Source organism: Melanaphis sacchari, unplaced genomic scaffold (assembly GCF_002803265.2).
Source record: "Melanaphis sacchari strain LSU unplaced genomic scaffold, SCAv2.0 Contig49_pilon_pilon, whole genome shotgun sequence".
Taxonomy (NCBI): domain Eukaryota; kingdom Metazoa; phylum Arthropoda; class Insecta; order Hemiptera; family Aphididae; genus Melanaphis; species Melanaphis sacchari.
Window position 1 is genome coordinate 458,407 of NW_020271334.1, and position 288,358 is coordinate 746,764.

At 24.0% G+C, this 288,358-nt stretch overlaps 5 protein-coding genes across 11 annotated transcripts; 4 read left to right on the forward strand and 1 right to left on the reverse strand.

Annotated features, from left to right (window-relative positions):
• The first annotated feature begins 15,858 nt into the window (after positions 1 to 15,858).
• Positions 15,859 to 19,059, forward strand: LOC112598658 (UPF0602 protein C4orf47 homolog). Its single transcript, XM_025345187.1, has 6 exons — positions 15,859 to 15,979; positions 16,059 to 16,209; positions 16,696 to 16,802; positions 16,903 to 17,029; positions 17,765 to 17,963; positions 18,808 to 19,059. Exons 1-6 carry the CDS (start codon positions 15,859 to 15,861, stop codon positions 19,057 to 19,059), a joined length of 957 nt encoding a protein of 318 aa, XP_025200972.1.
• A 1,994-nt stretch (positions 19,060 to 21,053) lies between these two features.
• LOC112598672 (furin-1-like) lies at positions 21,054 to 141,457 on the reverse strand. 3 transcript variants are annotated; one of them, XM_025345204.1, is made up of 28 exons: positions 141,241 to 141,457; positions 120,691 to 120,795; positions 92,333 to 92,470; positions 72,593 to 72,727; positions 49,311 to 49,470; positions 48,746 to 48,918; positions 44,352 to 44,482; positions 44,077 to 44,222; positions 43,819 to 43,983; positions 43,350 to 43,467; positions 42,945 to 43,273; positions 41,984 to 42,108; positions 41,724 to 41,902; positions 41,181 to 41,215; positions 40,651 to 40,820; positions 34,473 to 34,543; positions 33,751 to 33,811; positions 33,017 to 33,154; positions 32,798 to 32,902; positions 32,641 to 32,691; positions 24,952 to 25,066; positions 24,718 to 24,891; positions 24,557 to 24,630; positions 24,334 to 24,493; positions 24,089 to 24,273; positions 23,666 to 23,966; positions 22,281 to 23,606; positions 21,054 to 21,508 (listed from the first exon to the last, which is right to left on the reverse strand). In XM_025345204.1, the coding sequence occupies exons 1-28, from the start codon at positions 141,451 to 141,453 to the stop codon at positions 21,321 to 21,323; spliced, it is 5,271 nt and encodes a 1,756-aa protein (XP_025200989.1). In that variant the 5' UTR covers positions 141,454 to 141,457; the 3' UTR covers positions 21,054 to 21,320. The 3 variants fall into 3 exon arrangements, with proteins under 3 accessions (XP_025200989.1, XP_025200988.1, XP_025200990.1); XM_025345203.1 differs by having other exon boundaries at positions 34,437 to 34,543; XM_025345205.1 differs by lacking the exon at positions 22,281 to 23,606 and having other exon boundaries at positions 21,055 to 21,508; positions 34,437 to 34,543.
• A 37,617-nt stretch (positions 141,458 to 179,074) lies between these two features.
• LOC112598656 (aquaporin AQPAe.a-like) lies at positions 179,075 to 211,834 on the forward strand. Of its 5 annotated transcripts, none has more exons than XM_025345186.1 (8): positions 179,075 to 179,170; positions 195,459 to 195,655; positions 197,142 to 197,285; positions 199,318 to 199,527; positions 211,137 to 211,217; positions 211,286 to 211,366; positions 211,560 to 211,662; positions 211,728 to 211,833. In XM_025345186.1, exons 2-7 carry the CDS (start codon positions 195,470 to 195,472, stop codon positions 211,593 to 211,595), a joined length of 738 nt encoding a protein of 245 aa, XP_025200971.1. In that variant the 5' UTR covers positions 179,075 to 179,170; positions 195,459 to 195,469; the 3' UTR covers positions 211,596 to 211,662; positions 211,728 to 211,833. The 5 variants fall into 5 exon arrangements, with proteins under 5 accessions (XP_025200971.1, XP_025200967.1, XP_025200968.1 ...); XM_025345182.1 differs by lacking the exon at positions 179,075 to 179,170 and adding an exon at positions 180,014 to 180,149 and having other exon boundaries at positions 211,728 to 211,834; XM_025345184.1 differs by lacking the exon at positions 179,075 to 179,170 and adding an exon at positions 188,284 to 188,434 and having other exon boundaries at positions 211,728 to 211,832.
• Positions 211,835 to 250,594: 38,760 nt separating this feature from the next.
• Positions 250,595 to 253,066, forward strand: LOC112598648 (homeobox protein Hox-D4-like). The gene is made up of 2 exons (XM_025345172.1): positions 250,595 to 251,326; positions 252,300 to 253,066. The coding sequence occupies exons 1-2, from the start codon at positions 250,825 to 250,827 to the stop codon at positions 252,692 to 252,694; spliced, it is 897 nt and encodes a 298-aa protein (XP_025200957.1). The 5' UTR covers positions 250,595 to 250,824; the 3' UTR covers positions 252,695 to 253,066.
• A 33,477-nt stretch (positions 253,067 to 286,543) lies between these two features.
• LOC112598671 lies at positions 286,544 to 287,579 on the forward strand (the record flags this gene model as incomplete). The annotated part of the gene is made up of 3 exons (XM_025345202.1): positions 286,544 to 286,837; positions 286,910 to 287,074; positions 287,148 to 287,579. Coding segments are annotated over 3 exons (891 nt in total), but the record flags the coding sequence as incomplete, so codon positions are not given.
• Between the last annotated feature and the right edge of the window lie 779 nt (positions 287,580 to 288,358).

The following is a 288,358-nucleotide window of genomic DNA, read 5'->3' on the forward strand; positions in this document are numbered from 1 at the left end:
CTATTTGATAAATGTAGTGCTTTGTTACTTTTCCCTTTTATATTTATTTCTTTAATACATTACCATAATTTAAAATGAAAAATATATCTTTTATTTTGAGATAATAACGTTAACTTTTTATCAATAGAAGTTAATACCAATTGTTGTAGTCTATACTTGTAATTTTTATCAACAATTCATCAATAACAATTTTTTCATCCTTCATACTATAGTATTATTTTTAGTTTTTAGCAAAGCGCCATCATCTATATTTCTCATAAATAATATTTCGAATCCACCTTTGTAAACAGGATTTAATAATTCTTTAAAAAATCCTAAACCAAAGTTTGATAAATTACATACAGCATTAAAATATCCTCTACCTTCAAACTTGGTTACAAATCCTGAATTTATTGTTGGATCGTTTTCATCTATAGAAAAACTTATTGTACCTTTAATTTTTCTTGCTCTTCCTAAATTTTCAATTTAATCTATAACTTTACCACTTTTTTTTTCCACAATACTCCAATATAAATGTGATAAAAAATTGATAAATCATCAATTAGTAAAATAAAATTCTAAATGTCTACCAAAAATATTAAACTTTGTTGTTTTTATTTTTAGAAAACCATCTATGTCATATCTAATATAAAAGTTGTTGTTATATAATATACTAAGATTTGTATAATACTCAGATGCAAAACTTGTATTTTTAAAAATATTATCTACTATTTATCATGTAAAATACTTAATTTTTTTTTTAAATTAATGTAAAAAAATAAATTTTTTTTAAATTCAATTTAAACATATTAGATAAATTATAAAAAATTAAAGTTGCATATACAGTCATATGAAACCCAATAAAATTTTAAAACAGGATATGAATTTGGAAAAAAACAAATATATTTTAAACAAGATTGACAGAATATCTTTAGAATTACAGTTTTGAAAAAAATATACAGAAAAAGAAAATAATAAAACATTTTGGAACAGTTATAAATGTTTTATCAAATTTTACACCAATGAAGTTAAGAAGGTTCAGATTAAAAGTGACAGCGATACTCAAAAGTTGATAATTTCTCTTAATAAGCATAAAATCTAAAATAATAAAATTACGAATATTAGGTATAGATGATAATATTTAAACTCTTAGAAATTTTATAAAAAAAAAAAAAAAACTAAATCTCCAATACCTGGATTCTATATAATACTAGGTATTGATACTAAAAAAAAATTTATCAAAAGTAGATTAAGATAATTTTTTTGAAACAAATGGTTATGTACATGTTATAGTAATAACAAGGTTGGAAAAAAACACAATACAATTTGAAAATTATGATATTATAATATAAAAAATAATATATAGACACTAAGTTTGTGGAGATTGATGTGCTGTTTAGAGAATTTTGAAAATTATGAAAAAATATTTATTAAATCTGAATAAATATATAAAAATAATAATAAAACTACAGACAAACCTAAATCAGGTAAGATATTTATTAATGATTAGTAGTATGTTGAATAAAACTAACGAAATTCAAATACAAACAACAACAAAAAGAAGTAGTATAACATAATATACACATGATCGTATTGAATTTTAAGATATTATTAATGTAAAACAATTATTTAATATAAATAGAAATTATTTCATTAAAACATGGAAAATAATGAAACTCATAAATAAAATTGAAACAAATAAGTTCAAAGAACCGTTTATAATAGTAATATAATGTGTAAAAATAAATACAAATACATTTTATGTCAAATGTAATTTAACAATAACTTACGAAAAATTATTCTTGATATTTGAAATCTATCGCCATGTAAAAACTAAACGATTTAAACTAGATTTGATAAACTACACACAAAAAAAACTATAAAAAAAAAAAAGATGTAATATCAAAATCATAAAAAGTTTTCAACTTAAGTCTAAAATTATTTGACAAGAAAAAAACAAATACAAAAAATAAAATAAAAATACAAACATTAAAAGATATATAACCGAAACCACATAGTTTTCAATTTTAATAAAAAATGGTTTGATTTTCATATTAAAAGTATTATTCGACTTATGTGTAAAATTGAAAAATCAGTATTTAAATTTAGGTTAATAGGTAACTTATAATATTGAAAATAATAAAGGATTTAAAAATTTACAATTGTTATATAATTCAATAATTAGAAAAATTAAACAAGAATTACCAAATTAAAATTTAAAATTAATTATTATACTATATAATGAAAAAAAAATAACTAATTTTAAAAAAGAAAATTAAATTTTAACAAAAAATTCTAACTTCAATGATTATTATACAAATTTAAATAATATTGTTTTAAATGAAACGAACAATTTAAAAATTTAAGATTCTGGACGGAAAATTTCAATTTAATATATACCTTTAAAATATGGAGTCTATATTATATTTCATTATAAAATTATATTGTAAATAAAAAGCTATTATAAATAAATTATAATATAACTATATTTTTGTGGCTTTTTATCACAATCTATTTTTTTGACTTTTTTCACATCATTTATCTTAATTTTATTTTCGTAGTCTTTTGTGATACTAATCTATGCAAAATTAATCAGAAACAATATTTTTAAACAAATAAACCGAAATGTAAGTGTACCAGGAATAGTACCTACGTCTAATCTACTTATATGCATATAAATATTTAAATTTGAATTAATAATTATTATTATATATTTTTAACACCATCATAGTTATTAAATGACAGGTAATGTTGGGACGTAATATATTTATATAGTATAAAACATTTATATTAAATCTTTAAATTTTAGATATTGGATGTATAAAGGTCATAGAGTTTAAGGTAATTAAGGTATTTTTGCTATTTAGTCAAAATAGTTTTTTATTGTAATTTGTCGCTATATATTTTTATTTTTAACTTTGGTTATAGTCATATGAATTATATTTTTTCAAATTTCTAGATATTGCATTATATTATTTAAAATAGCTAAGGTCTAGATAAGATAATGATATTTATATATATGTCAATTTCTATCATTATTAAAATAAAATTTTAATTTATTTTATTATACAATATTAAAATAAGTATCTTTTTAATGGGGTTCTTATTATACTTGGAATTTTATATTTTAAATTCTTATTAAAGTGACAAATATTATATTATTTTTTTAAGAATCTATTATTTATTATTACTTTTTTTTTTGTGTGTGTTTTTATCAACTTTTGGAGCAGTAAAAATACATTAAAATTGTATCTACTTGATATTTAAAGAAAAACATGAATTAAAATGCATTATACTTTTCAAAAGATTTAATCAATAGTCAGTTAAAAAGATTTATTTTTATTTTTTTGTAATTTAAAACTAAAAATTATTTATGATTTTACAAATAATAAGATATGTTTTTTCAGTTATAGAAATATTTATATGATAATGTTTAAAAAAGCTTTTTTTTTAATTTTCATATTCTATGAAACACGTGTCCTAAAGTTATTAAAATTATTTATTAATCGCTGATACAATACAAAATAATTGCTTGGGAATATTTTTAATAAAACATTAGTATACAAATTATTGGTAGCATAAAAGCGCATAATAATAATTTTTTCTAGTAAAACAACATTTTGTCCATCAAAGGAATTATTCAAATAACTACGAATACTAAAAATTGAAAATTTATACATAATACAAGTATTATGTTTTATTAATAAAACTAAATTCATTAAAATTAAAAAAATTCTCATAATCTAAAAAAAAAGAATATTGAAATTCCATTCACCAACACCAAGAAAGCTTCTAATACTTTGACTCAAGTTAGTCTAGGGTTGATGGAAATCATCTCAAATTAAATAAAAAGGTGTTTAAACTATTTGAATTTTAAAAAGAAAAAAAAGAAAAAAATAGTTATTCGATAATCTGTAAAATATTTTTATAATTTATTCTAAACCATCATTAATAACAAAAGAAACTTAAAAACATTTATTAAATAGCTAACTGTGTTCAATTTTTTGTGAATTAATAACTGAAAGCTAATGACGATGCTATACATGCTTAACATTTTTTTTCATCTATTTTTCATTTATTATTTTATTCTAATATTATAATTAATATTTATTTGTAATTTTTATTCTTTTACTTAAAAGTTACTTTCTTATATATTTAATATGACGTATTTATATAAATTTTAATTTTCTTTTTTGTACGTAAAATTACATCTTGATAAATATTCTTGTTCTACGATAAGAGGTATAACCTCAGTGTCGAGAAATGTTATTAATTATCATGTATCTATTTACATATTTATGCACATTTCTACTTATATAAATAAAATTATTATTATATATATAATATATAAAAAAATTACAATTTATAAGCATTATTATGATTATTTTTTCTGAATAAATATTAAATAATCAAAATTAATTTACATTGAAAACAAGTTGTGTTAAATTTTTCTATAATTTAAAAATTCTATGGTTTTTATTTATTTTTTGATTTTTGTTTTTTGTATTACATGGAGAGAATTGAAATTGACCTATAAAATTACTTTCTAAATAAAATCGATAATCTAATGAAAAAAAATATATTATTTGTTCTATTTCAAAACAAAGTTATATATTCATTCACAGAAAAAAAAAATACACATAATCATAAAATCAGTAAATTAGTTTCCAGTTAGAATCTATACAGGACTATACGGAATTCTAAATCACCACGTTTAATATAAACCTAAAAGCTTTAAAATACTATACAATCTTTGAGTGTGAATTGTTTTGGTATAAACAAGGTTTAATTTAGATATAATTGTTTATTTATTACTAATTATATATTATCAGAAGATTAATTATTAACCTATCTAAATTTATATATATATGTATATATATATTTATTAAAATTAAATTTATTATCTATGGTATACCACGTATTGTGAGTATTTCAGATATAATCAAATAATAACATAATAGTCTTGGGAATTAGTACAGATAATTAAAATTTTCAATAAAAGTTAATGTACTGAAATACAACGATGAATAGAAAATGCGATTATCCAACGCTGCATTACTTACACTTATATAATATTAAAACTTAAATAATACAAACAATGAAATTGAAACGTCAAGTATAAAAAACAATATAAAAATTAACGAATTGGATATCACATAAAAATGCAATGACTTTTTAAGTATACTAGCACATCATCATATTAAATATTATACTTGAAAAAGTAATGAACTTCTACAGTCCGTTACTTTTTTAAGTATAAAATTTAATTTCTACAGTTATAGTTATTGCTTATAATCACATTTTAATAATGTATTCTATTCACTTTTAAATTATGAAAGTAAATAAATAATTGTTAAGCTCAGACAAATAAAAAAAAAAAAAAAAAGGAAATAAACCCTTATCCAACATTCAATTAGTTGTATTACCACGAAACATTTAATGTATAGAAACTGTAATATTATAAAGGTAAAAAATGTTTATATTTACTAATCTCAGAAAAAAGTAATATACTTATAGAGTAGCTCGAATATATGAATTATCTATTAACTTGTTAAAATTGAATATAATTTCCTTATATAATATAAAGTTTACATCAGTTATAGAAATATAATTATCCGTTATGTGCTGCGCTGCTAAAGGATTTTTTTAATAGAAAATAATATTTTATTTATAATTTGTTATTCTGATAGCAGAAGTTTGTATCCTATATACTCAAAATCTGATTGACTTATCTTAATAAAAGTTTTGAAGATCGTTCTTAGAGATATCAGTAAAGACCAAAGAGTAGTTTGGACTATACTTGAAAATACATCAAATTACCAAATTATATATTCAATTCATTACAGATAAAAAGTGTATTTTGGCGGAATTAGTTCACTAAGCCAAGTACACCAGTCCTGAATTCCACGTGAACTGATGTATACTAATTACTAAAACGTCAAAAACCAAAAAAAAAAAAAAATGTATATGTCATGCTTTAATTTTTTTTTTTTAATAATTTCCAATCGAAATAGAATCATACAAAAGTTATATATGAAAAAAATTAAGTTGTAATAAACATTTATTTAAGATTTTTAGTAAAAAATAATATGTATAAGCACCATCGAGAATACAATTTATTATAATATTAGTACGGTTTTATCCACATTGGTTTCTGCAAACATAATCATTCATCAGAGTTTTATTTTTTATTTTTTATTGGTGTTAGGGATTACGTTACTCTGGTACTGTTTTAAATTTTTAAAATTTTAATAAATTCTGAAAATAGTCCTAAAATGACACACACAAAAAAAAAAGAAAAAATTATAATTTTAAATTTTAAATTTAAAGAAAGTTTAATTCTAAAGAACGTGTTATTGTAAGAAGTACATTTAAAATTCATGCGATACCGAAGAGTCATTAATTTTGGTTATTTTAATGTTGCTTGTATATACTATATACAATAATTTACAATTTAACTAGAATATTTTAATTAAATTGTCCACATTTTTCAATTATTTTTATGATGTCTATTGGGTATAGAATATTTTTATGCCAATGAATACAGTGAATTAAAATACATTTAACAGAACATTTAGTTCTAACCGAATTTAAACTGGCTAGTTACACAATACAACTCATTTTCTAACAATATTGTATATTAATATAAAACTGTTAGAGATGTTAAAAATTATTTTATTTTTTTAGCGCTAACAATTGATTCTCTTTAAAAACAAAACTTTGATTTTCTTTTTATTATATCATAAAAAGGTTTAGCAATAAAAAAAATCCTTAATGATTCGATTAAAATAACTAACCTATCCTAAAAATAACTAAACGAATACTAAAAAAAGTACTTTTTTATATTTTTTAGTATGTATAATTTATATGTGGCACTTATATTGTTTGGTTTAGTTGTAATATGCATAACCTAAAGATGATTTTAAGACATAATATTAAATTCTTCAATCAATAAACTAATATTTTCATCAATCGTTTCAGTATTTATAAGAATACCATGAATAAATAACTGCTACAAAACCTAAAAGCCATAAAAGTATACCTACTCAAAGTTCTTTACGTTAAAACTGAAAATCAATTTTCATAGCCATAATTTAACAAAATTAAAACAATGTCTGATAAAATGGCTGATGAAATTCTTTCAAAATACTTAAATGTTAATTTTTCCAACTTTATAATAGTTTATACCGATGATTCAATCCCTCTTATTTTGGTCGTTACATATTCTAAACTTTTGAACTACATACATCTTTTAAGAGCAATCTTTCCCTTCACTTTCTTCCTTTATTTTAAAATGCTTCACTATTATCGAAGCCATCATGTTTATTTCAAATTTAGCCTCAAATAAATACCTAATTCCAATTCTATATCATATCCAAAATTTCTAGAATCTACGTAATACCATTTTCCATAATCCTTCTTCTGGTCAATATCAAATCTATGCTCTACCAACTATTAGCCAATCTGCACAATATTATAATTCTTCACCCGATTTTGATATTAATTTGTTAATGTCAAGCATTGTAAGCGAGCTTTAGACTCTCATCAATCTACTAATATCGTAACTTATTCAAGAAACGTCCAGTTTGTTATGTAAAACAAATTAATAACTCTGCTACAAATAATTAAATTCTATTTTTTCAATTTTATGCTAACAGTCTTAAAAAAAAAAAAAAAATGCAAATAACCTATAAAATGTACCATAAGATAAACTTAAAGAAATCTTATTCATGAAAACATACTTCACTAAATAAACATAAATCTTCATGCCTGATAGAAGTTAATTAAAGTTAATCACTCGAATAATAGGGTACATGGAAGAGTTGCAATACTTATTAAAAAAACTATCTACTTCCAAGAAATTAGTGACAAATTTAATGCTAGCAAAATACTTAGGACTGTTGTTCAAATAACCTTCGTAACTTGCTTACATAGTTTTGTCAACATAAATAATATCAATGTACTCTCATTACTAGATTCTACCTATTGGCCACCTTCCCTCTAAAAACACTGATATTTTAGATATTTATAAATAAAGTATAAAGAACTTTACACCACCTCACTTATAATATTTTAGGTTTAAATTCTGGTCACTTATTTGTTTTTCTCAATATATTCACCATCGTATTTTTATAATTTGAACCATCTAGAATTTTTTTCCACTTTAATTGATCATATTGAATTTCAAAATATTCTCAGCTAAAAAGTTAATCAAAAAGTTAAACTTAAGTCTAAGAATATTGTTAATGAAGCTGTAAATAATTTAACTATGCAAATACAATTAGCTGCTTGGAGGGCCACTAAGCTTGGTAAGATCCATTATTATTAAATTAATTATCCAATGACGTCTGATCAAATTTAATGCATTGCTTAATAATAGAAAAAGTAGAGCTAGAGTTCTACTAGAGCTTAGTCAAGTGACTAAGCCACTAGACTTCCATCTCAAAAATTAGCTTATAATAAACACTTCATCTTACTAAAAAAGTCTCTTTAAATATACAACAAATCATACGCATTCGAACAAAAATTATAATTTCTGTCAGTTTACGACAGAATTCTGTGAAGAAAACCTAAAAATTTTATATAATATATTGTTTTACTTTCAGTATTAAATACCGACAATTAATTTGCTGTTTCAGATACTGAAAATATTTTATGCCCGTCTTTTCAAAACTTTTCATTTCCATGTGAATATTTATATCTCACAAATCACAATATACTAATCATATCAAACATTTCATAGATTCCACCTTACCAAATTTTTATGCAAAGAAATATTTTTTACTCTTAACGAAGTAAAAAATATGATTTTGAAATAATATTCTCCTAAAAATCCACAGGGTTTGATAAAATAACTGATAATATCGCCTACTGTTTACCAAAAAAAACTATCTTAGTTAAGTTTTTAGTGTTATTTTAAGAGCCATATACGTTCCTACTCGTTGGAAGTTTTTAAAAATAATACATTTTGTCAATCTGGATAAACCTTCTGGCATCCAAATATCTTATATACCTACAATTATTTTGCTATGCTTTCCAAAAATTAGTGAACGACTCAATTTCAAAGATATTTCTTCATACTCAATACAAAACAATATAGTACTATCTTTATCCTAATTTGTTTTAAGAGTCAAACACAACACGATACATCATATAGCTCACTTGAAAACAAATGTTACTGTATTTATGCTTTTTTAGACATATCTCAGGCTTTCGACATAGTCTGACATGAACATATCATGCTTAAGCTCCGTGAATTTCTTCTTCTTACACTATTCCTACTAATGCAATGTTATCTTATTGACTGACATTTCCAAATACATCACGGTTTCTCTAATACAAATATAGCATTATGTAATGTTGAAGTATTCAAGATGGTGATCTTTTACCGATATTGTTTAATATTTATGTTTCTAATCAACCCTCTATACAAAATAATCTTGTCACTGATTATGTCGATGACAAACTCATATTACAAATAAACAATAATCCAGTAGTTGCCTCAGTAAAACTACAATAACATCTTAACTTATTTTCTGAATGGTATGAAAAATTGCAAATTTAATTATACAATAACTAGTCCATTTATACGACATTCACCAAAAGACATGGACTTTGTTTGAATATTACAGTAAATAATCTACCTATACCTTCTCTTGACACTATTAAATATTTAAATAATTAACTTAACAAAACCTAATATGGCTATATTATATAGAAAAAAGACTGATACTCAATATTTTTTCCCGATATTTAAAAATGTTACTCTCAAAAAATAAATTTCCAACCTTAAAAATTAAACTGGTTAAATACAAATCTCTTCTGAAACTTTTATGAACGTATATAATCTAACTAGGGGATTGGAAAAAAAAAATATTTGAATAAAATACTAAAATTATATTATTGTGATGAAATACTTCAAAAATTACAAATGCTTCAACTTTAGTTTTCAATCTGACCTTTCACAAAGCCCAAGGCATCGAAACAATAATAAAGAAGCTGGTGTTTTTTATAAACGTTTTTACATAAGATTAATAAAAAACTACAAAAATCCTCAAATAAAAGGCTTGCATATCCCGTCACTTTCTGAAAATCCCCATCGAAGACTAAAGAAAATGGTGTAAAGGTAATCCTGTAATAACGTGAATTCCAAGTTAAGTGCTACTGACGGGTATCTCCTTATTCACCCAACCCCAATAACTATTTTTTATTCCTTTTCTCATAAATAGTTTTTGTGCTTGGTTGTGTAGATTGTATATTTCTTACAAAAAAAAAAAAAAAAAATGATAATTCAAAGTTAATATTTTGACGAAAGTGTATAAACATCTGCAAATTATTTTATAGTTAGAAATGTATAAAATTTAAATTTCAACACGAAGGTATATAATACAAGATTTCTAATAAATTTTCCCTACCAAAATTTTCAAAAAAAAACCCTATTATTATAATAATTTGTTATGATCTTTTTTTTTTTTTATATATATATATATAAGCTAAGAATAAAATATTATTTGAAATATTACAGAGTGATAGATTGTAACCAATTTATTTTTCATATTATACACTATCGATTTATCATTTAATTCGAGATATATACCCGACTAAAACTCAACTATATACTATATAAAACCTAACTGATATTATAAAAAAAAAAAAATACCATTGACATTTTACACTATTACATTACTTTCAAGAAACATATAATATTCATAATATAAATCAATCTCTTTAAAGAGTTTTACCAAAAATAAAAATAATTAAAGAAAAATGGTTAATTATTAATCCATAAAAAAGTCAAAAATAAATATTGGTCATCTTGCATATTATTTAAGAAGTATACTTATATTAAAATAACTGTATACAAATTATTTAGGCAAATTGATAAAGTCTAGCAGTTGATGAACTTTTTATTTTGGTAATTAAATATTTGTTAACTGTAAAATTAGTGAATAAATTATTTTAATATCTTTGTATAATATATTTATTTTATTTTCATATTTATTATTGTACTCGTATCAAATTTTAATAGGTTTTGTTTATTTTTTTAGTTCAATATTTTTAAATAATGTATTATAGCAATAAAATATAGTGAAAAAAAAAATTACAAAAAATGTAAAATTATAAATAGATTTTTATCACAAAATTGATTAATTAGATATTTAACTATCCCCTTGGCAGTTAAAGAATTCAATAAGAAACCAGATTTAAAAGTTTCTTAAACCCTAGCCATGTCAAATTAAAAGTTAACAATTTAATGATCAAACACATTTTAAGGTTTTTTTTTAATAATTATATATCTTTTGAAAACATTTTAGTGTAAAAAAAAGTATAATTCTGTGTAATTTATAATACCACGACATAAAAAAATTTATCTTCAATCATTTTTAAAAATTCTTATAAAATTATTAGTGAATTATTCAGATTTTTGAAATTATTTTTTAGCTACTATTCCTATATCAGTATAAAATGATTGGACATATGTTATACCAAAAATAATTGTAAGATATAAAATATATAAACTATAAATTATATTAATTGGATATTAAATAATCAATAATTAACTAATTTTAAATGTAGTTAGAATCAGATAAAAAATATATTAAAGTAATAAAATATAATTTCCATTCTTTATCGCCAATAAGAAAAATATCATCGGTTGGAACTGATAACTTCTAAGGATTTTATGTTTAGTTATAGAATAGCCCTGGGTAGGTTTATGGTACCCTAGGTTAAAATTGAGTTAGGTTAGAGTTTTATGAGAGAAGCTGCTCCTACTTAAAATCTAATCAAAATCAGATTCCCAGTGGTTTTTTTCTCTGTTCAAAAATCCTATTACCAGTAATCTAATTTTTGTATCTTTTTTTCATTATTCTACTTAACCTTAAAACAAATCAAAAATAAGTACCTGATTTTAAATCTATGCCCATATTATTATTATTTTTTTTTTTTTTTTTTATCGTAATAATTTATTAAGTTCGTTATCAACATTTGGAAAAAAATCTCAGGTTTATAAACATGTTAGATAATATTTAAATACTTAAAATAATAATATTGCTGACCATAAGTATATTACTAAGCAAACTAAAAGTACTAAAAGATAAGATCAATAAACTTAAACTTTAACCTTTGTTGATAAATTAAAATGTTCAATTTAAGTCAAATCATTTAAATTTTAGCTAATTTGCTCTATAAGTATTATTGTGATAAATACATGTTATAGAATAATTTTTCTTACACGTGTATAACAATAATTTGATTTAATTGTAGCCAAATGTAGTATAAATAATTGTGTTATATAGAACTGTTATATATTTTTATATTACATACAAATATTTTGACTTTATAATAGTGGTATTAATAGTTCAAGAATTTAACAATTATAAAAATAACATTTAAAAATAAATATTTGTTATCTTGATCGACTATTAAACTATTATTGTATATTATATGAATAAAAAATAAACATTTTTAAATAGGTTTAACACAACTTTTTAAAATAAACATATTAAAATATAGAAACTAATGAGAAGTATAAATGAAGATTGTTTTTGTGATCAATAAAAATAAAATTTATTTTTAAGTTTATTTTTGAGCTATTTCGACAATATTTATGATTTTTAACTCTGTAGTTGGTGACTACTTTGATTTGAAATAATAAAATATGTATATTATATACTTACATAATGACATAAATTACAATTATAAACTCAACAGTTGAACTATAAATTGGTTTTAGATAACTTATTTTTTTTCTTTCAGACTTCATAGATACTTATTTAAAATTTGACATATTATTATTATTTAAAGAGATACGTACATAGTTCTAAATTTTACAGCTTTTAATTTTTCTTCTTCGTTTTTTTTTTTATGCGTTCATTTTTTTAACAGTTATTTTATATAAGTATTTAAATTCAAAATATAAGTTAATGCAAACTAATTCAAGAAGACCCAAAAATTAGTTCAGTAAAACATTGATTATTTGTCTGTAACGGGACCGTGGATAATCGAATTAAACAGATAAAAGAAAAAATATATATTTATACTTATTATTTAAATTAAATTAAATAAAATAATTTGAAATAAATGAGTAATTTTTGTTTATAGATAAGATTTTATATTTTTAAGTAACATTGGACTTGAAAAATCAGCTTAATTTATTGTTTCTCGTAAAAAATTACACATTTTATGAAAATATCGTGTGCAGTTTGATGATTTTTGCATTGTAATGGCTCATCTTCTTCAGAAGTATTTTTATCTACTTCTTATTCTTCTTCTGTAATATTAGTGATAATTTCATCACCACTTAATATTATACAAATTTAACCATTCTTTAGAATTATAAATTTCTTCGTTTTTCAATCTTCTTTTTTTTTAAAGTTTAACTTTTTACATATTAATAAATACAGTGATGACTACATTAATAGCACTAAGTTTTTATCTTTTAATTGAAATTTTTCTAATACCATGACGTGATTTGAATTTGTGCAACCAAACTGTACTAGCTTTGAAATCAGGATTAACATTTAATTTCCTATTCATACTAAGTTTTTTTTCCATTATTATCAAACCTGTTAACTGTAAACATTGACTCCGTTGTTGCACAAACCACTGAAATAAAGTCTAATCTAAATGGTAATTGACAAAAAGGTTCTTACTTTTTTTTCTACTTGCATTCCCATCAGCTGTTTCAATTTGTTTTATGATGTCTTCAATTTTATTTGCATCCCGTATAGTGCCATACATAGTTCTGTCGTCCTTGAAATATTATAAATATTTACCAAATATGTTGCACTTACGGCTTTCCGTAATTTTTGAACTATTTTATACTTTATTTCTAAGTTAATGAGCACACGTTTTTATTTTTCGAACATTTTATTTCATGAAAAAAACACACCAGAGTATGACGAATGCAAAAAACAACTAAATACCGGTTGTATAGTGTATTAAGTATACGTACACGAAGGTATTTAATACATATAATATATTTATATACATTATACTTATTAAAATAAACTTATAATATCCTATTTATGATTATTATTATTATTTTATTGTCACGATGCCATTATGACGATGGCTGACAACGTAAAACAAAAGTTTATGGATGTAAGAGAGACGAATAATCGAGGTTTTACTGTATACAAACTTATATTCATTTAGCTCCTGGAAAATAGCATCCAACTTTTAATAATTATTTTGGAGCATTTGGTTTTCAAAATTCCAAATTGTTTTAAAACGTATAATATATGTGTGAATATTTTAAAATCTTTAAAATAGTTGTAATGTTACTTAAACTAAAGTTCACTTTTAGTTTTTTTCATTTAGCGATATTTTTCAAAATTTTTTCATTAAAGAAAAAACAAACTGCCATTAAACACAACAGCTAAATCAACTAACATCAGAAGATTTAGGTATACTAATATAATATTGGATTCGATCAATTTCCTGGATACAAGTAACATAGTATAAATTGAAAATATTTAACTTTCATTAATTAATGGTTGAATATTTATTATTTAAACTAGTTAAATTATGTATCAAAGTATTATCTTAATTTATTTTAAAATGTTTGTTTTATGTAATTATTCAAATAAAAAATACTTAAAAAGAAATATGATTGACATACGCCTGTTTTTAACTAAATTATTAATTAAGTATATTAAAAATGTTATAAATAATATCCAAAATTCCTTGCTAAAATAATTACCAAAAATAGCATATGCACATCTATTATTGTTATTAATAAGAAACCTTAAATCCATATTTGGTATTATATCCGGACAATCTATTTTTAGTGTAGTGCACTATAGTGCTTAAACCATATACGGACATAATCAAACTGTAATCCTAATTTATAAACAATCAGTTCTCCGTAATTGAGAAAAGATTAAAACCACTGATCTAGAATAATATTATATAGAACTAAAAATTTTTTTCTTCTATTCTAATTTTTATTTTTGTGAGAACCTCTTTTCCTCACAATATTTAAAATATTAAATTTTCCTGGATTGGAGAGACTACTATCTTATATACACTTAAAATACCATATATCCGATAACACCGGTAATATACAAGTACCGGATACTCTTATTGCAATTTAAAGTAACATTATCTCTATTTTAATATTAATAATATGTAATTTATCTTTTATTAGCGTCAAGTTTTGTATAAATTGAAATAAATCTAAGAATTATAATAAAAAAACAATTTAAAGGGGAAATTCATAAATGAAAGGAGAAAAATTAAAACATATTTTCCAGTATTACGTCAAAACGTATAAAAATAATACAAGTTGTATGTTTTGTATTGTTGTATATTTTTAATTACTAAAAAATAGAGTTCATATTTAAGAAAATTGATAATTCTTTCTATAAAAATTGATGTAATTCATAATACATAATATTTATCAAACTTCATAACTAACTAGCATTGGTTATAAAATAGGAGATATAGAAATTCCGTTTTCCTGAAAAATAACTTTTTCACGCTCTAAATTTACAGCCTTCAAATATAAAATTATTGAACTCCTTTAGTTTTATCAAAACATTTAAAATATTTTATATTCACTAAAATTTTCTATGTAGGTTATTGTCATATAAATATAAACTTAAAGAAGTTATATTTAGGTATTGGCCACTTACATTTTAATGAATAATATCAATTATTATAGCTGACATAAATAACAATGTGATTTGTTTAATATATAATATAATAATTAAAACAATTTGTTATTTTATTGGAGTTCTATTTATAAATATTAAAAATTACATTTTTAGTAATAATTCGAACAGTATTAAATTCTGTATATGTCTACAGAATTTGTCATTCTAATCGAAATACTATAAATAACTTTATTTAAATAATTTAAAATATTTTATAATGACAGCACGCACCTTTGAAAATATTGGTAAAAACCATGGAAAATACGACATGGACCGTATTGGTTTGTTTTCAGAGATGCCATATATGATTGGTGATAAATATCAGCCACTTATTATAAGTTTGTGCAGACATCATTTTTTAAAATCAATTTAACTTTAATATTTTTACCGTATAAAATTATGATTTATGATTTTCAGAAGACAATATACGAGATTTAAAAAAGTCACAAATGTATCCAAGTATTTTAAAAACTAAAACAGGTCTTCAAGACGCCTATTTTGATCCAAAATTTAAGAGATTGTTTGAAAATGAAAAATGGCAACCAAAATCTAAACTGTCTAATAATGAGTGATTAGTAATTTAGTGATTAGTTATTTAACAAATTTGTAATTTATTTTTTTCTTTCTAAAATAAAAGTTAAAATTTGAATTTGATAAGAAATCTCAAAAATTTTTAAGTTATTGATGATATAGACAATGGACATATTATTATGCACTAAGTTTAAAATATTTACTTTAGATTTTTTTTTCTAATACAATTTATTGAAAGTAAAAAAATCAAATACATTTGTTCTTTGTTATTATAAGTTAATTTATATAACATTAAAAAATACTATTTTTTAACATATAATAATTTCGCATTCATAATAAATAATAAAACTCACTAGTAAAATCGTATACCAATTTTGGCTTAAGAAGTATTATTCAATTGTAATTAATCATAAATATATACATAATTCAATTGCTTAATATTTTCAAGTTGTATTTATTTTTATCTATATTACTTATTATTTTGATTGGTGTTTAATTTGATTTTTTTTTTTAACTTAACAAGTGAAAAAAAGAAAAAAATTAGTACACAACCCTTTATACCTTCAGGTCCTACAAAACACCATTCAACTGCTGGTGATTATTTTGGAACATTTGGTCCTAAACTTCCAGGTTGTTTTAAAATATATAGCTTGCAAATAAAAATATAATTTTTTTCAAATGATTGTAATGTGTATCAAGACCAATGTTCGTTTTTAATTTTCTAATTTAGCAATGTCTAATCAAAAAAATCCTTCAATGAAAAAAGAAAAACTGCTACCAAACATCATAACTAAACCAACTAATACAAGAGGACCTGGATATACTGATATTGGACTTAGTCCATTCCCCGAATACAAGTAGTTTGTTTTAATTTTAGATTGATATGTTTATATATGTTTCAATATTTATGAATAATTTATTAATAAATTATTACTAAATTTATAAATAAACAATATGTGCATAAAAAAAAAAAAAATTATAATAATTATTAAATGCCAATAAATATTAATTTTCAGTTGTAAAAATATGTTAAGTGTCAATTTTTAAACAGTAAAGTAAAAACAACTTTCAAAAAACTATAAAAAAAAAAAAAAATTATGACTTGTTAATTTTCATTAACATAAACTTGTTTTATCAAAACACAATTTAATATCTTTCATAAATAAACTTAACATTCAAGCACCAATAAAACAAAAATGTAGTATGCGCAATAAATATTATCTTCTTTAGAAAAATATACGAAGATTCTAATATCATAAGAGGTATTTCTTCCTCATAAAGACAAAAATATTTGTCAACCTATTCAGAAATACATTATTCATTTTGATTTAATAATTATTATCATTATTTATAGTTACAGCATGTTTATACATAGATATATGAACATGTATTACATAAATTATGTTTAATAATTTATACAATAGAAATATAATAAATTAATAATTATGTAGTTTATGAATCACTAATAATTTTACTCAGACTATTTTAACTATTTTATATGCTTTTATATAGTTTAGAATTTAGATGGTATTAATTTGCTTAAAATTTTAAGAAATTAACTATAAAAAATATAACTTCATATTAACTTGTAGATCAAGTCCATATAATGACGTGAAAAAGTATAATAAAAATGATAAATTGAACAAAATACCACCATTTTTAATGGGTGGTCCAGGTAACTTCTTTGAAAAAAATCCTTATTTCATTAATGATCAAAAGTCAACGTATATTATGATTTCAAAATCTAAATTTAAGGGTTTACCATTTGTACCATCTTCAGCAATAAAAAATGTAAGTATGATTTTACGCTTATTAAATTATGTTATTTTAAACTTTTTTTTTTTTATATTAATTCATTATTAATTATATTATTAATTTGTAGGATTATATTTTTTAAACTTCGATTTTAATAATTGTTATACATTTTAAAGCGTATTTAATTATTTATATGTTATGAGTATTTGTATAGAATATTACTAACAGTACAAAAATCAAGTTTCGTATGTGACTTTCTTATTTAACAAGGTTTATTAAGTAACCTATGTTGACGATTATCTATATTATCTAGGTATCTATGCTTGTTTATCTTTATAATCGTATCATATATTCTTTGGTTTTGAGGCATTTTACAGATTACCAATCTATTAATTGGCAAGTTACATTTTTTTTAAAAACTTTTTAAGTGTTAGAGTGATATAAAAAAAAGCGTATAGATTAACATAATTAATAGAAAAATAATTTTATAACATAATTTATTTTTTTTCGCTGATATTTTATTGAATGACTTAGAAAACAATTTTTTATCTGTAATAGTAAAATAATGTAATTTTATAATTTATAATTAAAAAAAAAATTATGATTAATTATTGTTTCGGTAGTTCACATACTAAAAAAATACCATGTTAAATTATATTTTAGATACCTATAATTTGATTTAGATACATAAAAAATACATTAACCATTCAGATTTCTATAACGTAGATAGTAAATACAACTTAGAACCATTTCATTCATACTTTTTCAGATATTTATTGCTTGCACATTTTATATTCTAAAAAAAATTGTTTGATTTTAATTTTGATTAACTTTTAAAAAACTATTTCAAATATAATTAAGTATTAACTTTTTTTTTCAGTTTGGAAATGGTTTTGATAAGTGGCCCAATCATTCCGACGATCGATATATCGATCCGTATAGAATAGGATATAAAGACAAAAAAGACAAAAAAGATGATCGTTCAATTATCACATTTTATCCACAAACTAGAAACAAATCATTGTATACTACATCAACAATTCAGCGAAAATTAAAAATTTCTATGAACAATCATAACTGGCGTACATATGATACCGTTACATACCCTATAGAAACAAGTATTAGAAAATAATAAGCAATTTAATAATGACAAATTTATTATTATTTTTTTTTATTTTTTATCTTTTAATAAACATTTTTATCGACCAATATAGCTACTATATTTAATTATTAAATTTAAAAAAACGTATAAAAAAAAATAAAAAAAATATTATTATCAACATAATAGTAAATATGCTGCGCTATCTAGTAGTGGAGTGAAAGTTACAATGCTTTTAAAATTCCACTATATTTCCACCTTAGTTAAATCTTGTACAATTTAACTTAAATATTAAAAATATGACTGAAAAATAAAGAAATATTGTAAACAACTTTTTCTAGACATTTTGGGGCTTAAATTATATTGCAGAATATTTCAAGGATTAAACACAAATTTAACACGAAATCCTGTAATAATATTTATTAAGATTTGTATATTTTGTATACGTATTCCTGTTGAGTTTTACCAAACTCCTTGTATATATTGCAGACAACTATTGATGTCTACTAAAAATATGTAATCTGATTTAAATATGATATAGAATTCTTTTTTCATGACTAGTATAGTATAACATAATCAATATTTAATTTTAAGTAGGCAGGTATAGGTACTTATAAATTAAATCAATACAAGGATACCTACTCTTAATTTAATTTAATTTATTTATTTATTATTATTTTTTTTTTTTTTTTGTAGATGTAATTAGTATTGAAAATATGTCATAATGTTTCTTTTTATAACAATATATTACTTTTTTATAGTATTTTTTTTTTGTAAATAAACTAATTTATATTGAATTATAACTTAATAACAACATTTAACTTTTAAAAAAATATTCCATTGTTTCCATACTTCTAGCATAATAATAAATTACTAACAATTTCATAATTTATCCTTAGAAATTAGATTCTACAATAAAGTTATAAATTTAAATTTATTTTTAGAAAGCATCTACATTATTGAGCCTGAGTCTGTCTTCACAAAGAAAACTTCATTATTTTGTAGCATTCATTAAATTATTTTACAGTGTTAGTGATGAGAAATACTGTAAAACTACTTTCATAAGATTTACACAGCAGACAATTTTCTCAGAATTCAGATATTACAGAGGTGTTTTTTTCTCGTGTCTGAAGGTACTTTTATTAGAGGAAAAAATTATGCTGGATATCAAAGTGGCTTCTGTTAAAAAAATAGATTTATTTTGAAACTTGGAAAGAGTAATAAGTTAAAATAAAATAAATTTGCTAAAATTATGCGGAAAAACTGGAAAAATATGCAATACAAAATGTTGACAAAATATATTATCAAAAGAAAATGATATTTGAAATTTTCAATAGGTATATATTAAAATAATAGTGAATCAAGTATGGTATAATTTTTAAAATACTTGCCATTTTAAACTTTAAGATTCTGAGTAAATGATTGAAATAATATTTGTTTTACATTGATGTGTATTTTATTTATGTGTCTTACGATATCTGTCTTAATTAAAATAATATTTTGATCTTCAACATCGAGAGTGGTTTCTGGTTGAAAAAAAACTGTTTTTGGAAAAAATTAGTGTTAACTTACCAGATTATTATTTTATTAATAGAAAACTAAACTACTACTATAAAATAAAATATAATTTAATAGACTGTTTTTAATAAATAAAAATCGTCTTGCATATGCATAATTAATCATTTAATTTAATGCAATACATCAATTATAATTTGTCATTTATTATTGAGAATGTTTTTAATACTTGTAATTTCTTCATATTTGAATATGAATTACTAGATACTAAATATACATTTGTTTTATTTGTATTAAGGGTAGTATCAATGTAATTACTTAAGTGTTAACTTTTGATTAACTTTAATAATTACACATTAGATAGTTATTTACACGTGTACAACACGAATGAAATATAAAAATACACATAATACATAATAATATGTTGTTGATTTCTCTTATTTTTTTATTTTTGATAAAATTACGGTTATTTCGATTTGAAATAAACAAATAATGAATACTGTCAAACAGTAAAAAATAAATAAACAATTATTACCTATAGTATTAAAAAACACAAGTGAATGTGTACAACTTGAAAGCATTTTAAAATCATGGTAGTTAATTTATGTAAAAAAATCGAACATTTCACGATTCACAAACCATATTTGAAACCCATTAAATCATAAAATCTTTATACAAGTAAAACAATTTCAATTGTGCATATATGATATTACATATTCATCATCATCCCACGTTAATCGGTCCCTTTCATTTAATATAGGCATATATTTTGACAGGAATCAGAAATCGGTAAAGCTTTTTCTGCGATTATCTTCATGATTTGGTTGGTTATTGAATGTCACTGGTCTATAAAATATTGTATTGCCTTGTTTCCAACCTCTGGGTGCAGTGTTATAGTTACTCAATGACAAATAGTCTTTGTATGATGGTAACTGAACGTTTTTTGGCGGATCCAAAAACGCAGGATCTATAGTGAAAAAAAATACAATAATTATAATATTATTTAAAAAATGCACATTAAAATTGTATGATTAAACAAATTTAATTTAAATAAAAAATGCCAAATTCCATATATATATATTATATGGGTAATCAAATGAATTCAATTCTTTAAATTTCAATAAAATTACTATAAGGCATAAAACAAAAATCAATTATTTAATATTTAAATTCATATTTGAATGTTGTTAAATTTCTCATTGACAAGCCATGAATTTAGTATTATGTTTTATTTGTTCTATAATTTTATGGATTCCAAATTCAAAACTGACTTATTTCACATTTTTTAAATAATAATTAATAATATAATTGTTTTTTTATTCTACTAATTATATATTTATTACTCAGATGATACTATTTTAATTTAAAAATAAGTATACGAGTGGGAATTGAATACAAAAAATTATAATCAAAAATACGTGCATATTTTTAAGAATTAAATTAATCAAATGTCTTTTTTAGTTTTGTTATTATATTTTTGAATTACCCTATGATGATAAATATTTAATATTTATGCCTATTGCTATTTAATCCACGTACACTTGATTAAATTATTGGAAAAAATATACTTAAAATATTTGTTTTATTTTAATTCAATAACTTTAAGATTATATCAAACGGTGGTTTCTGTAATAGGTGAACATGCGTATAACGTAAAGGGCATTTAATTGCGTAGGTAGGTGATTAATTGACGATTTCCAAGAACGTGCAAAAATCAAACATTCGAATATTTATCTTGCCTGTCGTTTTACGTGGTGCATTATAAACAGTATTATTGTACTCTTGATGGCGTTCATCCCGTGAGCTCTGTTTTTGAGCAAACAACATACTAGACTCTAGACTATCCGGAGTAGCTAATTGCCTAATGGTCTGAAATTTCATATCACCCCTCACTTCAAATGATAACGAAACATCATCAGTATACTCAGATCTATCACCATATTCAGACCTATCAGTGATTCCCGATTTATCTGCATATTCTGATCTATCGCCATACTCTGACTTATAGTTGATTTCAGACTGATCGGCGTATTCGGATCTATTGTCATATTCAGACTTATCATTTTTTCCTGTTTGATCTAGAAATTCAGGCATATTACTATATTGAAACGTACTATTTACGTCAGATTTATCGACATAAGATTCAGACTTCTCAAAGTGTTCTTTAGATTTAACTTCATCGGCGCAGCCATGTCGTTCATCATTACTTCCATACACGAAACTTCTCGTTTCAACTGCTGTATTGGCTGTATAAAATCCATTTTTTTCACCAACATTAGGTGACTCATGTTCGTTTGATAAATTACTATCAATAGATTCTGGTTTCGGATCATCGTGCAAATGTTTTATCTCTTCGCTTAACGGTATTCTTTCTTCTAGCTGTAAATACCGCATAACAGGCCTATTATTATGCTCGAATGTGTCTATAAGCGTTTTAACAGGTAATGACCTTTCTTGTATTATAGTGTTTGGTGTTTTTTCCCGTTTAGTTCCAACGAAGCTACTCGGTGACTTGAGTGAACATCTACTTTCAGCGCGGTGTGGTTCAGTGTAAGCATTTATATTAGGCATATATTCTTCATACGTCTTATGTGATTTAGGAACAAAAACTTGGTAATTATTATACTTTGGCTTTTCGTTTTCTTTTATTTGTAATTCAATTTTTTGTTTTTCATTTTCATTTTGCGAAAGGGGCTGTATTTCATTTGTTTGTGAAAGAAGCTGTATATCATTTGTTTGCGAAAGCGGCTGTATTTCATTTATTTTTTCTTCTGTAACACTTTCTGATTTATGGGTTCCATTCATTTGATCTAAACCCGGAGTTGATCTTGGTGTAAATTCAACTTTATGAAATTTTGGTTCATCATAGTAACCATGATAAGTTGCTGAAGGTTTCGGTACTGGAGTCAAAGTAAGTGAATTGTCTTTGTCGATTGTAAAAGTTGTGTAAGATAAATTTTCAGACACTTTAGGAGTAAGACCTGTTGAGCAGATTGAAGCCTTATTTAATAAACTAACTGGAGAATTTGGGGTACCACGAAAAATCTGATCCAGTTTAACTGAGCCTATATAAGCAGCAAAACATTAACTTAAAAATTATCAATTATTTACATGATTTACATACCATAAGTTGGAGGCTGTTGTCTGTTACATTGTGTATTCCAACCTCTAGGTATCTTAGGCATATATATATCTTGATAATTTTTTGGTGTTGCAGTTCTTGTTGGTGTTGAACAAACAGTTGCTCTTGATGTTCTTCCGCCATCTTTTAGTGCTTCTAAAGCACTTGAAGTTGGAGCAACAATATATCCTCGTGGTGGAAAATTTGGAGTCATTTCTTGAAAAGCTGACTCAACAGATCCTGTTTCCAAAGCTGCCTCCCATGGAGATTTAATCAATCTTAAACGAGGTTGAGTAAATCTTTGCTAAAAATATATAGACTCAAATATTTTTATAACTATATAAATAATTTTTTATAATATTTTACTAGAATACAATATAAGAACATCTTAATATGAAAGACAAAAATGTAAATCAATAAACTTACTTGAATTTCATTCATTTTTTGAATATTTTCCGCTCTAATGGTACCTTGTTGATTGTTTGTAATGTTATTGTTACCGTGTTTTGTAATTGCTGGTTCGGAAAGACTAGGTGAAATAGATTTAACATTATGCTCATCTACTACCCAATTTTCAGACTTTTTACGTCTTTTTGCGAATAATGCAGCGCCTTTAAAATTAATTTACCAATAACTTTAATGCATCAAATACAATTTAAAATAAATGTAACCTTTTCCTTTTGTGGCATTCAAATCTCTAACTAAATCAAAGCATACTTCTGGACTAAGACAAGGCTCAATGTTTTCTCCGAGTTTGCGTAATGTTTGTAAATCTTGTATTTGACCTCGTGGATCCATAACTAACTTCAATATTTGTTTTGATTCCGTATTCTAAAACAAAAATGTATGAATATTGTTGGTTGTTTAAATTAATGCAATAAAAATGTAGATTACTTGTTGAGTTGATTCGTAATTTTGTTGATGCATTCCAAGTGGAAAATTTGATGGTATAGGACCTTTACCTTCTCCTTTTAATTATTAAACGGTGCAAATAAACAATTATTTTATCATAAAATACTATAAGGATGCTTTAAATATAATGCAAATGTTATCACCTTCATGAACCCATTTAACAGATCTCTTTTTGCGGTTGACGTACATGGATTGTCCTTTACTTTGTTGATTACTTATATCACTTAATGAGCTTGATATACGGCGAGCTAACTCAAATTGTTGTTCTACTGTTGGGTGATCTGGACCATAAAAACTACTACTAGCATACATTTTTCCTAAAATTAAATATTTTATTAAAGACATAGTCAAATTAATATTTATTAGAAAAAAATTACTGTTCTTAGATGGAGACACTTCTCCAGAATCTGTTGCTGGCTTAAAAATTTTATCTAAATCAACTTGTTTGTGGCTCAATCCATCATCAGCATTAATTGTGATGCCATTAGACTCCTAGAAAATAATTAGTTTTGATGTTTAAATAACTTTTTAGTTAATAAATTTAAATATTAATTAGACCAATTTATAAATAATATATTATATGAAATCGTATACAATTAAATTATTACCTATTTTTTTGATATTTTATCGTAATATTGTTTTAATGTGTTATATTTTTCCAAAACATTTATTTCAAAAATATATTTTATTTATATAGATACTATGGTACCATGATATGCATAATAATAATTGTATAATTGAAAACAATTTAATACAACTATATGCTTGATTAAAAATTATATTGAAATTATATTTTGTTATTACTGTCGAGACTTAGTTATATTAATTCAACAGATTACTAACGATAAAATTTGATGAAAAATAAATCAACTGTGTGACGACAATGGCAAAGTTCCAAAAACATGATTATATATAGCACTCAAAAATGCATTATTGGGGCATCATAGTCGGCCAAATTGGACAAGGAGCAACAACTAACAAATGACAGTTGTCGGATCAAACTATTATAAAAGTATGAACCATTTAGTGAAATGAGAAGATTAAAAACAAATAAGAAAAGGATAATTTATATAACGAGAATTTTTGAACATTTCTTGAACTGTAAATACTAATGTTAATATCCTTGTTGTTTCAAATATATTTGAAACCAATTCATGAGACTAAACATAATACGAGTAAATAACCTTTCTTGGCAATAGCCCATGACCCATTAGCCCAAACCTAAGGGCCAGTACAGTTAAAAGAATAAAAAAAAAACATATGTTACATTCCTTATTACCAATGATAATTAATTAATCGTAAGTTTCAAAGTACCGATGTAATTTACTGTAATGCTATTCTAGATTTAAGATATGTTAATATTGTATCAATAGCATACTATGTTTTTATAATATAACACAATATAATAAATAAAAAAATATATATATTGTTTATTCTCCTTTTAAATTGTCTTTTCAACTTATTATCAAGTTATTAAATTCATAGCCTTAATTTATACTTTTCATTCATTTTTTTTTCATATAGTGTTATTATAACACTTCTGACTTTAATAGATTTTATAGATTTTTATTAATATTTCATCCTAAAATGCAATATTAAATCAATTTAACTAGTTACTATTCGTCCTAAATTTAGTCAAAATAGTATTAAATAATGGCTTATTATTTTTATTAAATTTCTGTTTTAAAAATATAATAATAATAATACCTATTATATTTGAATAATAGGTAATTTATATGAATTATAATACGAGTACTATTTGGAAAAATATTCACATTGTAACACAATAATTGAACATTTATTTAAATGTAAAATTAATTACTGTTTTAGAATTTGTATAATACTATTTATTAATATAGACTATAAAGTTGTTAATTGATATAACAATAAGATACATATTAACTTATGGATAACTAAAATAGTTAATAAAAACTAAATTGTTACAATGAAATTATGTTTAAATAAATATTAAACATTAATAATATATATGTACATATATCCTTAATATAAAACTATTGAATTTGAAGCTATTATTTAGACGAAAAAGTTGTATTATTATTATTATTTTTTTTTTTTATATATATATTTTAGACACATGTTTGAGAACTACAAACTTAAGTTGTAATGAAATGAGTAATTTAAAACATCTTTTATTTGAATTCAAACTTGCAGTTAATTTAAAATGCATTTTACAATGTGTATAAAATTTGTAATACATTAATATTTTTTTAGACTGAATTTATTATAGTATAGAACAATACTCATCATAAAGTAAATACTTGCAAATACACAACTTTTAATTATATTGTGACAATCCATATAACATATTGACTTGATAAAGTAATATAAAGATTAATCTACACTCAACTATACTCTATCTAGCGGTAGAATATTCCGTAAACTGATGAAAATCAGTTATTCTGCGTATGAGTACGCGGCAACCTAACATAAGACAGTACATTTCAATGACAAAGTTTTGCTTAAACATATGTGGAATAAGCATACTGTATTCTTTCATTAAATAAAGTATAGAATCATAATATTTAAGTGTTCAAGCAAAAAAAAAAAAAATAAAATAAAAAATCGAATTAAGCAGTTAGTTTTAGTTATAATATATATTTACTTGACTATTATTTTAATAATAAATATTTAATACTTAGTAAATTGGTTTTATATCTCATGTTTATCAAAATATTTATAAAATAGTTTATTTGGCCAAGTTACGTAATTAATTTAGTATAATATATTATGTTTTAATCTTCACAATAAATTGCATTTCATGTCTATGGTTCTTAAAATTGTAAATTACAAATTATTAAGAATTCATTATAATTGTTTTTTTTTTTTTAATTTTTTTATTCGGTATCCTTTTTTTACAAGATTTATACTTTATTGATTTATTTTCTTGGTATCATATTTATTTATAATTGTATGTAGGTATTTAATTAAATATATTGATAATTGTGTTTGATTTTTTTTTTATCAGGAAAATAATGTAATTTGTTTATAAGATATATATTTTAAATTAAAATTTTTATTAATAAAGCAAGCCGCTTTTAAAATGTATAAGGTATTAAAAATAAATACATTACATAAAAACAATAACATAAATAAAAAAATAAATATTTTAAATTCGTTCTGCATCTGGTAAACTATTTAAAATTTAGTCGTAAATGTATTTTAAAATGTAAATATTGTTAGTTTTGACACTACATGAAAAAACTTTACTTTGATATAACATAGAAAGCAGACACAATTACTCGAGAAGGTCTTTACAATATATTGTTTTCAATATAAATTTATAATACTAAAATTATTAATAAAATTATAATAGTATCTTTAGCCAAGGAAAAAAAAAACTACTAAATTGAATCATACTTAAAGTATAATTCATACTAAAAAATGATACTAAACCAAGGGCCTGATCATCCGATTTGTGTATTGAATGTGTTTTTAGGACAGATTTTTATTTATTTTAAGTTTTTTCTTGATAATTATTATAATTTAAATTATTAAAACAGTACTTTTATACATTCAAAATTAATTAAATTAAATTGTATTTTAATTTAGCATAGTGAATACCATAAAATAATTTTAAGATATTTTGCCTAACATTATATTCTCAAAAACCAAAATAAGTAATCCAAGTTAAAAATGTTTATTTACAAATACTTAATAGTCAATAAAGAATATTTGACATGTGTTATCTGTGTAATTCAACTTACAGTTAAACATGATATATTAACCGAGTATCACTAATGTGATAGAAAATATGACAGTATACTTGATCTACTAAGTAAAATTCTGGGACAATACATTTAAGTGACAACAAATATATACATCTGTATAGATTAATTTAGAAATTAATACATTTAACTGTAAAAAAATAAATAAATAAGAAATGCAAATAATATGTTTATTTTTCGTATATCTAGCTTGTAATCATTGATCTCACAGTGTATTAATCAATAGAAAAAGGTCAAATTAATATTTTATACGTGTCATAATTAAATTATAAAAAAAAATTTTAAAATTTATTAGAACATTTTTATTTATATTTTAGTTGTTTGATTAAATTTATTTATTTTTTTTTTTTTTTTTTTTTTTTTTTTAAACAGAATTTCGTATAACTTTTAAGGTATCTACATAAACATTTGTAAAAAAAGTAATTTAGTGCACTTATAAATATAAATAATATTTTAGATTAGTATACTCACTGAATTTAATTTACAATATTTTAATATTTTTAAAATGTAATCATATTGTACATACAATAAATATCAAAATAGGTTAGCAGTTACTTATTATATTTTAATGTTAAATATTAATTGTATCCAATTTTTAATGATATTTCCATTCTTAATCAACAGCAATATTTTAACGTTTCGAATCCCCAAATGAATATTAAATATCACATAATGTCAATATAATTCACTTTCCCCACTCCCCAAGGAAAAAATGACTTAAACAAATACTTATTTATTGTAGCTTGTAAACGATGTTGAAAATGATAAACATTCTCAGACCACCGGCTTGTTTTCATTCCCTAGAGAAACCTTTTTGACTGTCAGCTCAATATTGTGGTTTTATAATTAAGTATTCAGATATTGTACTCTGCTTAAATTAAATTAATCACTTATAAATCAAATTAATTTATTAAAATGCGATTTTTTAGACTAATTCTAAAATAAATTTCTAATTTATTTCATATTTGTATATAAAGAAACTTATACATTTTATTATATTGTATAGAAATACACACACGTTAATAGACAGTAACCAAATTGTAGCGGTAATTAATTTTTTTTATTTGACAAATTAGATATAAATTCACAACTATTCAGTTAACACAAAATACTTTTTTCGTAATATTATAATTAGGTCAGAGTATAAAAATGACTATAAGACCCCGCAACTATGTTTATACACGTATAATACAAATTATAAAATAATAAATTAATGAAATATATTAAACTGTATTTACCATAGTTAATAGTTGCTTAATAATTTTATATTTTTATAGAAGGAATATAATTTTCAATAATTTAGTTTTCTGGAATTGTTAATAAAAAATTAAAATTTAAATAAAATGTATTCAAACTATATAAAAATAATCAAATTAGATACTGTATAAAAATTAAAAGCTCTTTTCGATTTTTATTGGGGTTAATGTCAAGATGTCAAGTGTCAACACATCTGAATCTCTTGGCTGCTAACGGATAATATTATTATCTCGTTTGTACCTGCGTGTGTTTGACATCATGTCCATCGCCTGTGACAACAATCTTCGGTAATTTTTTTCTATCTAAACTTCCGTACCAACCGGCGTTAACCGATTTCCAGGACTTCATATTGTGAATAATATTCGCACACGACTCGCCGAAACTAACTGGATTGCCTAAAAGAGCGTACAATAGTTTCGAATTGCCATTGCCCCCTCCAGTGTTGTTATCGTTTTGAATTTAGAATGGCACAATTTTTTTTCACATTAACACATTAAAAACTGCAGTGATACAGTGTTATTAAACAAGTTAGTCTGTCGGACACAATCGATAGCAGTATGAAAACAGCTATCGGGCATTGGTCCAGTTTGTGTGGGTGGTGAGCTGGCTAGCTATCTGGCTTGAACACAACTTCAAAAAGAAAACAAGGGTCATTTAAACTGCTAATTTCGCGATAACTTACATGCGACTCAACTATAATGATGGTATAGTAGAATAAACGCTATTGTACGAACTTTATACTTATTTATTTATACTGAATACGATATGATTGTTAAGCATCGGCTGCATTTGTTAAATTAAAATATTCATTTTTAATATAAGATAAAATGATTTGAAAAAGGTTATAAAATTCAAGATGGTACACTTCAGGCATGAATAATAATTTATAAAATAAGTTATATATTTGACACATCCCAAAAACTACAAAAAACTTATGTTCAGAATATATTTCCATTTAAATTATTGCATGATTTCAATTTATTCATATAAATATGTAATACTTTTTTAAATATTTAAATAACGATATATATATATGACAGAATATAGTATACTAAAAATAGAATTTTTATTAAATGACTACAAAAAGACAATTGCCAAGCGTAATATTATAAATAAATAATAATGAGGTGGTTCATAATATAAGGGGTGCGCAGCTTCTTAATAATAGACAACCTCTTTTAAGGTTTTGAATAAATAAGAATTTAAGAGTAATTAAACGTCAAAATTCTATGGCTAAATTGTGTCCATAGTTACTTAACAAGTAAATTATTTTTAATTACTTAGTAATATTTTTAAACACAAGAAATGCCTATGGAAAATCGCAAAATATTATTTAAAAATTAAAACTCAAACGTGGTAGTTTATATTTTATTTAACATTTTTATTAATAATAAGTTTTCTAACCCATGCCTGTGAAAGTAAAATCTTTGTAATATGTTACATTGGTATGTACAATATATTTTAACAATATGCTCATTAGTCATAAATATAACATAAAGTTAAATCGGGAGATCTTTGATGAAATTGTAAATGTACAATTAGATTGAAAAATATGAGTTATCTTTGAAAAATCTTATTTTTCATAACATACAACTTCATTATTGCAATTCATCGATTAGTATGATCATATAAATATTAAAACTATTACCAATATTTTCAATATTAAAAATATATGTAATTGGAAGTTTCAAATTAAATGTAACAGTGATTTTAAAATATACTTATGTAATATCATAGTTACTATATTAAATGAAAACGAAATAAAATAAAATATTACACTATGTTTATGGATTTTTAAAAATGAAATTCAACATGATTGCTATTGAAACATTTTTACAATTTCTTTTGTATTATGAGATTTTAATGTTTTTGAACTTAAATGTCGGTAAAATTTCATCGAATATTTAATTAATTTTTAATTTAAGATTTGATATCTTAAGGTTAATTTGGGTCATATACTTATTGTTCTTAAATTTTAGACACACAATTTCATCAGTTTATATTATTGTTGATTATTTTTGGCTATTTTTGGCTAGTCATTAATATACTCATTTTTTTTTTTTTACAATTAAAACTTATGTACATAATAAAAACTACTAAGCTCGATTACAAAACACGAGATTTGTAAATTAGACACGCGCCAATTTTAACAAACCACTTACCAAAGACGCTCGCCAGATTTTTTGAGATAGACTAGTTAAAAATTCTTTTTTCGTCGAGTCATAACGATCAGAAGGCCTGAAGCCTCTTTCAGACACGATATTGCTACGCTTCTTCTGCAAATTGACCCTTTGGCTTGGGTCCATCGAGCGCGAAACAATATTAACCGGTGGGAATCTATAAGCTACAGAGGAGGTAGGAGTTCAAACTCGATTTCAATAAACGGTGAAAGGACAATAACAAATAATTCATAAATCTTCTACATGAAAAAAAACCAACGTTCCGGGTAAAAAAATCAACAAAAAGGCGCTTACGTTTTATTGACGACAGCACCACGACCGGACGCCTGATACGACCAAACTAGCGAGCAGGTTTGATAGGATTGTCGTTACCTTAGACTGTATTCAAATATTGTCTTGCGTGCAAATATGTTGGAAATGAACCAGGAAAACGGTGTGATCTTAAAATACCGTGGTACTTCGGGCCAAATACAATAGGTTATGTACTACTACTCGGATTTCGGTTCTGATCGAGTTTGAATAATAATATATTTTATTTAGAATTATAATTTAAAAATAATAAATTATGAAACACTATAAACAGACTAATTTTTTGAAAATTATGCAGTGTATAACATTATATAGTTTATTTTTAAATTACATAAAATGTAATACATTTATTGATGTATTGGCTTTAAATATTTAAATTTTTTATATTTTTTAACGTAATTATTTCATATTTTTATATTTAATAGTCAATATCATTAATAGTTAATTTAAATATCAAATTATTTGTAATTATTATAAATTAACGTTCAAATTTATGCGACCAAAATATAATTTTATAATATTATTAATAAAGTTATTAATATAATAGTTAAATGATTCGATAAAAATAACTTACTTCTTTTTTTTTATTGTAATCTCTACCATATGAATCGGATTGGTCTCCAATCTATAAATCATAATATATAATGTTTTGATTTAGTAATGAAATATGTTAGATTTCTATTCAATATTGTTATAAGAATATTAAATCAATATTATAAGTAGGTAATTACTTTTAAATCATTCCAAAGACATATAAATTTTCTATTATCCCATGTTAAGTCCTCTGGTACAGATCTTTGATCTTTGGTTTCAACAAAAGATCGATATTCATCACCCTACCACCAATGATGGATATAAAAAATGCATTTGTAGTTGAAAGTAACAATTGTTTTGATCATAAACGATATTATTATGTTGTTATTGGTACATAAATAAACAATTATACTCACATTTGTATTAGATGGGGGAATATAACATAAGTCTCCTTTTTCTTCGATTTCAGTGATAATGTCTTTCAATGTTTTTTTAATGCCTTCTTGGTGAATTTCATAACTTTTTACTTGTTTACTTTTATAGCTCGTATTAAACTAAAAATAATATTACGCACTATTAATCAAAAATATATGCTAATAACAACATTTAAATACTATAAAACAGAGTTATCTTTATGGATAATATTATATAGGTATGCATTTCAAAAACTAAAGGAAAAGATTAATATTAATTTATTAAATTTCAACAAAATTTTATTTACAATTAATAAATTATATTGATACATATTACATAATATGCATTTAAATTATAAATCTAAAATTTATTATGATTCATGGTACTTAATATCCTTATTCAGTAAATTACAAAGTTTTTATAAAAATAGCTAATATCGATTCCCTTTGTATATTTTCTTTCTAGATCACAACAATGAAAACCTCCCATGCTCAAAGAAATAAGTCTATTTTTGCTATTATTAATTATGTTTTTTTTGTAGTTGTACTTACAGTTATATTATATATATCAGAAAATAACAAAAGAAATTCTAAAAAGTTATCCGAACAATTCATAAAAACTATATTTTTCTGAACTGGTATTTAAAATAAAAAAAGTAAAAAAATAAAAACTATACATATTAATCAAAGCAACACTTAATTAAAATGCATAGCAAAAACTTAAAAAATAATAATACCTTCATTGTCGATGGTTCTTCGAATGCGCATTGCATTATTCCAACTTTTTCTTTGTTCTGTCTACAATATAAACATTAAAAACAATTTTTTAAATGTAATAATTATTATTGGAATTTTCCTTTTTATAAATAGGTTAGGTTTATTAATATTTGTGTTCTGTACAAGAGATTAAAATAAAAATAAGTGATATGATATTATAATTAAAAATATAAAATTTTCAAATAAATATTAAAAGTATAAGTTTAATTATTGTAAAATACATTACAATTAAACCATAATGTTTTTAATTAATGAATTATAAAATTGTATTTACTTCTATTTTGACATTTGCTTATTATCCAAAAATAAAACTAATGGAATCGAACCAAGTAAGAAAGTGTTATAAAAGAACTCATTAAGTTCGAATAAATTAAAATATATACCTGTAGTTGAGTATAAAAGATATTTGGACATGTGCTATGAAATTATTGACATCTAGCCAAAATGCTATTACACATTGCTCTTAATGAAAACTTGAATGGAATTCGATTATAGATACTGTTTATTTTTTGTATAAAAGCACTAACATATGTGTACATGTATATTCTATATTTCCCAGAAAATATATAACCTTATACAATTTTATAGGTTGTTATATAATATTATGATTTTTATTTTTTGTAAATATTCAATATTTTCTACTCACCCAACGCGTTGTAGAGCAAGTGAATGTTTTACGTACTCGTTTGTTTTAGTGGCTACCGTCGTTTCTCTGCCATGTGTTCTTCCACAATCGATCGCCAATCTTGTTTTCTGAAAAACACATACTACTGTAACTTATACGTAGTAATAAAACAAAAAAATAAATAAATATGCACCAGATGTGTTCCTTTATTTTTATTTTTATGTTCTTTTACTGTACAATATATATGTAAAAAAAAAAAAAAAACTATATCATATGCATATATTAAGCAGCATATCCATACGTGTTCACTAATATACGACACAACAACTTGATGATTTGTGAACAACAATACAGTGCTATAGTGTTATTGACACAGAATACTGAATTTCCTATCGGTATCAGCCTGGCAGCCGTCCACCGGACAAGACACAAGAGAACTTAAATGTGAATAATAAAAAACAAAACTATTCATTACGAACTGCAGGACAATTGAATTTGGAGTTTATTTATATGTGACTAACAGGACGTGCGTGCCTATATATAAATACAGACAATACAGTTTTTGGGCACTAGTCTCTTTAGTTTACACCGTTAGACGGAGGCTATGGTGTACAACGGCCTTTAAACCACTTCCATAAAAAAATATACGCATGATACAACGTTTTTTTTTTCTTTTTTTTTTTTATCTACCTCGGTTTAAAAAAAAAAGTTTTATCTACTGAATTCTTGAACGATAGTATAGGAAAATACGTGTATGCTAGGATTGTTGTTTTTTTTTTTTTTTACATAATTCTCTGTGACTGCTTATGACGTGACGTAGGTCATAAAAAATAATTTAAGTACCTATAGTATGTTTGTTAAAACATTATTTATATTATTTGTAATAATCTTAATTGTTTTTGTAGTGCCAATATATTTTACGGTATTTTGACTGCTTGAATGTATTCTCATAAAGAAATACGTATAATAAATACATCTTACATAAAAAGTTTTTTCACTTAAATCAACACAACCCGTTTACTTAAAATTTGTTATAAATATTTGTTCAATATCTAAATGGAACAAATTTCTTGTGTGCTGAGTGTTAACTATGTTGTTAAGTTATTGAACCAAATAATTAATACAATCGATAATATGCGGCGTTCGTTTATTATAATTTAAATTTCTTGTTATATTTTATGTTAAAGATTGTTGTTTTAAGTGCAGTACGATTTTGACTTGGAAATATTATTTTCTTCAATGATGGATAATAAACATTTTATAAATTTCTCAAGCTCTAACAGTTTTTCGACTAGATGGCGCATCACTATATGTTATAAAATAATATTATGTTGCAACAAATATAAAAGAATGGAGCATCATAATTTAAATATAAAATATAAATAATATTATTTTAAATGTTTAGACTAATTTCTTTATATCCAAACTCAAATAAATATTGAATTATGATCATACTTCGATAAAATTTCAATTGCTTAATAAACTTAGATAGATACACAAAAATACACTTTCTATCTAACATAATATTATTAAATATATAATTATAATTTTCATGTAAAAAAAGACCTTGATTTATTAAACTCTTAATTATATACACATTTTAAAGTATATGATAAAATAATTAAACACTAAATGATTATTCTGCAGTAAAATTATAATATTAAGTACATTAAGTATGACCTAAAATGTATGCATGTGGTCATACGACTAAGAATATGCAGTAATAATTTCGTTTATTTAATAATAATTTTGAAAAAAAAAAAAAAAAAACATTATAAAATAAAATTGAAAATACTTGAGAATATAAAAAAAAATGTTTAAGTTAATTCATAACAATAAATTCAATACTTAGTTTAGAGATTAATTGCACAAACTTTTTTTTTTTTTTTGAAATATGCATACGAACTAAATCTCTGAATTTTATAAAGAAATATATTTACTTATTCTATAATACAACTTAATTTAAATTGACTTTTTTGTTTGAAAATGTAGAATTTTGTGAAAATATTTTTATAAATTTTCCTTTTATACACATGAGTATATTTATTGGTATTTTATACAATGGAACTATTGTTGTAGGCAATATTTTACAGTTATTTATTGTTATTATCTAAACTAATTATATAGATTTACTAGAAATTGATTACTTTATAATCTTTACACGTTAACTATATTTTTAAAAATTAATTTGCTGTTGATTACTTAAAAATGACCGAAGTAATTTTTTTTCCTTTCAAACCCTGCTGTTTAGAAAATTCTAAATTATTACAGTTTGCACTATTTTAACTGAAAACACACCGCAATAAATACTTTTAATGTTATATAGATTAATATTTTATAAAATTATTACCTTGTTTTTTTAAATAATAAAATATATATTTATATATGTGTGTGTGTGTGTGTGTGTGTGAAACAAACAATACAGTAATATTACGAAAATAATGAAAGCTCAAAATCGTATGACATAATATATCTAGCTTATAAAGTCATGACTATTATTATTATATATCATATTATTCAACTAATATATGATAACAGTAAATAATTTATTATTATGATTGAAAAATAAAATATATGACTACAAATAAAACTAATATCAGGCTATTTACTAAGGATGAGAAAATGTCATAGTTTATGAATTATTTTTTTAAATAATATAAAACTTATAGAATATTATACAAAGAAATACAATTTGGTTATAATCATTATTTTTATTTTTTGAGAATAGCGATTCCGAAATAATATTTTTATTTATATTATATAGAGACATGAAATATTGAACAGAACGTTTGCTGGAAACATTTCAAAAAATATGAATTAAATTGTACACTTGAGTTCAAGACCGGAAAAGTGTGACGATACGTGCCGTTTGTAAGATTTAGTTCTTATTATTCAATTTCTGTTGAATTTAATGCACACCGTTTTATGTACTAACCTAACTATTTGCATTCTAAGAAAATACTAAAAAATATTACTTTAAAATGTGTGAGGAAAAGTGTAGTGTGTGACCGGAAGATAAGGAAACAAATTATGGACTTGATGTTTATTCTAAAAACGGTGACAAACGACTGTCATTCAAAATGTTTTCCTCGATAGATCTAGAAATTTTGGAAAACTCATCATACCAAAAATATTTAAATTATATTGTATATCGTATTCTTTATACCGTAGGTTTTTAAGTTGTTTTAATACCTAATTATTTTATATAGTTATCAATTGTTTATATGATTGGATTATATGTGGCATAAAATTTATATTCATGATATTTTAAATTTATCGTAGAACAAAAAAATAAGATTAGGTGATAACTGTTAAAATTAAATTTTGTATACAAGAATTAAGAGAATTGTAATGTCTTGTTAATTGTATTTAATATAGAGCATATTCTATATTGTATACACTTAATTAAATTTATTCAATAACAATAACTATTATTATTAGAAAATGTGATAAAAATAACATTGTTTTATGTATTGTATTATTTCATTTTTTTTTTTTTTTTTTTCATAGATATTAAATAAAATATACTCAAAAAAGTATTTCTACTAAACTTATATAACATACAATAATGCAATGTTAAATGTAGGTATACATATTAAATGATATAAAGCAATTTCCCTTTATGTGTCTTTTTTCTGTTCTTTTTAGTATGTTTTATAGGCTATATAGTATATATTTATTAGATTTCACTAAATTCAAATCATCACAATATATATTTTGTATTTCTACAAAAAAAAAAAAACTTAAATCTTCTTTTATCATTTTTTCTTAACATTATCGTATAATGATTTAAAATCATTCTAAATGCTATAGATTAAATTTGTTTTACCTAGTATAGTTTAGGCATACAGTATGGGTATATTATATACATATAATATATTCTATGTTGGTCAAATAATAATGTTTGTGTGCAGCTACCTATAATATATACGATTATTATATTATAAGTACCCACATTTTATAAAAAAAAAATAATCTAAATCAATGATTACGTCACAAATTGATTGAAGTATATCAATTTAATGAATAATAATGTATGTAATTATATAATTTGAATATAAACACTACTGTTTGTTGTTAATTATAAACCAGACGAGAATATACACATGCGATTAAATTTATATAATGACTTCATCATACGATTTATCATAAATTGTTTCATAAAGATGAAGTTTTAAAAATAAGTTATCAATCCTTATTCAATAACGATTAGAAAAAATATAAAGAATTTAAGAAGTATAATTTTTAGTTGATCTGTATAAGTTATTAACACATTATTAAACATTGTACACAATAACTTAAGACATATATAATAAATTCAATTAAAGTCAAAACTCAATAAAAAAATAAAATAATTTTTATGTTGTTTTTAGCCAAACTATTCTTTTATCTCAATATAACATGTAACTAATATTACAAATACTAATTTTTTTTTTTTTTTTCAAAAATTATAATTTAAATAATGTAAATTTAACCATTTTAAAAATTTTCAGTGAATATTAAGTTTGAAAAATAATGTTATTGTTGTAATTTTATAATAACCTAAGAATTGTTAAAATTGCATGATCCTAAAATTATTGTACGAGTAATATTGATAAAATTAAATTGTTGTTAGAGTACCTATTACATTTGCTACACTATTTTGTTTTTATTTAAACTTTGTATTCAAAAAATCAATCGAATTTAATTATTTAATTATTATATTTATTTCTGTTTATTTAGTTTATTAAACAATAAATAAAATCAACTGTTATGTGCATAAATGTATCTATATATTAACATCTGATATATATGGTATTATTCTGCATAAAAATTACCATACATTTTCATACATTTTATCGAAATATTTTTTTTTATTTGAACAAAAAACTTAAATTTACACAGTCAACATAATACAAAGAGACAATAATATTAAAATTTATTTTATAAGGGGGTCAGAATGCCTCATAAATAATATTTTACCACCAACAATATTCTTGCAACTTTTTAGCAACTATTCGTTGGATTCGTAAAAATAATAATTTCATATATTAAAATGATTTTTATACTGCGTAAAGCATATAGTATTTTTTTTTTCAAATTATGACACAGTTATTGTTGAAAAATTTAAAACTTGTATTACATTTTTAACAAGGTAATGACTATGTGACTATGGGTCACGTCTGTTGCCGAAAAGGTAAACAAAATTATTTTCAATTTGTATTTATTTAAAATCAAACGTGATGTAAGTCTGCACATATTTATATTTAGGTTTAATAACTATACGTAGATATTTAATCATTAATAGACTAATATTTATAACGTATTAAATACTATATTTATTAAATATAGCTTATAAAATTAATCTAACTAAAAACCATCAACTAAGCTACAATAATAATCATAAGTAAAAACGTTCCAATTGTTAAAATTAAATCAAAACCCAGTTTAAAAACTTCTCTTCTAAGCGGTAAACTTCCAAAAAAGCTTATTACTATAACCTAAGTATCAAAACAAAAATTATATGGATGTCTACTACTTCAACTACCACAGGGCTATACCTCAAGGGTAACAGCGAAACCCTTGTAAATTAAGATGAATAAAAAAATAACATAATTCAATACAACTAAATTATTATATAAAAGCTTTGTATTATAATCATTACAGAATTATATTTTTATTCTTTTTTTATATACCTTCCAAAAATATATTTATTAACTTAATGTTTATTATTGAACTAAATTATTATTATTCAACGCACACTAATGCATAGTATACCTATTATATTAAAATTCGTTAAAAATATGAATATTGGGATCGGCCAGTCAAAAAATGGTTTATGTGTCGTTTATTTAAAACACACTGTTCTATGAATAATGTAGTTAGTTTAAATAAATTTACTTACGTTTTAAGTTTCACATGTTGTCGGTAAGTTATATTCGCTCAATGTTTTGTTGATAAAACGTATTTATCACACGTTATTATTAATCAAATACAATAACTAATGTTTTTATTCGTATCATACGGACACAGATTTCCCACAGACCCAGTGGTGTTCGGTAAAACGCATTAAAGAAATAACTCGTTTACACCATTAGAGTGAAGCTGCGTTTTCAACTCCGGGCTATTTAGAGAACATGGGCGGGGCTTATCGCGAGGGGAACACAAAATTGTGCCGGCTTTAATATTTGATGTAAATATGGATTGTTTGAAACAATATAGTGACAATATATGCATTTTAAGAGTTTCCACTTACTTGATAGAAATTATGCCATATCAATAATAGCATCACGAGAATAATGATCTCCATTTGTATTCCTGGTTTAGTCACATGGTTTCGTTCAGATATCAAAGAACTGTAAAATATGGTATCGACATTGTCATCATTGGCTCTTCTTTTTTCGTTATTCGAATTCGTGCAGTTACCTAATGTTTCATATAAAAGTCATAAAATTAATGATAGGTACTTTCTTCTTTTTCAAAATTAATCCGCTAAAAGTTAATAATACAGTGATACAAATCTTTGTGAATTGTTTATGTATTATTAAGTACCAATAAGTTATTCATATAGTTTTATACAAATAATATTAAAAGGAAATATTGGTTTCTTTAAAAATTATAATTTTTTCGAAGTAAATATTTATGTTGTTATTTATTAATAGTCATTAAAATACACACTTAACTAAAAAAAAAAAAGGCAAAATAATATTATTTTAATAATTAATAAATCATAAAAATATATTCATCACGTATTTTTTTTATATATGATATAATATTATTACTTACAATAAAGGATATCCGTTTTATTAAATTGATTACATCTGTAATAGTATACAATTAATAGTCATTAATATAAATTACACTTATAAAATTAATGTTCATTGATAGGTATACCTATTACAATTTGTTATTGTTTTAATAGATTAAATATATTTTTTTATAATATGGCCATTCTGCATTAAATAAAATTAAAATTTAAGTACATATACTTATATATATGTATGTATACTGTTTTTATTAAAACCCAATTTAATTTTAAACTAAAACATAATGATTGCAGATAAGTAACCACAAAAATATACATTTATATTATGCATACCTAATTTTAAATCCAGTTTGCAGTTCATATAAGCACCGAATGCGTTAAATTATTTTTTAATAATATTGAATGTAAATATTTCAATAATTTTTAACTTCGAATAACAGTAAAGTTATAGAAATGAAATAAATATTTTAATCAAAAAATACAATTTCTTTTAGCATGATCAACAATACAACATTAAAAATTTTAAAGAAATTATTCAACAGACATAGTAATAGTGTACTTACAGTGAATCGTTGTAAGTATGTATACAGTGTTGACAATATTTTGTACTATTTATACACGGATGTCTAATGAATGGTATTATCGTGCTTATTGATTCATTGTTATACAAACTACTATTGATTGTAGTGATTTCATTTTTAATATTCACAGAGTTGCCTTGATACTTGATTTTTTTTAATACCTTCGAGGAAAATTAAATTAAAAACAAAAATGTTATTAAACGGTTGCATACCCCAATAACAAAAACTCTGCATCTCTATACCTCTTTTTCGTTTTGTTTTAATTTCGTTTTTGTCTGGATCTGATTCAAGAATTTCTTTTTGGGAATTAATCTTACCGGCGGCTCAGATGTACCATAAAATATCAACTGCCACTTTTTCAATAACCCTACACAAATTATTAACAGTATGACAGATGTATATATTATTTTTATATTTATTATTATTATTTTTTTAATACATTTATATATCAATAGTAATCAATCATAAAAATAATTAATCTTAAACTCAAAAATATACATTTATAGTAAATCCAATTTAAATAAATTTGAAAAACTTTCATTTAATCATTTTTTGTAGAAAAATTACTATATCATCTGTAAAATAAGGTTTTATGATAGGTGTATCCGCTATTTACTCAAATGTATTGAATAACATAAATACGGATAAAATAATATGGAAACTTTAAATTTAGTTTGGTAATTACTTTTATTTTATACGAGCAACGGAAGTTATAAATACAAAATAAAAATAGAAAATAGAAAATGAAAAAAAAGTCTGTGAAAATATAATACCAACAATTAACAAATAATAATACAATAATGAAAAAAAAGTTATATTATATGATGTATTAGGTATGTAATAAATTGTCATTTTAATTTAAAAAAACGCCAAAAAAGTAAGAAGTTACGGAGAGTCTAACACCTCATTTATTTTAGTAATTTTCATAAATATGATATGTAAAAAGTTTAACACAACTTATTTTATAACAATAATTATAGGAATAATTTAAACATGTTAATAACACTCATTTTTTTTTTTTTTTTTTGTAAAAATACTTTAAAAGAAGCAAACTAAACAATATTATTTAAAATAAAAATTGTTTTAAAAATTTAAAAATATTTTTAAATGAAAAACGAATATTAGTTACATTAAAAAAAAAAAAACCTATATTTTCATTTGATAATTTTTTTTTTTTTTTATATTTAAAATGTATTATATTACCTGGACTTTTAGCAGTTGAATTAGCCATTCGTCTAATTATTTTTATTTCCCAGCGACCAGCTATTTTCTCACCCCAATAATGTACACTCAGAAATGGCCAATCGTCAAATGTACTGCTTGTTATGTCCAATGGTCTTTCAAATAATAACACCGATTCTGTGCCCATTGGTGAAATCAATAAGATTCTCAAATCACCTCTAGGAAAAAACTTAAGTGATATTCGACATTGAACGTGTTCAACGTAGTTAACAGTATTAGCAGAATTATTTTGACATCCATCCACTTCCATAAACATAGACAACACACTACCTGGGGCGGGATCAATCCATCTAAATTTAGAAAGTTAAAATGATTAAATGCTAACACGAAAGAAAAATAATGATGTATAGTATTTGTGTATAGTACCTTTGTTTATTATCTTCTCTTGCTCTACAAATTTTCTGTGGTGGAACATTAGTCCATTGTTCTGCCATTGTAACTAAGGCACCCCCATCCATGAGTCCATAACCAAATTTATGACTCACTAAATAAAATATTTTTATTTAAGTTAATATACCAGGTAGGTAGATAATCATATTACAAATTAACATTGTTTCTATAGTTGATGTAAACTAAACTTAATTATGTAGAACTTCAAGTGTTATTATGAATAATGAAATGTTAAACTGTTGTGGCTGAACAACTCATTGTACTTTTCCTAGGTAGTTCATAATACTAATTAACCTACTAAATGTAGTGGGTTAATTAAAATAATTATTATGAGTACATATTTTTTTTCATTTTTTTATTTTTTATTTTTTTTTTTAAATAAAAAATTAAAAAAAAAAGTATTATTGTTTACTTGTAAAAGTCAAATAATATATATATTTTATACCTTTACGATTAACTCCATTCGTTGTCCAACCAGATTCATTTTGTAATGGTTTTGTATTTGAAGTCATAACGACTAAATACTGCATATCTCTCCAGGTAAGATTACTATTCGCTTCTAAGGCTAAAGCACAAAGGCCAGCTGCAATAGGAGCCGAAGCAGAAGTTCCTAACATTTGAAAGTTTATTTAATTATTGTAATCAACAGTAGGCATTCGTATACTGTAAATATTTATTTATTATTTAGTTTTTAATTAAATACCACTATGTTCGGATGTGCATATGGTTTCTGGTTTCATTTTTGTGTCCATGTCAACTGTTGTCACTCCGTGATCACTTCCTGGCGTTCCAGAGCTGTAAGTAGCGGCTAATGTTGATGAACATTCTTCCAAATACCACGGTTTGTTCCTGTAAATTTATAAATTGATAATTTTAAGTATTGGTTCATAGAATGTCAACGATTCTAAACGTAATACAGTTTTTGAAACATTATATCAAACAAATAAGCTAAATTAATTTATACGTATTAAAGCATACCCGGTTTGAGTAACACTCGAAATGGATAGTGTATATATACTGTTTGTATATCCATCACAGTTACAAGAATCAGTATGATGGCCACCATTGCCTGATGCCCACACATATATTGAACCTTTGCCTTTTCTTCCCTGTTGACATACAAATGATCATATAAATTAATACGAATTTATACAATTATGTTTGATTTAGAATATTTATAATATAAATAACTTAAAATATAGATACTTATAAATTATAAGCTGTTGGTATAATTATTTTATTTTATTTATTCATGTCCCTAATAATACATTCTGAAATGTATAGCTATCCTTATGTTTCTTGAAATACAAGTATAATTATAGAGTTAACATTTAAATTTAATAGTAGTATAAAATATGCGTGTAATTTACCAAACATGTTTATCTCTTTGTTTTTAAATACAATAATTAAAAAAAAAAAAAATTATTTTCGAAATTCTTAATGTTTTAAATATTTTTTTTAGCTCAAATTAAAACGATTCTAAAAATTGTTGGTATTATTTTAAAAATATCTTATGGAGATATAAAGTGTTGTTATTCGAGTGAGAACTCCAATTTTCTACTATATACTTATTGGATATTTATTATACATCGCCCATATAAATTAAAGTTAAATATTGTTATAGAGCTTTTTTTGAAATTATGATCTATTCATAACCAAAAAATAAGTTTTCATCATCAGCTAAGTACATAATAATTATAAATAATAGTTTTTTATTTTTATGATTTTGTTAATTTCAATGAAACATTATTGGAATACAAGTATCTGCTATACCTTATACTAATATTTTAAATTATTTGACAACATGATATTTTTATCAAGCTTGATTCATTACTAGTTATAAAATAATGTTTAGTATGTGTTTGTATTTTAATCTGAGAAAGAAATGTATTAATTTAGTTTTCAATTTAAATAAATAATATGTGTAAACTAATGTGATAACTGATAATCAACCAATTACTAAATTAAACATAAATTAAATTATTATTTACACTTAATTTTTTTTTCTGAACTTTGGATTTAAATATTACGATTCACTATACTAACATAAATTAATTTTACAAAATATATAGTATATTTAACTTTTCATATAAATAGTTAACATATTTTTATATTTATATTTAAAAAAAAAAAAATTATTTCAGGAATTTAAAGAAACAACCTCTTCGATGTCAAGATTTATAACCTAACTTCAGAAAAATGAAAATAAAATATTATTATTTTTATTATTATTATTATTATTATTATTATAATTTATACAATTTTGGAATATATCCAAGTTTTGGCAAATGTATTTTATATTTGAAATACCTTATTGTATCTATCCCGATTCTAAAAAATACACTTCCCAATAATTTTTTACTATGTAAAATATCAATAATCTACAGAAAAAAAACATCATTTAATTCAAATATAAAAATTAATGTGTATTCATACTGATTTAAACTCACTCAAAATAATAAAAAGCTCTACCTTGATTCATTTTTTAAATATATATAGGTTCAATAATCAATGCTTTACAACTTGAATTCACAAATAACCATTTAAGTCCATTATTTAAAGAATTATCTTATCGAGATCTAAAAGGTTCTAAATCAACACAATATCAAAATTCGCTATTTTACTTATATAATTAGAAATATTTTATTCGTAATTATAGTGTTAAATTAGTTGCTTCTGTCTTCTATATGCATAATAAAATAAATAAGTTACAGAAAAAAAAAAAAAAAAACTATATTATATTTATTGTGTTAACCGTACAATTACACAACTAAGTAACTATAATAAAAAATTATATATACTATTTGTATCTAATCGTATTTGGATATTAATTATAATTACTATTATGTTTTCACTATCCTTTTATACTTAATTATTTAAAATGTTTAGATAAAACATTGGACATTTCTACTACGAAAACATATATAGTTCACAATTCATGTACACATTCATACGTCTAGACTAATGGACTTTATTCATTAACAGCACACAAGCACGCATATTAAAAATAAAAAACATTATAAAGTAAAATTAAAAACGCGAAACAAAAAGCAACAAAAATTAAAGTACAAAATTAAACAATCAGGTCACAGACTTGACATTCATTCATGTATATAAAACAAAAAACTCCTGTGAATAGGCAGTTATGAAATGAACGGATGCTTGTATAAATTTTGACAAATGCACACATTTTACCTGACAGGCGAAATGGCCAATAAAAACTCATAAAACAGGGCAAATAAATGTTTGTTGCAGGCTATTTAAAAACCCTTAATGGCAACTTTTGCTGAGGTTCTTTCTACCGTTTTTTTTTTCGTATTCCATCTCATTTTTCCCCTCTCTCTTATATCTCGGTGTAGTTCGTTCACCTTATTGCCTCATACTATCTTTCTATTTGGCTAGATAATATCCAAACTAACCCCATTCAACCGTAATGCTAAATAATATCCGTTTATGTTTTTAAATGGTAAAAAAACCGTCCATAATAGTTCAAATCACCTTGGGTTAGAGTACGAGTATACGACCAAACTTGTCATTCGCTATTCACCATAATGAAATAATGTTACCTCCCAAAAAAAAAAAAAAAATACAAATTTTTGAATTGTATATATATATATATAACCAATGTTATTTTTCAAAATAAATAACTAAATTATCAAATAACTATCGCAATACTATAACAATATATCAGTATAAAAATATAATCTAATTTCAAATTGTTCAATGTTTTAAATGTTTTTCAATAAGTAATAAACAATAAACATAATACAATTCTCTATAGTTAAATTGAATTAATAATTATTTTATTTATTTTTTTGCCAGTTATAAATAAATTAATGATAAATTAATATTATAATAATAGGTTTTGATAGAAAATAAGTACCATAAGAAATATATTTCATAAATTAATATACATTATGCAAGTATCATAATATTAAGGTATAATACTAAATTGTATTTACAATAAATTTAAAACTCATATAATTTCATTCTAACAACGTATTTAATATTTGTATGAATAATTTTCTTATACATTTCAAATTAAATGTATAAACACAGCTAAATTATCTAATATTTATATTCCGAGTGGAGCGATGAATGTATTGATTTCAAAATTATAAGAATATTTTTTTCTCTGTATGTATATCATCGCTTTTTATAGTAGTAAATCACTTCATTATTTAACATTATAGGTAAGTTTATCTTTGTAGAAAAGAGATTTATTTATTTATTTTATTTTATTTTATTTTTTTATTTTTTTTTTTTGATAACATAGTCAAAAGCAAAAAGTACTAAGTTATATTTAAGATAACTATAAAAAAAATAAAAAAAAATGAAGAACTAGGGAACTTTTACACACAATCAGTACTCAAGAAAATTGATTTTTTTTTTTTTTTTTTTTTTTTAACTAAAAAATAAATAGTTGAATTTTTAAAAGTAAAATGATCACAAAATATTTTTTTTCTTCATTTGTTTTTTGTGGGTATTTAAAAATGATCTATGCAATTCATCACACACTAATAAAATAATTTCCAATTAGAATCCCTTTATGCATCATTGAATTCAAATTTATGACATTAATTCCATATTTTTAATGCATTGACTTGAAAAAATAATTTAAAAAAATATGTTTGAGTTTTGCAATAAGTTATACATTTTGAATATTTTACCCAGTTCTAATTTAGAATGTATAGGCATATTATATTGCATATACACAACGCCGTATAACATAATATGTTAAAAATCAATTAAACCATGTGTTGATTATCTTACTTAATTTGTTTCAATAAATTAAAATTAAACATAGAGACTAGAAAATTTTCAGGATTATGTTTATTATTTTTTGTTATGCACGACAATGCTTCAAAAATATTTTGTTAAATTTATTTTGAACTAACCTATTTACATAATTTAGATTACACGACACCTATGATGTGGTATTTACTAGGTGGTACTAGATGAATAACTATAATAATAAGTAATGATTTATTATATTATATTAATAATAAATGATAAATTATATGCCATATTTTTGACTTTCATAGTTCCGTATTTATAATGAAAAATTAAATTTCTAATAGCAATATAAATAAATTATAACATTTCGTTTTACATAGATTATACTATAGCTCTACTTAGAATCGATTTTTGTGAGTATTTATTGTGTGTTAAATTAAAATTTATAACGATATCCATTACAGTGAAGATTTACATTTAAAATATTCTATATAGTAGAGCTACTTACTAACTTTTTTATTATTTTAAATTTTAAGTTACTTGTAAAAAATAATCAACATTTTTGTGAATATTTCTGTAATTGAAACCAATCAAAATTAATTTGATTACATTAGCAATGTAACGATGACACTTACCGATGTAACGCCATTAACGAACGCTCTTTTAGCCAATGGTCCAGGTCCATCAACTGTTTCCCCGTCGTCCTCTGGTCCCCAGGAAGCACTGTATATATCTATATAGTTTGTGTTCAGGCTTAATGCTTTTGCTTCAACCACGTCGTTAACAACTCCGTCTAACATCCGGACACCTTTTGATAAACATACCAAAAGCATAATCAATTACTTATGGAAAATTATTTTTTTTAAAGAATATTTTACAATTTATTCCAAACAATGAATAGTGTAGTATATAATTTATTATAAATTATCTCCAATAACTTCCTCTATGGCATTGATTACATTTTGGGTTATATATAAAAACAAATATCATATATAACACTTAGAATCATATCGAAATTTAAATAATACAATATTAAATTTAAAGGAATGTGTTCAATGTATAGTTTATACTAACCAACTATTGTACATAGTATTTATATAACATATCATACTATATGTTTCTCATAAATTATTTAATATCCAATGTCATTTCAATGAATTATTTTGTATGCTACTAACGTTTACATAGTTTATTACAAACCTCCAATTTTTGCATTATATGCAATTCCAACGCCACAGAATTGGTTAAACGCTACGGCTGCAATTTCTCCAGCACACCTAGTACCATGTTTGTTGTCACCGTCATCTCTTGGACTTGGGTCGTCGTCATCGTCGTTTATATCCCAACTGGCTGCTTTGTCCTAAGAAATTACATAAATTATCTAAGTCATTGTCGGTAAAACATTACATTATTTATTTGAGGTATTAAGAGTGGTTAAGGAATGTTACATCAATAATTCATGCAATATTTTTAACTCGAGGCGTATGAGTGTACTCGAATTTCAAATAAATGAAGGAGAGAAGACGAGCACTGGAAACAAAGACCAAGATTTGATAATATACAGTTTGGAGTAATGAAACGCAGAGAAGTTAAATAGCAGGGTAATACAAACAAGGGCGCAAAAGGTCAATCTAAATGGACCCGAAGGCGACAAAGAGTGTAAACAAAATGATATACACAATACAGTGAACACTTGACAGTGGCAGAGGCAATGGCATTATTAAATGGCTAGCGGCTGTGTAACGCCTTAAAAAAAAAAACCTATGAGACTGTCGCCTGGGAGAAGTTAAAAAATACATGTGAAATGTTAAGGAATGAAAATTGATTTCAACAATGATGTATATAGGTGCCTGGAGACTTCCACCAATCAATATTAAATTGAAAAATATTTCATATTAAACATTGATTAATAAACAAGGAGTACGTTTGTATGTATATGTAATAATAAATCAATTAATAATAAATTAAAAATAAAACTATTGTTTTACAACCACGATACGCATTGATTTTACATTTTTTTTTTTTTTTTATTGTTATTTATAATGTTTATAAAAACATGGCGAATTTAGTGCAGACGATTAGTATTGGTATTATTTATATAAGTATTGATTAGTATATTTATATATATATATATATCAAACTATTTCTATTTTATTGAAATATCATTGCATATAAAGGCGAATTTATCATTTTTAGATTATTAATTTTTAATTATATTAAATAATAATGGATGATAAGTAAACATTATATAATTAGAAGAATATAAACAGACGTAATTCAATCAGGGTTTTATTAACATAAATATAAATTTAAAATGTAACGCTGTGAATTGTTTTGCTTATTTATTTATTTTTAATTATTCATTTCTTTATTTATTATTTTTTTTTTTTTTTTTTGTTAAAATATCAATTATAATGTATCACATAATTTATACTGAAAAAATTACAATAAATTGTTATCAATCAAATTTAAGAACTATAATTGTGTAAAAGTACGATCTCACAACATATAATTAATATTTACATCTATATTATTGTTAGAAGTTTAAACATTGTAATAAATATTTTTAAAATTATATTATGTAATAATTTAAAATAAAAAAATATATATCAATATACCTATAAGATGCATAAATTGTATAGTTTCAACGAAGCTTAATGCAAGTGATTTAATGTGAAGGTTTATTAGCATGTGTATATTGTGTATACTGTGTATAATATGTAAAGCTGCATTATTAATTAGTCATATATATATTATTGCTTTATACTGGAGTTCTATCTGTGACCCGGTGTGTTTAAGTCAATGGTATTATACGTATGTATTGTATGTCAATGTTCTACAAAAAACAAATTCAATGTATTTCACTTGGTTTAGAAATTCAAATAACAAAAAAATGAAAATGTTTATCCTTTTAAAAATATATTTTATACAATTGAGTGTTGAGTAACTGAAGTAAAAAATGTTCTTAAGAACGTGGAGTTGTTTAAAATTAAATTATCAAATTAAAAATTAAGCGTACAAAATAAATTTAATATTGTTGTTATAAATTATCAGTAAAAACAGCAATATTTAACTTATGAATTACTTATGCCTAAAAATTAATTGTTGGTATAATAAATATCAATTACAATTATTAGTTTCTTTAAGTTTATAACATTTAACTAAAGATAATATGATTCTCGATTTAAGGTTAGATTTTGTTAGTTCACAGTTAATTATTAATAATTGTACAATATTAACCATTATAATAGCGTATTAGTATGCTATAAACTATTAAACTCTACCGTCTCTACCTTATAACCCACGTCTCGTTAAATTTATATATTAGCAATGCATACTTATTTGTTGATCTAACGTAATATTAATATACATAACACTATATTTATAACAGCTTGTGGTTTTAATGAGTGCATATTTTCAAACAGAAAACATTTTAAATGTGAAGTTCATCAAACAAATATTTCATTGTTGCTTAAGTATTACAATATAATGATGATAAATAACATAATATTATGATATACGATAATATGATAAAATTAAAAAAATATATATTAGCTAATAAGTAATAAAATACTACTTAGAAACTTGGGTATTTCATGTTATTGTGTTAGTAAATATAGGAAAATTTCTAAAATAATAATTTTATCATTAATTCTTTAAAATTAAAGCACATTTTTAATTTATCAAAATATTAATATATTCATAAACGCACCTTTTATTAAACGTTTGTACTACAAATAATACGATAATACACTGAAATTTAAAAATCAACTTAGACGCCTACACTTTTAAAATCAATTTGTACCTATCTACTGTTTTTTTTCTTAAATTTCTATTCAAATTCAATAAACTCACATCATATATATATATATATAAGAAAATAATGAGCCACTTAAAATGAGTTATAGTACAAAATATATAGATCTTTCGGGGCCATCGAAAGTGATGTTAAAAGGGAAGGGCATGTTGAAAAGCGATAGACTATGGGTGCGACTTGTGAGATCTGAAGTATTATTCAACGTTAGCAATTATCTCACTTCAACAACTTGTTTTGTTTGGGTGTATGTATATCAAGCGTTGTTTCTATCTCTACTCAGTTTTAGTCCTTTTACCAAGATAAATACTTACCACAAGTTGTTTTAATAACAACATTCCAAGTAAATGCTATATTATAATCATATTAATGATAATGTTTTTTTTGTGTAAAACCTTAAACAAATGTTTAATTTTATCTTAAAACTGCTAACTTATAAACCATTTTAAAATTGACTATTTAATGTAAAAAATATTGTTATAAATATCTAAATATACATGAAATACTTAACAATTCATAGATTATAATATTTATGTATATTAATTAAAATATCTAGTCTTTTTAGAACTATGGTAAATAGAAGTTATCATTCAAACATACATTAACACAATTTTAGTATGATAAAATAAGGAACTATATTATTATAATATCAAATCACTTAAAATTCTATAAGCATAAAAATGTATTATTAATTATACAAAATTAATCTTAAGCATTGATTTTAAAATTATCATTAGTTGATAAATTAACATTTTGCTTAGTTAATGTACTTTTTAGGATTTAAAATAAGCATATGACTTATACCAGTGGATAATATATACGGATTATGTACCTACTCTATACAATATATTTATATACATTATAATTGTATTTAATTGTATTTTATGTAATATATAAATAATGATATTATAATATTACATACAGTCATTTACACAATTTATACAATTATCCGTTATTGCATATAATACTTCAATAATAGAGCGTTCTTTAAGAACAGCATTAGAAAAATAAGCTCAATATATTTTTTTAATATTTTCTATAAACTTTAAGATTACTATAAACATTTTTTTTTCAGTTTATATATATCTTTTTAAAAATTTCATAAAGCAAATTAAATATTAACATAATATAATTTAAAATTTAAAAATATTAATAAACTCTATATTTAATTGTTTATTAAGCTGTTTAAAATACATACATCGATTTAAGACTCTAAGCAGAGCGATGACTTTTTTTCATTATTTACCTTTTTGAGCAGTAAATGTAGTTACTTTGGGAGTGATTTAAGGAAAAAATTGGATTTAATATATACTTAAGGAAGTCAAATATTAAAAAAAAAATTCAGTTATCAATTTGATAATTAAGAAAAGAAAAACGAAAAAAAAAAAACAAAAAACGAGAATATTTTCAATTCATAATAAATATTGCTTGATAAAAATGATTTTTTTTATTTCATTATAATATATATATAAATAACCCGAAGAAATATGAGATTTTATTTTCATCGAGTATTTTTGAAATAATTTTCTAAATATGATATTATTGACCGTAAATACACAAAAAAAATGTTATAAGAGTGTGAAGTTAGAATTTCGTCAAAATCGTAGAAATTATCAAATTACCTTGTAGTTAAAAATGCATAACGTTTGTAAAGATTTTAAATGTAATACAGAATTCTATATTAGTTTCGAAATCTATATTAAAAAAATGTTTATCTATTCTTCCTAAAAACAATTCTCATTAATGACATTAATTTTTGAAGTTAAAATGTATACGACATTTCATAATTACATTTAAAATAATTGAAGATGCATTAAATATTAATTTAAAATATACAATTTAACTAATAATATTTATATGCATATTATTTTCACAATTTCTATATTTCAATGTATTATTTTTGTACACAAGCAATGGCTGAGAATAAAATATATTAAATCGATATTGCTAATCCGATCATATTTACAGTAAATAAAACTCAAATTAAATCCAAATATTTTACTATGGTACATATATATATGAAGTAAGATAAATAAGGTTTCTGTTATATTTGGTAATATTGACTTCAAATATGACTCTGAATTGAATTTATATCAATATACCATAGGTATTTAATATTTTTGATACATAATATCAATAAATGAATGAACATAATTAAATCATCTGTGAAACATAATGGAATAATAGTTTAAAATTTGAAATACGATGAACAAAGTTTATTTATTTAGTTCCTTGTTTGTTGATTGACCCCAAAGAAATAGTATGGTCGTGTAATTTGGAGAAAGGGATAAATAGTAACAAATAAACTCAATTTTCCCTAGAGACCTAGTAAGGAAGTTATATTATGTTCCTTTGGTAATGAAGGGAAATGTTAGGTTGATTATAAGTTAGTATTAAGGGGTTATCATTGATTAAGAGTAGAAAAACGAGCCATAGGGCTCAGCAAATCGGATTAAACATTATTCATCCAGTTATCCCTGAATTTATTTACTTAAATAAAAATTATTTTCATCATGTACTCAATAGTATTCAATGTTTTTAAACATAATAGACAATTGTGTTTACCAAATAGCCAAATAATTATTGACACAAAATGATTTAAACACAATCTAAGACGGTATTTTTTTAATTTTTTTATCAAGACATAGTGTCGAAAAATCTTAAATAAAATATCTTACCAATATTTGAAAAATTAATAGAAATCATTAAGTTAGAAATTATGTTTTGTACATCAATATAATATATATTAGGGTGGTCCTAAAATTTCAACTGTAAAAATTTGATGCTAGGACCCCCCTATTTTGTTTGATATCACATAAAAATAATTTAGGTTAAATTTGGTGATGATGACTCAACCCCTTCCCGTGCCTCAAGAGGGTTGAAAATTGCTAAATAGGGTAGTTTTACGGTTTTCTGTATTTTACTCTAAAACAGTTACAGCTATGATAAAATTACAAAAGAGCTTTATTAAAGAAAATACAATTTTCTATAAATAACTACATTACAACATTTTACCAAAATCTATTGTTTTCTCTGAAAATATAAAAAAACAAAATAATTTAATTAATAGGCAAAAATATCTGATTTACGGTTTTTTAAATTTATTTTATGAACGGTTGAAGATATGAAAAAAATGTTTTATATACTAATTAAATAAAATCGAATTTTCTACAAATAATGTTATGAGTAAGAATATTATATAAATTATAATTAATAAAATTAATATTCAAAATTTTTTTTTAAAACTTCACGACTGCAGCCGGAAAATGTTTTGCGATATTCTTGAACAACCTGAAAAATATATTCAATTATTAGGCATTTTTGATTGAAGATTCGATTGATTTTTTATATTTACTTGTAAAGTAAATTGTAAGTTCTTCATTTTTTGAAAATTTTTGATTATATTCCTCCATCAACTTAACACCTCTCTCTGCTGCATCGTTAACAATTTTTAATGACGATATAACTTCTTTAGCTTGTTTATATTCTTCTATGTCTTTCCATGTACTTGGGTCTGCTTGTAAAAATATATCAGAAATTTGAAAGCGTTCAAATATTTTCCATGATTTATTAGTTAATAAATCAAATGGATGATCTTTATTTAAAAAATGAGTTAAGTCATCAAACTTTAAATTTAATTTTTTTTTCGATTCTTCATTTTCTTCCTCACTGTCATTACTATATCGTTCTTTCTTTTCTAAAATGTAGTTTGCCATTCGTTGTTTTGTTTCATTGTCAACACGATCGTCAAATATAGAAAACACGGCACATTCCTCGTTCAAATACCATAAATGGTTAATACATTTTCTTATAGCGACTTCTCCTAATTTACCATTGTAGTTCTTTAGTTTTTTTAAAAACAGCAAATCATTCATGGGTGCTGTAACTGGATTTGGTGCGGTGTCCTCACTCAGGCTGCTTATGTTGACGATATTGTTATCGGTTCCGACACCGAAGAGCAATTATTGCGTCGTAAGTGCGATATTGTCGGCCTGCTTCGAGAGGGAGCGTGTGAGCTGAGCAAATGGACAAGCAATAGTGCCCTCGTGCTCGAATCTCTCCATCCTGACGACCGAATAGATTCCGTATCATTTGACCCGCAGGACGAACAGTCGGTCAAGGTCCTCGGTCTCCATTGGAATACGAATTTGGACACCTTCGCTTACCATACCCGAATCCAACAAATTTCCTCGACAAAACGCCAAGTTCTCTCAGTCATAGCACGTCTGTTTGATCCTATAGGCGCGCTGGGCCCGTTGTTACTGTGGGCCAAATGCTTTATGCAGTCGTTGTGGTGTAGCCAACTTGGGTGGGATGACCCTCTGCCCGACGAATTATTGCGCTCATGGCGTCAATTTTGTTTAGAGTTAACCGATGTATTTGATTTATCTATCCCTCGTTACATTCCGGTTGTGCGTCAGCGATATATTCAGTTGTTGGGCTTCGCGGATGCGTCCATCAAAGGCTACGCGGCCACTATTTATTTGCGCAGTGTTGACGCTGCAGGAGACATATCAGTTAAATTCATTATGTGTAAAACTAAAGTTTCCCCTCTCAAGAGTGCCGTTGCTGATGATTCCCTATCTATACCACGTTTGGAACTGTGTGGGGCGTTATTGCTGGCACAGACGATGCACCATGTCCATCACGTTCTGTCGTCCGAGATCTCCATAACTAGTCTTCGCGCCTGGACCGATTCATCCATCGTCCTGTCATGGTTGACGTTGGACCAAAAATACTTCAAGATTTTTATTACCAACCGGGTCGCGAAAATCCACCAGCTTCTTCCTGACTGCAAGTGGGTTCATGTGTCAACCTCCCAGAATCCCGCGGACCCTGCTTCCCGCGGACTTCTAATCCGGGCTGCGATATCTTCGGATATCTATTGGAATGGTCCAGAGTTTTTGCGACAACCAGAGGAGCTTTGGCCAGAGTCAAAGTTCACACCACTAAGTCCTGATCAACTGCCGGAGACTCGAAGTAATGTCCTCGCGACGTTAGCTGTCCATGTTCAGCCGTCGTCACTACAGTTTATAGGCCAATATTCGTCGCTAGGGAAAATGTTGCGGGTATGGTCCTATGTCCTCCGTTATTTACGTCATCGTTTACGACGACAGCCAATCCGGGTTGGTCCGATTACGTACGCTGAACGAGAACAGTCATTAGCAGTTGCTGTACAACGTACCCAAGCTCATTATTTTGCGGATTTGATTCAAATGTTGAAAAGACAATCTTCAGTCACACCGCCGTCACTGGCACAACTCGCGCCTTACATCGATGATAACCATATTGTACGAGTCGGGGGCCGCTTGCGATTTGCCAACATTAGTCCTGATGCTAAACACCCTATGCTTCTGCCACGTTCGTCACATCTCACAGACGTGATCATTCGGCATTACCATTTATCATTTTTGCATGGTGGGTCCAAGTTAGTGCTATCGATGTTGGGTCAAAGGTTTTGGATCATGTCGGGCCGAGCAGCGGTTAGACGTGTTATTTACTCATGCGTCACGTGTACACGTCATAGGGCTGTACGTCCTCAACCAATCATGGCCGACTTGCCATCGTACCGTGTACAATCCTATCGTCCGTTTTCCCACGTTGGAACGGATTACGGAGGACCGTTTTTCGTGAAGGAACATCGGCGCCGAAACGGAAAGACCGCAATTTACGCAATTTACTTAGCATTATTCGTATGCATGTCGGTAAAGGCAGTTCATCTGGAAATCGTGTCGGATTTGAGCGCCGACGCGTTCCTCGCGGCGTTGGACCGCTTCGTCGCACGACGTGGTATCCCAACTAATTTATATTCCGATTGCGGCACAAATTATGTTGGCGCCGCTCGTCAATTGAAAACATTGTTCCGAGATGCCAAAATTCAGAATTATCTTACGTCGCACCTAAGTTGTACTTGGCATTTTAACCCTCCTGCCGCACCGCATTTTGGCGGAATCTGGGAGGCTGGCATTAAGTGTACCAAGGTCCACCTCAAACACGTCATTGGCCAACAGATCCTCACCTTCGAAGAATTTCATACTCTGATTACCCGGATCGAGGGCATCCTCAATTCTCGACCGATCACGCCAGCGTCATCCGACCCGCACGATTTAAGTGCCTTGACTCCGGGGCACTTCTTGATCGGGGAACCTATCCACGCACTACCAGAACCCGACACTACCGACATCAAGATTAATAGGCTGAATCGTTGGCAACTAATACGTCAATGCCACCAATCTTATTGGAAGAGATGGTCTCGCGAGTATCTGACGTCGTTGCAGACTCGATCGAAATGGCACAAGTCTTCCCCAAATCTAAAGGTCGGCGATATGGTCGTCGTCAAAGCACCGAATCGGCCACCAACTGATTGGCGGCTCGGTCGCGTTACCGAAGTGCACCCGGGGTCTGATGACGTCGTGCGCGTCGTTTCCGTACGCACTCAGGACGGCGTTTACAAGCGCCCCGTCGTCAAACTTGTCAGTCTTCCGATCGAACCCTGAACCTGTTCCTTTTAGTTACCATATGTACATATATTTTTCCTGTGCGATTGCCACATAATAATTCGTATTTTTTGTACTATTCCAATGTTATTGTTTTTTTTTTATGTTATTGTTTCCGCAACCTTTGTATGTGTACGATCTGGTCAACATTGTCATCTACAACATCAAGTTTCATGTTTTCTTGAAAGACCTCGGGATCTTTCAACGCGGGGAGAAAAATGTTGGATACACAATCTTTATTTTGAATTTATATCGTTTTGGCGCGTTATGTCTCATCGTTGTCGCGCCAAAGCGTTGCCACCGATGCGACGCGTATAGTTCACCTTTGGACCCGAGATATCGTCGCGACCTAGCTAGCCGTCAGCGCCGATCACCCGCCGCCACCGTTTGTCGTCGTAATTCAGCCTCCGAAGCAGGTCTACGATCCGGTGTCCTGTCGCCGTTACATCGCCATCTTGGTCATATTGTTGTGAACCGTTTTTACTCGTCCGAGTTGAGCGCCGCCAAGCACCGTGCCGTGCTCGCGATTTGTGTCCTTTTTGCTGGCTCGCTTGCCACCAAGGCTTATTGTTTGGCTTGTGCCGTCGCCCGTCCGTGTTTTACGCAGTGTGACCCAAGCCGTTTTGTCCACCCACGTGGTTTCTCGCCCGTCCGTTTTTTACGCAGTGCGAACCGTACAGTGTACCCCCTTTATTGTCGCTATTCGCGGGTTCCAGTATTTGTTCGTCCGTGACGTCGTTTTCCGTCGCGCGAAAACATTAAAGGCCACTCCCTGAGATTGTCGTTTGTGCCGTGTGTTTTGTTTTATTTTCGCCGCGTCAACGGACGCCTACGCGTAACGATCCGCGTTGTAATTCCACTGACCGTTATAGCCGCCCGAGCACGCGTCGTCCGGTGGGTTTTCTTTTTATGTCCGTTTCACGTCCGCTCTGTTCGAGGGACCAACCGTACATCCGTACACGTCGTTGTTGATCTGTTCGTCGTAATTGCTTCTCGAGCAGTTGTCGCAGTCCTTATCAACATCTTATCAACGCCCAGATATCAACAACAACACCGCCGTAATCAGGTCGTACACACGTCTTATTGTAATGAAATTTTGTATTATTTGATTGATTTGTTTTCTTTTGTCGATCGATTTGTGATCGTGCATCAATTTTACTAACCCTAGTACCTAAGTTATATATCTGCAGAAACGTCGCAATATACTATCATTCAATTATTTATACTTAAATCAGAATTGTGTTACACTTTCTTGTTAGGGTAAACTCGCACTCCTTATCATTACCCTCCTATGTATACAGTCCACTTTCCCTGAAGGTTACAGGAACCACAGAAATCAGAGACAGTCAAACACACGACGGGTTGTGGTGGCCGCCGTCGTGCCGGCTTTACGTGTGCAGCCGCAAACGCACAATAGATAAAAATAAGTTCATTTATACCCATAATACGGACGAACAATATTCTGTTTATGATTGTATTATTATTACTTTATTGTCACGATACCATAATGACGATGGCCAATAGGTATTTCAAAAGTTGACGGGTAAAAGAGTGACGGATAATCAAAGTTTTACTGTGTGAATTACATTTCTGTAATTCATTTTTAATATCGTTAAAAATTAAGTTTGAACCTTCACAAAAGAAAAAATATGGTTTAATTATGTATATAACTATTATTATAATTATTATTATTGATATATTATTTATGTGTACACATATTTCTTTTGATAAGTACTTCAGTTAAAATTTCAACAAAATTCGATATTTTAACAGAAAAGTATTTCTTTAATTTTTTTGTTATATTCCAAATTATGTAGAGACTTAAAACTTTTTGTTTTACATTGTATATTTTTATTTACCAGGTAGTTTTACCTTTAATTTGTATAGCATTTAAGATAATTTCAAGCTTTTATACCATAAACCTTTTCATACTATTATAATAGTAAGTCTGTATTAACATATAAGTTAATAAAACACTAGTAATATTATATTAAATAACATCATAATTATTATCATATACGTACTATATTATATAATTTTATTTTTTTGTAAATTTGTTTAACCTACCGTATTATTAATATATTCTTGTTAAATATTCCTGTTTAATTTTGAAAAATATTAGAACTTCTATGAAAAAAATCCCAATTTTTAATTATATTTTTTATTGTAATCTGCAGATATAAATTCTTAAGCTACGAATATAATTTTTTTAATTTATTATACATTAAAAAGAAAATAAATAATAATAATAATGATAATATAAATTTATGTTATACATTTTATTTTAAATATTGTATTAAAGGTATACAATAATTTTATGTTCTGCAGTAAGTAATTAAAAATATAATGTTGTTTCTTGAATCTTTTGCATTATATTTTATTACAAATAAGACCTATAATCAAACTTAGAATCAACAACGATGTTGATGTTATTCTTTGCATTTTTATTTACACAATTAAATATTAATTGTTTATACATTATACCGAAGCATCGATTATTAGCACGTCAATTATTCAAACCACGACATTTTTGAAAAATAAAATATATTTTTCACTTTATATTTTGAAATTTAAATTAATTATACTTCGTTGTTTTAACAATACACTCATGTATATTTTATCATATTAAAATTGTACGTTATACCTACATACAGTACATTGTAGTTTTATTTTTAATTATAAAAAAAAAATATTTAAATTCACGTTCATTGAATATTTTTAATTATTGTTTCATTATTTGCACTTCCGCAGTCTCAATTAATCTTTGATAATCAATGATTCAATGTATAAAACATGTATTACCTATTTATGTATATATTTAAAACAGTGTCATGGAAAGAAAAAAACAAATGTATAAATTATTGAAACATAAATAATAATATTCCTTTTCAACCAATTAAACAAATATATATTAAATAACTATAAAAATTTCAGTCAAATTGACTAACAAATTGAATTCTTCGAAATATAGTTCTCTATATCTTTAAACTTTTAACTATACGTACATAATTTTCTCTATGTGTATCACTATATTTCTATATTTAGTTTGGTGCATATGTCTTATGACCAGCAAAGATTCTCTCAATTATTTTGCTAAGCTCAAACGTGACCCTTTGTTGGTCTTTAATCGACCATTGTTTCGCACTAGCGAATCGCAAATAAACCACACAACATCTTAGGGACCTACCAACACAATCTATTGTTACACAATCGCATTTAATTTTATTTGAGTGTATTTAATTTTAGAAACCAAATATTCAATTCAATTTAACTTATCTTCAAGTCCACAATTAAGTACTTAATCATAAGTGGAAACAGAAATTTAGTTAAATATCAATAAAATCATCCGCCACAGATATATTTTTATCTATTTATATAAATACTATATTTTTAGAATATTTAACATCAATAATAATGGTTAATGAATCCAAATTTTTCAAAACCTATTATTAATGCTTTTAACAAGTATATATATATATATAATTGATTAAATTAAATAAATCATAGTAATTTGAAGAAAATATTATTGTAAAGTTATGTGAAATATAAAAAAATAATACACCGACAACAAAATAATCAAACTTAATTTATATCTTAACGTAAATGTTTATATATATTTTTATAGTTATACACCCGAAAAAACATACATTTTTTTTTTTTGAAACGTTATTCTAAATTAAAACTTTAAAAATTATATTTATTAGTTGTATTTTTAAAAAATTTGAGCATATTCAATAATTGAAGTATTTATAATTGTAATATACTCAAAGAAGTAGTTGGATAGTGGGATTTAATTAGTTCTTTTCCGTGTATTTAAGTTTCAGACTTTCAGAGCACTACCTATATCATCTATAGTAAAATAATTATTTTTACTTAAAACTTTAAATAATTAGAAAACAAGCATGTTATTACTGCTTTTACTGAACTTCAGGATTTATGAATTTATATTTATATATGAATTATATATATATATATATATATTTTAAATACAATAATCCATATCAAGATATTCTGAAATGAAATTCCAACAAGTAAATTATCACAATATACATTTATTATAATACCAGTATGTAGAACAGATTAATATGGTGTTTATGTATCTTAAAGTAGTTAAGTTTGTATAGAAAATCCATTATCTTGCAACTGTAAAAACATCATGGGACATACTGTATCGGCAATGATAATAGTTAAGCTGACAGTCAATATTTTATTGTCTTATTCAAAAACTTTTCATACTATGTTCTAAATGTATATGTTATGAAAAGGAATAATTTCCATTATCAAATGCTTACTTATTTTTTTATATTTTTTAATTTAATAATTAGGTAAATATTTTATTTTGACTTCAACAACTCCAGTTATTAACTACAATAATATACTAATATAATAAGATATCGAGTGTAACTGAATGACAAATATCAAGTAGTAACAGTTAAAATAATTACCTAAGTTATTATTTATGCATCATTTATATTATATTTTAGAGAAATTCTCAGCATAATGTATAAAAAAAATATATATTATTTATAAATATAACCTAACTATAGCAAACCTTTCAAGATGAATTTAATTTTGGAAAATATACCCACTGTTCCAATGGTTACCAGATTTTATCTAATCTTAACATCATTTTTGAAGTAAGGTTGTTTATGTAATTAACAAAAGTAATAACTATTCATTGAATCTTCAAAAACATGAACATTTCATCAATTTACCTACCTATACGATTACATATTTTGTAATTTTAAATTGAAGTACGTATCTAAGTGTAAACTAATTCAATAGTATGTAATTAAAAATATTATATATTATAAGTGTAAGCAAAATATTTTTTGAAGTAATTAAGAAATAAGTATATATTTATTAATATAACTATTTGAATTGCAATTATAAATATTACCCAGAAAATTGCTTAAAAACAATTTGTATATGTTTATATAAACATTAAAAAAATCGTTTTTTCGAAAATAAATAAATACTTGTCATCATATTGGAATATATTATATATTGTAGTGGAACCATAAAAGCTTAAATCCGATTTGATGTCATAACACATTCATGCATAACTATTCCTTTTCTGTTCCATTTCAAATGTCTCACAACCACATAATTCTATGGCTGGATAATATTTTTGTATATGCAACAATAAGTGACCTTTTTATCCTAAAAAAGTTGAATTTATATTTAAAATATTAATAAATCAATACCTATATTATAATGTACTATACTTATCAAAAAAATTAAATTTAAATTTTACATAGAAAATATATTTTTTTGTGTATCGCAAATTATAATAAAGGTGAATACCATTCTATGTTCACTGATTCCTATGATTCAAGGTACTTAACTGACCAGATTCTTGGAAATTATTATTTTAATTAATGGAGTTCTTGAACATAAACTTTTTTAATTTATATTAAATTTGTGATTATTTTCTATTAAATTTTTAAAAAGTAATTGAGATATTCAAAAATAGTTTGTATTGTGTTTTTCCGCTATAATCTCATAATTAATATGCAATCAATTAGCTGTTTTCAGTTAATATGTGCTCGCAATAGTTATTTTAATATTTTAAATGTGAAATAATTGAATAGTAAATTCACTCATATACTCAAACTTAAATTAATTTAACTCTATTTGGTAAAAATAAAAAATAAAAAAAAGAATAAAACGCATTGGAAAAAAATATATTTATTGCTATACTATCTAATTTCCGATTAAAAAAAAAAAAAAAAAAACTGAAGTAAGATCTTTGCTGTAAATTGTAAGTATTGGGTTTATCTATTTCTATATTAAATATGTGATGGTATAATACGTAGATGTGTTATATTTTATTTCAATGATTTATTTATTGCGAAAAAACATTTTAAACAGAATTTATTTCTAAACATGTTTTATAATTTATATAATATATGACTGCAAGTAATTTATTTTTCTGTTAGTACTTAGTACAGTGCATAGATTATTAATATTATTTTTTTTTTTTTTGTCAAAAAACATGATTGTAACTACAAGTTGTACTTATATATATATAGTATATCATATAGTTTAATAGATTGATGATCAACGCAACCTAAAAAAAATAATTTAGTCATATTGTTATTTTTTTTTTTATTATTATTACTTATAGATACCGATTATGCAGAATTATTTTAAATAGTTGCAAACATTTTTCAAATATCCCAATTAACTTTTTGATATGCATAGAGAGGAAATAAGCTAATTTTAATAACACTGTCAAATTAATTTAATTCAATAATTTTGCTTTACATAATTTACTGTTATGTTGTTATATATTAACATGTTATGACCTACAAAACTGCTAATACTATTACTATTGTTATTATTTCCTATTGTTTTACTTGGTTATTATATAATATATGAATGTAAATATTTCCTTCTCTGAGCAACGACTAGTAAGCATACTTCAAAAACTCTACATTTAAATTAGAGATTTAACTAAAAAAGTTATATATTCACTAAATATTTCTTTTTAAGGTATTTTGCAAGATAAGTTCTTAAATTATTAGCTTATAAAGGTTTTATTTTTTTTTGCTTTTACAATGAAAGAAAAAAAATATGATTTTTAAATCTTTTAATTAAGTATTTTGGCAGTAAGTACTTGTATAAAGTATATTATACTTAAGATAAAATAATCATTCTAGAACAAAAATTAACAGTATGTACATATTATTATTTTTATACACAAATATTTCTCTATACATTGATGATCAGATTTACTATTTTTTAATCAATAAATGTTATTAAGTTTGTATTTCTGATTAAACTAAAAACATTTTTCTGATAATAATGAACCAACATAAATAACGAATATCGTATACTATTATTTAGTAAGTTTATTGCTATGATAATAATTATTCTGTGCGTTTATAATATATTAGTATTAACTTAATATAATATTATTAAATACGGTGGTTAAAAAATATTATAGTAATGTTATATTTTATTCATCGGCTAATAAGCATGCTATTTTTGTTTAAAATAATTTTGTTTGAACATTATATATAATTATAATTTTCTAATGTTTATTTTAATAATAATTTATATAATGTATATACTGTTATATAATATAATACAATTAAATAAATGATGATACTAAAAAAAATATATCTATGCATACACATTAATGACTTTTGTATATTAGTATTTGAGAATAATATAGGTTTTTATATTATAAATGATAAATCGTATGTATATTTTAGTTGTTGTTGACTTCAATTACAATCAATCATTTTTTTTTCTGTTAGTCAATATGTATTATTTTAGATATTCTTAAGATGTTCTATAGTTCATTTTGCGTGCGGACAAGCAATTTTTTTTTAAATTTTTATGATCAATAATCAAATTTAACTATACTATGGAATATGATTTATTAATTTATGAATTTATTACAAACAAAATAAACGTTAAACATATAATTATTTTTCGTTTATTGTTTCATAATCGAAAAAAATGGCAGAATTAATATTTTATAATAGGTAGTAAATACTTTAGTTGATTTTTTTATAACTAGGTTATTTATTTTGTTTATAATAAAACTAAGTACAATTCAATTTTTAAAATGTTTGATAAAAATAATCTCTGGTTCAGGTTCAAAGAAAATCAAATAAAAAAAAAGTATAAAGAGTATTTTTGTGTGATTTCGGTTTGGATTCCATGATAAAATGATTTTTAAAAGTTTTCAATTTTAATATTGTTTTTTTCGTTCTTGTGTCGAGTGATTAATTAATGACAATACACTTGAGTAAAAATATATGTATACCAGTTCTTCGTAACTATAGAATAATAAAATAGAGTTAAAGTAAGTTAAAGATTAAATGGACTAGGTGGTAAAAAAAAAAAATGAAAGTTAAATCAAATTAAATAAAGTTTTCTTGTAAACACAAGATATTTCAAAACATTTTCTTAAGAAAATAAACTTTCTAATGATATTTTATCATAGTAGAATCTTTTTTTTAGGATTTTTAAATATTAAAAGAATGATTGTATAGGTAGTATTATCGAAATTGTTTTACCATTATTTTTATCGTTAGTAAATTAAAATAAAGTCGTTGTTATACAAAACTAAAAGAAATATATTGATTTCTAAAATTAAATACAAGGATCAATATAATTAGATAAATATTCGTTAGAATGTTTTGAAGAATAAGCAAACTTATTAATCAATTATTAAATATGAACTTATGTCATACATGTGTATACATATGAATAAGATATGTTTACATTAATCTTGCTACAATTGTTTTTTTTTTTTTTTTTTTTTTATGAAGAATACAGTTAATTAGTTTTATTTATAAATTTTACGAAAATCACTTAAAAGTTTTACATTTTTTTTTTTTTTTTTTTTTGTAACATTTGTACATTAATATAAATTTTATAAGATATATAGCTTTTAATTCTAACTCAAAATACTTTCATCACTGCATGACTTTCTAACTTTGACACTCATCACATTATTATTTAGAATTTGATAATATTTACACAATAATAAATAAATTAAATTAAAATGCAAATTACATAAACAAATAACAATGCCTGACAAAACTATGCCAATAGTATTTGTTTGAATTATTTTTTTGAATAAACTTGATTCAACGAAAGAAAGTCATATTTTTGAGATGCTGTTGTTTCATCACTATGTTATTCTTTTTTATGTAGCTATAATTTATTAGCGGAATATTTTCACCCGTAGTTACCATAAAGTTTTGTTGCCAAACGCGTTGACGATTATTCAAAATGTCTCATTAGAACTTCGAGCAACATATTAAAAATCTAAAATATCGCTGAAAATCTGATGCATACAGTAATTTTATTGTGAATTACTTTTAAACGTATCCGGTAACCATAATTTTCGTTTCCCTTGAGTAAATGTAACCAGAGTACCTATAGAATTACATATCCACAATATACAGCTGCGCAATATGTGTTATAATAATATTATCATCACCCAATCATTTCAATTCATAAAAATTGTATTCAAATTATGTTATAAACGTTACCAATATTATGTTTTAATGATTTTCAAATTCACAAAAATTTCTTTTTTTAATTGCTCTATAATATATTTTAGTTTGAGTTTTTAATTTTTAGTCCCGTCACATTGTACGGTATCTTGCAACACATTATTTTCACACTATGCATGTTCAATTTTCCGTATCAGAGATATGCTTGTCTAATTTATACATATATAATAATAAATATACACACATATATAATATTATATATTATAGAAGTACTATCAAGCGAGGTTAAAGTTGGTTAAGTTTATTAGCTTCAAAAGTTTGGTGCGGATTTCCGGTTTCTCCCTCGACGGCCGTGCCAGCAGCAGTAGAAGTGATGTTGTCTTTAAATAACGTTGCTTCCTTGTATAAAATTTTGATTACCAACCACTTCTTCATCCTTTCTACTCAACGGACTTTTAGTAGTAGTAGCAGCCACCAGGCACTAGTGAAGTTGTTCCACTCCTTCCCTTTGTAAGATAAACGGTTTTATATACACGCATATATGCGAAACAGATATGACATTATAATAGTTGGGGAATTCCGCATAAACCCTCCGGGTTACAAGTCACAACTTATCATTAACTTTCGACAGCTTTTATATGTAAACGTTTTTGCACTATGGATACATTCTGGTGAGGTAACGGTGAAAAAGTGTAGGGAGTATGGTAAATTATGGTTAAGATCTAAACTATAAATACATTCACTATTACCTCAGGCGATACCACTTTATGCTGGCATTATTTTCGAGTCCTATCAGACTATCTGAAACATTCTTACTTCTTGATGTAGATCAATATGAAGCATTAATATGAATTTATTTATTATAAATGCATTTCGTATATCATACTACTTAAAATATAGTAATTTAACATGATTAAGTAAATAATAATGTTGTTCTAAATACTATTTGTGTTTGCTTACATTAATAAAAAATATGTTAATGTATCTGTGAACGTCAGGTACATTATTCCTATTAGCTATTAGGCTATTATTTATTAATAACTTAATTCTTGAAGTTATAATATTGTTTAAATATTGAACTTAATCAAACCATTTCTAAGTAAGTATTACAATATGATATATTTCCTAGATTTTTATAAAAAAAAAAAAAAAAAAAAAATGATATTCAAGACAACAATTTGTATGCTAATATGATAGTGTTTTATAAATCCTTTTGTTTACTATGATATATCATATTCCATTGTATGACAATAATAATTTGTATGTACTTTATTACTATAATTATCAACAATAAATTACTGATGAATAGCGATAAGTGAAATCACACTATGGAAGTGATTTATTTTCAAATGAATTACGTGTTTATTATTAAATTTTTCAATTGCAGTATCTCTTTAGAAAGATAAATGTATTGTGTACTCTATACATAGTTGATATGGTGGCCAGTCGACTGGAATTACGATGAAACCACATACTGCTATGTTTACGTTTCGGTAAACCAAGTCAATGTTATTTTATTTGCCGATATGAGGTCCTCGGTTGTGCTTCGCTAGTTTTGGTTGACACAATGGCGAAATCCCACAATGGGATTTGTGTTTCCTTAATGTCCGCACCTCAGACAGATTTATTTTGGCAATTTTCGACGTGATATATTTCCAGAGATGCGACAAAATGTGCGTGATGTTGTTTGAATACAAAACGCCAAGGGATTTATATGACTGAACGAAGAAGTGTCATTTCACACTATGATCAAGTATTACACGACTATAAATTATTATGACGATACGATGTTTACGGTCGTTTAGGGTGAGAATATCATGTGTGATAAAAATGAGTAAACAAAATATAAAAATATGTTGATTATCATAAATAAAGCTTGTTGAAATGACACGGTGAAATATAAAGCAGTACATTTTATACAAGTTACCGAAATTAAAGTAGATATAAATAATTTATTATATCCTTAAAATATATGATATTATAATAATAAACATAATGATGATTGTCGTATATTTATTTGCGGTATACTGAAGTAAAATGAAAACACGATTCCTTAGATATTCAAATAATATCATGTAAGTTTAATTCATAAATATATTTTAGTTAACTTCGAAACGTAAACTGTATAATTATATCTATGTATCAATGTACTTTTAATACCAAAGAAATAGTTAATTCATGCAGTATAAATTAGTTATCTACTTACTTTACAAACAATAATTATTTAAAGTGAGCAATATTAAATAATTTAATTAAAATTAATTAATTTTAGAATATATTTAATCTTTAAAATATATCCAACAACTAATACGTCAATAAATAATGGTTATAAAGCTATAAAATGCTTTAATAACATAAAAATTAGACATATTAGTTTTGAATAAAAGTCTTAATTTAATTATTATAAATATAAAGTGTAATCACTCAATTTTTTTTTCTAATGTCAAACATGTCATTGTAATTTAGTACTCGAACTTATTATAAATATAATTTTAAAGATTTTATATTTATTGGCAAAAAAAAAAATATATATATATATTATTTAAACAATGTAGTCATTTCGATAATTTAACATAGGTAATCAAAGTAATCAAATAAAACTATATTTTCAATTATTTTAAAATCTAAAATATGAATTTACTTGAAATTCTAATATACTATGTAATTTAAAATAGAAACCTTTTGATAGATAATAGCTATTGAGTTTTCGGCTATTGATTATATTTTTTATGTTTATGTTTAAAATAAGACTACATTTAACATGTATTACTAAGTAAAGAAATCAATGATGATGCTTTTGGACATAAAACTAGAATTATATTTTTTAGAATAACTTATTAATAATAGTTACATTGCTCTAATAAAATGTCTTGTGGATAAAAAAAAAAAAAAATTAAATTTCATACATTTGATTCTATATTTTATAATAATATATCCAAAGTATTTTTTTTTTTTTTATATTTTTTTAAAAATTACACATTTTGTATTGAATAACTATATCCTTAACGTATAAGGAATTTTTATATGTAAAAACTATTTTATTTTTTAAATTTCATGCAATAATTTTTATTACATTATATTTATATATTGCATATACTCGTATAGAGTAATTTTTTTTATCTTCAGACACTCATTAGATATTTGAAAATCTTCTAACGTTTTATTGAAAATCTGTCTTACATCATTTTAAATAATTACTAAACAATAATTAATAATAACATATTATATTTATTAGAACCCGGTCCATACTATTTCATTGGGGTATTTAAGGAACCTACGCATGTTTATTATTATTATGAGGTACATACCATCTCATACAATAAAATTATTACTTTTTTATTGTAATTATTTTCAATACGTTTTTACTTAGTTGAATGATAATATTATTTTTATTTGATGTTTAGATATTTCAAAGAATTTAAAGTAAAATATTTTTCGATATATTTCATTCTTTGGAAATTGATTAGCATTCCAGCAGTTATGTATAGCTACAAATGGATATTTAAAGTATAAACATATATATATATATAAAATAAAAAGTTAAATATTCTCGAAATTATGATTATTTTAAATTAAAGAACTACTCTGTATATCAATGTCTGCTTATTTTATTAAAATAATAGTTGGTAATTACAATTTTTCAAAAAGTCGATTCAATATCAAATGTTTGTATATGCGAGTTCTGAAATTACTAGTTTCATTATAAAGCTCATTAATCATAACGAAAAATATCTCGATGTCTGGCGTTAAAAAGTGACAATATAAGCATTGTTAATTTATCAGTCTTTTATATAAAATATAAATTCAGTTTTTTTTTTTTTTTTTATCATCTGTAAAAATAAAATAACCAGTGACAAGTCTGAAAATAGTTCTCAAATAGAGTGTTTTTTTATGTAAAAATTCTTATTGAAATTGATACTATTCCATAATAATAATTATTCAACAATCAACAAGAAAAGTTTCAAGTAAAAACTAATCAGTTATATTATTGAGAGAAAAAAAATCGTTCGATCAAATATAATAATTAATAGATAGTTGTAGTGATCAAAACAAATGTCATTAATTTTTAACACATACATAAATTTATGAAATATGTGTAGGTTAAGTCAAGTATATTTCAAAACAAGTAAAAAAAAAAAAAAAAATAAAAATTTAAACGTATAATACTCTGTATTTCTGTAGATTATAGTATATAATTTGTTCATGCGAATATTTTACTATTATTCTCAAGGGAACAAAGAGTTAAACATTCTAAATATTCTTAAAAACTAGAATCTATATTTAAGTTCATATTTAATCGTGATATTGCTGATAATATAATATAAGCAAGCATCTATATTAATGTTTCATTATGATTATGTTAAAAATTATTCTACTTTTGACTAAATAATGCATTCAATATCAAACTATTCTAGTTCTGATATTAATGGTAGTAAGTACTATTCTGAAAATGATGTGTAGGACTCGTATTTTACACACTTTTAAAGCCAATATTTTTTCATGTAAATAATTTTTAAAGGATTGCATTGTACAAACCCAATCTGTTTAACCATTTTTCGTGACAACAGTTATCTCAATTCGTAAAAGTATTTTTCAACTTTGTATCTTATCTAATATCTATCCATCAAAAACAAATAGTTTCCACCAAAACATCAAGGCTTGGAAATCGTTTTACTAAATGTAATAAAACATTTTAAAAAATCCATAAACGTTTAACAGAACAATTCCGAGATTTTCAGAGGTGTTTTTGAGCCATTTATTAGCTATTATTTTTTATTAATGTAAAACATATTTTATGTTAAGAATTTCGAAACACATTAATGTGAAACTTGAATCTTAAATTAATTTTTTGATATCTTTAAAATTACATTTATATTTTAAACAGTACCTATCAAACATTAGTGAAACAATACCGATTTTCAAATCAAACGTATTCACAAAATAAACATTTTAATTACTTAAAATAAAAACTATTTATTTGTGCAAAATAATTCAAAATATTTTTAAAATTAAAATAAAATAGGTTGATAAGGCAATAACAACAGATAATATTATTTTTTATACATTTTATACTTATCTATACTATACATGCACTATTTAAATATTTATAATTAAAATATTTGCGTTATTTCTACCAAAACGATTTAATTTTAACATACTTGTTTGTTATGCGTAAATAAAACTTACGTAGTTCATAGCTAAATCCGGATGATTTATTTGTATACCATCGTCAAGTATAGATACAACTACTCCTTTTCCTGTGTATCCTTTTTGCCAAGCTGGTCCTATATTCATATCAAATCCTCCTTTGGCGCCTCCATTCTATATATACATATTTATAAAAATATCTATAAATATATATTTATAAATTGTATATTATGTATGATTGTGTAATGTGTATATAGGGAAATAACATTTTAAACTTATATTCGCTTTCAAGTTTATGTATTAATGTCAAACATAAAGCTTTAGTAATCATTCTGGACCAACTGGACAAGTGATTCATTTCCCTATGTAGCAATAATTTGAACCCTATATTAGCGACAGTTGTAATGTCATCGGTTCTCGTAGAGCCATAAATATAACGTGTAGCCGGATTTCGCAATAACAATAAAAGGCGACATTATATAGTGTTGTAAAATATAGTCAAATTGCGTATTCCCTTAATTATTATTATTATTATTATTATGAGTAAACGTGAAATCACCAACAATTTATTCATAATATCATCTATTTCAAAACCTAATTCATTATTTTTCTATGAATTCACCAAATAATTATCGACTAATTAAACAATAAAAAATTAAGAGGATGTAGTTAATAACAATTTTCATTCAACTGTCACAAAAAAAAAAAAAAAAAAAAAACAAATCACTAAAAGCTTTTACTGTGACAACCATAATTTTAATAAAAAAATAAATAAATAAATGAAACTAAAACATGGAAAAAATTTAATATTTGCAAGATAGTTATTATTTTAAATATAAAATAACATAAATATGTATAATTATAATAATGATAGTGTTACTTAAAATCAATAAAATAATTATATTTTGAAACAAAATGAAAATTTAATTATTATATCTTTAAATTAAAAAAATTAAAATATTTTAAAGGAATATTAGATAAGTAAAAAGTTTTTATATTATTTACGGAAGATTAATTTCTTTTGTTACTAAAAAATAAAGAAATATAGAAATAAAAATAATATATTTCTATTATTTATGTGATTATGATTTATAATTAATGAATAAATAAATAAACAAATACACACTTATTTATATGCTATAAATATATGTGTGTGTATGTGAGTGTATTGATAAATTAAACTTCTATTAATAAATTAGTATTATGACATTTTAATCTTAAAATAAATGCAATTACGACGTTTAGTTGTTGTAGTTGTATTATATTAAAACATGCAAAAAAAAAACAATAAAAATAATACTTTTATTGTTATTTTTAAGGAAAACAGATTTGTGTAATTCATAAATCCTCAATGTAAACTTTTAATATATTATCCAAGTGAAAAGATAAATATCCACTTTTGTATAAGTTTGCATGGCTATTGCATAAAATTAATTCATTAGTGTAATTTTATGCAATTATCAATCACTGTTGTTTGTCTAACATTCTGTTTGGTAAGTTATAAAATACGTTATTCACTGGATCTACGCATCTAATAATGTTTACATTTATAGGTGAAAAACTCCTTGGATAAACAGTACAAACATCTTATTTTGTAACTTATAAGCTATACTATAACAATTTTATTTAAAATTTATCTGAAAACACTTAATAAAAATAATAAAATTATGATTTGTGCAATATTATTGTTGCCCCTCATCCTCCTTTAAAACATTTATGAATACAAATAATATTTTAAATAACCATTGACAATAAGTAATATAACATCAATGGTAAGTGTTTTTTTTTTTTTTTTTTTATTAAAATTTATTCAATTATTATAAGTGGACTTATATATGTCTTAGTTTGTATATTCGTGTAATTATGAAATATTAATTATTAACTGAGTAACTTTTAATATTTTTAAAAATATATTGTTATTATTTTTTACTAATATTTCATATTTTAGTAATTTTTGTAAATTTTAATATTTATTTTCAGTTCATAATTAATAATGTTTTTTAATTAATTCAATTTCACAGCAATTTATTTTTCATAAAATAATTTTTCAAACTAATTTTTTTTTTTTTTTTTTAATTAAATATAATATTTGATTTATTTTTGTTTAAATTCAATAATTTTATAGTAAAATTAAAATTACAAAAGTTATTAATTCAGAAAAAACTTTTTTTTTACTAATTATTCGTCTTAAATAAGGTTTAAATTTGTTTTCTGATATTTATTAATTATGTTTAATGTATTTATAATATTCGGTATAATGTTTTATAATTCGTCAATTGCTATTTTATATTTAAATTTAATGTACATTAGATAGTTTTATGTTTAATTGATTAAACTTATGACACTTGGATAAAGTATCATCTATTCCATTTAGAATTTTAGACAGACAATAAATATATTAAATATATTATTATATTTTTTCGAAATAAAAGAGTAATAATTCATACTATAACTTTTATCTCATACTATTCGACTTACAAAAACTTCGACGTTTCACCCAACAATTTTTTTCACTTTAAAATTAAGTTGACAATGGTTATTGGTTTTAATAAATAAAAAAAATTTTTGGTTTATTTAGTTTCAATAAACAGTGAAAATCAAAATGCATTGTTATCTATAAATATTTTAAGAAGTGTATTTATTAAATTATGATAAAAAAATTATATAACTTAACCATTTTATTTTAAAAAATCATTTTTTAATATATAATTTTTATCATCAAAGAAGTATGTAAGCTATATACGCAAATTATGAAATAATAAAAATAAGTTCACTTAAAATATTTGTACCCCCACAAAAAAATATTAATAAAAAATCAAAAAAATATTTAGTATGGTAGATTACAAATAATGAGTACTGATATCATTTAAATTAATTTATCAGTAAATATAGAAGTGATATAATTTGAACTATAAAGGTGTATTGAATATTTTCAAAGAACTTCTAAGTATTATTATAATTTAAGTTAGTTTTTTATTGGTATATTCATTTAAAACTTGTCTATAACATTTTCAACTTTTATACAAGACACAGTTTTTCTAAATTTAAATTTTACTATAGATAAATTAGAATACCTTAACTTACACATACTAGTTGTAAATAGTCATAGATGTTGTGTCTAAAATAATGCCTGAAATCATAATGATTTTTTTGTTTTTACTATAATTTGGTACTTGGCAAAAAAATGGGAACCGGTTTCAGTCTCGGTTTTTAAAAATATTATAAAAAAAGTTTCTATTTTTAAAACGATTAATACTGGTAGTTAAATGTATACTACTTTTTTTTGAAAAAATAATAAATCAAGTACAAACGTACTACTCTCAAATAATATTGAAAAAAATGTTAAAGTGTTGTGCATTTTATCTTTTCGGTAGTTTATATGAATAATTAAATATTAACCAATATTACAGATTATTTGTTATTTCTCTTTACGTTTGTTTTATTTATATAAAATAGATAAAATATATATTTATGTATTTAATATTTACAAATATATAGTTTATATAAATATAAATAGGGTTATAAGCTTTAGTTATATAGTAGGAATATTAATCATTAATCCATGTCACAATTTGATAAAAATTAATACCAGTGCGTATTTATGGCGTTATCAAAACATATATAAATAACTATGACAATAGGTTTTATATAAGTGACGAGCAAAAAATAATACTTAATATTTATTTATTCTCATTTTGATAAGTTGTTCATGTTAACCTGAAACTTTTATAGATCATTAAAATAAAATAAACTCCATAAACAAATAAAAAAAAAATCAAGTTTGAATAAAAAAAAATAAATAAACAACTAAAGCATACAATTATTATGGTTAAATAGTCATCAGTTATCAATAAATTGGTAATCAAAAGTTTTTAATAAAAAAAAAAAGTATATTATACCAAGAATAGTTTATTAATATAAGTTTTCGTACGTATAGCAAAAATTTAACTTATGTTCAAAGTGTTTAATCAAAACGTAAAATAATTTTTATTTATAAATAAGTAAATTTTATGTATATATATATATATTACTTAAAACTAAATGTATACAAATAATCCTCGATATTATTATCTATTAAATGAGTCGAATTTAATAATTATATTTGATATGAGTACAAAGTTTAAGATTAAAACTCAATTCTTATTACATATTTTAAATCAGAGGAATTTAATTAACTTCTCATTTATTTTAATATTTATTTAGTCATAACTTTTTTTCATTAGTCATTATTCAATTTATATATTAATTAGATACCAATAAATAAAGAATACATTTTTATGATTAAATTACCTGTTGATTTTAAATTTGAAAACAATAAGTAATATTCAATTCAAGAAATAATTATAAACGGAATATAAAAGGTATAATTTGTATTATACATAATCTACAGTATAAGTTGTTAAAAAAAAAAAAAAAATATTAAATTTAATTTCCATTAGGTATCACTTATTTTTATAAAATAATTGTTCCATTGTTTATATTTAATTATACAAAGAAAAAAATAATATTACCTATAAAAAGAACTTCAAAAACACTTTTTTTTATAAAATGGCAAATAAGAAAAAAAAATAACCTTAGTAAAAACCATTATACACCTAATACTCGTAAATTATTTATAAAATACAACTTTCTTAGATTAATAAAATTATTCACATTACATTTAAATTAATGAAAAAATAAATACGCAATGGAAAAAATTCGCTTAGAAGAATTAATACTAGTATTTAATGTTTTATCTTAGTAATATTGTGTCATATTCTAAATTTGAAAACTGTATTATCAATTTTTTTTTAAATATTCAATATGAAATCATAAATAAAAAAAAACAATTTAAAGTGAGTCACTGAAATTTTTTCAAACCAATATCGATTTTCTTCAAAAATAATCAATAATTGTCCAGGAATATTTCTCATACGTTTAGAAAAACTAAAGGAAATCAAAAATGTTTCAAAAAGTTGTTATAGATACAACTTAAACTTATGAGGAGTTATATAATTTCTAAATTAAAATATATCTAACACAAATAATTGATAAAAATATTAAAAACTATACTTAATTTATTTTAAATTCCAATTTATATGATACAAATTAAAAAATAGATAATGATATGAAACTCTTCTCATATCTTCCAATGTAAGTATTTTATTTTATATATTATAATAAAGTAGCATGTCACGCATTGCCGTAGTCGTATTAAATATATATATATATATAAAACATTTATATATTTCTTTTTAAATAAGAGACTGGATATGGAATTGTATGGTTACAGAAAAAAATAATACTAAATTAATTTATAATATATACTTAAATATAAAAAATCTATTGACGTATACAATTTAAAAACAATTTTGATTTATAAAAATATTTATTTAACTTAATTCAATATAATTTTATTTTTGTATAATTAATAAGAAACTTATTTAATAATATGTGTATATTTAAAATGTGATACTAGTGATTAAATAGTATTAAGAGAGAGAAAATTTTTGACTTATTGTTTTTAAAAAACTTTGTTGTTGAAAAATATTTTTAATTCATTTTTCTAAGTTTATAATACATGATGGTCACATAATATTATATTGCTATTAACTAACACGTTAAAAAATTTCAAACAATCGTATTGTTAAAAATAGTTAATATTTATTATCAATTAATATACAAATAATTGTTAAGACATTTGTATTTCGTTTCAGAGCAAATTTTATGATCAAATTTAATTAATGCAATTTTTATTAAATTGCTATGATACTATTATTGTCTTGGTATTTTAAATTACCTTATTTGATTGAATAATTATTAATTAAAGTATAATGTAAATTAAAAACAGTATACCTGTATATTGTTTAGCTATTTATTGTATTTAAAGGTGTAACACAGGAATTAAGCGAGTTAACGACGTCAGAAAAGTATTTGGCTGAATTCGAATGCATGTTAATTTGTTATACGAACAAAAAACTACAAAAATATAACTCTCTTAGTAACAATTATTATTTCTATTACTTATGATTGCTTACTTTCATGTAACTTTTAAAATTGTTTTTGGTCTTTGACATTTTTATGAGGAAAAAAAAAATTAGAATTCTAAAATATAAAAATCATTATAAAATTTAATACATTTATCAAAAATTAAATTAGCCGTAACCTTATAAGATTATAATTATTAAAATTATCATTACTTTTAAAATAATAAAATAGAATATGTTTTAATGATATGTATTATTTTGTAAAAAAAAAAAAAATAATATATTGCATAGTCAATTTTATGTCATCATACGTTATACTATAAGTGGTTTACTAATAACACGAACACATTATATTTTTTCTGATATTAAATTTGGATTCAATTTTGTTAGTATAATACTACAGAAAATATGATAAAATAGATCATTCAAGGTTTTGGAAAACAACTTTTTATTTAAATTGAAGTATCACGTTGTTATTAAGTGCAAATTATTTATTGAAAAAAATAGTATACAAAAATATAAAATATTCATTTTTTGTGCCAACAAATCAAGGCAGTTAGCCAAATTTAACTCGTTTTTTATTCGATATCCGTGTTTTATTCAGTTAAAAAGAGATTCTAATAAATAAGGTAAATTAGGATAATATTTAAAACTAACATCATTATTTTTAATTTATATAACTACAACTATAACTGGATAATATTAACAAACGTATTATAAAAATAAGTATGTAATGTTCGATTTTCGATGTATCATTTCAAATTATTCCTAGAAACATAAGTATAATATATATAGCTTCTATTCGTAATTTTTATCAAATATAATTTTTTTAAGTACTTTTATGAAACTTTATATTATTAAAATAAACATAATGACAATCGTACTACAAATTCTTTCAAAATTAAAAATTAGTTATTTATATATAAGTTATCCGTCAGTTTTATATATTAAAATGTTCAATTTTATCTTAACTTATGTTAATTTATAAAAATATATTAAAATCAGCTACCATTTTTACCGTTTAAATAAATATACCAGCTTTCTTATATTTTAAGTTTCTATGAATAAATGTTCATTATAGAACATTATAATATATATTAAAAACATATAGTTATTAACGTTATTAAATTAAAAAATTAATTGATTATTGATATAAAATTAAATAAAAATTAATAAAGTTAAAAACAAATGCAAAGGAACATTTAAATAATATATTTTATGAATAAATTATTATTAAGAATTGTAATGTTAAAGTTTTCTTTTAGCCAAAAGTGATTGAATGCCATGCATTCATAAATTATAAGGATTATATTTTAATATTTTTTTGTTTTATAACTCGTTTTTAGTCAGAATTAGTATTTCAAAAATTAAACAAAATACTTTTTTTCTAATTTATCAGGAATATTGAGCATTGCTTTCAAAGTTGAAGAACTATTCTTTCAATTTTAATATTTTTTCCATCAAGTTTACAGAAAATTTAAAGATGGGTAATACAGAAATAAACACATTTAAGTGAGTACCTATGATATTAACCGAAATTGTTTTGGAATGGTTATTTTAGAAAGCGATGATTTATTATTCCTTTCAAATTTAATTTTACATCACAAAATTTAACATTTTTGGCATAGATAAATGGAGTAGTGACCAACCCAACGCTTGCAAAACGTAATTTTTTATTAAGTATTGTTATTTTTTGGTGTACTCAAGCATATTTATATAATATATTGAGATACATAGATGTCATTTTTAGTTTATATATATATATATATATATACACACATAAGTACACAAAGGGAAATGACATCCAGTAGTGAACATTAGAGAAGGGTTAAGGGGTATAACCTTCTACTTCCCCGTAATGTCTTGCATTGTTAAAAACGAAAATGTAGTATCAGAAGTATGTAATTTTAGGAATAAAACATTATTTGCACATTCGTATAAAAAAAAAAAAAGAAAAAAAAATACTGTGGTGTTACTGATCTAACTGAAGATGTGTCAAATTACCTCCTCATACGGCCATATCAGTGCATTAACAGTTAAGTTTTTATTATTCTAAATTTGAATGCAATAATAAATCATATTATTTGAAAATACAATTCTAAATGAAAATTGTGACATGTGGTCGAGATAACAAATGAAATAAGAAAAAAAATATATCGTTATAATAATAATATAATACAGTGTTTTTTCCACAGTGAATAATGTAAATATATTATTATTATGCATTTTTACGACAAAAATTTGGTATAGTTGTATAAAAAGTATTCAAAGTTTAGGTATAACATTTTATACAAAGACTTCATATTAAAAAAAAAAAAATCTCTTTTATTTAAAATATATTCAGTTTTTTATACAAGATGTATAATGTATATAATATAGATATTTAGTTAAAAGATAATTAAAAATGTATATAATTAAATTTTCAAAGTTTCTTTTAAGTTAATTTTTTCAAAGTTATAATATATATATCGTTAAAAGATAAAATAAAAATAGAAATAACTCAATTCAATATTAAAATAAATCAATCTCGATGGAAAATTGTAATATTATCTTTGTGGAAAAGTTATTAGCATACTAGAATAAACCTAAAAGATAATATTTCAAATGTCCAACCGTCACAGTCAAAGATTCATGAATTATTATACTCAAATCATCTTAAAATTGATTTATTTTTGATTCAAACTTCTTTAAATATAAATATTACTTTTTTATTTATTTTTCATAACCTTATTGATACCGCAGAATATATTTGATCACATAAGATATTCAAATTTTTTACAGTTATATTTATGAGAAAAAAAATCATCTTTTTCATTAATAATAATAAAACTTTTTTTTTATTAAACACAATGTACAACATAGTAAATCATCTGAATAATATTTTAAAAATATTAAGCATAATATAAAAATATATTATGGTTTTATAGTAAAACTGTTGTTTATACGACTTAAAATTGTTTTTATCTAACTACTATTACTTAATTCCTAATTCCTAAGAGATTATTTCAAAAAAATTTGTTTTATCGAAATAGTCCTTGTTAAAATTTGAAATTGTTAACATATACTCTGTAAATAAATTATTATTAAATCACAATTCCACATATTTTCGAAAAGTTATGACGCGTCGTAGCAAAATGTCTGTAACTAAGTATTTGAAGTTTTGAATTTGGGAAACATACCTGTTTATTCCATAGTTCTCTGCTTCAAGAATTTCATAACAAACTAATAATAATTATTATAATTTAAGATAATTAACTCTTCTATAGCATAAAAATTGAATATAAAATTGAAATTGTTTCTATTAACTGTATAATTTTCAGCTTTTATAATGTATTCTAGAATATATGTTATAAAATTAGATTAACTAGCTACATAGAAGGCAGAAGTAATTCTTTTTTTATAAAATATTATTTAGTATCATAAGTTAACAAATTAAAATTTTTATATTGTTTTACAAATATATTAATATTGTTATTAAATTCAATAATTTCTTATATTAATTTAAGAAATCGCCGTACATTCATATATTAATATGCCAATTACAAAAACATTACTCGCATTCTAATTACTACTTTAGTTTTTAAATATTAATTATATAAATGATAATATCATTATTAAACTAGAATTATTTACAAAAACTTATTTCACGAACATATCTGAACAGTTTCTAATATTTTGTATGTTTCATGTATATATTATTATTAATAACATAACTCTTAGTTATTAATTAATATATACATTTTAAATAGAAAGCATATTTAAAAAAATCTATGATAACAATAAAAGTCCAAAAATAAAAAAAAATTTAAATAAATTAAGAAACAGAAAATTAAAATTTGATACATTTATAGAAAAGTTTTAGATTTATATGACTTCTTTAATAAATGAAACAAGCAAGACGATACCCGAAAAATTGTTTTTTAGATGTATTATCATAAAATTACAATAATGTTATAGGTATATTAAAAAAAATAACAGTTTAATTGGATTGGAAATAGTTTTAAACAGTTAGATATATGTCTATATGGTTATAGACAGTAACTATAGTAGACTTAGATTTAATAACTATAAATCATAATTTTTTTATCTGTAATATAATAACAATTATTATAATCATAAAAATATGAATTATAACAAACTTGCTAATTTAAATAGAAATAATAATGATAAAAACAACAATAGTAGACTTTTATAATTTTCATAACTTAAGTAGTAACAGTGGCTTCACTAAAAAAATGATAAAGACAATAGGTATAACGACGATAATAATTTCAATTATATTCAATAATAATCAATGAAAAAAAAAAATTCAGCATTATTATAATGGAAAAACGTAGATCAATATATTTGTTTTTTTTATGAAAAAAATCACTGACGTTCAGTTATTTTAGCTAACAATAATTGCTATTTGAATATTAACAATATCTACTTATTTTATGAAATTCAGATAGTACTAAGCATAAAAATAATATGACATATAAAATGCCTAACAAAATACTTAAATATTTTTGTTCTGATTGTAATAAATTATTGATTGATTTGAGAAATCTAAAAAACACAATATGCCAAATTGTAAATATAATTCAAACCTTTCTATTAATAAATTGTAACATTTATAATATTTTTACTTTAGGATATAATGCCGATATTAATTTAAACTGTAAAGATGAAGTTTACATTAAAAAGCTAAAAAATAGAGAGGCAGACATTAATACAAATAATAATCCAAACATAATGAATATGAAAACAGTTCAAACTAATATCGAAATTACACAATTTCCTACAACGTGGTTTTCTCGCTTTCACGATGAAGAAAACACCTGCCGGCAACTAGGTCAATACTATAAAATCACGAATTAAAGCACTTTTCTTTTTAGATTAAAGGCGGTAACGTAATTTTTTGTCAAAATTGTGGGTTTTATATAAGAGAATACAAAAACACATTAAAATTTAATGATAATACTAACATAACAATAACAGAGTGACATTTAAAATAAAAATTCATGTGACAAATTTAATTATCGAAAAAAAATAGGAATAATATTTTTTCACCAATACATATTCATATTTGCATGAATGAAAAGGCAAGTATGCTGAAAAATAAATCAATTAGATATAAAAAAATTATGTAAAAAAAAAAAAAAAAAGAAAAATAATTCTAATGAAAAAACTAAAAAAATAAAATTGTTAAAAATATATATTAAGCAAAATAATGATTTATTACTAATATTTATCGATTGTTTACTAATAAATTAATTAACAACATGAATCACCCAGTGTTACAAGTATGAATGATATTGCAAAATTTAACACTTTTACCGTAAATAGTGTAGACTCCTATAAGTCAAATAAAAAAAATGACTAAACATATTTTTCACAATTAATCATATTATGTAAAAGAAATGTTGCGTCATTCCTATATAAATAGTGAATAACCCGAAAACCAAAATTCTAGTAGATAAATTTATTAAAAAGCTACAATAATTGTTTCGTACAAATTCCTCTTCTAAACTTAAGCTCTATAAATATTGGAGATTTTCCGATTCCGACAATGTCAGATGATCCTATTAGCCTACCGTCGTATAGATTACCATTAAACGAATGAAGTGAAATCCAGAGACAGGTGGATGAGTTATTATAAGCCGGGTTAATCATTACTTCTTTTCCTTCGTATGCTAGTCCAGCATTTTTAGTAAACAAATCCAATATTTGGTTCAAGAAATCAAAAAAGTATTTTTTAAATTAAGATAAAATATAAATGTACAATCACGAAACCAATGAATAAATAATATATTTAATAGAAACTCCAGAAAAACCTATTGATTAAATTATATATAATTTTAATGAACACTCTAGGTGAATTTTAAAATATATTTAATGTATACATAAAACGTATAAAAAAATAATAATGGTAAGATATTTTTGGCCTACAATTTAAAAAATTTTCAAAAATATGTTTCATTATATTTCAAGTTGTAAAAAAAAAAGGGGGAGATAAAACATAAAACACTCCCATAAATGAACATACGCGAACGTTACCTGAAATTTTTGGGCAACTTTTTGAATAATTTAAGATTGACTTCATAAGATCAATTTCCCCCTAGTAGCAAAGCTTGTGCATATGTTGTGAAGGACATGCGCAAAAACTAAGTGCACAATAGCTAAACCTATGTAAGACAATGTTTAATTTTTAACAGACATTATTTTACAATATGAAACGATCTTGAAAGTTCATTTAGACATAAATTTACAGTTTACAAAATATGGTTTAGTCAAAGACGTATTAAGCACATTAAATATAAGAAATACATTTTCGATAGTTTATAAAATTAAAAAGTCAAAGACAAAGAAAAAATTGTACGGGACATTAACAGATATGATTAGTCATTATGTTTAAAAAAAAACATTAAAAATGGTTCTAAATTATATTCAATTTTATTTGGTTATAACTCCTCAAAATTAAAATACCAAATAAATTGCTAGTTTTTCCACTACATGTCTATCATTCAAAATTTATTTTTCATTTCAATACTGTAGAAATTAATGTAAAAACAGATATTTAAATAGAAATCGATAATATAATTTATATAAGAAATAAAATATCAATTATTTAAGACAAACAATTAATAAAAATGAAAATTTAATACAATTATTATCAAATAAAAAATAATCGGCAATTGATGTTTTCTTGAAATTTTCAAAAATAAAAACTAGACTCCTGGAGGATATGACCTATCATATTACATACTATTTTGACTATGGCCTATGCCCATAATACAAATTTTTAATTTATTTTTATCTAACCATAAAATCCATGTTTGTAAGTTTTTAGAGATGATCAAGATTTCATATCTCAAATGGATGTAAAATACCTGTATGATAATTACTAACAAAAAGTCATTATTTTTACAAAAATGATAAAATTTGTGAAAATTGAATTCTTAATTTCGTAATATTAATAGAATAATTATTAATACAATATATTTATTTAGTTAAACATTTAATTTTTACAATGATCATATTATAAAACTAAGTAATTTGTATGAATTAGTATGTCCTCACATTTCCACACATCACGTCCTACAAGAACGGGAACTCTAACAATTTCAGGCACTTATGTACTGTTTACTTCAACGATAATATTAATACCAACAAAAATAACTAAAAAACAAGTATCTGTCTACTTCCATTCAATCTTTCTATTGATTAATATAACAAATATAAGTAAAAAAAAAAAAACCAATTATGATATTCCAAATCATTTCATTACCAATGAAACTTACAAATTATTAAAAAGTAGCTCAATTACATAATATTCATGAATAATTAAATAATTTAAAATTACTAATAAATTAAATTGACGGAAGAATATAAGACAATGAAAAAACCTTAAGTTCATATTTTCATCAACAGGTATTATAAATAATTGCGGGGACAGTGAGTTGCATCACCTGTGTAATTCATATAGCTTTGAAAAATCTAAAAAAATATTATACAGAAGATTAACCTTGGAATTGAATAGTAGAATACAAATTTTAAAAACTGTACCTTAAAATTTTATAATTTAAAAACAAACAAAAAGCTTGAAGGTAGAATAGTATTATTATAACATTTTTAATATTAAAACAACTCATCATATTTTAAAATTTCAAAATCTTTACAAGAACTAAATATTATATTAAATTTAATCAACATTGTATTCAAATCATATTGTATTTTCGTTATTTGACGAAAACTGTATAATATCAAATTTATGTTTTAATTGATATATTTTGTACTATATTAATATTATTAATATATTTGAGATAAGTGCTAATAAATAATGTTTTGGTTGAAAGGGAGAGAATTATTATAACTTTTTGGCTAAATTATTTGACTTATAAAATTGATAGACAATATTACCTAATGAAGTATAATAATTGTTACCAATTTTTTATTTTAAATATATTAAGTTATAACGTCAACTTAGATAATATTTCAAGTTACATACGTATAGTAATGATGATCTAAATAATAAAAAAAAAAGGACATAGCTTGAACTTATAAGATATATAATAGACGTGTAAATACTGTTTTACTTATTTAATAAATTATGCTAAACTTTCTACAAGGTAAAAAAAAATCATTTGCCATTAACATGGTTGAAACTTTCGTAAGTAAATACTAATATATCATTGAGACAAAAGAACATATTATAATACGTAATATAAAATTTTACGATAAAACTTCTTTAGAGTTATGATTTTACAATAATTATTTTAATAGAGATACTATATAGATTATACAACCATTTATTTGTAATAGTGTTTTTGATATGTATTGTGTGAAAAAAAGGATTATGTAAAAAACAAATGTGTTTAAGTTTTAATTATAAATTGAAAAAAATCAATTGTAAATAGTTATGTAAAATTATATTATTAACAATATGTGTCTAAAAATTGTTATTTTATATTTTTATCAATTTTCAAACATTGTAATAATATGTTTATCATGTACGATGCTCTAATTTTATTTCTTGTATTTGATATATCTAGATACGGTTAGATGTTAATACTTAAAAAAAAAAAAAAAACTGATGGAAGGCGACAATGTTATACTCTTTAAATGCTATATACCTATATATATATATATATATATATATAATATACAATAAATACTTACTAAAGGATTGACCGATGTAAAATATATACGCTAAACATTTTTAGATACATCCAAATTATTACTTAATATATTAAAATAACACATTACAGATAGTTTGACAATAAATACAAACAAACTACTCTTCATTAAACCAATTGAGTCTTATTATTCATAAAAAATAAAATCATGCACTCAGTACTCTAAACTCCAGTTATAGAAAATGCATTCGTATAGAATATAAAAATTTCTTTGGATGACTTATATCGTAACAAGTTTATTAATGATTATATACACGTAATAAATTATTAGTAAGATGTATTGAACAATTTATGAAAAATTGTTATATTATAGGTCCTGTGAAAAAATAAATTAATATAATTTATTTTTTATTTTTTTTTTTTTTTTTGTTTAATAACTATTAACTAATAATATTTTTAACGTAGATATACAAATTAAATATCTCTTAGAAGGTAATAAATAACTTTCTTTTGTGATCACAATGTGTTAAAAATGTGTAAGTGTTCTTTTTTCACTTATATCAAATTGCGATCAAATGAAAAGTGCTCGTAAAGTATTTATATTGCTATAGTGAAATTTGAGTTTTCTCACGAACATCCAGTATATTTGTTCAAACAAAAAGAAAAATGTTATAGATGCATTCATTTTATTGACCCCATTTTATACTTATTTTTAGAAAGAGAAGAGAGTAATAACTCTATGATAAAAATCGTTAAACAAGTATCCCATATTTATTTTTATGGTGAAATAAATAATTCTATTAACTATACATTCAATTAAAACTAATTTAGTTAAACATCAATAAATAATCAATTGGTAAATTTTAAATTGAAATCAAAGTAATAATATGATGAAAAAAAATTAAAATCTTTATTGATCGATTAAGACTTTATAATTTATTTAAGTTACAATAGTAATCGACTATATGTATTTTTGTTGTTTATTTATAATTATATCCCACGTATGATTAATTACTATTAAACTCTTTACGTGATGTTTTTAATACCTTAGATATTACACATTTAAATTTGAATTCAAATATAACCACATAAAAAAAAAAAAAAGTACTTCAATAAATTTATAAATTATAAAAATTATAAATATTCAATTAGCATTAATTATGTTATATCTTATATTTTATGCCACATACTTGGTAATTTTATAATAAAAATATCTATACTAATATTTATTTGCATATTATATTGTTTTGTGTAGACAAAGTATTAAGTATCATTTTAATATTTGATGAATTGCGTATTTACATACTTAAATTCTAAAATAAATTCATTATTCGATATTGGTTTTACTAAGTTTAAACATTATATTATATATAAAACTGGTTACCTACAATATAATATTATAGGTTTTTAAATAAAATAGAAATCGTAAATTGCAAATCATGGAATATTTTAGACATTCATCCAGTGATCAGTATGCTTCTCCATTCATCTCCCATTTCAATTCAATGGCATACTTAAATGATGTGCATTCAATGAATAATATACAGGAATAACTTATGTAATAGAAATCCCTTATTATTTAAATTTAATTTCGTTTGCTTGGTTTTTGTTTGTTTTAATTTTTAACATAAAATAAAGTTTAACGAATAATAATTTTATGAATTATTTTGAATGCGTGTATTAAAAATGACATGCTCTTTGAAGACAGAAACTAATACTACATTTATTATACTTTGAAATGTATACCTTTTAATTGCAACTGTTTAACATAATATTTTATTGCTTATTTTAGATCACGAAAGTTAAATTTAAATATATTATATCACATAAATAATTATCAATTATTGTTTTGGATAGTATAAAACAATAATACATATCTTAACACTAGTTATTCAATTAATTATTTTTATAATTATTATGATAATAATGAGTAGTTTTAATAAAGATTTAAATTGTTTTTTGTATAAATACCTTTAAATATGATGAATACATTTCCTTATTATTGTGAATACATAATAATAAAGGTAAAAAGTTAAACAAACGTAAAATATTTGTAAGTGATTTAAAAATGTGTATACAATTAAATTTCAAAAACAATTTTATCTACAAAATATAATTTAATTTTATAATTAGAAAATTAATATAAATATTATATAAAATTAAATTATTTAAATGAGATAATTCTATAATTTATCAGATTTATAAAAAAAATCGTTAGCTATAAAATGTGAACTTAGAAAATATTGTTTTATCGAGTGACAACGCAATTACAAAATATAAAATTTGATTTATTTTATAATTCTTTACGTTTTGAACATATCGATATAATATTACTAAATTTTAAATTTGTTTACTTATAGATATTAAAATGCAATTTATTATCAAATGTATTAATAAAGATAAGTTTATTGTGTTATTACTCGTATCTCTCGAATGTTTATTTTTCATTTATAAATTAAATTGTTTTTAACTTAAAATTGAAAAAAAAAAAGTGTTACGTGTCAAAATTAATAAGTATTTTATATATAATATATATATATATATATATATATATATATATATATATATGTTTTTAATTAATAAATAATAAAATAATAGGTAGTATTGTAATATTATTATTACTATAAATTATAACTAATTAATATTATTTTCTAACACGGCGATATGGGTATGCAATATTGATACATGAATTATTAGTTTGCACGCTTAATAATAATGTTACGATAGTATAAATTACATAATAATATTATTATGCGTGTATCACTTTCAATAATTTACTATTAAAATAGAATTTAGTATGAATCAATAGAAACTTTTTTAATATCAATATTATAATTAAAACGAAATAAACAAATTTAATTTTAATTTTAGTAAATAAGATTAGTCAACTAGCTATTATAGTATAATGGACGTAAATAATTCTGTAACAAAAAGTATAAAAAATTGTATTATATAAAATAAATCTGCCTTAAGGTACATATTATTATATTTTCTATTTGACCAAGCAGAAGTTTTTTTTTATGTTCGTTACTGTAACTATTTTATGAATTTTCATTCTAGTAATAATTATGACACTGTCAAAGTTAACAAAAATTAATGATTGTTTATTTAGTTACTTATTCTTTTTCTTAAATATAAACTAACATTTATATTATTGATATTAAGACATTATCGGTTCTGTTATCTGTTATAGTTTTAAATATATCTACTAACAAGTTTAATACAACTGTAGTTGTTTTAACTCTGTACGAATAATGACTACTATAATATGTTTATAATTGTTAAATTGAAAAAAATAATTTGAAAAATAATCTATGTATTTAAAAAAAAAAAAAAATGGTTTTTATTGAATACGGTTAAATAAGCTATTATATCTAAAAAGTAAATTTTTGAAAATAGTATTATGTATATTATTTTATTATTATCTTTTTTTTTACAACGCAGCGATTGATTTTTTTAATTATATATTAAATTTAATTCAACATTATATTAGACAATAAAAATAAATAATTAAGTATTTAATTTTATTATAAAATTTATACTAAATTACTGACTGTAATTTATAAAAAGTAAGCATTGTACCTATAGCTCAATATTTAATTTGTCTTATTTATTCTAATATGAACAGTTTTTTTTTTTTTTTTTAATATCAAAGTTTCAAAAATATCTGTTCATACATTATTTCATGTAACATATCAAGAGTATGCACCCTTATAGTTTTATAAGACCGTGTGATTTATTACAATAAACATGAAAAAAATAGCTTTATCAATTATTTGATTAACTTATCAGTTAAAATAGCATACAGTAATAATTTTATAATAATTTAAGTTTATTATGACTGAATAATTAAAACTTATTGGTATTATATACATTTTTTTTTTTTATATATATATAAAACTGAAATATAACTAAGTGTATATTGAGTAAATTATAAAAAATATATTTTAATTTTACAGTAAAAATCAACATTAAATTAATAGTTAAAGAAAAATAATAATAATTAATATCCATAATAAGATACTAAAGAGAAATAGATTTTTAATTAAAAAATAAAGGGTCTTAGTTTCATATAGTATTATTTATAATGTGATTTTTTATAATAATATATAAAAGAAAACAGAATGTTAATAATGAAGTACCTGGTTAAGCGTATTATATACACTGATATTGTTTTTAATTAGTCAATTTTGTAGTTCGATTTTTTTTTTAAACAACATCAAAGCAATAATTTCTTTCTAAATTTAACAAAAAATATAATATATACTAGTTTAATAATATTATATGTATATATATTTATATTTAGATTCTGATTAGTCTAAATAAATAATCTGAACGAAATAAAAAAAAAAAAACCAAACATACTCTTATTTATAGATTGTTTTGAGTTGATTCATCATTGTACAATATAGATAAATCTTCGTATTTATGAAAAAATATATACTAAATAAATAAAATGAGCGTTCAACAAATATATCCAAACATAATTAATAATTTATTATATTTATTTTATTAATAATAATTTCTTAATACAAAAGGTTAAACTATTTTTTTTTTTTTTCACCAAAAATAGCAGCTTACTAATTATTCATTATCGATTTGTCATAAAATACAACAAATAAAAATAGCTTTTAATCTAAATGAAAATTGAATTATATTTTTTTTAACACAATATAATAATTTATATACACTTTTAAAGTTGATACTTTCTAGAATTTAGTAACAATCAAGACTTAATTTGATTTAAAATGATGATTTTTTTCATATTTATATTAAAATAAATATTTTCCAAAAACACTTTTGCTAATAATTTATGTACATTATACAGTAATAGACAGGACATTTCTTAAAAAAAGTTTTAACATGTATCATAAGTTATTTCTTACATTTAAAAACCTACTGTGTCCGTTTGATTTTTAAGAAAGTATAAAACCTTGTGTAATTATAATATGCAGAATGTTTTATACATTTTAATGATATAAATTATATATTAATATTTACATGAATTTTAGGCGTTTCCTTAAAAATAGTAGTTAAAAAAGTATGACTTTTTTTAAATAACATATATATTATTATGTTATACACAATACACAATATCACAATTCGCTCTAAGACAAATGTTCATGGTATTTATATACATAAATATCCGTATTATGTAAATTAATGATTTAAATAATAATTTTAAAATAACTTACCAAGTACCATTGGTCGACAAATAATGGATCGGGGAACCGTAAAACTAGTTTTGAACTAATATGTTTTGTAACATTTCGAGTTGGTGCAAAATCTCTTTTAAATCTTTTGAGCTCATACTGTTGTTGTGACCATAAGATCTGAAAATAAAGTAAATAAATATTATAAATTGTTCCTTACAATAATTGAATTAAAATATAGGTTATATATTTTAAGACATAGTAATAATGTTGAGAATATTAATATGCGTTTAGGGTTAATGATTATGAACAATTTAAACGTAACGTAAACTGAATGATAATTAATAACGAAATAAAAAAAAAAAAATTTATTATTTTAAATATCATAGTTATATTAACACTATAACACTATTTATTGAGGTATTGAAACAGAGAATTATTTTTAAAATTCTTTACATTTATCTATAAATAAATAACATGTGGAATATTTGTTGTTTAAAATCTTTTATTAGTTATTTACTAATCATCAACTGGAAAATATAATAATATTATTTTTTTTTATTTTTTTTTATTGAACTTAAGCCGGTCAACTAGGGCCATTAGCTGTTTGTAGGGGTTATGAACTATGGTAAGGGGTAAGGTTGGTACGGTAAGTTATATTTTACGATTGTTACGGTTGATAACAAACACGTGTATGTGTGGCAAGGTTTTTAACCACTATGATCCCGAGTGGTCACCCATCCGGGAGCTAGTAACTGTGGTCGTTACTTACTCTCATTCACATTCCGCGACTGGTAGCAGCCAACGTGCCACGCCAAGCCACAATATTATTTAATGAATTTATTAATGTAGTATTCGTCTAACTACCAAAATAGGTATAATTATTGAATTATGTATAATATAGAGTTGTAAATTTAATCTGTTCAATATGAAATTAAAATAAAATAAACACATTAAAATACAAAATTAAAAAAACTACTGAATTATTTTATCATTTTTGTACATAATTGAAACCATATAGAATAATACAAATTGTAAATAAATTAAACGAAATCGTTTACCATAATTATTTGTTTGAATAAAATCGCATAATAGGTATAATTACGTTATCAACATAAAACGTTGTATACATATAAATAATGTACAATATTTAGTATTTATAGAAATACTTGTATGTTCGAGATACAAAATTCAAGAATTTAAATTAGTTATAATATAACTTAAGTTATTGTGCAGTCACGTCCTACGTGAATGGAAACTGCTTTGCTTGATGTTAGCTAAAGGTATGCTACCAATATAAACGAAAACTTGTCAAACACGGTATCTGCGGTAAACTTGATAATCATGAAACAATCGATTCTTGGAAATTCAACAAATTACAAAAGTCAAGCAAAACAAATAACTCGACCAAAACTGATTAATACCAAAAACTCATTTTTGTATTTAATTGTATTTTTATTCATTATTTTGGTTCAATACACTTAATAATAATGTTAGATTTTTTTTATTTTTTTTTCTAACTTTGTTTTAGTTATTCAATGTTTGTAAAAACTTATTAATTAAATAGTAACGCTATTATAAATAATAAATGATTTACATTGAAATAAATGCAATTCTACAGTTAATGTCATATTACTGCTAAAAGCTTGACAAAAGTTGTATAATATATTTATTGTACAAGAGTTCAGTACTTGTATAAATACAAATATTTTAATTAAAATGCAAATATACTGATTTGAGTGTATTTTCTTATCATTATTTTTTTTTATTTACCTATATTTTTCTGATAAATTTAAAAACACTTCATTTTTTATTACATTGTTAGTGAAATATTTTAAACGAAATACAAGCATAGCGTTTATTATAGTCCCGTATTAAACTTACGCCAAATTATCGTTATTGGATGGTTCTTCGTCTACACTAACAATCTCTGTTATTTCAAACATCCTAAATATCCTCTATGTCTATTATATTAAAAATAATTTATATTAAATTATTTTCTAAATACGAAATAAAATATTATTCATTTTAATAGCTATTAAGTTAAATTATCTTTAATGTGCAATAATTCTTATACATAACTAAAACATAAAATATACAACTATTTAATTTCAATATGTATGTTATTTATATTTTTTTAAATAATTTTTGAAGTTTTAACTTAAAATAAATAACTAAAAAGAAATAAACATTAACAGTTTCAGAAATCATTTATAATTTATTGAGAATTACATAAGTTTTTTTTTTTATAATGTATAAAATGGTATAGTTATTGAAAAAATCTCAGGACAATTATTTTTATATGCAACCGATATTAATTTTACGTTTATAGCTTAAAAATATCTATTCTAATTATTATTTTACGAAACAGTGATCTGTATTATGTATACATTATTTACACAACTGCAAATTATTATAAAACTTGTAAAATTAATATAAAACGTAGTTTGTTTTTAACGTCCAGACTGTTCTCTGGATTTTATAGACGTCTGTTATTTTTTTAGAATATAGTTTTATAATTATGTTTATCGTAGTTTAAGATAACCCTATATCAATCTTTACTATCAGTTGGTATTACAGAAATATTATGTTCACGTGTACATAATAGCTTATCAAACATTCGATTTAACTATCATCTAAAGACTATGCTAAACAAAATATGACAAACTATAGTATAACGATGAACTTAATAAGCAAACACTGTGTAATTTATACAGTAATCTTCTTACACAATACATATCGTATTAACTATCGAATATGTCCATTGTGCGTAATATCATATTTCTTTAGCGTTATCTTTTGTAAAGTAAAAACACCTAATACATTCACTTGTCTACAGCATTACGGTTTCTTTCAAATATACATCATGATAATCATACATATAGCTACTTTTAAATTATATATGTTTATATAAATGTACATTGTATAGTATGTCACATATTTACTAAATGTATTCTTTCTTTTCAAGAAATGGATGTCGATTTTGTAAAATGATCTATATCTTGTCTATTATTATGTTTTTTTTCTTACACAGTATACTCACATAATCTATGAGTATACATATACGTTTTAAATAAAATACGAAATAACTTGTATTACAAGTTTGATGATTTTATGAAATTTATTTTTTTGAAACATTTAATTTATGTAAAAAATAAAAACAAAAAATGCTTAAAAATATTTATGTTTATTGTATAGAACAAAAGTAAATCGTTATAACCAGTATAGGTGTCTTTATAAACTACTGATGTTTAATTTGTTTATGAAATTAATTACTTACTAGGCATTTGTTACTCAATATTGTTTGATAATTATTTCAAATAATATATCTATGAAATTTAATAAATGTAGCTAAACAAAATATCATGAACAAGCTAATTCTTAAACCTCGACTATTAATGTTGAAAAATCATAATTTTTAATAATTTATATTTACTATGTATAATAACTCATATACATATATTAATCATTTATTAGGCTGTTTATAAAAAAAAAAAAAATGTACATTATTAATAATTTCATTGAAATCTGTTAAAAAGTGTAATATTTTCATATTAAGAACCCTAATAATCATATAAATAAAAATACCTAATATAGACGTAATAATAATAATAAAAATATTAACTACAGGAAAATATCCAACTAGCAAAATATAACTTTAAATTAAATTAAATACTAATTTGTTATAAACATTTAGAAATATAATATATAGGTATAATTAGGTATATTATGTATATTATATATTTTATAATATTGTTTTATAGTACCTACGTAAAACAATAAGCTAGTCAAAAAAATGTAAATTATAATTTTAAATCAGAAAATATGACGAACCAATATAATTGAATATTAATAACTTATTAGTTAATTATATTTTAAAAATTAACAAGTAGGCTGATAGGAATTTTAATATAATGATATAATCGATAAGGCTATCACAATCAAGAAGGTACGCTTTTAACGATAGCTTTTACCTAATTTAGCCACAAAGCATTTTTTAATTATTAATTTATTAAATTCTAAGTGTTAAAAATGACATTAAATTTGTAGCTACTTATATTGTTTTAAAATTAATAATTATTTTGATTAATTATGTGTTTGGTTTATGAAAAAACTTAATTCCTTTTTACTTTTACAATACATCAATATTTTTGAATTTTATTATATTTTTATGGGTCAATAAACATTTGTATTGTCAATATTTCAGTAAAATTAAAAACAAATTTATATTTTTATATCAAAGCGTTTATTCATTACAATCTTTTTTTAACTCTATTTTAATCAAAATGTGAAAAATATTATCCATGTTCATTACGCCATGGCCGTTTCGGCATATTTGTTTCTCCAGGAAGATATTTTGATATAGTATTAAATTATGTGGACTATTGTTTTTGTAGTATAATAGGTTATTAAATTCACCTGTATATTATGATGTTTTATTATAGATAGCTTATTGAATTATATTCTTTTATTTTATCTTAAAACATGTAATTATCACCCAGTTGTCGCAATCATGATTGTAACTTTATTTTACTTGATGACAGCGTCATTTTTATCAGTTCTCGTCAGGCACGCTTCAGTGTGGTACAATATAGTATAACTGAAGTTTAAGTAATGTCGAATTTTAGTCATGAGATATTTGTATATAATGGTTTTATGAATGTTTACAATAATGTTGATTTTATTAACATAACTCGATTTTGAAGTTACCATCATCAAATATGTTTCAAAGCACAGATGTAAACAACCAACACACTGTTACAAAAACTATCAATATACATAGTTACGATTCAAAAATTCAGGACTCTCAAAAATCATCGAAACATATGTTGTGGTTATGAACTTTAAAAGAAAAGCTATATTTCATATAGAATTTATAGATACTATGATTAATATAATATATTGGTTAAAACAGATAATATAAAAGATTGGTAAAAACATATAATAATAATAAAAATAAAACATTTATATCAAGCTGAATGTAATATTTTATGATTTTTTTATCATGTCTTATTTATGAAACAACATAATTAAATAAATTAGTTCAAAAAAAAAAAAAAAGTTCCGCTAAGAAAACTAAAAATTGTATTGAAAATGCAAAGCCAAATAATTTAACCACATTAAAAATTTGGAATTCCACCTTCATATATTAGGATAATTTATTTATAGGAAACTAAAAACTAATTTTTCAAGACAATATTTGTTCAGATTTAGAAGGAGTAATAGTTATAAGTAAATTCCCAAAATATACACACAAATATATGGGCATACCATACAGATTAAATATTCCATACAACCTATACACACAAAAATAGTTAAAATAATGACAAAGAGAACAGTATTCGAAAAGTATGAAAAAACTTTAGCCACCGAGAAGTTTTTGTTTATTTAATATTCACTTACATATTACGCTTAGTACTCATATAGCACTTTTTCATTTGAATGAGTATTTGACATCGCTCATATTTGAATTCATTGAATTATTCAATCATCGGGTATGGACATAAAATTAACTATTTTTATATCACTTAAAAAACATTCTCATTGCATCATTTTACTGTATACATAAGTACTCTTTAGCATATTGATATAGTTTAAATTTCATATTTATCATATTATTGTTGTTATATAGCACTGTTAATTATTTTATGATTGTAAAATTAGTTTAAATAGTAGTAAATAAGTGAAACCATCAATAGTCCATACACAATACGTTAAATTACACTAAATTAAGTATTATTAATTTAGTACTTACAACAATTAAAAAATAAATTGCATCAATTTTATTAATTCTATATTTACTAAAAATACAACACACATTAAATCAAATAATGATTAACTGGATATTTGAATTCATTTTTTGGTTAGAAATTGCTACCTATCTGGTTCTAAAATAATAGTTTTGAACTTGTTAATATTCAGAGCATTTATATTCTTATAAGTTATTACTATGGTGAATTCAAATTTAAATCGTTTTTTAATAGATTACGTTGTTATTTCTAAGACCCCTACTATTAAAATACAATATAATATGAAAAATAAGTTACATTTTATTTTCAAATCGTATATCAATTATATTTGAAGCTAGTCAATCTTATATTATAATTAACAATATGTTAATATTCATCATCAATAATATGTATTGAGACTAATATAATTATATGTAAACGGTATTTGATTTACTAATTATATATAATTATAACACTCAATAGTATGGAATAGAGCACACTTTAATATCATATTGATTTACAAAAGGACATATATTCTAATATATATCTTATTAAAGCAAGTAATCGTACTAAACCGATTCAAATGAAATTACATTACGCATATTGTAGCGATCAAACCCGACCCTAATAAGACATTTCTACAATCATGATAATATAATATTCCAGAAAACACCAATTACAACCGAGATAGGAGCACTAAGAACTTGTATGCATTATAAATATTTACAATATATATATATATATATTTATATATATACGTGTCACGCTTAATAATAAACAGTAGTAGAATAATAATACGTATACGAGCCAACAATAACAAAAAAGAAACCACTGAACGAACTTAATGACCACAAAAACTACATACATGGATTTGTAGAGTTGATAGTCTATTTATTGTTTTGTAATATATATTATGTATTTTATCAATTAAGATGTGCTAAATATCAACTGCGACACTGCGCATAATATTTCAAAAGGATCGCAATCGCTGCACGTAATATACGGGTTGTCCCTTTATATTCAATATGACGGATCTTTGACCCTCATACAATCATCTCGTCTTACATACATTTTGTTTCCTAACTTGTCTTCATATATTCGTATTTTTATTTATCTCTTTGTATAACATAGTTGAGTACATATTCAAATTTATTATCAGTAAATTATTATTTTTTTACTTGATAATTATTTTATTAAATATATTATATATATAATAAGATATAAAATATGATTCAACAGCAAAGTCATTAGTCTACATTTATACATGTTTACATTATTTTTTAGAATAGTTTTCTTAACTTAATTGAGGTGATACATTTTTTTTTTTTTACGTGTTATCTTAAATAAACTTATTTCAAATTTTGGTATCGATAACGATGGTCTTAAAAAAATGATGTATTGAGTAGGTATTGTGTTCCCTAAGTACTCCTTTCATAATCAATAAGTGCTTAAGTATGGTTCTTATGGAAGCAAATAGTAGGCAATCTATTTATTTTTATATTTTATTAAATACTATAGTCTATAATATAACGAGTATATGACATTTAAGTTAACTTATTTTTTATTTTCAATATTTTTGTACAATTATTTAAACATTTTCATTGGACGAGAAGAATTTAACTTAATTTTGAATAATTCATATATGCATGAAAAATTAAATTATAAATTTAATAAGTAATTAAAATATACAAATTATACGCTATAACTTTGAAACGTGTATTATTTTGTAGGTGATTGAAGTATAATCCAAACTAAAAATGCATGATTGACCTACATTGTTAAGTTAATTTAGGGTACATTTTAAAAGTAATTTTCTGTTAATATTATCCATTCTTACATACCATACATTGTAAAATATATTGAAACAACTTTTAAAGTTGGCACATCAAAATATCAATAAGTCACGTCAAAAGTTATTGAAGTTCGCTGATAAAGTAGTTAGAAAATATCTGTATCCGAAGGTAAATCAATCATTCTGATTATAATTGAATTATGAAGCAACTAAAAGAATAAAATTTGATATAATATTTTATTTTATTTTTTTGTTAAACGTCTTTTGAAACTTTCAGATTAACCTTCAACTTTTGGATCAATGTAGAACACTAGTCAACTTAAATTCAATATCTCAGAACATTCATTAATATATTTCAAAACATTTTAAATCATTCAAGCGATTTATTATTAATCTTAATATTTTTTTTTTTTGTTTTTATATTACTGTTAATATTTAATTACAAATAACTATTTCAAGCAAATAAAACCATGCGTTTATAACAAAATTGTTTAAATATGTATATTGTTTAGGTAATTATAGTAAAATATGCAATTAGCTAAATAATATAATATTTAATCAATTAATATAAATATATTTCCATGATATAGAATATAAAATATTAAATTTGTTGTTATTATTTAAAAAAATTGAGTACAAAATATAAAATTGCAAAGAATCAATAAAATATGACAATATAAAAGTTAAATACAAACTTAAGCATTTTTTACTAACATTTAATTTAGATAAGGAAACAATTATGTGCATCTTATGACTTCTATTTTATATTGAGCTAAACGGTTGATTATTTTGTTTCTGATATATACTGTAAGTAACTTGGATGTATAACAAATACATTTATTTTAATAAACTTTAAGTACTTGATAACATGTTTTCAAACCGACTTTATAAATTCTAAGATATTTACTGGAATTTTAAGACTTGGAATGCAAACTTACTCAACCTGACTTAATATTTTTACTATTAAAATTTTAACTTAGATCAATATCAAAATTATAATTTTTTTTTATTAGTCAATTAAATATTTTCTATTTTTTTTTTAAAAAAATAATATATTATTATATTTAATTGAAAATCTATATTATAGAATTTCTTTCAAATACTATCAATGTAAGTAATAAATATTTATTTTTTTAATACATGGAGTACTAAAATTATGTGGTCCATTTTATTATGTTTACCAATTGCATAAGTTATTTATTTTTTATCAATTATTAATTAATATTCACTTGTTGTTAACTTTATACAAATAAAACTTATAAAATTCTAATTATTAAAATCTGTCGATCATTACAATTCATGATAATGTGTAACCAAAGAATTTAATATATTTCCATCCATTGTATTTTACAAATCACGATTTATTAGTGAACATTTCCTTTGAAATGTTTAAAGCTGCTTTTGTTTTGGACAATATTAGCACGCACGGTCAAAAACACGCCGTACGCAGCCAAGTATGGTATAATATTTTATACGACCAGCAAAAGGTTAGAATTAGGTCACTCATTTGCCAAGAGCAAAAAAATGTTAATGACAGCTTTTTCAATTTATTTTTTCTATGAATAAACTAAGTAACATCCAATGCGTTCAACTAATTTATGATTTAAATATTATTACAATTATGTATGAAATATCAAATACAATGTTATTTTAGCTTACAAATCAAAATGAAACTATATAAATCAATTGAAAATATTTTTTTAAATATCTAATTTATTAAAATACTGAATCAATAATTGTATCAGTATTGTTGAAAAACGTAAATCTCTTTTGAAAATAATGTGTTAATTAATTTAATAAATAATTAAATAAAACAAATTTAAGTTAAATGATGAACGGATGAACGTTTATATAAAAAATGTTTGAACAAATTTTTAACGAAATCATGGTTTAAAATATATTTATTTTTAAATTTTATTATATATATATATATATATATATTATCGTTTGGTATTGATTTATTAATCGATGCCGATGTTAAGCAAAGTATCGCATAAAATATTAGCAGTATGAATATACTAATACATACCCTTAATATTTTGAATAATTTATTATGCATGGAAAATATGTAATTGCAAAAAGTTTCAATTCGTTAGGTTTATAGTTTATTTTTATTTAAAAAAAAAAAAAAAAAAATAGTGTTATGTAAATACATATAAAATATTTTCTGCATATTTAGTTATATATTTTGCCCTTTTCCCTTTCCATTTTCTATAAAGTTTCAACTAGAACCAGTATTTTAGTTTTTTACTAAAAACACTACCTTCAAAGTTAAAAGTTGAAGGGTTTCTTATTTATCTTAAAAATTATATTAGGTAAACATATTAAAAAAAAGTCATTATTATGAAATCAATATGTTAATTTCTACGCTTAAAATATAAAATAATAATTGAATTAATATCAAAAAAATTACATAAAATATATTTTTTAGGTTATAAATTTTTGATTCAACAATTATAAATTATTTTGTCAAATAATAATATAATTTTAACACATGGTATAGAAATAAAAAATGTAATTAATTTTTATGATATAATTCTTACTACTATTTATTTCACATAATCAATAGTTTATAATCATTAACCTAAACAATATAATATATTCATCAATAAATTAGCTATAAATTTGGTAACACTAAAACCTAATCAGATTATTTAATACGACGATAAATACTTATTATCATCGTTTAATATACAAGAAATTATATTTATAAATTAATTTAAATAAAAAAAAGAATAAAAAGAAGGATAGCTAAAATACTTCATTTTATCAAATGACGCGTAAATAATATATAATAATGTCTAACAAAAACACACATAAATAAAATGAATTCAAAAAAAGAAATAAAGATTACAATTACATATTCGACCTAATTCTTTCAAGAGATTTATCTTTACAATGAAGACCTTGGTACTAAATGTTGTTATCTGTTGAATTATTCATTTCAATCAAAAGAAGATTAATAAAATATTTTTAAATAATAACATTAAAACTAAAACTTGAACATGATATCCTTTATTTTTTATTTAGTTCAATTTAATGTCGTACGTTTTTTTAAGTACCTAAAAAATAAAAATTTAAACTAAACAAAAATAAAATTGTACCATTAAATATAAACACATACATAATTATCTAATTTTTAACATAGTTTAAAATAATTTAATTAATTGTTCTCAAATATATAATTTGGTATATTTTTATATTGCTATATTGCTATATAAATTCAATAATATATTACAAAATTCTTAAAATTTTCTAAGGTAATATTACGAATAAATGTTTAGTATTCCGTTTATTTTTTTTTATGAATATTTTATGGAATGATGTTATAAAGTTCTTATCTGAAAACTATTGAAATAAAACAAAATTTATTTTTTTGTAATACATTTTAGTAATATTTTGAATACTGCAGTTATTTTTCAGTTAAATAGTAACATGAATTCTTAACAATTGCATAGATACAGTAATATGTTTATAATTTGTTTGTTTATAGTAATTTAAACTGCTTTTCTGATTTTCAAAAGAATTTAAATCAATACTTGTAATTAATCATATAAACAAGTGGTACAAGAAACATTTAATAGTATTTCTATATTAAAACAAAATATTTTGTGGACAATCAATCAAACAGCTCCAATTGTTGATAACAATAAACAAATGCATTTCTTAACTATAAATAATTCAATAAAATATTGATATAATTGTTTAGAACTTAAGTTAAATGTATTACTTTTTAATGATAAAACAATATATCATAACAATATCTAATTGCATCAGCAATAATTCAAATCAAACATATACTTCAAATTAAAGTTGGTACATATTCAAAATTATTACAATATTTTTTTTAATAATAAAAATAAAATTTTAAAAATGTCAACGAATCAAAACATTTTCAAAAATTTTGTTAACTAAATAGTAATATAACTTGAATAATAAAATATATTTAGTTTTTAATATTTATAAAAATTAACTTTGAAAATCTTATTGCAAAGACAGATCCATCCCTATACTCAACACGTAATACAAACTACTCCATCAAACACATCATCATCCACTGCCCTAACTTCAACGAAGCTAGGAAAGAATTCAAAATTTTAAATAACCTATGAAGAAATTATCAGACTTTCAAATTAAAGTGTTATATTTAAAAAAAATTGGATTTTACAATAGCGTAATATAAAAAACCTAATGAAAAAATTTAACACTTGTAAAGCTAATAACCTGAGTATTTGATGCTTAACCAATAATAATAATAATAATAAACAAAATAACTTTAATTTATAAATATTAGATAATTTAATTAATATTAAAGTATATTAATTTTTTGTGTACATGTATTCCTTTGAATTTATACTCAATAACTTAACTAATTAATTCTGATTGAACAAAAATAATTATCTAGTATAATTTGTAATAATGGAATAGAATTTTTTTTATTTAAAAGTTATGATCGATAATTTTTTTTATTAATAAGACAAAATTAAAAATGAATATTTATATAAATATATATTATATCTAAAAAAATAAAAAATAATTAAGGAAAACTTAATTATAATTATTTTAATAATAAGTTTAAATTTTTTCCTAGTTCAATACGATTGGAGCTTTAACAAAATACCTATTACTTGTACGTTTTTATAATAAAAACTTAAAATATCGTAAATAAATGTATGCTCTGTTTGAAGTTAAAAATTAACGAAAATAATAATTTTTCTTCCTATTTTTTGTGATTTAAAAAATATTTAACATAGAAATTTTCTTTTTTTTATTTTATCACGAACTAATTGTAAAAAAAAAATATATATATATATATAAACAAAAACATCTTAAGATTATAAAATATTTTTTATAGCATTAATAATATTTAAAACTAAAAAATGTCTTATAGTGAATACATTGTTTGATACTAACTGATATATACTCATTACTCATAGACAATTGCATTCAGTAACTAATTTATAATTTGTTCCAAAACCAAAGCCCAAAATTTCTCCCATATATTTCATTGAAAAGATATCAATAAAAACTTCAAAAGTTAATGTTTTATCGCGTCTAGAAATCACTTTTACTTCATACAACTCCATTTTATCGTTGGCACTTGTGCACAATATTAATTAAACAATAAACACTGCCAAGTTCCACCAAAATCCAAAATTCTATGCTAGTATAAAGCGTATTAAAGGAAATTCGCTCAACTATTATGAAACCTATCTCTAACTCTATTGCTATATCAGTCTCCACTTATCTCGCAGGCGTTATGTAATATAATTTGTATATTATACAACTTTTGAATCAAACAGAAACAAATACTTAATTTAATAATCCCCCAAGTAGAAATTGCAAAGCTCATAAAAAAAAAAGACACAAACACAAATGTATATTTATCATATTGTTTCTAAAAAATCATTTAATTATATTATGATTTCTTGTTTTAAATATTATAATTTGTAAAAAACTTTATGTATATATAATACATACCATAATTAAAAAATCTAAACTTAACATTATTGTACTCAATTTAGAATTTATAAAAATTCTTTATTCTGAAAATTAAATACAGAGTGAATTAAAATACACCAAGAAGGTACTTAATAAATAATTTCTTAAAAATTAATATAATTTTTGTTTTGTATTCTCAATTACTTAAGTATTTGGATTAAGCAACTCAATATCTTCAATTAATTTTTATTACTAAGAACTGTTTTAATTATATATTTTAGTATCATAACAACTAATATAAAATAAACAAATTTAATTCTAACTGAAATTGAAGATTCAAATATTATTATTAAATTTACGATTAAGAGTATTGATAAAATTATTATCATTGAATTTGAATTAATCACAATGCTTAGTTTATCTCAATTTACTTATTAACTTAAATTGTTTTATTTCCCATCATTTAAATTCGAAATGCTTAGAAAGATATTTTTACTCTATATTTTTTACGTAAATAATGATTTCAAAACATTAGTAAACAAATATTTATCCTGTGCTTTAATAATTATTATCATTTTATTTCTGTTAAAATTATTCGAAAAAATAACAATTTTATTATTCGTGATTATCAATCAAACCTATTTAAAAATATAAAAATAATTTACTTCTGAACTGTTTAAAATAATGATAGTCAATAATTAAGAATCATATGTAATTAAAATTTTGAAAGAAAAAATTCTAATTTTTTAATACAACTTTCATTTATATAAAAGTAAAAAAAAAATAAAAACACAGAATAGAAAAGGCTTAAAATGTTAAAACGTTCAAAGTATGATGATTGTTATATTTATTTTGTTTTTTATTTTATATCCCATCGTTTTGATATAAATGCTGTTATTAAATTTCATTAAAATCATGTTATTAAAAGTTTTAATTATATAAACTTTCTACTAATCGAACTATATTCATACCTACTTATTACCTAACCTGTTGGTTTATTTATTCTTTTAATTGATTTTTTTTTTAGTTTCATTACATACAAACTTTATTGACAATGTAGGCATTTATTATACATTATTTTTATTTTAATTGCTTAACTAAAATAAAGTTACTTTTATTTGTTAAATATTTTGTTTGAAAAAAAAGTTTTTAAAATGTATTAACAAGTAATATGTACTCGTATAAATAAATAATTCAAGAAAAAACAAACTATACATTACAAACAATATTTTAATATTAATTATGTAAGGTAAATTATACGTATGAATAGTTGAATAATATATTTTATAATAACATTGCGTACAAATAACAATGATATATTTAATGGCAAAAAATTCTAGATCAAAACGTATAAAAAAATAACTAAAATTTTAATTATTCAAAAAAAAAAAAAAAAATTGTCAACAAGAATATTTCCATACTCTATTTATGGACTTTCGGAATTAAAACTAATCGTAAAACGAGTTTGAAAAGGTCTGTACTCTTCAGAGTAAAGTAAAAATTAATTTCTATTTTAAAATATTATTGTATTTCAAAAATAATTTTCTGTATTATCTTATACTCTTAATAATGAATTTACGTCAATCGGTCGTATAAAATTAGTTGTCTGAAATTGGTCAAAGTATATTTTCGTTATAAAACACGAATATTGATTTAAGAACATTGTATAGGTACAAATGGACAATAATCATTATTATAGTACGTTTTGTGATAATAATTTGAATAATAGCGTTTACAAATTTATAGCCACCATTATTATACAATATCTATACGATTATATTATATTAGGATAGTAAATATTATCGGATGTAATTTATCTTAAATAAAATTAATATAGTTCCTCTGTAATTTGTACTGTGTGAACGAGTGCACTGTGTTTCATTTCTGTGATAGTTTAGTGCTAATTTTATAGTTAATACGAAAATATAAAAATAATAATTAATATGACTCAAGATTTCATTGAAAATGAAAGAGGAAAAAATATACTCGTACTGTTTTGAAAGTCAAAATAATGAAAAAACTATATGGATATATGTTGAAAATATAAGAAAAAAAATGTTAAGTCAAAATAAATTCAGATGAATATTCCATTTTAAGTGATTTAATCAAAATACCACATGTTCATTTGCCGGACATAATCAAAATCGAAGCTAAAAGAACAATTGGAAATTTAAAAGAGCTTGTTAGAAAACTGAACTCAGTACTCAATCTATTGTAATAACAAACTATTGCTTCAGAAGTAATAATAATAATCAATGATTAAATTTTTCTAGTATAATATATATTTTAATCTAATAGAAATTTTAAACATTTTAGTTAAATAGTACAGCAGTTTCCGGTCAAATGCCCGGCGTTTTCTTGATGAAAAGGATTATTCTGTGCATAAAGGAACGCGAAAATGCAGCACCAGGAATACCGCAATCACTACATGATCTTGTAATACCAGAAGATTATAAAAAAACATCAGACGGTAATTTGTTTTTACTCTTTGATTCTGTCGATCATGAACCGGGTAACTGCGATCGTTTTCTACTATTTTTCACCGTCTGAAAATGGTCCAGTATAATAAAAATATAATGAAGAAATATATATATCAGGAATAGCTCATAACTTATAATACTTATATTTTTGCACATATTATTAAACATATTCTTTAAAGAAAAATTACTACAAAATATTATATTATATAATAAACTTTATTTTTCAAACAACTAATTTTTTTAACCGACCTATTTTTCAAATGACCAATTTCAGACGACCAACTTCACTACAACAAAATTAATACGACCGATTGTTATATGTTGATAACAACATTGTAAAAAATCCATGTTGTAAATATTTAACTTTAATGTTAAAATTTATTAAAAAACAGTAGAAATACATACTAAGCCACTATTAAATTTTAAATTTTATAATAACATGTTAATTTTCTTTATTTTTAAAAGTAAAAGGGACTTAAATATATATAATTAAATTAAAATTGAGTACCAATACACTATAAAACAATTTTGTATTTGATAGTGGTATAAATTGTTAATAATTAATCCAAGTATTTTGAATTTCCGTTGTGTATATAGAAAATAAAAATTTATGTAATAGAGTAGTTTGAAATATCCACGATTTATAGTTATTCAATTAAAAAAAAACTAAAATCTTTATTTTAATTTTAATAGCTATCCAGTTTTATCTAAATAGTAAATTTAAACTTTTTATGTCTATTTAAAAAAAAATAATTATTTTAGATATTTTAGATATTTTTTAATAGAAGTATAACAACTTATGAGATTTTCTAGGTTTATTTATATTATTAGAAATGTAGGTATGGGTTATTTTTCACCTTTGACCCTAAATAATATAACCAATTAAAATTTTCTATCAAAAACCATCATTGACGTTGAAAACTTAAGCTTAGAATACATAACTAGTTTTTTAAAAAAATAATAAAAAATCATTTTAAAACCAATTCACATATTACTTTTCTCAGATTCTAAAGCTGAAATTTCCCAACATATTTAGTATTTGTTTTTTAAAGAATCTTAGCTGATATCATTTAATTATTAATCAACACAATTGTAAAAATAACATTATAATTTGCAAATAATTATGTTTAGCTACGTTAAAATACATTTGTCTTACATTCAATCTCATTAAATAATTACACTACCAATAATATTATCGAAATTAAAGTTTTACAGATAAACGTGAAAAAGTTTTAAAAGACACTTAAGAACAATGTAAATGATTTTCTTCATTTGAAAGGTTTAGTTTTTTTATCTAGTAGTTTTAAAAAGCTACACTGTTTATAATAAAGATAATCTTTATATTTGTTTTAACTTCAAATAAACATAAATAGGTACTAAATTAATTTTGTTTGAGTATCCGTCCAGTTCAAACCAGTGAAACGCTAACTTTCTCATTTAACATATCCCGCAAGGTTGATTTAGAATACACGTTAATCAAAAAACTCTAAAATTTTAGTTGCAAGTTGAAATTTAATACATTTTAAGTACATTAAAACATTTTCAAATGTTAATTTTGTTACTCACACGTTAAAAACTTGTAAATATTTGAAGTACCTAAGTAGAATAATGAACGACATTGGACACACAGTTAACTATATTTCAAAGTCCTTAAAAATCTAAACAAATTGAGTCATGACTACTATACCATAGTGATGAAAGTTCTGCAAAACTATTTTGTAATGTCATGTTCCAAGTAGTAAAATGTATGAAACGCCGTATTTCTAACCTTTAAAATAGTTAATCATTTTATGATGAGTTTTTTTGTTAGTCTCTCGGATAGCTAAATTTAATATAGGTAGCTTATTTAAAGATATATTTGGACAATTTTATCGAGTTTTATAAACTTAAAAGACAATAATTGAATACTTAAAGTATTTATTTCAACAAAAATATTATAATAGACAACAATAATTATATTTAAAAAAAAAAAAAACTACATACCAAGTATTTTCTCATTAGTGAAACTGCCATATATATATTTTTTTTTTTTTACTAAAATTATTTTTTTTTCTCAATTTTGTACATACAAAACGAATTGAGAATGATTATTTATTTATTTATAGCATATTATGTAAAAATCACTTTGTTACTTATTTATTTACTTATATATTTTACATTTTTATCATAACATAGGTAGCATACAAAAATTATATATAAACGATGAATGAATAATTTAATTTTTATCTTTTAAATATTTTTCAATATAATAATGAACTAAAACAAAATATACAGAGGTATAATTACAATGTTTTGGGAAAAAAAAATAGTTACCTATAATAAACATTAAAATAGATGTATCAATTTTATATTTATATTAATATCAATATGTCTATAAAGAGTATAATAAAATTATAAATATATTGATTATCATAGCTTATCTAATAATGAACAACCGATATACGTATGCTCTAAAATGTATAAATAAATGAATGTAATATGCGTATCCGTATGTAAAAGTTCCGACATAGTCTTGCGGGAATTCGGCCCCAAATTATCATCATAAATTTTAATTTACAGCTTACCCAGATACTTTTTTTGGTACAAGTTTTTTTTTTTACGATACAGTCACTAGAGTTACATAAATTTTCTTGAGAAGCTAGGGAATCCATGACGTTGGTTAATATTTTTTTTTTCCAGTGAAAAGGGTGGATAAACTACCAAAAAGCAATCTGTTATGAACTGGCTACATTTGTTTCAACCATGCGTAACCAAACTTCATATGTAATAAAAGCTTTTCTGAATCCTTGACATTTCAAATATCATTTAAAAATAATGCAATTGTTTTAAATTATTAATTTATAAGTTTTAACCTAGAAAAGAAATATATTAAAACATAATATATATGTAACAACAAAGTATTTTTTCATATCTATATTTCATTGAATAATAGACACACTATTGTGCATTTGGAAAATTTCTCATGAAGTTATTATGAACTGATAAATTTAAAAGTAAAATATGAACCAAACTACTGTAAATTTGACTTACTTTTATCATCATGAAAATTATTTAAATAAATTGTATACTTTATTGTATTGTTTGGAGGTAGATAAATACAATATACTAAGTCATATTTATATATAATTATAAAATGCACGAAAATTCAAACATTAAAATCATATTTTTTAAACTTAAGATAATTTTTTCTAGTATATATTGACCATCTTTTATTGTAGAGATGGATTATGAAAATATATTTCATTAATAAATGTTATTCAGTGTGGTGAAATTAAAAATATTACTTCTCGTAATAAATAGTTTTAAAATCGTCAATGAGTAATTTGTTATTATTTATTTATCATTTATTTATTATTCCTTAAGATAATTATTTTATTAGTATACATTATAACATAATAATATTTTACATTTAACTTACTTAATAATTCTTCATTTTTTTTTTTTTTTTTTTTTTTTTTTTTTATAATAAAATTATTATATAATATGTTCATTGTTTATTACATTTTTTTACTACTTATATTCAAATAAATTATTATTGTATTGCATAACAATAATCATATTGTTAAATTACCGATAACTATCTTAATAAAACTTGAATATGCTATATAAATAACGCACACATTTGCACTAACATTTTATTCTAACTTTAACTTTTCAATGGATAAAATACACAAGAAACAATAAAATAAAACAAAGTTGACGTATGTCATATTATAGTGTAAATACTAGGTTTTATCATGACCTGTCCGATTTTACTTGAATAGTTCTCTATTAAATCTTTGACCCTTAGTGCAAAAATACCGTGAGTGCAGGTAGAACTTCTCAATAGGTATTTTTTTAGCGTAATACTGAACTAAAACGTCGCGAAAAAAAAGATAAAAATTCTAAAGAAAATACAAACGTCGTTAGATTTTTGTGTTTATTTGTGTGGGTTACAAAGCTACCATACTATTTTAAATGGCATGCCAATAAATGTTCAGTTCTCTGACATGAGATAAATGGCAAATTTCCCAATGGGTTCTTCAAAGGAAGCATGGTGGTGTGTCTGTGTTAAAAGTTTTTCCACCAAAAGAAAAAAAAAATGTGACGATACAGATCGAAATAACTGCGAAACGAATAATCGATTTTCTATTAGACAGCTTACACGCCAACCGATAAAGACTTGTCGATTTTTTTTCCTATTCTTGTTCTCTAGTATATACTCTATACTCTTTAACATAATATATCACAATTGTATTGAATATTATAAAAGTCAACAAGGCTTTAGAGCATTGTCGATTTTCGTATCAATTTAAATTTTTACAGTAGAGGTAAGAATAATAATAATTATAATAGCTGCCTTGGTGTTGGTGTAGTTTCTATTTTAAAACTTGTTATATCTATAATTTTTAATAATTTCACTGTATAATATCGTTTTCATTTCAAACTCAAAACAGCAAAATTGTTTTACGTGTAAGTCACAGCGTTGTATTAAAAACAATATATTGGTGTTACGTACTGAATCGATTTATTATTATACGGTACAGACGTGAACCATTAGAATACAACGACTAGCTGGAAAACATCAGTTAATCGCGCGCGATGAGGGTTGAGTGATTGGATGCCCCTGTGGGTTGAACGGTTTTTCGTGTTCAGTGTAGTTGTCAACAGTATACGATTTCCCACCGTGTCATGACATTTTTTTTAATGGTTTGCCTTGGTAAATTTGTTTTCCCTAATCCCGTCTTTTTTTTTTTTTTTTCAGTATAGATTTTTATTATATATATTAATTCTACACGAGAATTCACCTGTTGCACATCATGCAATTGTATTGCATTATCGTAAATACTGTTGGTTTTAATAATATTATTATAATTAATTATTATTATTTTCATATATTATGCTTAAAACCCATAGTAATTATACTTTTAAAAAAGAGATTTAATATAATTATTTTATCGTATAATAAAAATTATTATACATTTTATCAAGAATAAAAAATAAATAAGATATTCTCACAATTTTTTACTGAAGTATTAAAAATATTATTCAAATATATTTTAATTAATAATTTAAATGAGCACAATAGATGCACTACCTTAAACTTGTCTACTACTCAAATGCGTGGTCATGGAAAATATAGTAGTAATATACAATTTAAAAAAGAAAAAAAAATGGGAAACCATTCTGTCGTACAATAGTTGTCAAGTGTACCTCGTTATTATGGCAATTCACTGTAATGGACCTATATGTTAAATTTGAATTCAACGATACATCATTTCACATAAAAAAATATTCTAAGCAAAGACGATCTATTAGTTTAAATCGTCAAGTAAATTTTATGAAATTTCTTCTATTGTTAGTAATACTGTATATTGAATTGATTTTTTCTAAAGGTATTGTATTTGAAAAACCTTATGTATAATATATTTTAGTAATTACAACAACACAATTTAAGTCGTTATCATTTATTTAAATAGCTAGTTTTATCTAAATTTGAATCAAAATTGACTAAAAAAATAATATGTTCATGTATTTTTTTTAGAACAAAATATTCACTAGAAACCTAATATTATATTTTTTTGTATAGTTTAAAAAATCAAAATTTTTATAAATGTATAATTACAAACTACTTTTTGTTTTTTAGATAAATTTTATCAAATACTGAACTAAAAATTTTCATCAAAAAAAAAAAAATAAATATGATTATATGAATCTTTAACATTTTAAAATAAATTTAATGAAAACAAATGAAAATATTTTAAATACATTTTAAATTTTTTTGAAGAGAGCAACAATATTTTTATCCATATTTATAGAAAAAAAATAATAATCATATCGAGTCTCTATAAACATCTCTACAAGAACCATAAAGTATTTTAAAAGTTTATCAATACACATACAATTATTGTAGAATAAACGTTACGTGAAAATATTAGTTTTTATTTTTGAATAATAACAACAAAATACTTAAATTATTAAATCAGAAATTATTATTTTATACTGCTTTGAAAAATTTAAACATCAGTCCCCATAATAAATATTGATGGAATTACGCTAAACGTTAAGTTTTTTTTTTTTTTTTTTAAATATCTAGTAATTAGAATTTAAGAAAAACATTTTATTAAATGTTTTGATTTTGGATATAAATATTAAAATTTGTAGAAATTTTAAACTACAAATTTTCATAATTTTGCAATTTTAACAAATCACGTCAAAATTTTAATTTTAAATGTTCATAAAAAAATATTGTGACTTTATTATATTTTTAGTATTTTTTAATTTGTGTATTAAAAACTTATAAAGAATCAGCTATATTTCAATAAGCAGTCACTGCCGTTGTATGTGTTTCTTAAATATAAAATAATATGAGTATAGTATGTAATCTATAAATGTTTTAATACTTCATATCATCATTGGCATTATTGTATTATTTATTATTTTAAAGCGATTGATACATTTTAGCTTTTTATTTTTTAATATTTATTACCATTATTAAAATTGATTTCCAAAAAGTGAGCTTTAATGAAATTAAATGAGGCGTGAATGTACTACTGACATAACAAGTGTAAATGGTTTAGTGTCATATATAGTGCGTAGAACTAAAAAATAATTGTAAAAACATTGTATAGTGTTTTTTTTTTTTATTCACTTGTAAATAGTTGTAAGATTGTGCACCTAATTCATTGTGATTCCTATCTTAGATATATTGGAATATTTAAAAAGAACACAAAATAAAAAAAAATTGTGGATTTTTAACCTAGAAACTGGTAGGTATACTAATAAAAAATTGAAAACTTTTTGGAAGCCTCTCAGATCGAAATTTTTTTAAGAATATATGTAGTATAAATAAAAATTTATTAAATATGGGCTTAGCCAAATATTGATTACTAAGATTATAGTATAAATGTACTGTATTTTGTCATTAGTTTTTAAGAAATAATTTAAAAACAATGTTTCGTAAATAATATGTATTTGACACTTTTTTTATATATTTAAAATATTATATATTTCATACTATACTATAATTTAAATTAATGTAAACCATATTATTGATAAATAGCCAAATTAAATTCTATACAATTTACAAGTTGTTTTTTTAACTGAAAGATTTTTTTTCAATATTTATAATAAAAAATTTCAAATTTCAAACTTCTGGAATTTTATATTATTTGTAGAATTACTAATCTAAATATTAGGTGAGCATTATAAGTATGGTTATTCATTCTTGAATTACACTAAAAAAAAAAAAAAACAATTAAATACAGAAACTTATTTTGTGTAAACATTTTCATTTTTTATTTATTATTTTATTTTGCCATATATTTTGAAAAATACTTAGAATTGTCCATTGTTAATTCTCAAAAGTACCAACTAGATCCAATTTCCTTCCCATCACAGACCACACTCAAAGTTAAAAGTTAAACATCAATGTATTTTTTTATACTATATTACGTGAATACGTATTAACATAAAAAAAACACATCATTGTAAAATCAATACATTCATTGCTCCGTCCAGAAACTAAAAACAAGTATGGTATAAAATAACTATATAAATTATAATTTACGTATAAGATGATGTAAAAATACTTTTATATAATATATAGTACACGATTGAAATACAAATAATATGAACAAATATAAACTGATTAAATTATTTTTACATAAATTAAATCAATAAAGTGATTACCATAATCAATAACTCACATAGAATTTATTTTGCGGGTAAACGTAAACGATAACAAAATACAATATAATCATTATTGAAATGTTCATTCAGGTATACTAAAATGATTGCATTTAATTGATAAGTAACATAACTTAACAATAGACAAAGTGAAACAGACCTAAAGGATCCCGAAGCACCATATAATTTAGCGAAATAGATTACTAACCACAAAACTTCAGCTTTTATCTATTAATTCATGTAAAAATCAGAATGGCCGTCAGCTGTGGGTAAAAAAAAAAAAAAATGAACTAACATACTTTACGAAGAATTTATAATATATACTGGCTATTATTTACAGGTTAGTAACTAAAAGCCAAAAACAGATATTAAAAAAATATTGAAATTTCCATATTTTAACGTAGTTATAATTGATTCTCAATTATTAGAAGAATTTTATGAAACTTATAAGTTCTAATATTCTGCTTGTTTTACTCAAAATCCCAATGGCTAACAAAAAATAATTTATACTTTATTACACACATGTCCAATACTTAATATTATAAAAGATTAAAAATGGACGTATACAGAACTTCTTATTGAAAAATTAAAACCATTATTTTAAAATTAAAATAAGAATAAATATACATATTTTACCAATATTTAAACTTTAGATCTTAATTGTATAAATGTATTAGTTTTACATTTAATGTGGTTTATTTTTTTGTTCATGTTAGTTATTAGCTTTCTGAGATGTAAAAAGTTGTTCAAAATTCACTTTTAATAAAGATTTCTAGAGAAAAAAAAATGATCTTTTTCGTACGCTGAAGAGGTTAAAAGTTAAAATATTCATTAATTTTTAAATTAGCTGATCGAGAACACATAATATAGAAATATTAGTGATAAAATTGGTTATTTAGTTGTAATTCAAAAATTAATAAACATTAATTCTTGGATTTTCACCGAATATTTACAGTTGGCATTTTTTAGAAATTATACAATATGGAAAATATTTTGAATTTTACTCTAATTTTTATAAAAATTTGAGATATTAAAGTTTTTTTAATCAAAAATATGAATATTTTAGTAAAAAAATTTCTTTCAATAATTAAAAAAAAAAATTAAAATATGAGTTAAAAAATGACTTTATCAAGTTAATATCGAATAATCTAACTTCTTAGCGAATTTTGCAATCAATTTTAGATTTATATGAAAAATACCCTTTCTAAACAATTTTGAAAAAAAAAGAATACTCGTTATTTAATGTTTTATTCTTAAAAATTAAATTTAAATAATTAACGTAAAATGAATAAAGATAAAAATAACCAAAAATAAAAAAGAGATCAAAAAGTTTTGTTTTTTTCACGTTACACCTGTAGATATCAACAATTATCATAATCATGAAAACGTATTTATAACATAATGAAATTTGAGAGGAACTTAGTACAGTGTTTTTATTAATATTTATTTTTATTTTTTTTGTAAATTATACATTGCATTGTAAAAAAAAAAAAATTCTATATTTAAAAGTAAATACTTTAAAAATATAGAATAAAAAATATAAACATATTAAGCTAACAATCAAAGTAAATTTGACAGGATAAAAAAAAACAGAATTTATTATAGACAATCATTAAGAATTATGATACAGGATAGACATTTTGTAAAAGCGTGTAAACTTAGTTAAGACCTTCCGCTTTTAACTTAATGATACCATTATAATATATATTATAGATAATAATCATGAACCTGTATTTTAAAATAATTTAAAATATATTTTTTTATGATTATTAAAAATTAATTCATGGTTCATCATAGTTTATTCAGCTTAAAATAATAAATTTGAATTACGAAGCTAAAATAAATCATTTTTTAAATGTTTTACGCTTTTCTGTAAATATTTTTATTTAAATTGTATACTAACTAAAATAATGTATATTTAAATCAAATTAAAATATTGAAATTAATATTCGTAGATTCTGGTAACATAATAAATACATAGAGGTCACAAATAATTAACGCAGTTTTTCGTATCTTAATTAATTTATAGAACTTTTAATTTAATGAATTATTATTGTTTTATTTACTTATGTTTAGATTAAACACCATAATTCAAGAATATATTTACAAACACAAGATTATATAATTTGAATTAAAAGTTTTAATTTAAAGCAAATTGAAAATGTTGTTGTGGGTCAGCTTGACATTTTCAAGCACATTTCAACGCCCATACAATTCTAAACTCAGCTATGTAAAAAAAAAAAAAAATAAGTGAGAAAGAAAAAGGAGATGCAAAGAGAGAGAAAACTACAAAAATATTGTCATTGAACAGAAACATTTTCCTGAATCCGGACATCCGGAGTGAGTTTTTATTTTTCATAATTTCTTTATTATTTTTTTTTATACTATTCTTCCAGTCTATTTTTTCAAACTCCTGTAGCTTCTAATATCATTTGACTTTATGAATTCCGTGTGTTAATATTTAAATTAAATTCTAAAACGGAATTTTCAGAGAATTCCGGGATCATCCAATTACATTAGTTTGTACGTTGTTACCGGACTGCAGACAAAAGCTCAGCGGTTTTTCCCTTCATTTCTCTGAAACACCGTCATCAATCTTGTTCATCCCCGTTGTCGCGGACTTATGTGCACACAAAAACCACTCCGGGAGCCGTTTTCCGGATGTCCCGACAGAATTTAAGAAATGGGATTATAATGTCATTATTTTCACGCCTTGACGGGCAACAATATTAAAACAAGTGTATGGAATTCTATAAACGTTTCTTCTCTATCTTTTCTCTCTTGCCCCATTCCCCCGACTCGCCTGTTTATCCACCCAATGTCATGGGCTTAATTATACAACAGTGGACTTAATCAGTTTTTCGAATATTCAGAATAATATAAATAACTGCATCGTATCAACTTATTTCATTGAAACAAAATAGGAAAACCAAATATATACACATATCTATAGATTTTTATACAAGCAGGTGAAATCATTTTACTGTATAGTAGATGTCTTGTATTTCTCATCATCGAGTAAATCTTTTTTGCGAATGTGTTAAATTAAAATACAATAAGTGGCTTGATGTAGCGCGTTGGCTGTTGCCATTTGCGAAATTCAACTGGAAGTAACGGCCACAACTACTAGTTACCGGATGGGTGACCACCCGTGCTCATAGTGGTTAAAAACCTTGCCACACATACACGTGTTTACTATCAACCGTAACAACATAAAAATTGTAAAAACAACCTACCTGTATCAACTTTACCTCTACCCGTATGTTGATAACCTCTACAACAGTTAATAGCTCTAGTCGCCGGGCTTAAGTTCAGTAAAAAAAAAAAAAAATACAATGATAAGTCATTGCATATGAAAAACGATTCTGAGTGTGACAGCTAGTGTGACAGCCAATAATATAACTATCTCAATACATTTTATCATAAATTTATTTTTTACTTATCTTAAACAAAAATTTCTTATTTATTTTATGTATTAAATAACAAAAATTAGAATATTACATCATTAACTATAACTAATATTTTTTAAGTTATCAAGTTATAAGTTAATATTAGCGTATTATAAAAAAGTTGTGAAGAAGTTCGTGGTGTAAATAGCCTAAATATAATCTAAATATGTTTAAAATGTCATAGTGTTTACCTAGTAAATAACATTATACGTAATGGCAAAAAAGTTTCAAGTCCATACAAAAAGTATTTTTTTTTTTGTTTTTAACAAAAAAAAAAAAAACAAACATTGTTATTTTTCGTTTAAAAATCCAATTTCATAAAAATTTTAACTCAAATGTCTATAAAAAAAAATGTACGTTAGACGTTATTTTCAGTTGCTTTAAGAACACATTTTAGAAACTTGATTACCATTTTAAAGGTTCAGATATTAATGTAAAAACAAAATTATGAATTTTAAAATAACAAATTAAATAAATAAGTTTTATTTATTTTTTTATTGTACAAACATCTTCAATCTACTTACCCTAATGATATCTTAAAATATGCCAATGACGTTAGCCATTGAATTTATAATTCAAAAGCTCTAAAGGTACTATCAATGGTTGCATCCCTCGTCAAAATAAGATCTATTGTTTTGTTTATGTTTGAAAATGTAATCAATAATCATATTAAATAACACAATTAACAAAATTTATTTATTTTTTTGTTTTTATATTCAAATTGAAAGTTTTCAGAATAAAAATAAAGTATAGATAACAAATTTAAAAGGAAACAAAGGTGCATAACATCTTAAAACCAAGAGATTCATATTTCCGCTTACACCTTAAATATATTAACTAGATATATAATTAAATCTATCTGAGCTTAATTTAGTCGAAAATAGTTTATTTAGAACAGTCTAGTAATATTGTACACTTAAAACCTAACGATATTACAATCATGGTAAAAAATAGGTATTTCAACAATATCTTAAATATTAGCATACCTAACTATTTACTTTAATAAATCTATTCCCAAAGTTGTTTTCACTATAATTGAAACAATTTTTTTTTTTTTTTTAATTATTTATGTATTTTTATTAAGTTTATTTTCTATTGAATAATAAAAATACGGAATAAAAGTTTTTTTTGAATTTTGATCATAACTATATGTATTTTTAAGGTGAATTTTTTAACATTCTTTTCTTTTCTTGTGAAGTCATATTTTTTCTTTGTAGGTATCTATGATGGAAAATACGTTACTTTTTGATATGAATTTACAGTTTGGGATTTCGATTTATTTTTTTATGAATTCCAACTGACATATGAATTGTCTTTTAATGTATATATATATATATATATATATATATATATATGAGTATCTGTATATTTCTTTCAAACTTGATAGTCCGAATTCAGTAAATAAATTGAATAAAGAAATTTAATATAGAGTTTAAAAATAAATAAATAAATAAATAAACCAAATGTTACCACGTTTAAAGTTTATTCAAAATGAATCTACTTGGTCACTATCAATATTAAAATTATATTAAAACAAAATAAAATAAAACATTAACAGTAACTTAAAATTCAAACATAGATATTGTTTTTTTTTAATAAATTATCATCACTCATCATTTTTATTTAGCATAAAAAAATATATGTATTTAAATTGAAGCAAAAAAAATTTAGATACAATTAATGTATCATTATTTTTTTTTTTTTTTTTTTATATATAAATAAGAGATTTCTAGTCTATAAACTATCTATATCTATGGATAAATTATTTTAAAAGATAATTATGAATATAAATATAAATATTAACAGATGTTAATCATAATAATTTAATGTTGTATATTACCTGAGGATCAAGTTTTAGACGAGAATGGTATTTTTCATCAACGTAAACTGATCTTTTGTGTACATGTTGATGTTCAAATAAATAGAACTCATTAAGGCTCCCAATCTGTAACAAAATATTTTAGTATAAAAACATTGTATTTTATAGAGTTTTTAAATAATTTGTAGAACACTTTCTATAAAAACTTTTTACCCGCATATATTCTTCCATCTTACTAACGAACTTATCAGTAAAGAATATTATAATATATATAGATTAAAATGTTTATTTTTTTCAAGCATTTAAATTCAAACCAATTTAATACCAGCGTTTAAATTTTAACCAAAAAATTACAATTTTAAAATTCTTATAAGCAGCTAGTTTTAAAATTTAAATTTAAAAATTAGAACGTATAATATTCTTATACTTTCGCTGGTTTATGAATTATAATAACATTTTAAGAAAAATACATAAGTATGAAAGAATTGTATGTATCTAAATTGCCATACTGTGTACAACATAACTAATATAGGATGTGTTACGTTAAAATATTTTTTTTTTAAAAGAAGGACTCCTTCTTTTGCGTCCGCACTCAATTTAATATTATTTTAAGTTAAATAAAAATGTATCGATTAACTTTAATATTAAAATACAACAGTGTTTAAAAGATTATACTGGCCTTAAAATTGGTTGTGTTTTGCGGAAATTGGAGACCACATGCGTGGATATAATATCATATTAAGTATTACTATAGATAAACTTATTAGAATTTAGATCATTATTATAATAAATGGAAGAACTATGTTATGTATATGAAATGTTTTTTAATCAGATAACTACTCGTATAATAATTTTGGTGATTTTTGTTTTACAATTTTGGATCTTTTAGCTTAAGTATTTCAATTTATTGAATATCTATATAAATCTAATTATATTTATGTAAACATATATCAAGCATATTTTTGTATAAAATGTACACAACCAAACAATAATTATGAATTATAATATATATAATTGGTTAAAACTGTAGAAAATATTAATATTAACAATAATTATCAGATAAGAAATAACTGTTAAGTCAGTGTTTTTCCTTTTATTGAAATTCTTATAACATTAAGTACTAAATAAATAAAGTATTACAATGCTTAGACATCAATGAGTTAATATTTTAACTGCTCATCATAATGTATCCAATATAATAGACATAAAAGCTGTAAATTTTCAATATTTATCTTTAATATCGTCGATCATTGTCAAAAACCAGATCGGTGGTAAACAAACTTTTTGCAATTTAGATTTACACGCAATACTTTTGGTATTAGAAACAAAATAAATGACCCAAGTGTAAACTTTTTTCATTTTCGAATTTGAAACCGTAACACATATATTATATATTTACATAATACTATTACATAATCTTATTATAAAATTCCTATATCCTATTACATAGATTAATATATCTAGTATACATTCATATCATATTTTTTCTCAAACTAGTAAAGGCAACAAAATTATCATTTAACTAACAGTTCACAAAATTTTAACACAACAATTATTTTCAATCGTTTTAATTTTCTTTATTATAAATTAAAAATGTCAGTGAAAAATTATTTTAATATATATAAAAAATATCATAGTTTTTTCTGCTACTTAGCAATTTAAAATTAATTTCTAATCTTAATGTAAGTAATAAGCACAGCTTTAAAAATTAAACATATTAAGTTCTATTAAATTGTTTAAATTAATTTATTGATCTTTTTTTTCACAATTTAGCTTATTTTATGAACAACTAATTATGATATAGGTTTGTATAAAATGTATTAGTCTAATAATATAAACCAGAACAATTCTATGGGCATTAGGATACTTTTTCTTAATATTTTATTGATTTGTATTCGTTATTTTTCTTATATAATACAAATATACTTTTAATTCACAAATACAATTTCAAATAAAACGTCTCTGTTAAATTTTATATAGTTTATAGAAACGACGTTCTTAAAATATAATTAAAATAACATCGTTTTATTATTTTGAAATTCAAACAGGAATGGAGAACACAAAATATTTTCAAAATTTACTTTTAATATCCACGTCAGTTGAAACCAATAAAAGTGTAATTTCATTACATCTCAGTTCAAAAGCATTGTCTTATTGGTACCCAAGGGAGAAAAGAAAAATAATGATAAAAATAAAAACTACTTTGAACATTTCACACGAATTAATATTAGTCTCATTCCTATTAATATAATACAATTTAATAACAATATTATTCTTAAGACGCAAAAAATATATGTATACTAACTTTGGTAAATAATGACGTATATTAAATATGATTATAAGAATTCCTTAAAACGAAGAGTCACCACGGATTACAGGACTTTAGCGAGTTTACACTTTACAATTGTTTTTTTCGTATCTTACGTTTTAGTTTATTAATACCTATAAAAATTGAAACTATACTTATTTATTTATGTTTTAAATGTATAGCAAGTGAATCTTAGTACATTGATTTTTTTTTAAATAAATAAAAAAAAACATAATTGAATGAATATAATATAATTAAAAAATATATACTTAACGTTTTAATCTCAGCACTTAATTTTTAAACAATAAAATAATAATAATTTAATTTTCTATATAAAATTCAGATGATTATTTGTTTAATTATAAACTAGCCATAATGAATTTTCCATAAATTGTACTTAAAACATATTTTTATGTATTATTTATTATAATTTCAAAATACAACGTTTAGAGATTACCTTACATATACGTTGAAATCTGCAAACATTTAAATATTTTCACAATACCTACATGGAACGTAGAGTTGGTAATATTAATTAATCATATATTTTGACGATCAATATTTTCAATGTATAGAATATACTATTAAGTCAGATATAATACAAAATAAAGTTTTTTCAATTTAAATGTATAGTATATAATGTACAGCCTACAACCAAAATCGAAAAACAAAATATACGACTGAGAAGTATAAACTTTTTTCATTTTAGTATTCGTGGTTCTAAAGTATACACAATACAACACAACCTTTAAATTCCTTACGCAATATATTTATATTTATGTACACATATTGATACACAGTAGAGGATTTTCACTTGATAAATAAAATTTTGATGAACAAAGTTTAACTGTAAATAAAATAATATTTTTGGGTCATTATTTCCATTTTTTTTTTTTTTTTTGTATATTATCATATACACATAATTATTCTGTTTCGTGGTAGTAAAACATATAGAATTTATTAGTATGACATTTCAATTTCTTAATTTAATTTAAATGTCTTAATAAAACAAAATAATAAAAAAAAAAAAACCATGTCTTTTTTAATTTTGTACAATATATTATCATTCAACAATCATTAAAATATATTTTAATGCAACTAAGAGCTAATTACCCATGCAGCTAGAACTCAGTAATTAAAAATAGAAATACAAATCATTAAAATATTTTTTTGTGAGTTGTATCGATCTGCAAAGAAGTATTTTATTTATTTAAAATCTTTATATTTATAAAAATATATAATACGATGTAAATGCTAATATCACTTAAACTGTTAGTGGGAATTAAAAATATAACTATGTAATTTGTATATTATCTTTTTTATAATTATTTCAATTTCCATGTGCTTTTTTTCATTCAAAATAATTAAATAATTAATCAGTAAATATGATAGTTTAAACAATCTGTAAAATCAAAATCCAAAAAGTGTGTGATTTTAAGAGCTTACATGATGTGATAGAGAGTACACTCTTTAGTAACCATATAATATTATGAAATACAATAATAATATGTATATTTCATTCCATTTGTAACTATATTATATTTGATAATTTATGTGCACGTGTTTAGTTTTTTTTTTCGTAATAAGGAAAACCATTATTAATATTTTATAAAATATTACTTGTTCAATTGTATTCTATAAATGATTGTGAATTTAATTTAGAGTTCAATGATTATTTTACCTAAGTGTTTAAAAAATACATTAAGCATATTTATAAAAATATTATTTTAGTTTTTAAAAGAAATATTTATTTACCAATTTTAGAAAACGTATTAATCGTATTAAGCACTACTTCACGTAACTGTCTTTCCCTGGTGTAATTGTCCAATTGAAAATGTTTACATTTTAATTAAAATGGACTTACTGGACACAATATTCATGCTGTTCTTTAATCAGATCAAAAAAAAAAAAAAAAAATTATATCTATTGATCATATAATAATCAAAGAAAATAAAACATATATACCTAATTTATTTATAACTAACTGATACATTTAGAACGATCAATTTTTAGCATACCTATGGAAACTTCTATTAGGTATATTAAAAATATCTTCTTCTTCTTTTTTTTGCCCTTCCCTTTAAACTATTAATGGGAAAAGTCGTTTTTGTTTTTATTTTATTAAGATTTTTATAAAGATTTATTTTACACCAGTCAACGCCTCGGAACAACCTCGATTTAGTCATTTCCTATGACAGATATAAGTAAGGACATTATTCGTAGTATATTATATTACGTATGATTCTTAAGAAAAATTATATTAAAAATTAAGACATTTGCGTGAATTATGTTAATTTATAACTATATTAAATATGTGCATATGTATCATGTTTTTGTGTAACTCTTTATTACAATAATGTGCTAAAATACTTTTTTACAACAAAAAATATAAACTTTCAAAATCCTAATGATTTTACTAATTTTTTTTTTTTTACAATAACGAATTTTATTTTTTATTCAAAGAAATAATACACAGGTTCATAACCATTGGGAGTTGTTATATTTGTTATATTATTTTATCATTTTGAGTGAGGATAATACACACATTTTGTAATTTTCTTTAAAGTTTCCATGAAAGCCAAATAATAACAATAAGGAGAAATGAGTATTATAATGTTATAATTTTGCGATACAGTAACTATATTTCCCCTAGAAAATCATTTAATACATAATAATTTTACCATAGTAAGGAAAAAAAACAGCCAGTAAAATCTGAATACAATTTTTTTTCATAATTGGATTTTTTGCAAGGACCCTATAAACCAATGACTATGTTCTAAATAACTATGTTATCACTAAAACTTCGTTGAAATACTTTTTAATCATAATTTTAAAATCTTATTATATAATATGATACAATTATTTTTCGTTCAACGAAGAAAATATCAAGTAACATACTACGTATTCTTGTTCCTTAATTTGTAGTAAATGTCACATTCGGTGAATATATTATGTCTGAAAAAAAATATGACACTACGCATCATATATAGTTATAATAGAAGCTCTTAATAATTCATTAGGTAGTTATCTGTGAATGAGTTAACTATGACCTATTTTTAGTCAGTTGATTACCGTTTTTAAAAATTTCAACTGCACGAATAGTGTTTAATAAAATTTTTTGTTTAATTTAACTCGGTTTTTTGTTTGATAATATAATTTATCAATATTATAAGTTATCTATTAAGTTTTATTTTTGTTTGGAAGTTGATGATGATCAAAATGCTGTCTCTGGTGGTCGAATATAGTGTATTGTTATATAGGATTTTTCGTTAGGGATTAATTAATATTTTTTTCGAGTTTATGATAATATTAAACTTACCAATAAATAATAACAGTTTTTAATTTTTCTTAACAAAATGTGTTATAATATTTATTTGGTTTGCTGTATAGATATATGTATGCCGAATTAGTTTCATTACGTCACTATATCCATGTATTGCTATCAAACAATCGGAAAAGTAAAATATATTATACTGATATTTTATTTCAATATACAATAAATTTTACTTAGAATAATTAAGTATCTGAACTAATCTTTTAATAAAAAAATCCTTTCATATTTTCCATTTTGTATTAATCTGTCACTGATATACAGTACCAAAGACATATAACGTTTTTAAACTTACTACCAAATAACAGTAGCTATTGCTTCTAACAATAAAAATGTATTAATAATCATCAAGAGCTTGATAATCATAAAATATACTACAAATATTTCATATGTCTGAAGAAATTAAATCAATACTATGACTATAGTTACGTAATCAATCCCTACATTAAGCATTATACAAAATATTATAATATAAAAAACAGAATTGACTACATATACTTTAAAAAATAAATATATATAATTATGAACTGTAATAATTAAAAATAGAAAAATTATCATGATATATTTTAACCTTATATAATATTATTAAAATTTAAAAAAAATTGTCATTTACTGTGTAAAAATTGTACGCATCTTTACATCTTGTTAAACTTTTAAAATACATAATACTTTGAATGCAATCAATTTAAAGTAGATGTCCTGTAAAACTAATCTTAAGAGGAAATCGTATTAAATGAATTAGGCATTGGTCGACAAGAGGGCTTTTTGGGATAAAGGGAAAAGCATTCAGCACATTTTAGTTCAAGTCAAAATGAACATTCGAGTTTTTCTGAGAAAATCTCATTTCTCCCAATTATCGTTACCTATAAAAGACATTTGTAGAAGACTTTTTAATTCGATTGATCCAGTATTGTAAGGAAATTTAAAGATAAATTGTTTTATTATGTTTAAAGTATTGTGATATAACACTTATTCCATTTTATTATAATCGTATAATTTAAATTAAAAAATATATGTAATAATATTTTCAATTTATTTCAGTACTTAGTCCATAACTTCAAAATTAAAATATATAAAATAGTTTTCTTTGGAAAATGATGGTTTAATGAAAGGGTAATGTCTTAAAACTTGTTTTCTATTTCTACAGACGAAATCGGGTGCAAACATATTTAAGCGATGAGCAAATAATATAAGGTATGTGGTTTAATGGTTCCTTGAATAGCTTAACCACGTTATATTACACTTCAAAAGAATAAAGTTAATAAAGTTTTGAGCAAATGCTTCTTACTTGTCTATTTTGTAGCAAAAACAAAATCCCAAGTAAACATGATGAATTTTTTTCAACTAACAATAATTTTGGGTTTCAAATAAAACTAAATGTAATAAATCACTGATATTATTATTAGAAAATTAATCTTTGGAAAATTGTACCCAAATAATAAGAAATAAAAAGTACATTAGCTGCTTTCAATTGTAATATATGTTTTTTTTTTTTACAACACTTAAAATATATCTCTAGATACAGATAAAAGATAACGAAATTAAAATAATAAAAAACAGAATTTCTAAAAAAGCATTTATATTTTAAATATAATACGTATTATATGAGTTTAAGTTTTTACCTTTGTAAATAGATAGGTTCAAATAAGATTATCCGCTGTTATTTATAAAGATAATATAGATACTACAAACTGCAAAAAAGAACATGAAAACAAAATCAAATAAATAGGCCAAAGACAATAAAACTAAATTAATTTAACTGTTTTAAAAATATCATTGTTTATATGAAATATAATAATATTGAAAAAATTTCAAATTGTGACAAATTATGTTTTTAAATACCTAACAGCAAAATAATTTAAATTGTCATTTTACATTTAAACGTATAATTTTGTCGAAATTTGATCTAAAAATGTTTATAAATAAAACTATTATTATAAATGTTTAAATATTTCATTTTCAATATAAACTGGTTATGGAAAAACTTGAATTACATCATCAAGATTTTAAATAAATATTTTTTGCATCACAATTATTGAAATAAATCTTTAAAAAAAAATAAAAATTACCCATGCCCATGAAATAATAGTATATTTTAAATATTATACTACGAATAAATAAATTTTAAATACACATTGAATAAAAAATAAGAGTGCGTATATTTAGTATGACATATTTTTTTTTAGTACATTTATTTATGATTTTTTGCTTTTGAATTACAACAAAATAAGAAAATAATTTGATGAGAAATTTTTATATTACGGGTGATTATCCACTTTTATCAAAATTTAAAATTAATACTTCAAAATCAATGTTTGCAATACAAATTTAATTTACTGAGAAATTAAGGTCACGTAAAATCAAGTTGAAATAATAAAACAGAACAAAAATAAAAAAACTTTGTAATGTCTATATTCAGATTTTAATTTTAAAATAGTAAATTTAGATGTATGGTTATTATTTAAAACTAATATGGAACAAAAAATAAAAAATAACGAATACCAATAAACAATTTATAAAATATACATGACTAATATGACTAATGATAAAAATGTGATTTGTGTAAAAAATAAAAATAAATACTATATCCATTATAGACTATGTGTGTTACCATATAAACTGTTTTTAACTTATTTTGATGTTTGGCATGGTTTTGGGATTTCTTAAATTGGCTTTCATGTTTCTCCAGAGAATTCCTATCAAGCAATAAATCAACTTTGTTCATCGAAGAAAATAGTATTTTCATCAATGTGTTAGTTTTATAAAATCATTCACTGGTCACGATTTTGGCCTTAAACAAGCAACATGACATCAATGTTTAAACCCAATGAAATTTATATAACAGCTTTTATCATCCTAGTAAAATATTTCAAACATTTTATTCTTATACTTTTTTATAATTTTATTTAATACTTCTTTTTTATGATTGATAACTTCAGGAGTAATCAAGTGTTTTATTTTATTAAAAAATCTGTTAAGTATTTATTTGAGTAATACATTTCTACATGAAATGCAATATAGCTATATAGCTTGATTATTTTTTCAAGAAAATTAATTTTTAATGCTATATAAAGGATATTTCAGTTGACGTAAAATATATTTTAAGTTATACAACAATAAAAATTAAATACTATAAATAATAATAACAATAAGGTTATCATTTGGAATTTTACTTCTTAAATTATTCCTTTATTTAATCATAAATTATATCAAGATTTTCTATATCGATGTATTAATTAAGAATTTTTATCAAATATCTGATTATTGGTTGATTCTTAAGAAAGTGAATCAAGATAAAAATCAAAAACACTGATAAAATATAATATGAAACTAATACATGTCCAATATTATGTTCATTTTTTTTTTTACATTTTTATTTAATTTGATTGTATTGTAAGAACAATATCCTTTACATGCATTATATGGCCCGACGGGTCTCTACGGTTGGTTCCTAATGTCAAATATACAACTTGCTTGCATGCCATCTAAAATGTAATGGCTGTCAGCTAAATGTTAAACATGATTTCGTATCTATTCTTTTCAAATTTTAAATAAAAAAAAAAAAAAAAAAAACAAATAAAGCAACACAATCAACAATTTACAAACATGCTGATTCTATGAAACTAAATTCAATCAACTTGTTTCGTTGTCACTACTTTGCATATAGTACCAATAACAGACTCATGATATGGTAGTCTTATGAGAGTCGACGTGAAAATTGTTTTAGACATTTTAGTATTACACTACGTCACACTAAAATAGACACGTTGGTATTAAATATTACCCAAAACAGTGTGGGGCTTAACTCTTAGAATTATAACAAGTAAAATAAGAGTTATCAAAATAAAAACGTATAAAATCCAAGATAATTAATGACTGTACAAAACGCAATAAAATATTAAAAATTAAACAGCGGTCGTATTTATCACGTAAAATAAAATAATTAAATCTATAATTTACACTTATGAGATTGCATAGAAAACTACTTTCATTATTATATTTATTTGTTTAAAAAAAAAAAAAATAATTAAAGCCATCAGTTTTAAAAATAATCATACTTCACTTAAATTATTAAAGTAGTGTTCACTATTAGTTTTAAATTATCAAAATGTTATTTAAAACAATACGATAATATTAAATATGTTTTGTTTTAATATTTATACGTACTCAAATAATCAAATTAATAATTTACGTTTTATTAAATACTTTAGAAAAACCGTATCGTGTTAATCATAGTTAATATGTGTTCATATTAGGTATCTCATATTCACCTTACGATTATTTTGGTTGCAACATATAATATGTTTATTGTTTAAAATACACAAAATGTAAACAAATGGTACTTTTACATAATACAATTGTGGTTATATTCAAATAAAATGTCGGTTATCTCAAAATGTATTGTTATATTTTGAGCTGTTACAAAATAAATTAAATTTACGTATTTTTAAAATCGATCACTATGAAAAATTAATTACTTAATATCATAAAAACTTTAATAATATTATATACTTATCCAGATATTTGTATTATTCTTAAAGTATTAAAAATTGTTTTAAGATAGTTTATACTGTTTATAGGTTATAGCTACTCTGATATTTAAAATTTAAGATAGTGCTTTATAATTATCTAATTTATAATGTAAGAATTAGAACTACTGAATAGGATGTATTCAACTGTAATTATTAGTAGGTATATATTTACTATAAAACCTAACAACTTGAATAACTGATGAATATATTATTATTTAAATATAGTAGTTAAATAATGATAAAAGCAGAGTAAAAATTTGTTTAGAAAATCATGTTTAAAATCAATTTTAGAATTTTTAATATCTTAGTTTCTGAGCAAAGCGATGTATGTATTAATTTTAACACGATGAGTGTTTTTTCTATTTATCATTGTTTTTTGAGGCAGTAAAAATACTTTGATTTTAAAAAATAGAGGTGGTTTCTGATATAAAATTGAATCTGATTAGTACCTAAGGGAGTCAAAAGTGAAAAATTTTCAGTTAATTTTTTTTATAATCAGAAAAATAAAAAAAAAAATTAAAGAAAATCGGGAATTTTAAGCAAATTCAATAATTGATAAAATCGATTTTGTTTTTTTTTTTTTTTGTTAGTACTCAAAAATAAATAATTAATAATAATTTTCAATTTAATTAATAATCTTTACCAAATGTTTATTTTATCATTTTTTAATTATTTATAGATATTAAAAATTTTCGATTTTTTTTTCTTTCTATAAATGCCGATTAAAAATTATTTGTTAAGTAAAAATAGTTGAAAATGTATTACAAAATTTCTCATGAGTTGTGTGGTGTACGTAGACGGCCATTACTATTATTTTATAAACAAATAATTTAGATTACTAAATAATTTTAAGTAGGTCGAACTGATGAAATAAAATGTGCTGAGATGATAACATATCATAACACTACAGTTTAAGACTACCACACATACAGGACAAAGTGTCCGGTCGTTATCGTGTGTACGACAAAAACGGAGATCTCAATAATACGAGTGTGTACTATTATCGTGGCTCAAAATAAATACCAATTGATATATATATTTTGTGTGTCTGTTTCACAATAATAGGGTTTCCAACAACTATAGTTTGTGTTATATTGTTGTTAATAATTGTCCAACGTATTTACCTTTATAAGTTTTTACAGCACCAGGATATAAATATCGTATGGCATTAAGCTGATGGAATTTTCGCGATTAGCACTCGCCATATATACAACTGTTTATCACTTATCACGCTCTGTTCGGTTTTCTTTAATTTCGTATAATATTGGACTAAAAGGTCTATCATTATACTTATAACTGTAACATCGTCTGCATTATTATTTAACTGAGGATATCATACTTACGCTATCTGTAAATTTTCTTTTTCAAATTATTTTCTTTACAATAATATCATTTACAATTTTAACGCCGTCGTTACCAACTATTTCGTTATCTCACGGAAACTCACTTTTGCCTTTCTTATCGCATGCCACCTCGGCGGTTGTCTACGTCTGTCATGCATAACAATTACGCCGCACTTTACGTCCAAAGATATTATTTAAATTTAACCATCACAAATTCGATCGTGTACATCAAATGCTTATTTTTTATGATTATTTTAACCGTAAAAAGTAAAATACCATACACAGTGGCATAACATCTAGCTTTCGGTAATATAAGAAATCACTAAAAACGATACCTGCCACTTTTGCACAAAACATGAATTTATGTACTTAAGCTAATTATAATATTATTTTTTTTCTTTCTCCCCCCCCCACACTCACAAATTGTTAAGTTAATATCTTTATCATGATTATCACTCATCATAAAATAACTATATAGATAAATATGATAAGAAATAATTTAAATAATTAATTATATTCAACAAATAAAGAATATAAGTAAGAAGAGTATAAGAGTGATAATAGTTCAAAATTGGAAATCAAAGTGTGGCGCAGTGGTTAATGACTGTCGCCAGTGTCATATCAACGCAATCAAGTAATTATAATAATGTTGATTATAATCACGATTGGTCTTGTAACTCATTTGAAATTCTTTTATATTATATCAGTGCTACTGCTCATATACTATTCCATATTATATTAATTCTAATGCAATTACTTTTAAACCATAAACTGTAATAATATAACATAGTAGTATATAATATACGATACGTAGAAAAATGTATTGGAATTGCTTAGACACACGTCATATTATTTCTCATATTTATATAAAATGTATTGTTATTCTAAGCATTCATGTATTGGAGTTTTGGAAGACATTTTACCGAGTATTTTCGGTTTTTTATCTTCCAACAGTCGAAACTCCCAGAACCAACGATCTTATTTTTAGATTGCCTCAAAATAACAATAATTTTATAAATAATTGTATAACACTATCAACAAAATTTAATGATACATAATTTTATATTACTAGAACTTAATCACAATTTAAATTAAATTTAAATTTGTTCATTTAAAAATATACCCATAAAGTTTTATTGCTGACATTGTAAGCGACGCTTATACTGCTTATATGCACAATGAATGCCACGGCACAGCGTACAGCCCACAGACCACGCTTGTGTTTTAGATACGGCATGTAGGATGATATGATTTTAAGACATCATGCTCAAAACGTGATTTGTATTCATAGAAGTAATTATTGTTCAACAAGAATTTTTAGACCACTAAAATTATTTATTTTTTAAAACAAAAAATCAGTGTTTTTAAAAATTTTATTGTATTATAGTATTTTAAAGTTATAAATTTTCAACATTATTATATTGAGATTTTATTTATAATGTATATTTATACTAATACAAATGATTTTAAAATTATTTAATTCATCATGCCTAACGAATTTACTTCTGTGAAATGCAAAATTAAAATAAAATTGTTTTTAAATTATTGTTATTGATGTACAATCCAAAAATCCAAAAATAATATGCCTTAAATATATCAATTTAATAGTTGAATACATAAAAAAAAAAAAAAAAAAAAAAAAAAAAAAACGACATCATAAAATATATGTTGACTAGTAACATATTTTTGTCAAAGATTATAAGTACTAACATAATACATGAATACGGCAACGGTATTAGTGGAATTGCGATTAGATAAGAACAAATTTATCTAATAATAGTTATCAACCCCCTCAATTATGCAATGATATTCTCTGCAATATTTACTTAAAGGTTTACAAGGGTGGTTATTGGCTTATACCTTTATATGCTTGTTACTAATATTCTACATGTACGTTGATAATCGTTGGGTTCTATAGGACATGTTTAATGTATATTATATCTAACAAAAACAGACCCTCTGAGATAATTTAAAAAAAAAAATTAATTTTACACATTTATTGCAGTACTTAGGTAAGCTACCATCCACCACCGCATACGAAGATACATATTGTTTCAAGTTGTATTTTAATTTAGTTTTTAATACTATTTAAGTTTGATAATAACTTTTTTACTCAATTTATATTTATTTCTTTAATAATAAAAACATTCATTATTTTATTTATATAATAATATAAACGTAAATATTATTGTATTCATAATTTTATTGAATTTTTTTACCAAAATTTAATATGTTTATAAAAATATGTAAGTAACCAAATAAAGAATAATATAACCAAGATAATTTTGTAAAGATACAATTGCTTGCAAGATTGGAATTTGATAATACCTGAACAAAAATGAAAAAATATTAAATTTCTTAAAAGAAAATATAATCTTTCTATAATTAGTTGACTTTTGTTTAAATAATAAAGAAAATGTTGGTTTTAGAATATTGTAATATTTAAAATATTTTACGGAAAATACTGATTTTAAAAAGATTTGATTTTCTCCATAGTTTCTCTAGCTGTATGGAATAACTATCATCAACTGTTAAAAAATATTTGAAAAATTTAAGCCAGCATAGTGTTTACCAAACACCGTCCAAAATCATTTTCTAAGTTAATATCAGAAATTCATAGCATACTGACATACCAGTACCTTGTACTCAGATGAGTGAAACATGATAGCCAGATTTTCTGATCCTATAAAAAGTGTTTAAGTTGTTTATTACTAGTAAGCTGTTGATTTTAATAATACAATATTATCTTGAATTTTATTTTATTATTATCCTACACGTGGATTTGTATGAGCAATAAACACATAATATATTTGTAACATATCATAAATTATTGCATAATAAAATTATACAACACATTTATAAAAAAAATAAATACATCAAATACTTGATTGTGAACTCGTAACAACTATGTACATATTAATTTTATAACAAAAAATTAACAATAATATTATTATTTGTGTAATATTATTTTATGAAAAACCAACAAAATATTTTAAAAATATAATAAACGTAAAAATAATATAGTTACTTTTTTGATTACATAAGTTTATATAATATAAAATATAATGTTATAGCTTCGTAAACAGTAAGTTGATTCTTTAATACATTTGCGTAGATAAGAGTGATAAAAAACAAGAAAAAATTACTGAATATCAATATAAAAAACACGTGTATGTAATAATATTAACATAAATGTATGATTTTTTATTAATTGACACAATAATAAATGTAATTAATTTATTATTGAGATAAATACATGATTATTTTAGAAAATTTTTATTTTATGTTACAAATTATAATGTTAAAATTGTAATAATGGTGTAATGATGACCAATATTAAAACATTTTTATTTTAGTTATCGTTTTAATTTAAAATACATTTAATATTTATTAAAAACTTCTTTTTTTTATTAATACGAAACCAATTATATTTAAACGACATAAATTGTTTAAAACCGAAATTGTAGTAATCTATTACACGTGCATTATAAGACAATAAATCTGTATTATTATATTTACTTTTATAACTCATCTTTTAGAGTTCTTAAAGTGTAAGATCTATAAAAATTATTACTATTATATTTTAAATTATATTGTGCAATGTAGAGCAATACCATTGTACATATCAGTATTATTTGAACCAAGAAACACTTTAAGAATTTATGAAAATTAAAAATAAAGAAATAAATCACTGAGCACAACAACTATAATGCTTAAAAATATAACACATAGTTATGAGTTATGATTCATAACCATATAATTTTATTGGTCGAATTTCAAAAAATATAAAAAATATTTATAAAATATAAGACTAGGTATGTAAAATGCACCTAAATAATTAGCAGTAAAATGTTATCTCTTGTACTCTTATTTTATTTTAATAGTGTGTATTTTGATAAATAATCATTCAATATCAAGCTTTATAGCATAAAGTAAATAATTTAATTTTAATTCAAATTATATATTTGATCAATATTTATATTTTTTATATATAGATAGTATACAGTAACTATAAGAACTAGTTATTTTCCTTTTTTGAATAGCTACATCGATTACATATATTATATCAAAATAATGAGCCTATGTGCATTTAGTTTATACTTTGTAAGTAAGATTCATAATAATATTCAAACATTACAATGAAATCACATATCTTCTAGTAAAAGAGTTCATCTAGATGTTACTTTGAAGGACCCAAGTGAAAAATTCCTAATAATTTTCTTAGTAATAAAAAAAAAACTTGAAAAGACACTAATTTTAAAAAAAATTACATTTCCTTGAAATTTTAACCAAATTTTAGATTTTCTATAAATTGTATTACTTTAAAAATACTTGACTAATGTTTAGTTTTTTATATGTATTTAGCATTTTTAATTATTTTTTTTTAGTTTATTCTCTTGAATCGACTAAAAAAAGCTTGAACATTGAACAGAGATTTTCAAAAGTAGTTTAAATTGAAAACAAAAAATCTAAAAAGATGTATGAAAACTACTTTATATAAATATTTTAAGTTAAAATGTGGACAAAATTATATATTTTAACAAAAATAACATTAAAATCTAAAATATTTTTTTGTAATTCAAAGACACTTTTTATTAAAATTTGAAACTTAAGTGTATTTTATTAATTGTTATACAAACAATTTTTAAAAATTCGCAATTATGATATTGACTGTGTATATTTTATACCATGTACTTTTTTACATCTTTCTATGGTAAATCAGTATTGAATCAAAAGTTAATAATTTATTTAATTATAAGTATATTTTATTATATACTACTATATTATACACAATACACATACATTAAAATGTACTTAACGACGAAGTACACTCAACACCTATTGTAAAGCAGAGTGGTTATTTACTTTCCCTCTATTTTTTTTTTTTAAATTTACAAATAATAAATTTAAAAAATAAACACACAAACATCATTGTGAGATAAATACATTCATCTCTCCGGTCAGAATCGAAAATATAAGCAACTGAAAAATAATTACTTGGAATCAGGCACTCATTTCGACTAACTTATTTTGGCGGAGAATAATATATTATCAAAAATAGTAGTTATATATGTTTATATATATTATATTATTAGATATCTTAAATCAATAATATTATAATCATAATCAAATAAAATATACGTAGGTATAACAGCGATATTTGAATAAATAACATATTAATCACGGTTCCATATTTATATCTACCTCACTATATTGAACTTATAATAATATACGTAATCTATAATAACGTAATACTAAAACAGTAAAAATTTATAATAGACAAACAACATGCGTCTTTTTGAACGAAGAACCTAGTCGCTGTTAAATCTGTTAAAACTTTATCATATTTTATATAATATGTCATGATATAAGATGAATAGTTTTAAACTAAGCTTAGTTAAAACCACACTTTTTGAGATTTCACTAGAATCTTTTTTCATTTAAAGTCGTCTGCGTATTTGTCTATATACTTATAACTTATAACAGTCATAACTTACAAACAAGTTACTTATAAAATCAAAAAAAAATACCAATATAAAATAAATGCTAAATTATATTATTTTTGATTGATATAAGGAAGCTTTAAACTGTATCATAACTTAAAATAATCTTTAGATCAAAATCATAGAAGTTATATAAAATGTTTTAAAATTTAATTTTTGCCATAAATTAGTATATTTTATTAAAATAATAAATTATCTATGTATTACATTTAATTAAAATATTGAAATTATGTATTTATAGGTAGTTTATATTTTTGAAAAATTAATTAATATGATGTGCATTTATTATGTATATGTATTACTTACATATATTATATACATTAGTTAAATTTTATAATTTTATTTAGAAAAATAAACAAATTAAATACATATTTTATAATAAGTAAATAAAAATATTCATACTAATAGAAGTCAGAACAGAATATTTAAATTAAAATAATATTAATTTACCCAGATATTATAAAAGAAATGGATTCCGAAAAACGTTACTTTTTAATTATAAAACAATTTAAAGTTTATATAGTAAGTATACATAGTTATTGTACATATTAAAATCATACTAAAACTCAAATAAAACTAAAACTTTAATTTCATCTACAAAATAAATTAAAAATTATCACAATTTTGATGACGTGTTTTCAAATTCCAACTTTAAATGATTAAAATAATTAATTTGGATTTACGCTCAACTTGTTGTTTAATTATTATAAGAACTTCTTTTATCTTATCTTGACAGGGCATAAACGTTATTATTAACGAGAAAAATACTATAAAAAAGTTGACATTTTAAAATGAGTATAAAAATAATCTTATATAATTAAAAAATTGATCATATCCAATAAATACTAATTTTAAAATTTTGTGAAAATTTAAAGTATTTTAAGTTATTGGTTTTTGAATTATGATAAAATAACAAAATAGATTTTATCAAGTACTGATGTTGTGTATTTTTTTTTTACTTTGGACGCTAGGAATAGTCTCATCTCCTCCCTACGTCCCCAGACAAAGTACTATTTACTATCATAAACTAACCTAAAAATTGAAGATGGGAGCATGGAAGCATTTTCACTGCCCCGTTCGGTAATTTTAAAAACAAAAATACATAATTAAATGAAAAAAAAAAATCATTATATAACCAATACATTCATTGCTCCTCTCAAAATATAACTTTTTTATTGAAAATCTAAATCAAATTTTGCGTCGTAATTTATTGAAAAGTATTATACAATAAGTCAATGACAACGTTAAAAAAACAAACTAAAGACAAATAAAAATAAATAAAAGTGTTAATTACTATAACTTCCCCCCTCACACCAATTACCAAAACTTTTTTTCTGGCTACAGCCTTAACTAAAACGAAATATATGTTTTGAAAGTATTATATTTTGGTTTTAATTAACAACATTCACTAAATTTACAAAAATGTACAGTAGATAAATGAAAAATATAATATATTAACAATATGAGAACAAAACTTCATTCTAGTTTACGTCTATTCCTCTACCTGGCACATACTCAATATTATAAAAAAAAAATTACAACACCTAACTTTTTTTATGTCTCAGTCCTCGTCTTTAAACTGATGTTTTAGTTCGTAATTTACAATATTGGTTACCTTATTTCTTTATATTCTTTTCCTTTTTTTTTCCTTTTACTTTATAACTTTAAGAATGCATGTCAATTATTCTCATTGCGCTAAATTTTCTATTAACTGATAAAACAAACAGCATACCTGTCCATATTTCGATGAAACAATTAATAATAATAATAAAAATAAGAAACATATCATTTAACATCGTAATATTTAGCATTTCAAATATGTATTTAAGTATTTCTTGTATTATTTTACTTTGTTATTGAGTGAGGCGTGACAATTAATACAATTATATTATATTCTTCTGTATTTCAATTATTGAACTGTAACTATTTTATTGTATTTATCTACATAAAAAAAATAAATATTATTCGATTCTATCATAACATCATCTACATCATGTTATAGAAGTACATCAAGTACAATAAATATTACTGAAATAAAGCTATATTGGAGTTAGGTTAATAAGATATGGTAACATGAATTGTTAAATAAAACAAAATAGAGGTATAAGTGTATAAATTACTAATAACTCACTACAACTGTGTAAATTACTATAACAAATTGAGGGGTTGTAATAATGTTGTAAGTACATTATTTTTAAGGCAACTATAATTAAATATTGTAAATATAAAGTACAAAAATAAATTAAGTTTAGAGTTTACATGTTTTTCCTTAAAATAATGACACAACATTTTATACGAATTTCAGACATTAAAAAAACTCTAAAAGTTTCATATAGTGCTTTGATTAAATTGTGATATAGCAGAAGTTTAAAAAGGGAAAAATTCCATTTTATTCTATTATTATGTGTATTCTTGTCACTTTGTCAGATAAAAAAACACATCTAAAAGTTACATAAACATCATTGATATAATTGGTTTAAAAAAAATATATATATATATATACATTTTCAAGATTATTTTTATATGAATAATGAATATGTATCATAATAATATAACTTAAAACCTTTTTGTCAGCATACAATTTTCAAACCTTCGAAACGTGTTACATTTACCTATTTTTATTTTATTATAATATTATACAATTATAAGGTAGATATAGCATGTGTTATATTATATTGTATTATATCTTAATTAATTACACAATTTTTTATTTATTGATGTATTTTTATTTTTATAAGTTATAGTTTAAGCTTAAAGCGGTCTTTTTCATATTATTATTATAGTAGACTCAATAAAAATCTTGTTTAAATTACGATTGTTTTTGCTTGAATCGTGGAAAATCTGATTATCAACTACGTGGAAACGTACTTATTCGAATATTATTATTTATTACCCATTTAAGAATTAATTCGATACTTAGGCTTATTAAATCCACGAAAAGGTAAGAATTTTTTTTTTTTTTTAATGTGATGTAGATAAAATGAAACCGTTATACCGGTATTGTAGTATTTGCGAATATTATAATGAATGATTAAAATGTAAGATACAATCGAGTGAGTGTATTCATTTTATAGCATAAAATACTAGAGTTATGAACTCGCTGTGGCATAACTAAATAATTGTGAACACCCTTTGGTAATTGACAAATGAAAAAAAAAAAAAATTTCGGGCAAAGTACGAGCTGTATCACTCATCACTCATATCTAAGTTCGCCTTAACGCTTCAGTACAAGGTCGCGGGAAGTCGGAGTATTCGATAGCTACACGTCTTAATCGTATTATTTTTATAACGAGACTAGGCGTTTCGGTATTATAGCGATACCAACACCGGTCAGCTTAGATGTCCAAATTTCTGTTTCGTCGAATCCAAAAATATCCGTCTCTAACAATAACTACAAAAATCACACATTAAATATTATAAGTCGTGAGACCCGCAGTGTTACGGGTGCGGCGGTGGTGTGATACGATGCGGATAAATCGTTCGCTAAAAATCTATAGAGGGAGAAGAAGAAGAAGAAGAAAAAAGTGACGACGTAAAGAGACGCCGAACTGACCTGTCCGCGGTTCAGGAATCCATACTTCCTGGCCACCCTGTCCGCCTGGAGCCCGTGGTCGCCGTTCACGCTGGCCACTCGGACGGCGAACTGGTTGGTGTAGTGCGCGGCCCCGTCGACGTCGGCGGCCACGGCAAGCCACACCGGAACCAACAGCAACATCGTGGCCGTCCGGCCGAGACGTCGACAGAGGCGATGAGCGTTCGGCGCCATCGTTGTGGCGTGTGCTACTGGTGGCGATGATGGTCGCGCGCGCGTTCGTTTTCGTGGTGCCGGTGGCGGCGGGTGCGCGCCCTGCGGAGCGGCGGCGGCGGCGGCCTGTGGGTGTAACTTCGCCGCCGCCGTTACCCATCAAACATTCATATCCACAGCACACGTTTTCCTTCAACAAAACCACCCTCCCTCCCATCCGTCATCCGTCGTCCCGTTTAAGCGTAGAAGGCAATTTGGTCAGTAAAAAAAAAAAAAAAAAAAAAAGAAGAAGAAGAAAAAGAAAAAGAAAAAAAACGCAAAGAAAGAAAATTTATAGAAAAAATAGTGCGGGCGTCGGGAGACAGTGAGAGCAGAAGTGTCTGTATTGGAGATGAACGAAGCGACGGAAAAAAAACGCGTGAAGAGGAAATAGAAAAACGGTTAGGTGCACAATGTAACTGCACATATTGTATTATATCATAGACCAATGACTTACGATAGAATACGACTGTAGCGTCGTAGTCGTCGTAATAGTAATATGACAAATGCAATGCGCCCCTTTCGTCCCACGCCATCCGCTGACCCGATTTCCACGATATTGCATTATGCAAAACGAAAATGTCGAACGATTTATACTCACACTCCGCGTCCGCTACGACGAATTCAACGCTATATACTATACGCGCGATGGAATAGAGTTTTGAGAAGAAAAAAATTACTCCGAAAATTGTTGAGTTTATACCTACTTCCGAGACACCCGCGTCTCAATGTTCATAACAATATAATATATTGCTATTGTGTCTAAGTTTAAGGCAGTCCCTTCTTTTCGCGTGGTGGCCGTGTTTGCTTGTTATATTGAAATAAATAATAATTGAACGTACATCTCCGTATAATTTAAAACTTTGTTGCACGACCGTAAAGAGTCAACATTAAAAACATAATATTTATTATTGTGGCTGCATATATTTAACAGCTTAAAAAATGCGAAGAATATAGTTTTAAATAAAACGAAAAATAAATAATATTGTGTTCATTTCGCGAAATAAATAAGTATACATTTTGAAACAAAATAATGGTGTGGTCTTTTTTATTTTTATTTTTTTTAACAATATTTAAAAATTAACAAACCCAAGTTAGTTCCAGCTGTTACGTGTACTTTTTTTTTAAACCAAAGGCTCAACTGTTACATATATTTTACTATAACTATAACAATGATGATCAAACAATACAATTATGGTGTGCATGGAAAACGAAGCTAAAATGGGTACTTTGCCAAAGTCCAAACAGTAAATGCCTAAATCTAACGATGTATCTACGGGTTGTTCAAACAATATTGTTAAGCTAGGATAAAAAGGAATATATACTGTTATAATGTATTTTGATCATCAACATTCAACATATGTGTATAAGTTGAAATTTAGGGATTGAACTTAAACATTTAATCCCATTTGAAATCTGTGTTAAGATTTTATCTATAAAATAATGAAAAATGTTGTAACATTGAGAACTATCATTAAAGTATTTATATTTTATTATTATCATGTATATATGTGTGTATGTATATATATTATACCCAAAACGCTTGTGCCATCTTACAATTATTGGACTGTATCATACCGGGGTCTTGACATAAATAACAATTTTTGATTACTTTATACACAATTTACTATAAGTTTAAAATACTAAATTTCGTAAAATGATTTTAAATTTATAAAATATAATCATATTTTGTAAATTACATTTTGTTAAAAGAAATGTTGTTATTGTATAAAATGTATATGTACCTACTTACTGATATTGACACTTTCTAACTTAAATTTAAATAATGTGTATATTTTTCTTACTTTAATTTATAAACATTATAATTGTATTATAGTGAAATACTTGCGTTATATAATTAAATATTTTGAGTGCCAAGATCAATATTATTTCATTATAAAAAATATCTTTAGTATTTAAAATAAAAGTTATATCTTATAGCGACAAACATTCATGCAAAACACGTATATTTAACCATATTTAAAGTATTTTAACGATAAATTCACTTAATATAAATTATATATGTAATAAATAAAATAAGTAATTTACTTTATTTATACAATGTGCACTGCAAGCAACGAATTTACACTTTGTGGTTATGTGGTCGTACTGGTAACAAATGCGCGTACATTATTTTAAAGAGTTGCTAACTACTTTATTATGTTTCATTGGTAAAACTAGGATAGTGACTGCGCAGTCCAATCGTCAAATATGCTCTTTCAGACAGTTTTCACGAAGCTGTAAAAATAATATTTGTTATCTACTAATAAAGGTCTAATTATAAGTTAAATTTGAACATTAGTTTGCGAATTGTTCGAACTAGAAATATTATTCTGATATTTATAATTCGCTGTAATTTCACTTAATAAAGTAGTAAATCTAAGATTCGGTAAACCAAGGTTCATAAACTAATATCGGATGTTACTTAAAAAATAAAATTTCTATTTATTAGTCATTTGATGCATTAATTGTATTTGATACTAGTGAAGATAGGTATAAAAAAGAAAACATTTTAATTATGTAGGTATCTCATGGCTAACGTGACCCTTTAAATTGAGTCTCAAATAAGAGTAAAACTGGTCCGTAACAATAAAAGTTTATAGTGTCAGTAATTTATTTAAATCATTTTTCGTGACTATTTTTATTTAATATTCTTGATGACTCATCAATTTACAATAATATTAACCTAAAACTCACCAAAACAAACTCAGCCTTGAGGCCCCAGTATATAACATCCCTTAAACGCCTGTTAAATTCAAAGCACCTAATAAACCTTATAATTACGTACAGTAAAAATGTTATATACCAATTTCGTCCCATCATTATACTTAAAAAACTTTTTTTATCACATTTAGGAACTTTCCTTGATGTATCTATAAGGAGACCCAAAGATCAGATATTACGTTCAAGATAATACGTCATAAAAATTACGCCAAACATAGATCGATTTTGCTTCACGAATAACTTAAATTCAATTTAAAACATCTTTAAATATCGAAATTACCAACGAAATTAGGTTAAAAATAAGTAAGCAAATAGTTACCACTCTGCTGTAAATTAGGTGTTGAATGGGTCACAATTAGTGGTGTGTTAAATTTTAATTCAATATACATCATTTTATCTAAACAAAAAACAATTCTGAGTGAAAATATTCTGTGAATCTTTAATATCATTCACTAAGTATATTTCGTTAGATGTTTTTTTTTTTTTTTTTTATTTGACTAATTTATTATTATAATAATATACATTTATATCGTGTTGAAAAAAATGTTTATAACTCGAAATTTAATTTTTAACTTTCACTAAATATAGGTACCGTAAATTACCAAAAACAGATATTTAATAAAAAAATAATATAATAAATATCTTTTAATAAATCAAAAATATCGTAATGTATAGTAAAATCCATGATAATAAAATTTACGTAAAAATTAAGTGTCCACAAATAATGTTTTTAAATTAAAACAAAATAATCAACATTGTTATTTTATTATTTAAATAAGAAATTTTATACAAATTTTAATTTCAAATATGTATACAGATAATTGTCTTAATATACTTTTTAAATTTTATTATTTCAGTGTGAACTATTTATAAAAAATCTTGTATTCAATTTTCAAAACTTAAATATATTAATAAAAATTTTTATGGTTTTCTAATAAAAAATAGTTTGCAATTTTTTACGATTTTGACGAATTTCATCAAAACTTAATTTCAAATGCATAAAAAAATTGTGCATATATTTTTAATATTTATAAATAGATATAAGAAATATTTATAATGGGATCTTGTATTGAATTTTTAAAAATGTTGACCTAGCAAAAAAAGTTTTATTTACATTTATAAAAAAAAAAACTAAAACAAAATTAAAAATTTAGTATGCCAATAAATGGTTTAAAATCATTTAGAAATTTTAAAATGCTATCATTTAATAAAAATGATAGTACCTATAATTATTTTAAGAAAGTTTGAAATATATACATTAATTCATTTTTGAATAACAACATAAACGAAAAAAAAATCTAAGGTTATAAACATTTGAACTTTAAATGCTAAAAAAATTTATAACTTTCTGGTTGGTTTTTTTTTTATATATATTATGTTAAGAAACTTATAAATAACCTTGTATTCAATTTTTGAATCTTAGGTATAAACAAAAACTTGTATAAATGTATAATATTATTATGTATTTGTATTATTTTTTATGTGAATTTTACGGAAATGTCAATACATTTTGAAATAATTACTATAATTTGGTAAAAGAATCACCCAGTACAAGTTCAAAAAAACTATAAAGTGTAAAGATCTCAGGATACAATATATCGCTTTCATGATGCTCCTCCACGCGTGAAGCAGAAGACGCTTTAAATGGGTGCCAGAAGGGTAAGATTTGATCGCCCTGGGTCTCACTTTTCTATTTCTGTAACTAATATTGCAATATTGATGGAAATTTATTTTATAAATAACGTTTTTATTTAGTATTTACCGATATTGTAACAGCGAACAGAAAAACACTATTCTGAAAGTTGTAATAATGTTTTTTGATTAAAAAGAGTGTTTATTGTTCTTTGTTAAATTTGTTATTACTTGTTTAGTCAAATAAAACATGTATAAAACTAGTTTTTACTGTTAAAATGTAACTTTATAATTATTTGGTAATAAAAACTATTAGAATTATCCATATAAAAATATAGCGATTAACTCTACAAAAAATAATATGATCATTACAGAAAAATAATGAAAAAACTAATTTACTGGAAACTAAGAAATAAAATCTGATTAGTTAAATAAATGAATATATTTTATTTTAAGTTTATGACCAAAATTAAATATAGAATTTAATAACTTTTTTTTTTAATAAATGAAAAGTTATTTCTATGTTCAATAAACAGACAGATTTATTATAATTATTATTACTATTAAAAAATATATATATATATATATATATTTAATGAAAACAAAAAAATCTTAAATTGAATAATATTGACATTTAATAAAGTATTCAGAGAATCAGTGGTGAATTTACTGTGATGAAAGGGTGTAAAGGATTTTTTACCACTTAATAAGGAATATTTTTAATATTTCTATATTTTCTTAAACTTGTATATTAAAAAAATGTAAAATTTTTTCAAAAATCCATCTTATAAAAAAAAAAAAAAAAAAAAAATAGTAACTACTTATTAAAATATAAACAACAAAAATATAGTTTTATTTTAACTAAAAAAAACTTAGCCGAGTTCTTTAAAAATACTTTATAAAAATTGACTTACAATTTATTTCACTGGGATATTATATGATCACCTGTATTGTCACCCAACTCAATTTACTGTTGTAGTAGCCATTACACTTTCGAAATAATATAATATTACCAGTTATCGTTAGCAACTTAAAACTATTTAAAACATACTCCATTTTTATACGTGTCTATGTAAAATGTCAAATTATAACCCCTGATGCAAATGAGCTAATAAACGATATTTCGATATTGATCATAAATATATAGGTTATCGTTAAACTTTGTCTTAAGACTTTTTGATTGATTATAATTCTTACATTTCATCAGTTGCAATTTACTTATATATTATAAATTATAAATATATATACCTATATTTATTTATAACGAATATTTTCTTAAACTACCATAAAAGTCATTTAAAGTAATAAAAACAGTTAAGTTATGTTGTAAAATATAGCTGATGTGAAACTAAGTAATTTGATTTTAATGAACTTTAGTAGATTTAAATTGAATTTGTGTAACTAGGTTTAAAAACAATTGAATTACACGTTTGTTTAATTTAATTTTTTAAATTTAAATATTAATGTACAACGATTTGCTATAAAAAAAGTATGCCAATACACTATTGCTAAAAATAACCGGAAATTAGAAAAACATAATTATTTTATATTATAAACCATAAAGAAGATGCTTGTTTTCTTGGAAAACAAAAGTAGATAAATTATAATACTAGGTACTATTGCTAAATATCCTTGTAACTGATTAATAAAGCTTACAAATGTGAGTTTTTATTATGTTTTGTTATATATTTATTTATTACTAAAAGATTTTGAAAGTTATTACGTTTGGAATACACAATTTTCATTTTATTAATGTAGTGCATTTTTTTCTTTCATGATTTTTAAATATTTATTGTATATTTTTTTATATAATGAAGTACAATTAATTGTACATAATATATTAAGAAAAAATGTTGTTTTAATAATTATTTGTGGTAACTAATGAATTAATTTCAGTATGGCATGTAGATTGTAGTAAAATATTAATACTGCAATAATTATAAAATAATACTACTACATATCATTATTTTCTATTTATTAATAAATCATATAAATTAATTGAATAATGTATATAATTATCATTATATTAAACGCACAAAGAGATATATTTTTCAATATTAATTGGAAATCGTACAAATATATTATTTATAACTTATCAGAGAATTCTTAATTTTCAACCTCTGCTGTAAATTATTATTATTCATCCAAAAGCAATGATAGATAAATAAATTATAGTTTTCAAACATTTAAAACCAATGTTTTGTCTAACAATATTATTATATTGCTTTATTTTTTTCTTTTAATCTCATAGTAACGAAAATATAATTTACAATATATTTTTCATGACAATGGCATTTTTAATAATATTTTTTTGAATGTTACAATATCAATAGTTTAATTATCCTGTCTAAATTCATATGTCCAACTATAATTATTAATTACAATAACTTTAAATTTTTTATTTTCAAGCACAATTTCCATACAATAATTTATCACAGTATAGAATCAAAATGGTATATTCTACAATGTTTTTCTATAATTATTGATCAATTATTGTGGTCCTATAATATCATGAGTTAGGACTTATTTTATCTAAATATAAATATTATGCTTTGATTTACAAAATATAATCACGTTATAAGTAAATTAGCTAAACAAGTAAAATAATTTAAAATATAAGACACCATTTTGACTAATTTCAAATGAAATATCAGTTAAAAATATTTTTATTGTATTAATTATGTTTAAACATGTATAGATATGATCACTTTTCGGTTCTGAATAAAATTAATAGCATTAATTTAAACACAAAATTACAAAATTGAATATGTTTAGTATTTATCAGATTATTTATTGTTTTTGTATTTAAGTTAACTATAACTATAATTCATGATTAGGATATAAATTGAAACAATATTGATACTGGTAATATTAAAATATGCATAGTCGTTAACAACAGTGTCAACAAAATTAGTAATTCATTAAGATAGATTGATATCATATTTTTAATTGGTACAACTTAATTAGCATAAAGGATCAAGAGTTGACATAAAATAAATAATTGCGAAGATAAACAAATAGACAAAATACTTTTTATGATAACAACTTTTAATTTTAAAACAACACTTTTATGGCACATATAAATCGTTTATTTTATCAAGTATAGTTTGAATGGTTTTCTATCAAAAATTAGGAGAGTTTTTTTTTTTTTTTTTAGTTTTTAAATCGAAAAGAAAACAACATATGTATAAATCATTAAAATACATTCCGACTTATAAAGATAATAAAGAAAGACATAAATTTACTACGAGCAATAATAAAATAAAATAACACGAATACATTTATAGATGAATTACTTTTAAGTTAGCAGCATCGGTGACAAAGTTTCATAAAATTTTATTTCAAATACTTATGCACAACCACAAAATATGTGTAGATACATCTATTCGCTTTAGTTTTCCTTCATTACACGGACATATCATTTCTACTTTCAACTGAATATATTATTTTATTTAGTACGTTATTTTTATCGTTATTTTTAGAGTTTGTTATTTGTCCCACGGTGAACATAAACAATCTAATATGATCAAACAAACAGCTACTGGCACACCTTTTAAAATTGAATATTTGAATATGATTTATTTTTAGCGAACTTTTTACATATCATTTTAAACTATGTATCACGGAATACATTTTAGTTTAATATTTTTTTATTAAATAAACGAAAAATATCTATGATTCTCTAATGAGTATTGTATTTTTAAAAATAATACTCAATAATAAAATAATTTTATACTTGAATTCATAACATTTAAACGTATAATCAATATACAAGAAAATACATTTTTATTTCTGTTTCTTAATATTTTGTATTTAGTAGTCGAACCCGGCTATTAATAAACTACTAATATTTGTATCTGATTCTTTATCTGTGTCTTATGAAATTTAATAGGTAATTAATAAAATCAATGAAATACGTTTTATAAGTTTAACAAGATTTTTACTTATTTCTTATATTTTAATAAACTTTTTTTTTTTACTATAATAAGTAGTTATTACTTATAATTAGATTATAAATTATATTCTGTAGTTTTATACTCTCTCTCTCTACAGTTTCAATCCGCAGATTGGTTTGCAGCCATCTTCCATTCCTCTCTATTATCCGCTTTTCTTTTCATTTCTACGTATGAGTTGCATCCTTGGTCCTTAATTATTTGTTGAATATACTCCAATATTGGTCTTCCTCTAATTAGTTTGACAGAAATAGTATAGATCACTACGATATACACATTTATTTTCATTTAATCATTGTTCATAAGCAATAATAAACTAACAAACAACTTATTTTCCGATTAAATAATAAATTATAGTAAAAATAGTAAATTATAGTAGCAAAAATATGATCGTATTTTTAAATGGTACACATGATATTATATCATATGTTTAAACTATAAACTGTACGAAAAAAAAAAATTAAAGTAATAACTAGTTATATAATATTCATAATATTTTATATAAGCATAAACATATGCATTGGGAGACTGTCAAATATAACTATGCTTTATTCTTCAAGATTTAATTGTATTTTAAAGTATAAAGCGTTAACTTTTTACCCTTTGGCATAATTATTGTGAAACTTAAAACTATATCAATAAAACTTTATCCAAAATAACTGGTAGATATGCTTTTGAATACATACTGTGAAACGGGACTTGTATTGCCAAGTCACCGCACCATAAGAACACAAAGTCGTTTGGTTTGTGTAAATATAACAATACGTTTTATTTCCATATATTTAAAATAATTACTACAAATATTTGGGGCATTGGAGCAAGGTCCTTGGGTAAGTTAGACAATATTTAGGGAATTCGGTCAGTATACAATTGGTGGGGGAGGAACGGATGATCGGTTATGGCCCGCTTAAGAAAGTGGCGTCAACACACGATCACCGTCCGGGTAGTGCGAGGCCTAGACAGGCGCGCTTAGGGGGGACTTTGTTTTATATCGAGCCGATTCTGATTTGGACGGCTCTATACCTGGTCCCGATCTGGTCAAGTTCTCCGTGAGGCCAACCCCTGTGATTGGTTGTTCCTCCGTCGTCTTCGTATCACTGGGCCCATCCACCTTACGGGAGTGTCTCAGCGGCGCATCGAGTATCCGCGTCGAAGCTCCGGATTAGACCATTCTTCGACGTCGGATATAACGAGAGGTTACCGCCAAGACAACACCGTGGGAAAGGGGTTGATAGGCAACCAGTAATACACAGTCACGTACACGTCTAGCACCGTAGACAGGACTCCAATTCGGTGAGGTGGCCGGAGTCGTGTGGTTGGCTGAAGACCAAGCTCAGCGAGCGCCACGTCTGGGTCGCGGCAACTGGGTGCCGTGGGTAGTGATCTGCGTCGGTGTCGTCGTCGGACCGCACGATCGGTTGTGGCGATGCTCTATGGAGTTGCACACGGGATAGTGACGGTCGGCGTTCTTGGGCTTACGGCGATTGGTTGCCGGGTGAAGCCGTCGTTGTCCGCGTCGTCGTTTGTTCTTGCGGCGTCGTCTGAACCGCACGATCTATAGTGGCGATGCTCAACAGAGTTGCACACGGGATCGTGACGGTTGGTTCCGGTTCGCGGCAGTGGATCGTCGTAGAAGGTCGTCTTGGTCGGCAGGTCTTCGTATCTTCGGTCTTCGATACTATTTGATAGAGAATGTCGAAGATGGTTGGAAGAATAATTGTTATTTTTGATTGAAATGTTACTAGCCTAAGTACTCCTGTCCGTACCGACTAGTAAACATTAACAATTTTGTCATTTCCGTTGTGTCTTCTCTTGATACTGTTTTGGCCATAACTTCGTTGCCTTTTGTCGTATAATCATGGGGAAGGTGTTGACGTCTTCGTCTTACCTTCCCCTATCCATTGATGTGCCTTTGCAGACCCTCTTGTGTGGGGAAGTGCTTGGAAACACTTCCCCTGTCCGATGGTTGCGGTTTTTTTTGTATACTGCCCTGTGATTGGTGGGTGGTATTTGTTGGCTCTGTTACGAGCCCTTTTACATGGTGCCGTAGTATGTACCGTTACAACGTAAGTAAACACAAAACTTGTAATAACCGATATGCTGATAACTGATAACTAAGGGAACTGGGTACGGTGGAGGCTGAAGGACGAGGGATGAGGGTCGAGGGAAGAGGAATAGGTATAAGGATGTGCTATTTTATATTGCTAGATTCATCGGCGTTTGGGCCGCTGAACAACGACCTTGTTTCCGTTTACCAGCGAGATAGGTATATCGGAAAGTGCAGCTTCAACTGCTTCGGGTCCGCTGAATTTAACGAAACCGTAATTGTAACCAGTCGGTTTGTGGTACCGGTTGTAACCGCGTTTGACGCGGACACTCGATACAGTGCCATATCTATTAAATGTTTGGGATATGTGCTCAGGTTTGGTAGATGTCCAAATGTGCCCGACAAACACTTCGTGGTTGCTCCACGGCTGCGAACAGTCAGTGGAAAGCTGCGGACAGTCAGTAGAAGGCTGCGGACAGTCAGTGGAAGGCTGCGGACAGTCAGTGGAAGGCTGCGGACAGTCAGTGGAAGGCTGCGGACAGTTGGCGCACAGCTGCAGACAGTCAGCGGGTGGCGGCGGAGGCGGTGGCTGTAGCGTGACACTCGCAAGCTGAACGATTGACGCGACCACTTCGAACGCCCCGGCCGCGTCAAACTTGACCACAAACGACTGAACGTACGCTTCAGTGGTCGCCATCACCAGAAGCAGGCCGGAAGTACACCGAATGGTGTAAATAGACCGGACGGCCACCACCGGTTGGCCGTCACTGTGGCCGTTTTCCTTGTTTCCGCTCGTGTTCGCGACAGTGAACAGCTCACGTAATTGTGATCGGCCAGTGACCACAGTCCACGAGCCGTCCGCGTTTTCTTGGGAGTACCGAGCGTTCTCGGAATACAACCGGAACACGTCTTCCGGGTTGTGGATGAGCGTCATATAATAACAATATATTACTTCTTCGCCGAGAATCGCGTCGCGGGCGTCGGTGTAACGCGACATTTCGGGACCGCCACTTCCGCCGCTGCCGCCTACGCTACTGTTTGAATCGTCTGTTTGGTGTGATTTTTTTTCACGCTCAAAAAATCCCATCGGTACTGGTTCTTCTTCGATCGATGCCTGTACTTCCACACTATTGTTCTGGTTACGGGTGCTGCTCCTCGAGAAACAACCGAAAAAACGTTTAAGGTGCTTTCTCAAGCTGTTCATTTTGCTTAAAAAAGTGGATAGACTTGTAAATTGTAATTACAATGGAACTATACTAATAGAAATAATAATCTAATATAGTAATACAATGGTATAATATTTTATATTAATTCTGTTGACTGACGTAAATAATATAGTCAATGATCGTTCTTAAAATTGTTGTTGGTTGTTGTTATAGTAATATTATTTTTGTTACTAGCCAGCGATCTCCCTCGAGTTTAAAACGATATTATAACATATTGACATTTTACCGTTTGCAAGCTCTTTGACTTAACCCGTCACAATCTCGTTACATGACGTTTTTTTTTTTTTTTTCCATTGAACAGATGAAAACAATTACGTACTCTTAATTCCCTATAAATAAGTCAAAGTAATTGTAATTAAAGAAATAATAATTGATCAGCTATTAATCGGCAAACACGTTTTTGTTTAATGCTACGACAAGGTTTATTTTTATCAAAAATATTACATTTTTCCCCTTTTAATAAGAAAAGATTTTAAAATCATTTACTAATGATTGTTTGATTTATTTTCAATTAGTTTCTTTAATCTACAATACTAGGTATGTATACATGTATAAAAAAAACCATGTGATAGATACTTTTTTTTGTTTAGCTTGTAAACATAGATCACTCTTTCAGAGATCAGTTGAATTGAGGATTAAGCATCAACATATTAAAAAGAAGTTATTTCCAGACGAGTCATTAAGTTTCCAAAAATTGTATTAAACGTAGAAGTGTCGCAATAAAAGGGACTACCATGTGGTGACGAATAACATAATTAATTTTAAAACCAAATTAAAGTGTTAAATCAACGACTGGATAAGAATTCAGGTGTGAGTCATCAATATAGTCATATTCAAAAATTTGTATATATCTGAACTGATTTTCGAAGAATTACGTAAGTAGTACAATATTATCTAGTGGTACGAGAAAGGACTTATAAATTGACCAATGAAAGATAAGAGGGAGCATCAACACGATCATTTACCACCTTTTAACCTGTTTCGTCGCAATCTCGTTATACTTTTTTTCACAGATGAAAACAATAATTGTATTCTTAATTACATATTATTATATGTATAACTATATAAGTCATGATTATAATTATTAAAGAAACAATAATAATTGGTTACCGATTAACTGACAAACACGTTTTTGCCTAATACTTGGATATTATTCATTTTTATTAAATTTTTTTTCACATATATTTTTTATTTAGTAAGAAAATACAACCGCGCTTATCTCTGAATAATATTGCTCAACGCAAAATTTACCTTTACTTTTAATGTGGCTGAGTTTTACAAAAGAATAATCTTATCTAGAATATGTTTAATGCTATGCAAAAGGCGGTTCTAGGTAAAAAAGATGGTTGAAATATACTTTGTTTAATTTTATAACCCGCATTCTAAGTAATAATTTTAATAAAAGATGTCTTTGCATTTAAAATATGATTCACAAAATATTTCATCTTTGAAATATAAATTATTATATAAGTTCAACAATCTTGTTCTTGTCCGTATTGTTTTTAAGCCTAATTTATTTTAATATAAAAAAATAATAAACTTACATATTTTACATGCAAAAGTAAATTAAACATTTTATGAGATAAATTTGTACAATATCGATTTAATAATTTGATAGGTACTATTAATGGTTTTATAAAATAGTTTTTGGTTTAATTTATGTTAGTATTTATAAATATTAGTAGGTACAAATAAAAACTAGGTTTACTAGATTCAATGTCTTCCGGGTCATACGACCACCAGCGTAGATAATGGTGATGGTGGACTTTACATTAAATATTTAAACACGATAATAGTACCACAATACCTCGGCATTACCCCACCAGGTATTATATGAGAAGTACGACGGTGCAATCAAAGATAATTTCATAATAAAATACGTTCTAAATAGATAAATATATAATTTTATTCGATTAATTCCAATTGTTTTCGATGATTCACACAAAAAATATACAATATGAATGTAAAACCATTTTCCTAGCTTTAATTTAAGTAACTACTGAACAATAAAGTAAAGAAAACTATTTTAGCTTATAATTTTCATTATAATTTATTAAATACACCGTAACAATAAAACATTCGATTTTAAATTGTTAAAAATCAAATTTTATTAATATAAAATATACAATAAAATCAACAAATAAAAATAAAACTATCTGGTTGTCTTTCTTTTCTAGTTCTTACCTACTAATGATAAATCATTGATCAAATATAAATTTAAAATAAATATACAATACTATTGTCTATTTTATCAATAAATATTCTTAAATTAACTTATTATATAATTCATAACTTAAAATAAGTTTAGATATTCAAACATACTTTATCTTACTTTCAAAATAAATTACTTTATTTATGTATGTAATACATAATATAGTCAGTACTGTAAACATAATTATAATATAACCTAATATTTAATGATAATAATTAATCACTAAAATAAAATAGGAAATAAAAATTATTAAGTTTAAAATAATGTAAATATATTTAAAAAATTATAATAAAAAACAATGGTTGAACATTATTTATTAAATAATAGTTGATTATAATCAAAATGAGCTAATTTTTTAAATTATTATATTTACTAAGTTATTATTTTGTAAGTTAAAATTTTCAAAAATAGTCTATTAAATACAATATATTGTTTCTATTCCTTGGTTTAATATCGGCTTTTCACAAAAACATCAATTTCCATCCAACTCTCTAACGATATTTCTTTCTCATCCATTACCTACAGTAAACATTAATCTTCTAGACCTACCTCTATACAGAATGACCTCCTTTTTTTATCTGACATCAATTTAATTACTTCTTGGATGATCTTTTCTCATACTAGCAAAGTGTGGTTTACGCAAGCAAACCTTAATAACTTTAGTTATGGTAGTTTAGAATAGCAAATTTCAATTAAATGTTATTCGTTTAAAGAATATATACATTATTTAGTCATATTGTATTTTTATATTAAAAACAAATTTAAATACTTAGTGTTTTTGTCATAGGCATCAATTGGTACATAAATACTTTAAACCAGAGTTCAGACCAACAGCGTGTCTCGTTAAAATTTTAAATGTAACATAGGTACCTATTAAATTATAACTATTTTTGTATTATGAAATCTCTAATATTAGATTCCTATAAAGCAGATATAAAATAAATTTGAAATACCTTTATACAAATAATTAAAAGAAACATTTTATGTATAAAATTGTACTCATGATTTAGTATTTTTCGTGTAATTATAGTATATAAATATATATATATATATAATTTTTCTTTGATGTCTGAATTTAAATTTATTATTAAACATTAAATATGACAATTATATGTGTACAATATAAAAATACTACGACGACACTGGCAAATAAAAAATGTCCGAAAGGATAACAATTAACAAATTTATGAGCAAAAAAAAAAAAAGTGATTAAAGTGTTGTAGATCGCCAAAATTTAAAAATTTTCATAATGGGTTAGCTCGTGAAAAGTTTAAGAACTTCTGCCTTGGAGTATTAAAACAGTAAGTACGTACCAACATAGTAGTATGAAATATTTCATGTGATAATATATTATGAAATATGAAATATATTACGCAGTATTTTAAATTTAATGTTTATCAAAAACAATAAAATAAAAATATTTTGGGTCACATATAGTTAAGTGAATGAAATTTTTATACACATCGTGGTACATCTGTACAGTTACAAAGTGTAGTTCCTTAAAACTAATTCTTCAGGATAATTAATTTATAAAATAGATAGTATAATGGCTACAGTTTACAGAATTATTTTCATAATTTATTATATTTATAAACAATTTAAATACTGAACAATTTAAGTATACTACAGTATTAACAAAATACTACATTTTTAATTTTCATATGTGCAATTTTTGACCTTCACATATAATATTGAAGTTACAATAATAATTTAAAACTGTATACTATTAAGTGTAAATCATTAGATGAACTTTAATGTCTTTATTTTAACTACAAAACAATTAACAATATAATAATTTATAATATAGTATGATAACCGCAAACAAGTGATGTAACTAATATTTTTTACTGAGTAGGTCCGAAAAAAAAAACAGAATAAAAATACCTTCATATGTACTAACAAATGTGTCAATAAAATATTGATTAAAGTATAATCTTAATTATTTAAACGTAAAAAAATAATATAATAATATTTTAATCATAAAATAAAAAATTTAAATAACTTTTAAAAGTTACATAAAATTCTAAAATAATATAAATAAAAACCATGATTAACTTGTAAATTATAACAAGTAAAATGCTATTATATTATAAATTATTCATTATATTATTCAAGTTGTACTATGAGACTGTCTATTCAATTTATGAATATAATACTTTGATAATTTAGATTTTTGAATAACACATGATGTAAAACACGATGTATAAGTTATATAGTCTTATCCATCCTACGCACTAATGATAACTAAAACCAATTTTAAGATGTTTGTCATTCATTTGTCAAAACTTAATATATAGATACATAGATTTTAATAATTTAAACGGTGCGTGTTTAATGCATATTGCATTTTTATATTTTTATGAACATTGATTATTCGTAGTATTTTTAATTATCAGGTACGTGTAATACATATTAATATAGGGTACACTTATAAAATTTAATGTTACAATTGCATAAATGCTGCTCACCAAATTTAATATTTTTTCATCAATCATCATCAATGACATTTATGATCGATGAAAACTCTATTATGTGTACTTAATGTAAATAGTGTTAACAAAAGTTGATTGCATAATATTCCACCCCCTCAAAAACAACCCCCAATGTTTCTTATTCAATATGGAACAAGATATGCTTACAATGATGAAATACGAGGATTTAACTTCATACGCGTATCTTTTGAGTTTTGTAACCTCATTTAAAATCCATTACTTTATGGTATGTAATAAACTTTAGTTTTTCGTATAACATACGAGTATATCGCAAGTACCATAATATTTTTATTACGATTAAAATATACTCATATTATTTGCATGTGAAAAAATACACATCTATTAATCTATCTTTTTTTTTTTTTTTAAATATAATATTAGAAACAGATAATTTATGTAATTTTTTTGTATAATCACATGTAATGCATCATTATTAGGAACATTTTGTCATATTTAAAGTGATCCGTTAGTGTAGTAGACACTATTCCACTCATTTAAACTTTTTACACTAATTACTATATAACTACTCATTGGAAATCGATTTTAATCATCGAAATATGCCGAAAACTATTCAAATTTTAAATATGAAATTCAAAATATTTGTTGTCATTCAAAAAAAATAAAAACTTTAGAAACTATAAAAATAAAAATATATTGTTTTAAAATGACTTTTAATCTCGTAAATAAATGTTCTGACAAAGTAAAAAAAAAATAATTAATTACTTAAGATATTTAAACGTAATACATTTTACTTAGATAATAGTTAAAAAATAACATATTATTTAAAACTTAATAGTGAAACCTATGTTGTAACAACTACAGCCTGATATATTTTCAAACTGAATCTATTTTTGGAAATATTTATTTTATAAGTATATTGCTGGATTTTTTTTTAGGATCTATTATTATTTTACTTCTTACATATTTCTTGTAAGATGATAAGAAATCTATAACTCAATTTGTTATAAAAGGGACTACATTAAGTGCTTAATATCGAAAAATGATTAACAAAAACAATATATTATGATTAGGGGAAAATATAACCAATAGATATTTCATATTCAAAAACTATTTATTTTTTATTTAATTGTAAAATTTTCAAATTTAATACTGTGTTGTTTAATTGTTATTTATGCTCATTCAATTTTATTTGAAATCATAACTTAAATAAAATTACCTACTTCAAACACATTAATATGATAAATTGCAATGTAACTACAATTCTATTTATAATATTTACATTAAGTATGAAATAAGAAATGAATAGTCTTCTGGCCAATAAATATTTATAAACTGTCATTCTATTGATCTTTTTCATTGGATCTAGATTAATATTTAATGACACAGATATCCTGAAAATAAATAAATAATATTTTCATCTATATATATATATATATATATATATATATATATAATATAACATAAAAATATTATGTTAATTTTAGATGCAAATTAGGTATATTTATTAGAAATGATCATAGTATAACTTACAGTATATTTTGTTCACATAATATAATAATATCTCAAATAACACTTGTTTGAATAATACAAAATAATAAACCATTAAAGAAAACTATACTAGAAATTCAAATAAATCAAATAACTCATCATTTCTTAAAAAAAATGTATCCATAACACAAATGTAGTACCTACCTAGAAAATTGTTCTGTCACCAATAATATTGCTTGTACTATAAACTATAATAAAGTTTAATGGATGCACTTTGTTTTCAAATTGTTTTTGCAAAAACGATTTATTTTCATGATGTTATGTATACAATGCATCTAGCCGTCTAGCCTAATATTACCATTTTTGATATTTTTAAATTGTATTCTTGTCATTTTTGTAAATGGTTAGCTTGTAAGTAATATATAAAAACACTAAATTATATTTAGGTCAACATTTAAGATTCATAGTTAATTAATTCATAAAACTAATAAGGAATAGATTTTAAGTGATTTTTGTATTAAACTTGTATAAAACACAAAATAATATTTGAAATGTATTAATTTATTTATCTCAGTAAATTAATCTTATGATGATATATTGAGTATAAACCTTAAAAACAATCAAAAATCAATTCACAGAATTATATGCAGATATAAGTACACATTAAGTCAATATTTTAAAATATTTTATTTTTAAAATTAGTTTAGCAAACGGATTATAACATTATTTTTATTGTGTAATCAGCTATTTTTAAAATTAAAATTTTTGAACATAGTTTCTTTGATACTTAATGGTATTAGTTAATTATAATTAATCTAACATTGTCCAAAACATGTAATCCAATATTTTTTTTATTTTTTTTTATACCAAATCCAAAAAATCATTATGTCATACGCTCTATTATCACGATAAGTTTCGTAACTAGTACTTAATAATTTTAATTGATTGACATAAACGGCAAATTTATAAACAGATATTGGACTTAAAGTACCTTAAATTACCTATAATACAAAGTTATAGATCCTGAAGTTTCCAACATTTTTTGTCATGACAGATCAAATCTGCAGCATTAAAAACAAACATTAACTAACATTTCTTAGAAAGAATTTAATAAACTAAAAACAATAACATTTTTGAAATTAATTTTTTTTTTAGATATTCGTAATAAGATTTTTCTATACTATCCGAATGATTTAAGTGAGTTATTATCATGAACTCTCCATATCAAGCCATACTGAAAAAAGATTTTGTGCAATGCAAAGTACCATTTGGTTGGTAATATAATAATATGTATTTAAATACATTTTAAAATAATAGATCTTAGACAAATTCCAACATGGTTAATATAATATACTCTAATGTAAATTATAATTAACAATTAAACCTAAATATTTTACTTTTACAATATTTTGATAGTTGTAACTACTAGAATTTATATTTTTACAAGAGTAAAACACGATTCCATTATTTTGTATGGTACCAGCTGTCTAAGTAAACTTCTAATTAAAAAAATCTATAATAACAGTTTTATCTATACTCAAAAAAATTATTTTTTTATTGCTTAGTTATTTATTTACTACTTAATTTAATCTTAATTCTGCTTACTGAATTTTCCATTAAGCAGCTATAAAAATATCAATTTAAATTAATTACGATACGTCTAGAAAATAATTTTCTAACCACCTATGAAATTAACTTCAAAATATTATTATTATTATTCACTAATTATATAATGCAATTATGCAGAATTAAAAATAAACCAAGAAAACCTTTTATCCTTCAACATTTTCTTGGATTTATAGTAAAAATAATTTTCATACATAGAAACTATTAAAAAAGTTTATTAATGAAATAAAAAGTTTTAATTTCCTTACATAAACTCCATGTACCTACATTATACAATTTTCATAGATATTGTTTTATTGATATCATATGTTTAAAAAAAAATTATACTATGCCAACTTGCGTAAAAAAGTAATTTATTCATACGCCACATTTAATGGATTATTTTCACAAATTAATTTTAAATACATATACAATAATCATAACATAAAAGGTTTCATTTAGATTTTCAGGAAACGATAAAATTTTAAATGTGTTTATATGTTTAAGGATGTTAAAAAAAATGTCCGACGTACTAAAGGTAATATGTATATTACGTGGTAAGTTTACTTATATACCCTTACAATGTTTATAAAAAATATCCTAAATCATTTTATAACACTGCCATAATTTATTAAGGTCATTAACAAATCTATAGTTTAATCTTTTATTTTACATATTACAACCATTTAAAATTATGGCATTAACACATTTTCTAATTATCGTGTTCATAACAATATTTAAACACTAAAACACAACTAAAAGTGATTCGGAGTTTAAACAACAACATTTTTTGTTATGCTCACTGGTTACTCAATCAAAAATCTCTTCAGCAATAATATTTAAACCATAATGATTGACAAAAACCATCACTTACAAAAAATTTACAGGCACACTCCAACACTGTAGAGCAATTATTAACAATCAATATAAACGTTTAATCATCGGCTACTTTATTAAACTGCAATAAATGTTTAGTCGTTTTAGTGACACATAATACATGTAAATATCATATATTTACAATCATTCCTGTAATTTTTTAAATCGTTTAGTTAATAAAGTAATAAAAATGATATGTAAAAAAGTAATTATCAAGGCTATAATAATATGTAACCATTAACTGCGAGTGTGTAGTAAAAAATATCACAATCTATAAAATGTTGTAAATCAAAATTATTCATCACCATCACGCTGCTAATTATAATTTATTAAAATATATTTTTCACAAATTTAAAGATTATAATATTATTTAGATCATTGTGCGCTGACAAAATGTTTTAAGTGATAAAATAGATTTCAATCAACTATGATTAGTGGATTTCTATATTTTACTGTGATAGACAATGATTTAATTTCATACAATTTTTAAACATTTTTAGAACTAATAAACTTCAATAAACACTAAAATAGGTAGGAAAATTTATCATTAACAAAAAAATAAATATAGTTTGGCTATTTACTATAAAAATACTTTTTTAGTAAAATTTAATTGTAAGGCTATACCGAGAAAAAATGAAGGATTAAATTTTGTGTGAAAACTGTTCTACGTATTTTTCACTTTAAACATATTTTATTTTTGTGTTTTTTCTTATTTTAAATTAGTAACTTATTATATATCAAAAATAAATATACCATATAATAGACAATAAAGAAATGAGACGTTCTTTTTTTTCTTAAAAAGTAGTGATTTCTACATAATGATTTTAAGAGCACATCATCTAGCTTACTAATCATATTCCATGCTTATTATATTGTTTAGAATTATTTGTATTAACTACATATAAAATATTTTATGATAGTCAATACAATATTATACTAACCCAAACTGGTTTATTGACAAATTCAACGAATTAATTGAAGTTTATAAATTCTTAATTATCATTTAAGTGATTCATAATTTATATATACTTAAATAACATTGTTTTTATTCAACAGCGGACATACATAGTTGAAATAAATATGATATATAATATGCGTAAAGGTATACAATAAGACGTATCGTTCGTGATGAATAGTTGGTAAACAGTGTACAATTTACTGTATCTAATCTACGGCTGCCATTTTTACCAAATTAATTTTATCACTTATAATATTAAGTGTATTACTTTACAGAGGTATATTTGTTTCTATAAATAATTCATCTACAGATTAATTTAGGTAGAAATGTTCATAAAATATTATAACCAACTTTAACAGAACTCACAAAAACGTTTTCAAAATATTATACGAGTTTAAATCAACTTTTGAACAGTTTAAAATGTTTTCATGGACTGTTTTACTTTGAATTCCAAATAACACGAAATCCGCTTATCGTAAAACAGCATTGTTATAATATTAATGTGATAAAGCTTAAAAAAATAATAGATAAATCAGACAGATCATACATCATGCTGAGTAAAAAACCAAAATTAAGAAATAGTAGTTTGTCACACGCAAAAACGGTTTGATCATCACGTCCCACCCAACAGTTGATTTAAACACACATCGTGTGTAACCTGCGCTTGTGAATTTGGAATTATTAAATAACCATGAAGGTTTTGTGTACTTTTGTGTGTACAAGTATGAGTGTGCCAAACTTTGGTTACGTGACTTGAGTTACCGCACTGTACACTTTATAGGTAACCTTTTTGGATACAAAGTTATTTTTTCTTTTTAAATTCATATAAAGTAAAATAGAAAAATAATAATAAAAGTAAGTTCGATATGTATTGCTACACTATCCCCCCCATCCCAGTATCGGCAAAAAAAGAAAAGAAAAAAAAAGAAAGAGAAACTCTTACAACCTTGGAGAAGAGGCAGAAGCTGTTTTATTTCCCAAGTCCCGGTAGCGTCGTGAAAAACGACAGACATAAGGAATAACATTATATAGGCTTATGTATGTTTGTGCCATCGCGTGGCTTGTAATAAATGTAAAACTTATACTCGAACCTACCTACATGCCAAAATAATAAGTTTACTAGGATCAATGTTTTTCTCATTCTATAACCAATATAATATGTTTCAATGTTTTTTTTTTTTTTTTTTTTATCTACTTTCTTACTAAATTAGGTTTGGCACGTGGGTCGTTATATTGTCGATTTGTCATTAAATCAGACGACATTTCTTTCAGACCTTTCAATCAATACTCTTATAAAAAGTTCTATAATGATATTTTTGTATTCTTATAGACAACTAAAAAAATAATACAAAAAACTTTATTTCAGCTAAAGTTTGTGTATTAATTTTAAATATATAATAATTCACATTTGTAATAATATCCCTGAGAATATTTTATTTTAATCATTCATACTTTTTTTTTTCTTTTTTAATGCATAATTTTTTTATTCTTTTTTAACTACTTTAATTTATAGATTTGACTATTTATTTAATTAATGCATATTATTTAAGGCTACTACAGTTTAAAATAAAACTTCCGATTTTCCAATTAAATGGTTAGCTTAGGACCTATAAGGAAATAAGATATTCAGTATATAATATAAATATATTAAAGTCAAAATATATAATACTTAAAATAATTGCTGTGCCTGTATACAATTTATTTCATTAAATTACATGTTTTAATATAAATTTTTATTTGAAATCGTACCAAACTTACGAACTAATATTTTATTATAAGCTAATGCACTTCGTTACCCGTATACAATGCATCCGTGTTAAATTAGTTTACTTAATGCTTATATTTAGTATAACGCGTCTAGATAAATAATATTTTTAGTTTTCTGATTTTATATTCATATTTCTGACATATCAACTTTACATAGCTGTTCTACGTTGTGTGACCCTTGTTAATTTTTTTTGATCACTTAAAAGTAACACTTTTCAATCATGTGGCTAATTAGGGCAAATATATATTTTTTTAAATGTTTTTCAAATTTTTTGCAACATTTCTAATATTTCTTTGTAATAAGAATTAATCGTTTTTGTGATCAGAAGCATAGATGTAAAAAATGTTTTCTGAACTTAAATGAGAGCAAACAGCATAGAATTTATCCCCGTGCACTACGTTGGCCATTAAAATTACGCCTCTTGTATAGCTCAAACTTAGTTTAATCCGTTATTTAACTAACCCAACTTAATCACTTTGTATAACTGTAGGAGTCTTGGGTATCTTGTCATTGAGTCACTGTAATGTATGTATTATATTTGAATTCAATGATAAATTATTGCATATTAAAAACGATTGGAAGCAGATACAGTATATCAGCTTATTAATTTAAAATGTCATGAATATGTCACTGTGTAAATAATAATACATAATAATTTACTGAAAAGTTTTAAATCCCTAAGAAAAATTACAACAAAATAACTAGCATCAGCTGTATTTTTCTACTAATTAACTTTATATATCTATAAAAAAAAAAACAAGTTTATATATTTTAGATATTTTGTCTATAAAATTAAGTATATATAAGTATGAATTATTTATTAAGTACTATGTATAATATTTTCTAACTAAATTGATAAAAATATAAATTAATTAATAAACACTTAATACACAATATATTTTTAACTACAAAATAATTTTGAAATTTTTATAACTTTTAGTCCAATTACTAATTTTGTTAATTTTTTAACTTTAAAAGTTTATAATTTATAAAAGTATCTATGTATCTTAAAATGTTTTAATGACTATAATAAAAGCATATGGGGAACCTTGTATTAGTTTTTTAACTTTTTGATCAAGTAAAATATTTATTAATATTTAAAATTAGATAAATTTAATACTTATAAAAAAATATTTTAAAAATCTTATCGTGTATTGTAAAACACTAATATAAACATAATATAGAAAATTAAAAAACTTAGAAATTGTCCACCAAAAAAGCAAAACTTATTTTGCCGAACACAATTTAGTGTACAAACTACATGCGTCTTTTTCCATTTTTTTTTTTTTTTTTTTTTGTGTTTGTCGGTTATTTTGAAAAGTAAATGGCATTTTTCATTTTTAAATTACTTCAAAGTTCAACTTGATTCAAAAATGATACTAGACACTTCCCCAAAAGATGAAAATTGAATATACTACATGTTAAATAAAATCAATCAAAGCTTAGAATCTAAAATTGTAAGCACACAATTCCCTCCTTTTTATTATATAAAAAAATAATGAACAACATTCAGGTTTTCAGTAAAAAAATATAGTTATATAATATATTAACTATTATATACGTAAACTATATTGATATAAGAGCAATAAATATCAAATATTATGGGTTCATTTGTTTTGAAATGTAGTATTTTAAAATAAATAATCCATATCATATTATACGCATGGGTATATTATGTAAAACACGTGTTATTGACATTTACTATACCAAAAAAGTTAAAAATATTTTTAATATTTTATCAAATAATATATTACACACAAGTTCAACAAGCTTATAATATTGAATATTTCATGTAAACATAATACTCTTAAAGAAGAAATAATAATTTAAGGTGACTAAAATATACGCTATTAATAAAATATTCGGTAAATTAAATATTGAATAGTACACATTAATCAATAATATTTATTAAGAAATAGTTCTATTTATTTAAAAGTGTGTTTTAAATTAAAATTTAAGTCTTATATTTGATTCTTTTTACGAGAAAATTTCAATTTTACAATTAATTCACTAAAACGCAAAAGAAAATTATTAAAAAAAAGAAAATTAGTTTAAAATAATAGTGCTAATTGGTCTAGCTTACCCATATTCTTTCTTAAAATTATTATTTTTTTTTTTTTTTTTTCAATGTTAGTTGAATAACATATGAAAAATTATATAATATCTTTGAGATATGTTTAATGTTTATTAAAATAAAAAGGTAAATATTTTATTTACATGAAATATATTTTTAACAAGATTTTTTTAACATGGATTCCATAAGTTTTTATTAATTTTATGAAATCATTTTTTTTTAATTTTTATTACAATACGGACAATATTATAATCTTAATAATTTTTTAAGCTCAATCGTATATACTTAACTTGTCATTCTAAAAAACTAAATACCTTTAAACTCCGATGCGATTATCATATCGGGAAAGCAGCACTTTTCTAAGGACCATTATTTGTATGGATCACCTGATTCACATTTAATGACGTCATGTATATGTAAAATAACATTTTATAAATACAACTACAATAATATTATGTACCTATTTTAAAATTTACTAAATTAATCAAAAACTATATATTTATATAGCTAAACCAATTAAATTATTTAATTTACCAATATATAGTAAAATACTTATAACTTTATATGATAGATAAAGTATTTGTTTCATAAAAAAAAGTATTTAAAAAAAATAGTCAAATATTATTTTAAGATTTAACTTGCTTTTATTTTCTAATTTTAATAGTTTCTAAAATTAATTTTTAGAAATTTTTATATATCCACTTAACTTAAAATTTTAAAATACTATTGCATTGCATGCTTAAATTTTAGATATCAGTAAACTATTCCTAGAATTAAAAAATATCTTGGTTTTTTAAATTTAAAAAAAAAAAATAATAAACTTGATCTACTATACCGATTTTATGTGCTAGCTTCTCTCAGCAGATCACTAAAAATGGATGACTTTAATTTTAGTTAATGATAAATAATCACATATACATAAAGATTCTGAGCAAATACGGTCTGATAGCGTATATTTTAAGTATATATTTTATAATATACTTATACTGATATTTTATTGTGATTTTTAAATCAGTTCATATTTCTTGGGTCAAAATTATCACCAATCCATCTCTACTTAATTATTAAGTAATTACAATACGTTTAAATAATAATTGAATTTGATTACGACAAATGTTTAATTCACATTGTTATCCCTAGATTTATTTATATGTTTATAATTTCACGTATTGAGATTTGATAATTATGACGTAATCACATGATATTATCATAAGTAAAACATTTTTTCCACTTAACATTTCTACAATGTCATGTTTTAATTAATAAAATAGATTTTATGTTAAAAAGTGAATAAAACTTTCTAGTTAAGATCTAGACTCTAGACTATCCGATATTGAGTGTAATAGTATTACATCTTGACACTTTAAATCATGAAAATTGCAATACAATTTAAATATTATGTCGACATTTCAAAATTTGTTTCTAAATTATCGATTAAAAATAAAAATTTAAATGTAATTCCAAAAAAAAAATATATAACAATTAAGACAATAATGCCCTTTTGTCATTTTTAACCATCACTAAAACATATTTTGATAAATATTATATATTGATCTTTTCAAGACTGATAATGGATGATTACGCAAAAATATAAAATTATTACGATTAATTTGATTATTAATATCAAAAAAATTTAAAAAAATTATTAGTTCATAAGTTTTATAATAAATAGGTCCATTTTTAAAAGGCAACATATTTAAATTCACATATTCGATAAAACATCAACTTAATATTTTGATAAATAACATACTTATCAATAACCATGTATTATAATTAAACATAGCAAAATTCACTAATTTTAATGAATTATAGACTAAAAATATAAATATATTTTTTTTTTTATAGAGTTTATGAAAAATACTTTTTAAAAAAATGGCCCCATAAATTATACGTACATAATGGCCTTTAGAGATTTATGTAAACAGTTAAATTAAGCTTATTAAATGTAAACATTTCTCAAGGAACTCAAATGAACTTAAGCAATTTATACGAATTGAGAGCGTAATTCACTAACATAATTATTACGATCTCTGGGGTATAAAGCTTGTCCTGATAACGTTATAATGTGAACTTGTACCACCTATAAAACTAATATTAATATACATCTATATTTACAAAAAATAAGTTCTTAAAAGTATATTTCGTGACCAATTTTTTAATTAAATAAAATTCAAGATTATTCACCTTACGTCCTAATTACTAATTTTTATTTTTAAATATCTAATAAATTCACTTAAACTATGGTATTGGAGTTTTCAAGTAAACTTAAATATTGTATTTTAAAATACTTAGATATTTTTATAATATTTAAGTACTTTCCTGTAATGATACAAATTTCTTTTTTCAGCTAATTAGAATCTCATTTTTTATTTCCTCTGTAATATATTAAAATAAAACTATGAAAAAAAAAAAATCCTGATTTATTATTTTAGTATGATAAATATAATAATAGATAAAATATTTCAAAAATATAGTGCTAATGATAATTTAATAAGTATTATAATTATTATTAATATATAAACATTTTATTATAATTTAAGAAAATTGTTCAAGTATAAATGTAATAAATACTTACATCCTATATTTTTGTGTAAAATTATCATATTTAGTGTATAAAATATGATGACATTAAAATTATTAATTAAAATTTCAATTTAGGTGTATTATAATTTCAAAAAATGTATGTATTAAATAATTTATAGCAAAAAGCATTGTTTTAGTATGAAAAACAAGTTTGTATGGCGACAGCTACTCTTCTAAAAGTAATAATTCTAAGTATTTGAAAATATAGTCTATAAAATATACACTTGAACATATTTAAGAACAGAGTTAGGAAAAATGTATTATTAATGGATTAAAGAGGAGTATAAGTGAATCTATGTTCTGTATATTATTAAATAAATACTTCAGATTCCAAAAAATATTAAATCAATTATAATTTTCTGAGGAAAATAAAAATTGTCAACTTCTATGTATAAATAATTTGAAATAAAAAGCATGATTTGATTACGAAATTATTGAAAAATAAAAATGCTGTTACTGCCATTAACTATTACAATCATTACAATAATATTAAAATTATTTTCATCATGTTATTGGACAAAAAAAATATATATTTATATTATATTAAAGGTTATAGTATTAATATAATTTAAATAATTTAAATAAAACTTGCAAGTTACGTAAAGTAACAACACCATTCATACATGTAACAATAGACCTATTAATATTTAATGTGATATTATTAGATGTTGTTTAATAAAGCGTTTTGTATTTAAAAGTTTAACATTTACAACACAATTGGTTTAACAACTCCCTAAGTACATAATAATAATAATAATATTCCAAATATTATTGCCAATCTTATCTGTGTAATACATATCAAATGAAAAATGAAGGGAACGCTAATTAATTATGTTGTAAACCATAACTAACCATTTGTTGAATAAAAAACCGCACTATAATAGTTTGTTATCTATTCATTATATTCAATTATACTCGTAAGAACTAGAAACTATTAACTATTTGTTGGTTTTCGATACTGGCAGGTATAGCATGGCGTAGAATACGAATGACCGACATAAGTGATAAGGGACATATTAAAGTGGAAAAAGCCGAATGTTTCGCGGTGAACCCGTGAGGGTCATGAGGCACACATTACACAGATATAAGGGGAGGAAAAAAGTTTTGTTTAATGTATTATCCAGATTAAAACAAAAGGGACCCATTCGTTTTATTTGTTGAACAGAGCGTCCGGTCCGGAATACTAATTGTGAATTATCGACTTTCGTTTAATCGACATCGTTCAGAAGTTATTTAATGTGGCGTTGGGATTTTTCCCTCGAGAATGGACAAAAAAAAACTATCACTGACCTTTTTTCACCATCCAACATCCACTATTTTCTCAACCACCAAACCCCCATGCTTACAAATACTTCATCCGCACTTATGGTTATTTCAAGTATCGTTTTTTTATTACTAAAACGGGAAAATTACAATATTTTATTTTTAAAGCAGTATGGTAACGTACAACTTATAAATTATCTTGTGGCTAAATACAATTCAAACAGATTAAACCTATACACTCAATCGAAAAATTTAATTTTAATTTTTCAACCCACGAATACGTGCATAAATTCAGCTCAAAGTTACCTTATATCATAAATTAATCTGTATTTTAAATAATTTTGTAATGTTTGATTACCTATATTTTAAAGTATACAATATACGTAGATACTTACAAATAACAACATCCATTAATTTTAAGTGGTATAAATCGGTATTTAAAATATCTAAATAGTTGATAGTATAATAATGTTATATACAAATTTATTATGACTTAATTTTACCATACATCATAAAAAAAATTTTTCGGAGGCTTTTTATCTGTTAAATAATTATTATATACAATGTCAATAATCATTTTATTATTGAAATTATTATTAATTGCTATTAAGTGCTATAAATGAGTACTAAATACTTAAATGATCAGTCATGCATTCATAAAATAATGATAAATGAAAAACACTAATCAAGAAAAAATATTATGTGTAAAAACGTAATACAGCTTTTAATATGGTTTTCCAATTATATTTTATTATTATCTCATAATACTTATACACGTATGGTGCATATTTTATTTATTTTTTTAATAAATAGAATATAGAACATATTTCTTGCTATTCAATAATAACAATGTTATGATATTTGAATACATTTTTTTTCTTTTGCTAATTAGTAATTTTTACTTAGGAGTTAGGACAACTTCAAAAATTCTATTAACAACAATAAATATCATGTGTTTTAGTTGTATTTCATCACTTTACTAGTAGTACTTAAAGTATAGCTCAACGACCATACATTTTTCCTGGTTACCTATTTTGAAGTTTCTTTATTTTTGTGTTCTCAAAGTTACAGCATTTTTAATGCTCTTAAAAGTGATGAAAAAAAAAACATCATATTATTGTAAGCCTAATACATTCATTTTTCGGTTTAAAAATATAAAATGTTAATGCTGGATAATGAAATTTTACGTAATCACAAAAATCAATTTATGAATTACGAGTACACATTTATAATTATCTATATCTATTATAATATATATATTTTTTATTGAGCATTAATATAAGTTTTACACAATTTGTTATTAACTATTCTTAAACCATATTTTTTTCATTTTCTATTATAATAACTATTCCTTGTATATAACACTCTATAAGAGTGCCTGTTGCTGGTCTTAAACAATAATACTCTCTACATTAATATCAATACACTATCGACTCGCAAGAATGTAGACAAGGTCAAAATCAATAGTATCAAGTATTACATATTATCGATACCTATGAATAAATAAATAATTTATTTTATCGTCTACTTTTAATAGAATAGGTATATTTTTTTTATAGAATTAACACCACGGATTTGTAATCAAACAAAACTCGCTCTGACATGTTTAATAGGGAAAAACTAAATTTGGCGAGGACATGAATTATTATAATATAAATACACGTTACTCATATTCATATAGTGATATACAATGCGAATGTCATTTATGTCAAATTTATAACATCAATGGAATAATCTGCGTAAAATACTTTTCACTATAAATTTTAAAATAGAAAAATACATTTCTGAATTCAAGTAGGTAGGTACCTACTCACATTATTTTTTTGTAGTCGTATTTATGATATAAATTAAAAATGTATAATATAATATTAAAAAGATATCAGTTTATTATTTGTATTTTATCTTTGGCCCACGCATAATATAGCAATATTTTACATTTATTAGTACCAATTTGATGTTATTAACTTGAATATTAAAACGAATTAACATATTAAAAAACTTAAAGTTGGACATAGTGTTTTAAAAACTCTCGGAAAGAATCTATATTTAAAATAAAATATTAAAATACTTTCAAATACATTTTATATTATGTTATGTATATTGACTAAAAAATCTATTTAATCATTATAAAAAAAAAAACGAATAGGTATTTGTATAAGTTTTAATATAATAATATGAGTTATATAAAATAATCCAAAATTATTTTAAACTTTACTATCTACACATACAATAGAGCCTCAATAGTCCGAACTAATTCAGACCGAGCATCGGCCGGACTATCAAAGAGTTTTCAAGATTACTTACTCAAATGACCAAAATTGTTATTTTTAATTCCATTGCCTTTATATTTATTACACTTTAAATTACAAAAATAATAAATAACTTAATAATATTGAATTACAAAAAAAAAAAAAATGTTTATAATAATAGAACTTGAGTATAGAATTCAGTAATTTTTTTCTTAAGAATTCTGAACAAACTACAATTATATTTACGAACAAATGAACTTATTCCGTCCGAATTACCACGTTCACCGGATTATCGAGTCCATATTATAGTTTCTAATTTGTTTTAAGATAATTATCCTTCAAAGGTACAAACCAACCATTTAGTTCAAAATATCATGAATATGGAAGTTGGTACACTAAAACTAGAAATTTATTCTATCACTCTTCGATTTTTTTTTTTTTTTAACTTTTAATATTTTTATTATTTTTACTTTATTTTAATTTTAATACTCATTACAACAATAGATGTATTTTTCGTATGTGACTTATGCTGAATTAAATTTTTAAATAAGAAAACAGTTGGACAGGGAATTTTTTTTGTTTTACCAAACAATAATGACCCTATGACGTAGTCAGTTCTTACAAAGTAATGCAAAGATAAACACGATTTTTTATAGAACTCCTTTTAAAATTGATTTTAAAATAAAAAAAAATTCAAAAAATATTCACTGTTTATAACGTTTTAGGTATTTATAAATATGTGTTTGAAGTTTATTGACGGTTAGGTTAGGATATCATCTGGGTACAAAAGCAGGAACATTCTTTTAACTTTTTATTCGAAGTCAGTTTAATTTAAACAAAAAAAAAATTTTAATCAATAATAATTCCAAACAATGAAATTGGAGTTCGTAGAAACTGTCTTTAACTGGTGAACAATGCTTGATAAGGTGCAACTATTTGAAAAAATGTATGAAAAATCAATGGAAGTGCCGATCTAAAAATGTTTGTATAAGTCAATATGCTACAGTAGTTAAGACGGCACAAATAAATATTTTTGCTGTAATATTTGATAATATAAATGTATAGGTATATAAAATATATTATAATTATTATTTTTACAACAAGTATAAAGCAAGGAAAAAATATAACATAATTGAAAAAAAAATATCAGACATCAACGTTGGTTGTATAAAATTTACCAAATCTAGTTTATAAAAGTTCGAAATACAAAAATTATTCAGGATTTGGCCAAACTATTTAGGGTATCCTAGGTTTTACCGAAATTCGTACTTATATCGTAACATATAAACTTATATATTTGAATATTTTTTTTATTTTTTTTTATTGTGTATTAAAATATGTATATAAAATACTTTTCAAAGTAAGTATCTTCATGTGTACTTGAAGTCTTTTAAAAAAAATCTTTCGAATTCTGCTTGATAAAAGATTAAATATTTTGAAAATTTAAAAATATTCATTATGTATAGAAAACGGCAATATAAATAATACAAAAATATTTCAAATTTCTATAGTAAATATGTTTTTAAATTAACTAAAATCCTTCAATGAAAAAAATAATTTTTAAAATTGAATGGTTATTTATGAGTTTTATTTAGAATATAACAAATGTGTGATTCAAAATAAAAAAAAAAAACATATTATAACATTTTAAACAGCAAATATGTTTGGTTTCTTTAAAAATCATTAGTTTTAGGTAAAAACTTGTGTCAAAAAAAAAAAAAAAAAACACTTAAAAAACTGAAATGAATTTAACACAGTTTTGAATTCAATATAAAAATAATTGTCATTTTTTAAAAAAATGTTAAAATTATTCGTAAATAAAAAAAAACAAATTATAAAAAATATAAAATTGATTGACTATATATTACAATATTATACTTTTTTTATATATATAATATTATTTCCAATGTTTTTTTTTTCATTTCGAATCTAATTAGGTAAAAAAAAACTAACTATTACCATTTTATAAGTGTATAAGATGTGCACGCATATTATAACTCTTTAGGTCATCACGAGGAAGATATTTAAAAAAAAACTCTTATTTGTTTATGTTGGTGTATTATCTTTCATACAACTTGTTCGGAATAGACATATCGACGTTTTTTAAGTAAGAGATAAAAATATCATACTTTTATGACATTGAATCTAGCTGATTTTTTTTTTATATAATGTAATTATCCCAATTGTTATTTTTTCTTGTATGCATTGAGTATTTTTTTATCTTTACCTTTACCCACCTATTGATTTTTTCATTACTTTTTTCACCATCTGATTATATGTAACTAATGATGAAATATGTTCCATTAATTTTTTACGTATATAGTTTATTCGTCGACGTATTTTTAAAATTTTTTTTAAATATTTAGTATTGCAATGTGCTAGTTTTTTGTTATTCTATTTGACAAATATTCTTACATTTGTTAATAGCATAGCTGCAACTATATAATCATTAATTATACTTACTCTACGTAAGTATATCTGATCAATTGATAATAGTTTCATAAATAGCCTAAACTCCAAAATTATAATTTAATCAAAAAATTTTCATAATTTAATCACATGCTGTAAACAGATTTAAACAATAACTGTCGTCTAAGATCATGCGTTTTACCAGTAAACATTTGAAATTATCGGTTTTTTAAAAACCATCTACCTACTTGATAAAATTTAATTTATTTTAGTCAATTTCATTATACAACTAGTAACTAGTTGAACTTCTATTGAAAATTTTTAAATTAACCTACAATTGAGTACAAAAATACCAAATTATTTAAAATAATAAATACCCAATCGTATAATATCTACCAAGTTAAATATATCAAAAATATTATAAATATCGAACGTTAAAGAAGATAGAATTTGTGCCATGTGTGATACACTCGTACAAGCAGAAGTGAAATAAAATTGATTGATTAATACCTGTGTAACCTTTGTGAAACTATGCATATAGAATTTTTCTTAAAAAACAAGTTAATCTCATATTATTAAAAATTAGGTGTAAATAATTTCTAAGTTACCTATTGCTACAAGACTTAAAATAGAATTTTGTGTTTCATACTCATTTTTATGAGACTATGTAAATTATTATACATTTTAAATAATTCATTGAATGCTTTGAAAAATATAAATATTTTAATGAACACTTAACCCGTTATCCTACTAAAAATATACTTACCTACCTATCAACAGTTATCTGTAAATTCGTTTAATTTTTTAAGCGTTTTTTGTAGAACATTACATAAAAATAAAAAACATATTAGTATTACTTTATCTTTAATTAAGCGTAAAGTGAAAAGATTTTTCCAACCATATTGTATTAATCGATTGTCACGTGTTGCAATCATCTTTTCTCAAGTTGTTTCAAACGTACCTATTCAATCAGATAAATTGTACAATATTTTGCGGTTACAAACCGACGTTTAGTGCTCAACACGCATTTTATCATAAGTGTACACTACTACACTAGAGAGCGTGGCCAATATAACGAAACACATGTTCACCAAAAACTTCGGGTCTCGAATGATTTTGTGTAAAGATCTGAGAAGGATCATACCTACTATTAGTTATTGTCTATTGACTATTCATTTAAAACGTATGTTACACAAATATTTTAAATGATATTTTCTAATAGTATAATATATTATGTGAATTATAAAGCGAAAAATACTTTGATTTAACAGTTAGGGAAAATTTCTTATTAATTATAATTACTTATAATATAGGTACCAATACTTGACTATGAATATTGCAATATTTAACAACTTTATTTTTTTATTCAACAATATTTTATAACTTATCCGTATATTTTGGCACAAAACAATTATAATGGTTGGTAAAACAAAGTTTTTTTTTTTTTTTTAAATTGAAACAGTTTCCTAGTACTAATATGAACTAAATAGGTAAATTTTATGCAGGAAAACACTTAAACAATAATAATTGATAAATTTTAAAATATTATATTTACTAAATAATTTCTATTATTTAAATACCAAAGCCTTTTTCAAACTCTATTGAAGATATTTCAATTAAAATTTGTATTTTAATATTGTATTCAGTAGTTTGTCAATATATTATATGTGATATTATCTAATAATAGGTATAATCTATTAATTAATATAAAAATATAAATATGAATAAAATAATAACATAATTTAGCAATCTCGGGAAATCGGTATACACTTTTTTTCGTATATTTATACCTTTATAATATTTAAGTGTTTGAAAATAAAAATATAAAAACAAATTTAGAGTAATGGTGTTAATACAAAAGATATATATTATTATCAATTTAATTTAAAACTAATATACTTCCATTCTCCCACGAGTATCTCTGATATATTGTGAGAACTTATAATCACCTTATCAATCGTGTATTATTTAATATAATAATATTATTACATTAAACTAAAATATAATTTAAAAAGAAGACTAAAGCGAGATCTAGTGTTCTTTTTAAATATAACAAACAAAGCATATTCTATCCGTTAGATATCTCACCCATTATTCTGACAAATACTAAACTCATATTATTACATTTAAATAATATAATATATTTTTTAATAAAAATGCTTGTTTATTTGTATTGATTTAAAATTTATAAAGCCATTAAACTAAGTCCCAATTTTTTTTTATTTTTTTGTAATACAATTATTGTTTTTATATTGTATTGACTATTGATACAATATCGTAATGGTATTATTATAATATTGTGGTGTTACATTAATAATACATAATATATACTTTATAGATTTATTATTATATAGGTACTATACATTTACATATATTTCCTTTTTATATGTATATACAACTATATTGTAAGTATACTATACCAACAATTTGTAGATACTTATAGTACCTACAAAATCAATTCCTTATTTATTGGCCTTACGCACACTCACTTACTATTAGGAGATTCGATAAAAACCGTCTTAAGTAAGTGTAAATTGTAATATAGGCAATTTTCTAGGTGCTTTTCGTGTAAATGTGTACATAGTTACTAGCATAAATGATCATTACTAATGTATGTGACTGTAAAGTAAAAGAAATAGCATAGTGCTTCAACATATGTTGCAATAACACGCATAAATAATTTTGTTTGTTTTTTTTTTTTTTGTATAAAAGTAATTATATTTTCTCTATCATATTAATTAACCCATTTTTCTGATAACATTTCTGAAAGCACGATTGCTCTCAGGTCAATATTATCTGTTGACATTTAAAAATCAAAATTCAAAATGTTTAGCTTAAAATGTTTAATTTTTAAAAACAATGACACCTCATTTTTAACTTTTTGATGAATTCAATCATTTTTTTAAAAGTTTTATTCAACTACTAAAAATGTGGATCTATCATAGTAAAAAACGCGGCCAAGATCAAATATCCAAATTACGAAATCAAGTACTTTCATGATGTAAACATTTAATTTAAAAAAATTAATATATTGGATGATATTATTATTAATTATTGATAACACAAGTAAAAAAATAAAACATTGTCGGTCATATTAAATGGTCCAGTGTCCGTTCATATGGTACGAGTATTGCGTTAGGTTAAAAGTTTTTTTTTTTTTTTTTTGAAAATTTACAATCTGTATTAACAAAAACACAATGAGTAAATGTGATAATATGTACAATCAATAATATAAAGACAGAGTGACAGGATAAGGGAGGCCATCCAGTGATAGAACCCTTCAGACTTAAATTTAAATTAGGTTAAAAGTTAAAATAAAATATTTGTGATGGTCACTGATGACTATGAGCATAGATTAAAATATATACTAATATACCTACAACTTTTATTTTGTTTTTATTTTATAACTTAACATTTACGTTTTTATTTTACATTAATGATTATTGAGAAAACTCAACTATTTATTTTTTATTTTTCGAAGAGCTTAGTTTTCAAGTTTTTATCCGTAATTATATCTTTATGTAATATTTTAATATTTTAAGCTAAAAACATCCAATTTTAATTCATACATCTACTCAATATTACCTACCTACTTCTTTAATATTGATTTAATTATAAATTATAGCTTTATACAGTATACACATACATAATTAGTTCAATTATTATAGTCTTTAATCAGATTAGACGTATGAAAATATACATATTATATGTAATGTACAAACAACATTTCAGTGCGAATTGTCTATTTCGTATTTCATATTATACTCACTAGCATGTTTATATGTTATTCTGGTTTAAATTATATATAAAATTTTTATAAAATAATTTATTAATCGGTATACTGTATATTATACTAATATATAGGTACTGTAACGATATACGTGTTACTGACGCGTAATTTATGCCGCACTCTGCGATTTTGCATAGGTCAGAAGAACAAAGGAACGTAGAGTACGAGTATATACAAATCATTTTTGATATAGCTAATCAGTCGAGTTTGGTTCGTGAAATAGAGACAACAAAAGTCTCTATATTTTTAAATAACATTTTTTAATTTGATTTACTATAGGTTTAATAACCTACCTTATAGATAAATCATAATTTATTCAATCACTTCAACTCGTACTCCGCTACACCTTTGATCTTCAAAGTACTACCCTCAAGAACAGGGTTACTCAGGTGATAATGTAAAATATAATTATATTAATATTAGTCTTATAAATAAACCTTGTAATACGTTGCTATAATATCGTTTCTATTGTGTTAGTTTATGAGCGCAGGTCATAAGTTTCTAGGACCTGTAAAATATAACTTAGAAAACTTTATTTGTATCAATTCAACAACCCGGTTCTTAAGACCAGTTCGTGTAGTGGGAATAACTAACCAACTACTCCTTAACTGGATAGAATTAGATATAAATATCGACAGCCACTTAGTTTTAATAAACGGGTAGGTGTGTTGCAGTACTCACAACTTTTATTTATTAATAAAAATAAAAATATTACATAATATTATATTATTGGGATCATATTTTCTAAATTTTTAATTTAATATTTTTTTTTATATTATGTGTTGGTAAGATCAAAACATGCGGTAGGATGTCATCTTTAAATAAAATGTCTATAAAATAATAGATATTTTTGTTTAGGTGTAACTTAAAAATTATTGGGGTGATACTTTTAAAATTAATTGTTATTTACAAAATCATGAATATAATAATTTGATCGTTATATATAAGCATTAAACAATAGTATACATATTCTGGTGATTGAATATGAATTAAGGTATATAATGATGAAGTCCCAAGTAAGATAATATCATAATTATAGTTGTTGTCAATAATACGTAGGTATACAAATAGTAACTTAATGTCGTCGTATTAGATAACGTTATTTTCACGCAATATGGATTAAACTGTTGATAAAACATTCAAGTGCAGTAAATTTATTAAACAGTTGAGATACCCAAATAATATTGTCCATATTTACTGTTTTGAATAACTTTGTTGATGTTAAGTTAAACATTTAATATTCAATATCAAATTAAAGTAAATCAATCCACTGGATAATGAAGGACAATGTTAAGGAGTATGGTACATTTTCTAATGATCAATGTTCATCTACAGAAGATTTAAGCCAACCATGTTCTTACTTTTCAGGTTCGTAAAAACATTGACTACTTATCAAACTCAACCATAGAATTGTTATACTAAAATCTAACCAATTTTATTAATTTGTATTAAAGTTTACGTAGGTAAATTTTTTAAATGATTTTTGGTTTTTAGTAAAAAATGTAATATTTCACTATGATAAATATTTATAGCTTGTTAAAATATTAATATTATATCAAGCTAACTTTTTTTTTTTTTTTAATCTTAAATTATGCCATTTAGTTGGCTCTATATTTAATTTATTTAAAGTTATGTATTTTAAAACTATCAACTATTGATCACTGAAAGTTATTATTAAAAAATAAATGATATATAAAAAAATAAAACATGTTAAGAAAATTTTACAACTTGATAAAATATGGGCGGTTCTCTGATAAGAAAATAAAATATTATTTGATATGTTGGTACTTATAATTATAGTTATAGTAAACGAATTATATCATTTTAATCGAAGTAGGCACGGTTGTTATAATTAAATTGTAAGTATTTGGAATTCGTATCAATACCTAAGTATTATATTGAATATTCGAGTGGATTATTACTATAATATAGATATCTACTGTGTGCTTTAGTAAAATTTATTAGATATGTACGAGTAGTTAAACTATTATTCAACGTTAAAACAATGAAAAACAATGTGGCGATTTTCGTCCCCCACTATAACAAAAGTAGGTAGGTATATTGGTTTATTTTTACCTGTATGTAGCCGTGTGAGTATGTATACTATACACGTAATATATACGAATATAATAAAAAGGATTCATAATTGTATGTGGTAAACCATTTATTTATTAAAAAAATTAAAAATTAAATAAGAGGATTCTAATGATAATTGATACACAACTTGTGACATTTAAAAAAAACATGTTTAATGGTTATCCTTAAGTTTTTCTTGTGTTATTGAGAAAATCATGTAACCATATCCTGAGAATAATATTTTGGAATAATTTAATATTATGAACATAACTAATTCAATACTTCCTCATAGCTGAATACTAATGAACATATATCAACGTAGGTTTAAAGATGGTTTTGGAAATTAGCAGTTTGATCATGAAGTCTGTATACCGTTTTTCCAGTTAGGTACCTAATTAAATAAAATTATTGACGAACGTATTAAATTTATGAAGCATTACAATTGTATTTATAAAAATGCGATCAATTTTTAATTGCTACTATGGGAGCATTTATATTTAATGAACTTTAGAAGTCAATTAACAAATAAATCTGATTAAGTTGATTACGTTTTTACTTTATTTGTAATTCGGTTACCGGTACACTAGATGAAAATTTATTTTTGCTAGATTTAAATACTTTACCTTTAAAAAAACTTTATTAAAATTATGTATTAAAATGTAGTTATTTAAAAAAATTATATTGATGAACTTTTTTGGAGACATTTTTAAAACGATTGTATTAACATTAGTCACTATTTCGGTACTTCATATAAAGAAATCAGGTAGATATTCTTATCTGAATTCATCGGCAGCTAAATTGATTTATGTTTTATTTAGTCCTTAGAATATTATCGGTACTTGATATGCTATTACCTATGGTTGGATTAAATGGGAACTACTATAAAATTTATTACCGTTCGCCACTCAGTTCAGGTCACTTTAAAACATGATTAACACAATAAAAATTTTTATTAAATTACCATGTAAATTTCAGAATATTATGAAACTTAGGTGTAAAGATCGTTATTAGCAAAGATGCATACATTTATGTATACATATTACATATATGAGCTACTGTACTCACTGTAGGGAAAACTGTAGTATATTAATAATTAAATCTTAAAATACGTTTAATGATATGTTTAATTTTAGATCTTAGACTTATGCGATATTACAAAACACATTTGACAACAGCAGTACCATTCTGTACAGAATAATTTTTATTACATAAATATAACAGATAACATAAACAAATGTCCCGGAATTACCTATGTCCTATATCACGACATACCATATTTCACTTTTTATGCTGTAGATTTTATTTTCATTGAAACTATATTTAAATTTGAACTATTAATTTTCTTCTATTATAAACATTTCATACTGCACACGACGTGTGCGTACGCTATTAAATCAGATAAAATAATTAATTAGTAGAGCATACATTTCTCAATAGTAGAAAATTATATTATAAAATATGCGTTATAGATAAAGTTTGATTTATACTAAAATAAAATGAAATATTTTAAGAGTTTATCAACAAAACAAATAGGTACATACCTACAATAAAACCGTTAGTTAGATTTTTTATTTATTAATAAAAACCAGTAAATTGTAATTTATTACATTAACTGATAGAGTGCGGTATATTTAGGTACTTAGGTTAGTTAATAAAATATATACTCCGTGAATAAAGTGAATGCTTTCTTGAGAACTGATTACAAATAAATTTAACAACAATAATAAACCAGCTAAAAATAACATTTCTCATACTTTAGATATTCGAGGTAGTAGAGTATAAATTAGATAGGTACTTATTTCATACCTTTCAAATTGCAATTAAATTTGATACATACAATTTTCTAAGTATAAATATGTTTTTTTAAATTTAAATTTGTTATATCTAGAACTTAGCATTTATTTTTATTTGCCTATTTTCATGGACACGGAAAGAAGATTTTAACAAACATTTTTTATAATTTAATCAAATAATTTTTAGGAATTCATTTTTTATTTAATTATTACAGGTTCCAGTTGCTTATACAATTAAATTACATTAAATATACAAAATAAAATAATTATCAACATTATAAATTACTTAAAAGATATATATTATTCATTAATTAAATTATTAAAAACACATTTTTTTTTTTTTAAATATGTTTCTTTCTCTCGTGGAACTTTATGTAGAATTTAAAATAAAACAAAGGCTATATAGCAAAACAATGTGAATAGAAATAATTAAAACTTTCAAAAAAAAAAAAGAATTAAAGTAAAAAAACTCGCATTAAAATTGTGTACTACATACTTTTGTTTTATGCTATCAAACACATAATTAAATCACATTGAAATTGTTTATCAATGACAACCTTTTATTGAAAATATACCATAGTAAACTATACATTTCTATTAATTTAAAATGGTACAATAAATTGAAAAACAACAAACAAATATTTTATTTTTTCATTGAAAAAACATAAGTATGACGTAATATCAGTGGGCCCAAATTTTAAACCATAGAATAATTTCAACTAATATTATAATTTATAATCCATTTATATTTAACTCAAACTCATCCATTATTAAAATAATATTCAAATAAAACAAGCTACATGATTTACTTATTCTATTCAACTTCTATCAATAATCTAACAAAGTATAAAATAGATATCACAGATCACGTTTTGTGTTTTTGATAATTTGCCAAATTTTAATAGAATATTATGGCTATTTGTATTGAATACAAATAACAATTTATTAAATAGTAAAAATATTTATTAATAAAATAACATTTTTGTTTAACATGTATTCTATGCTAGGTTTCAATATTAACTAAAAATATGTATCTACAATATAACTCAAAATGCATAACTAAGTTTTGTTGTATTTATTTTTAATGAATTGTTTTAAACGATAATAAACATTATTTACCGTGAAAATGTTTAATATGTAATTTTTAAACAATAAACTGAACCATAAACCTATTTTAACAAAAAAAAAAAAAAAAAACAAAATACCTCTATCAAACCAGTAGGTGTTATTTTCATTTTTATTTTAGTGTTATGTTTATACTAATATCAATTATACATTTTATATAATAAATTAAAATTATTGCTTTCTTAATGAAACTGTAAAATTGGAATCTATACATTTTAAACAAAAAACATAAGTAGCTGATGTTTTATCTAAGACTTCATAAATTACTTAGTAAAAAATTATAGTTTACCTACTTAGTACCTGTCAATATTAATATTAGTTATGAAAAAAATAAACAGAAATTTTCACTACGTAATTATACTTAAGGTTTTATAGTTAAACAAATTTAATTTACGTTTATATTGTACATAAAAAAAAAAAAATTCTACATGTCTTAATACTTTATGCATGTTTTTTAGCTGCTACTACTAGATTATTTTTAATGTTTTTAATGTATGGGTCCCTAAAAACTTTTACAAAGCAATGATAATGATAGTATTATATAGAATTGACAATATAATATAATATTATTGACCTGTACCAGTAAAATGCAGTCCATTCCATTAGTAAATAATTTAGATCAATACGTAATATGCCATCTACAATAAATAATGTATCTATTTACTGATCAGAACCTTGGTGAAATTTTGTTGGAGTTTTTGTATGGTTTTGATAACGTAAATCGTAATGTCATGTAGTATTTACCAATAAATCAAGTAATGGATAAGTGGAATAAAGAACTTGTTTGTAAATTGGTAACTTATATGAAATTCAGAAATGCTTTCAAATATTTGTAAAGAATTGAAATACCTAAACACTTACTGCGGTAAATCATAAAAAATATATCGATTTGATTGATTAATGGTATTATATTATAAATATTTTATTATTTTAATAATATAATTACGTATGAAAAGAAACACACATCATAGTTATATAATTATGTTCAATATTTATTTTAGATTCTGAACAATATATTATTTTTGTGATAAAATGTTTCAATTTAAAACTTTGAACGTGGTTATTCGAATTGAAAATTTAAAAAATTGTATCTATTTGTTTTTACTTTAAAGAAGTTAAATTTAAAATTTTTCGAAATTTTTAAAAATAATCCGGAAAAACAAACAAAAAATGTTCACGCAAAACCGGTTTTAACAAAATAAATTTTGTTTTACATTATTCACTAGACCAAAATTCTTAAAAAATATGTAATACAAGATCTCAAAAAAATTGTTCTTCTATCTTTATAAAATTCTTAAAAATTAATAAGCATGGTTTTATTAATATGTATTTAAAGTTTTAATATTTACAAAATTCTTCAAAGTTGTGAAAATTTTCATGTTACAAGTATTTAGTAGCAAAAATGTATAATATCTTCAATTTCTATAAAAATGTAGTACAGCGTTTCTCAAAAATAGTTCATATTAGGACTTTTAACGTAAAAATATAAAAACTCTATTTTTTATTTTATATTTATTTGTAGTTTTCATGTCACTGTTTTACTTTTATTATCATAATTGCTTATTGTGTAACATTTCACAGATTGTAATTTTCTTAAATCCATAAAAAAAAAAATAAAAAAATATTTATTTGTAATTCAAATTTAAGCAAAATTATATATTTCAATAATGAATAATGATATTAATTATTCTGTTATACTTCAAAAATATTATTAATTTGAACTTTAAATTTGTATTATGTAAGTTTATCATGGATTTTACTATACACATTGGAATTTTCAAAATATGTAGATTTATTTCAAGATAGAATCTATTTATACTATGGAATTACTCACTCTATTATTAACTCAAAATTTAGTTACAATAATATAATATATGATATAAATATACATGATTACTTATAATTATTAAACACTAATAATATAATAAATGCAATGTTTTCAGAAAAAATGTAATCAATCCAACTTAATAGATATTAAAAGAAAAAAATAAATTATTTTTAGCTACACTAAAAACTATAGTATGAAATATACTTAGCAATATTTTAGTCTAACAGCTCTGACATAACTAGACTGTCTCCGCTTATAATTGTTTTTCATATAATATTATAACATATCATTGAATTAAAATTTAACACACCCATTACAATGAACTACTCAACACCTAATGCACAGCAGAGAGGTACTAACTTATCTACCTGTGTTTTAGAAACATAAGCTTGGTAGCTTAAAAAAAAACCCACGGTAATATACTAATATAATACACAAATAAAACATTTTAACTCATCATACCACTAAAAACATCAACAATTTTCTTGCAATAACATAAAATAATATAATTAATATAATAAACTGAAAAGAGACTACACCATAGTTTCATATGTTATTATACGTAAATGAATATTAGTAAAATTAGGATCATAAAGATCTTTTTTAAAATATTCAGAGTTAAAAAACGTTTATTAGTATAGACACAACCATATTTTATATTATGTACATCAAAATGGTCACAGTATTAAATGTTTTAGATATTTATTAATCTATAAAAGATTTTCATAAACTCTATGTCTCTGTAGTTCACGCCTAAGAGCTATAGATAACAAATGTTGGTGTGGCGTCTTCTTAAAAATAATATTATATGAAGTTAGAAATAATAATAGGTATATATATATAAAAAAATTTAAAAAAAAAAAAAAAAACTACGCATTATGTATACTTTCAAATATCTTATACCACTAATAGTTATTGTACATTCAATCAAACTACTTGAAGCTTGTTACATTACTATTTTGTATAAATTCAATTAAATTCAATACACGGAAACTTTTAATAAACATATATGAATATGAATAATATTTAAAAATATACGCGCAATGTTTTAGAAATTTATATTTTTTTTTTATTTAAAGTCTCCGATACGTTACAAATAATTAAAGTGAAAGATGATAAAAATGTCGATAGTGACTGATCTGTTGGATATTGTACCTTAATCAAAACACAACAATATATTTTTATTGTGATTTATAGAAAAATATATTTGGATATTTATCTAATCTAATTAATAATAATTATTATTTTTATCAAAATATGCCATATTCATAATAGGTAATGTTTTTATTTTATTAGGTTTTCGTATTCCGTACAAATCTATTATAGCTCGACAATTATATGATATAATATACATAATTAATTTTTACGCATAATGAATAAGAACAAAGTTCACAAAAACACACAATTGTTTACAATATAAATGTAATAAAATCAACACAATTATTAAATGATAAAACCAGCTTCTAATATAAATATAATTTTCGTAATAATGTTATTATTTTTTTTTTTTTTTGCTCAAATATGGCACAATATTGAGTATAATATGTATGAAAGTTATTTTTTACGTTGGTCAGTTCAATTGTTGCCAAACACTTGGAAGTTGTAATTCAAAAATTTATTTATTGATAACACTAAAATATTTTTTTTAAATATCCTTATTAAATTAATTTATAAGAAATAATAAAACATAATCATGAATTAAAAATTAAAGAAGTAGTGAAGCATTTTTCTTAAACAATACGTTTCTCCAAATAAAGATTTTTGAAATTTATAAGTTAACTTAAAGACAATATATTTTAATAACTTTTATTTCAAGTAATTTATATGACTTAAAAACATAATTAACTAATAAAATAATTAATCTATAATAATGTCTACAATATCAATCATATTATTTTTTTTTTTAATTTTTAAAAATTATCGACTATATTTTTATTTATAAGAAATCATTAAAATTTTGGTATACTATAATGTAAGAATTTATTTTAAAATATTGTGTTTGTACTTTAAATTTATTTCTTCCTTCTAAGCGTATTACATCAAAAACTGATGATTTGACATAAATTAATATTATTCATACATTTTTTTGATCGTTATAGGATTTCAATTCTATTTCAAATTTTATAAGTATTGTATTATATTTAGATTTGTTGAGTTTTTAGGCATACTCACAACGTGTTGAATTATACTTATAAATATTATATAAAGTTATAGTTACTAAAATACTAATATAAAACTCGAAGTTAAGCATGTTATTTGATTTATTAAATGGTTATTTTCAATTAAAAATTATTTTATTTAAATACATACACAATTTTATTATTATGTACACATCAATAATTACATACTATGTATTAAACACGCATATATTACAATAACAATCAAAAAGATGAGTAACCATACATAATTTCTGATAAGATAAAATTATCTGCCAAAATGTACCATGACATAATAATGTGGCTATAATGATTGACTTCATACACAAATTGAACGGTATAAAATTCTTAGTAACCAACGTAGTATTAATCATTTTATGGTTTGGCCCGATTAAAATCCAAACTTCACGTGAAATAGGGATATCCCTAATCAAATAAGCTAATGCATCAAACACCGTGGAGGGGATACATCATAGGGTTATCCCGCCTATTTTTAAGCAATATAGTGATGTGACACCTGTTGCTGGCGCTGCTGAAGCATTAACATATTTTATAGTAATTCAGTACGCGCGTTTTAGTCCAGCTATAGTGAAACACACGTCGAGCAGTAGTTAGATTTCATCGTATTATTGACATACACAGAAAAAATAAACTCAATCATGCCTAGATCAAAAGGTAAGCTTAAAGCTGTTTAGAACTCTGTTTTAATTTTTAAACGTAATATTTTTATAAAGAATTAATTATAGTGAGTGAAAATACTATTTAACATAAACAATTTTAATGCATACAAGACGTGTTTATTTAAAAAAAAAAAAAAAAGTACATGATATGTAACTATTTTAAATTTATTTTTTTTAATAGGTTTAATATTTTTACAAGTCGTATGTAATGTTGTTACTATGGTTAATATTGTAATTAATTATTAATTTGTATGACATTACGTTAAAAAAACCCATTTTGAACTTTTAGGTTTAATCAATTACTAATATTATACCACGTTTAGGTATAAATTATTTTTCATAATAATCAAATCTAATATTTAGTATTTATTTATTAGAAATAAATAATTAATTTTGTTATTTTCTCTTAAATCCGTTTTAATTGTGAAGACTAGTTTGAATTAATTTTAATTATCATGATTTTAAAAATCAATACTGACTTTAAATTACTAATAGTTTATATATTTTATTATTTAAAATAATTGAAAGAAAAATGTTATTCATAATTTAAAATAAATTATGTTCAGTTATTATAGATGAAAGACTAAATTAACTATGATTTAAATTGTATTTATACTTAACTTTTGTATGTTGAATATTTTGCATAATAGACAAGTTAGATTGAAAATTAATTTTTTTAAAAGATTTTTCATTTGTATACAAGTTTTTTTTTTAAATATGTTAATTCTTATATTACGTTTGAATAAATTACTATTAATTTATACAAAAATAAAATCATTAATAAATATAATATATTGACACAATTCATTATTGTTCTAAGTATGCTGTTAAACTTAATCTATTAATATTTGGAAATATATTTTTGAAGTTTATTTCAATTTTTTACTCAACTAAATATTTAATTTCGTTCAGCCGATTAAATTTACTAAGAAAATCCATAAAAACAATTCATGTTTTATCTGAGTTTTCGATAGGTATATTAATTTTTTTGTTGCATCAGAAGTAACTACGTTTACATAAAAATAGTAGCCAGTAGGTAACTAATTTATAACATTGAATATGGATATATTACTTTATTGTTATTTTAAACATTTTACGAGATGAGGCATGAAATAATCTTTATTTTAGAAAATAGATAGGTGTTTGGATATATTTACCTTTAATTTATTACTATTATTATACGAGTTCGGGTTACTTACTTACTATTTATAATGAAAATATTGTTCTGCGGATAACTTAGTTTTTACAAAATATTAGGCACCTAGATATACTGTTACTAAAACACTTTTATGCTTGTCCATTAGGACTATTCTTATGTTTCTTGGTGAATAAAAATTAACGGACCTTTTATTGTACCTACACGTTAAACGAATATTTCAACCTTCAAAATATATTGTAGAAACTAAAATTCATTTCGCTCGTTGAAAGCACACAATCAACGATTGTAAACAATTAAATACATCTGTTTTGTATTTTTTCGTCTCCCGAATAATTATTTATCATTAAAAAACAAAACAAACCAAATTACATATATGAATAGTAATACTATAAGTACTCTTCTATGCATATATACGTCACCTAGTAGATAATAGATACTATAAAAAATTGGCATATTTTTGACCTAATTTTACTTGTATGATATAGGTTAAAGTATTATGGTAAACTATATATTATATATTATTTATGTGCATATGCTTAACTGTTTATTAACAGCAATTACATTTTATTTTTATTTTCACATTATCAAAGAATTAATTACACTTTTTGGAACAATGTATTGTTTAAAATAAATTAATTAGTGTATATTATTAATTGTGCGAAAAACTAACGGAAGTTTAGATATAAGATAATAAAACGAAATGTTACAATTTCGTTTAAATAAAAAGATGAAAAATATTAGGAATAAAAATGTATTAAATATGAATTCTAAATTTGCTACATTAATTAAATATAAAGTTGGTATTATTTTTATATTCTGTAGTAATAATAAAAATTTTTTTTTTAAATTATACATTATTATTAAAAATAATAAACAGATTTTTAAGAATATAGTTTCATATTATAGTAGGTAAGTAACTGATTAATATATTTTAGTATGTTTTATTATTTACTCTGTGGTTAAATGAAATCAAATAATGACATTAATCTTTTTATTATTTTTTTTTTTTTGTGCTCGTAAATACTATTTCATGATTAATCCAAATGATATCTGATTATATGAGGATCATATAATAATTTATAAATAGGTACGCTATTTTCACATAATATCATATAGATATTTAAATAACTTCCAACCTGTTTTTTATTCTATTGGGTTATAACAGATTATGGAACTTTTTCAATAGAAACTATCAATACAATTATTAATGTTTTGTTGTTCGTTTTTATATTAAAAAAATGTAAGTTATTAAAACCGTCCTTACTGTTCTGTCTATGTGACTCCTACAATATACTACGCTTACTATTGTCGCTCAAAGTGATTTGAGATTTCATGATTTCATTTAACACGTCATATACAGTATATATACATAATTCGTGCTAAATATAAGCTAGCCAAAAAAAACATTACGTTTAAAAGTTTTTAGTCTAAACATAGCTTTCGTATAACTCTTTTTTATTATCATGAATATTTTTATTTTATTTATTAACCTGCTAAATCATACAATATTTTATTTACTTTAATTTAAAACTTATTTTTAAATACATACAAAATTATATCAAAGAATAAAATAAAATAATTCTTGGTTAATACAAACTCGCCATCTGGAATCATAAAAATATTATATGGGAGTAATTTTATTATTTTTGTAACATATATGTTTTTTGGATAAATACAAATTTTTTTCATCTCAGATTTCGCGATATCAATTTTTCAGAAATCTACACCTTCTATTATAATTATTTTTTAATCGAAATTTTCGTAAAAATATCATTTTATATAATTATATGATAAATATAATTATGAAAACATAATAACCTCGTTGTCATACATGTTTTAATCATAGTCTTAAAAACATAATATTATACATGACTTATGTTTTTCCGTACAGTGAAAAAAGTATCTAATTGTTTTTTTTTTACGTATATATAAAATTATATAATTTATATTAATTTTGTAAATAATTCTCGATTACAAAACAAAATGTATAAATATAAATTTAAACATACAGAATTCAATTAATTCTATAAAAATCACTAAATCAACAATAAGAAAATGAAATTAAACGTACTATATTTGTATTACATTTAAATAATCCATGCATAATTTCTGGTTAAACTATTTAAATGTAATGATCAATCTTTAATCATTATTTCTATTAAAATTTATGAAGATAATAACACAAGTACCCACTCGGTCACTTAACAACCGAATCTCTTTTGTATTTATCAAATTATTAATTTAAATATATGCACATAGTGTTCCCTTAAATTAGTTAACTAAAAATATTGAAATTTATAAAACAAAAACATTTTAGACGCATTATAAATGTTATATTAAAATATAGCTACGTTTTAGTACCTATGCGTATTATTGTTTATTAGAATTATCTTACATTTGTTTTTTCACACCTGGTATACATTTATACGACGCAATATGTACATAAACGATTCGACGATACAAAATAATATGTTAATACTTGATAGCAAATGTGTACAACAATAAGTAAAAATTGTTTGTTTTCATCGACCGCGAAGCCTATTTAATCGAAAACAAATAAAATTTAATTTGTCTTTTTATCAAAACTATGTTCGTAGCTACCTTATTCATGAAATTAATATTCAACGAATAATAACCATGTTATAATACATTTAGTCGTGATGTGTAATGTGTGCATAATATATCTCTTGTCTACGTTAAATTTGAATTCGATATGTTTTTAATACATGAAATATTCAACACCAAGAATTTTCATTCAAAATACACATTATTGATATTTTAGAAATTATTAGTTTTAGTAATAAATTCAATTACAACGCAAAATACCAAATAAAACAGAACATACAATTATAATAAATATATTGTAATAAGGTTCAAAATATTATTGTCTGTACTGTAAATACATATATATATGCTGTTAGTAACTGTTTTCAAATTATAACCAATAGTTTGTTTTTTATTTAAATAGATACATTATAAACGTTTTTATAAACTAACATATTTTTATAATTCAGTTGTATTTAATACAGGTGAGTATTTATTTATTTATTTATTTTTTTTTTTTATGAACATCTTATTTTTATTCTTAGTCTTAACTCACTAATCAGTAAACAAGACTGTTCTTTGTATCATAAAACATTTAAACATTTTCGTATATTAGCCTTCAGTTTTTATAAGCAAAAATAATCAAAACAGATATTTATGCATTAATTAATTGCGTTGATTCAAAATTATTTAGAAAATTATAGTAAAATAATTTCAAATAATTTCATTAAATTAGAATATTTATGAATTCCATTATGGTTTAACAAATGTAGGAAATGAATATTTTATTTATAGTTGGTATTTTATTAAAGAGTTGGATTCCAGATACTACTCAATAGTTTTTTGAAATAAATTAAATAAATATACTTTAGTTGGTATATATGAATACCTAGTATTTAATAAAATTGAAATTAAATTATTTTTTGTTTTTTTAGGAATTTCATTAACTTTCGTCAATTTTTACACTTAAAAATATGTTTTTTTGTGATTCACTTGTTGAAAATAGAGTAAATTAAAAAAAAAAAAATGTTATTCAATTTCAAACTAATATAATATTATTTAATAGCTGTGAATTTTTTAAAAATGTTTGTACTAAATAACTTCAGTACGTTTGATTTTTTTTTTCTTAATTATTTAACTTTGTTTTCTGAAGTTATTTCAATTGACTATATGTCTGTAAAGGTATACTGTTTAAATGTTTGATGTTAGTTTTTCATCCATCTTAAATCTCAATTACTTATTTTTTATTTCACATGGAGTATTAATTTTTATTTTTATTTTTTGCAGGTTTAATAAACCTATAATTAATACTAATAACAATATTTCATTTTATTCATACTTTGATATTCTAAACTTGATATTTTAAATCAGTGTTATTAATAGTTATTGTACAACATATTTTTTATTATATAGTAGAAGAAATTTCGAATTAATGTAGATAAGCCGTTTAAATTTACGCTTCTCTTGTATAATTTTTTCTTTGAATACCCAAGTGTTTATTTTTCTATGTATTTCTGTATCAAGTTGGATCTCTTTCAAAATTTAATAAAGAAAGATACCAGAATCGTAGCAGGTTCCTGTAAAATAGACAAAAAAACTACTGATTCAAGATGGTTAAAATTAATTTTTTCTTGCAATAACTTGAATGATTCAGCATAATATATTAATTTAATTTAAAATATTATAGTTTAAATTTTCAAACGTTTTACTTAAATAATAATTTAAGTCTTGGCATTATAAGATAGTAGTTTTTACATGATCATAATTTACCGATTTATCCAAATATTATAATATATTTATCTATACTGTCTATCATATTGTAATATAAATTTCAATCGTAAATAAATATAATAGTAATAATAATAATAATAATAAATATTGCTTACATTTTTGAACATACTTAAGAATTGAAAAAGTTGTTAAAATTGTGTGTGTTGGTACGCTCAGAGTTTCTCTTAAATTATCTGTAATTCGGAGGTAATTGGGTTTACACTTGTATAAATGGGTAGGTAGGAACTTCGGCAATGTTTGGATAGTTTGTTGACGATTATAATTGTATTGCATTTGAAACAAATTTTATTAGTTTACACGTTATTAAATAAAAATGTGAGAGTTAAGCTATTTTATTGAGATTGTGAAACTATATTTGCTTGGTTTTAATTTATATTAGATAATTCATCGCCCCAGAATTCTTCACATTGATTGAAATCCTTTTATTATAATATTGAAATTATCATTTAGAATTCATAATTTAATTAGAGGTAATCAATGTATTATGAAGGATTAATTTCCTTAGTACTGTTTGTTATCTTTTATTAAAATTGAGTGGTAATGTTGAATTATACATTAGGGATTTAGGGCTATAAAAATATATATTTTACACAAATTAGATTATATCGTGATTGGGACTATAATTAATAATTTAACATTTGAATAACCATCGTTAGTCATTATAGTGGCGTGATTAATAGAGTTATATCGTTGAATATTATTGAAAAGTGAAATTTAATTGACAGATTTGATTATAATTCGTTGTGGTAATACTAATCATTATTACAATTGTTAAATAATTTAGTTAAGTATAAAAACTTCGATAAAAGATTGCATGTTGAATATGTTTACAATAATATTAAACATGTTATGATATTAATAATATTAAAATTTATAGTTTATCTTTTAACTAAACATATTTTAATCAATATTTATATGGATAATATCACGAATAAAATAATTATTAATAATGATTTATGTTATTTTTCTTTTTTAATTATATTCTATCTATCTTAGATATTTGAAATATGTATGGCTATTAATAATATACATGCATACATTTTCTAAACTGGTTAACCAAAAACTCAATAGGTTTGGTTAGGTCAAATAATTAATTATTAATTCAGTATATTATGATTTGTGTATTTTAATGAAAACTAATAAAATTGGGTAGTTAGGTAGGTGGTACCTATTTATTTAATTTGTGTGTATCATGTTGGTATAACTGACTAATTATATTTTCTGTTTTAATTATTGAATTTATATTCAATTTGTTTTATTCACTACGAAAGGTAACTTGTTATTATGTAAGGCACTTTTTATTTTAAACGAACTTTTCTTCAAGGAACTAGGTTTTCACCATTTACTTACAATTTTAAACTGATAAATTGTCATATTTTTCTTTTGATCACTATACATTCCACTAATATATAATAATATGTATTATTCATAAATTAACAGTAACGTTATAATATAAAAAATAGTATTAACTTTACGTGCTTATTTATTTTTTTTAAACTATATGCTATGCTTAATTTTGTTTTAGTTGTACATGGTATGATAGCAATGGACGACGTATCTGACAATAACAAAATATGGAGAATGCTGTTAGCCGAATTTTTGGGCACGGCTACTCTATTGTTTCTTGGCTGTGGTAGCATTATGTGGCTTGACGGTTTAGGTTCATCGGCTATTATACAAATTTCTCTGACTTTTGGTTTCACAATAGCAACTCTAGTACAGGTAAATATGATAAATATGATATGATAATTAAAACTAAAATCGATCATGAAAATTATATACATGCATAACAGTTCAATTATTACAGTTCAATGTTACATAAAAATTAGTTTGTGTAAACAGTGAGTGCATCTAAACATAAATATTTACACACGTGCAAATACAAGTGTAGAACTTTGGGGTACAAAACAAAAAGTTCTTAGTAAATTTTACATAACCAAAGTATATAATCGAATACAATGCTCAACGTTTTTGTCAATGATAAACTAATTGTTTTTTCTTTGGTTTGTATTTACGTTATTCAAAATCATAAATAAATATAAAATACATAATTTAAAATCAATAGATTTTCATAGTTTCTAAATTAAACTGTATTAATATTTATTAAATATGTCTACAGTTTATTTATATTTGACATTATTTTTCGAAATTTTTTTGATATGCTTAAAAATCTTTGTCATTAACACCTACTTTATAGTGAAATAAAAACGAATATTACCGAGTGGAATAAGACAATGCTATCAAGCACTATCGCCGGTTCATAGGTACATACTACAAGCTGTTCCCTAGTGCAAAAGGCAACGGGAAATCATAACACACCTATTGTCATAACCCTGATAAATTATTAGGTAATAATAAAATAGTTAAATTTCAAGAAAGATTAACTGTTATAAAATTAACTTGCTAGTTTTATACTATATATATATATTTAGAAATTATATTTTTACGTTTAGAGTTTACAGTAAAATCGATTTATTTATTTTATGTATATTAAATTTTTAATAAATTCACTATAGTATAAACATAAAAAATAGGTACCTATATCAATTGTATTAATAATTGTGATATAAAATGAGTGATTTATAAACTTTGATTTAATAATATTTTAAGGTGCATTTATTATCATTTATTACCTTAAAATTGTATATATTAACTATATTTATGATGGTTACGGATATTAAGAATAATACATTTAGATTTAGGTACTTCTTATAAAATTTAAAAATATTTGAAGGACACGTGAACAAAACAAATCAAATAAAAAAAATTAATGTTTTCTTTTTCTTCTTAGTATGATGTATTATACGCTATCGTGAGCATAATATACTATTATTATATTATTTTATAAAGAAAATGAATAAGGAAATGTTGAGGATTATAATGCATAATATATTACTAGTATAATAATATTATATTGAGCTCGATCATATATGTTTATCATTTAAAATCATGCTTCACCGATCCAATTGTTCCTACTATTGTAATAGGTACACATGAAAGTATAAATATTTTTAGTCTTTTAAAAAGTAGTAATAGTCTATATAAAAATAAGTATATATGATTTTATCTATACATAGTTGGTTAACAATGTTATTATATTTTATTTGCATTTATTTAAATTATGCGTTTACTACCTCCCTATTATATAATTTGTATTATTTTTATTTAAAATGATGAGAAGTTGTTTTCACTGAAAATTCTATTTTAGATATTCGGTCAGACCAGTGGATGTCATATCAACCCAGCAGTCACGGTTAGCTTTTTGGTGAGCGGCCAATGCTCATTTTTGAAATCAGCTCTGTATATAGTTGCACAGTGTTTGGGGGCTATAGCTGGTATCTACCTTTTAGAAGTAAGTGAAATCTTCCATTTCGATAATATTCATTATATATAAAATATGCATCTAAATCATAATTTATAGATACATATTAATAATTGTATGTAAATCTACATAACATACATCGTGAATTATACATAAGTGCATTGATATATTGTGTTAATTAATTATTAAGAATTTCACGAAAAAAAATTTCCGTTTAATTGTAAGTGAATGGACGAAGTAGTTTTAAAAAAGTGTTCAAATTGTGTGATTGAGGCGAAATTAAGAAGTTAAACATTTCTATTAGTTTTTTTTTTTTTTTTATCATTTTAATATAATATAATTTAACGTAATGTAATTTTTTTATAAATTTTCGAGTTGTAGATGGAAATTTAAAAATTAATTATAATATATATCATTGTTATAAGTGTTGTGAAAGTAAACACGTATATGATAAGTAGTGTATTATATTTTAATAGGTATTAGGTACATAGTATTGTTATTATTAAGACAGAAAATTCTATTATATTCTATTAACCTATTTTTAAAACATAGACACATATATATTGATGTTGTGCAGTTATGCCAAAGTACCAAAATGTCCCAAATATACCTCAAATAAATGATAAATAATATTGTTTTTAAAATTGTTGTTGTTATAATACAAATAAGTATTAAAAAAAAAAAAAAACAAAAAAACGTGAGTGTACAGAATCGTAAGGTCGTGAAATACATTTTGGTATAAACTAGGTATTTTCAAAAAAGATGCTAAATTATTTAAATAACTGTTCCAACTAAATATATATTATTTAAATACATTTCTAAGATTTACGCTTTTTATTATTTTTATTTGTTTTATTTATTTTACACAAGACAGTAAGGCTTCAACTTAGGGTTGCCTAAATTCCGGTTATGACGGGACTTACTAGATTTGATATAGCATTCAAACATTCTTATAAAGAGTATCCGGATGACCAATTTTCCTAAATTTAAATAAATAATTAAACCTTCAATAATTATTAATTATTATTTAAAAATTTGATTTTTTATTAAAAATTTTAATTAAAAATACATAAAAAAAGTTTGTACTGCTTTAAGTTGAACCAAATACATCAAATGCAGGGTGTTAAAATTCTAAACCTGGCCCTGAATATAATAATATATTATTCTTTAAACTCTATTCAATGTTTCATTGCATTTTTTTTTTCAAACAATCGTTAACTTTCCATAACAGACATTTGTATACTTAAATTTTAACCTTCAGTGGATAAAAACTATTGTATTTTAACTTTAAAAGGTTATGTTCAAAAATACAGAGAACATATTATTTAAATACATGTTATATGTTAATTCAAAAATACAATAATATTTCTTGTTGTCCATTAACTAAACTATGTCATAATAAGATTAAAACTGTATGTATAATATAACTATTCCCACAACATAATTAATATAATATAAGTAATTACACATTAAAAATATCATACCAACTCATATTAATATACGATGTATAATTATATTTTTAGTAATTTTTTCTGTCAGAAAAATTAAAATGTCCTTACAACTTTTCGAAAAATAGTATACCATATTTCAATACAAATAAGTGTCTGTAATGTAATTGCATCATTGACATAATGATTTTTACTAAATGATTTTAATTATTGTGTCGTAAATTTAATAAACGTACTTAGGTACATTGAATTTATATAACGACAAAAAAAAAAAAAAAAAACACCGATTACAATTCTTAATTAGTAGTTATGGCATTAAATTATAATGTGGTGTTTCATGAGCGATGTTCGTTCTTGACTTTTGTTCTTACATATAACATTAAATAAAATTAAATTTGTTTATGATTTGAACGGATTTAATTTTAGATTTAAATTTATATTAATATAATGTAAAAAATTTGCATTCAAAATATTAAAACAAACAGTTATACTAGCAACTTTGTCATTCATAATTGTGTAGATTTTTCTCGATTAAAAATTTAATACATTATTATACGATTTTACACTGACTAATACAATATATTTTATTTTTAATTGTTTTTTTTTTTTATTAGTTCGTTACTCCAGATGCAATAACTAAAGGTTTAGGTAAAACAGCCGTAAACAGTTTGCTTCAACCAACACAAGGATTCGTCGTAGAAGCATTCATTACTCTTATTTTAATCTTGGTTATTCATTCGGTCTGCGATGAAGCCAGTCGAAGCAATACAGTTACGCCATCAATTTCTATCGGTCTGACCATTGCTGCCGCCCATCTAGCAGCAGTAAGTAAACACACTCTATACTTTTAACTCTATAAATTAAAAACTTAAATACATATCTCAGTATTTAATATAATTGTTTTGGTGTGCCAAGTAGTTTTGACATAATATTTTGTTCTTAATTTCATTTTTTTTCTCATTTAATTTAACCCTTGGCTATTGTATTTATCAGGATAGATTTACGTATTATACAAGTTTACTATACAATTATTAACGAATAATAATATTATATACGTATAGTACGTATATAAACTGCACAGAGATATTAAATAAAGTAGAGACGGTTGAATAGATTAACTTCAACAATGGAGTCAGGGTTCTGATTTAAGCAATTCAACTCCAGTGATTTAAAAGTTAAGAATTCTCTGTCTTTTGGTTGAACGATTTTTAATTTAGTTTACATAATTACTACCTACCTATTTTATTCGTATTTATTTGTTCTTAAATTTATCATTTTCTCAAATATAAACAATTACTTATGTCAAGTAAATACTCGAAAACTAAAATTAATTATTAGTTTTGAAACACCAGTAGAGAGAAAATAAGAGAAGATTGCATTCTGGCATTTATTTCAAATCCATTTTTTAAATTAAAAACTTATTTCAAAGTATAATATCCTACAAGTTTATATACCTACGTGATGCCTGCAGAACGAGTAGAGGTAGTTATATTTCGCAAGTAGAGTTTTACTACCTAGGGTTATGTAGAGACAGATTAAATGAAAAAAAAAATAAAGAATAATATTAATGTAAGTCACTATGAATACACTATGCCTATAGCAGTATAACTTTAACAAAGAACATAACAATAGACATTCGCTCTTTTAACCTCAAATTCACAAGGATATTTATATTTTAAGATAGGCATATGTAGTGTCGACAGTTGACTTTGCTTTTGTTTTCGATCTTTTTTAATCAAACGCCTTCACAAAACAATTACTTAACCACGGGGATCTTATGATTCACTTTTTTTTTTTTTTGTTTATTAAACTTGTACTTATTATTCGCCGTATAATTGATAGTTAAAATAATAATAATAAAAATAAATAAATTTACAAACATTTTTCGATTTTTTTCTCTAAATACGACTATGTTTTCCATTATTTATCGAAACATCGATTTTAATGTAAAACAAATGAACGATTAGAGTAGAGTGTAAAGTATGGATATTGGAACTACATGTCTAAAAACACCTTCAACTCACTGTCTTCAGTAGTTAACAATAAATGCGCTTACAGCTCATTATTATGATATTAGTCATTTATAATAAACGGTCATGGATGGCAACGGCGGTATTAAGTGTTTTGTAATTTTATATTTTTATCACGATTCCCTTGAGTAAATTTATTGCAATTAAAACAATTCTACAAATATATTTGTTTTCAATAAATGTATAATTTAATAAAATTGATATATATATATTTTTTATTATGGATCACTGCATTAGAATTACTGTTACTACAATGTCATTGGCATAAAATTTGTGCGTGCGCGCATATTAATGATGTCGTATCACATGGTGATTTTTTATTAAATGCATTATATTGGATTAATTCGAAACGGATCAGTGAGACCGTAAATGGCGCGTGTCAAAGTGATGGTAGTTTGGAAATATAGATTTGCAATATCATATTAAATTAGTATAATTAACGTTTTAAACGATATTAATCCCGTGCTTTCAGAATCGGGTACCCGCGGGATACACCCAAGTCAAGTTTTACGATGGTATAAAACAATAAACGTACATGCGGCGATTTACCGGATTGTATACTTATATACCCGATTCCGTACCGAATACCGATACTCACACGATAGGCCATCGTGACTTTTATAACGATCATAATAATGTTGGCTTAAGATCGCTTATAAGCATAATTTAATTGAGCGGTCTCAAATATATAGACATCGAGTTTTCAATATTTAATTGGCGCGCCCGTGTGCGAGTTCCCATTAGCGAACGGTTCTCTTGTCTGTCGCGACCACGACCGAACTATAAGCAGCTATGGCATAAAATTGATTTACACATCTGTGCACATATTATTATAACTATATAGGTACGTTGTTAGGTTTTCTCACGATTCATTGAATGCTGACGTCGGATGCCCCCAGAAAATCGGTCACGGCATAATCTATACTGACGCGTTACGCACAGTGACATCATATAGAATAATAACATTATAATAATATTATAATACATATTATCGTTAAACTGTGTTGTTTTGTTTATTTACACTCTCGTAGTCTCGTCCGATTTGTTCTGCGGAGTGAAAAATAAAAAATGAAAACAAAGTGAAACAATAGGGCAACGAGGTCGATAATAATATATTTATGAATAGCGGTGGCTTCGTAGCGCATGCAGTGCCGCCGCACAGAGAGAGGCTCCGAGGAAATGACGATTTTATGTAACGTACAAATCATCGTGTGTGCGCTACTGTGAAGGACATGTCGGAGCGCATAATAACAACATTATAATAATCGTATAGGATGAGCCAGATGACCTTTTTCAGTTTTTTTTTTTTTTTTTTATCTCGCTGTCCCAGTGCATCTACGGTTTCATAGTCAAAATCGTAAAAACCTTACCGTGATCCTAGTCGTACAAAAATAAACTGTGAATGTTTTCGTCAATTATGTCATCACATAACAAAGCGTGGCAGTTTGATTTTAAAACATTCTAATTTTTATAGATGTATATAATCTTATTATACTGTCGAAAGCTCGACAATAACGACGCGCCGTAACTATTTAATAATACCACGTATCTTCGGTGAATGTGTAAACACGCGAGTATACCGTCCTCGCACTACAATGGCACCTAATAATAATAAAAATAATAATGGGAAATATATGTAGCTATTACCGTTGTAGTTCAGCTTTTTCCGAGTGCGGTTGGTTGTAAACCTATATGTGTATATAATATATAAATATAAATATAAATAAATATATATATATTTATATATTTGTATGTGTGTGTGTGTGTGTGTGTGTGCGTGGGCGCGCGCGCGCGTGTTATGGTGCAAATTAGACATACACATAGGAACGTACCATGCCTACTGTGACAAATCGTTGCCTATACATATTTATACAATGTAAGTACAGACGTGCAGTATTGTAATTGTGGCAGGTGACGACGAAAGGGTGACAGATTGAGTGAAAATTAACATTGTTACAGTAATAAGACCAATATTATTAGTGCAATCGCGGTGTATTATATTCTAAAAATGCGGTTTGACACGGTTTTTTTCTACCTCAAACATTCCGGATAAAAATATGTTTGATGAAGAGTATTCGTTTGGCTATAATAATAATATTTTCTATTATATTATTATAATGATATTGACAGTCGACAAACAGCAAATTACGGTCAGATTTATTCATAACACATTATTATACGTATATGTGTATACGTAAAAAAAATGGAAAAAAAATACAAATAGTTTTTATTAACCTAACCCCGAGGGCGAGGGGTTAATGATAATAATAATTTTGGACAAAGCCCGTTTAAAATGACAAAAAAAAGTAAATAATTTCGCTGTAAAAAAATAAAATCCTGTTTTAAATAAAAAATTGTTTATTACTGGTATTTTTTTGTAGTTGAAACGTTGGAACTTTGAAGTAATATTATTAATTTAGTTAAATATGTTTTGGACATGTAAAATTTGGTAAATGTTAATAAATTCCATAACAATAAAGATACTCTCAGAAACTCATGTCTTTTTCTTGATATCATAGGTAATAATATTTGAGATTTCTGTCACTGAACAACTTCATTCCTCATACTATATCATCATGTTAATTTTTTTCACATCATATTAATATTTAATTTACTTATTGTACACAAACTACAAATTGTAAATTTTCTATTTAAATAAAAAGAAAAGTGATAATATGATAATAAAAAATCTAGCATAGTCACAGTAGATTTCGAATGTATTTTGTCATTGAGTTAAATTATCATTCAATGACAAGGTACATTGAACACCAACTATAATATTGTAACAGAGTGACTATATTCCCGAGTTAAAAAAAAAAAAAAAAATTAGGTTCTAGTAATAATTATATATCTTGGTGCTGGATAGTATAGTGTATTAATCGTTATTTGTATTTTGAACATAATGGTACATTTTCTCATTTAATAAACGATTCTTAGCAAAACTTGGTTTAGTATATTATTTTATATAGATAAATAGTGTTATTTAAAATATGTTTTAAGTATTACATTTTCTTTAAATGGCAACATAGTAATTTTTATGTACCATATAAACATATTATGTACCTGGATACAATTTTTTTAACGTTGTTAGTAAAACTTTTCGCAAGAAAAAATATGTCCTTGTAACACTACTATAATAGTTTACCTATATTATAATGCATTTATTATTTTTCTCGGAATTTAAAATACTCATAATATACTGTACATGTATAATTTAGGTGCATTTGCTTGCTAAGAAGGAAATCAATGGCCATAAATTATATATATATATATATATTTAACTTATATTAATATTGATACCAAGTTAAGTGATTATATTTTTAAAATAATTGTGTGTGTAAAACACTTCAGTTTCAATCGATTTGAAAGTGGTTCATAAAGTTTAAATCCGTGATTTGTGTAAATTAAACATCAAATAATCAATATGCTTTTATTAGGTACTAATAAACAAATAAAATTTATTGTTTTACAATTATTTTATCACATTGTTTATTTTTATTACTATTTAATTGAATAATTGTCCAAAACCTGACTTACATGCATAAATGCAGGCTTTTTAGATTCTGAGCGGAGCGATTAATATATGGGATTTACAATTATGTGTTTTTTATTGTTTTTATTCGTTATATTAAGGTTGTTATTAGTAATCCAATAGTAAAAATTCTCTAATCCAAAACTTTTATGGAGGTTTCTGATAGAAAACGTACTCTAGTTGGTTATTTGAGTGGATAAAAACAAAAATACATGAAACTTTTCAAAATAATCAGGAAAAGTAACAACTAAAAAAATTAGGGAAAACAGAAATTTTTAAGTAAAATTAGTTTTTGGCAAAAATTAAAAATTTTTATTATTATTATTATTATTATTATTATTATTGTTTGAAAAAAAACTCCACTGACACTTTTAATGTCCACTATTTAATTTATACAAAAAAATTATAATATATTTATATTTTTTTGTTTTATTCGTAGAAATTTACAATTTTTGACTTATCTTGTTTATTTTCAATTTACTAAAATGTTATGTATAAACATAAAAGCTTAAAAATGCAATTCTAGATTCCTCATAAGTAGTTTTTTACACAGTTAAAATATTAAAAATACATTATCATAATATTGTAGAAACGTTTAGTACAGTAATTATATGATTTTTACGAAATTTGTCAAAATTGTAAAAAAAAAAAAAGTAATTTGTTAAAAGTTAAAAATGCGTATAGTTTTTTTTTTTAATTTTAACTCCCATACACCTTGAAATTTAGGATAGGTTTTGTAATCGAATGAAGTTCGTATTTCAAAATGATGGTTTTTATTATTTTATTGTTAATCAAATATTAACTGTAGAAACAATCAACTATTACTCAATTTATCATTTCTATACACAACAGAATATTGAATCTATTTAATCTAATCTCAAACTTTTGATTTTTTTTTTAAATTTATTTAATAAAGTTAAGTGTTGTTTATAATTTGTCAAAAAGCTTAAAAATTTAATTAAATAGTTCCTCCTGGTTAATTCCTCATAAATTTTTCTCTACGGCTGCATTGTGAATATTTTGTAATGTAGTTAAACTTAATTTATCATTAACCATTTATCTGAATTTCAGATCGTATAATCATATTTATATAGTATAAAGAAAACAGCTGGGTGTAAAATACATCATTAAAATTGCACTGAATAGCTGCTATGTTCGGAAAAAATATCGTTACCCACTTCTGAAATCTATTGAAAAGGAACACTATATACTCAAAGTTTATTCGTTAAAATAATATGAACTCAAACTCGTATTATTTACAGTTATAATTCTGTTTATATAAGGCGAAACACACAATACCTAGTGTATAATATTTATTGTCTCATTAATACGATTAATGAATTAAAAATATTATATTATACACAATGCTGTAAACTTTTTCTGAGAATTCAGATAAGGTAAAATATTTGAATTTATTTATAGTATGTAGAATAGAACTTCATGCATGTACATATACTTTTAATAACAAAAACAAAAACTTAACGTATAGACTGTAAACAATACATATTTAAGTTTGGAAGTTCGCTAGAACCCTACCCATAGCAAACTTAGCCACGATAGTTTATTAATATAGCATTTATAACGTTATTGTATCAATAATTATTGGGCACTATATTATTTTTACTTTTAAGCAACGTTGCCAAACCATAGTTGGAAACAAGTACCGGGGCTTTAAAATGTAATTTAAATATTATGTTAAATGTAATTTTTCCACTTTTTTGAATCATTTATTTTTTTACTATGACGTGTTATTTACTTAAACTTAACGATAATTTTTTTTTTTTAATAATAATTTTCATCTACTATGGCGGTTTAATAACATAGTCTTACTATTAAAACATTCTTAGTTTCTGAATGAATGTAATTGTATCTTGTATTTAAATATTTAAAATAATTATAATATAACTTAACTTTTTGTTTAGTAAAAAATTTGGCAACGTCGCATTCAATTTCAAGCGCAATTGTATACCTTTGGACAATTAAAATCATGTCTTTTGTTATTCAGGCATTGCGCGCAATCGTATACCCAAAACGGGAAAACGCCCGCAATCGTACTACGCCGTAATTTTTTACGAATAACAACAGTAATAATGCAGTAATCGGTGTACGCGGAAAACTGAATACCAAAATAATTATCGTGTCGTGCAATCGAGCGCATACCCCATCATTGCCGCCCCGGGATTACTCACATCGCGTGGTAATGCCAAAACAACTACGTGTGTTATTCGTCATGAAGAGATCTCCGAGCACATTGTTGTTGCGTGATTATACACCTGATGTCAGTTTATGTATTATGTTACACACATCGCTGTTATGTCTCGTGTCTATTGTCGTCGTCGTCTCCTCGATGACTGAGAAGGGATTATCACCGGTGGTCTGCGGGGCTCCCTGTTGTAACCGTAACTGATTATGCACTTTTATGACGGCCGAATTAGTAAGACTGTGAACTGATTTCGATTATCCTAAATACGGTTAAATAATATGCTATTCACCTCAATCATAGTCGAACGCGAAGTACCGATAGAGCTTGAAGACTATCGGGTTGAGACTTCTGTTATTTTTCGGGAACATTGGCTTTCATACGCGTAGTGTATATTCTATAAACTGTATTTATAATTTGTAAGAAATTGAGGTAATTTAACATAACGAAAGAAGGGGTGGACTTGGCCGACGGGCGGGTGGACGATCGCCCTCTGGGCTGTTAGGATTTTCGACCTTACGATAATAATTGTATATTTTAGTTGACAATTGAGGACACAATTTTTTTTTTTTTTTACTGTATATTGTAAATAGACCAAATGACGATGATTGAATAATCGGGAGTGAGGAAAAGTCACTTATTCTATCTGTCTAGGCTATTAATATTAAGAAATATATGCTGGTATAATGATATTTGTATAATACTATAACACCTGAGCGGCTGGGCCTTAATCTATGATCGCCCGGTCCGATTTTTTACGCCATTCCACCCCTGAACGGAAGTATTAAGTGAGAAACCATTTTAAAACCCTATTCTCTAATAATTTTATTTCCATTAATACTCTAATGTTAATTTTTAGAGAAAAGTAAACAGCCAATAATGTGATAGTTTTAAATTTACAAGTAAAATATATTTATTTTTTTTATGTCGGTAGGTACTTAATATACTTTTAAAAAAATTTAAGAGCACTATCTAAGTTTGAAGACATTTATTATCTCAAGTTCAAACAAGAACTAGACGCGTAAGCATTCGCCTTTCCCACCTAAAAATTTGTTTTAAAAATATGCTTGATATGGGATATGGTTAACGTCATTTGTTGAGACATGTGAATAATTTGTGACTATAAAAAAAAAATGTAGTCCATAAATAATATAAAGATTTAAAAATCACAATTACAATTTTAAATACTGATTTCAAGTACCTATTTTTATTGCACATTGTATAATTTTCAGTTATCACTAAAATTCTATCCATACAACATTAGCGTTTGATAAACATTATCTGCAGGTACAATTGAACAATTTCAAACAATTAATTCGAAATACAGTTTTAATAATTAAAAGTGCAACAACCCTGGACTTTGTTGAATAAATATAACCATTCTATAGTGCACACGCCTGGCTCTATAATATTAAAATACTGTTGTCACGATAAAGTCGACGGATAGCGTGAGCAGAAACGTTCGTGCGAGAAAATTGTGCAGTGGTGTCATCGAAAATTGTACCATCATAACACAGCATTATTTCGTATTATATAGTTTCGTGAGCCGTAATGGTTAACAAGCGGGTTGGACGGATCCTCTACCTAAAGTCAAATTACGCATTTAGCGTATGCTAAGACAAGCAACGTTTTATGTTGTGATCTACAAGGTCGAGTACAGAAATATGTAATTGAGTTAGGTATAGCCATTAGCAACTATAGACTATAGTACTTATAGCAGGAACACTAGCAGATTTAAAATAGTGAATATGAATACAAATGGTTCAGCAAAATAAAAAAAAAGTTTTGTGCAAATTATATGCCCATTACATAGGTTAGCTGGTTAAAGCTTACATACTTAGATGTCATTATCAGTATAAGCGCAGTATATTACAAGTGTAAATATTAGATACGTATTAGTAATAATAATTAATAGGTAGGTACAATATACTATTAATACTAAACGCAACATAGTCAAATAAAACTAAATAAAGTTACCCTAACTTTTTATTCTAAAATTATTTTTTAAATTAAACTCAGATTCGTATGTAGTATGTACCATTAAAATGTCTGTTTTTCTAGTTATGTAATTTTATTTTCAGTAAAAAACTTGCAATAAACCACATTTTGCTATAACTTTTTGAAAAGTTTTTTTTTTCAATCCAAATTTAATATTTTATATTTACCTGTCAACTAGCGATTCAAACATACTACATAATTGTATATTTTACCTTGCCTACCATAATACCATAATTACATAACAAATACATTTTAATTTGTTTCTTGTTAGTTTAATTAGTATATATTTTGTATTAGTGCATCTTGAATTATCGCATCGAATATCGACGTAATAAACATTATTTTTTTTTCAATATAACATATTATCGATAATTATTTATATTCGTGTTGCCGTATATTATCTTACCTCTTTACTCTTCAGTGACCGTTAATATTTTTTGAGATTTTGTACACAAATTTACTGCAATAGTGATGGTTATGACCTGGTACAGCAGGTATAACCATGTGTCATTATCATATATTCCGGTCGGTATATAAAATATACATAAATAAATAATGTTTTAAAATGCCGTGTGTACCGTTTTCTAGCTGGTAGCTGGTGGTTGATCGATCGATGACATCACTGACGGGTGTTCAGAGGGCGAGATGTAATGGTGGTGGTCGTCATGATACGAATGACCGCGGGGTAGAGGGATATTGTTCTATGTCGAGCTATCGTTTCCGTTGTATATAATGTTAAATCGCGTGTGCAAGACACTGATTGGATTTTTACGTTTCCAATGTTTCAGTAAAATTTTTATGTATAATACATAGATGATTATTTTTCATACTGTTATTATTATAATAATTATTGTTGTTGTTGTCGAGCCTACAAGACACGATTACACGACTTATGTTTATATTATTTATAGATATCGTCAAATTATTATAATTTCATCAAAAAATAATTGAAAATAAATAATTATAGCTCTCATGTTTTTAATTTATAGTCCAATGAAAAAAAAAAAAAATGTGAAATATAAAGAAAAAACGCGTTTGAATAAAGAAAGTGATAAATGATGTTTAAAAATATATAAATAATTAATACCTTATAACAAACTGATAATCAACACTGAAAATTTAAACTATATATTATAACAACATATAACCCATACAGCTATAAATATTAATACTTAATACTTATAAATTATAACAGTATTAATTGGTTATTATGATGTTAAGTATTTTAATTGTTATACTTGATATTTTATCTAAATTATAATTTATATTCAATCGTATTAAATCATTTTATAAAATCTTATAAATCTTATATTTTGTATAATATATAATAAGTATTTTAAAATACTATAAGAAATAATTATTCATTTTTTTTTCATTATTAATATTGTATTTAATCATAACATAATTTTACTCTCAAAGTCGTTGGTTTTGAACCTGGTCATGGGAAATATTTTTGATAAAGGGATCTAATTCCTCCATTATATGGCAGAAACCTATCTGGTGCCTCTGAACATTTTGCCACTATAACTAAACTAGGTCTACTCTCGGTCAACATCGCCATAACAAACTTTTATAATATTTAACTTATTATTTTTATATTCGTTAGTTTTATATAATAAATATATATACAACATACTTATAAAAAAAGGTTTTCTACACACATTTTGGCAATAGTAAGAAAGTTAAAATAAAATCTTTGCCAAAATTATATTCCGTCATCATCAGTAATCCTTTGAAAAGTAGCTTGACCATATCTAATTCATTACGATTTGGCGAAAGAAACTTGACGAACATTTACTATTTTAATAGACACAAAACAGGAGTATCTTATAAATAATTTTAGTTATAAATTTCAATTTTTAATACCTCATGTCTAAATAAAAACTTAATAATTTTAATTTGTTGGAAATGCTTTTACATTTTTTTTTTTTTTTTAAATTACGTGGCCACACCGACATAACTATTGTTGATGAAGGATTGATTTATATTATAGTTATATATTATAAAATAGAAACGTCCCTGTATCATTAAATATAGTGGATAAGTAATATATACAAAACACTTAATTTATACATACAAATGTTTAATCAGAGAAAAATATTTAACATTTTAGTATTCGAGTTTAATTTGTCAAAACTTGTCATCGTTGAATAATTGATTATGCACGATTGAATTCATTTCATTGTTTATAGTATAGGTATTAGTTTAAATATAATTTCAGTTAATTCGATTATGGAATGATTATTTTAAAATGTATTATTCTACTATATAACTTTACTGAGGACATAATAAATTATTATTACGATAAATATATTTGTATTGAGTGATTAAATAAACATATTGTATACACGATATTAATTATAGTATGAACTATTATGAAAACATTTTAAAATTATAAAAAATATAAAAGAAATCTTCATTTTTATCAATAGAATAAGAAGGTTATTTAAATAGATAGGCATATTTTAATATAGGCACTTAAAATGTTTTTTTTTAAGAAACAGATAACAGTAATATGTTATAAATAATAATAATGTCGCATGATAAAAAAATAATTTTTAAATTTATAATGAATTATTTTTTAAATTTAAAACTACGATTTATCTATTTGGCCTTTTTCATCATATTATAATTTATTTTAAATTTATACTTGATATGTTTTTCTTATTACAGATTAAGTACACGGGAGCTAGCATGAACCCAGCAAGATCATTAGGTCCAGCCGTTGCTCTTGGTTTTTGGACAAACCATTGGGTAAATAGTTACATAACTAATAACAAAAATCGTTAAATTGTTATAATAATACGTGATATATATTTTAGGTATATTGGGTTGGTCCTATTGTTGGTGGTATACTTGGAGGAACCATCCACACATTTGTGTTGAAACGTCATACTGAAGAGGCAAGCTCTTATGATCTTTGAACAACTTAATAATTTAACTGTTATTTGTATTAATTAATATGCTATTTTTTATGTGTTATAATATTTAACTTAGGTTTAAGGTTATAACCAGGGTTTAATGCAAATATAAATAATTGAATAATTTATTTTAAAAATTTATTTATCTATTTATCATTATTATATTAAATTGTAGACATCAAACCATACGATTAAATTGAGTGCATTCTAGTTATTAAATCAACGATGAAATGAAAATATATTATCTATTTTATTGCCTATTTGTAATGATGTGAATTGTGAGTTATAATATTATCCATTAAAATAAAGTATTGTTTTTAATAGTAATTGTGTTATTTTTCAGAAAATATTTTTACAATAATGGTGTAAAATCAGTATGAATTTATACAATCCTAGTGCTTGATGGTCAATAACTTATAATCGAACATAAAATCTAAATTTCAAAAAAAAAACAATATATACTTTATGATTATATATAAAATTCAGCTTGTTAATTTCATTTTAATTAATTCAAATTATTTTAATTTTGTATTCAATTTTTTTCTTACGTTTAAACAACAATTGTTGATAACTCATTTTAAATATAATCGAACATTTAACCAAGAAAATATCCGGAAAAGTAATGATTAAAAGTAGGTAATCAATTTTATATTCTATTACTCTATATTCATATATTCAATAATATTTTTATAATAATAATGAATAAATTCTGAGAATAGCTACCTAAATAATTTATTATGATATTTTAAATATTACTGATTGCTAAATATTATTTATTTTAAATATATATTTTGTTTTATTTCATTCTATATTTTTTTTTTTTTTTTGTACACAATATCAACCCAGTGTTTGTTTGTAAAAATTTGATAGAGAAATATTTTTCTTTTTTAAATTTTTCTTTGAATAAAGATAATTTTAGTTCTACATAATATTATGTAAATTTCTTTCTAAAAAAAAAAACACACATTATTATGTATTATATACTATAATTTCTAAATTTTTTATAATATAATTCGATAGTTTATTTTTTATCAAATATATCACTATTTACTTAGCAATTATTAATATTATTAAAAATTAAAATTAAGATTTAAAGTAAACTGATGATATTATACTGTAATTTAATAAGAACTGATTTTACAAATTAATATTCCTACTTACTAATTATTAAAAAAAAAATTATTTTTATTAAAAACATAGAATTAACTATGTGAATCAGCTTTACTTTAAGGACATAATTATTTCAATTTACAATTATCTGTATTACAATATTATTTCCAATTTAAATATTAACTGAAGCATATTATAAAAGTAGGTATTAATATTTTTTTTTATATAAGATCATACTGAAAACACATTGAATTTTATGTCATATAAAATAAATTATATTAAAATCATTTTAAAATTATTTGCTTTATTTTAATATCTCACTTAAAATAACTTAGAACTGTTTTAAAAAATATATAACAGTCATTCATTTCATCGACATCGTTAGAATTAGTAAAATTAATTTATATTTCGTTACTTTTTTTTTTAGCTAGATTAGTTTTGAATTTCAAATAAGTTCTACACAGCTTACAAGGTTAAATTGTAGAACAAATAGTTATTAATTTTCTGTTATTTCTCAATTGCAGCTATAAATAATTAAAACTAAATAAATAGATATAATTTTATTAAGTTTCGTAACATGAATTATTTTATAGTGTCAAAAATAATTCAAAACGAATAGGGAATGGAGGGAATGGATAACATGTTCACAGTTAAAGAAATAATTTATTATTTAAATAAAATAAATAAAATGATATTGGGTACTTATATAACTACTTCACGGTAAAGGTAAGTAAATAGTTTTATAATTTTAAGTTTAATAATTATTTATTTCATTAAAAATCAAGGAAAATCTTCTGTTGTATATTATATTTCGAGTACCTCTATATCGCGTAATTAATTAAAATATTAAAATCGATGGTGTAATAGATATATAGATGTGTCAAATTTGAGTTTAATAATAAATCGTTGTATACTGAAAACAATATTAAGCGGATACTGTATTTTATGCCTTTTTTATATTTTTATATTTTGATGTTCTATATATTTCTATTGGCATTGATTTAACATTTAATAATATATATATATCATTTATTTTTCCATAAATTATACAGTAGATCTACATTGAAATAATGTTTACCAAAAACATGTCATATGTTAAATAATAAATATAATAGTATCATATTATCATATTTGATATTACCTAAATTATTTTAATAAAATTATAAGTTAGTATAGATAACATGACAATTATTGTACTATGGCGAACTGCATGAATAGGTTTATGGATTAAATAGCTATTATAAATAGCTATAAATAACATTGAAAAATTCATTGTGTACCTACAGAAAGTAATAATATACCTATGCATAATGGCGAATAATTAATTACAACATAACAACTGCAAATTAAAACTATTTGAAATAAATTATTATTTTTCATTAAAACATCAAAATTCGTCAACATTTGGAGTCTAAAAATGTGTTTTGAAACAATGGACATAGTTATTTTTTTGATTTTTTTTAGAATTTTGTATCTGTAATAAAAAAATTATGAATAATCTTATATTAAATTTTCATGTTAACTAACTCTACATTTTATCAATCAAAATAAGTGAATTGAAAAATTACATAAATAATGTATTAAATTTAAAATATCTATAAATAGATTTAAAAAAAAAAATCTATATTATTATGATTATAAAATGCTAACATAAATATTTTTGAAATCTGGTTCGTCGGGTTAGATTAGGTTAGGTAGTTTTATTAGATTAGGTAAATCGGTTTTCCATTTTTAAATTAGATACATAAAAATAACAAAAAATTTTTGATTGTTTTGAAAATAATTTTGTACTTGTATAAGAAAGGTAGTGATGAAGTTTTTACGGGCTATTGGTGAAGCAAAGCTGGAAAAGTTAATTAATTTTTTTGCCTAATTTAAGTTAAGTTATCCTAAAAAAAAAAAAAAAAAACAACTAAGTTAAGTTAAAATTAATTTCAAAATATAAATGAACTTAAATAACTAAGTTAAGTAAGATATTTTCAAAAAAATAATTACTTATATAAATCTTAAATTTAGTTACTTTTCTTTTAGTTCCTTAAACTTTACTCATAAACATTTTTCTCATCGAAAGTGAAACAACTATTTTATATTACATATTTATATTATCATCACTATTTTCAGTAAACATACCAACTAGTTTCGACTATAATACTATAAAAACTATAGTAATATAATTTTTACAGGGAAATTTAAAAAAAAAAAATTAAACATGATTTTGGATTTTTTTTTATTAATGGTTATTTACCATTTTAAATATAATGTTATAACAATTTTTTATTTTATATTTTCTAACTACATAAGTATTGTTTTTATTTTATAATATTATTAAGTAAATAGTAAATGCATACACATGCACAATGCATATAATATTATACCTATTATAATAATTATCCTTTTTTCAGGAATTAAAATATAATTAATATTTTTTTCTAACTATTGCAAAAGAATCATAATTTATATGATAAATTCAATAAATAATCAATTAACTGAGTACACGTTTTTTAGAAATAAAATGTTTTGAATTAGCATTTTTCACAATGAATACTTAAGTATATAGTCATATAAGTTATAAAAACTAACTATATAAACAATCAATACAATAGTGCTATGTTGATACATGTAGTAATTAAATCGTTTATTTTGATATGATGCTATAACAGTTAAATCATAAATAGGTACATAATATTATAATTACCTATATGTATATATAATGCAAACCAAGATAAACTGTTTGATTAATTACTTACACAATTTTTTAATTCGTCATCAATTCTAAGATGTTGCTTTAATCTTACAAAAAAAAAAAAAAAAATTACCATCAACAATCTACAACACTGATATCCAAGTCATAAATAAAAATAAGTTATGCGTCATATTCATTCATATCACTTAAAATTATAATAAATATGATAATAAGGTGTGTTTTAACTGAAACACGAACTTAGCTCAGAGCTAAGTGTTGTAACTTCTACAACGTTTTTAATACAATAATACATTGTTGTTTCCGATGTAATAATTATAATTATCGTGTGTCCATACGTGAGGTCTAATGATTTAAACCAATGATTAAGTTTCTTCGCTTTGAGTCAACAAAATAATCGGCACGGATAAAAAAAAAACTAAAACAATACTGTAGCCTATTATTATTCATTAAAGATGTAGCAATAAATCATGTGCAATAGTCTAACAGTAGTAAAAAAATATATAAATAAATTCTTATCGAATTATGAAAAATTATAATATATTTTAATATATTAATGCAAAATATTAAAAAAAAAAAAATATTACCAAATATCGTTTTGATGAATTTGAAATTTTTTTTTCTGATATACTCTTTTACCTATATCCTGGTTAATTATATGGTACCATCACAATTTAGTATTCAAGTAAATTATGTCTTAAAGATATTTTCATGTATGCATGCATACCCGACTAAAATTTATATAAGTACGGTTCGTTCCTCTTTTATTTATTTATTTTTTTATCATTCAATATTAAATGCAATCTGTTAAGCTAAAACAATGAGTAAATTTTACAGTTAGGTAATATAAAAATAGAACACACAAAAAACTTGAGGAGGGAGCCGTTCACTAACGACATTTCAGAATTTTACAATAAATTGTTTACGTTTTTTTTTCTGATTTTAAGTAAGGTAGATTTCTTTACCAGATACATTTTAGTCGTCATTAAAAATTGCTAATAAGGTAAAAGTAAGACATATTTTTGATGAGTGGGTTAGGAATTGTTCAATAATTTAGTGTGGAATCTTTTATAATAGAATTTGGCAAGTTCCGTGACTATGGAAATCTTAAGGTCTTTATTTGTATGTAACAAATCAGGGAACACCTGTTGAAATCTTGAAGCAAATAGATTGGAAAGCTTGAAGTGAGCGTATTGTTAAAAAATGTAATAGGACCCCAAATTTGAATTCCATAAGACCAGATCTAATTGTAACTTTATAAATTAAAGTTTTTTATTTGAAACACATTTTGATTTGAGGAGTGTTTTTAGAAGATAAAAACGAAAATTTGCTTGTTTACGTTTACATTTAATGTGGCGAGCTCAAGTGAAGCATTTTTCTAAAATAATACACAAATATGTTTTTGAAGTATAAATCGGAATTGACTTTTCGTTAATTTAGAATCGGACGCATATGTTTCGACTCAAGGTAAAATTTACTTGAATTGATTTTTTTTCGTTTATTTTTATTTTTCACTTTTTTCCCTATTGAAAAATTTTATTTAAATGTCATTATAGAAGGTTTATTGCTATAGCTGCGTCTTTTTCATGTGCTAGAATTGCAGTGTCATCAGCAAATGTGGCAAGTAGTGTTGTCGAGGATGTAGGTATATCAGAGGTAAATAGATGATAGGTACCTTTGACTACCATGAGAGACTCCTGCTTTTATATTTTTTATAACTGAATACCAATTTAAATGGAGATATGAATTTAAAAAGCAATTCTTCGTGTCACTCTCGATCTAAGGCTTGGAAAATGTCTAGGAAAACTCATAGACAGAATTATTTTGTTCAAGGAAGGTGGCTAGGAAGGTGGCTTCTATTTTTTTAGAAAAAAAGTAATACAGTGATGCATAAACACAAAATTTAAAAATATACATTTTTAACGATATCAGATCTTAGAATTGTCGCAAATTTTAAATAAACGAATGAATAACTTATAATATCTTTTATGATTAATAATTATTGTATTTAAAACGTTATAAAATTTAATTCAATAACATGGTAACTATTATTTATTAAGCATTTAATTAGAAAACATTTATGATAATATCATTCAAATTTATATATCTTAAAATAACTATACGGCCAAATAATAAAAATGACCCCTATAATATATGAACTCTGATACAGCGTGTCACATATACAAACTACCTACACTAAAAAAGTTGGAATAAGTTATAAATTACATTTAATCTGTTTAAAAGTTCTAACTCCCAGCAGACCGCGAATTTATTTTTTTCTCTCCAGCTTTCCAAGGACACCAAGAAAGAAATAAGTTATGACTCATTTCTATTTGATACAAGTAATATCAAGTAATACGGATCATAATACATGCTTACAAGTTGTTTTCTTTATGAAATAAACATTCCTTTTGATTATAATTTATATTTTGATAGAGTTGAGAATCAAAATATATTTTTTTTTATCATAATATCGATCTCAATCTTTAGTTTATTTTTATTATTGATATTTTTGAAATCTGATTATTTATTTTTATTTTTGGAGCATTCGCTTTGTGTACATTTTCACGTTACATGGGTAACTTTGTATTATTGACAAAATCTATAGTGTGAGATATGATGTGGCGTAGTATTTGGTGACAGTCTCTAAATTGTGTTGCGGTCAAGCATCGTCCGACGCTGCTAGTTTTCTGATTGGTGGACCATACGCAAAAACGCATGTCCCAAAAACCTATTGTACCATACCATATTGTAAAAACATAAAAAAAACTACAGCTAATGGCCCGAGCTATTGAATATTATTAATAATAATAATAAATAAAATCAATAAACGGATGGATATAAATATTAAATAATATTTAAGAAATCGATGACTTTTATATAACATGAAAACAATTAGTTGCGATTAGCAAAACTATTTCTGCTAACAATTATCCTCAATGAACACCGCCCCAAGAAAATAGTAGTTAAGTAGGTACAATAAATTAGATATTCAAAAATTAGTTTCATACATTCTAATTTTTACACATTATTTCGTTGTGCTGTACAATATACACAACTCTAATATCAATATTAGTTAAAAAATATAAATTGTCACGTAACGGCATAAAATATTAACTTATGGAATAAGAATGATTTAAATAAGATGCATAATATTATAAACAATATACTAATCCAACGTGCAAAGAAGTATGTTTCTTCGTAGCTAAACCGGTGCAGTGAGTGAGTACTACTAGTTCACCAGAGTGCGCTACATATTCAATCGATAGAACAATTTATTGATAAATATATATTTTGTAAGGTTAACCAATTATTATATATTCTAAAATTCAATAGCGTCATACACTATAAGAACTAATAAATTATCATATTTTAATTTAAGATATATGAATTTGAAAAAATATATTATTTAATAACTAATAACTATTTTAAAATAAAAGTAGGAAATACAATTTAGCTAGACCTCAATTTAAATTATTTTCTAAAATCTGATAATATTATGTAAATATGTTTAAATATTAATAATTATAAATTTAATTAACTATATTTATCATTCTAAATGTAAATTTGATAATTTACGTTAATCGATTATTTTCTTAACGATTTCACGTACTGTATTTCGTGTTACAGTAGCAACGATAACCAAATATTAACAAATAAGTAAATAGTATTTTATTAACCGATTTTGCTTTACATAATAAACCGTATACATAGAAAATCATTCAAACATAAAATTAATCTACTGTTAACAGCGTTAACAAATTTAATATCATATAATCTATAGTTCAATGTTTTCTGTGCAGTGAAGAAAATATGTTTTTGTAAGCTAAATGTCACTACGCCTACAATATAGGTTTTCGACAATCAATGGCCGAAGATTTATTTTTGGTCTAGTGGACAGTGTGGTTAATTTACTGCAATCAATAATCTTAAAAGCTGTTTGTTAAACACTAACCTATAATATAATTAAGTACAGAAATAACATAATAAATTAGAATAAACTATAATATGTTAAGTTTTATTTATTTATACAAATAAAAAAAAAAAAAAAATGATTTAAAAAAAAAATATATTTCAATAAATATTTGATCACCTACCTATGTATAATTAAAACATATTTAAGTTTACACTATCCACTTTAAAGTGCTTAATTATAGACGTTTAAAACTTTGATTTTCTGCATTTATCTAACACGAATTACATAAAGCAATTTAGATGTTTTCTATTTCTAATGTACCTATTGATCTAATGAAGTAATAAAATTAAAATTTTTGTTAAGTCTATTTGAGTAGGTATGCTAAAATTTACGTATTTCATTAAAATGAATAAACATAGTAAAATTGTATCTAATCAATCAAATTATTATTAAAATAGTAGTTATTTAATTTTAAATAAAATAATTTGATTTAAGTCATCATTAAAAGTACCTATATATTTTAAATTCTGAGCTCAGCGAAGAATGTATTGATTTTACTGTAGTTTGTATTTTTTATGTGACTGGAAATACTTTTTACAGTAGAAAAAAATAACTCAATTTTCAACTTTATGATATAAAAATGAATTTAGTTGGTATTTTAATAGGTCAAAAGTACTAATAATTCTTAATGATTTTCTTTATAACTAAAATATTTAAATATTAATGCTGCAATAGTAATACAATGTTTTCAGTAAGAATTAAATCAATCTACCGTATTGACCTGATGGCAAAATAAATTACTGCAATAGCAAATTAAATATATCATAATATATCTATACTTAGCAATATATTATAAGCTGACAAACCGTCTTCACACAAAATCTTTTTTTTTTTTTTATGTGCAATGTTTTATTATACACATTTCAATTACTTCAGTACTCAATAACGAGTTAGATTCAACACTTACTGTACAATAGAACCTACTTTCCCCCTTTTTAAATTAATTTATAGTCACTATAGATAAATACTAAATGCTAAGAACTGAAGTAAATAAGTAAAAAATAATAATTGTAATATTATATTAGTAAACATAATAAAAATATACATTTAATTATATTTTACATAATTATTTAATTAACTTTGTGTGTTTAATGAAAGTATACTATAGTGCTTCTGGTCAGGATATTTATAATTCATGGATTTTATAATATATAATGTTAACAAAATTTATTGTCTTGATTGCGTTGCTGTTAATGTTAAAAAAATAAATAGCTTATTTATTGTTTCTACGCGATGTACAATTTTTCCATTATTGTTGTTGGGTGTGTCAAAAAATAGTTTGTTTTTTAGAAAACTGTATAAAAGGTCACAGTAATTTACAAACCTTGTTGCAAAATATTATTACTTATAATTGTATTTATTTTTATCGCGTGCCTGGGTTGAAAATCAACGCACATTGAACAATTATTGACTTGGTAGCTTTTTCCAAAAGAATTTCAACAAACGAACGATTTATACTCTATCCAAATAGCCATACTACGTTTCGGAGAATTATAAAAAAGTATTTCTGAAAGAGAAATTTTGATTAATTATTTTTGTAGATACATAAAGTATACACCGGTATATGTTTGTTTTTTCCGAGTACACAAAATAAATATTCATGTTGAATATAATATACGCATCACAAAAACTAAATCGTTCTTCTGTAAAATAACTAGTTGGTAATTTTTGCGCTGGCCTTGATAATGATTATTCACTGCAAGACAAATGTTTGACTGATAATTAAATATTATAAATGTGCCAATTGCGATAAACGTACGAGGAAATAAGTATATAATTTTTATATAATGTGTGTAAATACTAAATAATAATTTCAGTTAGGCACGACTGTAATATTTGTTTTCAAAACTTGCGTTTTCCTAGAAATTGTCATTATTTATAAGCGAGGTTTGAACTTTATAACGTTAAAATAATTATTTGTAATAATATACCTTAAGTATCTATTTTATTAATTATAAACTATTAGTTATTAGGTTTTCATATACTACATTTTGCATTTAAAATGTCACAAAAATTAATGATCTTTAAAAAGCAATTTAACTCACATAAATATGAATAAATTTGTCGTCTGTTTACTTTTTTTTTCATATTTTACCCCTGTAAGAATACAATTTATCAAACAAATAAAATAAATCCAATTTAAACACAAAAAAAAAAAAAAAAAAACAGGTAAAATACCAATACAATTCTAAAGCTTTTAAAATATGCGATACAATGATAAAATAAATATTTTCACTTTGGAATCTTCGATTCATAAAAAAAAAATATGATTTATTCTTTTATCTGTATTCTTAAATGATTAGCAAAATATGCTACAGAATTAGAGCTTTTTATATATTATACAGTTTGTATATCATTATTTTATTGTACAATATAGTTCACATAATTTTAATTTATATCAAAGTAAAAGATTTACTCAATATTAAACAATCTTGTTGGTGATTTTTTATGAAATTTATTGATCAAATGTCAATAATTTATGACAATAATTATTCGTATTTTATTAATGATAAAAAAAAAATGTATACATTTATTAATATTCTGACCATTTTTATAGAATGAAGGTAGGTATTTAAAGAGTAAATTCTTCATACTATTTTTATTATATCAAAAAATTATCATACCATAATTTGTTCAATAAATCATATTTATATTAAATTAAATAGTTTTCATAGTTATAAAGTAGGTACCTATTATCGGTTCCACATTATTATGTCAATTTGGTTAAAATTTAAAACTTTACCTACTAGTTACATTGTTTATTTTAAAGCGCCAAAACATTGCAAAATTTAATTTTTTATAATATTAGATATAGATAATCTAAATTAAAAGTTAATTAAATAACATTGAATACGTATTTTTTTTTTACTTAATATGAACAAAAAACTACTTTTATTACTTTGATTCGTAAAATTAAAATTAATTTTTATACGTCATAACGTATCATCATAGTATTTGTGTTCAAATTATGTGAACAATTTATATTTGAACATCTGATAGTAATTTTAATACTAAATCACACACAGAATTTTTTTATAAATATGATTAAAAAAATAATAATCCTATAAAATAGCTCGGTACGACCGAATAAAGCAAAATGTGTGCTTAAAATCAAGTCGCAACATTATATCTATATATTTTTTTTTTTTTTTTACATAAACACTCCTGGCGGAAATAGAATCCCACAACATTAAACCCGAGTAACAAAGGTATACCAATATATTTCATTTATGTATATTTACTCTTATATATTCATGTATTCGATCGTTAAAAACCCATTTGTGATGGCGTCCTGTGTGTGACATTAAACAACACAGGATAAGGTTTATTAGAATGGCCATTTTTATGTGGCTGTTATTTTATTGATAAACATAATCATTGTATTTACTGTATGTGGTAGCGTACGTACGGCGTCTAAAGATCGTAAGAACACTGTCTAAGAACGGAAATATTCATACCTATCTAACAAGTAAAAACGTTTATTTTCAATTCTTTAAACATCGAGTCCTGGGAAAACAAAGTCACGATGTGCGATCATTCGGCGGCAACGGATGAACACCATGGTCCAACAGAAAAGAACAAACTTTGCCCGTGCCCTCTGCAATGGTTGTATTTAAGTATACTATATTCGTGCGGTGTTTACGCAGTCATAAATCAGACATCCATTGTTCCGCTCCCGAAATCCCTTTTTAATAAATACATCGCAATCCCAAAGATACGTCGTTCATTGTGAAATTTGATGGAGAATCATATTTTTATTATACCCTATCATAGACATTTTCTTTACTTTCTTTCATTTCTCTCATTTAATCCTATTTGTATTAGGATCGGAAATCATTTCACCGCGCATGCCTACATATTAAACAATAAAAATTGCGTTTCACACACATTCATCACGACGTCGACGGTGTCTGGTATAGACACGGTACCTACATAGTGTTAAGAAAAATAGTGACTATTCGATGAAAATATTGCAATATGGGTATATATAAACGGTATTATGGTGTACATTTAATATTTTGTGCAAACACGATAATAAAATATAATATTATACCCATGGCAATATTTTAAACGTAGCGAAGGGCTAGATCCAGACAAAAGAGAAGCCGTTGAAATGTTACTGACGTTTAAACGATTGTGTATTGAAATAATCAGTTATAACTATAATAATACGACATTAATAATAATATGTTATTATTAAAATTAATTACTTTTTAATGAGTTTGTAATGCCGCAGTTGCTTATGACATATGATAATTAATATTGTTGTATAATAATATGTATAAATGTATAATTATTGACTCAATGAGTCCAACAACTCTTGAGCATCTACAACTTACGGATTGAGACTTAATAATTTATTATTAATTATCGAACAATCTAAACGTGTCATAGTCATGTTTACAAATATATTGTGCACAAATATAAACAATCGAATAAAAAATGTTCATGTTTTATTTTTTTCAGTTTATATATTACATTTAAATTACGCGTTTAATAATTTATAATTTAGAAATTGAAATAAAGTTTTTAATATGAGTACAGGTACAAAATGTTAATTTTTCAATTTTAATACAAATAGTATATATTATTATATTATAAGTTTAATTATATTCATGGTTTTTCAGTAACTTATGTATATCTTAATTTTAAAAATTATGTTTTCCATTGTCTAATTATTTTTAACTCATAGGTATGAAATTTATGGGAAACTATTTTGTAACACGATATTAGACTGCAAGACTATTCGTGGATACCTAATCTTTATTCATTATGATATAATATGATAAAATATAACATGATTGTATTGATTTTTTTTAAGTTTTAAAAAGCAAAGTAGTTTATGTTTATGTTTTTTGAAATTTTTGATAAATTAATTTTTTTTTTTATTGTATTTTATTTTAACTATGTTTAAAAACTTTTATTTTTTTATTTGTTATTTAAAATAATTATTATTAATAACTTAGAATAAATAGGTACATAATCTAATAATTGTTTTATATCCATCTTTTTTATATAAAATTAAATTCCATTATTTATTCAACAATGAAGTTTATTTATTTTCAACTTAATATAGTTCTATGATAATTAATAATGTGCTCATATTAATGAACATGTGATGATATTTTGTAATTGTAAGTAGGTAATTATAATTTTAACTAAAATACGTATAATCATATTATATAAGTTCAACGATATTAATTTTCTAAAATTTAAAAACGAATGTGAATTTTATAAAAATTTAAAACTTTTTATAATAAAAAAATATTCAATATTATAAAAATATATAACTATAAGTCTATACTAACATTTTTGAAAACTTTTCTTATTATTTCTAGCATTAATGTACTTATTTTGTGATGATGATTGTTATTTTATTTTATATTGCATAATGTATAAAGAGATTAAATTTGAAAAAAAAATATAATATTCATTCTTTATGGCATAACAGAGAAATCAAGTTATACATATATTTTAAGTCATCAGTTTATACATTATTGTACGTCTCGTAGGAATTTATTTCCTTGTGTCTGTATTCAGTGTGTTATTATTTCTGCGTTATTGCTGTAGTACAAAGCCTCTATAATGTATAGTGATTATAATATGCAATAATCCTACATTAATCTATACGTGCTCCATATAAATTATTATAAGATTAAATATAATTTCGGGTAGATTATAATATGTATTTTAGTACTTTACCTATAACAATATAGAATTTGACATAGTTATTGATTATATACATAGTAATGTATATCCTATATATGTATTACGGTCTTGAGTATATTTGTGGTTTGATTCAAATTTTTACATACCTACCCCCTATAATTTAGTATTTTTTTTTTTTATAAATTTACTGTAACGTTTACCATGACAATATGTCAGGTGCGCGCACAATTTATAAAATATTTTATTATTTTTTATTTATATTTCTATTTTGAATTGAATTATAAATGAATATTATGAAATAAACTGTCAAACTATAACAGTCCATATCATTTGGTAAACGGTCGTAAATACTATCATGCATACTAAAAATATAACTTTAACCATTAAAACGTATTGGTTTAAACTTCAAACTAACAACTCTTTTTATTTTTTTCAAATAAACTTTATTTATTTAAAAAAAAATCTTTTAGCATATTATAGGAAAAAATATAGTGTAATATGTTATGATAAATTACAGACTGGTATACGTAATGCAGACACAGGCTAACCAAACCTTTGTTCGATTTTCAAAAAAAATATTGACAACCTCTCCGTTAAAGCGCTAATACTATTTTTGGACATTTCACCCTCCAGCAACAACAAAATAATAATAAAAACGTATATTTTGGGCGGTTTTCGAAAATTTGACACAAATCCGCCATTTAGCACAAAAGCCGAGCACGCTGTTAATCGGATATAGACCTATTATACTCCCCCGGGTGCTATTATAATGGCATTATACATATACGTTATTGTTAATACGATATCGACGCTTTTGTTTGTCACACACAAGTAAGATATCAAAGACACTGTAATTGTTATAATAGCCATATAATATTAATACCATGTGAATATTGAGTAACTCATACATATTTTTCATTTTTATTACATATAATATTTAATGTTCTTTTACAAATATCAATTTGACTATAATGTAAGGTAATTATGAAGTCTTCGTGTTAATAAATACATTACATAATTTACTGTTTATTATTGCAACTATTGCAACTACTATTTAATAAAAAAATAGTATTTCTAATAGATAAAATAATATTAAAAAATTAGTTGAATTTTTTTTACAAAAGTCTTATTATAATACATGCGAATACGTAATAACGGTTTTAATAATATTTTTGTATTATTCATTAACATAACTAGACGTCATTGCCCAATATTTAAGAAAAAACTAAATGGAAATAATCATGAATATGGATCAATGACTAAAGAGTGTATGGATAACATTTAATGCATTAAAATGTAAAATATGACTTGCAACTGTTCATATTTCATTGTTTTATGGAAATTTTATGGGTTCTAGAAATATAAAATTATAAATTTATTGATACATTAATAATTAAACTCAGTGAACCAATTATTTTTATTACTTAAATCTAAATAATATTGGGCTGAAAAATTCTCTATCAACTAATGTCAGTAGTGATTCTAGCTTAGGTTTCTAAGAAAATCGAATGATGTTTCCAATATTTTTAAAAGACTTGATTCAAATTCCAGTTAAAACACGCATTGTGTATTTATATTTTAATTGTTTAAAAACTGGTTAAAACAAATAAGTTATAAAAGACTATTGTTTTCAACATCAACAAATTAATTTAAATTGTTTATTATTTTAAGAATATTATTGTAAAACTATTTATCAAAATTTACTATTTAAGTATTTTATAAGATTTATAGTAGATATGGGTACTTACTTTTTTTTATTATTATTCTGGTTTTAGGATATTAGTCGGAGTTTCAACAGCACTCAGCATTTCGACATGCGTTTAAACACTCAACTATGTACATATTTTATAGAAAATTCTAATTAATACTCCGATTTCATACTAACTAATTTAACACCTACCTTAGGGTTAAGTGGTTTTAATAACTCTACTGGAAAATCCTATTAGACATGTTTGAAATATAATTGATTTAAGAACCTTTATTATTCAAATTATCCCATTATATTATCGCAACTTCGCAAATGTATTTTCTTAATCAAATCTTTTAGAACTGAATCATTTTCTTATTTTTACTTTTCATTTATTTATAGTTATTTACTAATTATAAGAGTTTTAAATAATTTATTTAAAAAAAATAAATATATATATATATATATATATATAAGTAAAATATATACATCTATTACAAATCACCACTGTATAAGTCCGTATAAACTTTGTATATTAAATTGTATATTATTAATTGTTATTCGATATAAATAAATCAATAAACATTATTTAAATACAATCATTATTAAAATGTAAAAGAAATCATAAGATATTTTAGCTTTTTATGGTTATCTACACAAAGAACCTATTTGGCAGAGTACGAGGTATTTTAATTAAGTCGTGGTATGGTTTTATATTTCACGTATTTTTTTTTATTTTTTTTTTTTTTTTGTGAGATCATTATTATTACATTTATTGTTCATATACATATTAATTAAATAAGGAATAATATAAAATCAAATTTACTATTATGAAAATTACATATTATTATAATGTCGCGTAAACTTATAACTTCATGCTCAAGTAAAGAAATTGTTAAATTAATTTGTGACAAGTGGTTTGGTAGTGTAGTGTATATTTTAAACGTCTATGAGTTCCACATAAGTAAAAATTGAGCTACCTATATTATTATTTTTTAGCAGTGTTTTAATAATATTATTATTAAATAGCGAGTTTCGTTTAAATTTTTTTTTGGATAGCTTAAAAATTATTCAATGAATCAACAACTATTACATCTGTATCATTAGTATTAATATAGTATCATAGTAGTAATAGCTTTGATATATTTTGATGCTGTAATAAAATACTAAACAGTTTTTAATATAATTAATTACTCTAATCACTAAGCTTACTTGTTTAATTTTAAGCTTGTTTAAAGAAAAATTAAAAATTACAAAAATAAAATCTACAAATTTTAAAATATTTAAATAAAATTAGTGCTTCCACCGGAAATGATATTTCAAGTGTTTCGAACATATTTATATTAGAGTAGAAAAAAATGGCAAACAACTATTTGTATCTATGTGTACCTTCTGCTACCTACAACTATAACTCGGCGTCGCTGTGATCTTTCGCACAATTAAGGATTCGACACAATGATGTTTGAACTGAAGTTACACGTGTTTTGTTATCTTTTATAAGTTATTGTATGATGTACCTAGAACACGGATCCAATCTCGGATCGTTCAGATCAAGTGGGTATTGTGCGCGTGTCGAGAGCTACCGCCACCGTTTGCGTACACCATACCGAAATTAATCATTATTATTATTATTATTATTATTATCATCATCAACAACATCGTCGTCGTCGTCGCGTTCATTCATCGTGAGTGCGGGACGGCCGGCAGGTAGATATTATTATACATAATTGGGTAGCCAAACAATAACATAACGCGGACGGATAGTAGACGGCACATATTATAATAACATATACGAGAAATTTTCCACGCAATAAGTCACGCGGGGGACGGGCGAAAGAAGTATCCGCGCCGCAGCCGACCTTTATTTATTTCTTTTATTACACACTCACTTCGCAATTCGCCGCCGGCAGCCATGTATGCTCATACATATAAGTACACATATTATATGGACGGTAAATCGTAGTGTTTGACTTCACCCGAACAATCACGCCGACGTCGACTTCAAGATGCCTTAAATATCACACAGAGACACACACACACACACACACTCACACGTGTCTTTGCTTGATCATTAGCCACACTTAACACGCACGTAATCGCGTCTGTCTGTGTGCAAGAGTGCGCGCGCGAGCTGCCGCATCTGTCGAAAAATACAAAATTTCCAAGCGCATTCGTCGGTCGTGTGCATATTGTAATAACACAGGTCGGTGTACAGTGCGAATACGTGTGTAGTCGCCCATTGTGTTTACCATTGTGTCATTTAAATCTATACCTACGGTTGTGTATGGCTACACCGGTATTTGTCGCACTCGAGTGCACCCCCTCACCGTCACGCCGACCCGGACGGGACATCGGGACTTCGCGCTAAGAGACGAACCGGTGTGGCGCGGCGGTGGAGTGCAACGCGCATCTACCAGGGACGCGTAATTTCACGGCTATTTAACCCCGAACGGCATACCGAACGACGACACCGGACAATATGCACAGAGGTGTACGTAGGTACCGTGCCACCACGGCCAGCATTACAGTCGTTCATCGTTTTATTTTTTTTTTTTTTTTGCCACGACAATATAGTATTATTATTATTATCATTTTATTATTATCGAAGAACGAGCGGAAAAACACGCTGCAGTGTTACTCATTGTGTACGAGAATACAAGAACAAATATTACTATATATAATAAAATAATAATCGCTATTTTTTTTCTTTTTTATTGGAAAAAAAAACATAATATATTATATATACCCTATTGGGTTTGCACGTGCTGGGTGTTAGAACGAAAAAAAAATGATTATGAAAAAAAAATAAATACAAATAATAATAACGCTATTTTTTTTCACTCTGTGTATAGGTACATCCTACCCCTTTGGTTCGTAGTTTTTTTTCTTTTGGTACATTATTCGCCTGAAATATACAATATATGTAGGCCGTCATCCGATGTGACGGTTTGTGGTTTTTTTTTTTTTTTTTTGTTTTTTATTTCGTCGAATTAACCAAAAGAAATGGTAAAATTTCAGCAGCGTTATCTTTTTTTGTGGTTAAAAGAACTAAGTGAACATAGAGTTACGTAAGTTACGTTTATTATGAATTCTTAATAAACTATAAATCAGAACCTTAGTTTTATTTGTCATCTAATTAAATATTAAAATCCGTTTTCAAAATGTATACAATTTTTCCTAATTACCTATATTTCAGCAATCTAATGTCAATAACTTACGTCAGATCGTCAGATGGAGTGCTAAACTTCCATAGGTACTGCATTTGAATGTTTGATAGTCCTCATGTATATTATACACCGATACGACGGCGCTTTAGATTTATCAAGTACATTAAACATTTTTTTTTTTTTTTTTTTTATAATATAATAGAAAGTATAAGAGTTTTAGAAAAATAAATATTACCTACTTAAAAATTCTTGAAACATTATTATTATCTATCCAATAGTATATGAATCCATAAAAGAAGAATGAGCCATTTCACTCGATACTTTATCTTATTAAAAATAAAGTAAACAAATTATGTTGATTTTTGACACAATTGCAGTCGATAATTTACTTTGGTTTGTCTTTGATGTAGCTTCGACAATCAACAGAGGTGCGATTCACGAAATCACTCTAAAAATCAAAATTTTCAAACAATTTGTTGATTTTGTCAATGATTACTGTTGGTGTATTAATATATATATATTACAAATTCTGAACGATATATTATTATAACACTTGATTCATCATTAAACATTCGCTTAAACAACATTAGTACATTTAATAATAATTAAGAATTGAACCAAATCATTAGATAATTAAAATGTAAGCATTACTTAAACCAGGGGTCGGCAACCTTTTTAACCACGCAGATCATTTTTTTTTCAGTTGTTCATCAAGGGCCATATTAAAAAAAAAAAAAAAATTACATATTATGATATAATACTTATAATTGTATTGCTATTATAAAACGGTTAGATTAGATTTTATTTATAAAGGAAAAATAACTATATAATATTGAAAATTATATGAAAAATTTTATTGAACAAAAATAAAACACGACAATTAACCACCTTTGTGCGGGCCATCAATAACTGCTTTGCGGCCCGCGGCCCGTGGGTTGTCGACCCCTGACCTAGACGAATAATAATCTTTAATATGGAAAAATAAATTTTAATTTACAATATTCAATAAAACAAAATACAAGTTTTTGTTATATTAAGAATTAATATAATGATATTTACATTTCATTTTTGATACTAATGCCGTATTACACGTAGAATCACTAAACATATTTTAATAAAACAAAAGTGAGGTAATAGTTCCTTAAATATGAGATTTAGTGGCTCATAATTAGCCAATCACATTTTAATATATTATTAAATTTGTTATTTTTTCACTCAACCCGGCACTAATATCTTATTTAAATATAATTAATTCAGCATACCTATAATTGTTGTTATAATTAAAAATAATTATTATAGAAACTTCAATAACGTATCATATCAAAACCGGATTATATATTATATATTCTGAAGCTACATCAAAACTAACGGTATTTTTTTATTTATTCAGGATAACATTTTTTTATTTATTTATTTATTTATTTTTTTTTTTTTTTACCATAAAAATGTATTTTGCTGTTAATAACAAAATACGTTAGTAATTCACAAAATCAAATAAATGTATAAACATGCATATTGTATAGAAAAAAATGTTAGACTGATGATGATTTTTTTTGAAAAGTTTTGTCAAAAAATTTACATATTTCAACATTCAACACAAAATACAAAATATATGATCTAAAAAAACATACCTGTCTTCTACGTGGATTAAAATTAAGAATAATGATGCCATTATAACTTGCTTGAATAGCAATAATATAACAAAAGATCTTCCAATTTATTATTTGTCCCTGACCTTAATGTTGGCATATGCCAACAATATATTGTTTTATTGTTGTCTATCTAAAGTGTATACGTTTAATCTAATGAAAACAGAACCTTTATACGGTAATACTTTATACCGATTTTATTTTATTTTCACTGAAATTTTAAAATAATTAATAATTTTATAAATAATAGTAATCATTTATAATTTATTACCTAAGGTTAACTTTTTTACTTAAATTGAGTTAAAGTCAAATATAAACTGATTAACATAATATGTTTAACAAATAAATCAACAAAAAGTCGAATTGATATTTTAATAGTAAACCAATAATAATAGAAATAGGTAATATATTATATAAGTGTTATACGAATAAAAGAAAACAAATTATATTATATAATGAAATTAATAGCTGGTAGTTCTATACATTTAAACTACAGTAATCATGAAGCAAATATAATATTATTTAAAACAGAATCAAAGACAATATTTAATTATTAATAGACAGATAATTTTTAAATTTTTCAATATTGATAATAATGATGTCTAATAGAACATGATCCGTTGTGGCATTTACTTAGGTATATTTTTAACTGTGGATTTGTGTTAATAAGATTTTGAATCAAAATATTGTTAGTTTTTAAACAAATTTTAAGAAACTGTACACAAATAATGATAATAAAAATTGTAAATAAAAGTGATTCAGAAAAATGTTTACCTTCATATATGCTATAAATAAATCATAATAATAAATATTTTACGAGTAAGTCGTTCTGTTTTTGTAATATCTACTTAAGAGTCATAATAGTTATGTCACAAATTATTATTTTCCAACTTAAAATATAGTTTTATACTCACCTAATATTTCTGTAAATTAAATAAAACGGTAAATTATTAATACAAGATATCTGATATGATATGACTCAAGTCTCAAGTAAATATAATCCCAATGAATTCAATATAATATAAAATTTTTATTTTGGTGTATTTGTGTGTTAACTATAGTTTTTTATCATCATTGTGTAAGTCAATATTATAAAGAGATAATAACAGAAAAGTTTAAAATAAGTATTTAGAGACAGACGTCGTGATTGAAGAAGCCAACCAATGTTGGAACTTCAGGAATAGTATTAGTAAGATAATAGGTTGAATAATTTTTCACTAATAACATAACATTTGTTATATTATTAATATAAACTTTAGTCATTTTAGTATATATTAATTATATCATAGGTATATATTATTATTATTAACTTTTGATTCAATATCTACTAGTACTTTCCATAAAATGGTATAAATAAATCTGTGTCATAAATAGCTAAGTATTTTGTGTATATAAATTATAATATAATTAATCTAAACATTTTTAATCCTTGTAAATAACATTTTTGAATTATAATAAAATAACTAAAATGTTATCCTTCTTTTAAACATTTAAAATGTTTGTAAAAACTGTATAATTTGGTTTTAGTATAAACTAGTTATGAGGAAGCTTTTATTCAAATTTTTAAGTCTGAGTAATACAAATTGAACATTTTATAAATCTTTAAGTCTAAACAATTTTTTAATTTATGCTTTTACGATATTTATCAATATTCTAACTTTAGACGCTCATACACAATTGTTATGGATTTATATTCAATTTATTTTTTAATTATTCTAATAAATATTTATGACTCATTTTATTGTATAGTTTTTCACTGAGTATCAATTGTTTTATCAACATTCATCAAAAAAACTAACATATTGAAAATCAAAAATGTTTATAAATAGCTCAAAACTGGTTTTTTTGAAAATTATACAATACATAGAAAATGATAATACAAAAATGTATTGAAATTTTTAAGTAATTATTGTTATTCGATATTTATTTAGTACAAAATAAAGAAATTGATTTTATCAAAAAAAGTTTTGCTTAAAAATTTTTGTTTTTCCTTAATTTATTATTTTTTTTCCTAGTTATTTTAAACAATATTGGGAATTATTATCAATTATGACCTCCTAAAACACAAGCTAGATCCAGGTTTTTTTACAAAAAACCATATTTTAATTTAAATATTGAAGTATTATTTTTCTACCATAAATTGTTTATACGTTAGTATGCACGCAAAAAAAACATATATCATTGTAAAATCAATAAATTCATCGCTTTATTTAGAGTTTAAAATATTAGTTGTTTTAAGGTTCCAATAAATTTAATAGATTTTTAAGTTCCAACTGGAAAAAACTTAAGTTATTAAATAGTTTTCAATTTTAAGTCTTATAATATTTTTATCTGTTCTAATGTTCTGACAAATAATATCAACATTTTAATTAGATATACTATATTTTTACATTTTTAATTGTATTTCATAACTATAAATAAGTCCATTATTTACTATAAGTCCATTGGGACTTTGGGAGCCCTCCTACATTGTACCTCGTTCACGATATGAAAACCACCTACATCATTAATACGAGTATTTGTTGTGCAAAATTTTGTATAATTGTATATTTAATTTACCTACGTAATAAAAAAAAAAAAAAGAAACTATAAATAATCTAAACAAAACGTATTAACTATAAGTATTTAAATAAACATAGAATAACGTAATACATAAAAAAATGCATACTGAATATATGTAAATGATAATTTATTTTGTGAATTCAATATGAGTATTGTTAATAAATATATCTTTTATTAGTTTCCTATATTGTAGAATACTTACATACTTCGATGAATTCAGTAAATACTTAAGTCCCAAACGAATGTTTTGTTAAATTGTTAAAAAAAAAAAAAATACCTCAAGTGCCTTGGTATTTTTAAGATTGATGAGTTTGTAACCATTATATTGTTGTAGAAGTAGCTATAGATATTATTATAATGATTTCTCCAGAGTGCGTGCCAACGGTCGTCCCCGCACTTATGAGTTTCGCTCATTGAGGGTGTGCTTTACAATATCACATTATCAGCTATACATACAAAGGGGCAATGTAAAAAAAAATTGACAAAAAAAATCATCGGACCGTGTTAATGATTGTCGTTAACAAGATTGCGGTAATGTACCGAGCAGCTGTACGGAGAGTGGGCGGATCCGATACTCGATCGATCACCGTTGTTATTCATTCTGAAAAATTGCCATCGAATTCGGTTGGTTTTATTATAATACAGGGTTTTTTTTTATTATTATTATTGTATTTTGACTTGCCAGTCTCCAAGTACATATATGGAATATTATATAGCTGGATCATTCATAAGACTACCACTGGACCGTGAACCGTGTTAAACACGTGTATACTGAATTGCACGGTAGTATGTGTGAGCGTGTGTGTCTGTATATATGCGTATTATAGTCACTCTGATCTTTATGGCATCTTACCATGTTAAATTGACGAGTACTGAGGGTCTTGGTGTTCTTATTGACGTTCTGTTAGCATTGAAATTATGCCTATACTTCTCCGGTGGTCTTTAATAAGTTTTCTTGAACTATTAGATTCGTAAATAATTTAAAAGTTATACGCTTCACTTTCTAAGTGATCATAAACTATATTTTTGTGTAGGATGTCTGGTTAAAGAATGATTGAAAACTTACTGGACAGTTTCAACAACGAATTAATTTCTTTACTTTCAAAAAATTCTTGAAAATATCAAACTTTTAACTTCATAATTCTTATAGAACGGGAATTTTGTATGTATAAATCAAAATTAATTGTAACTTTCAAACTAATATTATAGAACTTAAAGTCAGATACATCTATACAATAATAACTTAAAACAAGGCAGCATTTTTGTATTAAACTTTTCATAATCTGTACCTATTTAAATATAAAGTATTATATGTCAGAATTGTCAGACAATAAAATTTCAATTATCATTGTTGTATCCTTTGACAAAATCTTTATGCTCAATGAAATAGGTCTCTTCCAATAAGTTAAACCTCTAAATTAAAGTCAAAAATAAATGTATATCATTATATATTTTATATTTAACTAACAACACATAACACTTAACTACAAACATTTTCTATTTGGAATAATAAAGATTTGAGTTACTTTGATTTAAAAAAAAAAAACACATTTTAAATAGAAAATACAATTAACATAAAATATGAAGTGTTCATAAAAATAATCCATTTATAAATTTTAAACAATTATAAACTTGTTATTTGAAATTGTTTTCTTTTATAATTTAATAAATACTTGTTAGCCTTAAGCGTGCATTTGTATACAGTTACATTTTATTCTAGTTAACCGTATTATATGTTAAGTAAGTTATAATAACGTAAAAATATGACAAAATAAAATAATTATAATAAGGTTAAAAATAAGATAATAAGTGTAGCCGGACAAACACAAGGGACACAAGCCTTGGATGTAAGTCCGGTGTTAATAATTATTGAATACACTTGTTCTCGTGTTATTACCTTTCTGCTGTTTCTCGGAGGGTTCTTGAGGTCTTGTATTCGAGAATGTAATCAAGCACACCGTCACATAAATTATATAGTAAAAGAACCTTTACTAACAATAGGTATTTTAGACATGCACCTTACTTGATTCGTCACAGTGAATGCCTATTGTAAATTCCTCGGAGAGAGATATAGATAAGGTGACACAAATTACGAAACGATTTAAGGAAAACTTAAATTTAAATAAGAAAAAACGACTCTGATTTGACTTATATAAAAAAGGAAGAAGTCCAGCTGCTCGCAGAATCTTGTAAATGTCGTGGTCTTAGGAAGAGCTCTTGCTCACTTGTATGGTGCGCCTGCATTCAATAGCTTGGTGGGTGCTCATGCACTGGATAGCTTGGCTGGTGCTCATGTACTGATAAAAGAAGACGACTTGGTCAAGCCAGCTATAGTCGCATTCGGCACCGTAAAGGTCTCCGCGTTTTCTAAAGAAATAAGTTTTCTCCTAGGCAACAAAGACCCTCATTGGACCATCCCTTGTCTTTGGTGGCACACGAAATCAGGTCACACGCTTTGCAGAACATTGCCACAAGTCATGTGTCAATCACTTACCTAACCATATAACATAAGTCATATCTTTCATCAGTGGTGAAAGGATGTTTATGGGGTTTTAATCTGCGTGCGACAACTTGACCATTATTTTATTTATTTGAGTTTTATAGTTATATAATATACAATGATGTGTGAGCCTATCATTACAAAATGCAACATATATCGTGTGGCATAGAGATTAAAAATATGAAATTTTTTTCAGTGTATATTTTAAAACAAAATCGTTATTAATTATTAACAACAACATAGTAAAGTTTTGATATTTTGACAAATTTTGTCGAAATTTCAAGATTTTAACTTTAAAATTTAAATACATATTAAAAACATTGAACCTATGTACTTTTAAAGCTTGTAAACAGAAAAACTTGTGATGGATCTTATATTATATTTTTAAGAATTTTGACCTAAAAAATAATTTTTATGAAAATTTATAGGAAAAAAAAAACTGCAAAATTTATCAAGCTTATATAAATAGCTCAAACAATTTTATATTTTGAAAATTATACTATTCATAAAAAATGATAATATAAACACTTGATGTACATTTTGAGTTTCTATGGTTATTCAATTTGTTGTATTCAATTTTAAATTACAAAAAATTGAATAAATCAATTAATTTGAAAACTAAATAAGAATATTTATTAAATTCATTTTTATGATTATAATTAATTATTAATAATTAAGTGTTTTGTTTTTATATTTTGTGCATTTTTGAATTTTTTAATGTGTATATTTATACATATTGATGCATTTTTAATACAAAATAATCCGTTTTACTTAAATTAATTATGCTATATTTTTATTTTATGGTAAATTTATTATTAATCATTATCATCCAAAAAGTAAAGTCTCAAAATTGAAAATTGAAGGCAACAAATATATAGGAAATGTATGTTGAATTATGTAAACGGCAGTATTGTAGTTTGGAACAAACAATGTGTGGATATTATGGTGTACAAACGTTATTGTTTATCCATTATTTTAAACAAACAACGTGGGAATAGTGTTTGTCCAATAAACGTCTTCAGTAGTTCATAGTTGTGTCAATATTGTATGTGAAGATTACCGTGAAGTTTCCCTTATCTAAAAAGTAGCGTTGCATTTAGCTATATCATGCGATTGACGAACACGATCGACGGTAAAGAAACATAAAAGAGCATACAATGAACACAATGTCAATACAACTTTCTGTGTTTTATCGGCTATAGAAACACTAAATATGTAATCATAATATTTTCCATTGCAAGCGGATTTTAAATGGAAATAGAGTTTTTTTACATTATTCACGCATTGGATAGTCTACAGTTTTTTGATGCCACCATTGTTGTTTAATTCATATTCAATTTAAAAACTTCTACGTTAGTGAGTTGAGATTTATAATATATTTATAAATTTTCATTTATTTTTTTCTAATAATTTATCATCTCGGTGAAAAAATTTAATTCATCTCAGTTATGTGTTATGTACAACAGATATAATAATGTAATGCTATGTATAAATAAACATTTTCTTTGTCCCTACACTATTACTTCAGCCGTATACATAAAAAAAAAAAAAAAAAACTGAACTTATTCTTTAAGTCAAATTAAGATCATGAAGTATAAATTCTTAGATATAAATTTCAAATTGAATTTTTCAAATATGTGAATAAAAATAGGTTATATAAGTAGATTATTGATATTTGTTTTAATATACCTATGATTTAATTAATTTAAACTGTATACAATTAAAAGAATGATTATTTAATTTTAAATTAGACGACTGAATTAAAATAACAGGTAGGTACAACAAATACATTTTGTATTTTGTTTTATGCCAAATTTTTGTATACATTGTGTGTTCCTTTTACATTATTTCCTTTGAATATAACATTATTAATTTAAAATTTAATTCATTGCATTTGATTAATTTTTAGTATAAATAAGAATAGTACAATTAAAAATAGAATATTACGTTATTGTATTATGATATAAAATAGTTAGTAATTAGTATAGTTTTAAAACAATTAAATTTAAATAAGCACTTAAATGTCATACATTTACAATTGTTATATCAACGACTGAGATTTTTTTGGTAAAAAATTGAAATTTACCTGATTGAATAATATTATAAAAATATTTTAAATTAGACATTTTTTGATTACTTTTAATGCAAAATGTATATAATTTTTATAATTTAAAATATACTCATTTCAAGCGAATATATTTTTTTTGATTCATAGAAAGAAGTATGATAAAAATGCAATCAAGATAGATTTTAATCTAAATACACAGAGTATTTACTAAGACTACAGTAATAAATACAAATTTATTCAACTTGGGATTAATTTCAAGAAAATGAAAAAAAATGCAAAGGCCTTCTAGAAAAAAACCATTTAATTTTACGATGACCGTCTGACTCTTAACAGTATTACTTTTTTTATGATTGTGTACATTATAATGTATATATTTATTTTGTTATGAACCTCATGAGCATAAAATGAACTGTATTTAATATTTTAAAATACAAATTTTATTAATATCAACAGGCGAAGGACAATCTGGTGTTATCTTTAAGTATAACATTATAATATAATATTATCATAACATAAATAGTATTTATTTAACTGTTATTTTTAATGGCTTGTAATACTATGCGTACAAAATAAAATAGTTTTATGACTATTAAAACTGCATTTTTTACTTCTGTTTAAGAAAATATATATTTCGATTTATTAAACGTCTTTAACAAATATGATACAAAAATTTTCATCTTCATATTCGTGCAACTGTTTAATTGTTATTATATGATGCGAGTGACTTTTTAAATCACATTCGTTAAAATGGGGTCATATACGTGACACTACATACAATTTCAAACAACATTCAAGAGAAGTGATCCGTTATACGATCATCAACGATTTATTATATAAGTAAGCTTACATTGTCCATAATTATGCTCCTATTGATTTAAATACCACTCTAAATATTTGTAATGGTTTTGGTTATACGATTCAATAAAATAATATCTGTTGTTGTTGGAGTTTTTTTTTAAATTAAAATTTAAATACTAATTGAGTTTTGGAGCCATTAACAACTAATTAATTTCATATCAATCCAAATGGAAACAAAATCAAGATTTTCAAGGTTATATGTATATTTACTATTTCTGATTAATAAACTATTTTTTTTCTTTTGACTACCCATAAACATATAAAAATAAAAAATGTATATCAATATTATATAATTTATACGATTTAGCTTAATATTCAATCCCTATTGAAAAGAATAAAAAATGACTACTCTAAAATAGCAAGTACCTACTAATATTACACTTGATTTTCAGATACGTGGATTTTCGAAGGTTATACATCTATATGAAATCTTTTGAAAATTCTTTCTATTCGTGGAAAAAAAAATAACGAAAACGTCATTACAAAAATAATAAATTCTTCGATAAACTTAAAGTTCAAAATTATTAACGAATACCTAGTACACGTAGTTTAAGAACGATTTATAATATTTAGGTTAAATATTATTGATAACTTAATACTAAGATTTTACATTCATGTCACTTCAATACAATTTAAAAATTACTTTATAGATATATTTACCCTTTAATCTATTGATTTCTCGTAAACATTTTTGTAGTTGATTAATAATATATAAGAAAATAGTTCAAATTAAATCAAACTAACAAATACGTGTTTTTTTAACCCACCAAAAAAAAAAAAAAAAAAAAAAATCATAAAATAGATATTATTATGTATGTAATTGTTTAATACACACAAAAATCTAAGCTTCAACTGACTTTTTTGTATTTATTTGTATTTTTTTACACAGCCTATCAGATAATTTAATCACATTACATGATTTCTTTGATATTACGTTAAATGCTATTATTTAGCTATTTTCGATTTAAATATCAAAGCTAATATAGTAAATTGGTTACCTCTATAGTGTCAAAAGGCGTGAAGTCTGATTCTATTTTGAACGAAGAACTTTGAAACAGTGTCGTAAGCCAGCAGTGGACTGGGTATGAATACAAATTTTGTGTATTTATTTTTAACGGATATAGGCATTATGAAGGCTGTAAATGGGTAAAATTTTGAAGTCAAAATATGTGCCTAATCTTTGGTTTATAGATTAACATTAATAGTATTATAAATAACTTTGTGCAAGTCTGACATGGAATAAATTATATTTGAATGAACTTTCATCTAAACCCTATTAAAACAAATTAGAAATAAATATTTTACATCTAAAAATCAAATGACACTCTATAACACATTTAGATGTTTAGCTGTGTAAATGTTATGTATAAAAATTAATTCTCGTTCAGTATATATTACTATTTTTACAAAAAAGTTTTCGCTTTAGTATAATAATAATACATGTAAATAAAAAAAAAGTGAGAAACTTTAAAAATTCCCCAAAAAAATCAGAAGGTTAATCCATTGTTTTCAAAAATAATAAATTAGGTGAGCACTTAACATTATGTTAAAAATATTGTTTTAGAAACAAAAATTTACTAAGAAATTGAGTATTATATGTAGCGAATAAATTTATTAAATATACCTATGTTATGTTTATTTATAAGACAAACCATTATATTTGAATTTTAAAATAAAAACAGTTTCGGGGCTCTGCTGGTAATAATACGTAATATTTTACATATTATGTGTGTATCAAATAAAAAGAGCTGTAAGTGAGAGAAGAAAAATACGACCAATTCGTTGAAACACACATACAATAAAAACATATAGGTACTTATATATATATAAATATACATTTAAATAATAAATGGTATATATATATAGAAATTGTATACCACTCGTAGTTCTGACACTCGAGAGTGATATCCCATTGAGAAATGTGGTGGCGTCGTCAGCAACTATGCGCTGTTCAATTGGCACCCATTCATCGTGCCAGAAGACGGAGGCGAAAATGACTTAACAACACTTTTGTGCGGACAGACGAATGAAAACCGCAGCCGCCACCGCCAAAATGGGAACAGATGGATTTGATTTGATTTTTTTTTTTCACACCAACAACGTACCTGAGTAGAAATGTATATACAGGGTAATTCACTTAGCATGAAGTGAAAAAAATGGGTGACATTTTATCTTTCAATAATAAATGCATTGAATTCCTGAACTATGAAGACAACTTAAGTAGTATTGTATAGTAATGCAAACTTTATTTTCAAATAAAAACCTCCTTTTTGCTCTAAGTTATTCGGTGAATAATGTTTCTGATCATTTTTACGCACCTGATTTTAAATTTAAACGAATAGCGTGTTCCAGTTATTAAAATGCTTGTACTAAGAATTATAGCCTTTAAAAATGTTCTTACTAAAATATAAAATAGATGTAATATCGAATCTAGTAATAAAGAACTCGGATCATTTTAACAAATTAAAATTATTATCGATGAATAAATACTAATACCTAACTAAGTTATTCAAATTTCCGCAACTCCAAAATCTTCTGAACTTGTTACCATAGACCTAATGTTATAATCAAACACTATTCGTTTGCATTTGAAATTTAATACACAATCATTTTCAGAGAAATTATGTGCTAAACATTTTACAGTAGTAGGGAATGGGGGTGTCATAATTTGAAAAACACTCTTCGAGTAATACAAACGATCTCAAAACCGTGAGATCGCACCTAGCGAATCGCCCTGTATACATTTACGCGGTAACGAAAAATATCATGTCCATTCGTACGTACGTCATCGCCACACTGTCATATTACACGCACAGCTCTACATATTATTATATTAAATTTTATCAATGCGAACGTTATGTACAAACGAGTGCCGACACCGCCAACGGTAGCATTATACCTGCTATTATATACGAATCGAAATATGTGTACTCGCATTATACATATTACTACAAATGTGTGTGTGCTATCTCGTTATAAGGGGCGCTAAATACCTGACACCCAGTGTGTACACTCGCGGCGGCGGCTGTGCGGTGAATGTCAAAGGCACTCGAATGGCGGTCAGGCCGTGACGATCGACCGAAAGAGGTTCCTATTATGATAACACTATAATACCTATGTATTATTGTGTGTAGGTATTTTATAATAAAGGGATGAGAGGGGGAATGAAGAAAATTATTTGTCTGCGAGTTTTTAACTGCTGTCGCTCATTCGTTTGTTCGTCGGTAACATTTTTATATAGTTTTCCGTCGCTTATTTTTAGTATAGGATTATCGCCGATTATATATATTTCCCCTTTTAGAGCTTGCACGCACGCCATATCGATTAACTTCTCCGCGTAAACCTCAATATAGACAACAACTAAATGTAATATAAAAATTAAAACACTAAATAATTTTTCATTAATTGATACCACTGTACTACCTACTTATGTATTATTCAGGCTATTTAATTATTATTAAAAGATAAAACTCAGTGAAATTATGAAATCGCATAACTATTGTATATATTATTATAATATTTTAGTGTTATTTATAGGTTTATATAATTCAATATATGAAACACTATCTTCCCCTTGTAGACTCATGTGTTTCTCTCGGAAAAAACATTGTTTTGATAAAAGTATATGATAATATTATTCACATAAATTGAAATATAGATATTAGATTGCTATAGATTGTTATTGGTTTTTCTTACACCTTCTAAATATCAGTTCTGGTACCGCTTAATATTTACTTACTGATAATATATTAGTACGTAGAACGGCTAGCCGTTATCTGTGTCTACCAAAAAAAAAAAAAAATAAATAATACAATAATAATTATAAACAACTGCATTGGTATAGACTATAGAGTCGTACCAATGTTATATCACATTATTCGCTATACAGAACTGTGGCATTTTTATAATAATAATATATTAATAAAAACATACTATTACAGACTATAAAATTAGATGACATTTAATAATAACGTCTTTACTAGAAATTAAATCCGTAAACTTAATATAAAATACAGTATTTTTAAAAGACAGTAATTAATGACTGTAAGAGTATGACATAATATAATATAATTATACTTAATATATTTAAGAAAATAAAGGAAACGTATACGATGACTATAAGAGCACAATAATATGTAATACGTTTAGGAGTGTTAATGGCTGAAGTTTTTAAAATGCTGTCCTTTTCGTGACTGATGATGTGAAATTGCCACGTGTATAAAAACTGCAGGTTCGTGAGCTTTTATTTAACTCCTTTGATGCGTATTACTGTGTCGTTTGTGACGTACATGTAAGTGCGGATTATACCGCCGTCGCCGCCGCTGCCGTAAACATTTTCGTAAGTTCTCTGTTGAGGAGTTATTTGTTTTTTGCCAAATATAGTTCTTCCTAAATTACAATTTAAGATCTATTTGCAGAAATTATAATTTCCGAAAAGCCACTACAAGGAGGTGGTAGGTTCTTAATGTAATAATATTGTACTCCATTAATTGATTAAAACAGTCATAAGGTAAAATATAGACTAAAATCAACAAAATTAAATATTAAATACAAATAATGAACATACCCGTTAAGAGCATGATTATTGTCATGAACACGAAGAGTTGCGATAAAATATTTGATAAAACAGCGATAGTTTATAATATTTATTTAAAACTATTTGTATGCAAAGTCAAATTTAAATATCTATAAATTCAAATAATTAGTTTTCCATTGCAAGTGGATTTTAAATGAAAATTGAATTATTTTTACATCATTCGTACATTGAATGGTCTACATTTTTTTGATGCAACCATTGGAGTTAATTTATATTCAATTTAAAAATTAATATATTGGTGAGTTGAAATTTATAATATATTTATGAATTTTTACTTACTCTTTTTTTTAAAAATAAAGTATTTTAAATGCACGAATAAAAATATGTTATGTAAAAAGATTTTCGGCATTCATCTTTATGCATAATAATATATTATATAATAAATTTAAACTATAAACAATTAAAAAAAATGGTTATTTGATCTACAACTAGATAATTGAGTTAAAATAATAAGTAGATACAACAAAATTTGAAAATTTAAACACATTTTGTTTTTTGTCTAATACCGAATTTGTGTATACCTACATTGAGAGTTACTTTCATATTAATACCTATAATATAAATATAACATTTAACTCATTATCAATAATGAAAAGATTACGTAGGTAATATAAACAATGAAAATGTATAAGCAGATTAATTGAAATGTATAATAAGTACTATTGTGTGTATGTTCGTTTACGATAAATTATTAATTCCGTATTAAAATTATTGAATTATTTTGATTTTAATTAAAAAATGCTCTGTTTGATATTATTTTCCATGTCATTCAATTATACGAACTTTAATTACATTATTATAGATTTTCTGCTAAATAATTTTCATATTTAAAAAAAAAAATCTTATTGTTTAGAAACAATAAACAATTCGTAAACAACAGAGTGTATATAGTAAACATATTCAAATTCCAAAACAATTTCGGTGTACCAAAATAAAATATTTAGTTTGAGTTGATAGTTAAAAATCCAATACAGTTTTTTTTTTTTTTTTGTAAAAAGAAATTCATTATTTATTATTCAGTTTTATAGTATACTTACTTTGTATTTTATACTTTACTGGTAAAGTTGCATTCCACGATGGTTAGTGACTAGTGTTATCAAGTTTAGTGAAATAATCATAACTTATAAGTATAACATAATATTATCATAGACATATTACATTGTCACAAATTCAGTGCTTAGGTAATCTGGTCAATATTTTTCAAAAAAAAATTGTCCAGTAAAATAATTATATCATATGAATTATATGAATTATAAAGAAACAGCAAATCAATAAAATATTGTCGTCACTATATTATAATAATATAGTTTATTATGTGTAGAATTGGAGCAGTAAGCTATTTAATACTATTATCTGTATCATCTATCGTTTCAATAATAAAAATGCGTAGTATAATATTAAATTTAGAATTTAGATATAAATATATTTTTTCATTGCATTGATTACATTATTTTGCACAAACCATTAGATTCAGGCATCCGTAAACCATATAAAAAGAAAAAAGAAAAAGATACTATATCGTTAACAAAATATACTGAGAAACGTCTAGACAAAATTTGATACATAAAACATGAATGCGATATGTTATATCTCTCGTGTCCAGCACTTTTGATACATTTTTTTCATGTTAGTTTTCAAGTGATGTCGCTCCATGGGTAATTTATTTCCGCCACCTACAATACTGCACAAGACATATTTTCACATCGTATTTCGATTATTTTTGCATTTTCTATTCTTATATATGACGGCATCATCCGTTTTTCTCGGCATCAATATAAAATGTTCTATCCGCAATTCGATAACCCTGTGAAAATTTTTCTTTTCGATCGACGAAACAGTGATTCGTATACGTTATTCGAATACATATAATATTATCATTGAATTCTTTTTTACCCAAATCCGTAATGCTCTAACCATTTGCACACGCATGGGTCATGTTCTCACCTCGTACACAATTTAATAAACATACATAAACATGATAAACCTCGGCCGTTTGTTATTGTTGTCCAAACATAATTTTCTCATCTGCCATACAATGCTCTATAAGCCCAGAAAATAATGTTGCTTTTTCATTATGGAAAGTATTATATCCCTCCGACACGTCACTCGTGTAAACAAAGTGTTAAAAAAAAAAAAAAAAATTATAAAACCAACATTTATCGAGGAAACGATATCATATATTCATATTAATCATTTTATCAAACGGAATTTATTAAGTTCCTATATCTACTCGTCTGTTATTTTTTTTTATTTTTATTTTTTTTTGTTATTTTTTATGCTAATGTTCTTCATTTGTCAATATAATAATCTAATATAGAAACGTATTAAGAGGTTCTCAATGCGTTTATAAATTAATTATAGGTAGTAGTATAAATATTATTTTGTCAAATCATACATCTTAGTAAATATCTTTATTCTATTATCCAAGTTGTAATAATAATTAAAGAACATCAAAATATTATTTTTTCTATAAATTATATTATTTATATTTTTATTATAAAGCTATTAAATTATTTTAATTAAAAAATATAATATTATAGAAATAATTGAAGTGTCCAACCAAAAAAAAAAATAAAAATAAAAAAATAAAAACTAAAATGTTCATTATACATTTATGGTTTCGTGTTTATATTCGAATTCATTTTATAATGTAGAAATATATAAAATTGTGCTTGAATTTAATTAGTTGAACGAATTCACAGCGTCGTTCAATTAACGGTTTTGATTTTTTAGCTTGTTGATAAAAAATTATTAGTATACATATCGGATACGTCTTTCAATTAATTTTTTTTTTTTATTTACACTATTTAGACTGAAGCTCGTCATTTATTTTTATGGGAATACCGCTTGAAGCTCAATATAATAATTATTGTCATCCACCTATTCTATAAACTACTCACTCGTACAATATTATATTATCGTCAATGTTTAGAACCGGATATGACAGACGATTAAACGATTCGTATTGTTATCGCTTATCTCTACGTCCCACCACGGCTGTTTGTTACCCTTTTTTATTTCCCGTGGCGGTATTATTACAGTCCCCAGTGCTGGTTACTCCGCCCTTGCACAGACGGTTTCGTCCAATAAACACACACGATCAATGAAAAAAAAATAGTTAATAATAATAACCAGTCGCGCAGTGAAGGGGTAACAGTAGTATTAGTGTAAACGTTTTATATTCCTCTTTTGGCGGCTGGATGTGTAAAATTATATAATATTATAATTAGACACATTATTTATTATGCAACGAATACTACAGTGACCCGTCCAAATGGTAATCGTAATAACGACCAACTCTGTCATCGTATTTTTTCGTTTGGTTGGCTAGGGGAGTGGAGATGGAGATTAGAGATGGTATTAAAAAGAACTCGATATCGAGCGACCACCATCCATAAAATTTCTGTAATAATATTAGATACTTTAATATTTGATGTTATTACATTAAATTATACTTATATAATATATACATTAAATACGATATAAACATCGTTCAAGAAAATAGTTTTAAGTTTATCTACCACCTTAGATAAATAATTGACTGCATCCAAGTTGGATCCCGAATTAAAAATTGCTATACTAGTTGGGTCCTTAATTTTTTTTTTTTTTTTTGGTAAGTACTTCATAATATCATTTTCTTTCCCATTTTAACATATTTAGGACTGTCTATGATCTATTTAGACCAAAGGTATGGTTAAAAATGTTTTTTTACAGTTTATTTTTTTTATATTTTTTCCATAAAAAATATAAATTATTAAAATTTTTTTTTTTAATAGTAGATAAATGACAATTACATATAGGTAAACAAAGAAATAATATTTAAAATACCAAAAAATTAATAACTAAAAATATATTGATTATAATCAATGTAAATGACAATTTTTTTTTTCGTTTGGACTGTATATTTACTTAAAATAATCCCGGACCCAACTAGTGTAGTACCTACGATCTAACCCTAGTACTCGAGACCCAACTCGGATGCGCCGAAACAATTAACTTGACATATAAAGGTTAGTTTTATCAATATTAATAAGATTATTTCACATTAGTCTATTACTTATAATTTAGAAATACATTGACAACGACAGAATAGTATTTAAAAATATCGTATCCTTATCAATTGAACATAAATGCCTACAGCTAACTATTCCGTGTGTGCCTGTATTAAACTTTAAAACACATATGACATTAGTTTTATTACTTTAAATGTAGCAACATCAGCGCGATGATAGCGATATATATGATCTAATTTTTTTTATGATTTATAATGGTATACGAAGTTACCATGCAGAGATAATAATAATGCCACCAATACATTTAAGTACCCGATGGCTGAACAAGATCAATATCTAAGTGACTTATACGCCACAGTAGATACAATCAAGTATATTTTCACCGAATGTCGCGAATACCAAGGATTTCAAGATGATCTCAATATCCCATATAACCTCTGTGAATTTATTACACCTATTCCAGAAGCCATCATTCTGCTCACAAAATGTTTACATCTAACGGAATTATACAATTTAGTTTAAGTCATCATTATTGGTACCATATCTGTAGGTACTATTCATTGTAGCCTTATATATATATAGCTTTTATACCTATATTGATCTACGAAATTAAATTAAATTTAATTTAAAAAAAAATATATATATATATATATATATATTAAATATATAATCTACATAATTAGTTACTTTCTTATTATTTTATATTCAACACAAATAAAATGTTGTTAGTTTTTAATGGATATTTTATTTATTTGCTATTTGCTCACATGTTTTTAATTTATATTAAGTAATTCTTTTTACACTTTTTGTTATTACACAATATTTGATAGATATTTATAATACACTGGTGTATAAAATAACGAAATACAATATTTTATTATGTGATACTTAACATGATATATTTTAGCAGTAAAAACATTTCTATTTTCTGGTAAATACATTAGGTACCTTAATAAATAATTCGATTCTTAAGTTTATTTGTATGTATTAAGTTTCAAAATGTTTTGTATACTGAAAATGAAATAATAGTACTATAGTTTTTATTCATTTTAAAATTCTAAGATTTTCAGCTAAAATTAATGAAACGTCAGTTAAGCACTGAAATAGTTGAATAATACCATTATATGAGCGCTGTCGCCGATGTCGTGCATAGTAAAATTTTGATTTTTCCTTGTATTTTTATTTTAATATTTAGTCTATTAAATTGCATTATTATTTATGGGACATTCGCAGCACTAAATTTAATAATCTCAAAAAGGTGTTAAGTGTTGACACTAAATATAATGAGTTTATTAAGCACATCATATATAGATGAATATATGGTATATATTATACACGAGGTTATTCATTTAAGTGTCTACACTAATATTATTTCAAAAACTCTAAAATCTTCCGAAAATATTATTTTTCATGATTTAATGTCATTAAAAAAAAAAAAAAAATTAATAATATCTTTACAATTTTATATCTTTAGCATTCTTTTTTTATATCACTCTTTGCAGTTCATATGATGATAATATAAACTTACTATAATTATAAAGTTATAATTAATCACTGCTCATTCAAAATTCTCAAAAATATGTTTTTTGAAATATGAAATTAAAAATGTACGTTGTAATTTAAAAAGATAAAATCTTGAATACTGATAACGATACAAAATGTTAAAATATTTTCCCTTTCCCGAATATTATTAAATTAAGTAAAAAAATAAATATTTGAAAAATAATTAATGTAATCACTTATAGTCTGTACAGTATACAAATAACGACGTTTAAATATAAATAACAACACGACTCACAAACAGTGGGTAGAATACTGTATTTGAATTATTTTTCCCATACCGCAGGTAAAACACGGGAAAACACAGTGTAAAATATTATCGTGTATTCGTTTACGTATAGTATGACTAAGCTAAAAATACGACTTAATGCGTACAAAAGCGTTCATCTCGTCGTCTATGATTAATCATATAAAGTAATGCAAGAAACACGTGTATATATATATATACATATTATATAAACTTACGAAGGATTTTATATTTTTACGACAAACGCGTAATGTCCATAAGTACTATGTGTTTACAAATGTCGTATTATAAGTATACATTTTCGTGCTCGTATTCACATGCAGAATTCATTCAAATGTGTTGTCGTTCATCACAAGTGGTCGACAGCGGCGATGGATGACATTTCCGCGTCTGGCGCATCGTGGATTACAAATATAAGCTGGTCTGTAAAAGAACACGATTCGGTTGCGGCGGAAGTTATCGAGGCATGATTAATAGTACGGGGGAGCTGGTGTGGATATTTGTTTACGAGGAAACTCACAGAGAGTGGGGGTTGGTCGAGTGGATTGATTTTCGGTCGTTGGACAGATATATAATATAATTGTATACAGACGGACAATTAGCGGGATGGGTTTTTAAAAACAGTCAATAAACACACCATTGTATACAACGGCAGAGGCGACACATACGCACACACAGACACACTACACTCCAGGCACCCTCTCGAGAGCTGAAAAATAAGGGTCGTGCCGTACAAGAAATCGGTAGGCGGTGCCTGATAGACGGATCATGGTTTGATGGTGGGGACGACCCTCGAGGCTGGTCGGTGGGGTTGGTGCGACGTAGATCTCCGGCAGACAGTCAGTCACCACACAACCCCGCTGTCAAAGACCTCAACGCTGGACGTCGTCGTGTTCACTCGCAAACTCGTATACGTTTATCACGTATTTGTTATATAGATCGTATTATCGCAACCGCTCTTAAATATTTATTATCCGTCGCTTCTTCGTCTATAAAAATCTCAACGTTGCGTCACGTGCGTGTGATCGGGTAACAATCGATTTCAAGTCATTTCCTCATTTCCACCGCCGCTGCAATGGACGGTCCGCGTTGGCCCGTGACAATGACGTCAACCAAGAAGACCATGTCTAGGTCTTTTCTAATCGACACTCTCATAGGAAGCGTCAAACGTCCCCCCACTAGTGCCGCTGTTGCTGCTGCCGCCGCCGCAGCGTCCGTATCCGCAGCTTCCGGATCTTATCACCCACAACTCAACGAGTACATTCAGTTCTTGAATAGGACTGCAGCAGCGGCCGCCGTCTACGGATACCAATCTCCAACACCTGTTGTATTCCCGTCGGCTACAAATCCGCGGTTTTTCGGATATCCGGTTGGTGGCAGTAGCAGTGGAGGTGGCGGTGGTGCGTTTGGCAAAGACCACCAACAGCAACATCATCACCACCAAAAGCAGCTATCGCCAACAGTTGTAAAACCCGTTCCCGTTGTAGCCACCAGCACAGGCCAGAAGAATAAATCACATCATGCAAAAACAACGACGAAAAAGAGAACCATGGACGAAATGATGGCTTATGACTCAGGTAAGTGTTAATATAGAATAAACACGTATTTACTAAAGCCGAGAAGATAAAGTTTTTTTTTAATTCATTTATCAGTTACTATTACAGAAATAATATTTTATTAAAAGTTCTGATAAAGAAATTTAAAATAAAAAATGTCTTTATGAACTTATAATACATCAGATATAATACTTTTATTATATTTTTAAATGAGATATGTATAATTTAATTTATTTCGATGTCAATTTAAAATTTTAAAAACTATTTGACAATCAAATTCGTCATATATGTGTTTTTAGTTATTAGTTTTTTAGCCGTAGGTAAATATATAACACACCTTTAATTGTTATCGTAGGCTTGAAAATATTTTAAGCATTGTTTAAATTTTAAATACAATTTCAACAATATTATTTTTGAATAACATTATTAAAACTGTTTGTAAAGAAGAACTAATTTGATCGACTTTACTTAAGAGATTTACTTTGGGTACTTTATCAATTATTACTTGCTAATGATTGGTAATTAAAAAAGTAAATTCCTTTCAATCAATCTAATAATAGTATAATATAATATGTTTATAAAAGAGGATTTTATACAGTAACAAACAATTCCTTTTCTCCAAACTTCTTTACTAAAATCATATTATACATTTATTTTTCTTTATTTAATTCCAAACAGAATTTAGAATAAATTTTAATACTTGTATAATGTTTCCACGTACATTATTATTATTATTATTGTATTTTTTTTTTAAATTCTGTACACGAAATCATTACTTTCCCAATGCCTAATATTAATATCAATACACTTGATTAATAACTAAATTAAATTAATTAAATTATATATACATAGTTCAAAACGATCCTTTTATATTTTTTATATACCATCATATAATATTATTATTGTTTACATTAATTTGGGTCCATCGCTTAATGAAACAAAGACTTTATGAAAAAAAATCGAATCTCATATTTCTGTTTTTTTTTTCGTTTAGAATGTGTTGCGACTGAAGACTCGCTACGAGAAAATGGTGAGAGCGACACAGATTCCGGAAGTTCGAAAAGGATTCGGACAGCATTCACCAGTAACCAACTATTGGAATTGGAACGAGAATTCTCCAGCAATATGTATTTGTCACGATTAAGGCGCATAGAAATTGCCAACTGTCTACGGTTGTCTGAAAAACAAGTGAAAATTTGGTTCCAAAATAGACGGGTTAAGCACAAGAAAGAAGATGGACCCTCGTCATCGATCAAGTCAGGTACATCGTGCTGTAACTGTCCGAAATCATGTCACCAGTCATCTATAGCGGTCGGAAATACGTCCGGTTGTCGACAAAACGATACTGACGGCGGCGATGGTGATGGACATTGTGGTCGGTTTGACTAGACGCGAGTGTAGGCGAACAAGCTATAATTATTATAATAGTTCGCCCGTGGCAAGTACAAACATTAATTTAAGAGCAATGGCTGTGATGAAGAGTGGCGGTCGAATGTCATCGATCAACCACTGTAATATCGTAACACGAATTTCTTTTTCAACCGTTCGTGGTGGACGCGAAATTACTAAGGCACTGAAAATCTAACGAATTTAATTATTTGTAAAATAATAACAGGATAATTTGTGTCCTGTGCGTTATATTGAACCACTAATAGTCGGCAATGGCTTTGACGGTGTCAGCGAAATAAGACGCAACTGGTACGCGTGGTTTGAATGAAACATATTATTTATATAGTTTAATGAATATTACGTTTACTTAATTATCATGATTAAAATGTTTATATTTTGTAATTGTTTTTTTTTTTTTTTTTTGTATTGTATATTAAAATATATTTTTTTAATATTTTAATCAAAGTTGTAATAAAATTTGTCATCGTTGATAATATACAATATCTAACAAAATAAGTTATTGTTTAATATTCATACAAGTAGCTAGGTACTAGATAAGGTTTGTAAATCAAAAATAAGCATTTTTAAAATAATATTTAATTTTTACCTTTTACAACAACTTCAGTATCATATTCTGAAACTTAAAAAATTTAATTACCATTATCATTGTGTTTTTTCAATTCATTATTGAACTTAAATTTTGAATCAAAATACATACTAGTATATTAGTAAAACAAGTGCAAAAATAAAATATTTATTTTATTATAAAATAAAATATTTATTTTATTATAAAATAAAATATTTATTTTATTTTTTATTATGAACGGGACGTTATATACTGAACATTAGCAATATTTTAAAATCAGAAGACTGAGTATTTAGAAATTTTATAGTTTGTTTCTGAAAAAAAAAAAAAAAAAATAAAATAAAATATGCCATTTTAGAAGTATCCGCTATTTAAAGGCACAAATTCATCATATATCTATTTCACTAAATTAGCTTTACAATGAAATTTATTTTTTATATGAGTGGTCTAATATTTAAGAATAATTAAAGTGCTTTAATTTATATTTGAAATTGTTTCTGGTAAAAAAAAAAAAATTATAATGTTCCATACAAAAATGGAATTTTTAAAATACTTAAACTAATATTATGCTATTTATAAATAAATTTTTTTTTTTTTAATTTTTTTTTAAAGGTGTTGATAAAAATTTTTAGATTTGAAAAAAAGCTTAACAATATTCCACATAAGTTATTCTCATCGTTATTTATAAATATCATAAATATATCATAGGTATAATTTTTGTTTATAAAAGTTGGGATTTCAAATGATGACATAATTTGTCAAAATCACACATTTTGATTGAAAATGACACCTATTTCACACCTATTCACAGGTAGTACCTGATTAATATTGACAATTTATCCATAAAATGTGACGTGAAAATATATGACTTCGTCAAAGTTAATTTAAGTTGCTGTTTATCTACTACATTTTTTAGGTGCTTTGTTAAATTATTACTGTTCTATACTCGCAATATGTAATTTAATATCAAGAAATTTGTGTAACACTATAATAAACTATAAACACGTATTGTGCAAGAAAAACGTAGGCGAGACTCGCTTTAACCACACGGCGCACAGAATATATTTATATGTATATCCAATAATGCGAGTAAATATTATAATGTTCGAGTTACCCTGTGGTCCGTTCCGAAAACCAATAAAAACGTCGTCGAGGGTTTTGTTTGATGCGAATGGGGTAAACAATAATATGGTTTAGAGGATACCCTTTTCCGGAAAAACGATGACTATGCGGGGGTCGCAAGAATCACGTATATCCGACGCGCGCAGAACCTACGCATATCTGTCGTGGCAGATGCTCCAATATACCAAACCCGCGTGACGCAATCCGACCGACTCGACTGTTGTATAATACAATATAATGTATATGAATATATTAACAATAACGTTGTCGGTGTGTTGTCGTTTTCGCCGGTACGTCAGTGGCGGTAGACGACAGCGATAGTTCACGTAAACCAGCCGCAAATGTTATTTTATATACTTCCTATATACACAGGTATACGGTATACGCGTGTACTATATACATACACATTATACATGTACACGATATACCGGGCACAAACGTATAAAGGACGTTTGATTTATGCGATTCTTCGTTAAACCATGTTCATTTTCTGTGGGGATTTTCACGTCCGTCCGCGGCTTTATATTATTATTATGTACACGAATATACCGTATACACTCGAAAATTACACACCGCCGCGTGTGGTTGTTTTATTGCACCCGACCGCGTACACCGGTCACGTAATAAATATTTATGCTCATAGTTTCTATTTATTTATTTTTCTCCCCCCCATCGACCTCATCGATTTTATATTTTTCTTCTGGCGTTTAACGTGTAATGCTGCAAATGGGCGCATATTATACGATATTATCAGGTACTTATATCGTTGTGCGACACTATGGTGTACAGCAACCTTATTTACACGTTGAAATTTGGCATCTACTTTATCTACTTTAGCACAGCGGTATCAATTTTAATTGTTCAAACGATCAAACGAACTGCTAGCCGTACGTTATTTTATCAATTAATAATCAATACGTATACCGCAAGTATACATAAATATATACATTTTTTTTTTTTTTTTTTTTTTAAAGATCACGGGTACTTAATATCGTATATTCACATTTTGAATCAAAATAATAAAATATTTACATACGTGCATATTACGAAAAAGCATTATAACATTATGCCATATTAATAACTGCTTTTGTCGTATTTATCATGTTCAACTATTATTTGTTTAAAGTTTTCTCGTTTTCGTTAAAACGCCATCAAAACCTATGCCTTTAATCGAATTAGAATTTGTTAGAGCTTGAGAATCAAATGATAAAAGAGATACCTACCAACCCTAAAACGCTATGTGTCCCTAGGGCCATGACGGTCAACCCGAGAACGTCAAATCGTCTCGTCTGAATATTAGATTACTCGTAAAATTATTTTCAGTATGCTTCGCTTTGCTTTGGTTGCTCGTTAAAATTACCATACGTCCAAACACCGGCGACATACTTATTACTACGAAAATAATAACGTTTCAAATAAATGATTGTAGCGTGAAACCGTGTAGGTAGTGTGCAACTGTTTAAATCAATACAACTGAGCATTATGTCATTGTAATTCAAATATTAATTTAAGATCGTTATAACTATACTTTATACTAATGGAATGATATTTGATTTTATTTTTAACAATATTATAAATTGTAAGTAAAATAAATTGATTTTTTCCCCTATTATTGTAATAAAAATGCTTTAATTTTTAAAATTGAAGATGATTTTTTGTACTATGGGAAGTAAAAATTCCTAGAAATTTTCACAAAAATCATAAATATATATAAAAAAAAAAAAGATATTTACACAATAATTTTTAAAAATTATACAAAGTTTATATTTCCACAGTAAACTTTTGAAGTAGTACAAACAATAGTTTAAATAATTTGTAAATACGGTCTTTAACTTTGGTTAAAAACTCCAAAATTGACCGATTGCATAATTTTGCTAAAGAAAAAGAGAGATGGTGTGCTTGATAAGTCAATCTATATTTATACATACATATTGTACTTTTATTGAATTTAACTTTTATAAAAATAATTATTTTGTGTTTAGCTTAAGAATATTCAATTCTGATAAACTATCAGAATAACAAATCACTTTTTAACATTTTTTCCAATTGAGATTTATACTTAGACAAACCCAATGTTTGTACTGATAATAATTATATGCTAAAAATATTAAGGAGATACTTATTTTAAAATAAAATTTATTAGTTAATAGATAACATTTTACGATGAATGTATTAATAATTATTTAAAATAAGATTACAGAATAAATAATGAATGTATGTATTGAGTAGGTATGTTAATTTGTTGTAATATAGTTAGATGATATCTTTGCATAAATGATTTAAATTCTAAATATATGAATTTAATAGTGTATAACTAAAAGAGCATGTGTGATAAAATTCACAAAATTAAATTTTCGAAATTAATTTCATATTATAAATTATATTATACTAAATAATCATTGAAAAGAAAAACATAAAAATAATAAATAAAACATTTTTAACTATATTATTTTTATATTACACAAAATTAAAAAGAGATTTATGACAAGAATAAAAAAAATAACAATAGACAGATGAAATTCGATTTTCCATTATAAAATTCTATTGTTGCATACAGTTTTTCTATAGTATATTTAATATTTATTATACTAAAAGCTACCATAATATTAATATTAGTCTAAAACTCTAAAAGTAATAAACTAGACTGATTCTTAAAATAGAAAAGCAATTTTATCTACTAGGTAGATCTTGGATATTAATTGGGTTTTAAAATAAAAATACTTTTTATTTGACATTTAAATTTATTAATTTTAATAATAAATTAGATTAATTTATTTTCCTAAATTAAATTAAATTTTAATAAATGTTTAAGGGAATTAAATCAGAATAATATTTGAGAATATATTTGGTTACCTACTAAAACGTCTATGCAAATTGACCTTTTGTCTTACTAACTTAAGTTTGTTTTACTGAATGTCGACAATAATTTTACTAAAAACATTTAATTTGGAAACTATGTAAAAAGGGGTATTTTCTTTAAAAGTTTTAAACTATTTTTCAACAATTTTAATTTTAGTTTTATCATTAACATTCTCAAATCATAAAATGTTTTGTAATTATTTATTTTTTATCGTATTGATTTAACAAAATAAAAATAAAAAAAATAATAATTATAATAATAATATGACGTTTGATAAGTAGTTCACACTATACTAAAAATTGTACAGTTAGAATTTAAAAAATGCATACAATATGTCAATATAGTATTATAGCCTATAATTATTCTTAGGTATTTACAATATTACTCAACTTTTTATAATTTGAAAATAAAATTGTAAATTTACTTCTTTTTTAAAAATTATGAATCTCATTAGATATTTTAATTTAAAATGAAAAATAAAAAACTATGGAAAATGAAACTACAAACATTTCAAAAATGTGTATGGTAATGTATATAATAGTATTAACTTGACAGTAAGTTGACATTATGCTAAAATATGATTAGTAATTTAAAATAACATAATTCAACTAAAATCTGGTTGTTATTTATGTAAGACTACAATAATAATACAACATGATAAATTATTTAATGGCTTAATATAAAATATATCTTTCATACATATGAAACATAAATAATGATAATATGATATTACTAGTCCATGTCACAATAAAGCATAAACACTTATAAACTGACGTAACGCAATTTAAAATTTAACAAACTTTTCTAACTCATAAAAAAAATCAATATGAGATATAGATAATATAATATATTTAATACGCCGTACTCGTATAAAAAGTAATGAACTATCATAACATTTCAAAGTAATTATGTTGTTAAAAACTATATTATTATAAATTTAGTCAAATATATTAATTCTAAGGTTTCTAAATTAATTGATTAAATTTGACCTTAATATATTCAAACGTAATATATTAAAAATTCAAGACTTAACATAAATGTTATTCATTTTTTAAACTGCACATTCATTTTCTAGAAAATTGTGAAAATCAAAATACCTTCTAAAATGCAATTACTTATAAATAATATAATATTACATAATAATGATGTATTACATTTGTATTGTATTATATTTTTCTAAAAGACTCAAAAGACTCAAAACATATTATATTCTGTTTAGCCGGTTATTTCTGTTTAAAATAAATTTTGCATTGCTTTATAATTGATCACTGTCAAACACAAGATATGTTAAAATAACCGAGCAAACGAATCTTTGTATCACAATTCCCAGCACAACTCTGCGTTGTAAATCGTCTTGGAAAAACGGTTTTGTGGTTGTCTCCCGGGACAATGTTGGTTGAAAATAATAATTACACATTTGTGGAATCCCTCGACGAAGAATAGCAACCCTTAAAAAAATAAAAATGTGATACCTTTAAGTCAATATATGAAAATATTAACTTAGCGTATATACAAATAAAAACAGATAATAATCTTACAAAAATAGTAATTTTTTATTAGATACTTCTAATTATGCAACAGGAAAAAAAAATTCAAGTTTTAGCTAATATTTTTAATACTTTATATTATTAAATAGATAAAATAAACGATACAGTGTTTGTTTTCGTTAATGTAATGAATTCAACTATTTTAATACTATAATTATTTAAAATTATTAGTTGTTACTTCTTGTAGGTATATTACTATATTTTATGCAATTTTAAATTTTAAACTTCTAATAAACTTAATAAGATTATGACAAGTTAATTAGTTGTAAAAAATATATTTTAAAAACTAGGGTACATACTATCTACTGCAATTTTAAATTATACTTATTAATTTAAAACTACAACATTATTTACAATTAATCAAGAATTTTAATGATTTTTATTAAAATTTCAAACGCTTGTAAAAAAAGTTTTGCATATTTATTTTATTACTTTAAAATTTTTATAGTTATAATTCATAAGGAACAATTAACAAGATTTTTTTATCAATAAAATAAAATTGAAAATTTGTATAGAAAAATAATAGCTTAAAAGCTTGAAGATTTTTTTAAGATTCTTTGGTTAAATAATATTTTTTTAAATTATGACAAAATGAATAAAAAGTAATAATATAAGTCGTTATTTTTCGTATGAATATCTAATTAAATCAACATTTTATTAGATAAAATGTAATTTTCTTCCTAAAATTTTGTTGATAACCATAACATGTACGATAATTCGCTTGATATGTAATGTGCCAGTTATAAGAAAAAAATAATGATATATAATATATTATTATGTTTATTAATTAACTATAAGTTATTTGCAATAGAAATAACTATCTCGAACACAACTTTTTTTTTGATTTATTTTATATACTTAAAATTATTGTGTATAGTGTATATTTCATATTATAGGTAACTATGATCAGTAATAAATTTATATCTAAATTAATTTTTAGTTAAAGACTAATGACTTTATGAGTGATTTGAATGTAAAAATACCGAGATCACTAACTAGCTTAACAAACTTCAGATTATACATTATATGTAAGAAAAATGTAATACTAGTATAATATCAATTTTAACATTTTCACTTCGAAAAAATTTTACTCATTCGTATAATAATTTTTAATTTAATATAATGCTTTCACTAGAGATCTACTTTAGAACTTGTTAATCAGTGTAAACATTTCAAAACGAAATTGTGTTGATATATTCAGTATAATTTGAAACGTGACCCTACACTAAAACTTATTTATAGCCACATAAGACATTAATGTATAGAGAGCCACCAAAGCAATTCATATAAATTACACAATGCATACATTCGTAGGCTGGACTACGTAATTTATTGAAGAACAAAGTGCACTTACAGTAAGGTAAATTAAGAAAATCTCAATATTATTCTGGGATTTAGTATGTAGTTACTAGTAGACCTAACTAAATTACCTAAATTTATTGTACACTTTTTGTACACTTTTATAAATTGTGATCAAACAAATTACCTTTTAAAATGTAAAACGTACCTATGTAATAATTTATTATGTCAAAAAATACGATAGCCACTTATCGACGTACAAAGCGCTAAATACTCTAGATTTCGAACATTCGTATGTCTGTTTCACACAGTCTGTATGTAACCATAAGAACCATTAAAATGATCGGTAATAACATTACTGATTGGCACAATATAAAACATGTACATTGTACGTATATTGTACCCGTAGTATATACGATATACATATCTTGTACGTTTTTTAATTATGTTTAATCGAACTTATAACATTACGCTGCTTTAGACTGTTACCCGATCACTTTAAAATACGATTCATAATTCTGGTGCCAGCCTAAAATAATATTTGTAGAAAAATGGACATAATCTTAGTCCAAAAAAAAGTTCGGAGGAAAATGGAATTCAACCTTTTTTTTAGACTAAAATAGACAAACCTTATTTATTTCTAGGACATTTTCACCCTTTTTATTCACTTAAGAAGCAATATTCTTCAAAATGTAAAAACGTTTTTTAGAACAATTGTACAAACCAATTTATGAAATGTAACTTTTTATTAATAGATTTACATTATTATATTTATAAATAAATTTATATTATTAAAATATTTATCAAAAATATTATGACACATTTTGAAAGTACGTTAAGGACTAAACACAACCTTGTTTTAATTTATAATTCAATTTATAGCTTAAACTGTTATTATTGTTATTAATATTTTATGTATTATTTTTTATCACACTAATGTTTTAACCCGTATACTGTTCTGTTATAATATTAATTGATTTAAACCATTAACCACTATTTGGAAGGATCAGATACAAATTAATTTTGTTAACATAGTTGTCATCATCTTATTATAGTAGTGTGCACAATGCACAGCATGAATTTCAATTCCAAAAATATACACATTGGCATTAGGGTCAATAGACACATAATATAATGTCATGTTAAAAATAAATTACTGTCAATAACTCAAACTGTTTTCATTCAATTACAATTTCAAATATTGTATACGTATATATAATATTATTATAATGAATAAACACCATCAGAAGGTGTATAAATGCTTATGAAAAAAATACAATGTATACATAATATAATGTTAATATTGTTATAATTTTATTTTTTAAAGAGATTGTCATACTAACGTGTGTTGTACTCGTCATAGCAAACAATAAGTTTATATTCAGCAGATCCAATTTTGTTTCGTTAGCTCCAGTATTAGACAGTTCTAAATTTGAAATATTATCAAACTTAAATAAAAGAATATATTATCTGTTTTTTTGGTTGGTTTTGATGTTTGTACAATATTAGAATTTTTAATTTAAAAATGATAACAAATATCTAGTATGTCAATTACTTTTAAAACCCTAGAAAAATATCTTTTAAAAAGGAATATTTTTTTCCAGTAAAAAACAATTTGGTTTTAGAATAAACATATCAACTAATAATAAGATTTATTTTTCTACAAAAAATATTTACGATAAGTTAAATATAAAAAAATAAGGTTTATGTGTACTCTTAGATATAAAAAACTCATTCGATTCGATAGATAGAAAAATTTTAATTAAACAATTAGAATACTGTGGAGATACAGGTATAGAATTAATTTTTTTTAAATCATATCTTAGCAATAGGTAAAAAAGGAAAATGTTAATAATTTAAAAAGTTATAAGCAACTACAGACTTTGACTAAGTTAAATCTTGTTATTCTTGTTATTCAAAGTTTTTTATGTATAAAATGCACCATTCTGCAATTTGTTATTTTGTAATTCTCCAAAGTTATATACTAGCATAATTATCTAATACGTCATGTTATTTTGGGCGCTCGGCTAATATTTGCTTCATAATGCATGAGTTTTCCTGACATAGTCGGTCAACATCCTACCATGCTGATCGTTGAGAATTAACGCTACACTGGCACGTTTGACTTAGGGTGGTATACAATTTATCCACTAGCCTTTCACCGGCTGTTCGGCTGGAGTTATTATAAACAAGAAAGTTATGATAATTTTTAATTTCAATATTTTAGTGTGATAATTATCATTCACTGGGAAATAATTAAAATGTTGTAAAAATCAATGAGAGGACACAAATAATTTTTTTACCTTTAAATTTTATAATAGATCAATTTAATCAAATATTAAAGCTAACAACTAAAAGTTGGAACTCCTGATTTTTGTTATGTTGTACCTATATGTCTATAAAACGGAGACAACTCAATATATTGGTTTGTATCCTCTAAAGGATCAACATAATGTTTATATGTATAATACAACTGTTTTTTAAAGTTTTAATGCTAAATGATACATACACAGGGACGGATTTAACAACTTTCCACTCTTATACCGAATAAAATCTACTGTCCTTATAATAAAAAAAAAAAACTACTTTTATATTACTAAATATCCTTAAATATATTTATTTTCTCAATAATATACAATTATTTGACTTTTATTCAAATTAAGTTTAAAAAGAAAACATTTCGATTCAAATAGAATACCTACTATTTATTTTTATAAAGTAAAAAATATATATGCAAGAAACCCTTAGTAAAATCAATAATTTATGCGTACGTATACTTATTGACAGACAGACAATTATCAACTGACTCAATTATAAACAGATAAACCTAAGAACCGAATTGTCAAATAAACGTTGTAATATTATAGTTTATGTGGTGAACCGTACTGTTTGCGATCTGTATAAAGCGAATGTTTATATAACGGAAAGTATATATATTATATCTATATTCTATAAGCAATTAGAAAAGCTAAAACAAAGCACAACCTTCGTCGTCGACGACGAATTTCCGAGAAAAAAAATTAATATTACTTTGCTAAAAATAAATGAATACAAAATCCAAATACACTGTTCAAAATGTTAGAATGGTAAAATAAATTAAAAATGATGCAAGTTTATTATATAAAAACAAAATAAATATTCAATACAATTTTACCTCCTTCTACAGCCGCATAGTTTGCAGTGCCTTAAATCCACCCTGTCCATACATATTGATTAGTTTATATTAAGTTTTTATTAACCAAACAATTTATAATTTGAAAAATACAGTTTTATTTAAAGTTAAATATTACAGTAAAAAAAAAAAAATGATCCGATCTTTAACTATGAGAATGGTTTCATGTATACAATTTCATCTAGTTGATAATTTTGAACGATTAAAAGTTGAAATTTTCAGTTAATTTCAATATAATTAGTAAAAAAAAAAAAAAAGAATAAAATAAAATAAGAAAAACCGGAATTCTAAACTTAAACAATATATATAAATTCTAAATTGGTTACTTGAATTGAAGAATGTTTAACTGTAGATCACAGCTATTTCCTTTAAATATTTATGTTAGTATTAGATACTAAATGACATAATTTACAAAATATTTTAGCTTATTTGTGTTATTTATAAATATTTGAAAGTTTTCTACTCTTTTATTTTATTTTTGATTTATATATAATAATTAATAACGGTTTATTTGTGAGTAATAGAGCTTGAAAAATTAATACAAAGTATACTTAAACAATATTCTCAAGTGATCAAAATTTAAAATATATATAGTTGTAGTTTTCATTTTTTTTTTTTTTTTGTAAGTATTTAACTTTAAATTTTTATCAATAATATAAAAATTAAAAATCATTTTCTAGGTATAAATATGTAACATTTTTTATTTTTTACTTTTCTTATTGAACTTATAAGTTTAGACATTTTTGTATCATGAACTTCTAAATAAATCATATTGTCTAGTGGTACTATGATAAGATGATATTCTTGATATCAACTCATCACTTGAAATTGACTTATAAGTTAATAAATTAATATAATAAAATTAATAATATATGAAATAATAATAATATAAAAATTACTTTATTATATAAGTGATTTGTATAACTAAATATTAGTTAAAAATAGTTCAACTTATCAAATAAACTATAACGGAATAGTAAGCTACTTATACAATTAAAATATGTCCTTAGAAATATGAACTAACAATCTCTGATCACAATTGTTTTTCATCTTATACGATTTATTATTGAATTCAAATTTAGCACATCTATTATGGTATTCTACATAATGAAAAAATACATTTGATACTTAATATATATATATATATATATATTATATATAGCAGAGCGAGATTCCCATTTTTTATGAAATTTGATATTTAAACAAAAGTATAACGATCTTAGCTATTTTTTTTGTAATTTAATAAATGATATTAATAGGGATTCAATACTTTGTACAATTACCCATATTATTATTTGCTGTACACATTTTTATTCATTAAGTTTTATATTTCAATAAGCAATTCAACGTGTTAACAAAAATATACAAATGTATTTTAAAAAACAATAATATTGTATAATATTGTTTTAGTATATTTTTAAACATTCAAACTTTCGATAATAATATTGTGTTATTCTTTTATACTGTTTTAAAATAAAAAAATATCTTATATAATAAAGAAAAGAAAAGAATAATTATTAATTACAATAAAATTCATTAATGGTAGTAAAAAATTGTTAACTTGTAAATAAATTGTATGTGTTGTAATAAAAAAATAGTGCCAACATAATATATCTTATAAAAATCTCATAAATATTAAGAAAAAACAAATTAAGTATAAATAAACAGTAAAAATATCAGAAGATTATATAAAAAAAGCTCGAAAAGAATGTGTAACCCGATTTGTGAAAAAAAGTTGAATTTACTAAAATACTGAAAAGTTTTAAAAGAGTTTCCTTATACAAACTATATTTAAATCTGGAAGGTACAGGAATGAAATACTAAAATAAAACATTTTATCCACTAATATCTTATCTAAAGTACTGCGATTATGTTAAAAAAATTATAGCTTATATTTTATTGAGACTAAAAGAATATATTCTTAATTCAGTAGTTTTATAACTTTGTGAATTTAATTTATTTATTAATCGACGTTTGAGACGTTCGAGTTTTAGAAAGTTAGAACAGTTTTTAATTTACATGTTTTATATTTCAACTAAACTCGTAGTATTACTTGTATTTCTATTTAAATTTGTAATTATTACTACTAATGAAAAATATAAAGTTACACGTATTTATTTACATTTTTTTAGTTAGAAAGGTTTAGTCATTTTATTTTAATTAACATAGATATTGAAATATTGATTTAAGTTAATAATAGATATGTATATTAATATGACTTATATAATTACTATTTTATAAAATAAGTATTAATTATTATTAGATTTAACAGAAAAAAAGTATATACTCTATAAGTTGCCTTATTTTTTTATGCTATCGAAAAAATAATTGCAAATTAAAAAAAAAAAATGCTAAAAATCGCAAAACCAATCACGAGTATTCATACTTACCATTAACTCAAGTTTTACAACTCATCATATAAAACTCAAGTCTGTCATGAAAAAATAATAGATATGTCGTTGGTATATAATACCTATACATGGTTTTAGGTCAAAACTTGCGTTATTTATTGCGACGTCATTAGTTGAAGCACACAATCTTATTCTTTGTATAATCTACCTTTGTACATCCTCAATTATATGCCAAACAGTGCACTCACTGTAAAAATATTGTAAACTATATAATAATTATGACAAAAAATTATGAAGACTGAAAATATTTTAAATTAATGAAAATAAATATTCATAATACACTTATAAATTTTTGATATTATTCGTAAATTAAATATAGGACTGATAATTTAGTAGTATTAAAACTTTATTAATCAAGATTTACTCTGATATACAATTTTAAAAGTGTTTATGTTTGTATTAATAAATAACAAAAATGGTTATTGATCTAATGTTTATTGTCAATAATAATACTTTATAGAATAATTTCTTTGCTTAACTGTTTAAAAAAATATTTTTGAACTTATGTTTTTTCACAAATTAAAACATCATGTTTAAAAAAAAAAATCGTAATTTATTTAAAAATATATGCATGTAAACGCACATATTAATCATTTTGTTAAAAACAGAAATTCTGTACAACATACAATTATTCATTTTAATTTTTAACAGTGAACAACGATGAATTAAAAATAATAATATACATAGATATATTATGTTACTTTTTAATGATCAATTTTTCAAAAACCTATCTGCTCATATCACTGCTTACCATCGTAAATAATTGAGTTAATTCATTAAAAACTTATTTAATATTTAAATACTTGTATTTCAAAAATATTAAAAATACAATATTCGTACATTATTTTACGTTTATAATCATAACTTATTCGATTAACGATGTATTTTTATTTAGCTATCGTAAATACTTTAAAACATAAGATGTACATTAAAAAAATTGAACGCAAATGTAGTAATTATTTTTATAACAATAATATTTGGTAATTTACTGTGAAATGTCAATATAAAAAGATGAATCATGTTGTAAGTGAATTAAATAGACAAAATCAATTCTCTAAATACAACTGACTTAATGGAGTGCATCGAAACGTTATATTCCATCAAAAACATGAATTGAAATCAATCAGATTAATACTATTGGTGTAGCAGATGTTTTTTTTTCGTTTTGTTTGGTTGTTTTTTTTTTTTTAAGAGGATAAGTACGCCCACTTTTATGACTATTTTATTTTTTCTCTTGTAACCCTAAAAATTATTCTCTGCTATAATTCTAAGGGTCAATATGAAAATCATTCGCCTGTAGTGTATATTATGTGTGTTTTATTCGTAGTGTATTAACGACGTAGCGTTTAATGAGTCTCGAATTTATTTACCAGCTGGTGTCCAATTATTAAAACCCTTTATCGAATTAATACGAGTACTTATAACAAATGTCACCATATCACCGAAGTGAAATTGAGGCTTTCCGATTTCAAATAGGAATTTTGCACGAATGTTTTGCACCTTGAAAATGACTTGTTTTATTTTTCTATGACACTTAACCCAAGCACGCACCTGGTCACGATCCATTTAGGCTTATATTCCTACTACTGCCATACTTTGTCAACGATGTCAAAATATCAACTTTATAGCATGCTTGCATGCCCATGTAATGTAAATAAAGATATATTATAACTAAAATGTAATGAATAAAAGCCTCTGTTATAAATAAAAAGAGAATAACTTAACATTTTTACAGTTCACTTGAGTATAAATCTAAGAAACAAATAAATACTAAGGTATGCGTTAAATATCATTTGATAAAATATCCTAAAGAAACTCTTGTGTGGTGTTAAAAACAAGCGCAATTAATTAAATAATTAGATATTAATACTAGATTCAAATGGCGTCTAAATAGCTCATTAATAGCTTACGTGTTCAAAATACACGGTAAATTAGATAAATTAACATTATCTAACCATCTGTCACCATGAATACAGAAAATACTAATAAATTCATGTTGATAATAATATGTAATTTAATAAACATAAATATATTTACAAAAATTATGATTGTAAACATTTTAAAATAACTTACATTTATAGAATACCATGACTAAATCATGACGAAATCTCATCTAGGAATATTTGTATATGCACACGAAAAATTCAAATAATATGTATTTAGTTTACCCGTTCACTTAGAAATTTTTAGAACGGATATTTTTAATGAGAATAATCAATAATATACTTAATAAAATAAAAAAATAAAACATCTAAGATAAATATCATACGTTTAAAATATAATAGAAACACTGAAACTCAAAACTAATACAGGTGGCAAGCAACTCTGAAAAAATATTTTCATGCGATTAAAATGTAGTTCAATAGTAGGAATAATAGAAAAAATAAAGCGTAGATTAGTTTCCTTATCAAAAATTAGTTTTCTAAATGTTATTCAACAGTAATTTTATTCCAACTCGAAATTATTTATTATATGTATCAAATTACTTATAAGATTTTAACTATTTATTTTCAATTTGACATAGACTCACTCCGTACCGGGTTATTTTGAGTACTGTATACTCAATATTACGACTGTAGCTATTACCCTACATTAATAAAATACTATTTATTCTCCATTGTAAATTTCCCTTTAATAAGAAATTAAAAATGAAATTAATTAATTTTTAAATTATATTAGATTAACAAAAAAAAAAAAAAAAAATTGTATAATCTTATAATTATAATTTATAGGAAATTTCAGTAAAAATTACCTATTTAAAGAAAATGCATATTAGAATATTAGATAGACTACCTAATAATTATTTTACTTTTGTAATATTGCCTAAACATTTTTTTGATTATAACCATAGATCCGGTATCAGAATAGAATCTGCAACTAATAAAACGAATAGTATGTAATATCTTTTCTTTCCTTTCATACGTAATACGGTACATAATAATACAATACTAGTGCTGGAAAAAATATTGACAAAAATATTTTAATATTTATAAGAATTGGACATTATTTTAATCTAAAAAAAATAAATATTTGAAGAAAGTTAACCTTTTTTTTGTGGAGGAGATTTATTTTTTGAGGAATATGGACATGTCCATAGATAGAAAATATTGATATAGCACGTTACCTAAACATATTTAATATAATATTCAATTCTCCACGGCACGGTATAATGAGGGAATCCGTCTTGATTGCATTGACAGGATGTGGATCGGAAGGTACTTTATTCAAACCATGCTTGAAAGCAGTCATACGGAATAAAAATAAACAATACTACCACGAAACGAAACACAAAAACATTGGTACTGCGAATGTAGGAAAAGGAGACGATAAGCAGCGGTGCAGAGTCGTTTGAAATCAATATTTGGTACCGAATCACGTATTATATTTTATGCCCGAATATTTATTGTACTTATATATTGTGTCAACTGACAACTGTCAATGACTATAACGAATCGTTTGATATTGTTGGTAGTTCACACTATAAATAAACTCGGTGAGCCACATCTTGAGATTTGAAAAGGAAAAGGACGAGAACGTGGACTAAAAGGTTACAACCACGCTTTCTTCTGATTGACTAACGACACAGACATTATCGCGGTTACCTACTCGCAATTCTACCGTACACTATCATATTTTCCATACGTGTAGTGTGGCTTTTTTTGATATTCTGATTGGCTGTAGTGAATATAATATCACTCGTTAACCGTGTTCTACCAAGAAGTTCGGTCAAGTTCAACTTTTAGACACGACCCGACGGACAACATACTTGCGAACCCAGTTTAACTATACTTATATATAGGTGTACGATGTGGATCACAATTGTTGATATTATACCACAGTTGAGGTAACCACCCCTCATATACGCCAATCATCCATATGACTTACGTTGCTCGTAATCGGACTACCGCGATATATTTTCCGTTGATGATCATCGACCGTTTTTCTCGACATAAAACACGCCATCCAATTTTTAATAGTTCCTTTATTACTGATCAAATAAAAATATTATATTGATATAGCACTTACTCACTGGGGGGTTATTTTTGGTCAGTTAATATGAGCGAAATACGGCCGTCGCCAACCTTTTTATAACCTCGTTCGCCGTGTCGTTTGCAATCGATTTTCGATCAAACAGTTTACGTGAATATGTAAAGTGTTCTGCAGTACAACAATATATCTTAGAAATAAGTCTATACAAAATTCCATAAATCCCATTTACGGAGCACATTTTTTATGGTGATATTTGAATTTGTATTTTTTTTTTAACAGATAATGTAATATTCTTGGAAAATTTTTTATTTATTCGTTCTATTATTATGTTCCTACGAATCATTTAAGTACAAACAGTATATTGAGTGCTGTGACCATGTTCCTTGATAATAAAATATTGAAATTTATAAATATGAGACGGTTGAGAAGGGAGAGTCAAATAAAATAATAGGTACTTCGATATGAAAGTTTTAAGTACGGTAAAAGTTGCTCACAGCAACATCGAAGCACGTTTAAAATTTTCAGTTCCCATGAAGTACATGTTTTAGGTTGAGATAAACCACATCCACTCAAGCAAACCAAAATGCATTATAAGCTGTATAATGTACCAATAATTGTGCTGAAACTCTTTCGGATACTTGTTTATGATGAAAATATTAAGATGGAAGAACGATTTTCCTGTTATAAATTTGTATATTTTTATTAGATTACATATATTCTTACAATATGTATATAACATGCTCATAAAATTTTAGTTAATATATGTATGTATATATATACGTTATATTTTTTCAAATTTTTACGATAAAATCTTAGGCATATAAATTTAAAATGGTGCACCTAGGTAGTTGAGACACTAAATTAATTTTAAATCTTTATAAAACAATTTTGGAATTTGATGCTTAAAATAATATTTATGTTAATAAAAAAAAATAAAAGATGAATCTTGAAGTGAAATTATCTTATTTTCATAACCCTTTCACTTTTAAGAGTTATATTATTAGTCACTAGCCTAAGTTTAGTCATAAATTAAGTAATTTTGATTTTATTTATGTTCTAATTTCTAAATTAAAAATGTATATAAAAAAATTATACTATTTTGTTAATTATAATATGTGTTATCTATAATAACATATATTATATCTTTATCTCCTTGTGTGTATATGGGTGTTAAACTAATAAATAAAATAATTGAAAGAATACAATAATTAATGTACTACACATTATTTTTTAATTTTTATACATAAACATTAAAAGATAGTTATATTGATTTTAGTTATTCTATTAAATATTTTAAATTTTAACGAATATATATATATTTATATATTTAATTATATTATAGTTTAGTAGTTAGAATCTTTATAAAAATTACATTATAGTTCACATAAATGTGTGTTATATTTTATCAAATACCAACAAATCATAATATTTTTAACTTATTGTTATTATTGACATTATATATGTAATTATACTTAATAAAGAAAATTACTATAATATTATTGACTGTAAATTATAATATTGTATATGTTTTTAAATTAATTGAAAATTTTATCAAGTATATAAAAATGTAAAAAAAAAAAAAAAAACAACAAATTCATAAAGTCAAATAAAGTCAATATTTTTCTTACTCAAAATCAAAAAATTAATAATTTGCAAATAAAATATTTTATACAAATTAAAATATTTAATGACTGATAATATTTTAACTCAATTTATTATCAATGAATAAGTCATTTTTTTTGTTTACAAATACGTGCTATTTAAAAATTAAATACACAAATATTCGAGTTCATTATTACATGTTTGTCATAAAATAATACAATAAGTATGTATTTTGTAAAGTAAAACATTAGGTTTTTTAAAAATTATTTAAAAAAAATATTTCACGAGCTTTAAATAGATCATTCTACAGTATAAATATATATTATTAAAATATAGTGAACAGATAACAATTAACAATAGATATATTTTAATGTATTACATCATGAGTATATCAATATAACATACATGAACTGAAGAAAAAAGTATGGGTCACGGTCAACTAAATGATGAAGATAGTGATTTTTCTCACAGTCGGTACACGAAAAGGTATATATAAGAGTGGTAATTAAGATTATTAAGTTGGTTAATATTTTATTTTACATTCAATGTTTTTGATAGTATTTTTAAAACACTACAAAAGTCACTGCATTTGAGTTACGTACGTCATAACTCATAAGATTCACCTAAAAATAGCAGTGCCCCTAGATTTTAAGTGGCATGTCGCACAACACTTATACCAGATTATCATTGCTTTTGTCTTAATGCCATTTTTCAGTGTTCTTGTTATTTGTTTCTCAAACGTATACAACATGTCAACAATACGTGAGCAATTTAATGAGGTACATGTGTTTAACGATTAATATATTTGTATGAGCTTTGTTATAAAACAATCAATAGAGTGTTCCATATTTTATTAACTAATTTTGAGGTGGTGTAAGCATCTAACACATTGTTACGTTACTAAATTACAATTTACTAAATTCTAATGAAAGTAGAAGATATTTTTAGTTAATCAAATTTTTGATTTTTATTACATTTTTATTCTCAATAATTGTATGTTAGTATCGTCCAATCGCAATATTTATTGTCATGTTTACTGTATTCTTCATAAATTAAAATTAAAATGATGAATGATTTTTCTTAAGTAAATATAACTCTGTGAGTAAATACATATTCGAATCATGCCAACGGTTAAATTTTATTTTATTTTAAACATATTATTATCGATAACAGTTCGATTTGTTTATTAATATTTTATGACAGCAGTAAGTTTTCAAGAAAAGTTAATAATATATAACAATATATTAAAATCGACAATTTACGTTATGACGTCATAATTTTACTTCTTCATATTTTTAACTTAGTAATAAATTTTAAATTATATTTTATTGTTTTTTTTTTTTTTTTTTTTAAATTTGAATAAAATATTATACATATTTTTTGTTTTTCATTTCATTGGTATAAATTATAAATTTAATATTTAAATATTTGAATACACTTCTATTAATAATATAAATACATAATATGCATAATTTTATATGTATATTAAGCTGGAGCAATAAAAAAAAATCTGACAATAAAATAAAACATAAAACTTAGTAAGTACCTATTTAAACATCATAATTAATTAATATTACGCTGACAAAGTTAAAATTTTAATGAGAGTTCAAAATGGGTGATTTCTTGAAAGTTAGACAAAACATATAAATATTTGAATGATTTGTAATTAAATATATTAACGCATCCTTGAATTTGATGGATCACCAGTCCGTCTTTTGTTCGAAAAGGTTCAAATAAATAACAATTAACAAACCTCAACGCTGTCATTACATTTCCAACATACATTGATCAAAAGTATTTCAGTCATTTATGCACTCATCGCAGGGAGTCATTCTCCGGTGTTTGTCAATTGCGCCGATTTTTCTAGACTACCTGAAATTTATACATCTTTTGCGCCGGTGGATTTATCCCAAACGAAAAAGGTATACGTCTTTTGCGCCAATAAATTTTTCATTATCACAAATTAATTTGGTATAGGTACAATATAATAAAATTATAATAAAATATCATATTATTATACTATTATATTAGATATTTTATATTAATTAAAAAGTACATAATTAATTAAATTATCAAACATATAAAATTAAGTGTAATTTAAAAAATATAAAAAATTAAAAAAATTAAAATACATATAAATAAACGATGATAAATTACATATGAATAAATTTTCAAAAAGTATTAAAATTTCATTTCTTATTGTAATGGTGACTTACCGACTTCACAAATTGAAACATATTGATAGTACCGTTTTTATATCTTGAAATATGATCATCGATGTTTGTTTTTTGTTTTTTATACTTACGAATTTATAAAAACGACGACACAATACTGATCATTTGGAAAAAAGAAAAATAGCTTGTTAGTAGTTATTACTTCCATAATATAATATTATTACATTATCTCATTTTTATTAGTGGATATTCCGATTTTACCAATTTATTGCATGTAGATAGATAACGTATAGTACCTATGTACTGTTTAAAACGTCGCGATTTTAAATCGTCCGTGTGAAATATAAACGCAGACGAGTACGTTCAAAACGCCTATATAATTGAACTTAACTAATAATTAATATTAAGGTAAACACTCCCTGATCTTACACAGAGTTCATACTCAGAAGGTATTTAAACAAACAAAAATTTCACCTAAAAAAATCTATGACTAAAACAGTAAAACATGAAAAACTGTTGTGAACACCAAGATAGTAAATAATAATACATAGTACAATTTTATCAACCAAATTTTATTAAAAACAAATTATAGATGCTCAACTAAAATTATGATGAAGGAATTTTCTTAGCAAATTCAATATTTTATAGTTCACTATAATTATAATTTATCAATAATACATTATTAATATTGTAACCATTTCACGAAAGGGTAAAGAGGGAAATGCAAGAGCCTGTTTGTGTTGATTGCTATAATTGAACTGATTAAAAACGGTGTATTTTCTATTATGATTCAATAGTTCAACGAATTACACTAGTGGACGACCATGATTATAATAAATGTAAATAATTTCTGTTTGTTATTTCAACGAAAAAATAATTGTTTTTATTTTTTATTGGATCCAGTGTAATATTATTCCTACTGTGTACCAAATCATCAATTGAAAACTGGCACATAAATGCTTGCATAAATTAAGTTTCATAAAATTAATAAATTTACATTATTTATAATCAATTATAAATAAATATAAAGAATTGTAAAAAAAAAAAAAAAATTGAATTGTTTAATTTATGAGATTGAATAAATGCAAACGCTATTTTTATTAATATATATTTAATGTATATACCATAATATTATATAATAGGGATTTTATTCCTACTATCAAGGGAATTCCACCAAAAGCTCATTTACACTATAGCATGTGAATTATTTAATTGAACGGAAACTGTGTTTTTTCAATGTTAGACCTTGCTTTTCAATAACATTTTCTATTATTTTTACTAAAATTTATGATTCTAGTAACGAAAATTTAACCAGGATCAGCGTATAATATTATAAATTATAATTTATAACATATTACAATCTAACTTAATATCTTAAGCCATTAAACTCAATATAATATGTCTATTGATAATCTTTACAAATTTTACGTTTAAAAATACTATACTTTTAATATTCTAATTAAATATATAAAGAGTAACACTTGATTATACTAAAATTAATAATATAAAGTTCTTGGAAATGTCTTTTTTACATAATTTAAAGTCATTATATTACAATATTTATTTCTATACGTATTTTTAGGTCATTGCTATTTTAAATGCCAACATAAATTTAAAATTTTATATCTTGTTTAATATCCTGAAGTAAAATATTTTTGATTATTTTTTATAATACATAATTGATTAAAATTCAAAATAGAATTGTATTATTTTTAACTTTTAAGTTATAGTAAGTTTATAGCTATTCATTCAAAATTGTATTTTATTTGTATATAATATTTTAAGATTGAAATTATAATTCCATGTTTTTCAGTTTTTATTTTTATTATTTTATTTCAAATAATGTAAAAATAATTTTTATTTTTTTTTTAACGTTGTTAACAATTCTTTATCTATAAGAATCTTCTTGTGGCTATTTAAAATAATAAAACATAAATAAAAGTGTATAATATTATATTTCATTAATACATAAATAAAATAATTAATTTTTGATAGTTAAAAATTTAGTTTTAATTTAAAAATTGACAAATACTAAATAAATAATTTCTATAGTAATCTATGCAAATTTCAAGGAGTAACAAAGTCTTAATTTCGTTCAAAAAAATGCAAAATATTAAGTCTTTTATAAACATTTGGATTGGTTATAAATTTTGTGTCATTAAAAAAATATAAATAACTAACAAATATAAAAGTTAATATTGTTAATTAATTATAATACCAATTATTCATAATATCTAAGACAATTTTAAATTATAATATTGTTTAAAAAATATAATATATATCAAAATTATAGTTATTTAATATTTATCTTTATTTTATAAAAGTACATTATAAAGTAGTAAAATAAAAATTACCTTCACTTTATCAATAACAATAGTACAGAAAATACAGAATACTAATATTTATAATTGAAGTAATTAGTTAACTTAAGGTCAGACAGTATTTCTATAAGATGGTTAATTATTTTTTTTAGTAAAAATAAATATTTATGGAAATTCTTTCATAGATACGTTTCAAAAGTTTCAAAGAAATCTAAGATGTAAAGAATTGTCAATACAATGGATATCTCTTCTCTATTATTATAATATTATGAAACTCATTCTATCGTTCTATACACAGTGATTGAGCAGGCGTATACATACTCTACATCAAAAACGTCCTTATTTCTACAAGTACGTGATTTTTTCACGTAATACATAATATTATTATATCCTAAAGTCTCTTCTTTTTAACCCGTATGTGTATCCATGTGTAGTTAGCAGTCCCCGACTGTACACATATAATTTTTAATAACTTTTTCTGTTGAAATATGCATACAATTTGTTTTCAAAACATATTTCTAATTCGTTATTTCATAAAATGTCTTAAATTACCAATATACTGTATTCAATCGTCCACTTATAACTATGTTACTGTAGTAGGTATTATGTACAATAACGTGAATCGCCACGTCAATCCAAAATTCTGACAGAATATTAGATCTTGTTTTATTGAAATGAAATCTATCATGTATGAGAATAATATTTTTAATTAGAGTATGATACATCATGATATATATTATATATTTTCACAAAATTCAATTGTGACCTAGTACTTTGTATAATTTAGATCAAAAATAATTTTATTAAAATATTTAATACGGCCATAGATATAATATTATGTAGAAGCTGTTGTTTGAGATAAAATTAAATATAGTAACTCTTAGCTAAATATAAATTTAATTTCTTGGTAAAAACGTAAATTTACCACCATCTAACAAAATATACGAATTGGGTACCGTTTATACTATATTCATTTAATTTTATGGTTAAATAATTTATAATAGATCTGAAAATAGCGGCTCTTCAATTTATAAATCTAAAAGAAAACTAGTAGATATTATATAAGTTGAATAAATAATATACAGATCAGATATTATGTTCAAATATCTGATAAATTTTAATATAGAGTTCTAATAATTTAACATTTTAAAATAATTCTAAGGAAACTCGGTTTAAGATTAACTCATAATTTATTCAATCAACACTTTTTTGTAATTTGTTTAGAATAATATGGTAATGAAAACTACTAGGTAAATAGAAAAACCTATTACTCAAAAGTACCAATTAATTTTCAACCAAAAAAAAAGTGAATACTTTTATCACCTTTGTTCAAAAAAGTCAATATATTATTATTATTATTGCTAACAGTATTTATTTATTGAATTATTCATAAGCAGTTTGCTTATTTATTTATTTATTATTTTTTTTTTTATGTTAACTTTATTAAAATAGTCTATAGAATTATGTTTCAAATAGTTTGACAAATAAATTGTCTTGAATTGCTTCTAAAAAGCTAAGACATTTGATGATATAATTATATAATTTCTTGAAATAAAAATAAATGACTGCCAAAACCATCTCATAGTATACAAAAAATATAAAGTATACATAACTAAAAAATTTCAGTTGGACTCTAACTAGTAATATATTTTTTTCATACATGATATTAAAATACCAACATATTTTATCATATTAAAATAAAATATAGTAAAATTCGTAACTGTTTATTTGATAAATCATAATAATAAAAGAAAGAAAAAATGAGCATTCAATTGGTGAATGATGTAGCAAACATTTTGAATCACAATAATACAACAACAATGTAGTAGGTATAATACATCAGCATGTCGATTACCATTATTGTTATGGCCGTGGTAACTGGTAAGTATTACAAAGAGTCACGATTATTTATTGTGATATAAATGTACTGACGTACTCGTATATAAGTACTACAGTACCCGTGGTTCAAATCAAATTTCCCATAGGCCACATTTCCGATAGAAATATTTTCCTTCTAAATTTGAATCTCAGAGTTCAAGTTTTATATTTTTGGCGATTTCATTGGCGTATAAACGTACTAAAATATTTCTGTTTTTTTTTTCTATTTATCCAGATAATATATTATATACCCAACGGTCATTGCACCGATTGTCAAAATTAAACAAAATTTTAACATACGCCGTGTGTGTACACACTTCGTTCAAACTTTGTTCATCGGAAAAACGTTAACTGATAATCTCGACTTTCTGTCGAATCGGTAAACTTATCAAACTGTCGAAGAAAAATCGGAATCGCAATCACACGACATAAAAAAAAAAAATTAGTATTGTATGCAAAAGCGTTTCGAGAACAATTTATGGATTCTCAATATTTTCGATAAATAAAATTAAAAAATTAAAATAAAAAATCGTAAGGAAACTGCGTTATTAATATCAAAAAGATGACCCAACCTGGCCGCCGCGGTCGACACGCGCGTAAGGTTTTCCTGCACGAGTTCCTCGTAAACAAGTCTCTACTGCGAAAGCGCTCCGCCGCCGCCGTCGCCGTCGTCGCCGCTGACTCTTGTTGGGTATATATTACACGCGCATCGCGCGCTTGCAGCCAATATTCAATTTCTATGGCGGCGCAACTGCAATAATAACACAATAAAATCGTTATTATTTTAACGACACACGTTCCGTTAAACGCGGAAGGACTCGACGGGGAAGACGTCGCCGGTACTATAAGCACTCCGCGAGAGAACGCACGCCATTTCATCACGAAATATTATGCGTAATAACAGACAAACTGTGTGTGCGTGTGCGCGTTCGTGTGCACATATCGCGCATAGTACCTACCGTGTTATTTTATATCGTACATATTATAGCGTATGTTTGGTTTAATAATTAGTGGGTAACGAAGTGTGCGAATAATCGGCCGCTGGATATAGGATATTCGGGCACAACACGGCGCGCAGGTGTGTTTATAACAAGATTTCGCGATGAGTCACGGTGACGTCGATTATACTGCAGGCGGCGGAGAGTCTGTCTCTCCGTCTCTCTCCGGCGGCACCACCACTATACGGTAGGTATATATATTATATATGGTATAATAATATACAAACGCATCGCATTAATTCATTCGGGCCGCCGCCGCCGCAGTCCTCTGCGAGCTAGCTCGTTTCAGCCCGTCCCGTGCAGCGTAATATTATAATGTCGTATCTACTATGATAATACTATACCTACTCTTCTCGCGTCTATCCACCTCGCACGAGCACACTCCCCGCCGCCGGCTGGTATAAACCGTGCGCGCCGTATAGCCGCTCTTCTATAGGAGAAATTTGCATATCGTGTAGTGCCCCTACCCCCCTAACACCCCCCCACGCCGGCCGCCGAGTTCCCCGCGTCATTCGCCATAATATTATACTGTTGTTCGATCAAGAGGTAATTTGAGAATGTAAATTTCTGCAAATCATCCCCACGCACGCACGCGAACCGACCAGTCAAAGGGTGGAGGCTGAAAACGAAACGGAGAAAAAAAAACTGATGATTGCGCCGAGTTGTCGTGCGACGTCGTCGTCGTATAATTGATTCACATCCGTAGGTATATCCTATCATCCGTGTATAGTAGGTTACCCGTTGAATAATGTAATTTTGAAGTGTACAAGCAGTCGACTGCCGCCGCCGAGTCGTCCGACGCGCGCTCGAGGCTCGTTCTCGTTAATGTTTATACATGACGTCTCTCGCGCGACTTACACACGTACGAAGAACACGTCACGTAAAACGGCGACATGTTAATGTGAAATGTTATTATTTTTTTATTTTTTTTTTTTTTGCACGGGTTTTTGTTTTCAATGATATTAAGTACTCGGCGTAGGTGGTACCCGTAGAGACTGTGATGTACACCTGTATAAAATATCATAACGATCATTTCCAAAACTCTAAATGACTTTTAAATCGTAATACATATACGCGTGAATATTTAATTAAATTCCGTGTTGTATTACAAACATTGTACTCCAATCATTATACATTCCGACGATAAAGTTCGAAGATTTCGCGAAAAAAATTTCAAGTTCATACGTCAGGGCAGTTATTTATTTATTTAATTTATATTTAATTTTTTTTTTTTTTTTTTTAAATAAATAGAGGCACTTACGATGTGCAATGACGATATGGGAATCTGATCTCGGAGAGTAGTATATCATTTTTTTTTTTTTCATCGATAAATTCTTTAATTACATTGAAAGTTTTAATGATTAAGTTATTTAAACAAAATCAATTAAAAAAAATTATTTCCACGATACTTTTATTCATAACGAAATTATGAATTTATTTTAGTTATTGCAAAAAATTTCCAAAATTATAAAATTAATTTAAACTACTCATTACATTGATATTTTATATTATTAATTGTATAACTGTGTAATATTTACTGCATTACGAACTCTTGCGGTTAAGTAATGATAAGAAATAATTAATAGAAAATACTAATTTCTAATCCAACTAATAATAACTATTACCTACTATTTATTTATTTATTATCATTACTTACTTATAGTGTTATATCTTTTGAAATATTATTGTTAAATATTATAAACGAAAGAAACAAACAAAAAGTACAACAAATAACGTCAAGAGTAATATGTTTTTCTTTCAACCACTTTTACAATTGTTCTTTGTTCTTTATACGTATACTTAAACAGAAAGGCCACTAGTCATAAATGTATATTACATTATATGGTTCTTGTGAACAACAATAATTTTTATATCACGAAATTCTGATCAAGATGAATATTATATATTAAGTATTATTATATAAGAATAAACTTAATAGAAAAATAGCCTATTGAAATATGTTTATATATATAATGCGTATTCTACAACTCGAATTCTTATCATAATTTATACAAGTAACTAACTAACAAAAAAAAAAACTCAAATTTATTTTCCGGCTTATTTTATTTCGTTAATAAAACAAAAACCAAATAGTAGTTTAATATGTTTATATATTTGAGCAATTCATTCTGACTGAACAAAAATAACTATTATGCATAGATAAATATAATGTTTTGTTTAAATATCTATCACGAAATATTAACTGAGTATTTTAACTAAGTATTCGTGTTTTAATATAGAAATAGCGACTAATACTGTTATTGTCGTTGTATATAAAGTATTTTAAATATTATGTGTGCTAAGCTCACTCTGTGGTGTTTATTACATATATAATTCAATTTATTTACACAACAACTATATTTTAAGGCGGACAGCATAATATACTGAATATACATGGAAAATTAGTATTGTCAGTTGAACATCGGATACAGCTAGTATATTTTTTAATTGACAATGCACGCGATTACAAATAGGTTTTTGCAGCTGCAGTCTTCACGGTCAATAAATCCCGTTTGAAATTCTTTATTAAACAAACATAAGCCTTTTAATGACAACTTCACAGTTCTTTTAGTCACAGTATTTTTTCCGCGTTGACGTCACTATATCGTTTCAAATGCATTTAAACGTTTCAAAGTTTTAATTAAACATCGCCGTTTCAATAGGTTGAATTCCTTGGGGTTGTTTAACAATTGCCATTTCTTTATACAAGCAATTTTTGTACGTATTACTTTAGGGGTGCTCGTTGAATTTATATTATACATATTCAGCTTCCCCCGTATACGAACACTATAATAATTATTCATTTAAAATTCAACATCACTCTAACTAGGCGTATTGTACCCATTTACCGACCGTTAGAATGCATTTTATTAATTTAATTACCCATGTGGGGATACCACATCAATGACTTGCATGCAGTTTTATTGTAAATATTATTCTCATATACAATACTACAGTATTGATATAAATTTATTTCTTTATAAATCTCATCATAAATATATTTAAAATTTAATTTTGAACACTTAAAAACAAAAATTAAATTAAAATATACTCTTATAAGTTATACGTTAAAACTAATGGTATTAATATTATTAATAGTAAGTATTGTTTATTAAATTATATAATATAGTATAACTAAAATGCAATTCTTAGTAAAATACTACCAAAAAAAAAGTGTATTATTAAAAGCACTAATGAAGAAACGAGTACCGACATATTATTATATTAAATAAATGTAATTACTAAGAATAATATACAGTATTAAGAATCAAAGAAACAACAAACATATTTATTTTCATAATATATGTACTGTATATTTATTTTTTTAATCACCATCACACTCGTTAAGTGTTTTATTTAAAACTCATTTAAATAAAACACAATAATGATCTTTGTTTAACGCATTTTTATGTTTTTTTTTTTTTAATATATCCCACTCATTTGAATAAATACATTACACATATTAAGATCTTGGAGTTAAATTTAATTTATATCAAGAATAATAACATTTTTTAGATATGTATAGGTATTGCATTAAGTTGTGAGATGCTGAAAATGATTTTCATTGCATGTAGAGGATTTAAGCATTTTAAACTTGTACTAATTTAAAAGTTTTCTGTATACCAAGTTAAATAAAAATAATATAGTAATGAGCAACAGTGCAACATACTATTTATACTAGAGTATCACACCTGGCTACAAATGAAACCCCTATAAACTAAATGCGTTTTAAATTTAATTAAAAGATACATGTTATGTAATACTACACAAACAAAAATTTATTAAATAATATAGCAAGAAAAATATGTCTATAATGATATAATATTCTTTCTTCCTTAAACAGATATATTATAATATAAATACATTTAAAATGTAATTTGAATAAATATACATTTCATCAAACATAGCATTGTATCAAATATATGCGACATTATTGTGAATAAATATTAGGTTTTACTATTGAAAGGTATACGAGTATATTGTAAAAATAAATTGAAATATTTTATTTCTCTATGTCAAAACCATTATAAGTTATTTTTAAAATAAAAATACCGTTGAAATTGTACATAATATTGTGATGGCTGTATAAAAATTGTATTTTTTAGGAAAAAAAAATGGTAAATAATGATCAAATAATCGTAATAACTAGAGTTTGCAGAATATTAAAAATGTTTAAGCTCATAAGTTTCTACATCATTATATTCATGACATATTTATATAAAGTGAATAAAATTTTTTATAGATCATTCTCTTTTATTTAATCAATGAATTATTTTAAATTCATTAAAATCTAAATAAAAAAAAAAAAAACTGTTTTTGTGACAGGATAACCGATGGAGCACTGACAGTCATTTATTATTTTTAGACATACGCAAATCTTAGACACTTTCAAATCGACAAAAAGATTTATGATTATATAAAAAAAAAAAAGTTTATTCCGACAACTATCACAATTAATTATTTTCTGCGATAATTTCCTACGAATCTCAAGTCGTTCACAAACTTTTCATTAAATTTTAATTTAAACATTACAGGTACTCGTTTAATACATTTAATGATAATTTTGATTTCATTTAGTTTATACTTAGTTATTTAATTATACTTAATTAATGACTAAGTTCTATACATTTTTAACGAGAATTTAATTTTGAATAATTAAAATATTTAATTTATTTTTAATATTCAACTACCTATTGTTTTGTATTCAGGTATATTTTAGAAGATTATGAGTGATATTACATACTGTGTTTCGATATTCATTAACATTTGTTATTTATAGATGTTTATTTAGTTTAAATAACTTAATAATATTAGATGGATACAATTTTTATAATAGTTAAATAAATAAAAGTATATATAAATAACTGCAATATTAATTACTTTTAGTAAAAACATAGAACAGACTAAAATTTTAAATTTAAATAATAGTTTATAAAGGCAGTGTTACTATTAGATTAAAATACAGAGCATTTATCGACATGAGAATATAAGCTTAATCATATGCTTACTTATAATAATATTGTATTATTGTTATGTTGTCACCCCATATAGATCAATTGAATTAACCTATAATGAAGTATAAAGGTAAAAATATTATCATCTGGGCCCCTAATAAGCCTTATTAAATACTTTTTTTTTAAATCAAGTTAAGTTATAAGGATTTTAAAATTTGCATTATTAATACATTAAAATTATTGAACAGTTAAAGCAGTTTAAAGTTATGATTGTTATTTTAAACATACTTGTCACTTACCTAAAAATTAGAATATTGAATAAAAACCAACGGAGTCTTTCTCTCTTCGATAATATTTTTAGCTAAGAATCTTATAACATAAATTTAAATTAATATTAAAAATAATCTAGCTAAATATGTTATTCTGAAGATACAATTTCTATATTATGAATTAATAAAACACATGTAGTACAAGAGAGTATATAACATTACTTTAACAATAATTATTCCAAATTCAATAATTCAAAATATATCTTTACATAAAATTATTTAATGTAGATTTTGAATAACTATAATTAGGTTAAAATATTTTTAAACAACTCCCAGTTAAAAATTAGATTATTTCTATTGCATAATATGCAACAAATAATATTATCTATAATGTATCAAAAACTATGAGCAGGATCGGAGCGAAGACCCTATTTACCCTGCTCTATGGATGGCCTTTGGTTAATACACTTACTAAAACCTGCTCACGTATTTCCGTTATTTATAATGCGCTAGACTAGTATCTGAGGAATGAGGATTACATCAATAACAACAACCATGAATACCAAGTGATGACAAATGACAAATACCTGAAATACCTGTATTTAAGTAAATACAAATGATGACGTTTTAACATCGCGTGATGTTAAGAGTATAAAAACATCGACTGACGAACTGAGAATTACACGCTTTACGGTATTAAACGCAATGGAAAAGGTTACTTAGACAAAAATCCTACTAGGAAATGTATTTGTGTGTAGGTTTGCCAACGAAAAACTTAAGCAAGTCGGTTCGATAAAACGGAACCAACACGATTTAAGTTTATTATGGCACAAATACGTGAACACGGGATATTGTGTTAAATGTCTAGACCAGTATACCCAAAAGTAAAAATGATAATTGTTATACACTTTTAAGAATACGATAAGAAAAGTTTTCTAAGTTACAATATTAACTGCATTAAATCAATCATTGAAACGTAATAATATATGAACCTTATTAGGATAAATATATAAATTGTATATTGTACTGAAAAAATATTTTCTAAAACTATCAATTTATTCATAATTATTTAGAATAATAGAAAAAAAAAAATAACGATAAATAATACAAGTACAGTTTGATAATAAATACATAAATACAATAAACGGGTATTATTTTATTACATGCAAAAATATACAATATCTATAAACACATAATAATACACTATTCTATACTAGATTAAGAATTTAATCTTTATTTAACAAAAACAAAGTCTTGTTTTAAACATATTAAACGTGAACTTATAATATTATATCTAAATTGTGAAAATGATTTTAGTTCCAAGAAAAAAATTTTTTTAAATTTTTTTTCTTCATATTATCATATTTTGTTGTATACACGATTATTAAGATAAGACACTTTGTACAGTTACATAGGAAAGATGAAAACTACAAATAATTTGTACTATTACAGATAGAAAAAAATGTAAATATTTCATTATTACAAATTTAAATAGATGGATACAGATAATCCTTGAGTTAAACTGTAGATCTCTTACAGAAATAAATATAAAGCTATCCATATTATTGGATAATATATTATTATACAATATGCATATTATAAATTCCTACCTTAAAACAATTATGGTTTTTAAAAATGATAAGTTTGTGTGAACAATTGTGAATTAAAAAGAAATCCAATTTAAGTACAACAGAAGAAAAAAAATTAAATCGGGCCAGAATTGGCCACACAAGGCTAACCATGGATATTTGATAGCAAATGATGACCCACCAATATGCCAATTATGCATGATCAATCACATTCGAAGAGTGAAGAATATATGATAAACTCAACACAAGCAACCTGATTGAAACAAATCTAGGTCCAAATCAAAACAATGAAACAAACACAATTTATTTAAATTAAACGAAATATTAAATCTAATTGTACCAACAGTTACTGCAATTTACATAAACATCATACTAATTAATTTAAAATTTTACTTAAATATAATGCTAATGACCTAAATAGTCAAAGAAGAAATTATAGAATTTCAAGACTAAAAAATAAAAATGATAATTATTTATAAACTTAAAAATGTAATTAATTTTGCTATAGTTTTATTTTCGTGCTTTATAGGTATAGGCTTTTTGATTTTTTTATAACAACATTTTGAACAATTTAATCATATCTTATTTTTTAAGATATTTTTTTTGGTTTATTTTTACGGTACCAACGTTCACGATTTATCTTTAACAGTTTCTTATAATTGTATTAAGTGTTCGCTATCAATTATTACCAAATTATTTTCAGCACACAAATAGTATTCACGGTATTCAAATTTAACATAGACATAAAATGTTTATTTACCTAATACATTGGTTTAAAAATTGTTTATTACAAAATTATATTTGGTTGCAATGGAGTTAAAATATATTTATCTAACTCATACATTTATTATTAAAAAATAATAAACAAGACAATTTACAATTATTATATTTTTCATTAGTTTCAGAAGTATCATTATTTACATCCAACATAAATTATCCGAAATCTAATTTAAATAAATATAAAAGAATATTCGGTTTTAAATATAATTTTATCAAAATAATAGAAACAAATAATTAAGATGGAAACCACCGTAAGTATAAATTAATTTAAAATTAAATAATCTACACTTTTAACGTTACCTATTACTCAGGGAAATAAAACTGACGATTGTCGATGCTACGGCAATCTACCCAAACCGATCGCTGAACCCTCCAAAGTCACGCGTCCTACACCTTGTTGTCCGTGTCCGTGTCCCGCTGAAAAATGTAAAGTAACTTTACAAACCGTACAAAAGTTGGTCGAGGCAGAAAACAAAGATATTGAGCTGTCTGAACTTTTGGGTGGAATCACGATACTAGATGAACGAAGACCAAAAAAGAAAATAATCGACATGTACGACGCCACGTCCAAAGAAAACCGAGAGGACACCGTAAGGAATTTATACCACAATTGTTTTGTCCACTGTAGATTGAGTTAAATGCTTACATTACCGATATTTAAGGAAAACAACGTTGATCCGCAATATTTAGCGTATATAATGAAATCAATCGAAAACGGGCTAAGCATGAAGACTGATCCGATCAAAGTATACGAACACCTTTTTTCTAGAGGTAATCTCGAGGCTCCTCTCGTAGCACTCGGTCCTACAGCAGCAATATCAACAGAAGTAAGGCGATATACATACTATTCGACGCGCCATACATACCGGTATTCACAATAATAATTGAATTAATGTGCAGGATATGGTCGTACCTTTGTCACCTCCGACCGTCGTCAACGTGAAGGATCCGGAAATGGAAACGGGCTCACGCTTGGACAGTATTATTCCCAGGCTGAATGTTGCCGTGGCGGAAGCGGCGGCAATAGATAATGTTGACGATTTGCAGGTATTGCTTGGTGGGAGTTTTCCAGACAAACAGGCGTCCATGACCGACGATCAAGAGGCCCCCCGCGACATGTTGTTGGAAACTCGAGAGCCTTATCAATCGGCGGCTGTGCTTAGGGGGTCTACGCCTCCCAATTGGTTCCCAGGCTACAACGTGGCTCTTCCAAACACCGCACACCCTGCTTTGGAAACCGACCCAGAGACCATTTTGGACGAAGCCTGGTTTCACAGTCAACCTTTGTCATTAAAATTAGAAGAAAAGGGCGCTAAGCTCATTGGGTCTTAGACAAAAATAATTCCTTTACGTTGTTCTTAATAATTGAACAATGGTGTTGTAAATAAAATAAAAAATATTAACTAAACCTATTATTCAATAATAGCCAGAAATTTTATTGATATCTGACCTTAAAGAGAACTGTTATTCGTCATATAATATAATACGATATTTAATAACAGAATAATCAAATGAAAGCATAATATGATTGAAGTTTAAATTTAAATTGCATTCATCGCTATACGAAACTAAAGAAATATCTACCTTGATGATCACTTTGATATTTATTAAATTTTCTAGGTAGGCATTGAATTGTAATTATTTGCGTTTATATTTAACTACGTATTTATGATAAAATGTTTATAATCATAATAGTTGAATAGTATGATATTACTACAAAAAATTATTTATCAAACGTTATCGACATTATTGTATCTAATTTTAACCACTATAGGTACTCACCTCTGTCAACCACGATAATATAATTTTATTTTTATGTATATTGGTACATTATTTATTTGTATTTAATTAATAATACATGCATATAATCCATATTATAAAGAAATGAAGTTTGAATAAAATTTTGTTTTCAATACATTTATCCTATTATAATATAATAACTATCCGTCGTAGCGTTGCTACATCATGACATAACATTTTACTGTTTCCCCAAACAGTAGATGAGAATAATAAAATAATATTATAATTTAATTGTTAGTCGACTGAACATTTTCCAAACAATCAAAGCGAACATAATGCTTTGAATATCAGAAACAAAATGTTAATTCGTC

Coding starts and splice junctions, on each gene's coding strand:
- LOC112598648 (XM_025345172.1), top strand. CDS start 250,825: ATGGACGGTCCGCGTTGGCCCGTGACAATGACGTCAACCAAGAAGACC. Junction 251,327..252,299: donor AATGATGGCTTATGACTCAG/GTAAGTGTTAAT, acceptor TTTTTCGTTTAG/AATGTGTTGCGACTGAAGAC.
- LOC112598658 (XM_025345187.1), top strand. CDS start 15,859: ATGACAGCACGCACCTTTGAAAATATTGGTAAAAACCATGGAAAATAC. Junction 15,980..16,058: donor ATATCAGCCACTTATTATAA/GTTTGTGCAGAC, acceptor TATGATTTTCAG/AAGACAATATACGAGATTTA. Junction 16,210..16,695: donor TCTAAACTGTCTAATAATGA/GTGATTAGTAAT, acceptor TAACTTAACAAG/TGAAAAAAAGAAAAAAATTA.
- LOC112598672 (XM_025345203.1), bottom strand. CDS start 141,453: ATGGCGCCGAACGCTCATCGCCTCTGTCGACGTCTCGGCCGGACGGCC. Junction 48,919..49,310: donor ATATAATGCAAAAATTGGAG/GTTTGTAATAAA, acceptor GTTTATCAAAAG/GTGTCCGGATGTTAGACGGA. Junction 43,468..43,818: donor GAATGGAGTTAATCGTAAAG/GTATAAAATATA, acceptor TATTTTATTTAG/TGAGTCATAAATTTGGTTAT.
- LOC112598656 (XM_025345182.1), top strand. CDS start 180,059: ATGAAGGACAATGTTAAGGAGTATGGTACATTTTCTAATGATCAATGT. Junction 211,218..211,285: donor GTTTTTGGACAAACCATTGG/GTAAATAGTTAC, acceptor TATATATTTTAG/GTATATTGGGTTGGTCCTAT. Junction 211,367..211,559: donor TGAAACGTCATACTGAAGAG/GCAAGCTCTTAT, acceptor ATTAAATTGTAG/ACATCAAACCATACGATTAA.